The sequence below is a fragment of the Fistularia commersonii genome, chromosome 2 (genome assembly GCF_037954325.1).
Source record: "Fistularia commersonii isolate RoL2024-O1a breed Wild chromosome 2, RoL_Fcom_v1.0, whole genome shotgun sequence".
NCBI lineage: Eukaryota > Metazoa > Chordata > Actinopteri > Syngnathiformes > Fistulariidae > Fistularia > Fistularia commersonii.
The window spans coordinates 19,688,403-19,918,129 of NC_141285.1; the positions used below are offsets into that span (position 1 = coordinate 19,688,403).

At 41.0% G+C, this 229,727-nt stretch overlaps 4 protein-coding genes across 8 annotated transcripts; 2 read left to right on the plus strand and 2 right to left on the minus strand.

Moving 5' to 3' along the window:
- Positions 1-2,650: 2,650 nt before the first annotated feature.
- On the plus strand, positions 2,651-55,404 carry rgs7a (regulator of G protein signaling 7a). Of its 2 annotated transcripts, XM_086171899.1 has the most exons (18): positions 2,651-2,936; positions 3,884-4,003; positions 31,139-31,235; positions 34,355-34,405; positions 43,617-43,723; positions 45,128-45,179; positions 45,849-45,913; positions 46,706-46,782; positions 46,978-47,059; positions 47,959-48,033; positions 48,214-48,312; positions 48,731-48,792; positions 49,297-49,407; positions 50,028-50,153; positions 51,878-52,064; positions 52,322-52,411; positions 54,022-54,052; positions 54,537-55,404. In XM_086171899.1, the coding sequence occupies exons 2-17, from the start codon at positions 3,923-3,925 to the stop codon at positions 54,040-54,042; spliced, it is 1,383 nt and encodes a 460-aa protein (XP_086028025.1). In that variant the 5' UTR covers positions 2,651-2,936; positions 3,884-3,922; the 3' UTR covers positions 54,043-54,052; positions 54,537-55,404. The 2 variants fall into 2 exon arrangements, with proteins under 2 accessions (XP_086028025.1, XP_086028034.1); XM_086171908.1 differs by lacking the exon at positions 2,651-2,936 and having other exon boundaries at positions 3,843-4,003.
- Positions 55,405-56,384: 980 nt separating this feature from the next.
- On the plus strand, positions 56,385-63,032 carry grem2a (gremlin 2, DAN family BMP antagonist a). 2 transcript variants are annotated; one of them, XM_086171863.1, is made up of 2 exons: positions 56,385-56,801; positions 61,589-63,032. In XM_086171863.1, the coding sequence occupies exon 2, from the start codon at positions 61,590-61,592 to the stop codon at positions 62,163-62,165; it is 576 nt and encodes a 191-aa protein (XP_086027989.1). In that variant the 5' UTR covers positions 56,385-56,801; position 61,589; the 3' UTR covers positions 62,166-63,032. The 2 variants fall into 2 exon arrangements, with proteins under 2 accessions (XP_086027989.1, XP_086027998.1); XM_086171872.1 differs by having other exon boundaries at positions 56,431-56,736.
- Positions 63,033-63,114: 82 nt separating this feature from the next.
- fmn2a (formin 2a) lies at positions 63,115-100,636 on the minus strand. The gene is made up of 17 exons (XM_086171860.1): positions 98,201-100,636; positions 94,411-94,574; positions 91,375-91,524; positions 89,556-90,271; positions 88,908-89,049; positions 84,436-84,523; positions 79,996-80,057; positions 76,158-76,249; positions 75,944-76,073; positions 75,699-75,845; positions 74,954-75,013; positions 74,188-74,308; positions 72,028-72,120; positions 67,157-67,208; positions 66,097-66,246; positions 64,485-64,566; positions 63,115-64,243 (listed from the first exon to the last, which is right to left on the minus strand). Exons 1-17 carry the CDS (start codon positions 100,245-100,247, stop codon positions 64,217-64,219), a joined length of 4,323 nt encoding a protein of 1,440 aa, XP_086027986.1. The 5' UTR covers positions 100,248-100,636; the 3' UTR covers positions 63,115-64,216.
- Positions 100,637-104,733: 4,097 nt separating this feature from the next.
- Positions 104,734-198,804, minus strand: chrm3a (cholinergic receptor, muscarinic 3a). Of its 3 annotated transcripts, XM_086171931.1 has the most exons (4): positions 198,649-198,804; positions 168,721-168,830; positions 151,416-151,478; positions 104,734-107,940 (listed from the first exon to the last, which is right to left on the minus strand). In XM_086171931.1, the coding sequence occupies exon 4, from the start codon at positions 107,919-107,921 to the stop codon at positions 105,930-105,932; it is 1,992 nt and encodes a 663-aa protein (XP_086028057.1). In that variant the 5' UTR covers positions 107,922-107,940; positions 151,416-151,478; positions 168,721-168,830; positions 198,649-198,804; the 3' UTR covers positions 104,734-105,929. The 3 variants fall into 3 exon arrangements, with proteins under 3 accessions (XP_086028057.1, XP_086028048.1, XP_086028066.1); XM_086171922.1 differs by lacking the exon at positions 151,416-151,478 and having other exon boundaries at positions 168,757-168,830; positions 198,649-198,789; XM_086171940.1 differs by lacking the exon at positions 151,416-151,478 and having other exon boundaries at positions 198,649-198,778.
- Positions 198,805-229,727: the final 30,923 nt, after the last annotated feature.

Below are 229,727 nucleotides of genomic sequence, written 5' to 3' on the forward strand. Positions count from 1 at the left end.
TAAAAATGTATTGGCTTCTCCTGGTTCCTGTAGAACTCTAAAAAGTTTGCAAGGTGGGTTTATCTTGATCTTGGACTTTATTGGAGCAGAGGATGTTGTAATGTGACTGAGATAGAAAATGGTCCAATTGCTTAGTTCTGAAATATTATTTTTTATAACATCAAATCACTGTCTACTGCGATGTTTATCTAGCAGTGTTTTTGGTCAGCACTATCAACAGCCAAATTATTTTGTCCCAGCTCAGCCCGTTTTTCTCCCAACAATCAATAATAAAAAGAAAGCCAATAAGTTGCTTTATTTGAGCAAACCAGAAAGGAAATGTTAAAACAATGTGTCATTTGCTGCAAAGTGAGAGTTTAAAAAAAATCAACAGATGATTATAACAGCAGATGGAAAGGATGAAAAATAAAACAAAAAAAGGACTTTTAACGTGCCCATTTGACTCAGTATCCTCCAAGGCAGATGCATCCATTGTTATTTGGCTTAAAAACCTATTATCTCTGCAAGTTTTTACCAGCAAATGCCCAGTGATACATCCCCCCGATGCTGCCACTCAAAGGGAAACTGAGTAGATTGAATGTTCAGGTCCACCTGGTAGGAAGCTTAAGTCCAGGGAGAGAGAAGGGGAGTGCAAATGCATGCGCATATATGTGTGTGTGTGTGTGTGTGTGTGTGTGTGTGTGTGTGTGTGTGTGGTAGCGGTGAGGGGGTCAGGAGATAAAAACACAGGCTGATAGTGTATACAAAGAGAAGGAGCACATCTGCCATCCTTCATGCCTGGACTGCTGCTTACCTCAAACCCCAGATTGCAGTCAATTAAGCGAAGTTCAATTTATTTATTTCTGCAGCACTGCATGCATCGAAACATGGAAACCTGACTAATTTACATTTCCCAAGTTTTAATTGAAGTCCAATTCAAAATTAAACCGTTATGAATTTCACTAAAAACTTTCATCAGACAGGATTATCTTCTCAGACAAACTACCATATTTGGGAAAAAACAAATGTGAATAGATTTTGTTTCTTCAGGGTCTCATGTATCAGTTTTGTTATTACAGGCCTATGTAATAAAGATATTGTGATACACAGTTTTACTCTATGGCACTTCTTTTAGGGGCGGCATGGTGCAGGAGGTAGACCGATTGTCTTTGGAATCGAACATTCCTGGTTTGATTCCCGCCTGCTCGTAGTGTTGTTGAGCCTGATACTGAGCGCCGTGCTGGTGGATGGCAGCCTACTGCTTGTGGTTCATCCATGATGGATTAATTGCAGAGAAGGACATATTATTATTCATTTATATTATGTGATACTGAAACTATCTTGAGTAAATGATTAGCTATTACCTGTGACTATATTGCACATAGAAGATGTTGTATAGTTGAAGATCTGCTGTCCCTTTCTATTTTGGGGGGTCTAATAAAGTCAAATATCCTTTATCTGAACCAGGTCCTACATCAGATTGTCGTAGATAAATGCACTGCAAGTAACAGAAGCACGCAGAGTTAAATACAATGCATCCTATTTAACTACTTTAATGCAAATCTGGATTAGATGATTTATTAATCTCCTGGGGGCGGCACTGTGGCGCAGCGGTTAGCACTTGTGGCAAGAAGGTTCTTGGTTCGATACTCTCTGGGGTTTGCTTATTCTTCGTACAGTCCAAAAACATGCAGGAGTAACATAGGGGACCCTAAACTGTCCAGAGAATGACTGATTGCAGGTTTCTCTTTGACTTGTGAATATTTCCATATCTGCATGTCATGTGAATAAAGAGTAAATGGTTGTATTTTTACATGACAGGTGAATGAGAAACTGAATGACTGTAATTCTCAATATGACTTTTCCATGAGAGAATAAATGCTTGCAGGTTTCTAATTTGACATGTCAGTGATTATATGGCTACAAGTCATGTGAATGAGAGGGTGAATGGTTGGGTTTTTACATGATGTGAATGAGAGGCTGAACAGTTGCATTTCTTAGTGTGACTTTTCCATAAAAATGAATGGTTGCAGGTTTCTACATGATATATGAATGGCAGAGTAAATGGTTGTTCGACTCTATATGGCCTGTGAATGAGAGAGTGAATGCTTGCAGGTTTCTATATGACATGTGAGTGAGAGGTTGAATGTTTGTGTCTCTACATGAGGCCCTGTGATTGGCTGGCGACCTGTCCATGGTGAACCCCGCCTCTCACCTCGGCCGTGATTGGCTGCAAGCCCTCCATGACCCTGAGTGCAGGATAAGCCGTAAAGATGATGAATGAATGAATATCCTTCATGACAACTAAGTCCTCACCTATTTCTGACTGCTTGACTGGAAAGAAACTAGGTGCTGCTTTCACTAGTAAGCCGCTTGTTTCTGTATATTTTCATTTTAATGCATGGAGGGATTTTAACAATTTGAAAAATGAAGCCCAGTAGTGAGTTTGAGACTGGCAACTAAAGGACATTGTGTTTTTCTTGCATTTTCAGACACAATCTAATTTTGCCTTATCAGAAAAAAAAAAAAATCCGCAATTTTTATTCCGCTTCCAACTTCATACCAGGGTCAGGATTTGGGAACCTAAGAGGAAGGGAGACGAAAAAAAATAATAATTTCCGTCTCCAAAACACGGGTCGCAATTTCTTCTTCGCTCTCATGCGATTGGTCCGTGGATCGATGCGCGCTCCCGGCGCTCGGAGGTGGCGCGGCCGCGCACACCGAGCATCGTTCGGCGAGAGAGGCAGAGAGAGGGAGACAGCGAGACGGGGAGTTGTGCCACTCCAAGTGTCCACCGAATGTCTGCCTCCTCGCGTTGCCGATGAAGAATTCTCACGGTCTTGTGTCCGCCGCTTGACGCGCACAACGCGAAGGGATCGTCTTCCACCCCCGACCCCCCGCCCCCCACCCCCGCGAGGATCCACGAGTCCTGCCGTGGGCTGCGTGCTTTTTATCAGGTGAGCCCCCCCACCCCCCCACCCCACACACACACACCTCCACCTTTCCTCCGATTGTTTGCGGGTCTTGTGCATTTGCGCGCTATGCGTGATGGTAGGAGGTGGGGTTGCGGGAGAGAGGGGGGGGGGAATCATGGACGCGGACGCGGACGCGGGCGTCTTGCGGTAGCTGTCCAAGGTGCCGAAAAAGGGGAAAGCAGCATCGGCAGCAGCGGCGGATCGGAAATCCGAGCGGCCTCACGTTTAACGGCGCGTTACATGACTTTGCTGTTTGCATGCAATAAACGAGTGTGTGCATGTGTGTGTGTGTGTGGGTCTGCAACACTAACCCCCTCCTCTTCACACACACACTCACACGCACGCACGCACACACACCGAGGACGTCGTTAGATGAAGCATCCGTTGCATTCGCACTATGGCTGCTCCCACAAGAATGGATGTATCTGAGCTGCATTGTAGTGTGGCCACCTCCTCCAAGGGTGGGTGGGGTGTTCGGTTGGTGGGGTTCTGTGTGTTGTTTTACTGCATCCATCCCGTTGTTGGGGTTTAGAGGGGGGATCTGAATCTTTGACCTCAACGCCAATTGGCTTCTCAAGCCCCGTGCATGGAGAGAACTTGGTGGTGGTATGTAAACAAACACCAGAGGGTTGTTTTGCACATTTTTTTTTTTTTTTTGTGGGAGCAGACTGAGGTCGCTCTGCAGCTGAAAGTTTTCCCCTCATGCAAATTCATTCACTTCTTCTTTTTTTTTTTTTTTTCTCATGTGCCCATCACTTGCAGAATAAACCCGTGCCCACCCAACATGTAGTTCTCTACTGTGTCGCGATTTCAAATACATTGAATCGCACCCTGGTTATCGGGCAATGGGGCAGAAATTGTTGTAATTGGCAAGGTGCTTGTACATTGTTCTTTTTAATGGTCCAAAATATCCGTTCTGTCCACAACAGGAGCACCTGACATTTCCCTGTGGCAGATTTGCTTACTGGATGATGGCACAGACCAACAGTGGTGGGCAGGGGACCAACGGGGTAGCAGATGAGTCCCCAAACATGATAGTGTACAGAAAGGTAAGGTGGCTATTTTTAATCCGTGTATGCTTTTAGTCAGCGCGAGTGCACACGCATGGGTGTGTGTGTTTGTGTGTGTCCGTTACATCAATCTATTCTGACAACGCTCTGTATGATGGAAATGGCTAAAAGTAATGGTGAGACAGCACGCTTGTGTCATGGTTGATTTAGGTCTGCGGTGCCGCATCGGTTTGCTGAGACCATAAAGAGAACATGGAGGTTTTAATTCACAGTAGACATCGCGGAAATTTGGCTCCCGCGCTTTATTGGCCTTATTATAGATACATTAGAGAATCCCGGGGATTAGACATTAACCGAACTGAAAATTAAAAAAAAATAAAAAAACTTAGCAGTTATAGCGCTGGTCATTACAACGCTTGTTGTGTTTTTATTTTTTTTTTATGACTAAAGTTTTTACTGCATTAGGGAATTATAGCATGAGGCATGAAATTGCCCACTGCTGACAACAACTTAATTTATTCTTGCATCAAGTATTAAAATGATGCAGAAGCTGCACATTTGCACAGGTGATCTCTTGAAACCTACATTGTATGGAATACAAGGGTATTTTAGATAAAATAATTGATTATGAAATATCTCATCAATTTTGAAAACACGGTAGCACATTTAAAGTGACAGAGAAGAACATTTTTTTTCAGATGTTTTCCATTCCGTTATTCTATAATGAAGTGTTTCTTGGCGCTACGGGTTACGGCATCTTGAATGTACATTTATGGCAGAGGGCCCAAAACCGACATGACAGTGTTTATCATTTTAAAGTCTTGGTATGACTGGGGTATTGAGGGAATTTTTCCATTTCAGGTGCTTTGCCACTTCCATGAATGCCTCCATTCTACTTGCCACCAATTCTGCACGCCAGGAAGAGGATATGCCCGGCATGATATCATAGATTGATGGCCCTTTATAGTACTCACAGTGTGTTAAGTAATATGTCTGCCAGCGTGGTACAGGATTTACTAGACACGACGTTGCAGTGATTGCTACATAAAGCTGGTCACTGTTTTTGAAGTCAAAATTTTCACTTTATATACAAAACGGAGGTTGTTATGTTGGCTGTTCACAAGGCAGGGCAAATATTGAGAACCATGTATATGCATGGATATATTCAGTTTGGTCATTTAGTTAAGATGGCAGTCAAGGAATTCCTGCATGTCGCATTAAAATAGGACGCGATATGAAAATATGCATATACCTGAGTTTCATTTTGTGAATGGCTTATTGGCATTGGTTTTCCTTATTGATCAAATCACCCTTTTTTATGACTCTATAAATGATCAATAGTAATAAAACATGTAAATTACACAGCACTGTATTTCCTTGCAATTAAAAAGGCCGAACCCGATGCGATGCACGAGAAGTGGGGGGTTGTTCTCAGATGTTTGGCCCTCAAGCTCCCGTACATCATTCGGTTCCCCCTCTCCCCACACCGTGACCGCACATGGCTGCAGTTTGGCAGCATACACTGGCTGACCTAGATACACCAAAGAATAAATGAGAGAACACGGTGAAGGCAGTGAGGATGAAACGTTTGACTCGGTCTCCAATCGGCAGAGAAACCGTCCGCAGACGCGTAGATACTAAGGCGTTCAGACGGCATATGACTTGGCAGAGGTTCTGCAACCCACATCGAGTGGGTCACGCCAAGATTAGTCGAATTCTCCGGTGGAAAAGAGACCTTTAACCAACCCCCCCCCCCTCCGCTCAGCTTTTTTTCGACTGCAATAATATGAATAGGTGAATAAAAATCACCCTTAAAAAATGTTCGTCTCGGGCAGCTGTTCTCGTCAGCTCAGCAGCTGACAATGTGTTTGGAGAGTGTAGTGGTGGAAGGATTATGTAATATGAGCAAAGGGAGCTCTATAGTTGAGGACAGTGGATAGTAGTTAAATAGTCTTTCCACTGGGACTATATCCTTTCACTCTCTCAATCTGTCTTTCTCTCTGGCCCATCCACCCCTCCAATCTTGCCATTAACGTCTAATGAAAATGGATGGGCGAGCCGAGGTGTCGACCCGCTTGCCGTGGAGATGCGTATAGAGATGTCTGTTTGCCTCAAGGACTCCCACACATAACTACGGCGTCTGAGTGCATTAATATATGTATCAAAATTCATGCGGCGTATTCACATATAAAAAAACAAAACAAAAAAAAAATGCAAACCTGCGAGCGCAGAATTTAAACAGCCGTGTACACATTCTGACACGTACAAACACACACCTGGCCTAGTGATAATCTTATATTATAATGTGTGTGTGCATGAGCGTTTGCGTTATGTAGGCCAAATGTTGCTAAGAGAGTGTGCTGAATTTTTTATGCAAGCCTAAAACAGCTCTGGCGAAGTTCATAGCCACTCAGCATGAGCAGAGAGCATCTTCTGTGTGTGTGTGAGTGTGTTTGTGTTGTACATGCTGCTTGGTTCGGTGGTTCTACGTAGAGAGGCGTGAAATAGATATGCATTTACACATATCAAAAGGGGCATGTAAAATGTACCACGGTCGGTGAGGTAAAATATATATAATTGTCCTGAGAATGAAAATCTCATATCTGGCCATGAAAGACATCGGAATTAGAAGAGATATGTTCGAAAAATAATAAAAGATAATGTCATACACTAAGCGTGGAGGCAGTGTTGGAGTGAATGGGAGGGTAAAGATATTTTTTACATCGTAAATAATCTCTCTATTAAAAATAAAACATTTGATCGTGGCCGGCTGTGGTATAATATTTGAGGAAATCAAATATGTTGTTGTTTTTTTTATTTTGTGCTATTACGTTGTTCAGACAATATTTGACTGAAATGGTAATTTGAGAAAAAGGTCCCTTTTAGCCAATATCGTAGCCGATATTATCTGAACCCGCATAACCCTGAATCTTAATTTTGATAAAATATTGATTAATTTTGCGAGGCACGGTCCCCGCAGAACCTCATATCCTCTTTGAAATGCTTTTGCCCAGCAAATGATGGAGCCAGAGCCCTGCTGTTACTGCAATACTCAACTTCTTGATTAAAATGACAAATCACATGAAATCAGGGCTTTTGAAACAATGCAACAAAATGCGTTATTTAGCTGCCTTTTGTCTTGAAATCAAATTATTCAGCCATGTAAAAGGAAACCAGCTGGTTCCTTTGGTTTTGAACAAATACATTTTCTGATTTTTTTTTTAAAGCTTGAATTGATTTGTCAAATGATTTTGTTTGGATTTGAAAATACAGAAGGGGGCAGATTTTAAGACTGGAATATTTGCGGTACATTGAAAAACCTGGATTATTTTTTATCTCTGCTGGTGGTGCTCTATCTGACAGCTGAGGCACTGGCCCACACTCGCTGTATTTACATCTGAGCTGCCGATGGGCATCCAGTAATTGTTCTACCAGCAGCCAGTTTGGCTTCCGTCTCTGTGTAGAGCCATTAATCCTGAACTCTATGTTTATTGTTTTTCCCACCGAGGACAAGCAATATTGTATCACTGTTATTATGTTCTGTCAATGTGAGCGAGTACTATTTTACATTCTAGTGCTTACACGACTGTCAATATGGTTCATCTTTGAAGTAATTGGTCCCTAGTGAAACTCGGGAGTTTGCCGCAGTTGACAGTGATGAAAAGGGGGTGTGCAAATCTGTGGTTGTGGTCTGTTTACAACTTTACAGTACTATCAAGGTTAGATAATTAGGATGCATAATTTTACAAGACAATGACTGAGAATTCTGGCCAGAGTAAATTAGAAGTGAATCGCAACTGGAAAGAATGTAGTTTGAACATCGCCGAGGAATTATATCGACAAAAAAGACATCTCATTAAAAAAAGGCAACATATGGCATGCTGGGGATACACTCAGAATTCATCCGTGTCGTGTATTTCACATGGGATTTTCCATTATCAACAAGATATCATGATTTACATCCATTCGGACTGCAGAAGGGCAACTTGATATCCAAATATCTGTAATCTGTAAGTCATAAAAATGACCACCATGTACTCGTTCTTGGTGAGTAGTCATCATAATGCAGCATCTCTATTTATCTTAGAATCATTTATTCTCTATCCTAGTTGTCACCAGGTGATCCACATATGGAGACATACAACCATTCACTCTCTCATTCATATACCTGTGTAATTTAGGGTCTTCAATAAACCTACTGTATGTGGCTGGGCAGTGGTGGGTGGGACCTGTTGGAATTGAACCAGGGACCTTCCTGCTGCGCCACCGTGCTGCCCTTTATCTTATATTATACAAATATATCATGACTCATACTTGTTATAGCATTAACTTTTATTACAGCTTTACAGCACACCCTCCACTGTTTATACTGCAACTACGGAATAAAACTGATTTACATAATTCTGACTTTGCCATCATCCCAAAGAGTTTTTGCATATTAAAAAGTAACATGGTTTACTCTCTGAGAGTAAGAAAAATATCAGAGATTATTAAGATTTACCGTGAGCTAGAAATCATTCGGCGTTTTCAGCTCCTAGGAAACTCTGTCCTTCACGCTGGAAAAAAAGGGCGTTGGTGTTACGCCGAGAGATTTGAACCGTTTCACCCTTAGTGTGACTCAGTAATGAAGTAAGGAACAAACAGAATTAACAAACAGGGCGAAGGTATTAGTGCATGCTATTGATTCGCCAATTGATTTAGCGGTTGTATACAAGGGATCATTTTGCAGCGACAAGAATTTCCTCCTACTCTGCATCACTGCAGCACAGTAATACAGTATAGTCAAATAATGCAGAGCTGCAGCCATTATTTATAAAGTGAGGTTGCAGCGCAATGAACAAACACTTTAAGAATTTTCCAGGCGAGCCCAAATTTACATCTGTAAAAGTGGCCTATATAACCAATTTCGTTGGCATGTTCCGTTCATGAGTCATAAAGCTGCTGCGGTGGCGGTGGGGATGTTCGGCAATCAGAGGATCAGTAAAAAACAGAGAGAAGGAGGGTTGTGGGCTATGGTGGGATGATCTATAATTGCCAGATTAGAGAGAAATCTTTGTGTGTGAAGTGGGGCTCTTTGTGCGTCTGCTTGCCTGCCAGGCAATTTCTTTTTCCTGTGTGTGAAAACATGCCTGTTCTTTTTTGCACGGACTGCAGAGGAAAAGTGTGGGTGTTTGGCAGCTACTGTCAGATGGAACAGTGCCACATGGCTTTGTGCATTTCAAACTAATCCATTTTGCCTATATTTGCTGTTGTCAATACCTAAATGGCAATTAGAAGGGCTGGCATTAGTGACGCATGCTACCATAGTTACATTCGGGTATGTCAACATATTATCGGAGCCTACATAATCCATTGGAGTCATTTTTTTACATAATAATAATTTGAAAAAAAAGCGTCAAGTTTTGTTTGTCTGACCAGGTCAGCCTCCCAACTCCCGTATTAGATATTTGCATTTACCTGAAGATGCTAACTTATACCATCAGAACGCATTCAATTGTTTAGCTTGTTGTCGGGAATTTTGAGTCACAAAACCAGCGCCATTAAAGTAGCAGCAAAGTTGAATATTCATAATTTGAACCTTTGGGGTATTTATTTTCCAGCATGGGCGGAATTTGAATATAAGCACTTTTGCTTCACAGCTAGAAGGTCCCTGGTTCGATTTTAATCTGAAGGGGGCCTTTCTGTATCGGATTTGCTTGTTCGTGTCTGCGTAGCTTCCCTCCAGGTCCCCCAGTTTCCTACCGCAGTTCAAAAACATGTGGTTGGTTTATTGGAGACTCGATATTACCTAGATGTGCGACTGAGAGAATGAATGGTTGATGACTCTGCGATTGCTTGGCGACTGGTCCAGTGTGAACCCTGCCTCTCGCCCAACGAGAGACAGAGGATGGGATAAAGAATGGATTTTCAAGCATTAAATGGGTAACGGATACAAGGCTCTCTTATGAAGTTTGGTCAACAAGAAGGTTCATGTGACTTATTATTAGGCCTAGAAACATTAAGGAGCAGCTACCCGCTTCAGCTAATGGCACAGATGAAGCAAAAGTCCTTGCTAACTTGGGATGATGTCATCTTGTGTATTTCAAGGACGCTCTCGTGTTGACTTTTATTTATCTATTAATCGTCCCGATTTGCAACAGATATCCGGGAAGATGATCACAAGCTACAAAAGACCACTCTAAAATACCCAAACAGAGGAGGTCACTGGAGACGTTAAGGTGTACCCTTCACTGCGTGCTTTAGTGTGGCTAGCGGCAAACTGAAAATGGCAGCTTGAGAGGCCTGCTTGCCTTCTATCTGATGAAAAACAAACAAGGTTTGGATCCTTGGACAGCGTAGCCGGTTTGATCTTAAAATGAATGCATTGAAAACGGAGGCAGTTTTTTCCAGTGTTGTTGCCCCCTTTATACTACAGAGTTGCTGAAATTGGAGACAACATATTGGCGGGATTGGTGAGTGTTGCTGTCAGTACTTTAAATAACAAGGCAGGCAGGTTTATTCCAGTTGTCATTGGCTAAATCAAACTAAGTAAAAGGAATTACACACAAGGTCTTTCACTTCATATTCCCATTCAAGAGGGTACACTTCAAGGTGCATTTGGTTGAGTACACTATGTCTGTGCTACTTTGGCCTGAAGTGCCCATTTCCGATATTAGAGGCCACCCTGGAAAAAACAGGGGATGACATTCGTGCTCAAAGAAGAGAAATGTAGAAAATCAGGACTCTTGTCGGTGCAAAGGTAACAGAAACTCTCCTAGACGGAAGTCAAGAAGGTCTAATTTTACAGTCATGGAAGTATTCGAGATCAAACCCAAACAAGAAGAATGTCACAACAGAAACAAGTCCTCTTTTGGCTTCTATTGAAAATGTTTTCAAAAGCATCTCTTTGACTCCAAGTCGAGTTGCAGTGGTGTGTTGTGGTCTTATATTCAACAGATTTTCATGTGTCAGCATCCTAGTCTTTTCCGCTGGCATTAGCAGATACAGACCCTGCTTAACTAAACAATACGATACTTTTTTAAGAAAGGAGCATTTGTTGCATTTACTTGAGTGAAGTTAACTTTCACTTCAGTATTGGCACCATCAGCCAACAGTTGACATTTTCGGAGCAACATTTGTTGTTTTCCACGGAACATAATTTCCAGACATGCCTATCATATCTCGAAATATCCATCATATCCATCCATCTCCAAATATAACCCAATACAGCACAAATTACAAACATACGACCACAGAAATAGAAGGTAGAAGTGCCAGACAACCTGCCTGCAGCCCCTATCGTACTGAGATGAATGCGTGCGACATCTTTTACCTTAAAATTCCTGTTTGCGGAAAGAGCAGGACGTTTACAACAGCTTTACCTGTCTGTCAGTCTTAAAATGCCATTTAATAGGGGCGAAAAGGTAAACAACGTTAAAACTGTGTAAATACAAAAAAATGATTTACTACACTGACATTTTGAAAGGTGTTGCAGTAATGAATGCTTATTTACAAATGTAATGGCACACTGGCAACATGTAATTTGAGTTAATTAAATATGACCATTTTTTTTTAACCTGATTCATGCCTGGTTATTTCCACAGCATGTAGACATTGATACTTTTATGTCAGAATTCACCATGGAGCAGTTTGGGCTGAAGAAAAGATAGTCGTGCTCTAAGCTCCCCTTTCTGTGAATGTCTTCAACAGCTGGAGTCTGCAGTTGTGTCTGCTAGGATTATATAAGGATCTGAGGAAGCCTGAGCATAAAGATAGAGGCTGACTCAGGGTTTGCCTCTGTCTGGTCATTTAATTCCAACTCAACATTTAGTGTGAGATTACAGGAAAACCCTGGCGAGGCTTGTGAATGGAATCCTCTGCCTCTGTGTCTCTATTGTGATAATTTTATCAAGGACAAAGATGCTCAGTTTGAAATAAAGAGGAAAAATAAGGAGATACCAGTAAAATGAGATCCATTGTGTGAAATACTAATGACTAAAACTGAGTGCAAACTAATTTCCTGTAATTATGAAAAAAAAAAATTATAACAACTTTTTGAAAACTGCTCACATTTGTGATTGCATCCGTCAGAGCGTCCTGCCAATGAGATTCAGAAACAATTACAGGATCGTTCGCGCTCCAAATCAACCACTGTATATTTCGTAGCGGCCTCCAATCGCTGCCAAAGCCCAAATCCTATTTGCACGTAAAGATCCTTCAACAGTCAACAGAAATAGAAAATCTTGTTATCTACTCCTCAGAGCATTTCATGCAATACCTTTTCTTCTCTGTGCTGTGTTTTGGCAGCTGCAAGCACGAATCTAGTCATTCTACAAAACATCCCTTCGTTTCTCTCTGTGTCTCTTTCTCTCCCTGTCTAGACTTTTGAAAACATTTTCTCATAGTCTCCGGACTTCTTTTTTTTTTTTTTTTTTCCAGCCCGGTTTTCCGCTTGTTGTTTGTAATCTTGCACTGGTGTTGCCTTCTCCACTTTTATCTTTTTTTTTTTTTTTTTGTATTTTCCTCACGCCTCCCATCCTAATGCCCTCTTTTGTTCGGCTGCAGGCTTTGATGTTTCTCATCCACTCGCGATATCAAAATAACTTCCTCTCTTTTGCGCACACATGCACCTTGCGCTCTTTTTGACACCCCTGTTGCTCCCCGGTGAAGCATCCTCCTCTGTGTCTCTGTCCCCTCTCCTCACATCCTGCATTGCTCTTTGAAGTCATCAGAGCCCTAGTCAGAGCCCGTGACACTCCAGTCAGCTTTTATCCTCACGGAGAGAAAGAAAGGAATGTATTTAGAGCCTGCCGTGGCACAGTCATCTCTCCTCCTGCGTGAAATGATTCACTTGTGACTCAGTTTTATTGGGAGCTTTCGCTCTCTAAACAAATTAGCATTTGGATGTGGCATTTTCTATTCAAATTGACTGGAACTGTAACTAAGCGTGCTGGTCTGATTGCCTTCCCCCCTCTTCCCCCTCCTTCGCCCCGTGCCTCTCTCAACAATAAGAAGTCCTGATCCCCGAAGTAGGGGAGTTGCGTTTCGACGATTAGCCCACCATGACTGAGACCCGTCGTTCGAAGTCGGCAACACGGCGATAATTAAAGTCAAACAGCAATTCGTCCAAAGGCTACATTTTCATATGTCTGAATCATTTCGTTCAGGGAACAGACGGAGGCACATCTTTATCTTAAAACCCCTGCACTTTTGAACTTGCCCCTAAGGCGGACAGACAGGCAGACACACACACACACACTTGCATGCAGTCACATAAAAACAGGCAGTCAGCTTGCAGGTTAAAGTGTGCCAAGCGGCTTCTACCTGCAGCCCACAGAGGCTCACAGCTTCACGCCATTAGTTCGGCTTACCAAGCAGAGTCTTCCACGGTGAAGCCTGGTGTGACGGCCCCAGGAGCCGTCTTGATTTGACTTACCGCTGCTTCCTTGTAAGATCCACTCAGTTGCTAAGCAATGACAACCGAATAGCTTGATGATAATTAAAATTAATAAAATTGGTGTTTTAAGTAAGGACAATCAAGTCGCTTTATGCTAAATAAAATGGGTAGAATTGGGGTTTTAAGTCATTTGAAGTCTCCTAATAAACCAAAACTACAGTGATGATGAAGTTGCATTTTAGATATAGATTTTTAATCGACTTTTTGCAGATGGAGCAATGCTTTAACAAAAAAAAAAAAAAAGCTTTATTGTCAAATTATTATTCTACTTATCTAGTATTTCAGCTAGTGAGCAATCATGTAGTTTCTTATTAGCCAATTGAGACATAACATTCTCTTGGACAACGCCATCCATGATGGTTGTCCTTTCGCCTGCCCTCACTTTTTTCTGCTGCGGTGGCTGGTGGCTGTTCTGTTCTGTTGGCATCCCTATGACAACCACACAAGCAGTCTGTCGAATGCTATTATCTCAGACACTTCAACAGCACATTCCAAACAACACACACTGACACAATACAAATGTGCCTGTGTGTGATTCTGTATTTCCGAGCTGGTTGACGCACACGGCTGGCAAATGGAAAAAAAAAAAAAAAAAAATCATCTGTCAGCACCATGGACACAATGCGAAGAAAAAGTCAATTAAGATTCTCGCGTGGCGGCGACACATTTCCTTTTGTCAAGGGCAGAGTTCTAATCGATGAACATTGCTTCCATGTAATTGTGAACATTTTACCATGTACATGCACGACTATCTAAGGCAGCGTGGTTAATTACTTTCGGCGAGGAAATGAACGGAGGGCTCTATGCAACTGATAAAAATCTAAAATTACAAAAAGAGCAATTTGCCAGTTGAAGACAATGACTTAGTATTGGCATACATTTATTTTAGTAAGCAATATTGCAACTTTGCAATATTCATTTAAAAGTAGTATAGTAATGGAAGGGAATTATTTCCCTCCCTCAGCTGTGCTTTCGGTAAATATCAGGTTTTAAAGCAGATACACTGTGTTTGTTTGCCTTCTGTCGCTGAGCAGGCATAGTGCATTACTTTTCTTTTTTTAGAGCTGTTTTTCTTCTGAAATCAGCTTTCTGCCGCAGCCAAAAAACAACAGTACTGGAGCAGTAAGCCTCTGCTAAGACAGAGAAGTACTGCCGCGCCGATAGATTTAAACCATGTTACAGCAGTAAAGATGATTAGAGCTGCCCGCAGTGTTGGTTAGCACCTTTGAAATAACTAAAAAAGACATCTGATGCTGTTCTATGGAATATAATACAATTTTTCATCTAACAAAGAATTTTTGTTGTATTTGGAATTCTTATTCTTCTAACAATATTGTTGTTGCTGTTCTAGAAGACGCCTAATAATCCAGTACTCTGAAAATACCTTGTAAATAATGTGACTCATGTAATATTTCTGTGGTGCCTCTATGGAACAGTGACTAGACATTGTTAATGGTGTTTCTTATCTGCCAATAGAGCCCCAACACAAATCTCCTGGCCTTGCATATTGGCAGAATTATCTCCTCTTTTGTCCAACATATGATCATCAAATGAAAAAAAGAAAAACAAGGTCAGGTTTACAATACATTAAGATATGGTGGGAAGGGCTTACTCCCGTCCTCTGGATGGATGGACTGATTATACTGTTGATATTAGGCTACCTCTGTCTGTAACACAGAGGGCTGCCCTTTTATGAAAACAGAACAGTGGCTACAGATGCAAACAAGATATATACAGTGGAGAGAACAAGTATTTGATACAATGCTGATTTTTCTGTTTTTCCCCAATTGCAAAGCATGGTAGAGGTCTGTAATTTTTATCATCTGTGCTTTTCAACTGTTAGTGATGGAATCTAAAAAAAAATTTCAGAGAAACCCTTTGCATAGTTTTTAAGTAATTCATTTGCATTTTATTGCACGACAAAAGTATTTGATCACCTACCAATCAGTTAGAATTGTGGCTCTGACAGACCTATTAGATCTTCTTTAAGAGGTCCCCGTTCTCCACTCATTACCTATATTAACTGCACCAGTTTGAACTCCTTACCGGTATAAAAGACACCTGTCCACACACTCAAATAAACTCCAACCTCTCCACAATGGCCAAGACCAGAGAGCTGTGTAAGGACATCAGAGATAAAATTGTGGACCTGCACAAGGCTGGGATGGGCTACGGGACAATAGGAAAGCACCTTGATGAGAAGGCAACAACTGTTAGCACAATTATCGCACCGTGTGGGGCATCAATGATCATGAGGAAGGTGAGGGATCAGCCCAGAATTACACGAATGGACCTGGTCAATGATCTGAAGAGAGCTTGGACCACAATCTCAAAGAAAACCATTAGTAAAACACTACGGCGTCATGGATTAAAATCCTGCAGCGCACGCAAGGTCCCCCTGCTCAAGCCAGCACATGTCCAGGCCTGTCTGAAGTTTGCCAATGACCATCTGGATGATCCAGAGGAGGAATAGAGGAAGGTCATGTGGTCTGATGAGACAAAAATAGAGCTATTTGGTCTTAACTCCAGTTGGAGGGAGAAGAAGAATGAGTACAACCCCAAGAACATGGAGGTGGAAACATAATTCTTTGGGAATGCTTTTCTGCAAAGGGTACAGGACGACTGCACCGTATTGAGGGGAGGAAGAATGGGGCCATGTATTGCGAGATCATGGCCGACAACCTCCTTCCCTCAGTAAGAGCCTTGAAGACGGGTCGAGGGTGGGTCTTCCGGCACGACAACAACCCGAAACACACAGCCAGGGCAACTAAGGAGTGGCTCCTTACGAAACATCTCAAGGTCATGGAGTGGCCTAGTCGGTCTCCAGATGAGAACCCAATAGAAAATCTTTGGAGGGAGCCGAAAGTCCATATTGCCCGGTGACTGCCCCGAAAACTGAAGGATCTGGAGAAGATCTGTATGGAGGAGTGGGCCACAATCCCTGCGACAGTGCGCGCAAACCTGGTCAAGAACTACAGGAAATGTCTGATATCTGTAATTGCTGGCAAAGCTTTCGGTACCAAATATTAAGTGCTGTTTTTCTGATGCATCAAATACTTATGTCATGCAATAAAAAGCAAATTAATTACTTAAAAATCATACAAAGTTTCTTTCGGGATTTTTGTTTTAGATTCCGTCACTCACAGTTGAAGAGTACCTATGATAATGACCTGCTTGTTGTCTACCATCTCTATGTCCGTTTGGTTCGCCATCACCAGTTTGTCCATCTGGAACAGGAAGTCCAACAGGATCTTGACTGTCATTCTGGATCGTCCTCCACCTTAATCCTTCGCCCTCCAGGCCCGTACTCGGTACAGACATCCCTGGCCACCTGGTCGTGACGCTCAATGTGTGCCTTCCCTGCCAGCATCTTCATACCAGCTGTTATGTGCAGGATTATCTCAGAGGCATCTTTGCAAACAAAACAGGGAATCACAGTTTTACTGTCTATATTCATAAAATTATTACAGGCTGGGAAAAAAATAATCTTGCAGCTTTCAACAGACTTATCCTGGAATTGACAACAAAACGAAGAAAATATATGAAACAATTACCCCCAAAGTGATTTTTTTAAAAAAATCTGCAAGCAATACTGTTACATATTAATTATATCATAAATTATTAATTTAGAATCAAGCAACTGTCATGTGTGTTCAGCAGACATCCGATTTATATCTGGGTTTATCTGCCACGTGATTTTCTACATGTATGGAGGCATCATATCATTGTAAATAGATAGTAAAGTCTTATATTTTACCCAAGTATTCAAGCTAAATGGTAGCTGACAATCTAGTGATTATTTTTCTGAACCTTGCACTACATTTATTTACACATCACAAGCATTGACCTTTTTGAGCAGGTGTTGGCAGATGATAGTCTCTATCATCCATGAGTGTTTTGTGTTTCGAAAGGTTCAAAAAAGCTTATCAGCCATCATCTTCATTGCTCTGCAGTTCAAGTGTCTCTTGTGTCAAACAGCAGGCTGCTACCGGTTTATTGTCCAAGTTGACTGTTGTTTCCTATGATGTGTGTACGTGTTTGTGCGCGCGTATGTGTGTGTGTGTGTGTATGTGCGTGTCCTGTCAGACACCTAGACCTTGTCTTGTCTCTGTTCTACAGACAAGAGAAGGCAAAAGAATGTCAGCCTGCCAGTATCCAGCTGCTTCTCTCTTATTGGTATTCAGGGCACTCAGAGCCGTCCTGAGTGTCTGTTGCACGTGCCAAGGAGGAATGTGGTGAACGAGGGATGCAGAGAGAAGGAGTCGACGAGTGAAGCCCCCCTCTCTCATGTTATCTGTACCTATAAATAGACAGAACCCTCCTTTGCTGCCTATTCCCAGTATGTCTCTGTTTCTATACTCAGCCTGCCTCCCCTTGATTCCCCATCGCTCCTTACCATTTTCTCCTCGTCTCCCCCTTTTGGACTAAATAAAGGTGCTCTCTGGTGCCCAGTAAAACACTCTTTAGGCCTAATTCCAAACACTTTGACGACTGCTAACCGCCTCGTCTTGGGAGATTCGAATCCAGTTGGGATTTCGGTAAAACATCCCAATGTCACATAGCTTGGCGTCATTAAACAATGAAAAATATATCTATTTTTGAAAATTAAAAATGACCCCTTTTAGTGTAACTGGTTGTTATTAGTCATCAATATTAGTCACCAGTGAGTGTCAGCATCTGAGTTGGAATAATAAACTATTCCAGATTAATAGAAACACGGGCTAGTTTTTTTTTTTTTTTTTTTTTTTTTTTTGGAAAAAACGCTTCCTCTTTACATCTGAAAGCCATACAGCCTTTTTCTTCCTTTATCCATTAATTTATGATAGCATGCTTTTGGAGTGATGAAATCATGGGAGGTGGGCAGAATGGATATTGGCTTTCAGTGGATTATGTTCTTGCACATGGCCAACCTTGGTTTAGTCATCGCGCCCACTGCCCGCCCACCAAGACGATGAGGGAGAGGGAGAGAGAGCGCGAGAGATAGGTCTTGTCCATGTAACACTATCCTACCACCAGCCAGGAACGCCAGATCATAGTAAACCGAGAAATAAAAACGGTGTCAGGAAGCCTTGTCTCCGGAGTACGCCGCTTTGCTTTTAAAAGTATATATTACTGAAAAGGGGCATTGGTGTTTAAAGTCCTTTTGCAGCTTCCACATTAGCAAATTGCAAACACAAGCAGTTATGCAGAAATATATTGATAAAGATAATCAGTGTTGCTGCTGTTGCTTACGTGTCCTGTTAAAGCTTTTAAAATCAAGAATCTGCAATAAAATAGCATAAATTTAGGCATTGTAAGAGCTAAAAATGTCCTTTTTGCAGACATAGTTTGCATTTGTTCAGGAATTGTTCATGACTATTACAATTTGAATTGCAATGACCGCCAAAATAACTTTAAAAATGACCCTGAAGATCTCGAAGCATAGCACGAGACCACGTAGAAAATTGCAAAAAAAAGTTAACCAGAGAAAATTTCACAAAAGTAACATCTAACCATTGTTGGTTTTGTTTTGCACGCGTCTGGGTTTTTGACTTTTTCTTATTTTGCTAAAGAAAACAAATCAATATTTCACTATGAGGGATCCATCAGCATCCCTTATGGTTCGAACTCCTATAACATGGCATCTTTTAAATAAATGAATGTGTCTCTCATCTTTGCTAATTTAAAATACTGATAATACTGGGAAAAAATAACGGTTAATATTACAGGAAATGCTGGTAATTACTCAAATATTTGCTCTGACTGTTCAACCGGGTTTGGCTTCAGAAAACTACTGGCTGCTGGTTGAAAACAAAACAACTCATTTTTAACAAACTCAGAGAATACCTACACTTTTACAATACATCCATCATTCCACAAAATGAAACTCAAACATTGAGGAGAAAACAAACTGGCATGTTTGACTGACGGGAAAATTTTCCACATACGAAATAATTCGCGAAAAGATTTGATCTCGATATTCCCTGAACTCCAATCCTTCGCAAATTACACGCCGCACTTCGAAGAGTGCTGCGGATGCATAAAAGGAGGATGATGGTTCGGGCCCACCGGCTACGAAAAATTTGGGAGAAGCACTGCATTAAATGAAGCAATGTCAAACGAGGATAAATGCCAGTGTTTTTCCAGGAAGCGGGCATGGGCTGGCCGACTACCTCTCATCTATGATTCAATGCTTGTCTCTTTCTCTCCCATCGGGGATTGTCCCTCGGGGAGTGAAACATCGAGGAGTCAGGGGAAATATTGAACATCCTTCTGCAGCCATATGCCAGGGATGATCATTCTCAGGGGATGTGAGAAGGAAGGGGGGGGTGGGTTGTAGAAAAGGCTGTGGAAGTTGATGAAAATACAAAAAATACAAAAAAATAGGAGGGAGGGGACATGCTCGGTATCTGCTTCGCAATCACCTTCTGCTTCGCAGAGATTTCAAATGAACTAGTAATAATGCCGTCTGTTCTTAAGGCCTGATGACGATAGCTGCAACTGCTGTGCTACAGTTTTACCGACGTGTTTTAATCTGGAGACACCCAGTAGAGAATTGTTTTTCGAAGAATATACCACACAGGGCAGTTAGATTCCTACAGGAGGCATTTCTTCCTCTGGGTTCTCAAGTTTTCTCCCACAGTCCAAAAACATGCAGGTGGTTCATCGGAGACCCTAAATCGGACAGACGTTTGAACAGCAGAGAGAATGGTTGTATTTCTTTTTATGATGTATGGAAAGAGGGTCAATGGTATTTGTTGAATCTGTGTATGGAGCCAAAAATGAATGAATAAATTATAGCATACAGGGGATGTATATTATTTTCAAATATGCCTGTGTTGAGATTCTCCATCATCCAGGTAACTGAAATTTAACCATGGAAAATTGTGTTCACAGGGGAAAAGCAGACTATCGGTAGAAATTGAAAACACGATAATGTCCGATTGTAGATTTCAACAAAAACTACAATGAATAGGATATAATCTGCCCTGAATCAGGGTTTTGAAAGTTCTTCCTGTCCTTTCAGCTGCCCCCTTTGATAGTTGCCTAAGCGAATCATCTTTGTCTGCATAACCATCTCCTCCATCTAACTATCTTCATGTCCTTTTTCTCCCCGTCCAAAAATGTCTTCCCTGCTTTTCCTCTGGACCTCCTGCCTGCCAGTTCTGACCTCAGCTTCCTTCCACCCAGATCTTCACTGTCTCTCCTCTGTATATGTCTGAACCATCTTAGTCTGACATTATCTCCAAAACATCTAACGTTAGCTGTCCCTCTGCCTGATTGAACAGTTCGACTTACTGATATCAGCACGGAGAGCTTTTCACCTTTTCACATGTATAAAAAAAATTCACAGTGAGATTCTACACCTTGCAGTTGCCACCTCACAGATAGATTATTTGATGGCTTCTTTTTGCTTCTGTTTTTGATCTAAAAGGACAGATATCGAAATAGAAATAAAACTCAATTCTGCCCTGGATCTGCCGAGCCAATTCTGTGTTACCAAAACGGATTTTAGGAGATGTTGCTGCTAAATATGTCTTGCAGTGCTCTCTGGGCGGACAAAGGGGTCGATCCGAGACATTATTGTATTCTCTTATATTGGGTGGACATTTGTGAATATTTTTGTCACTGCTTTGGGACCAAATTCAGTCAATTTTCTAGGTACTTCTATGGGTCTCTGCATCCGTCATTTACCTATATCAGCCTTTTCATGTACAGATGTAGCTGTATCTTCACAGATACAGAGAATACCAACTCCAGGCAAATACAAGAGGAATTAATCATCAGCCAGATCTTGAGTATTTCCAGTCAGTTACAAGACACTGTATTCAGCATGCTTTTTTGGAATATCAAGATTTTTGTACTCAGGTTTGAAAAATCCCATGTGAGGTAAAATAACCGAATGTGTTCAAAGTATTTGACATATAGAAATAAGTCATTTCATTTTGAACAATGCATTCACAGGCACTTCTTTAAATGGTCACAATAACTTGATTGTGAACTTCTGAATATAAAATTTTACCAATAACAAATGTTCAAAAAATTTTCCTGATATTTTTTTGATAAAAATAATAAATCTGGTAACAATTCAATCATTCATTCATTCTCTATGTTGCTTTGCATTTGTCCAACAGTCCAAAATGAGACTCTACATGGCCCAAACGTGTGAATGAGAGGGTGGATGGTAGTATTTCTCTATATGTAGTCCTGTGATTGGGTGGTGAACTCCACCTCTCACCCAATGGCAGCTGGAATTGGCTCAATGTAATCTTGGATTTATTGAGAAAAATATTCTGTCATTGTTGTCTCTATTTGACGGACTTGGAGTAATCCAAGAAAAGTCCATTTCATCTCTGAAAGGATTTTGAAAGTAGAGAGAAATCTTTCCTGCATAGTCCATCAGTCCGTGTTTATTATGAGCACCACCAGCTGCTCGTGTGATCATGCATGTTTAACAGAGGCATTGGGTTTTCTTGTCAGTGGCCTCCAATGCAGAAATAATGAACGCAGCAATACGAGACCAACTGGTACATTATGGAGCACATTAATGATGTTCGGCGTGAGGAGAAAGGAAGTGGAGGGGAAAAGTAATTCTCATCTAAAAAATTAATTCATCACTGCAGGTTGCGAGAAAGATAAAAGCAATGCGCCACGAATTCCATGGCCGATTTTCCCATCCTCACTAATGCTGACATCTATGATGCGTAAAAGACGTAAAATGACGAATGAAGATCACCAACAGGATATTTCTGCAAACCATGGAAAAATCCTGCAGTGAAGTGTCACTCCAAGAACCAGCTGCTCTATTTGACTGATGGCTCTTCAGAGCTTGATTGTGTACACAAGAACAGAACTGTATTGATAAAGTCAATGGAAAGTGAAGCTTCTCAAGCACTAAACTGCAGATGTTGTGAAATGGTTAATCACTAGTTTGCAGAAAGTGCCTGACGGTGTTTAAAAATGAAGTTTGGATGGAGTAATTTCTTCCACTCCAGGCAGTGTTCTCACCTGGCTGTCTGTTCCTTATGTTCCGTGATTTAGGCAAGTTGTTTGTGTTGGCTGCTTTTCTTTTCGATACCACTTCACAATATCGAAAAAAAAACCAACAAAACAAACAAACTTCAGTGTGGAATTATTCCAACAACATCGAAAAAAATAAAACTAAAAATGAATGAGACTTGGACACTTTGAGATAAAGAAAAAGGCAGGATGGTAAACAGATCGTTATCATATCTGCAAAGGTTAAGAGGAGTTATTTTCTTCTTTGGCTATTTCACCTCTATTTTTCTCACTACACATTTCCAATAATGCAACTTGGAATGTTATCTTGATAAGTGGGCAACTGTTACGTTATACTAATGCTTAATGAAAGCATACAAATGAATGAAAAATGTATCATGAATTAATATTGCTTACCATTAACAAATCATCAGGTCACGATGTTCACATCTAACAGATCATCAATTAAGAATGTTAATTCGTTTTCTTCCTACACTAATGTATACGTGACCAAATTAGCAGAATTCCTCTTACATAAATATTTTTTCATTAGCTTCCCTGACATTTGTATTTGCTCAACTACATCCCATAATCCAGGAAGAAATCGGTACTCAACTGATACATAATTATTGATGAATATTGTGAATAGGCATGAGGACATCTCACTTGGTGAAAATGCCAGTTTTCATTTTCTTATTTCTTACGAAGGGTCGGCCTTTTGTCATCCTTTTTTCGCCCCGATGTGACGGCCACTACCACCTCCTTTCTTCCTTTCTCTGTTATGAATGAGCGACGACACGCTGCCAAAGATGTCCTTGTGATAGTGGTTGCACATTGCGTTGCTGTGGTAACACAGAAATGTATGGCAATCTGTGCAAATTTCAAGATTCATGGAACCACTCGTGGCTCAATAACTACCCCAACCTGTGCGCAGTATGATTTTAGGTTAATGCACGATGAAATATATTGTATACACATAGTGTTGTGTGTGTTTGCTGTGTCATCTGGTATCTCGACATCCAGTGCCATTCAGCTTTATGGTGAAGATTGAGATTTTATATGGTTGGTTTGGTTGAAATCAGCTGGAACTTGATACACAGTGTCGCTTGTTTCTCTGCAGGCGTATTTAAGAGGGACATTTAAACAGCACGGTGAAGGGATTTACATTTTACTTCTTTCTCTTCATACATTAATGTGCCACTTAAATAATGTAGATCAATAGGAGGGTTTAATTCTTCAGAGGCAACCCTATGATTCCTGGCGGAGTTGTGTTTTACTGTTCAGTACAATTGATTTTAAAAAAGGTTTGCGGTCAATATATTTTGTCATAAAAATGCAATATTCTCTGATCCCCCAATTGCCATTACCGCATGGAGGCTTTTGGTCAGCATATTGCATATTGGCTGTAAATGGTTGCGAATCAGGAAGTGATCTCTACATTGACTGAGGAAATGGTGCCTGGGTCATTTACTTGTTAGGGTATGTTCACACGCTCTCTTGAAGGGTAGAGGGATATTTCTCTTGTCACATTTTAACACGGGTCCATTATTTCACACACGCACATTTAGGGTTATTATATAATCATGGACGCTTGACAGTGGTGCCCAATATAAAGAGGTCTATTCCTAAATGAGTGTCATCATTTGGTAGGATCAAAATAGCCTTAACACTACGTACCTGGGAGTGTTATGCCATTATTAATTCAGTGTCTCCATTGTGCTGTACCTGTGAGGGCGGCATTGACAAGACCTCATTGAAATTGTGAAATTGTATTTCATGCACTTGTGATTTTAGCTTGTTTTACAGCTTTTGTCAAAGTAATGAGTGTGTTTTTCTTTTTTTTTTGGGGGGGGGGGGGGGGGGGCTAAGATGTGATACGTTATAGTTTCACGCTACCGTTGTTTGTGTCTCATTCTGACGCAAAGCACTGCAGTTTGGATGGAAATGAGATCACCCAGCTGCAGAGGCTGTTTTCTCTGCCAGAGCTGTCATGCCATGTACTGTAGCTACAGGTTTTATCCAGGCCGTCTCACTTCACCTCAGGCAGCCGCATTTAGATGCCGTGCTGCTCACCTCTTTTGATGTCGTGTTTAACCTAATTAACTCTAATAACGTAAGAATGTATGACAATCATTTCATCAGTTTGTGAGGTTGCTTGTGCGTCTGCATACGCAACTCTTGTAAGTCGAAATATGATTGCGATGCTTTCCAGCATGTAATGGTGTAAATAACCCTGCGTTTCGTGCCTTTGCGCTTCTGCTTGTGTTGTTAGAGAAAGAATTGTGAGGGGCGTCTGCTCCCCTCTTGTAGACAACACTTGTCCTCAGATAAGACTGTCAGGGTGAAACTATCTATCTGATGAAGTAACATTCACCGGTGCAGCCATGAAGTGGGATGGGATGGGGGGGGGGGGCTATTTTCACGGAACAGATCGAAATTTAAAAGTGCAGGAGTGCTTCCAATGAATTTTCGATTGACTGAATTGGCAGGTTATTTTTGATTAAGGGAAAACATGCAGAGACGTTTTTAATAGATTGAAATTGTAACTTTTGCTGATTCAAACATTTGGACAAGTTCCTGAATTTATGATGACAAATTCTATTTCTGCCAGCTCCTGTTGCTATTTTTCCACATCTCATATACAGTATGTATGTAACTGAACTAATTCAGCCTGAAATTTTATGAATTTCTGAACACTGTAGCTTTCGGGCTGAATCTCATTCTCTGAAGAAGGTTGGTAGTATCCATTTTACAGTAATTTGCCTTTTTTTATTGGGCAATTTATGGTGCTTTTCAACAAAGCTTGGAGTCTGATCTACTGTGATAAAATCAGACTGACAAATATGTTTTAAGGGTCGGGGTGCTTTCTTGCAAATACTTCACTGTCCACAGCTTGTCGAGTGTCTGACATGATTGTGGGATATCCAGCATATAGTGTAACTCTACATCATCATCACGCTTTCCAGGTTTTGTGGAGGTAGTCAACTTAGAGGAGCACTAACCATGGCTGCAACGAATAGCTCACAAATTACTCACAAATACAGAAAATACAGTGCTATGAGGAGTGACTTCCATTTTAAAAGACAAAAAAAAAAAACATTGGTGAAAAATGTCTGTGCCCATTATTTCATAATTCAGTGCTGAGAGCGACAGCGGGGTTGGGAGAAATTGTGTAACAGGATGAAAAGCTATCTGGCAAAGCAGTGACTTGCCTAAGTGTGCCTGACTCTGACATGGGAAAGTTGTCTTTGGACATTAACTATGGGAGGTTGATTCCAGTTAGATGTAGTTGTACTCCGGAAGCAAGCTGTGGGAGAGGCAATGCACAATTTTTTTCTCCCAAGAAGCCCAGGGGGAAATGCATTAGGCTATTCTGGATAATCACAAGTCCAAGTCTGAGAGGTGTAGATGGAAATCTCTAATGATAACTGGTGTGTAATTACCAAACAGCTTGCTGGAATAGCCATCCACTTTGGAGACTGTTAGTGGTATCCTGGACAAGACAACATTTTAGACCTGAAAGACAGCGAAACTATGCTCCATACTTATGCTTGGTGATAATAGAGAAACTTGTACCTTGTTGTTGAGTCTACCTCATAAGTGTGCTGGACAGACCTGACAAACTGAAGTGGATAGTGCAGGTAAACTGGGATCTGTATGGTATTTAATTTGCATGTCCAAAAGATTTTCACTGCATTGCAGAGTAGGCTAGGGACATAGAATATGAATGGGCTGAGGTCAGAGGACTGCTGGTGCCTGTCATAGTGGCAACCTGAGAACCAGTGGTCATGTAAAAGGACTCTTAAATGACCTCTAAGAGGTTTTGTCATATTGTCAAGTGACCAAGGGGATGCTGCAGGGCTTTTGCCTCGACTGTTTTGTACGGCAGCAGATCCCATTTTCAAAAAAGGGGACAGTGGAACCTACAGGGACAACACTTTTCAGTACATTGGGGAAAGCTTGTGACAGGTCCCTGAACAGTAGACAGCCATAAAATGTCTTGGGGATTTGTGGGAGTATGCTCATTTGATCTACATGTGTTTTATCAATCTGAAAAAGGCCATCCTCTGGTGGAGGGTGTACTGAGGTGTTTGGGCTCCTGCCGGTATAAAGAGCTATAATATCTCTATGTAAACCCTCTGGGATTATGCTGCAATCTCCTCACATTTGGAGAATGTCTTACATGAGGAGCTCATGCTTCATTTCTGTGTAGGATGTGGTCCTGTTGGCTTCATCATACGATCTGATCACCTATGAAGGCCCTTAGAAGGTTTATAGCCAAGTCATATGCAATTGGGACAATAATGAGGACTTCTTCCTGGTGTACGGCTAAAGGTCTTTGCTAGACAGTGAAATACGATCTTGAAGTGGGTAGAGTTGTAATATTTTGGGATCTTGGTCATGGTCATAAAAAGAATGAAGGTGTGACTTAAAATTGAGCACGGGGTACATATTTTTGACATACAAAACACTGATTGGATCATTAATCTCATCTGGCCTGGAAACACCTTTGTGTCAGAGAAATCACCGTATTGCCAGGGACTAGGAATTCATAAAATTCACTCGACTATGTTCCTTTTTTACAGTTTTTTACGCTATTTGAATGAATTACCACAGTGTACCTTTAATATCCTAGAATGCAATGACTGGTAAAAAGATTGAAACGGAGGAACAGGAATAAATGAATAAATAAATTTAAGAATTTGTTCATTTGTAATGCATTTTAAAACACTAGCATTAACAAATTATTGAATAAGAAAGCAAGTCTACAACTTTTTTATACCATCATGACGAAGGGAGAGTCAACGTCAAACTTATTTCTCGTGCAGGTGAAGGTCACTTCTAAATGAACTATCTAGGGACATCAAACACAATTTACCCCCTAAAAAAACTCCCGCCTACTCAAGAGAGAATTCCTCTAATAGCAGATTCCTTTATTGACCTGTTTTTTTCTTGAGTCGCATTCCATCAGCTGGACTTAAGGTGCACTTAACAACTTAAAAATAAATTCAAGTCGCCAAAACTGATTTGCACGGGTAGTCTCAAATGTTCCTGTCTTTTTATTTATTTCATTTTACCGCTGCTTCAAACATTTTGATTGCACTCCGTGTGTCCTCGGTAATAGTCTTTGAAGTGCGTGGAGCTGTGTGCTGAGGCTCAGTATGTGCTTATATCCGGAGCCTTTGCCAGTCATTTTGTATGTACTGAGTTCTGTGCCATCATTATTCAATGATTCACACTGTGCAGCCAAAACATTCACTCTTATCTGTTAAGAGGCTGCTGAGACACGGTCAGACAGCTCCGGGTGGGTGGATGGGTGGGGAATGGAACGGAGAGACAGACAGACAGATAGACAGAGAAAGAGAGGGAGACATCCTCTCTTTTCCTCCCTCTTGTGGGGGAACGACTTTCCTCTCTTCTTCACAACATGAAGCCAAGAGATCCTGACTTCAAGAGCTTTAGATCCTGAATATTCACGCTGGTGGCATTTTACCATGTGTAGGCGGAGAGGATTTGCAGAGATAGGACTGTGTGTGTGCGTGTGTGTGAAGTATTGATGAATGTTACTGTTGTCCTTGTTTGCTCCGAGTCTCCCGGTGCCAGCTAACTCTGAGAAACACAGTGAGAATGAGAGCAGGTTGGCATTGTAAGGCACACTAATTCAAAAGGGATGAGATAACAACACAATTAGGATTAATTTAGAGAAGTAAGTTTCAAAGCAACCCGAGGAAAGATGCTGTGCAACCCATGAAAAGTGGCTGATGAAAGCGTTTTTTATTTGCTCCAGCTTTGTAAGTCTCTGATTTCATACAGGCGAAGTATTTGAGTTGGATTGCAAAGTTTCTTACTGAAAGGAAACACATTTATTTCGCTTTCGATTCCACCTTTCTCTCGTGTTGTTGGTTGAGCACTGCCGCAGCAAAATGTTTGCCTCCGATACATGTCAACATGTTCTCACCGGATTGAAATAGCGTATATTCTGGTGCTCGGAGCTTTTTATTTTAAGCTCAAAACAGCATTGAAATCAGTACAACCCGTCATTTCCTAGAATGGCTCAGAATTATTGTCAACAATGTGGTGAATGAATTAATCATCGGTTACATGAAACCTGATATTTGTCCAACAAATCAGCTGCTCTGGTAAACGTAATGGTGTCCTTAGCGTGATTTTTATTGTGACCGAAAAATGTGTGAATTACACATTAAGGAGATGGCGATAGTCAAAAAGCAGTTGGAAAAGAAAAAAAAAACTTACAAAGTGCTTTCCATCAAAAAGCTCTAAAAACAACAAGAAATAGTAGGAGTAGGTCACAATGAAACAAAATGTTTTTCAATCATGTCTTTCCAGAACAACATGAAATCAATGTCTCTGTCATCAGTTTGGTTGCATTTGGTGTTTGCATTTAAAGTTTTCTTTTCTACGACTCTCCGTATCACTTACTCTCAGTGCTTCCCCCCTTCAGCTCTTTTATTAAAGTGTTTGCCTGCGATCCATCATTGTCAATTTGGCTCCCATCACCGTCAGGAGCAATCATTAGCTCAAGGGTATTTGACTGGCTACAACTTTTCATAATAATATCATGCTACACTGCAAGCTTCTGAACTACGATAGCCGAGCAAACCTCCCTATTGCATAAGAGGAGTTTCCTCTTTTACCAGTACAGATACAGACATTCATTTTCACTGACACTTTTGTTCGTACATCAGTTATCAGTTGAGCTCAAGCGAATCTACATGTTTTATCATTTAGACATTAGTCTCTAAGATCAGGCCTGATCCTGACTGGAGCCCCATCCATTACCTGGATCACGACGGTTACATATCAAGAGTAATACTTTCAATTGTTGGAATAAAGAAAATAAAGACATTTAAAATAACTTTTCAAAGAATAAAGAAAAATAAACGCTAGAACAAATGTCCGAGACTGTCTGAACAACTCCTTATTCTGATTTTACCAAGAAAATAGACTTGCCTTTGGAGTTATTTTGGGATTGTTAAATCTGAATCAGTCTTGATCGGTGCTCAGCGTGTTAAACGCTTCACCTAATCAATGATTAATACAGTTTCCATTATGGACTGTACTCAGAGTTGGCTCTGTTCTCAAATGTCAAAAATGGCTACCTTAGAAAGTGCCCCGTTTTCTCATGCCAGCATTATGTTGTGGTCTTCAGGGATCTGACTTGAGTTTCCTGCTGTTTCCAATTCACCTGTTATCTTTGAGGTTTAAATTAAAAACACTGCGCGGCAAACACATTCGGTATGCTGTTCTTCCAAATGCAAGTGTAAGTGAATGTTGGCTTGTGGACAAGCAAAAATATAATTTTAATTTACAAAAGGCCGACTTCATCACTGTTCTAACAAGCAAAATATCATGGCATCTGCCCCCCACCTCTCCACAAACAGTATCAAACATGTTTGTTCATTTATTTTGCCGTCTGAAAGAGAAAGAGAGAGATAGAGATAGTGGTGTTTCTAATCACAGGATTAGGCTGTCCTTTGTAATGCATTCATATTTCTTTAAGAATGTGGACACGAAACAAGCCCGCTCCTAATTTTGTCTGATGATCTCAACGTATCAGTGGTTCCTGAGTGTGTTCACATCTGTGCACAGAGCTGCCCAGCGGTGATCAAATCACTAAAGACATTCGGTTCGACCATTTCTTAATAGGTGTTGAGTTACTGGGAGGACTGTGTAAAGGCAATTACGTCATTGGCCCAGTTTAAATTCTTTTTCCATTTAATATTTAATTGTAGCTCCACAATAGAATGGTGATGCCTCACTAACTTTATAGATTTATCACAATTTTGTGATTTTTAAATGAATATCATGTCTTCAACTTTTATTACAATAAGAGTTGTACAAGTAAAAACACTCCATGCACTTCAAGCTAAAGCCCCTAAGGGCTCAGTGAGGTTTCCTTAAATCAAAGTGAACTGCTTGTGAGCAAAGTCGTATATTTTTCTTCCACCTAACTCAATTCTTTCACCAGAGACCTCGTACCCTTGACTTCATTTTTCTAGTAATGCTATAAGCAAGCGTCTGAGATACTTAGCCTCTCTGTCCCTCTCGCTCTCTCTCTCAATAACCATCCATCTATGTATGTTGTATCTTATGCAGCTGATGTAACAAGGTCTGGTGCTGCTTTGTGCTAAGCTCCCTGCTGTATGTTCTTGGAAACACGGAAACATGGGTACCTTGTGTTGCCTTCCCAGGACCCTTGAGACAATTCCCAGAACATTTCAGTTGCAGTGACGTGTGAAAATGTGTGCGCATACGCATTTGTCTGCGCCTACTCCCCCTTGTGTTTCATCCCATCATTTTTAATTCAAATCTGTGACTCGGTCAATCGAAACGCGAGCGAAAGATAACAGAATTTGTGTTTTGAAAGAATTTGAAGAGGAAAAATTTAATTAAATTCCTTTCTGTTTGTGGTTTCAGATACAAACATAATAAATACTAACTAGAAACCACATTGTTTGATTTCCGACACTGAGTAGCTGTTGCCATATTCACCTTCCTGGCAATTAATCTGATAAATAACAGAAATGAGAGATTTATCAGCATGATAGCTACACTTTGGCAGCGGTGATCAGCAGTCTTCATGCTCCTCTGTGGAAGCAGGAATCAGGTGTCATCTGCGTGGCTTTCTAGTGGCACAACTGTGACTTACGATCCCGACACATACTGACACTCAAAAGCTCCTAAGTCTATGAGACTTAACTTTTTTCTCTCTGTCCCCTCCCAACCCGATTTTCCAGATGGAGGAGGTAATAGCACGCATGCAAGATGAGAAAAATGGCATCCCGATCCGAACGGTGAAAAGTTTTCTAACCAAGATCCCAAGTGTTTTTTCAGGTAAGGCTCTTATCTCTGTTCTCTTTTGTTCCCTGCTCCTGTTCTCTGCTTTCTTGTCCTCTCCACTTGGCTTCCACCCACCAAGTACCCAGCTAGTACTCTGTTCTTGCCAAACAAAACACTAAAGTACTTAGAGATCTGCCTGCTTAGCATTTTTTTCTCTCCCCCAGAATGGCAGTGAGAGAATGTCAAGAGACCCATATTAGCTTTTTGGGCTTTGCAACTAAACATGTAAGAATCCATCATTGAGTGCAATAACAGTTATTGTAAAAGAGTTACTGTGCTTATCCCCTCTATAGCTACAGATGAAACAAGTATCAAATATCTGAACTGATGATATAATTATAAAATCCTGCTATTGTGGCTAGTTTGGTAGCAGTAGGCCCGTGTGTATGCTTACTACCACAATTCAAATAGTATTTCCAAACCCTTAATGTACCAACAGTGTTCTTCTTTGAGAGTGTGCTCCAGTAAATATAACATTTCCAATGTCAGAGCTGGTTAATAATTTCAAAAAATGTTTAACTTGTCAAAACCAGTGAGTCATCATGTGTGCGGACATGGATGTCTGAAACGTTAGACTCGAGAGCCAACATGAGCCCACACACACAGATCATTTTCAAATTAACGGCAGCTAGCGAGCCTTTATGATTTGGGTGCAGATCCGAGGAACACATTCTCAGCATTGAAGGTACGCATGCAAGCGTGCAAACGTGCGGAGAAAAGGCGTCAGGTGTAACTCTTGACAGAAAAGGAACGGCAGTAATGAGAGAAAATGCACACGAGACGCTGGTGAGACCGGCAATGTCTGGTTTGGAGATAGTGATGCTGAAGAATAAAGATGGAAGAAGTGCAGATGACGATGTTTAGATTTTCTTTTGGAGCGCGAGGGAACGACAGTACGTGTTTTGGAGATGAAGTCTGAGAGGCCAGAATGAAATGGTGTGGACACGTAGAGAGGAGGGATATTGAATATTTGAGTAGAGGGAGGCTGATGCTGGAAATGCCGGCAGGAGGCCTAGAGGAAAACCGAAGGGGAGATTTATGGATGAAGTGAAAAGAGGACATGAAGTTAGTTGGTGCTACAGGAGAGGATGCAGAGGGGAGGGTTGGACGGAGGCAGATGATTTGCCGTGGCGACCCCTGAGGGGGAAGAGCCAAAAGGAAAGGAAGGAGAGGAGTGATAAACACATTCTCGGCATACTATGTAGGGCAGCTGGGGCATGGTTACACATTTATTTAGACTTATTAAAGGCTCTGTGATTGACACTTATTAAAAGTTCTATGATTGACATTTAAAAAGATGGATAGCTAATTACAACGGGGACATAAACCAAAGTCACACTTTATTACTGAACCTTCAGTGCCCAGCGTTCTGTCTGGTTGCATGTCAGAACATGTGTGTGTGTGAAAAAAGATTTAAAAAAAAAAAAATTCTTTGTGACATTTTGGATGGGTAGCATCCAAAAAAAAAAATTACTTTTATAAATAGCTTGGCAGATCGAAGGCTATTCAAAAGGCCATTTCTCCTGTCATTGTGTGACTTTGTGAAAGTAAGTTTTGGATGCACTTGTTTTTTGTAATCCTGAAAGTAAACTGAGAAGTATTGGCTTTTAAATTTCTACCCACGATTCTTTTTTTGATGTTATTTTATTTGTGTTTGATCTATTTGTTAGCCCTGAGGCGCAGAAGACAGCAAAATTGATTTCAAATTAATTTAACTAATTTCAAGTTAATTTGATATATGTGACAATGACATGTTGTGCATGTGCACACGCATATGCACACACACTTACACAACCATCTTTGCTCTTGGTACTTTTTGCTGCCAAATGTTTTGCCATTTCAAGTTCACTAATGCCTGACGTTATCCTCTCATAACATTCATAATTGTCATCCACCTGCTCCTCCACTCACATACGTGCAGATGTACGTGCGCACTCACACAGACGTGCACAATGCATGGACACGATATTTATCATTTTAGGGGAACAGTCTTGTTAGAGGATTACCATATAGGTTTAATTTAAGCTCGCTCTTGGAAAGTGGGTCACCTCTGAGGAGTGTGAAAACAGGGCTATGTTAATGGTGTTAATCCATGGAAAATGTAATCTGGTTATAGGGGCACCGGAAAAAGGAGTGGGGTTAAGCGGAGTGAGGCAAAGAGACAGAACTCAGACAGACAGATATGATGGACATAGCGACAGCCACAGGGACCGACTGACTCACTGCATGAATTCCCTCATGTGCTGCATTCACACTTCCTTCCGTCCTTTGTGGCTCTCCTTTCATCAACACACCTTCAGCTGTCAGCATAAAACAGTAATAACAGCTTAGAAAATATATATTTAGCCAAAATGACAGAGTCACATGTTAAGGTGTGAAAATGCCTAGGGGGTGGCAAAGGGCGCTGCTGTGTTTGTCTGAATATGTGAAAGTGATTCACTTGCATTCTCGCAAAGGGAGGATGAATAGGAAAAATGGCATTCATGCCACAATGGCTTCCGTGTGTGCTCTATAAAACGACAAAGAGTGATAAACAAGTCACCCAAGACCTTTTCTCAAAATGGAAATAATGCCATAGTTGGCCCTCAGGTCGGCAGAGAACCTGGATGCTTCGCAAAATAAATGTAACCTCAGCTATACTTTACAATCAGTCCTGCCCCCCAAATTGACGTGAGTCAAAACACACTTTTGATTGCTCCCGGTTCCATCTGATATGGCTTTTTGGGCAACAAATGTTGTTTATCTGTGACTGTACTTGATATCCACGTCAATGTAATATTTGCACTCGACATGGAGTGAATCAAATTGTGTTGTTATATACAGTGATGCTTCATTATGCCATTATATTGCCGGTCATTTAAATTAATGGATTACAGCCAAGGAGAGCGGGTTTCAAGAGGGTGTCAGGGAAAAACAAAAATTGATAATGGATGGCCAATTACCCACCCACACTGTGCAAGGCGAGTGGAATTCATATGCGCTGCGATGATGAAGGAGGGTGGGCGGGGCTAAGAGTGGCTTTTTTTTTTGTCATTATTTGCATCCATATGCAGAGAGATGTTTCGACATTCCAAGTGCAGTGATTCGCATTAATGAGCTTCCTCTCATTGCAGGTTCTGAAATTGTACAGTGGATGATCAAGAATCTGGACATTGAAGATCAAGGTAACAGTCAACTGCTTAAAACAGATTCTTAAGATAAGAATGTTTGGGTGACTCATGAGGCCATTCCTTGGTAAATAGCATCGAACAGAGCAGATACAGAGACCATATTTAGATGCAAAAAAATAAAAAATAAATTAAATCTGATATTGATTAACCATGGTATTTGAGCTGCTTCTGGCTGGCTCCATACTTGAAATGATTTCCAGACACATGAAACTGCTGAATAGAACATTTAAAACCCATAAAGAAGTGAAACGTGCATTAAATATTAATTGGGCATGGATTTCGTTCAATATTTGGACATTTGTTAGACTTGATAGTTTGGGTCATTTACCCACAAATCTTAGAACAAACAACCAAGCAAGGAATACAAAAAAAAAGCATATCCACATCAGTCTTCTAAATCAAATGGTTGAATGCCCTGACATTGACATTGAGCTCAACATAATTTGCTTGGCGCTTACTTGGAATAAATACATATCAAACCAATTAGACATTTACATATAAAATATGGATTTGTTTGGTTTTCATTTGGGCTGAGATCATGTATTTATCTGAGGATAAACTGTTCAGGGTCTAAAAAAACAACTCTAGTGTTTTCCTCAATAACCACTATGTCAAGACCTTGCTTATGTTTACTTGGAGGCTTTCTGGTGGATTTCTGTCCAGGATGAGAGAGGAGTAAAGATATATATGAGTATTTTCTTCTGAAACTTTTATGTTAAGTTCATGAGCAATTAGTCTATCACCAGCCTGCATGTATTGTTATTGCATTTATGAGCCTCAGGTTGCCTCTGTATCCTTGGGCTCGAGCAACAACATTTTATTACTATTCTCCCTTTTGTCTGCCTATTCAAATTTTATTTGAGTGTATGTTTAAGTGTAGCACCAGACATGCTTAAGAGAGCAGCAAGAGCGTGCTCTGATCCCCCTCTCGCTCATAAAATGACTCCAAGGTGGCTAAGTTGATAAAAATAGAACACAGAAACTGGCCACTTTCTTCCATTAAACATCCTCGCTGGCTACCCTCTGATGAAAAAATTGAGGAGGAAGGTGTGTTCAGAGGCAGAGAGAAGAGGAAAGGCAAGAGTCTGGGACTGAGAGTAGGGACTTTGAATATCGGGACTATGACAGGAAAATATAGAAAGTTGGTCGACATGATGCAGAGAAGGATGGTGGATATACTTTATGTCCAGGAGACCAGGTGGAAAGGTAGTAAGGCTAGAAGCTTAGGAGCAGGTTTTAAGTTGTACTATCATTGTACTGACAAGAAGAGAAATGGAGTAGGAGTTATCTTGAAGGAGGAGTTTGTTAGGAAAATTCTGGAAGTGAAAAGAATGTCAGATAGACTTCTGAGTCTGAAGTTGGAAGTTCAAGGTGTGATGCTCAATGTTGTTAGGGGCTATTCCCCGCAGGTGGAATGTGTGTTAGAGGAGAAGGATAAGTTCTGGCATGAGTTGGATGCAGAATATCCCCAGATGAGCCATACAATGAAGTTATGGGAAGGAGTAATGGAAACTAGACTGAGAGCAGAAGTCAGCATTTGTGAACAGCAGTATGGTTACATGCCTAGAAGGAGTCCTACAGATGCAGTATTTGCTTTGAGAATACTAATATGGAAGTACAGAGAAGGCCAGAGGGATGTGCATTGTGTTTTTGCAGACCTAGAAAAAAGCATATGAGAGAGGTGCAAAGGGTGCCAAGAGAGGAACTCTGGTATTATATGAAGAAATCTGGAGTGGCAGAGAAGTATGTTAGGCTGGTGCAGGACATGTATGCTAGCTGTGAGACAGTGGTGCAGTGTGCTGTAGGGGTAACAGAGAAGATCAAGGGGGAAATGGGATCCATCAGGGATCAGCTTTGTGCTCTTCTTGTTTGCAGTGGTGATGGACAGGCTGAGAGATGAGATTAGAAAGGAATCTCCATGGACCATGATGTTTGCAGATGACATTGTGATCTGTAGTGAGAGCAGAGAACAGGTTAAGGAAAATCTAGGTAGAGGTATGCGCTGGAAAGGAGAGGAATGAATGTTAGTCACAGCAAGACAGAGTATATGTGTGTGAATGAGAGGAACCCGGGCGGAATGGTGAGGCTACAAGGAGTGGAGATCAAGAAGTTGGAGGATTTCGGGTACTTGGGGTCAACGGTCCAGAGCAGCGGAGTGTGGGGAAAACAGGTTCAAGCAGGTTAGAATTGGTGGAGTAAAGTGTCAGGGGTACTGTGGTAATAATGACAAAAAGGGAGGAGGCAGAGCTAGAGGTTGCAGAAATGAAGATGCTAAGGTTCTCTTTGGGAGTGATGAGGATTCATAAGATCAGGAATGAGTCTATCAGAGGAACAGCAAGTTAGATGTTTTGGAGAGGTCAGAGAAGCCAGACTGAGATGGTTCAGTCATGTACAGCAGGGGGGTAGTGAATATATTGGTAGATGGATGCTGGAATTGGAGCTGCCGGGCAGGAGGTCTAGTCTAGAGGAAGACCAAAGAAAAGATTTATGGACGTAGTGAGAGGATTTAAAGGTAGTTGGTGTGAGAGAGGAGGACACAGGGAATAGGGTTGGATGGAGAAGGTTGATTCGCTCTGGCGACCCCTGAAGGGAACAGTTGAAAGGAGAAAAAGAAAACCATATTTTACTCTAAATTGCATCATTTAGGATCGTGAACTTCAGTACGATTTTTTCCTTCTTTTTTCTTCCCCAAAGACAATCATCTTTGTGTCCTAGGAAGCTAGCTAAAGACTTGTGTTTGAAAGAAGATACCCTGCAGTATATCTAATCACGCTTCTGACTGAAGTGTCCTTTCGCCTAAGCCAACTGAACCTGTGCCTTAAACTGTCTTTCCCATTTTAGCAATAATAGTAATAATGATTCTATTTACAAGCCTTTAAAAGTACAACAGTGTGCCTCAAAGGCAACAAAAAAGTAAAATGATAGGAAAAGAAAAATGAATCATGGCTTAAAATAAAGATCAATCAAGAACAGATACCATCAAAAAGAAAGAGCCATATAACAAATGTAAGAGCTGAAAAGAGAGACGGCACAGCTGGGATAGGCTACTTTGTGCAGGATAAGCATTATAGATAATGAATGAATGAATGAGTGAATGAAACATGAGTTGAAAAGGGATTTGAAATAGGAGACTGAGTTTCTGTCTTGGAAACCTTGAAGACAGGTGGTATTTTTCCTGGATAATAGCTTTTAAATATTAAAAACGCCGAAATTATTTGTATCTCAATGTAGACAGGACATTGGTTAATATATTCCCATTAAGCTAACTTTAGAATGCAGTCATTTTATACAATTTATACCCTTTCTTTTCTATCTTTCTTATACTGTCACCTTTCTGCTACCTTTTGATAAAAAAATACCAACAACAGGAAATGTGTTCCGTTACAATTTCTTAAAACAAACAAACAACTCTCGCTCCATCCTCAATTAGGGCACTTCATGTCAATTTCTTTGCAAACACGGAATAAGCTACAAAGTGCCTTGTGATGAACAGAATGGTGCACTGAACCAAGTAGCTTCAACTCAGATCCTCACATGGAAAAGGCTCGGGAAAGCTGCACACTGAATTGTAAATTGTTGCTCTCATCAAACAAAGAGGGCGTGATTTTTATGCAAAGGAAGATGGGCTTATATCAAAGTGGAATGGGGATTTATGTTTTTTTGTCTTTTCCCCCTTTCTTAAATAAATGCTGCAGATGATTACTGATGCACTCCAGATGAACTCACATCATCCTATTTTAAAGTCCCTGCAGTCTGCAATCCTATTTTCATACACGGCATTATAAGTGAAGAAAATAACTGTCGGGCAAAGTTTTTCTTTAAAGTTGCAGACATCATTTGGGAGATAGTTTACGTCACATTCCCTCCACATCAGACTGCAACAAATCATTAGTATTCACCAAGTGTTATTGTGTTTTTCCTCGTATGGACATTTGGATTTAACAGCTTTCATTGTACCATGCTCATGCATCATTCATTACTCTAAATAGGTACGTATTTTAGACAAGCTCATACACAAGAAACACTGATATGGTAAATACGGATTCAAAGCCAAAGGTTGGCAAAAACTCAAGATTCTGATAAGGTATATCTCTGAAACATTCCTAACACAATACATTTTTATATTTTTTGTGAACTAAATGTAATATAAATGCACCTGCGATCAACAGTACTATTTCCACTGATATCAGTACGTGATATCAGTACTGATATCATATACTAAGATAAGTATTGGAGGTAAACAAAGACAAAAAAGTACATGAAATCAGTAAAATTATTTCACAAAAAAAATGTATTTTCACATATCTGTGGAGGTTCTCTGTCATCCAGGTCATGGTGAATGCTTCTTGAAATCTTCTTGTCTTGGCAACTGGACTTGAATTTCTTCACTCCTCGTGCATGAGGCTTTTTCAGTTTCACTTTTTTTGTCTTAATATTACTGTTTGCATGGTAACTCAGAGAGGCCCAGGGCTTATTTAGCATGACCCTAATACAATCTCACAAAACTGTGAAAGGAAAAAAACTCAGTTAATGCAAGAACGTATAGCCATGCAATAAAGATTGGCTAAATGCGAGGCCATCCAGGAAAATGCAACTTAACCGCCACATAATATCTGGATTTGTCACGTTGAGCCGAAGCGAAGTTTCACTATGCCACTAAATTACATGCCTGCTAATGAAAAATGCTGAATGCAAACATCCCAGGTTCATTGGATTAATGTATTACACAGGAGTTCACTCGCAGTTACCCATACTGTGCAGTATAGGTTAGCTTTGCAGAGGGATCTCCTTCTTCATGGGTCTGCAGCACAACCTGAAGACCTCTGACGTGCCAGAAATCAAAACCTCTGCATGACAATCAATAACCATTCTGTAATGTAATTAAAGCAAAGGTTTGGGCAAACGAAACATGATATATTTATGCCAGAGTAATAATATCTATAGGATTCTATATAAATATACACATTGTAACACACTATTTATATAATAGGTGTTTATATTTATGAAATTCTTAATAATAATTTCATCTTTATTAATCCCCGTGTGGAAAATCATTCTCTGCGATTAACCCGTTATGGATGAACCATGACCAGTAGGCTGCCGTAAACCAGCACCAGAGGAGCAGTTACAGGTTCGACACACTAGGAGGAGCCGGGGATCGAACCACGAATGTTCGGTTCTAAAAACAATTGCTCTACCTCCTGCTCCAAGCCACCCCAAATTACAAACGCTTGAATTTTCTTATACGAATTTTAATGGGATTTTAATTTAAATGGTGTTCACTTGATGATATCTGTGCTTTTGAGTGATTGATAGACTTATTGTTTATCTTAATTGTACACCACTTTGGTGATTAATGTATATGATGATGATGTATAATTTATAGATAAATGTATCATATTAACAATTCAAATTATCAACATCCCCGCCCAGTTTTAAGATTTTAGAACTTATCTTAAGAACTTAGAACTACGAATTTATGCATATGCATGTTCTTGGCTTAGTTCTGAAATACCTACATGAGGCTTGTGAAACATTTAACATAAATGAAAAGCACCTCTCGAACTGGGATGCGATAACATAATCTAACTTTGGACATATTAAGATGATTAAGCAGATTGGAGCTGAGCATCAACAGAGCAGAGGCAAGTTAGCCATGCACCTGTGTTTTGTAAAGGGTGTGAACTGCATATGAAAGAGCAGCCACGGGAATAACACGGAATGGGTAAAATGATCTCTGGGGGAGGACACGTGGCTCGTCAGAACAAAATGAATAGGGTGCATTCATTTTGTATAATATGCCGTTCTTTTTCCCTCCACCCTTCTTACAGCTCCCTTCTCATCAGACTCAAGAATAATTGTGCGGTCGTTCACGTTATCTTTCCCTGTCTTCTATGATCGCTTCTGTGCAAATGGCTACCTCCACACACAAATGAAAGGCTTAAGTTAGGAATTGGATTTTATCGGATGTCGTCAGTATTATTTCCGCCGATCCCGTGAAAAGTCACAAGGATGATTTAAACAGAGCCATTATCATCCCGTCTTCAATAGGTGCATACTGTAAATGGTAATCAATGATATACATTTTTCCACCAAATACAGGAGCTCCTCTCCTGTCTTAGATAGGGCTCAGTTGGAAGAATATGCCCACGCTTCCGCTGGCAGGCCTCCAATCTGCTGGTCTTTTGGCACAGAGCTGGTAATATGATGAAATCAAAGGGTGTTTTCCCTCTGGACTCCAAGGCTGGCCTCTCTTGACAACTTGACTAATTCCAGTCCAAGATTCAGTCCTCTATAAAGCTCACAGAAAAGCCTGCGATATGTAAACTGAAAGCCAGAGACTCCCATGATACCGGGAACTGATCCTCATAGACGTCCAAGAATATCTACAACACAGCCTTTGCTAATGTTATATTCACCTCATTGCTCAACTGTATTGCTTTTGTCTGATATAGCATCTTCAGATTTACTTTGTGAACATTTTATTGTCCTCTGTGAGGAACACAGAGACTGAATAATGTTGTTGTACAGAATAATAGGAAAAAAAAAAAACATGTTTACTCATGTCGGCTTAAAGATTTACTTTAACAATAGGCTTTTTAGTGTAGCAAGTGTTCTGTTCAATTTGATCGTGATGGTACAATCTCTGCTTTTCATTTAGAGAACGTTTGCCCCATACTCTTAATAAATCAATTCCCTGGGATCAAATGATTAGTGTCAGAGGCCAGGAAAACCACCCTTTTGATATCCACCCCGTAACAATTTTTTTTCTTTGAATAATAACCGGCAGAGTTCGTCATTTCATCCCAAACTAACTGGTGTTATAACACCCACAGGTTGTTCAGTTGTGAAGATCCTGTTACATAACAAAAGATTATAGCTTCATATAAGAGCCCAAAATATATATTGTCTCTTGTCCAATTCGGTTTCTTGCTTTTAAAACCATATAAAATGACAAATCAAAGAAAAGAGTAATTACTTATTTTACTGAAAACAAATTAGTCAATTTAGCTTCAAGTAAAACATCAACTACATAATTTCACTTTCAACATATCATAGGTGGCAGAAACACTGAATAAACAGAGTCAGGGTGGATGACCATCTGTTTTGACTTGTTTGCTTTGATGAATGAAAAACTGCAAATTATTACTTTTAACTGCATGAATAAAAATCAAACATCACTGTAGCTATTATTTTGGGAGCGGCGTGGAGCAGGAGGTTGAGCGATCGCCCTTGGAACCAAACATTCCTGGTTCGATTCCTGGCTCCCCTTAGTGTGTCGAAGTGTTGTTGAGCAAGACACTGAACCCCTAAACCCCTAAATGCAGAGAGGAATTTCCTGCAAGGGATTAATAAAGTACAATAAAATGTGAATAAATAAAAATAACAAGGGTGAAGAATCCTTATATTCCAGGCTCAATCTATATCATATCCCTTGACTCGTCTCCAGTGTTTGTCTCATGTAGATAGTATGTTCTTTGGCTCCAGAGAAGCAGGTAATCCATGTAGTCCATGCTAATTTTGTACTTTGTAGAGCAATGCCCCAGAACTAAAGCACTATCCAACTAGGTCCTGAAATAACCAACCGTACTTCCCAGGCCCACAAGGACCATATTATTTTGTCACCAAATATGGCCCATTTGGTGGCTATCCAATTAGCAATCAGGGTCCCGAGGCCAACACCAACGATCACAGCTATTGTTGCTAACACTAACACAAAGCTGCTGCTTTGCTTGCAATGTCCACAAATAGAGCTGATTTCTCCACAAAAATAAAAGGTCAGGAAGCACGCGAACACTAGTCTCATGAGAATAAATACCTAAGAACCCACGAATGCTGATATGCACAAATGCTGCATGCCTGACTACACACCAAATGGTTCCCAGAAACATGTACATCAACAACACTGTACATACTGCAAATCCATCAGTCTCAGAGCTAAAAATTATACTGCTACTTGCTTACTAGGAAGCGTGCCTACAAAGTTTTGTTGAAATACAGACACGCTCGGTACTCATTTCTTCACAAATTGACTAACTTGCAGATAAAAAAATTACAAATAAATAAATGTAAAACGAACTGCACGCATCCTTTGACAAATCCATCGATGCTTTTTATATGACAAACAGAAGAAAAACAGATTAGATTACGCAGAACCAGAAAAGGCCAAAAATGAAGACTGTAGCGTATGAGGGAAGGGAATGTATTTATAAGTAAACAGGGTTGTATGGATTATGAGTCATAAATTATTTATATATGAAGCCCAGCCACTCAAATGCACACACACACTGAGGTGTAAATATTTTATGCATTTATTAAGCTACTGTTATAGAATTCCTATCTCAGCCTTTTAAGACCGTGTCAAGCATTTCAACATATGCAACTCCTGACTCATTAGTATATTAGTCTTATTTCTCAACCAGCCTCCTCCGGGCTTTGTGCAAAGCATATAGTAAACGATCTTTAAATCCAATAGACGTGCAAAGTGATACGTTAATAAACAGTTTCCCACAAGTAATAACAGGAACCCGTCAACGTGTAAAAATGAGCAGGATTGATCCCTGACGGCACTGACTGGTTGAGAGACACTGGGGCAGAAGACAAAACACATGCTTTATGATAATTACATGTTTTCATTAACTGATGGTTTTAAATCAAGGCTAAGTCGGCCACGGGCCGTGCGGGAGGTTTCCTGCTCTGCAGCAGGTGACGATTTGACTGATGAGTTCTACCTCTATGGCTGAAGGTGTGCTAATCAGTGAGAATTCCTGCTGCGCTCTTTGCTTTTAAGACTGTTTGTTAAAGCAGCAGCCCTTAATTTGGGTCATGATGTTTGCTCTGTCCATGTCATCAGGGATGGATTCATACCTGACTGTCGAAAGGGGCACTGCATTATACTTGTGAACAACTTATTAGGACTTCTGAGCTATTCTTGTTGCACCTGATTACCAGTCAGACACCATAACATAGGATGGGACAATTTGTAGAGCGGTCACATATTGCATAAATGACCTGATACCATTATTTTCATTATGGTGATATTGAAAACGTCTTTAAGGATTGATAATTATTTGAGGTCTTCATATTTTCCTGTATTACCCTGCCCTATGCTTTTGCACATACAAGCAGTCTACAGCTGTGAGACAATTTCAGGAAAAGTAAATAGAAAGGACAATGATATACGTTTTATTGTGTTTCCTCTCAGTTGAGGCTCTTCACCTAGGAACGCTGATGGCTGCACACGGATACTTCTTCCCAATATCAGACCATGTCCTTACTCTTAAAGATGATGGCACTTTCTATAGGTTTCAGGTAAGGGCTATATTGTTATTATCACAATAATGCTGTGTCTGTTATTTGTATTAGAGAATGTTGTCATACCCCATTTTCAGTGAAGTGGCTTCAGGTATATTCCTTTCAAACAGGAATCTAACAAGGGTTATACTAGCATTGATTTTATGTTTGAAAGACTTAAGTGAACTTGCTGTTTTCCTGAGGCTCATTACTGGAGATATGACTGGATAGATATTTGGCAAAATGTGAATTGAACAACCCATATTGCCTCATGGGGCAGAACAATTAATGGGATTTGCTCACGAATGGACTTCACAAATGCAGCTCCCGCAGCATCGTGTTCATCACACCGCAGCCTAGTCACAAACTCTGTGTGATGCTGGGCGCAGTGTTTTCACAGACATCTGTTGTGAATGATGATTGGCTCAACACAGGCATCTGGCAGGTTGGGCTGCGGCTTGTTTGCAATGTAAAGTCCTTTAACGGAAGTGTACACAGGCCGCTGCAGATTCTCCTTGCATATTATCACTGGGTATACTTTATTTAGTCCATGTTCAAAACATGAGCAAGATGTCTCAATCTACTGCCGAAGCAAAAACAAATGAGATTTTCTTAAATTGAAACAATAGATGTCGATAAAACCTGCAGACTCTGGACCCAAGCTTACATGAATCAATCTATCAGCTGTTTATCGTATTCCATGCAGAGCTTTTCCTTACCCATAAAAAAAAAAAAAAAAAAAAAAAAAAAAAAAAGCTCACAGAGCATTGGTCTTTATATCTGGCTGAAACACAGGATTTGCTGAGTCCTGCAACCATGTTTTCGAGGTGTCTCTAGTTTGAAAATTGCAATATCTGCAAAAATGCCCAGCCGAGTCGGAGGCCCTAGATTTTTTTTTTTAAACCAACTAATGGGCCAACCAGCTAGAAATGGCAGCCAAAGACTTTATTAATGCCACTATACACTGGGATAGATGTGCAAATTACATCGAGCTCCAGAATCTTTACTCTTTTATCATTTTTTTTTTAATTGTCTGACATTGACAGTTCTTAGATCTTGCACTGAATGAGCCCCCCTAAGAGTCGAGACCAGATCTAGCCAAAGTGAATCAAACCCTAAAGATATTTGTGCTGGAAACAACATTCGCTTTCTCTCTCCCATGGAATCAATTCTCATCCAAAGCCAATGTTTATGATGTTGCCCGAAGAGGGGCAGGATCCATATCGGTGTTGTGTTCTCTTTGTTAAATGAAAGGTGATTATGTTCTTTAGACAATACGCTGAGCCCATTATACAATGCAATGTTTCACTGCAACAGATGCTGCTTGTTCCCTTTGCATGACAACCCCATTGTCACATGGTTATTTATTTCTTTATTTATTTTCTGGTTGTTTGTGTCTTAATAACCTGGTATTTCCTTCAGACTCCGTACTTTTGGCCATCAAACTGCTGGGAACCAGAAAACACAGACTATGGTGAGAATATATTTTTTTTATATTATGCTCTTGTCTTTAAATTGATCCGATTTGGCCCTCGTAGTCACTTATAGTGCAACCGTTATGGATTTTTATGTGCTTTTTTACCATTTTGAATTCCCCAGCTCAGCCTGTCCTACCCTGATACAGGCTGATCAAGGTGAAAGAAAGCAGAACTGTTATGCAAGCACCTGTTGTGCATCAACACTTGACTGAGTGTTACAGTGGTGAAACAGAGCTGAGCTTTTCATTGTTTGCTGCAACATCGAATTTTGGGAACAATTTGCAGAGTTCTAGGAGAGGAGTGCTCGCTGCGGGAATAATCCTGACGGTTGTGGGAATTAGAGGAGTCTCAGCCAAAGCAATTGATTCACATGAATAATGCCTGTTAATGAAAATGGGCTAATGGAATAATGAAGCTTTTGCATAATGGTCAGCTTGGTGTTTTTTTCCCCGAGGGGATCGGTATCGTACACGAACAACAATTTCTCGGACAATATGCGCAGTCAATGACCTTTGTGATTTACAGGCCAGTTTAAATGTGCAGTTGAGAGGATTAAATGGGTTAACACAGGGCCACTTGAGGCTGTTAAGACCAAGCTGAGATCCAGCGCTCCATCTATTACAAATCTCTATGCTCCCCCCTCTCTTTCTCTCTCTCTCACTCAGCTGTTTACCTCTGCAAAAGAACAATGCAAAATAAAGCGCGCCTGGAGCTTGCAGACTATGAAGCGGTAAGTGAAAGTAGTCTTTTGATGTTTGCACTCTCACATCTGCTCTACTCTTTTGTTAATGTTGTTGCAGCCATTCCCCCTCCCCATGAGCTACTGCACCACTTGTACAGTATATTCCTTCACTGAAACCACCGAATGTAATGGAGGGTTTTTTGGGACGCGGAGATGAGACAAAACATAGTTTAAATTATTTTGAAAAAAGATGATTTCGCTTAAAGTATTCCAAATGTTGGCCAATGCTTGAAAACAAAAAAACAAAAAAAAAACACAAAAAAAAAAAGACAAAAACGACTCAACCAGGCTTTGCATTCTTGTTGAACACAACATAATGAATATAACTCCATGTCTAACATCTTGGACCCCAGTCCATATACAGTGCCAGGATCTTGTTCTTATCTTAAAATGCAGTTTTCTACTGAAATGTTAATTTGTACAATTTTTCATAAATTAATGATTTTCAACCAGTTTAATCCTTAAACCTTGTGGTCCTAAAGATGGCTATAGGGTTCGGGCGCTTTACATGCACTTTCAAAGTACCTTTCAAGTAGTTGAGGTTTGGCAAGAGGTTTGCTGGAGGTTATATAGCATTTTAGAACAAGAAAAAATTGGCATTATAAAAAAATGAACCCCCAGTGTCCCCAACCTAAATTACAACCAATGCATAAGTATTGATATCTTTTACTTATTCATTTTTTGGGGGGTGAGGCTGGGGAGTTTATCAATAAAGTCATCCAGCTGTGCAATAATTCATCATGTTTTATCAAAAGCCTTTTTTTTTTTCTTTACTTGCAGGAGAGCTTAGCAAGGCTACAGAGAGCTTTTGCACGGAAATGGGAGTTCATTTTTATGCAAGCAGAAGCACAAGCAAAGTAGGTTTCCAGAAGAATCACACACGCATTGAACGAATGTGAGCATGTCCCCTTAGCCCCCCGTAATGTCCTGATGAAACCTGCTTCATCTTTCCCGAAATTTTCAAAGACGAAGTGTACATTAAACATGGGGCGGAGGATATGAACCGCTGGTGTGTTGCAATGAGCTACATTCGAGCGTTCTTTTCTCCTCAGAGTGGATAAGAAAAGAGACAAAATTGAGAGGAAAATTCTCGACAGTCAAGAGAGAGCATTCTGGGATGTGCACAGACCAGTGGTGAGTGAATTTTCTAATGATGTTATCCTGATTTTCCTGGCTGACGTTGATGATACTGACGCCATCGCAATTATTCTTGCAAAATTGAGCAATATAAAAAACATCTATTATAACTAAGTAATATCTGCACAAAAATGGTGGTGGCAGTCTGTTCAGTCAGCAGAGGAATAATATTTATAACATATTATAATTATAATAAAAAAATACAATTTGAAAGTATTGTACAGTTATGAACACATCAACGATAACCTAACTTCTGTGTGAGCTATATATGACAGATGAATTGTGTAGAGGCGAACACGCTAAAAATCCCCGTCGTACACATAAAATGCCACATCAATAACTGTCACAACACATCAGCCTCAAAGCTGCTCTTTACTTCTTTCATACTCACTTGCTGAGCATTAGTATTTCGTCTCTCATTGAGCTTAAAGGGTCTCCTCTGCAGTATTCCTCCAAAATCCACGGCTTCACGCTTAATTGGAAAATAAGTTCAATTTTATGTATCCTCGGAGCTACGTAATCAATATTAATTCAAATTTCACAGTGACGCTGTCAGCTCTGTTCTTCTTGAAGAGACCCCGATTAGACCACTTGTTCAATCAGCCCGACTTAGACGCTAAGACTTCCCACTGGTTTATTTGTTTTGCTAAAATTGGTACATTGCGTGTTTAATTAACCAGCAGCCAACGCGTTGTCCTGGAGACTTCTTGAAATCACTTCACACTCAGCCAAGCATATTGAATTTGAACAACTGAAATTCATATAATGGTGACGAAACAGCACTCTTGCTGTTCATGGTGTTGTTCCAGAGGGCAAAGCACAACCAGCACCTGAATTGATAAGAGTTGAAAAAGAAAATCCAATTAACACAGATCGTCTTCTCTTTTCTCTCAAAGCCTGGATGTGTGAATACGACGGAAGTTGACATAAAGAAGTCCTCCAGAATGAAAAATCCTCACAAAACAAGAAAGGTACACAGCATCTTTCCTCTGACACACCTTTTATTTAAGGTCAGGGCAGATAACGCTTTGCACAAATGTGAAGGGACAGGTCTGTCGTTCCTATCTGTGCCTTTCAGCCACTTTGCTGCCCTGTTGCCGCTACTATCGATAGTTGTATTATAATTTTAATTGCATGTTTTCCTGTCTCAGTCTGTGTATGGGCTGCAGAATGATATCCGCGCCCACAGCCCAACCCACACCCCTGCCCCGGAGGCCAAGCAACCTACAGAAGAAGAACTACAGGAACAGGTTAGACTGTTTATTCTACCTGATTGGTCTAATATTGTGTGATTGTCTAGGTTTTAGGCTGGATTTTTTTTTTCTTTGGCCAATTTTCCCTTTCATTTATCAGATGGTTTTAGGGTAATGTTTGCAACTGTAGAGAAGACCTGAAATGTAACTATATAATTTCAAGTAAATCATGTGTTAAAAGTCAATCGATATGTATCAATCAATATAGTCTTGTCTTCATTACTTGATGCCCTCTATTACCTTAGAGCACTCACTGAAAGCCATATATGGATGAGGCAGCACAGTTTGATGTTTAAACTATATGTATTAAAATAATAAGAAAACAATGACAATGCAACGAAAAGCTATATTTACAAGATAATCCACTGTTTATATACACAGACATATTTGCTAATTGTTCCCTGCTATGTTTCAGATCACCTTTTGGCAATTGCAATTAGACAGACATCGACTGAAAATGTCCAAAGTGGCAGAGAGGTGAGCAATGTTCTCTGCGTCTTTATTCAGTTTAGTTATCGATCTGTTTATTGAGCTTTTAAACAGCCTAACATGGTGTGGAATTAACAGCTCCAATGACCTTGAGGAGTGATTGGGCTGGGACAATGCCTTCAGTGGACGTCAGCATCAATTGTGCCAGCTATTAGAAGGCACACAATGTGTCGATTTGTCATTTCCTTCATCAACATTCAACCGAGCATTCTTTATCCTCATGTCCGAATACCGGGCCTATAATGAATCAAGCACTTGATGGATTCTGTACAGTATATCTGCACAAGGTTACACAATTACTACAGTTCTGCAATACCTTCTTCTTTTGCAATAACAATAGTCTGTTTTGAGGGACCCTCTCACTCAGTTAATCTTTTAAGAGTGTTATGTTTGAAGCTGGAGGTTATAGTGATGTGTGATGTTTCTTATCCTCCCGCCGGTCATATAAGATATTCATTCAAAAGTTCTCCGTTACCTTCTGTGTCCCCTTAGTTTGCTTGGATACACGGAGCAGTACATTGAATACGACCCCTTCCTCACGCCTCCAGATCCGTCCAACCCCTGGATCTCAGATGACACCACGCTCTGGGAACTCGAGGCAAGGTGGGTAACAAGGTCTCAGGAGAAAAAGTAAAAACTATGGTTTGGTCATGACCATTAAGGATCAAAAGGAAAGCTTTTTTACTCTTTGCAATGCTTTCTTTTGGCAGCGTAGCGCTGTCAATTTGCTTGGAAAACCTGTGTGGCAAGGAAAGTACTTCCATGACCATGTGGTCAAATAAAAAAGGCCAAGGAAGAGAGAGCAGCAACAAGAGCCCTATAGGATATAAAACAAAGCAGTGCATCAATGACAGCACAAGTGACATTAAGACGGACACAGTGTGTGAAGGAGGGTTGGCTATTGTGGTGGGTTGCAAGGCTGCATCCAACAAAAGCAGGCTGTGAACGTTGACAAAAACAGTTTGAATGAGAAGCTACAAATGGCATTTGGCTGATTAAAGGAATGGAATCCGCTGAGCCAATAACATGCACAGAAAGAAATTATGAAGTTGTCGGCTAATGGGGACTGGCGAACATCAGCTGATCTCAGCTGATTTAAAAGGGCTGCCAGCAGAGCTTGACCTACTTCACCAAACCCTTTATGCAATTGTAATGGATACTGTACTTCGGTGATATATGGATATGTTCATCTGGTACTTTCTATCTGTTTTGTCCTTACCCAGTAAGGAACCAGGCCAGCAGAGGGTAAAGAGGTGGGCTTTTGGCATTGATGAGGTTCTCAAAGACCCTGTGGGGAGGGAGCAGTTCCTTAAGTTCCTTGAGTCTGAATTCAGTTCAGAGAATCTCAGGTGAGCAGACACAAACTGATATTCACTCACACAAGCACACATTAAAATTTGAAGCAAGCATGCAAAACAAAACAAAAATAGTTTGACTATAATGAATCTCCTGCTGATCTGACCTATCTTAAAAAGAAAAAAACAAAAGGATTTTCTCACCCATAGCTATGAAGAATTTTTAAACCTGAAATAAAAAGCCACCATTCATACACTGTTTGGTAACACCTCAACTATTAGTTTACAGTTCAATATGTACAATATAGGTATGCATTTACAACAGCAACAAGGTGAACATCATATTTTAATTAGCATCTGGGACACTGTATTTAGAACAGACCAGCATTATTATTAATGTGATGGTGGATGAAGATTTTTTGTTTTTTTAACTATGAACAGCTGCATTCAGGAGTACAATAACATAGGTGGTAGGGATGATTTATTCAGGGTAACATGAAAACTAGCGTTTTAGAGGGGCATGAAAACAGTTAGATGCATGTATTAATGCTGCTGATAGAATATATTACTGAACAGGGTTATACAGGATTGCTCCTGTGCTCCCTCTCACGGTGCATGTCTGCACTGAGACACTGTGAGCGGCTTCATTAAATCGTAAGGCGGTTTATCATCTTTTCAAGTCTGATGTAATTAAATGTATGTTATATTGCAATGAACAAGAAGCATTATTGATAGTTGACCCTTTTACCCTTAACTTTCTTCAATTAAATTTGCAACATTATTCTGTAATTAACCCTGCTTAAGTGTCCCAAAGGCACAACACTGAGGTTTTCCCTGAAGCAATCACACTCTTCTAAGCATGCAGTGTTGGACAGATTACTGGTCCATAACTTAATTAAATGTGGAAATGTTGTTAACTGAAAACTCTCAATTCCAAGAAAATGTCCTGAAAATGTCGCTTTAGAAAAAAATGCACGGCATTAGTATTACCAACAAAACATACTTAAAGTGGAAAATGTCATTGAGTTGTGCTATGTATAATCGAGTGTTTTTATTACCTACAAACAAGTGTGATATATTTAATGTTGCTATGCTCCATGTTTGGCAAAATGTCTGACAATCTTTATTAATATAAGTATATCCCACTTAGCAGTGTGTTATATTAAAGTGTTTGATACAATGAAAAAAAGATGCTCTTAACACTGCACTATAAAATACTATACATTATTTCAAACGCACACGCACATAAGTACAAGCACCTCAAAATTACAACAACCGCAAATACTGTTACTATGTTCATTCACATGTTAATGCTCAAATGGATGATAACATTTTAATGTTTTGAACCTTTTGTTCTTGCAGGCCTCACGTAACATATTTTGTCTCTGTGAACAGCAGTGTAATGACAAGTTTTTTTTAGTTCATACTGTTTCTCCTTAAAATCAAATGAATGTGTGCCTCTCTTTGGAAATGCCAAGGCAATTGGCTGCATGAAATATGCCGAGTCAACTCAGACTTCAGCTAAAACTGAAAAACTGAAACTCCTTAAAAATATTTCATTCCTGAACCAAACTGCTTTCGAGCTAAAGTAGCTGTTGAATCTGGAGATGCCAATGAACAGTCATCTGAAACTGAACAACAGTAGAGTCTTATAGACTTTCATCACCAATATTTGTTATTCAAATATCTCCTTCTTCTAGGCCTTTGTCAACAGATCTATGGACCTTGCAACTGTGGTACTGATGCTATACAGTATTGATGTTCTCTTTGGTCTGCAGGTTCTGGCTAGCAGTCCAGGAACTAAAGAAGCGCCCCATCAGAGAAGTTCCCACTCGGGTACAGGAAATCTGGCAGGAGTTTCTGGCCCCCGGGGCGCCCAGTGCCATCAATGTCGATTCAAAGAGCTATGACAAAACAACCCAGAATGTCAAAGACCCCGGGCGTTATGCCTTTGAGGATGCACAGGTGAGTGAAACAGTGGCAAACAATACAGCTGGGGGCTTTGGGATTTTATTTTTTTGCTGCTTCTCATGTATGATCCCTGTGCTGCAACTCAAATTTGAACGAGAAACACCTGTCAGATACCAGACAAATCTCTATCATTTTCGTTCAACATATGAGAGTACTATTAGACTGCTCTGTGGAATATTGCATTTCAAGTGTCTTTATTTCACAACCCCCCCCCCCCTCCCCGTACTGTCACTACCCATTTCCTCCGACAGGAACACATCTACAAGTTGATGAAGAGCGATTCTTACAGCCGTTTCATCCGTTCCAGTGCCTATCAAGAGTTATTACAGGCCAAGAAGAAGGTAAAAAGCGCTAGCAATGCTAATTAGACAGAGATTTTAGCCTCTCAAGCGGCGCCCATTTTCGCTAACCTGTTAATGATACTTTTAAACGTTGACGTCGCTGATAACTAACGGATGGTGGTCGGGGACGCGGTTTGATAGAGCAAAATAACTTATTGAAACACAAGACTTACCCTTTAGGATTGAAGCTAAGTGTCACGTCATCCGGTTTGCCCGACTAGTTTGAGTGACCGAAACTTTGCTAAATATTATTTTTCTTCTTTATAATGTCTCAGGCCCTGCCACAAACCATTAGGTGCGCCCGCGTCCTCTAGCGGAAGTCCTTGGAATCGCACGTTCGTATTTAAAGTCGGACATTTAGGCGGGTGTAAACAGCGCATGCTCAGTCCATCCCTGAGTGACACAAACAAACACGCACACAGACACACACACACACACACAGACACACACACACATGCACACACTCGTGGAGGTCCTTGTATGCATCTGTCATAATATATGTTTCCTTACAGGTCTGGGACTCAAAACTATTCATTTCTTACAAAGTATGCACATAGAGTTGAGGCTACAGTGAGATTTAAAATATCATAATATTGACTTATTTTCAACATTTTTTTTAAATTTGCTTCATATTTGAACATGTGCATTGAAATGTGCAGGCATCAGTTATAACACTGAGGGCATCTCAGCATATGTAATATACATATACATAACGTATGTATACACACACACACACACACACACACACACACACACACACACACACATATACACACACGTATATATGTACACGTGAATGAAGCTTGATCACTTCTTTTTTTGTGGATTTCGCAATGACTGCAAGTGCTTGAAATTATACCAGAGATTAAAAAAAGGTTATTGTGGATTTCACAATGACTGAAAGTGCTTTGAATTATACCAGAGATTAAAAAAAAGTTATTCTTAATGCAAAAAACCTTTGCAAGGTAGTATGCGTGGTGCAAGGTAGTGTTTCATGACAGTGAGTTAGTTTGGTGACTGCAAAACTGCACCCCGTCTGACCTGAATCCAAAACTCCTGGACAGAGGAGTGGTGGTGAGAGGTACTGAAAGGTAGAAACCAGGCTAAACCAAAGAACACACTGGACAAAATGTCAGCCACATGTCAGTGGCACTCGAAGAAGCGAAAGGGGAGAGTAAACACAGTGAAAAGCATCTACTTCAGGTTTAGATGATGGAGCACTTGACTGGGACTCCTGTCAGGCCGGCGGGCACAGTTGTAAATTGCAGAGGATGAAGTAAAACAATTAATGATTCACACTCGCACAGTTGTATTTATAGACCTAAGAGGTACTCTGCCTCTAACTTAAACCATTACTGTAATAGAGATTATTGTGACTGCTATTGGATTGTTTTAAGGTAGAATAATGCTATGTTTCAGGGTGTATATACTGCAATTTATGTTCTCTATTTCTCAAAATGTGTCCTGATTAAAAATATAATCTTTTTGATTACTATTTGAGTTGGTCAGAATTGGTTATCTATATATCCATGTATTACTTATAAATGTCCCCATTGAGATATTATCATTGTAAAATTAATGCATTATCATGTGTTTTTTTTTCCATGCAGAAGAGTAAGAACTTGTTCTGAAGGCTTCCAGGTAATACACAAAATTAAACTGTCTTTATTTCTTTATCAAATATTCTTAAACATTCTTCAATATGGACTCATCTGTTCAGAAGTTATGCATAGGTTTACTGTAAAATAATATAACTTTAGAGGACTGGCCAATACATAAAATATGAATGACACTATTCATAAACCCTTATGAGTGTTGAATGTTGATATATGTATTCTTCCAATTTATTAATCAAAAGGGGTCAAATATGTGACATGAATAGATTTGCGGATTTGCATGGAATTGTTTTTTTAATCTTGAAATCAAGTGAAATGTGTATTAATAACAATTATTTATCAAACACTTAAAAGACAATTTTTGCCTTAAATTAATTAGTGTTTGGATGTAAAAATGGAATTGTTTGCATTGCAAGTGACATATGCTTCAAAAATAGTTATATAAATCCCAGCCAATGTACTCATTTTTATTTCACTGTTGTTTTTTCCACATTCTATTCCTTCTGCAGGTGAAACCACTAGCATCCAAGTGGCTGACCAGTCCTGTGCCATCATGCTAAAAACAATGCCATCTCTCTCTGGGACATGGAGGAGGGGAGGGGGGGTGATCTCATCGTCATCATCATTGTCCGTCCACCCGCTCTCGGCGCAGCCAGGTGATGAGCGGGACCGTCTGTTCGTCTGTTGTCCACAAGATGTTGCATGTCCATGGAGAGGATTTTCCTTTTTCTCTCTCCTCTTACAGTACCTGATATAATTCCAGTATTCTCAGAAAAAGGAGGCATTGCCGGACTTGTGAGGACACTGACAGACTGGTTGAGATGCTAAATGTCATTGCACAGAGTCGAATTCGGTGTTCCAGTTCCTTTCCATCTTAACTACTGGACAAGAGCTACTCTTTCTCTTCCAGCTGAAACAAATGATGTCAGAGAGATAAAAAAAAGAAAATGAACAATAACAGAAAAAAAAACAACAAATGAATAATAAAATGTCAGCTTAAACGGATGAATCTAATCAATGTCATTGCTTTACATGATCTGAGGTCACAAATACTTTGTCACGCAATGGGAAGTGTTGTGCAGAATGAATATACAATATATATATATATATACACACCTATATTATTATTATTATTATTATTATTATTATTATTTATTGTGCATTGACTTTGCTTTACATTATTTTATTGCACTACAATAACATATTTAGCACATATGGTTTTCATTGCACTTGTAAAGTCACATTCAAAATTGCAAAAACGCTGTCTCCTGTCTGATGTAGAACATAATTCTATGTTATTCTCTGCAGTTATTTTTATACCATATTCAAAGACACTTTTACTTACTTGTATTATTAAAGTTGGCCCTCTATCTGTTACAATGGTGTGGACTTGTGTGTTACAAAAAATTTCCACTGATGGTACCGTGTATTTCGGGGTTATGTGAAGGAAAAGGCTTGTTGTTCATGAGGAGAGCCAACCTCTTATTCAAAGACAGGCCTTTTACATTTGTGGATGGGATGTAGCATTATCACATTTATTTTATACACCAACCGCCGTCCATCAGAGGTGCTCATGGAGCGCACTCCTTCTTCTCGCCACAAGGGGGGGATAAGTTCTATGTTATTGACCAAATCGACCTTATTTCAGTCTGAGGGCTCCTCCTCAACCCAGATCAGTAAAATCCACTCCGATGCTCTGCAGACAAATTAAGTTTTGTCATGCGAAACTGTCATCATCCTCATGTCTGCTGGGGGGGGGGTTATTGTTCGGTTTGTATCCATCTGAGGTTTCTGCGTCGCAAGGGCTTTGTCGACTCTTGATGGCAGAACGGATAAGTCAGTGTTTTCGGTCTTTGTGCCCAGTGGTCAACTTGGCAAGAACCGCAGAACTGACCAACATTATTGTCTCAGTTGGATGGAGGAATGTGAATTTTGTTGCTTTTCAGTTTCCCCCAGGGGAGTCAGGATACATGCATACAATGTTTTGTGGCTTGCGGGTAAAGCCAATAAGATCAATTCATATTCCCGCAGGTCACTTCTTCACCATTTGCCATTATATTTATCCGAGAATGCAGAGTGTAACTCATTTTCTGAAAAATGTAAATTCAAATGGAAAAAAAGAGGCAGAGACTGTTCCATAACATAAGTCATAACAAAACAACTGTCAGAAGCTCAGTTTGATTGGCTTGACACGTGAAGGAGTTGACAAAAAAAGATTTCTGCGAAAACTTCAAGCACCAGCAGCAGCAGCGGCAGCAGCAGAGAGACAGGCGTAGAGAGACAGACTTAAATAAAAGTGAAGGTTGGTTGATTCGCGCAATGACCAGGGCCAATAGGAAAAAAACCCTCCCAGTCTCGAGGAGGGAAAGGGGTGGTGGGGATTCAAACTAAGGCAGGCTTTACAGTTAGTCAAACACTCCCAAAGAAAGACTACAGACAGTCTTCCGAGAACCCAGACCTCGATTCTCACTGCAACTTTGAAACATCTCAGTGAGCTTAACGGCCATCAAACTCAGGCAGGCAGCGATACAAAAAGAGAGCGTGACAGAGAAATACAGGACTATGGAAAACTGACGGTGCGCCGAGATTTGGACTCTTCACTTTGGAAAAAAAAAAGAAAAAGAGAAGAGCAAGGACAAGCCAGAGGATACTACAGATTATGTTGTCATGGAAACAGGAACTTGGAAGCGGACGCAAGGACCACTGAAGGTGGATGACCTGCCCTGACTGCATCCCTGACACACTACTGTCTTTGCTGTGAACTGTGCTGAGAGGTACATATTCCCAACTGTCATGTGCGATCGGGACGGTGGTGATTTAACATTCGTGGTCTTCTGAATGTAAAAAACATGCAAGGGACGTCTCCGAGAGTCAGTTACCGTAACAACTTGTGTGCGCTAATTCCAAATGAATGCACGTGGGGATCCATAAACCGCAGCTTATGATTGAAGTTTCAAAACACATACTTGGCTTATTTTGAATATCTTTCAAGAACCGGATATTGTGTGAAAGTACAATGTTTTTGGTGTGGCGTAGATGTTTGCGTGCTGATGCGAAATATCTCATGGGAACGCTTTGGATCAGTTGATTATTAAGCAACTTGCTCAGAAAGTCAAAACTTCAATAAATACAGCAATGTTGTTATGTTAATTTGCATTTCTCTCAGCAATGGGAGTTGTTTTCCCAACCGGGGCCAACAAAAGTAAAAAAAAAATATCCACCTTTAAGTTATGGTAAAGTGTTGTGGATAAAAGTACAATTTTTTGATAAGCGGGGGGTTCTGGGGGAAATTAACGTTGTTTAACGGGAGAGGCGGTGAGTGATGACTGCGTTGCTGTGTATGTCTCTGCAAGATGAAAAGACAGTTTTCCAGTGAAAAAGAAAAAAAAAGGATCAGTGTTGCGGTCGCACAGTCGTGAGGAGTAAACACGCTTTTCCATTCTATTCTTTTTCTTCCCCAGTCGATGTGTTCACTCGTGTGCTGCCCTATTTATGAGCGGTCATGTGTCTCACTGATGCTAAACTGGCGTGCGCACATGTGTATGTGAGTTCCCTGCAATCTGCGTGCAGCAAGTGGTGGGGAGTTTGCTTTCTGATCCCTCTTACGGCTCCGGTGACTGCACCACCTTGTACAGTCTGCTCCCGATTGTCAAAGAGGATTTAGCAGTGACACATTACACTTTTCTTTTTAGGAAACAGAAAACTATTCATTGTGTGACGCGAAAGCTTTTTTAAGACTGGTGTTTGATAGAAGCTTTGAAGGCACTCTTGAGTGCGGGAGGTTTGGCGTTAAACGTCTGCCGTCACGCACACACACACACGCACACACACACACAGAAAGAGAGAGACTTAAGGAAATGGCTTCTGTAGACACTCTTAATGTTGCATTTTGGCCACTTCAGCACCGGTCTGATAAAATCTTAAACGAGCATTTATCCCCCCTGTGATCAAAAAAGTGGCTTAAAAGGAAATTCTTGGGAAGCATCAGCCCGCTGATAGACAACTCACTGAACCGCCGTAGCCGCCACATGTTAATACTCTCACTTAATTCTGCTGCGGATTTCTCAAACATTCCCGGAGACCTGTTAAAAATTACATCTGACGCTCTTTCGGCGCTGCAAATATCTTCAATTAAGAGTAAAATTAGATTATATCGGTGAGAGTGGTAAAGCTGTTATTAAATTTTAGACAATTATAGCCCCAAAAAAATGACATAGCATTTTACAATAGATAGTGTCATCCTAATTTGAAATGAAAAACCCAGTGGTATCATAGCAGCTCTAATTGCCTCCATCCACCTCTAAAGCACTTTATTATGTTGTGGAGGAGTTGCCTTACATTCTTGCCAGTACTTAACTTGGAAAGCATTATATCTGGGCTGCTAGTCATTATCAAGATGGATTGTGGTGACAAATGGCTGCCCAAACTGCCTGAAGCAACCTCCTGGCAATGTTGGCATTAGACACATTTACACAGCAAAGCCCCCAGAAAGCCCGCCGCCCGACCATTAATGAGGCAACAGCCGAGCGCAGTTTGGGAAAATACAATCCACAAATGCAGATAATGACATGGTTCCTCCTGTAATTGGCTCCGAGTGAAAACATTTCATTTGCCCCTCTTTATATTCTTTGTATGTGTTTGCGTCTGTCTGTGTGTACGCACGCATGCATGCACGCACGCACGCACGTGTGTGGTCACGTATGGATGTGTGGGGGCACATGTGTGTGTGCGGCTATCTGTGTTGTTGAGGTTTGAGCTGCACGGTGAATTAAATGCAGTTCTACTGTAATTAACTGCACTTAAGAGTCTGTGTATGAGACTGTCTGACGCACCAATAATTGAGGCATCAAGATTTGTTTGTTTTAACCTGCCTTTGAAGACTCGCTGGGAGGACGTGTGAGTGGAAGTACATGTATGCCCAGGCGTCGCGGCGTTGTTGCGGCGCGTCATTCCTTTTTCGGTTTTCGAACGATTTAACAAAAGACGTACCAAAGTATTTTCAGCCAATTTCCCTACAACTTTAATAACATGATTCCGCGCAAAAAAAAAAAAAAAAAGACCTATTTCGTATACACGCAAACCCTTATTAAAATGCAAGTTTTTTTGGGGGGAAAAACAGAAACCCAACAAGTTCTCACTGATAATAATGGTTGTTTTTAGAAAGGATTATGTCTAGCTCAGCAGCCTCTCTGGTATTTCTAATTTCATTAGAGGTCTGACTTTGGGAACCAAGGTCTGCCACACTTCAGTGAAGTGTATCCCCCCCCAAAGTATTTGCGGTTCTGGTAAAACATAAAGCTGTGTTTGAGGACAATATTAGAGGTCCGGTTTGTTTCTGTATCAGCATTAACACAAAAAACCACAGTCTCCTTCTGTCTCCTGACTCTGGGATAGTAAGTGCCTGCTGGAGAAAACAACAGAGCGACAGAGAAGTGCTACAACACGGCGCTAGAGGAAATAAAGATTTGCCAAGATGCGAAACTGCGGGATGAGGTGATCTGTAAATGATCATTACCCTATCCAGAAACTTCTTTTCAGCCCAGCCCCCTTTCTATCTTCTCCCAACCACTAACAACCCACCCATCCACCTCAGCAGCCCCACCACCACACACACACACATACACAAAGCCCCTCGAATCCCTATCCCAAACCCACAATTTGTCTCGCCGTGGAGATTGATGAGGATGGCTTGGCAGGAGCAGAGCTATCGTACTCGGGTCGTGTCAAGAGTTGAGAGGGAGCCCTGGCTGCCGACTGTCATCCGCTGGTGCCCTGCACTATGTACACAGCTGGTCGGGTCGTTCCCTCCCGAGTCAACAGAGCTTTGAAGACTCACCAGAGTCACAGGGCGCCTGTGTGATCTGAATAGCTGGAGAATGGGGAAGGGAGAGAACATGATCCTGCTGGCAGAAGCCTGGGTTGTTCTTCAGAGCAGGGGTTCATGCATACATTTAAATATAGTCAGCGGGGAAAAAAGAAAAAAAAAAGACAAGGTGGGTTGAAGTCAAATGAGCCCGTGTCATACATGGAAGGTGGATGACTGAAGATGGAATGGGTTCAAGACTCCCTGGACGCTGGAGGTGGGAGGTGGGTTCTTCTAACCCGATGATGGATGTGTGCGGTGACAATTTCACATGTGCGCTCATGCTGGGTTTGCGAGACCCCCCCCCTCATCCCCGCCCTGCCCGATAATTCGTTGATAATTTTTTCCCGAGATGCCTTAAATGAAAATTTGATTTCAAAGAGCACGTGACCTCGCAACACATATGTGAAATATAGATAGATCAAAAAAAAAAAAAAATGTAGGGTTTTTGTTTGATCTCTTTGAATTTGGAATGAGACGCTGTCAAAAGTCAACGAGATATGAAAAAAAGATAGTAATAATAAAATAAAGATGGCCTATCTCGTAATCTGACAGATACTCTATTGGAAAAACCTGGTGCAAAGTCAAACAACATTTCTTTTTGATGGAACAGCTGCTGCCTAGCTTAAAGCAAGTGCTACTCGGACAGTGATATACGGAGATGAGCGCTCGCAGAGGCAAGAACCAACCCTCCATTTCTTTGGGATCAAGGGCAGAGAAAGGAGGTAAAGACCAAAGTGGATTACAGTGGTACAGTAATTTGTTCCGTGTCAAGGCGAGTCGTCCGTCCAGGAAGGAGACGTCAAACGTACAAATTTGCATGGAAAAGAGGAGTCTGCGAGAAGGGGCGGCCAATGGCCTTGAGGCAGTTTGGGTTTTCTGTAAGAATTTCTGACTTTATGTCATGCAACTCTTGTCAAGAGCAACATCTGCTGAAAAGATGCTTGAGTGATGGTCAAAAATGTGCTGGCGCAAACACTGACAATAGTCTGATGCTCCGGCTCTGAATGGCAGACGGACGGTTTGCCCTTGATCCGTCTCTATTTTTACGGATGTGGCATAATAATAGAGACAGCGAATTGGTTTTTAGGGACACCCCCGGTCATTCTAAGTTCACTTTTCTTTATAGTATATTGCCACATAGTAGAAGATCAGACTCTCAAAGGGCACTGTGGAGTTCTAAAACTCTTCTCCTAATGGCATGCAGATGGGCCTTTCTAATGCTGGTTTACATATCTGCGGCATAGTTCATGACTAAAGTAAGCAAAGCCCTAATTATTTTACCCGGCGACGGGACCAATAAAATCAACTTCCCTTTCTCGTTATGGGTGTTTAAGTGTGTCCTTTGATGGCGGGGCTTTGTTTATTTTTGGAAGAGTCGTGTAGCTGAGAGGAAAGCAAATAGAGGAAATGATACAGTGATGCTGGCAAATGCGGGGGGGGGGGTGGGGTGGGGGGGGGTTTGTGATGGATTCATTTCCTCGATGATGCCCGGAAGGCTGGAACATGAAGGTGCTTGAACACGAATGCATACAACTGGGGGCGTGATTGACACGATTTACTACATGTTATGAACCGCTTGACTGTCGCGTTTCATCACACGTTGCAAGAATCAACACTATCGGCGTAGGCGTAACCCGATTGTGTTCATGTGATTATGAGCATTTCATTCTTTAAATCGGCTCTCTTTTCTTGTAGAATGCTGTGGAGAATTACCATATCAGTGGTTCTGGCTGGAGTGCTCTGCATCACTGCAGAGACCAAGAAGCCCCGGCCCCAGGGATCTATCCCGTCCCCGTACAAGACCAAAGGGAACCTCTCCTCCGAACGTCATCGCCTGTTGCACCAGAAACCCGAGGTGTTATCGTCCAGCAGGGAGGCCTTGGTTGTAACAGAGCGCCGCTACCTCCGGAGAGACTGGTGCAAGACCCAACCGCTACGCCAGACAATCAGCGAGGAAGGCTGCCGCAGCCGCACGGTGGTCAACCGCTTTTGCTATGGCCAGTGCAACTCTTTCTACATCCCTCGTCACATGGGCCCCAGCGCAGGCCAAGGCCAAAGTCGGGGCCAGGCCTCTGGCTCGGGACGAAAAAGCCACAACAAGGTTCAGGAACCGTTTCAGTCATGCTCCTTTTGCAGGCCGCATCGCATCACGCAGCTCACTGTTCAGCTGGAATGTCCCGATCTGCAGCCCCCTTTCAGGCACCGTAAGGTGCAAAGGGTCAAACAGTGTCGCTGCATGTCGGTTGATGTGAGCGGTCACGGTAAACTGTGAGGAAGAACGTGAAAGGACTTCCGGGTCTCTTTGCGACTGCATTCAAAATAGCGATGAGGCAGCCGAACGACGAGTGGCTTTGAGTTAAACTTTCAGGCGTCGTGTCAGGCGAGACATTCTACCACATAAGCACGACACAAACGCAGGTTCCGCTATGATTTCCTCGGAGACCGGCAGACGTGCAAGATGATGTTGTTGTTGAAAAGGACTGGCTCAAGTTGTTGTGCAACAGACACTGACAATGAAGCCGCCAGCTCACAATGAACAAGTTTTTCCAACCAACACATTCCTTTGTGATGAAGGAGTCACAAAGCATCGGGAACTACTTCTGGCAGAGGCCGTGTTTTTTACCTGTGGAAAACGTCGCCTATAATTGACTGTATTAGAAAAGTACTTTGTTAGGGATTTTCTTCTCCTGAACCTCTTAAGTGTCCCACGAGGCCTGTATGACAGCAGATGTTCTGACATGTAATAGCAGGGTAAATACAGGTGCAATTGATAAAACTTTATTATGGCTCTGTACTATTTAGTATGTCAGTTATTCCGATGACGCAGTGTGCAGAATACAGGGCCCCGCTCCCCCGAATGAAACATTATACTGAGTACAATGTCATTTTCCTTATTTCCTTAAAAGGGCCTATTAGATGTCAAGGAAGAGATTATGTGAAGCAGCACATCAAGCACTAGTGGCATCCACCTGCTTGGTCATACAATAAGACTGGCTGTATAAGTTGCTGAATTATACAGCAGGAATTAGCCAGCAGCGAAAGCATGTGTAACTGAGGTGCGATGCAATATAAACAGTATATTTTATGTATGTGTGTAAGTATGTATGTGAAAAGTATATTAAATCTATTTCATATAAAACACCAGCGGCGTCGCGGTTCTGTACTACATAGTTTTGCGGTTGAGTATCGAACAGGGAAAAAAAAAAAAAGCAATCGCAAAATTTATAGGAAAATGTATGCATTTTATTTAATAAATATATATATTTAATGGTAAAACGTATTCAGTCAAAAAAAAAAATCAGTATTGCACATGAATGACTTATTGCATGGCCTCTTTCCACAGCAGCAACTTTGAACTGAAATTATACTTTTGTTCACCCGACAACAACAGATCAGAATATCTGGTGTGAAAATGGCCACTTGCTCCATTAGTACACATCGGTGTTAACACACTCAAACAAAGATGGCAAGACATAAAAAAAAAAAACAACCCTCAAATGGATTTTGCGTAAGAAGGTTAAGCAAGTTAATTGTATTGCTTAATAACACAGAAGCAGGTTTCCAAGGGATCACACCACTGGGTTATGTATTACCTTTTAAGAAGATGACGCATGGTTAACTACAGAGTAGATGGTCCATGTAAAACATAACTCTAATATCAATAACATCCATCAGGATCACAATAGATTATAGTGTCACATCCCAGCCTTCTGTAAGACTGTTTTCTTTGCATATAACATGTAATTACAAATGATATGTCTCAAAATTGTTCAACAGCACTCTTTTTGAATCCTCCTCAGTGAGATAAGGCACTTTTTCAACTGGCAGATTAATGACTTCATAGAGGTTTTCTTCTGAAGAAGGCAAAGTGGTCTCGCCATGCTTTCGAACTAGCCTTTGGATTGTATAGAAATTTAAAAAATAAAAAGACAGTACAAAAGATATTGCGGCGCTACAAATTTCTGAATGCAGTGAGCATTTTCCCGGCAAACAGCTCATTTTAATCGTCTCAGCCAAAGCTGTCTTTTGGCTGTGACATTTCTTTCTTTTTTTTTTTAATCTTTTTTTTTATTAATTCGTTCAATTATTGGGGTGTTATCAAAGGGTGGCAGAGAATGTTGTTTTTCCATTCCATTTTAAGTGATATCATATGCTCCTAATATCCACTTTGGAACAAGTCACAATAAGCAACACTTCTAAATCATTTGAAAATAAATACTGGAAGAAAAATAAAGATTGTAATAATGACTGATGTGTCATGTCAGATTGTACAAACAGCGCTCGTGGAATTGGCTCGGAGATGATCATTTTCCATTTTCCCCTTTAGATCTTCTGTCCCAGCTTTGCTTTCTGAGGAAAAAAAAACAAAACAAAAAACAGATCTGCATTATTAAAAAGGTGACTCGAAATGTGATGGGCGCCGGCGGTGTCGTTCCTCCGACAATCGGAGGCAGGTGTTTGTACGACTGTTAGGTGGAGGAGAAACAGAAAAGGGAGTGCTGAGTGAAATAAGCAAACAAAAGGCTCAAAGAACAAATGAACAAAACACAAGGGTCATAAAAAAAAAAAAAAAAAAGAAAGGTAGACGTACGATTCCGGTCGCATGTTTGGGTTTGACGTTGTAGGACGCCTTCTCCCTGGCCTGCTTGAAGCATTCCTCGGCCGTCTTGAGCCTGAGAAGGAAAGAAAATAAGATACTCGATATTTTCAAGTATTAATAATCTATGTGTACTCATTCACGTTGGTTCAACCCAACGTTAACAACTTAAGAGTACGGCTTAAACCATCCAGACTGTGGTACAAGGGGTGCTGGATGTAACCATCTTGGACGATAAAACGGTTAGTTTATTTCCATACGAATGCAGTATCGGTAGAAACAAAGTCAAGTTTCCAGGTGAATTGCCCAATCACGTTGGAGCTGGTGACGATTTAGTGCTCGTGAACTTTCTAAATAGCGTGATAAGAGTAACAGCATTAGTCTTAAATCTAAAAAGCACATAAATATTCAAATTTTTCTTTTAGGCTATCTGTGTTCACATTGTATCTTTGAAATTATGCAGCAGTCCAGTCAAGGTACTCTGACATTTTAGCATCATACAGAGAGGATCGTCACATTCACCTTTGAACCGGAGGCTACCGTGTTATTTTTCCGTTGTCCCATTTTTTTTTTCCTTTCCCCACGGAACATCAGTGTGACCTGTTATGACGGTCTTCAATGCACAACCCAGCTTACCATGGCAATCTCTCCCGGAATTGGAAAAAAAAAAAAAAAAAAACAGCCTCCGGCTCAAAGTTTCAACTCACGAACGTACTCTTGAGATGGTGCCGCCATCCCAAACGTTTAACCGTTTGACCTGAACTTTATAAACTCCTCACTGCGAGCGGAGGGAGGAAGTCTCGGCACGGATATCCACTGGCTACATCGGAAGCCCTTGAATTCTTCACTTGGCGTGCTACGAATAGCATGTACGTATACTTTGAAAAAACTTAATGGAGTTCAGTGCGACAAAGGGGGTATCAGTGGCTTCGCCGCCCAAGGTAATCGGCATGTTGATATCGTCGACATAAACAACAGCGAATATTCATCCGCTCATGCTAGGGCTGCACTTTTGCATGCCCGTGCAACAGGTGAGGGTCAAAAAAAAAAATCTCCAGTTCTCCAGTGGCGTTCTTAAAGACGATCGCCTGTGGCAAAAGGTCAAAGAGTTAATTCGGTCAAATTAGTTTTTATTCCTTCCTACTGAAAAAGCAAAAAAGCTTGTGACATTTTTCTTCTCTTAAAAAAAAAAAACTATCGCAGTTCAATCTCCAGTTGGCATAATGGACCAATTTGCTTTTTGTTGACACACGCAATGATATCTTTCCATTCATCAAATCACTGGGAGCCAACTGGATGCAGCATGTGTTCTTTTCATTACCGGGGTGAGGACAAAGATTTGGGTCATTTCACTTCTTTTTCCCTTCATGAATTTGAATTGATATGATAGGATCTTTGGAGAGCACGAGATGTCCTGTAAATTGTGAATGAATTACCGATGGATGTGAAATTATGGTATAAAAAAAAAAAAAAAAAAAAAGGTCATGGAGTACGCCTTCGGAAAAGACAAAACATAATAAACAGGCCGACTGAGATTTTCTTTGCAGGATGGAAAGAATTTAACTATTAGTTTCTTAAGAAGTCTATTTTCAAATCGAATTCTCACCGTTCCTGTAGCATCAACTTGTTTTGCTTCTTCCACTGCTCTTTGAAATCGGTGGAAAACTCGTGCCAAACGCCGAATAGTGTGTTGGGAGAGACCTCTTTCTCTCCCGCCTTGGGTTTGACTGAGAAGGACGCGCTCAGCTCCGAGAAGCTGCAAAGGAAGAAAAAGTGAAAATCTTACGGAACGACGTATTACAACACGAGGTTAAAGTGAACCCACGCCACTCGCTGTGAAATCTGCCAGCGGCGGCCGAAATATGCAAAATATGAAAGTTTATCTTGAAATAATATGCTATTATGGAGATATAAAAGTGGCGTGAGAGACACACAGCGATGATTGTGGAGAATAATAGGACACTAAACAAAATTACCGCCACTAAAGCGGCACGCTCGTTCGCTCGTTTTGTTTTCCGGGGCAGATTAACTTCGAGGGGGCTGAAATAAATCCCTTACACCTCTCTTGCACAGGACTAAACCTCGCCATTCTTCTCGAATACTAATAATTCCCTATGGGGGTTTGCGTGAACGCACGCTGAGCGATGCAAACCGAAGACGGATCTAGCCGGACGGGTGACACACGTTAAAGTGTTAAATGGTGTGACCGCTCGCCGTGGATCAGCACAACGGACAGGTCGGGGCTCTCTTTGTTTGGAGTGCGCTATAGGAACACATTCCTCACCAGCGGTAACAGAAGCCTGGAGCCAAGGCTGTCTACTCTCTCTCCGCTTAGATAAACAACGCAGACACCGCGCAGGGGGGGCCTCTCGTCTACCGAGGGCCTGGCATGACGGCCTGCACGTTCCATGTAACTGAAGGAATAAGGAGTCCCAAATATTGATAAAAAGGCAAGATTATATTTCTCGACTGTAGTGAAAATATATGTATCTCCTCCCGCGATGGAGAATTTAATCATCCCGCCTTGCCTCCACTTTGATATTCACAACTCGGAATCGGTTTGATACGACAGAGGACCTTACGTAACCCGGCGAGTGGAATAAAACTGGATCTATCTTGTAGGAGAAGAAGCAGAAGGAAATTTTAAAAACGAAGAAAGCTCTTACGACTTCTGAGTGTCTGCCAGCTGCTTCTCCTGTGTTTCGAGCTCAGTCTTGGCTGGAAAAAGAGGAGACATTTTTAAAAAACAGGCAAAAAGGCACGGAGCACAGAGTTTCCTGTCACCTTCGGGGAGAACCTGTGTACACAGGAGGATTCCACGTGTCATCATCACTTAAATCAACTCTCATCCTTGAGGTCATCGCTGTGCCACAGTTATTGAGTGTTGGGTTGTTCGCGGTTGCACAACTGACAAATGAGTACTGCAGATTGTAGTACAAGTGCTTCATTGTGCAGTTACTTCCAATGGAGACGGATGGCTGTGTCGTGTGTGCAAAAGAGGTGTGAGTAAAAAAAAAAAGGGAGACAGTGAGAAGTGTGCGTGTGTGTGGGGAGGTTGGGAGTTACACACCACAGCACGCATTAGTGGATATTTCCACCTGGACCACGACACTTATCTCATGGGGCCATCGGGGTCGCTGTGACCGCTCTGTACGGGAACGGCAGTGAAAAGCGACAGCCTCGGTCGGGAAAATGCAGCAGGTCGCTTATCTAATATCAGATCCGAGTGCTGATTTTGCAGCCCGTTTTCAAATACGACAGAGCAGGATTCCGGATCCAGTTCAGCTGTTCTCAACCCCCCCATTGGTCGACTTTTTCCACTTTGCCGCTGTATAATCGCCGCGAGGTTAGACATTATATACACTCCGACAGTTTCGCTGTCCCCTCAAGGTCAATACTGTGTACACTGTTGCTGCCTTAACCATCTAATGATCAGATATGGCTAACGGTATAGCCTCCTCATGGCTTTCAAAGACAGAAATGATAGTAGATGGAACAGATAATTTTTCCTGGCACAAATATATGTTTAGCTCTTATCCCTGGAATATCTGGTTGCTAAGTGTAATTGAAGCCAGAGCAACATCTAAAGATCTCCGAATAAACCCAGCAACAGCAGCGCTGTGCTTTACCATTCCGCAATTCTAAATCACAGCGCGGGCCCGCGATGCTGTCCTTTTTCCGTCGATAAATTACGACAAATCGGGAAAATACATGAACGGGGCCAAGTGCAGGCGTCTCGCTCTTTTGAGTAAAACCAGTTAAAGATTAAAACGATTATCTGCCTGGAGTAGCATCAGAGCTATTTCCACAAATATCAAATAAAGTGGATTAAACGCAAGCTGATCCTCCTCGCTTTAACAAACGCGCGAGACAAATACGATCAGGGTCGACAGGCCCACCGTTGCTGATTCTACAATCAAAAAAACAAAAAAACAAACTAATTTCATGTCGATTTTAACACTTTCTGTCCTCTGAGAAGGAGTTGTACTTTGTAGAAGGTGGCGGGAGGGGTGCACAACATCAGTTTTACTAATCTTGATGTCCATCAGAAACAGATTATCACATGGCCAGTGCTCTTGCTAGTCACAAAGACTCCATCAAAGGCCTGCATGCATGAGAATTTGTGGAGCGAGTGGGGAAAATCGAGCTAGACCAAACAGCAGAGCTCCAACAAGTCCGCTCCCACTGTTATTCTGTGGTTAGTTTCATGGTCAGAAAACAAACAAAAGCGGTTAAATCTGTGGAGCCAGAAACAGTTTAACCCCAGGCTTTTTGAAAATTACAGAAATAACAAAAATAAGACATTTGGCTGTTGTTCTTTTTTCACTGCCGCGGCGGTGGAACCCCAAGAATCCCGTCTGGAGCCATGTGAGTCAAACGTCCATGTTACGGCGCTTACATTCTGCTCTCCGAAGGGAGGAAAAAAAAAAAAAAAAAAAAAAGCCTCGTCATTTGCATCAAAGAGGGAGCTCCCATATTTCTCTTAAACAGAAGAGAAAGCACAATGGAGGAAAAAGGAAGGGGGAGTGATGGAAATAGGAGAGGGTTTTTATCTGGAGACTTCCTTTAAACCGGACAGTGAGCATTACCGCGGAAGAACATATGCTGTATATTATACATTCTCATTTGAATACAAAAGCAGTTGGAGAGAGGCCTGTGGCAAAGTCCTTCAGAGAGATTGGTCACAGTCAGCTGAATGTAGACAGGGTCAAAACCAATACTCTATAAAATATGACATGGGCTTGTTATGAGTAAAAAAAACAGTCCCTATCAGAATATGGAAATAAAAGCATGACCGTACAACATCTGGTGGATGCCACTATACTTTATGTTCACAAAAAAATGCAATAGTTGCCCTCTACACAGGTTTCTTTGGGAATGTTGGGAATACCAGTTATCGGTTGGTGCGCCCCGGGATCTAAATATCATAATAATATGATCTAAATGTATTTCAAATATCATTAGTTCTCAATGCACCCATTAAATCCTTAGGCCTGTTTCATCTGTTGCCCAATTTGCTGCAGGCTGCAAGTCACTTCAACTCTGTCATTCCAGCAAAACGTCAGCACAGCGTACATCAATCTTCAAATAATCCCTTTTAAACTGAGATGTTGTGTGAGACTTGTGTAAATCTTCAAATCAATCTGAAATTGTTTTTTTCGCAACATAATCACTTTGGGCACGTGATGACTAACTTCGCTAACTCCAATGTCAACTTTGGCTGACTCCAAACAAACTTCTCTTTGCTTCCATTTGTATGTTGAAATGCCTCAACTGTTATAATAGACTTAAGCAATGAGAATCTTGCGTTAACTCCGTGACGATTATCTCCTTGCGAAGAGTGGAAAAACACCCATCTTCTCGTTTGTTTTCTCTGAACTGTTAAAAAGGTATTGCGGGGTGGAAATATTCACGGTAAAGGAATCAATATTTGGGGCTGTCAGAATGCGCATTTTGGGAATTTTGATTGGCTGTTCCACAAAAGTCGTTTCCAAAAGTAAGGGTGTTGTGACCTGCGCTTTTTGCATCAGATTGTCAAAGAAATGCAAAGTGGGTTTCAAAAGGGACTCAAATGCAACTATGTATAGTTAAATCTACTATTAAGTATTAAAAGACTATGATAATTTCCTATATTTTCGATAAGATTGGCTTGGATGGGCCAAGCCTGAACCGATTACCTAATATGTTCATGACAAAAAAAAACAAAAAAAACATACAAACTAATGGAACCCCTGGCAAAAAGACAATCCCTGGAATGACTGCAGACTCAAGCCTATCAAAAGGACTCATCATTAACGAAACTGCGAGGATTTATTTGACGTAGAAGTGAAAGAGCAAGGTCAATGAGACAACTGGGGGCTTCCATCCTGCGTCATTCCGCTCAGAAAAAAAAAAAAATATTACTTGAACAGAACAGCTGTTTGGCTTTCCAAGAAATTAAGAGACAAAAGAAACATAGGAATAATTGTAAACAGGTTCAAATACAGGACAAATGTGTTATTCCTCACCTGATTTGACGCAGTCATACCTGAATACCTGATATATATTGTAAAGTCCTTCTCAGGAGCGCTACGCGAATAAAATCATATGAACCCATGCTAAATTTAAAGGCTGACAAAAGCGATATATATTCTATTTGATATAATAAGGATTTAAGTAAGTTTCGTAAAGAGATTATGATCCTACTTACCTAGGACACTCATAATCTGTCAAAGCAGATACTTGCAACAATGGCAGCGAGTAATTCAATACGCTCTGAAATAAACCAAACTCCCGATGGAAAAAACACTGGGTGAACCCTTGTGTGTGTGTGTGTGTGTGTGTGTGTGTGTGTGTATGGACCGCAAAACAGCATGAGGCAGATTTGGGAATGTGTTTGCAGAAATAGAAGTCTTACATCACTCTGACTGATGAGCTGCTTCGTATATTCTCTAAACCACTCAGGGATTTTCAAGTCTGACATTTCAGTGGCACGCGCGGAGAACATTTGAAATCGAGGGAGAAAATGATCAATACACAACACGAGTGTATTGATTTCAAATAGACATCAATGGTGTGCGAGTGCCAGATTTATTACAAAACACAATTATTTATAAGAAGGTACTGAGTTTAACGACTATGGGATACAGCGCCCTAAAAAAATAATAAGAATAAAAGACTTAATTAATTAACCGATAAATTAATACGGTTAGATATCAGTAAATCACATAGGATTGACGATCATTGAAGACAAGACTTATTTATATAGTGGGACACATTTGCGTATCATCGGCATAAAACTTGCAAACGATGACCTAAAAATCCACGATCCGGCAGTTAAAGCTCACAAACATATTTCTGTTGTTAGTTTAATCGAAGCACAACGGCGCAATTCGGAAACGTTCCGAAAGCAGCTTTCCTGCTCTGCCCCGCTAGAAATACGTGCCCAGGATAAGAAACAAACAAACAAACAAAAAAAAAAAACAGTTTAATTTTCAATTTAAAACACCTGTTGGAACATATCACACGGCAATATACTGTAAATGTGAAAACACAGAGGGGATTTTAAAGTCAAATGATGAGGTTGAACTATCCAGTGTAAGTGGACATAACTGATAACTTTGGCTTTAGGCTGTAAAACATCATACAGGAAATAACTAAAATACCCGAGATTAAAACAGACAAAACAACCATCAATTTGAATACATTTGCAAAAAAAGGGAAAAGGTTCAAATCAGCGAGGTCTGGGCAGACGAATCATTCTGGTTATGAAATGCTCCCCGTGGAATAGGGAGCTGCACGGAAGATGGAAAAAAACAAACACCACAACAGGGCAACAAGCATTTTTAACAAATGGGACTCAAAAATAAAAGTGGATTTGTTGGAGACTATTTCAGTCGGCGGTTTATCGCAGCCCCGAATACCATATCGACGTGCATTGTCTCTCGAGAGTTGGTTCATTCTTTTATCAGGATTCGTCAACAAGGAAAAAGAGGGGAATATCACCAGACTTACCCTTTAAGGACACTGGTTAAAGTCCTAAAAATAACAGGCTTACCTTGGCTAAGAAACTCATTCATCTTGTCCTTAAAGGGCTGCAGGTTTTCTTCGGTGGACAGCTTGCATACTTTCTCCGTCTCAGCTGAGCATGCTGAAAGAGCAGATGATCATAAGAGGGGAGGGGAGGGGGGTACTTTAGAACCATATTATGTTATCTCGCTTATGTGTTCTAATTAGAAATCAAGCCATGCACTTTACCCTGGTTTAGCTTGCTTTGATAAATCTCTGTTGAAAACGTGTCAGCAAAGACTTAATGACCCTTGGTGACCAATAAGGCAACCCCCGGAATCAGGAAGGCCAGTATTCCGATCCTCGGAGAGTCTTATTGTCACGCTCTGCTGAATCTTTATTAGATACACAAACTCCACCTGGTGGAAAGGCCATAGGATGCTTGAGGGAACGGGGAAGGTCGAGATCGGGCAAATGGTAATTCATAAAGCATATGGTGCCTCCTGAAAAGGTACAGAATGAGCTCTATCCTCCGTGCTACCTGCTGATGTCCTTCGAGCCAGCCAAGGCCATTTTGGCACCGCCTACCTATTGGAACCCCCCTCGGGAAACTGTCATCGAAGCGCACGTCTGCTAGAGCGCTCAGCTAGACTCTGCAGGTATAACATGTGATGATGTATTTATGGGTGTCCACCATGTGCCACTGCGGCTGGGGCTGAAGCAGGCACAAGTCCATTTCCCCCTGCAAGCGTCCCGATGTTTATGAATTGCAAATAATGAACAGCCCAAAGAGTCGTTATGGCTGAGGAAACAATATTTTGCAACATGGACAGGACGCCGTATTGGTTTAGCAGCAAAGATTCATAAAAATACATAAAAAAAAAGAAAAGAAAAAAAGCCCAGGAAAAGACGGTGTTCGGGGAATCGTCGATCGGGTTGCAAGCGGACGAGCCTTCGCACACGGGCCGAACATGTGCGCACGTATATATCCGTGCAAAAATACACAGTCGTTTTTTACCACCTGTAGACACGTCAGTCCTTGGAAAGTGTTTTAAGTGCTGAGTGACTCGAGACAGAGAAGTAGAAGTGAGCGTTTCCCAAAGCGCTCAAACTGCTCAGTTTGGCTTGTCAAAAGATAATACAAATGCCAGACTAATCCTTGTACATTTCTGTTTCATATAGTCAAAGCTCGGCACGTTGCTCAATACAAGGAAATTAGATCTTAAGTTTTGCATATCCATATCATTAACTGGTCCTCTGTATAGCAATGATTGGGTGGTATACAACTCTAACTTGTTAAAAATCTACTTTTTGACTCAGAGTTTAATAAAGTTTCGTTCTTTACGAGTGAAATCGGGCAACGTTTGACCAAAATCATGTCTTCAGTAACTGATAGGCGTGCAACTGTACACATTTAGACATGATGCTTTAGTATGATTCGGTACAGGAGAAACAAGAACACGCATAAAAACTGCTATTTATTATAAAACACTGATTTACAGAGCAGACTTTGGTCTTGAGCCAGTAACATGCTGTGTGCTGTATAGAGAATTTTTTTAATGTGCTTTTTTTAAACACAGAATTGTTTGTTCAGGTATTTAGTCAACGATATCCTCAAATGCCAAGCATAAAATCTATAAACCTAAGTGAGCTGTCCGTCATATTTGGCACTGTCTTGAGCAACGTGATGACAAACAGCTTGTTTTCCAAGCGTATTGTTTGTCTTCTCTGATGAACTTTTGGATGCTGAACACAGGTAGGGAAAGGTCCGTGACCCCCCCCCCTTCCCGTTCCTCATTTTGATCTCTATTTTAAAATGAAAGTAAAAAGGTACACCAGATCCAACAGGAGTCTACTTCTGACAAGGCACATCTGTTTCTGGTTCTTGTCTGTACAACAAACAGATGTTATCTCTAGGTTGACACACCTCTGTGATCTAAACATAACCATAGCTGGTCAGGTTGGGGGGAAATTATTTTCCATTGTGCTATATGCTTGGCTATATGCATGTGGATTATTACATGATTTATGGCTACATACATTTCCATGCAAAGGTTTTATAAACACTTTATGACACCTTCCATAATTTGTTGGATACAGTGTGGCCAAGTTTACTATCCGGCGTGGTTGTTGTAGATACACGATTTAAACGTTTGAGATTTTGCTTCAACGCGACGAGAATTTTCGGCGTGCGGATTGATGACTCTACCATTCAGGTCTTTCTTTAGCTTGCGAAGATCTCTTTGAAAGTCATCAAACTTCATCTGAGAGGCCTGGAAAAGGTCCTGGGGCTCAGGCAGAGGGTAGAGACATGTCTCCTTGCCAGCATCCTGGTACAGGACAACACGCACATTCATGCACGGAAATACATGTCTACCACAAACCAATGTGAAAAAGAGAAAAAAAAAATGGCATTTAGAGGGGCCCTCTTGTGTATATATAATACACACCAAGTTTTGAGAGACTCCCATGTACTTCACAATGCAAACATCTCTGAGATGTTAGGGCTGAATTCAAAACAGATAATTCCCATTAAGCTAGGTGTGGAAAGTGCACCACACATCTCTTCATCAGTGTTACCGCGAGGCCATTATGACCGCTGGAACCATGTCATACAGGTTGATTTTGGCAAGAAGCACTCTACTGAGTTCATCTCATCTGGAGAACTTAATTATTTACATTGGAGCGCTTTTAGATGCCGTGCCAATGAACAGACTACAGGTTTGAATGAAGCCAGACCAAAGCGGCGCAGGAGATGAAGAGTGAAAGACAGAAAGAAAATTATACGAAAGCCAGAGAAGGAGAGAGATTTCTGCCTGCCGTAAATAAGGAAAGGGAAAATAAATAATTTGATAAAGGATAAGCCATGGTATCCTCTGGCAAGAGGGGAGATGAAAAGAGAGCTCTGGAAGGATTTCTAAGCAAATCAGACTAAAACAGAAAAGCGATTCAAATAAACAGCAACCAAAACATACCTCATCAAAGTGCCTTAGATAGTAAGCAACAATGTAGGACAAAAGACTCTGGGAGTTATCCTGAAAGAAAGAGAAAGATCTAAATAAATAAACCAAAATCCCTTTATTTATTAATTTAATCATTTTGGAGCAGGACGTTTTCATTTGCGCGGGGCACACAATAATAGAAACAGCAGTCTTAGAAGTTGGGGATAAATCACGGCATTGGAAGAGCAATACAAGAAAAAAAACAGCCACGCACGACTGGCTGTCATAACTCAAAGTTGGAAGTTCTTTATGGATACCTTACTCGGTCCACCACCACAACAGCACAAACCACCATGTCCTTATATGGCAGTGCCAAGGGCAGACTGAGACCATTGTGATATTGAATTAGAACAGTAAACAGAATGGCCTTTCCACTAAATCCATTCAGCTATAGCCCCTTATGTTTGCCAGCAGAGAAGATCCCTTTCAACTTTTTCTCTGTCAAATTCACAGATCGAGGAAGACGAAAAAAAAAAACAAAAACAAAACCCAGCAGAACTATAAAAGTGATTCCAGAAACATTTTTAGGGTCAACGGTTTCCTATTCCAGATTTTTAAACGCACCGTGAATTAGAAGGGAGTGTGAATTGGTCTCTGATCTCTCGAATCGTTTTGTGACTTCTGCTATTGGCTCGGAAATAACAGTTTGTGAGTCTGCAGTGAAGAGTGAAAGTGACTCGTCAGAACACGCAGGACTGGAACACACGCAAACACTTACGCTGCTCTTTACGTCCTTCAGTTTTGGCAGGATGTCCAAAGTAAAGCCGTCGGCTTGACCTCGAGATCGATTGCCCCCGTTCATGAAGTTGCCAAAAGCTAGCACCAAGCCCAGGACCTGCAGTACACACTTACTGCTCACCAGAGTCTGACAGTCACACACACACAAACACACACATACAGAGTTCGTGATGTTGGAGCCAATGAATCAAAATGAGCTTTCACAAAACAATCCCATTGGCTCACCTTGCACACACTCTTGAGGATTTCTACTTTGCGGTGAACTGAGGAGATGCATTCATGGAAGGTTGACTGAAATAGGATGCAGAACACCCGCTCAGTGAAGTTGGGAATCTGAGTTAACTGGAATAAAAACCTGATGAAAAAAAACAAAACAAAACGGATGCCCTGAAATACTCCCGTTTCATGAGGCTTGCATAGCGAAGTGCCGGGCTCTTACTGCTCAGGCTTATCCAGTGGCTTGCCGTCGTCCTTGTCTTTGACCGATTTAATGTGCTTGTTGATGCTTTCCATCTCGTCACTCTGAGCCCTCTGTTGGAAAATACCTTAGGATAAGTACAACTATAAATTCAGCTTCCAAAGTCAGATTGAAACCCCCAAAGTTCCCAAACTTCTGGAACTTGACACATCTTTTTACACTCAAACCAAGCACGCATCATGAAATGGAACATGTCAAGCGATGGGAATTTGAAAGGAAGATCATTCCTTTAGGATCATGATAAATAGATTATGCTTCAATATCAAGTATGCCTGTCTATCATCAGATATTGACAGTGTCAACACCATTTGATTCATCACAGGTGCAGCTTGGGCTGGTTCACGGGGCTCCCGGAACCCCCAAGTGGTAAGAAGAAGAACTGCGTGATTTGCTATTCATCTTTGAGGGAGAATCAAAATAGAAAAAAAAAAAAAAAAAAAAAAAAAAAAATAAGAATAAATAATTATTTATAAAATATTTTAGAACAAAATTTTTACGAAATTCTCAACTTGATCGTCTGGAAATATGAAAATATCAGATGAGTAAAATCATACTTTGGAGTGTCATAGAGAAGAGAAGCAGGACGACATTCCAGACTATTAGCTGCCAAGGAGGCCAATGACCACAAAAAAATGCAGACAAGAAAGGAACTTTGATTTCACAAGAGGCAAAGACAACTGATGTGAATGCGTCCGATGCAGATGGGTGAAACATCAAAACTATCCCTTAGAGAAAGTAAACTCCCTTCGAGTCCCCGCAGAGTCTGCGGACCCCCGAAGCCTGAGCGGACTGGTCTCCCCTTCCGTTTCTCTCAAAATACTCCTCTCCGGGGTTTATCCCCGGCATGGATCCTTGAAAAACATCAAACACCCGCATCAAACGCACCGAGGGCCCGATTAGTATTCTACACACTGCTGCCTTCTGTCGACGAGGGCAAGCGCTCTTTCGCCTTCTCTTGAGATGTTTTCAAGTGTAAATATATTTAACACAAAGCAGATCCTTTTCAAAGGGCAGCAGCGGAGCCCAGCAGTGTTTGGTGTAATTGGGGACAAGTAGGCATTAGCGTGTGATCTTTGAATTGCTAGGGCATGTTGCAGCGGTTGTTAGCATGAGAAATACAGTCCCATGTGGAATATCAAATGCAAAGGAAAGTCGGATGGAATATTTGCGATGCCAGAATCCTAGCGGTAGCCAAGTGGTATTCATTATCCAGGTTTTGCTCGTATAGGGCCTCGAACGGAGCGAGCCGTGTATAATTCGCAATTTATGTCGCTCAATTTTCACCGAAACAACATTTTGATGAGATTCGATGGAAGATGAGGTGTAAAGAACAGGCTCCCAGCGACAAAGTGTGTATAATGTGATAAAAACGTGCTTCCGGACATCGTGGCGAGCCACGAGAAATGTCATAAGAGGTGATTATTTGTATGAAAGCGTACGGCTCCAACATTCCTCTATGACATTCAGCCACTATCAGCTGAAAGGAGTCAGAACTTCAGACGCAGTCTGGGCCCAGATTACGCCCGGTGGTATTAGAGGGGTGGGATCAGTGTCCCACTATCACTGTCACCCCTTTTAATGTCGGCGGCCTATTGTTCAAAGAACAGGAGTGGCCATAATCCGCGGTTCATAGACTGAGCGACTCTTTCCCTCCCCCTGTGTGCATGCAGCATGTACATATTTTTCAGCGTGCAGATGTTTGTTTGCAAGTGCGTGCACGAGAGAGCGAGAGTGGGGAAAAAGAAAAGGAGAGAGAGAGAGAGCAGTGTGTGATCTAGCTCCTAGTACAGTGAGTGAGGGTGTAACCATTAGAAGCCCCTCACATTCCTCAAGATAGGCTGACTGTACTGCCAACTGTGGTTTAGGGGTCTGGAGACCCACAGACAGGATGGAGTCTCGCAATACAAAAGAGAAACAATTTGGCTCCTTGACTCAATAACATAGCCTTAGGCAATAAGGGGGGAGAAGGAGAGAGAAAGCGCTTGAAGTCTCCGGGTGAGTGGAGAGGTTAGATGACTTTTGATCCTTAGTTATGACACATTTGTTCGTAACTACATCTTGTCTCGAAGCTCCGGCCTCATTCCCATGATCAACATTATTAATATGCCTCTTGCAGCCAAAGGTCCGGGCTTCTCCTGTGTAGTTGTGCCAAAAAGCGATTCGCAGGAATTGCACAGCATCTTTAAAACTGTATCACATTTGAAACGTGGACATTTTCATGCTTAATTGTTCACCAACGTGGTGTTTTGAACTGTTTCCGTAGGGCAGGAAAGACTATCGGTGAGGGCTGATGAATATGTACCGTACACATGGGCCCGTCAGAGCCAAAATGGTGACATATTGGAATGTAGTGATGACAGAGCTGTAATTCATTTTATGCAAATATTATACAGTACAATGCGGTCATTTCACTTGGCAGTGTGCAGCAAAGACTGCGCTTTTAAAACTCACTCGCTCTTCAAAAAAAAAAAAAAAAACAAAAAAAAAAAAGGGGAATTGTTTGATAAAGAATCTGGGGTTTCTCAACCATCATTTCCATTGCGAGAATCACTTCACAAAGCACGGTCCATCGGATCGAGTGTGAAAAAAACATGTTTACCATGAGAAATCTTGGTCGCCCTCCAGGCCTTCAGACAGGGCTACGTGGGACTGACTCCAAACAGTATAAAACCCATATAGCTTGTGGCTCCACTGTTTGTTTGGGTTTCTAATGCACATATCCTTTAGTTCACCCTAAGTAGTCCTCAGAGGAAGGGCATCTCTGACTGACGGTGGAAAGTATGCTGCTTATTATCGTTTCATTGGATTGACTTTTCCCACCTATAGTGTACTCAAAACGTTTGAGGCGTTTGGAAAGTTTTGTTTTGATGGGTAGCAATTGGTATATTGTGGTTTGCCCTCAGCGGAGTCCTCAATAAAACAACTCTACCGGCTGACGGACGATTTTTTTTTTTTTTTTTTTTGCTATTTTGTTAATATCATATCTTGTCGAGTCTTCTTGGGTTTCATTCTATAATAAAATGATTGCATGTTATTCATACATGGCGTGTAATGTGTAACCATACATCAGTCTATTTGTCACAATCCACCATTCCAAAAATTCTACTTTTAGTGCAAACCGCAGAAGGGGCGGGGGGGGGGAGTTTTCCCACAGCGAAGACTGCAGTCAAGAAGATCGGTACAAACTGTCAGTGGCATTACCTTGTGAAACTGTACTGGCTTTGTAACTCAATGCCGTCCATTGATGTGCTTTTGCTTTGGCAGCAAGTGCATAATTGTAATCTGATTTGGTAAATTGTCCATACAGCAGGTTTTTTTTTTTTTTGAACATTTCAAAAAAAAAATCATAATCCATTCTGAACTTAAATAATCATCCCTTTAAGCTAAAATCGCTTCCTAATTTTTTCAGGCTGTTGATAAAAATAGTAGGTAACTGTAGACCTGAAGACTGCGTATAAAAGCAGTCCAGAGCGCATTTTCCAGGACTCTCGTTTTTTTTTTTGTTTTTTTTTGTGAAATTCAGTGGTCTTGTGGTAACAGGGGTTCTGTAATGGCTACTGTAATGAAGAATTTCATTTTTTTCTTGGACCAAAATTCAGATATTTTCCTAAACCTTAACTTGCAGTATTGTTACCTAAACCAGACCAAGTGGTTTGGTTTCATTGTGAAAAATCAAAAGTTCATAAGATTGCAGCTCTGAGAGTGCTGGTCTGCTGCAGGATAGTATATGTTTGTTACTGCTTTAGCCTTGCTCACCGTGACAACATACCAGTTGGCCGTCGCTGGTTTCTATACTCACATTTTCATATAACGCTTGAAGGGTCTCCAGGTCGACGACGGCGTTGTCCATATTTAGCACGGCTGTGAACACAGGAGGGGATTTAGGGGGGAGTGTGATGTAGTTAATATCAAAATCATAGAATATAATTGATTTTCTCAGCTACCTTCAAAAGAATGCACTAAACAAGGCAGAAATCAAGAAAGCTCAAGCAGGCCCCCGCGGTTCATAACCTTGCGATTATAACTGTCCGTAGCTGAAATAATCACAACACCATTTTAAGTCCGAGTTTCCTGCTTTGCGTTCGCAGAAGGTTGCATGAAACAAGGCCAGCATTCTCCCACCGTGGCTCACATGAAGCGCTCTATGCCGTATGCTCAGAGTTGCATATTTATCGGCTCTCATCACGATAGCATGCAAGGGGCCACAAACTAAAACATAAATATGGAGGACTTAGAAATCTGTCAATGGTACAAAGATCTGTGTTTGAACTTCTGTGTTTGAATTCCTGATGTCGCCTTTTTGTCTCGGCGCAAGGACCTGGCGCCCGCAAGCATTAATCCTTTGAAAGTAAATGTTTAAAGACAAACAGAGCCCGGGGGTCTGCGGTGTTGAGGCTGAGGTGTTGCTGTGCACATAATCATCCCATGAAGCACTCAACACCTATATATGTATTTCATCATGCCATGGGTGTCCAGATTACTCATTTTGTTTTGATCTGCTGATTCGCTGTTGAAGTACGAGGGGAAAAGCAAGTGTCAATAGGCATAAGGGAACATGGTAGTTTTGCACATTGTTCACAGTCCATCTTTTACCAGAGACGGCTGGACTTCATCGCTTTCTACCACCAAATATTGGAGTAGAATAAATTAGCCACAAAAGAGAAAAAAGGAGAAACGGGGAGCATCTGGAAAAGGGCATCTAAACCTTCTACTTATTAAATCATTCCCTTATAATTTTTCGAGTATTAATATGCTTGTGATCTTACAGCCATATTTTGAAAATTCTTTCTTTTTTAATCCAAAATGAGTAATCCACTTTCCGCTGGTCTCCTGCCGCCGCTGTCACTCACTAACCCCTTCAGACAGCAACCCCAGAAATAACTTCCTTTTCTCTGACTCTCCATTTTCTGTTTCTCACTCTCTTCTCTGGTAACCATTTGGTTTTCATTACAATCCCAACCAGAGTCAGACTGGCTGCTTTGATTGCAGACAGTTTTTTTTTTTTTTTTTTTTAGAAGACATAGGAGAAAGCTGTATCATTGCTCTGACACAGACCACTGATATGACCAAAAATCCAAAGCGGTGTGTGTGTGTGTGTGTGTGGGGTCCGAGCCTACTAGCATATTCAAACACCGGCATGGCGCCGACAACCGCCGTCTAATACTGTGACTGGCATTTCAAAGCCCGGCAGGAAGTAGACACCAGTGTCCTGTGAAACATGCGGAGCGGCGAGCCAAGTCTGAAAACAACAGCCATGATTTGGTCGAAAAACGTGTCGACGTCTCGCTGAGCAATTGGGTCCTCATAAAATCAACACGATCTAAACAGATGATTCAGAAGTTGTTTTCTTTCAAGCCAAAAACACCTCTGTGATCACACCAATCCCTGAATGCATCATCAAAAAACCAGAGGAACGAAAACTGTGATTCACAATACAAACAAATCTTAAATGGTCTCGATTCTGACACATTGGAACGTGAAATCAAGAATGGAAAATAACAAAGGGATTCGTAGATTTTTGGGTGTTTCTCTTCAGATCTCGCCATGTTTATGTTCGGCTGCGAGCCAGAACCACATCCGCCGGTTCTGTCCATTGTATCGCAAGTAAACAGGTGACCAGTGGCCACAATCGTAATTGATAACGTTGCACCGGAAGAAGTATCTGGTAATGATGTTGGCTTATGTGTCCTACCAATAACCCAGCATCTACGTCATGTGAGTTCCCGTGGAAACATAAAAACCCTGCTTTTGAGCTACAATGGCTCTGAGAACTGAGATCCATAGTTTCTGGGTCCTTTACGGTAAGAATGTATGAAGAAACAGCAGAGTTCCAGATAAGATTCTAGGAATTGCAAAAAGTTTCTACAGTGCAAAAGAAGTTATCCAGTTACAGTTGCACCTGACAGTGGGTGGGATGAGATCAGAGTGAACATTTTGTCTTTTCTCCAAAACTCAAACTGCGAGGTGTTCCCAGTCCCTAGTCAGTACCTTCCAAAACTTATCAAAAGAAGGGGAAGCAGAAGTTGGAACATTGGCACCCAAAAAAAATTTCCATCTGTTTTCAGCAGACCAAAGATCTAATGAATCTGTGTCTTTATGTGTCAAGGCTGTAAGCAAGAAAGTGTTGCAATTTATAGTCGGAATAGTCGGAAAAGTTACTGACATTATACAAGTCCGCCTTTTTGTGCATGTAAATAACTGTGTCGTGGCAAGTTTGAATTTTATGCTTGCTAATAGCAACATGCACTTTCTACTCGCTGCGCCTTTTTATCATACAGTTTTTGAGGGGATGTATTCTCCACGGAAAATAAAGAGGTTTTTTTTTTCAGTATAACTAAGTATCCCGCTATATCTGGAGAAACAAACAGGGTGTCCGAGAGAACTTCACCTCACCCGCTTCCATATCTCTTCTCTGATCTTACGCTATGATATAGCGATATACCAATCAGTGCTAATGATGCACTATGGCCAGAACTGTCCTAACACAGGAGACGGATGACAGTGTTGATGAGGTGCCCCTCGTGTGGCCTCCCACGCTGACCGGTGACGAATGCCCCGACATTCGACACTGCAAAAAAAAAAAACGGCGTCTAAAAAGCGCCTTGAACACAACAACGATGAAGATACCCGTCGAATAAGTCGTATCGCGGATGTTCGCGAGAACCTTGATTTCTGCGGTAATGAGGTCATCGCCACGATCGGGTAAAGACCTAAAGGCGAGGCGATTCCGCGGTGAGATACTTCCAAATGGAACAGGGGGTGATGAGAAGGTGTGTTTAGACATGCGGCTGAGAGAGGACTGGAAAGTAATCAGAGAGTAACTAAAACAGGAAGACGGTCCATTCCTATCAACGTCTCCTCAATGACTTCACTTTAACAGCTCTGCTTCGACAGGATGGTGACAACTCATCGATGTAGACCGTGGGGAGAGATGCTCGTGAGAGAAAAAAAAACAAAGAATAACAAAAAGGGCGGCGGGAAAGGAAGGAGCTTTCCGACGCCTTACGATATTGTTATGGCTTGTCGTAAAACTAAGTTGAGGGAGGATTTCCAGCTATGGCAACAACCTGCGCCGTACCCGGGCTTGTTCCCTGGTCAGCGGACTCAAAGAGGGATTCGTTTTAATAACTGATAGCATCACTCGGATAAACATCCGCTTTTCAGGATGTTTTGGCTTTACCGAGAGGGATCACATCATCGCTGAGTGCATAACCATGCAATTAATTATAATTTTAGTTGTTTTCAATGAATGATTCATGGATATATATTGGCATCCGCGGATATTTGGGCAAATAACACGAGGTTGTGAAGGGTGACCGTCCGTTGTAAATCTGAAATCTATCAAAACTGTGTTAGTCTGATAAGGGGCTGAATGACCATGAAAAGTTCAGTGAGATTCCTCCAAAAAGAAATATAGATTATTTTGACTTAAATCACGATTGGGCGTAATTTGTGAGGAAATGATGACTTTTACAAATGTTCATTTCCTTTTGAGACACATGTAAATAATATTTTCTCTTTTTCTCATGTTTTTATGACCTATTAGATAGATTCATGGAGTAATGTATGTTGTCTGTTTTTGACATATACACACACATTACATATTTTTTTTTTCCAATGTATGGATAAATCTATCATACTGTAAATAAAAACACTGGCATTGGCTCTGGCACAGCAACAATCACAAATTCAACAATTCACATAAATTTCAACCTTTCTGAACTGGGGGTTTGCCAATATTTGAGCCAATATAGAATATAAAAAAAAGCGCGTGTGTGTGTGTGCGTATGTGTCTGTGTGTGTGAGTGTGTGTGTGTGTGTGTGTGTGTGTGTGTGTAACCACATTTTTCTTCCCTTTTCGTGCACCGGCCAGAGTTGCACAATTTGTCGGCTCGCAAGATGTTTTTGTTTGGTTGATTGTCGGTTTTAATCCGATCGTTGAAATGCCCTAATACGAAGCAGTTCATTTCGAAGACGAATGACAGGAGGGGTTTGTGTCAGCTTTTAAGTTTTTGTTGTTACCCGAAAACCCGGTGGATTTCGACAGCTTAACCCCCCCCCCCCCCTTCAACCACCCACCCCTTGTCACTTAAGAGCAATTTGAGGAATGATGGCACAGTGAAATAGGCGGGGATTGTTTGCTTTAAGTCTTGCGGTGAATTTTACTGTAACGTGAGTGACAATAACTCAGCTCCCCGCCAGTCAAGTTGGCCGCTGACGACCGCGAGTCAGCACTTACCGTTCTGAATGTCCTTCATGTCGAGATGGATGCTCGACATCAGGATCCCCACAGCCTGCGAACGCTTGTTGCTCAACAGCTTCACGACCTAGATTTGGACGAGACAAAGAAGCAAGAGGAGACAGTTGTGCTTGAGCAGGGATGTTTTAAATTCATGCAACCCATTCACACAAACACACTGAAGAATTGAACAACAGGCACGATCTATGAGATGGGAAGATTGTTCCCATTTGGGAGGAAAACTTAAAAATATTCATCCCCGCCACCCACCCACCCACCCACCCGACCCGAAAAAAGGAAATTCATAATGCTGTCTAGAACATGGTGATTATCTTTTCCAGTCTCCGGCGGGATCCGCAACAATCATTCAGGTCAAAACTAAAACGCTAAGGAGAGAATGATGACAGGGATCCCTGTCTTACCCCTGGTTAAATATACAGAACGCCCCCTCCGAATTTACTTTTGTTAGATAAAAATAATGATCTTGTCAAAACTCTCATATCTAAAAGATCAATTAAGGTCGAATAGCTGCAAAATTGATAAAAGTGAGCCGGATGGCCACTGTCAAACTGCCCAAAGGGGGTTGTGGAGGGGGGGTATTATAAGTTAATATAGTTTTTTTTGTAATATATCAATAAACGTAATTGACAGGGACCATTATGGGCTGGCAGAACAGAGGAGTGCACCGGGGAGAAAAAGGACAGAACAGGACACTCACATTCTACCCAGACAGAAGATCTCAACCTAAAACCAGATCACATAGACCACAGACCTTTCAAACACACAGGAAGTTAGGCAATCAGGCCCAAACTGTGTGTGTGTGTGTGTGTGTGTGTGTGTGTGTGTTTGTGTGTGTGTGTGTTTCCCCCCAGCTTTTACATACTTCTTTTCTTTTAGCGCTATGCTTGTTCGTATGCAGCCAAATTGATTTGTGATATTGGGCCATAAAATTACATATTATTTGCACGCCCATAAATTAGCGTGTGTTATCAGCTGACCCGAGTCTCCCAAAAAAGCGCACACTTAAGGACAGTTATGTAAGGCAGAGGATCTTAACTTTAAAAAAATTTTTTAGATTTATGAAAATCCCCTCGTAGTATATAAGTGTATTACAATTCTAATGCAACAGAGCCGGATCCGCAGACTGCATTATTAACTGACTTATTTCTTGCAACAACAATAGTTTTTGTTATTTTTTCTTTTTTTGTCCTCCAGAAGAAGAATTATGTTTTGCATTAAATTTCTAGTAAGTTTTTCCACACTCAAATAAACATCTTAGGTCATAATTATATAATGATGAAAAAAAAACAAAAAAACTTTTGCTTTATTGACTATTTGGAAACAATGGGTATAATTACTGACTATCACACATAGCACTTAGAGAAGATGAGACTAACACACGACAACTAGAATTGAAAAAAAAAAAATTCTAGCACCTTTGAATCATTCCGATAACCATTAACGGAATATTACGAAAGAGTTTCGATCAAAGTTGGGACAAAAACAAAACAGCTTTAGGTAACTGAAATGGAATTTTTTCACGATGTTCCAGCATTTTATAGACCCTAAACCAGTGAGAAGGTAATCGGTGAATTAATTGATGATGAAAATAATTGGTGGTTGCAGACACAGGGATTCATAAGCAGTCTTAAAACTCATTGGAGGAGGTCTATATACACGTGGAATGGAAAACTCTGAGCCTTGAGGAGACCTGAGCTGTATATTGGCATTCATTTGATCGGAAGTGAAAACACACTTGGCATCTCAAAAATCAAGCGCTAGTCAAAACACTGCTGGATTGACTCAGAGTGCCAGGAAACAAAGCCCAAAATTTTCAATCTCAAACAGATGTACATCGCATATCTCAACCCCGGCAGCACTTTTGCGTCGTCCCAACGCTTCTATGAGAGCGGATATCGGCAAACCCGCCCTTTCAGAGGTCAACAGCTTGACGTCATCATTGTTGACCGGTGTCAGCAGAAATCTTCCAAACCAGTGGCGCGATGACGTCCAAGCTGCTTGGAGAGGATGCTCGCTCCCCACCTCCCCCGCTGTCCTCAGGACAAAAAAAAAAAAAAAAAAAAAAATTGAGGGGAATAATAGAACGGTTGTGAGCGATCACGAATACCATCCCTGCCTGGAGGGCCCCCGTGCACCGCAGAGGTCAAAGGTTGAATTTGAGTTCAGACGCAAAATGTATACATTAGCGCCGTCTTCTCTTTTTTTTAACAACATTCATATCGCGCAGAGATGATCCTGGCCAGTTCGACCGCATCCAGCTCAGTTTGTCTGATGTCTCAAACTTTTTGTAGTAAATCCAAAGCATGAGTTGCTGTATTATGTAGCAACATGTGGTCGTCAGAACTCCATCACATGGCGGATATAATAGAGATCAGGAGCTCCGGCTGATGCTTGAGAGCTGTCTACTTGATCAGACAGGAGGCGTGATGCTGTTTCTTTGCAGCTTTTGATTTTCTGACTTATCAAAAAGCAACCTTTTGACAATGTACTGCGTGACTATTTCAGAGGTGTGTGTGTGTGTTTGATGAGAAATGCCCGTGTGATTTTTTTTTCCCCCCGTGAAGGTTAAGCTCGCACTGCTTATCTGGTTTTCCGACTGGCTCCGCAGGATAAAAAAGCCACAAGGTGACTTTATTTCCCCCTAAATGGTCAGGCGGTAAAATATTTATATATAGCAACAGCCGGGTTATGGGCTGCTTGTTTTCAGCAGAAAAAAAAACCCAACTGTGAACACTCACGCACACGCAAAACAAATTACAACAAATTAGTAAACTGCAGGAATTCAGGTAGTCATTTACACACCCAGAGAAACGGGTTGGCTCTCAGTCTACATGGAAGCTCAATATATAACCTATTTTGAGTCCTGAAGAAGCTTTTTTAAAATCATCTTTTCCAAAAGCAAAAACTGATGAAGTCTCATCGGCTTGATTCGCATATTAAAGAAAGAAAAAAGAAGAAATAATAAGAAAAGTCCAATGGAAGGTCGCCGTAAACTTCAATAATTTCTAAAATATGATATAACTGGATGGGAGGGGAAATGTCCCCCTTTTCCTGGGCATCGGATCACCTTGAAAGCCTTTCGGGGTTCAGTTTCAAATCAACGCTTGAAACAGGCTTTCCGCAGCCGGAATACCATTTCATCTTGGGGGGGTACAAAAAATTTTTTTTTTTAAAAATGACACAGTTTGACGGTACCCAATTAGATGGCAAGGGGGCTTGTCCCTGCAACATAATTTTTTTTGTCTCCAGATTTAGACCATATGTGTCAAACTCCAGCCCGGTGGGCCACATGAATGACTGGTCTTCGGCCTGCATGATATCTCATTTTCCATTAGAGCTGGCCTACCGCTATATTGCATGGAACACCACAAAACAGCAAATCCCACAATGCACTGCCATTTGGTTGGCAGATGATTGACATGGAGCCTTACGAAGCTACTTACCCATGTCGACTTTCAACCACCCATCTCCCATTCCAACAAATGGAAGGTGGACAATGAAAACAGGGGGTTTTCAAGGCAGGTGGGAGGCAGATATTTTCACAGATGTAAAGGGTAAAGCTGAAATGGAAGACTAATGTTTTTAGTGCAGTTTCATTTTTGTATTTTTTTTTTCATCTCTCCCTAAAACAAGACATTTTTTGATGTTTTTGTTTGAAGGAAATTCATTTTTGGCTGTAGAAAAATGTTTTTCACTCAAATTTACTGCGGGAGGATAGCCATGATAAATTAACGCGACTGATATTTTTTCAATTTCATTTATCTATTGGTTCATGTTGTTTTAAAGGCAATTACTTACAGGCTTTGCTTGTTCCGGGTTAAATATGAGCAAAACAGACCGACCCTTGACTTGTACCACTTGTATTTTGAGTTTGACACCCCTGATTTAGACAGATAATTAAGATATTCAGTTCATTAGCATAAAAAAACAAACAAACAACGTGCTCATGTTTAAGTCGAACATCAAACATTTCTTCACTTGTAGATTGATGGAGTGGCATAAAGGGCATTGGGGAGGCAAACAGCCTAAATCATACAGGAAGCACAATGGGAGGAACCGCAGCGTGATATACAGCGCCCAGGCTTCTCCCTCCTTCACTTTTTCCCCTCCTTCTCTCTCTCAACAGTCATCATCGTCGTGAGGTTTCCTTACCGCACGCGAGACTTTGGCTCGTTGCCACCGAGCGGTCACAGGGGAGTCGGGTGGGAGCCAGAGCTCACACCACATAATAACTGTCTGGCTGTAGCAGTTCCTTCTGTCAGTCAGAGCAATTTGAAGAATGACAGCGTGGAGAAAATCGACAGGAACAGGGGGAGTTGGAGGCTGAGCGAAGATTGAGGATTGAAGGCCCCCCCCCCCCCACTGAAGTGTCACGTCGCACGACAGCTACCTGCATTGATATGCGTTCAAAAAGTCCACAAAAAAAAACAAAAAAAAAAAACCAACCATACCTGCTTGGCTTTTGATTTGCTGATGGTGTCTGAAATGGGTTTCTTCTTTTCTTTGACGGCACTTTTGGAGAAAAGTTCCACGAATTCTTCGAAATCCACACTCGGCTCCTCGATTTGCTCCCACACCAGCGAGCTGCTGTTCCTGCAGGTAGGTGAAGACGGGAAAATGATTGGCAGGGAAAATATACAAGCGATATCCAGCCTCAGTTTTAGAATAAAATCCCTATGTCTACTTGGGTACTTGATTTCATGTTGTTTCACCACAAGGCATTTTTGGCATATCTCGGTCGCGCTTTGTTTTTCTGTTAGTTGTCATTCACATTAAACACCACGCAACTCCGTCAGCAAAGTCATTACACTTGGAATTTGGTAAATCAAGTCTATTTCTAGATGTTTATTCAACTTTAATTTTTTTTTCCGAGCCTTATTAAGGGAAAGAAAACCTGGTTCAAGTCAATTCACTGCTGACCGCAGTGCCTGGACTACATCACTTTCATTTTCCACTAGGTTAGCATCTCTATTGCCGTCACAATATGTGGCTGATCTTTATCTTAAGTGGACAAGTTTCCTCTCAATTCTCTACTGTTCAGAGAATACCTTCGTGCAAATGATGCATATCTATCTTTGCTTTGTGAAGTGTATCCTTACTTCTTAGCATGCAGCTGTATGCGTGTCCAATAGAGAGGCTTCATTGGCTTGGGGGGCTCAATCGCAGCCTTGGCTGGAGCAGCTTCCTGGAACATCATGGAGGGCATCGGCCCCGGTGGCGGTGGCGGCCCGAAGCCGAAGGGCGGAGGCGGGGGCGGAGGCGGGCCCATTCCGGGCGGCGGGGGTGGTGGGGGAGGACCGGTGCCCGGCGGTGGTGGCGGTGGCGGCGGCGGTCCGAAACCGGGTGGCGGTGGAGGAGGTGGTGGTGGAGCGCCAAAACCTGATGGGGGAGGCATCGGAGGAGGAGGCGGCGGCGGCGGCGGCGGACATGGTGCGAGCCCGGGTAAGGGCGGGGGAGGCGGAGGTGGGGGAGGTAGAGGCGGGGGGGCCGAAGTTGTGCCGCTCTGCTGCCTCTGCTGGCAGGTACAGGTGAAGCACTCCTTAGATTTGGAAAGGGCACCTGAAGGCACAGCAAACTTGACGCCCTCCTCCACCGGCAACGTCTGGACGGAAACCTCCCGGTAGGGCACGCCCTGTCGTTCTCTGGCCTGCGAGCCGTTGCGCGGGGCGGCGCCGTCCTTCGCCAAGGAAGCCCGCTGGCCCTGCAACACCGCGATCTTAATCCGCAAATCATCGATGGTCCTCTCCAGCTGAGGGACGAGACAGCCTTCGTCCTCAGAGGATGACTGACCCGACTTCAACTTGCCGGATTCTGTCTGTCAATGCAAACAAAACAACCCAAACGTAAGAAGCGAACGCGTGCATACACCTTAAACAAACATCACGAAATTAGCACGCCCTTTTGCACATACAGCTTTAAAATGTTTAAAAGCGGGGCAGAGTCAATGCTTCCTAAATGCAGAGGAGACAGCATAAAGTTCCGCCGTTAAGTCTTGAACATATTATCCCTCGATAACTTATGCCTTATGAACAGTAAAACACCCACAACTGAGGGAACTCAGAAACCAGGCTATAAGCTAAATACAGGTCAAGAAAGTCCATTATGTCTAGACTCCATCAGACCTCTGGCTCCAGACTGGTTAGAGTAGGGATGAGGGGATACCAAGAGATTTGACCCCAGAGACAGAGAGTCTCCTTGGGCCTCAAATGGGGAGGGTCTGTGTCTGTGAGTACACATTCCCAAGTTGTGGTCACATTGTTGAATTTTAAAAGAGAATGCTCCGGCAGTATGGCCCTCTTAATTTATTAGTTCTTGCAGGAAAGAGGACTTGCTGCCGTTGTAAGAGTCTCCAGGTACCAGTCTGCCCTCTGGTGGGCGAGGGGGTACTTACAGGAGTATTCTAGCATGCAATAACTCAATGCATGCATTGTTATGATATTCAGACCGATTGGTTTCTATGGCAATTAGCGTGCAGCAGTCTTTTCCCAAGAGGTTTTCTTGATCTGACATTTGAGCATTTGCAGTATCCGCGATGTGCTCATCTGCCACAATTAATAGATGTAAGAAAACGCCTCCGCTCGTGGATGCAGGCCTGCGCGTCCAATCGGATGCAAAGGCAGATCGTCTTGTGCATCCAACCTCTCAAATCCTTTCTAGAAAATGCAATTATAATTTTCTCACACACTTGGATACAGTGGAAATGAATATTTCAAGTTTGAGAAGGGTAAAGGCTAAGCAAGCACTGTTAATTAATCTGTTTGTTAATTTAAAAGGTTTAATCCTCTGTGAGCTGTAAGCTCGGAAAATTCTGTTCGCGGGCGATTTCACATCTGCGTCCTTTCCACGGGTATGGTTTTTAGTAAATCCGTCCCCAGAAAAGGTCGACACTGAAGTTTTTTCAGAGCAAATTTAACCAACCTGAGCGTGAAACACTCCTGCTGTCTCCGGAGCCTGGTGCAGGGGGGCTCTGGAGCTTTGTACTCGCCCTGTTGTTCGTCCTCCGTAGAATTCCCACAGGTGGGAGGACACCGGCAAACCTACAGACGCCCAAGTGTATAGCTGGTCCTCCTGCACACAGTTTGGGGGCGAAAAAGTGAAAATACAGGTTTCCCATATATAGCAAACTGATCATGTTCCATGTTACTTCCTCACCCGCAATTTTGTTGTTATTATTGAGAAAATCTCACTCTGTGTATAAAATGTTAATGGTGTAAAAAGGAGTTGGAGTAAAAAATGTGAAAGTCAGTTATTTATTGCAACTTGCTGAATTACAAATTTGCACGCTTATGGGATTTCTAGCTTCCATATTTTAAATATGCTATCATAGTCTCTCCTGCACCACCGCTGCAAAAAACACGGCATCTTCCCATGACATTGCTCGATATTTCAAAATGCAGAGCACCAACAGAATCTTAGCAAAAAACACAAAAACAAATATTATAATACAAGACAATAATTTCCTGGCCTCTCTTCTCTTTCCCCAGCGCATTCCTGTTGTTTCATCTGCAGGAGATGCATTAGCATGCAAACAGAAAGCATCACTGCAGGCTGTTTGATTTTCTGTTTATTATTTCGAGACTGCGCTTTCTCTCGACATATTTCCTCTGCGTACGTTTTGATATCATTGCATGGATGAATTTTGGTTGATGTTTTTGCAGCATGGACTTCGGTCACAGTCGACACGAACAGCATCCTTTCACTCCAAGACATGTGTAACACATACTGCTTAGGTTGTCGGTGCAATGAATACTAAAGTATTGGTGTCAATTACAACCAACACTCAGATTTAGTACGGCTACCGTTGGATAGTTAGGGGTTAAACATTTACTTTTATCAAATCACATGCATTGCGCCCGATTAAGTGTCATAAATAAGTGACTAGCATGAAAAAAGTCTTTGCAGGGAGTCATGGGTTTTCAGTCGTATAACAGTCCAATATATCAAATCAAAACAGTGAGAAAACGAATCGTGTCTTCTCTCTCAGCTCTTATGATTCCTAATCGGACACGAACTGCGTGTGGAAATATTTTCTGAGCTTTACTCTTGGCATAAACACACATCAGGCGCACATGCCAGATACACAAGACGAGATGATAAGTTTTGTATATTTGGAGACAAAATGAAGAGGGATGACAGTCATGATTAGAATAATAAAATATCCTTTGTCAGCCAGAAATACCTTTTAAATTCAGATACTATGTTAAAGAAAAAAAACAAAACAAGAAAACATGATCTTGTATAATTGGCTGAGGCAGGAAATGAGGTGAGGTAGTAGATAATTAATCATAACATGTAATTCATATATACACCAAATGATCAAGATCGGGTCAAGATATTAAATGAGTTTATATTAAAAAGTAAGCAGCGTAAAGCTAGCGGAGAGCGGCGAGGGTTACTGTTGGGCAAGCTGAATAATGTAGGACTAAAGGCCCCAGGTCTAAAGGAACCAGAGACTGTAGCCAGAAAAAAAACAGAGAGACCACAAGAACAAAAAAACAAAAGCAGGGGTCTCCGTCTGATCCTTACATGGTGATATTTTTTTTTCCGGGGGAAGAGCAGTCGGAGCCCAGGGCACGTGGAGTTGTTACATAACATGGTCAGCAGATGGTCTACGCAAGCGTTGAACGTCTATGTGTGTGTATGTGCATTTTTGAATGTGACTGAATAAGTGTCAGATGGACTTCTATTAATCCACCCATGCAAGGAAATGCCAGAGTATGAAAGGGTATCTCAAGCTGTAGCCCTTTTGTGTATATGTATTTTTAACTTACTCTTGCAATCGTGGCTTGCCAGTGTCCCCATACAAAACTCAAGCACCGCCATTGTATTCGAGATTTATTTTCATGTGAGCAGAACAGATTTTCCGGTAGGTAATCTTTCTCCTGTGTGTATGTGTGAGTGGGTGTGTTTTTATGCGGAGCTTGAAATCGACATTGAGATGAAAAAAAAAAAGGCGCAACGACAACACACGAGCTTGCACTGTTTATGAATTTAAATTAAAAGTAAAGATGACGGTTATTTATTCTGTATATTAATATTTGGAGGAATTTCCTTCTTGGTGCTGCTTGAATTAATCCTTGGTTTAAAAAAAAAAAATGACCCTTATCATAAAAAGACATTTCATTTTGACATTTATTGCTACAATGACTCACTGCCTTTCTGTTGCAATAAAGATATTTCACAAATATGGAGGGGAGGTAAATACACGGCAAAAAAAAATAAATAAAAGGAAGACTAAAATAACAAATCCTAGATCTGAATGAATGAAACAGCCTAATTAAATACTTTGTTCTTTACATAGTTGAATCTGCTGGCAACAAAATCACACAAAAATGATCAACGGAATTCACACTTATTAACCCGTGGAGGTCTGGATTTGGAGTCACACTAAATTCAAGTGGAAAAACTTACTACAGGCTGATCCAACTTTGATTTAATGTCCTTAAAACAAGTCTAGATTAATCTGTGTTGCTTCCTAAGTGGACAGTTTGATTTCACAGAGGTGTGATTGACTTGTAGTTACATTGTGTTATTTATTTTTTTGCACGGTATATTTACAAATTGTCTCCATGGATGCAAACATGACTCAAAAAAGGTGATGGTTTATCATTGCATCACATACATATAGGTGTTTATCGTTGGTTTAAGTATTAATGGTACCTTGACCAGCACAGCGTGGGAGGTGAACTCCACCACGGGAAGGGAATGCATTTACATTAGAGATGGATTGATGGATTATTACCCAATATCCAGATGTTCATCACCTCCATATAAGAATAAAAAAATATAAACATCCAATTTTGTGTTATAAATTGATGATATAAACCATTTCACCATGTTTTTAATTCACCTACCATCCATACCGGAAGCTGTGATACAAGTAAATTCACTTAAAAAAAAAAAAAAACATTGGAACCTCATATAAGTATTAGGATGTGCACCAAAAGGCCTTACATTGAATACAGGTTTGGTCCCTGAAGCGCTGTGGAGATCTCCGGAGCTGTCGCTGAAGGGGTGCAGCAGACCGTGGGTCAACATTCGTTGACACAGATCCTTTGCTTCATTCTCGGCTGACCCATCATCATGATTCATGCACAGCCTCTCCAGCAGCGTGTGACCTGTGAGCATTGCACAGCGACAACATGGAAACCATTTCTTTCTTTTTGAGTCTTGAAACCAATATAGTCATATTTGAACACGGTCAGTGGTCTTCAGTTGTGTTTTCCTATTCTAAAAATACCATGAGGTGAGTATGAATATCGAGAAAGGTGCAGCATGTAAAAAAGGAGTAGAAAAGTGTCAGGATTCTGATGCGATAATTAAACACTTTCGTATGTAAATGTAGTTCAATAGGAGAGGGTGTTGATTGTACATCTCTAGTCATTCTTGCCATAAAAAACGACTTTATTACCATTTCCCCCATTTCCGTGTGAGCAAACTTTATTTTTCAAAAAAGCGTCGGGCAAAAAAAAAAAAAAAAAAAATATATATATATATATATATATATATTTTGAGTTTGAGGCGGAATATAAACAATTTTTTTTTTTTTTCTCCTCTCTGTATTTTCATCTCTAACTCAGAATTTCTTAGAGATATACGGTTAAAGTTGACACTCTCTGTTGCAAGCTTCAGCTATAAAGGGCTATATTTGTCCGAAAAAAAAAAAAGAAGAGATTTTTGGTTGCTACATGGGCGGGGGGGGGGAATCCAAATTTTGATAACTGAAGTATTTATCCATCCATCCATCCTGCCCTGCTTATCCAGAGTTGCGTTATGGGACTAGCCGGTGCAGTAAGGCCCAGACCTTCCTCTCTCCCGCCACATGATCCAACTCCTCTGGGGGGACCCCGAGATGTTCCCAGGCCAGCCTGGAAACATAGTCTCTCCAGCGTGTCCTGGGTCTTCCCCGTGGTCTCCTCCCAGATGGACATGCCCGGAATATCTCCCCCGGGAGGCGTCCAGGAGGCATCCTGATCAGATGCCCAAACCACCTCATCTTCTGGATGTGAAGGAGCAGCAGCTCTACTCCAAGCTCCTCCCGGACGAACAAACTTCTCACCCTTTCTCTAAAGGGAGAGTCCGGCCACCCAGCGGAGGAAACTCATTTCATCCGCTTGTATCCGTGATCTCGTTCTTTTGGTCACCACCCACAGCTTGTGACCATAGGTGAGGGTGGGAACCAAACTACTGAAAAGATACCAACTGTAGGAGGTCTATCATGAATAGCATGTGTGTGTGTATCCTGAAAACGCAACAAGGCTCATTTATAGTTTTAACCTGACACGAGGTCAATTTTTCACACAACATAGGTCGGAGAGACTCATTATAAAAGGAATAAATGGTCATTGACTGTCATTGCAAACCGGTGACAACTCATATTGGATATTTGCTGTATTTCGTAAAAATTGTCAGTGTTGGGATAAGAGCTAAGACTTAAAGACATTAACTGCACCAGATTTTCTTCAAAAATGCAGGATTTTCACATTTACTGTTCAAATACTGAGACGAGATCTGCGGTGAGGCTGCAGACCGTTGAGCCTCAACATAGATGACGCAATGACGGCCGTAATTGCTGTCTCTCTGTATGTCGCTATTAAAATGTTCAAACACTTTTGCTTTATGAACGACATTTCCAATTTACAGTTGTTTTTTTTGTCAACAACTGTTATGTTTTATTAGTTTCTTGTTCTGAACAATCATAAAACAGCAACAAAGAGCCACTAAGTGAGGCCTCAGGTTCTCCTGCCTCATGGTGGGCGTGATAAAGACGGCTGCGATGAAGTCAGTGCCTCACCAGCCACGAACCTCATCGCATGTCACTGCTCAAAGAGGCTACCAAGACAGAACTTCGCAGTGACTGCATCCACTGCTCAGACTTTATGGCTTCTTAAGAGCGGCTTTCTGATCTATGGTCACACTGTTAAATTTGGCTTCACCATGCAGGTCGGCGGCAACACCGATCTCAGAACCAAAATTGGCCTGCAAAGGATGTATGTATATTAAAAAGGAAGATCTATAAAGGCCTTGAAAAGTGTACAAAACAGCGGTGAGACCAATGTATGGTTAGGAGACAATGGCGTCAAGGAAAAGACAGGAAGCAGAGCTGGAAGTAGCAGAGATGAAGGTGTTGAGGTTCTCTTTGGGAGTGATGATGAATAGGATCAGGAAGGAGTACATTATTGATGTTTTGGAGATATTTAGACTGACACAATTTGAACTTGCGTAGAGGAGGGAAGTTGTTGATCTGAAGAAGGAAACTGAGGTTGGAACTGCCAGGCAGGAGGTCCGGAGGACCAGAGAGGAAATTTATGGATGCAGTGAAAGAGGACTTGAATTTAGTTGGTGTGAGAGACTTAAATGGACGCAGGTGATTGGCTGTGGCCTCACGTAATACAGGACTGTCTCAGAAAATTAGAATATTGTGATAAAGTTCTTTATCTTCTGTAATGAAATTACAAAAACAAAAATGTCACACATTCTGGATTCATTACAAATCAACTGAAATATTGCAAGCCTTTTATTATTTTAATATTGCTGATTATGGCTTACATCTTATGAAAACTCAAAAATCCTATCTCAAAATATTAGAATATCATGAAAAAGTAATTTGTTATTTTAATTGCATTCCAAAAGATAAAGAACTTTATCACAATATTCTAATTTTCTGAGACAGTCCTGTAAATGGTTTTACTTGTATTTACGTGTGCTTTGTGAATTGCACAGCCTTCAGCAATAAAGAACCCGTTAGGCAACCTGTTATGTCTGCTATTCAAATCTACCTCTGTGCTTATCAACAGTGGATCCACCTGACAAAATCCGAACTGACCGGATGTCAGAGCCTATTTTGGTCATGTAGAAAACCTGTCATTTGTGTTTAGCGTCCCCGGGTCGGCAGACGCCGTCGGGGGTCGCTGTTTTGTTGGGGCTTTACGATCCTGGGCAGATACAGCGTCGAGGAGCTGAGTATTGCAAAGGCGTCACAACAGAAATGGCGACAAAGTATCATTGTTTCATGAGCTGACGCACTCTGCATCCACAGTATTGTTTTGGCTCTTATTTGCAACGGGAGTATTAATTCAAAATCCCCAAACACGCTGTGATAATTTAAATAACGTGGTCGTTTCTAAGTCGTTTGAATTTACATCAGTGAGCAATCACCATAATCGCTGCAAATTACTATTGCATAATAAACTAATCTCAAATGGAGATGGAGCAACAAACGGGAGCCCGCTTTGTTTCTTTGGGAAATCCCCGCAGCAAGCAAGCAAGCACAGTGGATGAATAATGGACAAACTAGAATATTCAAATGGCGGGATGGATTGGTTTCTCTCAATTTATTCCCCTGCTGGAAGAGAATGGCTCTGCAACTGAGTCGCAAAAGCATATGGGAAAAAAAAAGGGAGGTGGGGTAGAGTTCAGTCACTAAGAGCTGTAAATTGTTCTTATCTAATCCCTTCATTCTCCAGCTTCATTCATTATTTTCCACCGACTGACTGGCCTTTCCCCGTATCCCTGCTTAATCCTTTCGGTTTAAAATTCAGGTTAACAAATCACAGACCGCGAAAGTAATGTTTATTCTCCTTGACTAAAACAGGAAGCAGTCAGTACTCTGTGGATCAACAAATGCCCATATAGTGTCAGTGGATACAATGGATTGCAAGCCACGTTGAGCAGTTGTATACTATGGTTCTAAATTGCAGTGGGAGTTCACCTTTTATGAAGTGGACAGCTCATATGTACTCACCGGAAAATATATCCAGGTAGGACGTTCCGGTCCTTGAGATCCGACGCTCATACTGGGCTCTCTTTGACCCCAGAGTCCAGTAAATCCCTCCGGCATGACCCTTTTCTGGCGCCTCCTGCTCTGGCAACCTGGAACCGCACCCTTGCCTTTTCCTCACCTCGTCTAACTCTGCGGACCAATCTTCGGACACGCCGTAAGGTCCGGCTATCGAAGAGGACCTCTGTTTGCGCCTTTTGAAACCCTGGCCCCCACCGGAATTCGCCAAATTGGCAGCGACATCAGTTTTCCTGGGTACGTTGGGGCTGGTCAGCGGGGAACCTATCGGGGATGTGAGTTGCCTGGTGGTGGTCTTGACATAAGAGGGGTGTACCGGAGGGTAGAGTTTGACAGTAGATGTGGAACTGGTGGATGTTTGTCTAACAGCGGGGCCCTCCGCCGTTGCACAAATGGACATACTACTCTTCCGCCTCGTCAGCGACAGGAAGTCCCGCCTCCCGGTTTCCTCTTCGCCCTCCCCCTCCGTCCACAGCTCCATGCTGCTTACGCTCTTGTGGGCTCCCATTGAACAGGGGTCTAAGTGTACACTTGGCACAGGGAATTTCCCCTGTGCGGTCCAATGACCTAGACTCTGGGGGCTCTCTAGATCATCCTGGGGCTCATCGGCACTCTCATACGACGTGGTGGTAGCCAGAGTGTCGGGGAAGCTGTAAGTGCTGTTGGTGTTGGGGAGCAGGCTGCCACTGCTTCTGTCAGTATCCAGGGCCAAAGACGGGGGACCGCTATCGCTCAGAGATCCCGGACCTGACGAGGTTCTTGACATGGCCGCGGCGTGACTTTCGTTCTCCGATTTCCTAAACATCGCGCTCGCTTCTCGACCGGCATATGGAGAAAACACTTCCTCATCTAACTTCTCGGAGGCTCTCATCATTCGCTGGACCCTGTCGCCGTCCACACGTTGATTTCGCATGGCTTGCTGGATGTCAGAGAGCAGGTCGTCGTTTTCAGCCGCTGCCGAGTGATAGCTGAGGTCGGCGTCCGACCCGGAGCTCATCTTCTTTCCGGCTTCCCCCATTATGGATTGGCGACTGTCTGAGGTCAAGCAATTAAGATCGCCCTCCCCGTCGGACAGCAGGCCGGCCTCATCCGCCGAAAGGCTCGCCTCTCCTCCGGATTTGAGCCCTGCTTTGCCAAAGTGCGCCTGCCCCTCGTCTTCCAACATGTCATCCTTTGACAGCCCTTTAGCCTTGGAACTCTTCCTGATCTTCATGCCAGCAAACACAGAACCCTTCAAGTCCGATATAGATTTCTTCTTACCATTGTGCTCGCCCCCTCCTTTGCTTATCTTGTTGGACTTCTTGGATTTTTTATCCACTTCCCTCTCATCCCCATCACAGGAGGCATCCTTTCCTCCTCCTCCTCCTCCTTTCTTCTGCTTCGCCTCCTGGTTCCCCATGTTCTTAAACAGACGGACGCCCCTGGCTAACAGGCCTTGCTGCTGGGGTCGAGGCTGTACATGCTGGGCTTCCTCTTGGGTCGCTAATGGTGCTGTTGCTCTTTCAGAGCTGCCCAGCGCCTGCTGTTTACCCACCACAGTTACAGGCAGCTGTGAGGATGCTGCTGCCTTGCCCTGTACTGTTGACGCCGATGATGAAGGAGGGAGGAGACTGGCACTGACAGCCGCGGGCTCACTACCACTCACAGCCTCCCCCGCTCTCTGATCCTTCCTCTCTTTTTGCCCCTCCTTTTTATCCCCATCTGCTCTCGCGCTCTCAGCTGGATTGCATAACGGGCTGCTGTTAGAGCGAGCGAACCGCTGATACTCTGGAGTGCGCTGCTGCTGTTGTCCATTTTCAGATGCGAGGGGAGGACAGTTCTTGGCGTGACGCTGCTCCAATATGGTTTGTTGTTGTTGTTGAATGAGGATGGCATGCTGCTGGCGGCGAAGGATGTTGGAAACGCTACTTTTCCTACGGTCTTTGAAAGTGGTTGTGAAGAAACTCTCTTTTAAGAAGGGGACTTGGGTTTCCACTGTTTTAATAGTATGCATCTTGAGTCTTTGGGGGGGGCGGATGGCAGACTGGCCAGGCTGAAGTAAATAAAAAACATAAAATTAAAAAAAAAAAAAAAGCAATGTATGGACTTTTTCACACCAATAGACACATTTCATTGAAGTAACACATGGGTTTTAGTTCAAATCAATACTGGAACTATAATCTTTGTACTTAAGACCTTGGAGCACTTGATAGCCTTAACCTTGACAATTTATATTTTATTGTATTTCTTATTCTCCCTCCTTCCTACTATTATCTATTATTGTTATGTTTTTGCTCTGGCACAACAATTTCCTTCGGGATAAATAAAGTTGTTCTCATCTCATCTCATCTTTTGTTCTATGTGAAAAATAATGAAAAGTCTCTCCTTACGATTTATCCACCCAAAAATATTTAAAACAGTCAATTTTAGGAATTGCCTTATTTATTTTTTACTTTTTCCACTTTGTCATCTTTGTTTTAATTTTTTTCTTTTAAATCTGTATTTCGTATATATGTATGTGTCTGTATTTTATCCTTGAGTGTTGCGTAAGGTGCCTTAAATAAAATGTATCATTGTAATTTAGATTTTTCCACTTTTAACCACAGCTCACTAAATGTTTCACATCATTCAAGCTATTGCTAATATTAATGAAATCTTAAATAGCTCTTTCATGACTTGTTGATTTCCTATTTTTTACAAATAGAAATATGAATAACAACAATCAAAATGGCTTTCACTGGTTCTTCACTTTTGAGTAATCGTGCACATATTTCATTGTTTACAATTCCTTTAAATCTAGTAACTCAGACTTGTGGAGTCATGGTGGTCTACCAACATTCAACTCACTTCTGGACACTAATTGCTGTTAGTGGTATCGTTGATTTATGCTAATTTACACGATTTATCCATCTACTCCATGCCTTCATGATTCTTTTTCCAGAAAGACTGGTTAATTTGAAGAGACATGGATTTGAACGGATGGTCTGCACGCTGTAGCTCAACGGTGACATATTCCCTCAGTCTGTCTCGATCCAGATAGTACACGAGGAAAAACAAAAATGAACACCAGAGATGATGTTTTTTTTTTTTCTATAAAGGGTCCTTTCAAACACATACAGCACATTCAAACATACAGTCATCTGACTGAAATTGAGTTTGGTGTGTATAAGACAGTTTAGCCAGAAATGTCACTTTTGAATATCAAAAATACCAGTGGCTCCAGTGCAGACAGCCCTTTGTTTGGGGCAGTGTTAACTAAATCTAATCAGATCAGCATTTTACTTGTAATTATTGTCTAAATTTCACGACTACGTTCATATCTTGTTTTGTTTTGTTCCTTACAAAAATTTATCTTTTTGTCAACATTCCCTCACAGATCGAGACATAAGATTGTGTCGCTGGTTTGTGGGCGGTGTAAGGAAAAAAAAAACAAAAAACAAAACGTGAAAATGGGCATGCTCCTTATTAGATTATGGCAGGATGCTCATAGTTAATAATAGAAATCATATAATTTCATCAGTGCATGTTTGAGGACTGATGGGTTCTTATGGGTGTGGCACAGAGCGAGGGGAAGTTAAAGCTACTTAAACTTCTATCCCCTTATTTAAGAATAAAAACAACACCAAAGAAAAAGGCCTTTAAGCAAAAGCGACCCATATTCATCCACGGAAACAGGAAAACATTTACCCTCTTTTACATTCAGTATAGATGTGACTCTTGTCCACAGTGATCACTTCAGAAGTCATAGTTTTCAACCATATGTTAAAGCAGGATATATTACCTCATCACTTTAAAACTCAAGTCAAAATAAACTTATTGATAACAAAGATGAACATTTCTCTTCTTATCTTAATGAGTAACAGTGTACTTGCCTGCCTGGTGGAGTGTCTTCAGCAGCTCTGGACTGACTGAAGAAAACAACACAAACGGCTGCTTGTCTTCCTCTATGAGCCGCTCCTTCGCCATGGGTCACATGAAGTTGATATTTCCCTCATCACATGTCTGCTCTCCTTGGCCATTTCCCATTAGAGCTGTCTGAGAATCCCCGTACTAAACTCATCAAGGCGGTACAAAGATCGAGATCATTTGTTTATTCCGTCCCTGGTAATCGCAGACACCGTAATGGTAGTGCTGTAGTGTATGACTGTGTCAGATGGATCATTATTTATTTTTTTGACAGTTCACTTAACAATCACAATCCAAAAAGCCGACCGGAACTTCCTGTTCGGCTTTGTGCCCCCTTTGGCTCTTTTTTTAAGCCCATCCCTCAAATCAATCAATACGTTTCAGCTGTGCCCTGTAATAAAAAAAAAACAAAAAAACATGTGCTCGATCCAAAATGATATTTGAGGCGACACGTTCTTAAAGAGAGAAAGGCTTACATAAAAACAAATATCCAACCTGCCGCATCATGGTTTGTTTCTCCTTGTTAACACAAGAGTGGATTTAATATTGAAACTACCGTTGCATAAAAGCAGGAGTTTAATTATATTATCCAACAATGGAGGGAGGAACTTCGGTCCACATCTTAAGAAGGCCACAGGAGTTCGTACTAATCCTTAGCGCTTGAGCGGACATAGCAATTTTCGGAGGGGGACATCAAGTGCAGTTGTCACAGGGCCACTTTGTCAAAACAGTGCTTTGTCCAAAAAAAAAAAGCATCATTTGCCAAAATGGATTGTTGTACCGTGCAGATACAGGAAATTATGTGTATAGCTCATACTAAGTCCGAGAGGAGTTTACTATGTAGGGTTGGGCACATTATTCTGGGAAAATACCTTTTTACTGGAAGGTCTGTGCACGCCGTGATGTTACATTTGTGATCCTATCATATCCTAAAGATATGATTCTCATTACCCACTGCTAAATAGGTGTTAAAGGCCCCTCCCCAAAAAACAGAAGAAACAAATAAAAGATATTTGTCAACAGGGATTTTGTTTGTTTATTGACTTAAAATATAGGTATGATTGAAATGTTACATTACCAATACTTGAATACAAAATTCTCATAATTCTACAAAGAATGTATTGTGATACATAAATCTTCATGTTGAATGCAGACCCAATATCCACTGATGACGAACAACTTTTCTTTTTGTCTCCCCGCATACAGCAGATAAAAGTAGTACGCCGGCATCCAAAATAATGGTACTTCTTTGCCTTCAAGGCCTTTTGTAAAATATCCATACTGAGAAATGTGAGTGCTACAACAACTGACTACACGCAAGGAAGGACCAATTTCCGCTTTCTCCCGATGTAAAATATGGATCCAATAAATGAAACGTACAGGTGCTCCTATCTTGTGTGGGTGACGTCTCTTGAAATTATAGTCTGTGCAAAAACTGTTGCCGATAGACCCAGTAGACTTAATAACAAGCAATCATTTTGAATGTGATAGGCAACAAATGCCCTCTTGAAACTGTTGTAGAGTTCCCTTTCCCTACAGCTGCAAGTGGTCAAAGATGTTTTTGAGGAAAAAAAAAGGAGAAACATTCATTCGTTATCGACACTGCTTGGAGGGTTGGAGCTTTTCCCAGATGTTGTAGGGCAAGAGACAAGGATCACCAGTAACTGGTCAGCAGTCAATCACAGAGACATAAAAACATTCACGCGTCTGGGTCTTCAATAAACTTACTGCATGTTTTTGGATTGTGTGAGGAAACCGGAGAACCAGGATGACACCCACTGGGAGAACATGAAGATTCCACACAGGAAGGGCCCCCTTTAGGAAAAGAACTAGGGGAGCTCCTCCACAGCATACCACTGCACCGCTGTACCGCCTTTAAATAAAATCAATGACGTGAAATTCAGTTTAGCCACTGTCCCACGTGACAAAGAAGAGGATACGGGGTGAACGAACTGTACTGGCATCGGCCACTGGGGGGCATGAAGAGATTTGGGTCTTAGTTTTGGAAGCCTTACAATTTCATCAGGCGCTACAAGAAATCTATAACTGCAACAATGTGCTTGGATGCAAATAATCAACCATTCTATGGGACATCCAAATAAATCTTTTCTGTGGAGGTTCTCAGTCATCCAGGTTGTGATGAAGTCTTCTTCAGTATATTTGGAAACTCCCCACATGTCATTAGAACTGAAGAAGCCTCTCAGATGATGTCTTCAAGAGAAGAAATTTAAGTCCAGTTGCCAAGATTTTGACAAGAATCCAAATAAATCCTTTGCCCAAGTTGGCATTTAGTATTTATTTTCCAATCACCGCTATTGACATGTCTTATTTGATCTCATCTCAGTTACAGCTTCAAATGGATTTCCTGGCCGCCTGTGCTGTAACTTTCATGAAGATGAAAAGTTACAAGAAACAAATAATACCACCTTCGGAACAGTCATTTTTGTCATTATTTTCTTGTGCCAAATCGTTGTAAACTGCTGATTATCAAATTAAATGCGCTGTCAGTAATTGCAAAATCCGTTGCAAGATTGTGAATGGTGACGTTGTACGTCTGTCCTTGGTATTTTGATATCCAATGAAAGAGGCTGAAGTGACAGTGATACGAGCTTTAATTGCTTTAGCCACTAGAGACCGCCATTGCTCTACAAAATCAAAACAATGGACGTAACTTTGCAAAGCATTTCTAAGATGGATTATTTTTTATAAAAATTCAATAGGTGGTGTGACATGATAACACATCGTAAATGGACACCATTATGTGTGCAATCAGTCACTGTGTTTCAGGTCAGAAATACCCAAAATTACACAAACAGAATATTATCATTGTATATTCATTTAACAGAAAACTGCAAGTACATAAAAACACTACCAAATTACTGTATTGTTCCACCATATTGTTTCCATGAAAACCACGACAATCACATTGAACACAACAGCAGGTCACTGGCTGTAGTGCCACATAGAATATTCACAACTTAATTTGTCAGAAGAATCATTTTCAGACTGGCTCAAAATCTCTGGATTATTTTTTCTCTTTTTTTTTTAGAAAAAAAAACCAAACATGAATATCACAAAAAAAAAAACAAAAAAAAAAAAACAGATCAGATCTCCCTTCGACTCAAAGTAAGGACACGATTTAAGAATGATTTATATTCCATCAAACACAGGAAAGCTATATCCATGTAGAAAGCCAATGTACAGGAGTTCCGAAAAAAACATCAGCCAGACAAGATGGTGGCAAGTTATATCGGTGTAACGCTGAAGTCTGTGAACACAAAATACATTTTGTCTCGGCTCTCTGTGATATCGTACTGATTTTTGTGTTTTTAAATGCAAAAACCAATCTGTATATTACAGATCTAGCTACCCAAAGAGAGAAACTACGAAATATCAATCACCTGCCCTGTGTCAAAGGTCACCTTTTCCCCTTTTGTCAATTGCACTTAAATAATTCTGCTGCAATGCATTTATGAGCCCTTTTATATTTTTCCACTCAGTTTCCAATCGGTTCAACCTGTGTGAAATGTCAAGACGGTTCTGCGAGGACAGAGGGAAGGCTTTTCGTGTCCCGCTTTCACCTTACGCAGCCTTTCCACGCATGCACGCCGATACGCGCATGTTCCTTGAAAAACCATCATACAGGATCGCTGTATTGGACACACCAGTACGAGCACATTAGGATCCCAAAGCAAAGAAGCTCCACAAAAGTAATTGTATGGATGCTCGACCTTTATCTTTGTCCCATGTGAAAACTAGAATTCCCTGTTATCAGCCCCCCTTTTGTCCTTTAGGTAGACTCCCTCGGAATCCTCCGGTGGAAGATTACGGACTGCCTCTGCTGGAACTGCTGCTTCCCCCGTTTTTTCTTGTCCCAGCGGCATAGCAGTATCATCTTAAACGTTGTTCGGAAAGTCTTGTTGCACAAGGCGTAGCACATCGGATTGACTGTGCTGTTGACATAGCAGAGCCAGTACCCCACCGCCCAAAGGGTCTGTGGGATGCAACCTTTGCAGAAGGCATTGATCAGCACCATGATGTTGTAAGGTGTCCATGTGATGATGAATGCAAAGAGGATGGCACTGAGAGTTTGAGCTGCCTTCTTCTCTTTCACCAAGGACATGCGCTTCCTCTTGGTTATCTGCGTCCGAGCTCTGGCGGCGAAGCGTTTCGCCAAAGCCGCTTCTTTGATGGACATGGGGACGGAGGGGGATTTGGAGGCTGTGCTGGTGGCAGTGGGATTGTTGGCGGTGGTTTTTGCAGGACCGTCCGAAGAGAACGCGTTCGATGAAGCCTGGATGGTCGGCATGGACTGAACCTTTCGTGTACAGAAATGTTGGTGGTAGCTGTTGTCCGAATTGTTCGCTCCATCTGGTGTAACGGCGGTAGGGGTGTTAGTGGTGAGTGTTGAGAGGCTATCTCTGCTATATTCTGACACCCTGAGGGGGTCCTCTTCTGAAGCGGCATCCAGATCCTCACATGCCGTGAGCTGGGTGTTCACAGCGGCTTTTATACCTGGCAGGCTGAGAACAATGGAGAAAATAGTATGACTCTGAGGAATCATCTCTCTGCCACCGCAGTCCTCATCCTCAGATGACCCGGAGTGATCGAGTGAGGCGGCGGCATCGTTGTTGTTCCAGCTGTCACTGCTGCTCTGGTCTGCGTCACCCTCTCCCTGTCTGGTACTACCAGGTCTCCAAGAACGAACCCCAGGCCAACAGTGCAGGCGTCCGACTAACTCCCTACACGTACTCTTTCTTTGAGACAATCTGGTCAGTTCATAACTACTGCAACTTCTCGAACTTCCCGTTTGATGCAAAAAATGGGCTCTTTCAGCCCCGCCGTTTCCACTTCTCCCGCTGCCACCAGCACGAGCACCTGAACCTTGCAATCCTGCCAACTCTCTCGAACGGTTTTCCGTTTCCTTGTAAATACGCCAGTAGAGAACGCTCATTATTGTAACAGGTAGGTAAAATGCTGCCATGGCAGTACAGAAAGTTATGGTGGGCTCTGTGAGGAACTGAATGTAGCACTCTTGCGGGGGTACTGTCCTTTTACCTTCAAAGTACTGCCATAAAAGAATTGCCGGGGCCCACAGAACAAGAGACACGAGCCAGGCTAAGCCAATCATGATCCCCGCTCGCTTCGTTGTCCGTTTGGCACGGTAGGTCAGAGGTCTGGTGACTGAAAAGTAGCGGTCAAAGCTTATGACCAATAAGTTCATAACTGATGCATTGCTGGCCACATAATCAATAGCCAGCCAAAGGTCACAGGCCCATTTCCCCATTGCCCAGTATCCCATCACAAGGTAAGCTGTATATAGATTCATGGAGATGACCCCAATAATGAGGTCAGCCACAGCCAGGCTCAGCAAAAAGTAGTTATTGACCGTCTTCAACTGGCGATTGACCTTGAAGGAAACCACCACCAGAATGTTGCCAATGATGGTGATCAGCGAGAGCATACCAGTCAGCAGGACAATTAGGACAACCTGCCACATTGGGTGGCCCCCTAACTGATCTAAAGGCGTGGTTCCGTTGCCGTCTGAGGACTCAGAAGTGAGGTTTAGGAGATTGCTGTTGGAAGAGAAATTGTCACCCAGGGTATTCACGTGAAAAACCAGCCAGGGTACTCCTCCGTTTTGACCTTGATGAAGAGCATTGGATTGTGGGTAAGCTCCTGCTGCTGCTGCTGCGGCTGCTGCGGCTGCTGCTGCTGCTGCTGCTGCTGGTGAAGTGTTGGCAATCAGGAAGAGACCAGGGTCTGTGCTGTTGGAGGTCATTTTTATGTCCTGGCATATTCTAAAGGGTAAAAATAGGGGAGAAAGTGTAAGAGGGGAATCATAATTTGGCACAAACAAGAGGTAGAAGGGGAGAAATGTATACAGTAACTGAGGGAACTAAGGGATATCAAGAGCAACTAGCAGTTGCTCTTGATATCCAGTAGGTGAGGCTCTAAACCCACTTTATCCAGCTGAATATGTTTGGGCGTACGATGACTTGTCAGATCCTTAGAAGAGAATACTCAGTCTCTCCTGTGTTTTTCAAAATATGACTTTTATGGAAAATACAATGACGACCGGTGACTGAATGACAGGCAAATATCATATATGTTCATCCCTTTTCAAAAAGGCACTGCTGTTAAAAAAGGAGGACAAAAAAAGAAAGGGGAAAGACAAGGGGATAAATAAATTAGGCACTCGGATGCAAATAGCTAATTGTTAGTACCATCCAAAAAATGGCTGACTTGAGGCAGGGATAGCTGTTCAGCCACTAGACCTAATGACGAAAATGAAAGAAAAACAGCTCTTAAGGAGCATATATCAAATTGTTGCTGGAGAGAAAAGAGTGGTTGTTTTTTTTCATTGGAGATCACTTCTGGAAGGAGCCAACTTCGAGCAAAGAGATCCTGCCTGTTTTAATAACGCAGAACAGCGATAATTGGATAATGACATTAAAATTACCCTTTTCAGAGCAGCGTATCCTTCTCCAGTTTATGATCTACTGTGTGCTGATGTCCTCAAGTTTGATTTTTGAAATAAATACAGTTTGATATTTTTGAAGAATTGCAGCTCTTTAGAGTTCACTTGGAAGCGATGGAAAATCATAAAATCCGGTGTTCTTCTGTTGATATTTACGACAACGGTACATTTGTAGCCGGACAATAACCCGAAGTAGCCCTTGTCAGACAATTAAAAAAAATTCTTATACTCGTTTTATTTGCTTGCGTTCCTTTGTTAACCCTCCGAAACTTCTTCACACACGGGCTTTGCACAGATATCGTCGAAGCACGAGTACACAAGCTGAATTGTTTTATACCAGGTCATAATCGCACATAGTTGAATTGATTTCATGGGAAAAGGTATTTGAAGCTGAATGCTGCACTTGTGCTTTGACAGAATATCAGACCTCCCGCTGAGCTGTTAAAGAACCCAAATAGCCAACAGCAACTCACAACCAATTTTGACACCGAGCACCAACTGCTTCTACTATTACCTGGCGGCTCCCTGTGATCCCTGCATTGCAGACACATCACATTAGTTGTGCACATATCTTACATTCATCTCTAGAAAGGTTATGGTATTGCATGTACACTATATGCTCTCATTATCATCCCATCAGCACAAAAAAAAAAAATAAATAAATAAATATAGTACAGCTGTGGATGCAAACCAAAAAAAAAAAAAGAAAAGAAACAGTCCAAAAGGGCAGTTAGAACTAAAATAAAATAAATAAACCTGTGAACTTGCAAAGCCTTTTTGAGCAAATGCACCATGAAGTAAACAACTCATTTTAATATCTTCCAACGCTGAATCTGTAAAACATTGTACACAGAAATGTGTTTCTAATGAGTGTAAAATATATCTTAATTGGCTTACAACTCAGAATTGTGTCTGTCTGAAGATAAGGGCTTCAACAGTATGGAAATCAGTCAATCTGCTACCTTCATGTGCTGTAAACACAGAGGGCAGAAAAAATGAAATTAGGGAAACAATTGATAAATAAAAGAGGAAACAGGCTGACAAAAGCACATTACTTAATGTCCTGTCTGCAGAGAATCAGAGGCTTGGAGAACAGTGGAGGGAGACTGAGAAATATCAGACTCACGATGCCTTCTGTCCATGTGAGAGGCAGTTTTATTTGCGGGAGAACAATGGAGGATCATAGAGACTTCCAGCATTGAAACATCCAACTATTAATGGTTAAATCAATTCGTTTCATATATTTCTGACACCTTTCTAAGTCTCTGAGCAATCCTGTTGGAAAGATGAGTATTCCTCCACTGATTCCTTTGCAGCTGAAAAGAGCAGTTCGGGAAGTCAAATAAAACTATAATAATTATTTGATGATAACTATCTGGTTTTCTATACGGTCTGAGTATAATGACAGAATTTCTCCCGGATGTCAGCCGGTGCAGGGCAAGCCAGAAAAAACAAAAACATTCAGTTGCATTATGTACAGTTTATGCCACATGCATCCACCCGATCATGATTATCTACGGCCCCCGATGACCATAAGTTTATAAGTTAATGCATCTCTAGAAAGGATTCACACAAAACTGAACATTGCAATGATTAGAATGGGATGATTTATTCAAGGGCCTTTCTTTTATAATGAATCAGCCGCATTTAAGTGAACATAATGAAGCGACTGCATGTATACTCTGTCACTGCTGTGTGTTTCGGGTGCTTTGCTGTGTTTACCCACGCTACTATTTCATGCACAACATTAACTTATTTATGAAAAGAGATTGAACGATTAAGCTTCACCGGTGCTTCCACATGACAATTGTTTAACATTCACAAATGCAACCTCCCAGGAACAAAAACTGGCTGCAAAACAGAGAGGGGGATTCAAAATTGAGCAAATAGGAAAAAAAAAAAAAAAACATGATTATCGCAATAACTATTGTAATTACTGCAATTACTCGTTACCGCTGATGATATTCGGAGTTTCCGGGACTTTTTATTTGTGCCAGCGAGTTCCTAAATAGCAGCATTCAAAAGGAAAACCTTTATAAATTATCCAATGGTTACACAGTGGCTTATTAAGTATTGAATAATGCAATATATATCTGTATATGTATCTATAAAGGCCTATGAACAGAACAATACAGCAGACATTACAAAGAAATCAATCTGTTTTAAGTTTTACCTCTTTGCTTTAGACATGGCTGGTGTCCCTGGTGCCTACAAATCCCGACGAAGTAAATTTGCCCGACAGATTATTACAGTGACCTTTAACAATGTATCCCCTCATTCATTTGGTTGAACTTTAAATGACTAATTGTCTTTCACTTGTATGTGAGTCAGCTTTAAGACAAATAAACATGTTTTAGAACAAGAAATATATTAGATACATACAGGAAATTGATTGATACACCTCTGTACAGTAGAGGGGTCTTCCACAATTATACAGCAACGAGCGACAAGATCATCAGTATGTTGGGGATTTGCAGCACTGTAATTATTTTATTGCCATTATCTTGTATTCATAATAACATTATATTAACTGCCTGGGCCTACCACAGGGGGAAAGGGATTTATTCCTCAAAAATATTCAGATTAAATGGGATCAGATGAAGATGTTTTGCAATATGGGTGGGCTGGTTGGATGACACTTTTAAAACAGCGGAGCCATTGTGTCTCCATCTCGCCAAGCCTACATTATGTTCTCGAATCTCAAGTTTATCTCCCAGGCACGTACATGTAATAGTTTCAGGTACACCAACAAATCGATACTCATTTACTGTGATGCAACACGCTGTGGTCGCTGACAATTGTCCCAGTATGGTTTGACAGTGTGATCCGAGACACCCGTGTCCATGGATACACTCGGATTAGCGACGATTTTCAGCAATTAATCGTTTAGAATATTTATAGGGGTAATCAATGTCCGGACAAAAAAAAAAAAAAAAAAAAATACAAGCTGAAATTTCCTTTAATTAAAATGTGCATTAATCAAAAGATCTCAAGAATAGTATTAGTTTTTCTTCACACATCCATATTTTAAAAATGTATGCATGGAGTTTGTCTGTAATCCAAATATGAGAACTAATCAAGGTTTTCATTTCATGCTGACTTATCGGTAACCCATTAATATCTATATCTTTTATTCAAGCAAAACAAACACAGGGATGAGCAGATTGAACAAGACAAAGGCTGCCGTCGAGGAATTTGACTGAACCCGACCTCGCACCATAACCAACACCCCTCGATCCCTGTGGGTTTGGAAAAAAATAATCCAATTTTGGGGAATATTCCAAGTGACTCAATACCGACCGGATGAAGATGTGTTTGGCAAAACCCGGCAGATGCGAGAAATCTCTGTGATTAGCATCACTGGCTGGTCAGAGCCGCTTTGCCATACAGACTGCAGATTACAAGCTTGTGGTCACAGCACAGATCAACAGTGAAGGGAAAAAAAAAAAAGGAGGCCCTGAAGTGAGCACCGATAACAAAGGGAACTGCCTTTGTGAGCCATTCGGATTCAAGGATTTATTGCATTTATTGTCACATGTATGAGAAGGAAACTGCAACTAAATTCTTTCTTTGCTGGATGTGTTACTGGTTAAGCTGAATGAAGAAGGTGTTTGCTGTTGCACTGTGACGTCCGAATAGCATATGCAAGAAACTTGGATTTCGGGGGAACGAAGTAACTCAGAGAGATATGAGCGGAGATTTGATTTCACATTTGAAGATACTTTGAAACATATGCAAAAAGCTCCAACAGCTGTGGAATTTGAGAAAAGATTTACTCAAGGGTGATAGAAAATCCTTCCTCTGGTTATTATATGGTAGAATCTGTCCCGTGGATTAAAGAGAGTACAAACGATCGAGCAGATCCATTAACGCTTATGTGTGTTTTGCGCTGACTGTTATAAGAAGGTCGTTTGTCACGAGCCGACTACGGCGGTCCACTTAATCTCATCTACCTGTGGGTGTTTGTCCCCGAGCTGTTCGAACGCTTTCATGCATTCATTCATTATCTGGGATGCGGGGCTGCCGGAGCCTGTCCTGGCAGTCCATCGGTTGCCAGTCCATCATGAGGCAATTCAACGACAATTCACTCCAGTGAACCTACTTCAATGTTTTGGGACTGTGGGAGGAATTTAGAGGCCCTGTAGACACAGGGAGAACAAGCATCCCAGAAATAACTTGAATATATCCTTATATTAAATCAACTGGACAATGTATAAGAATTTCAGAAGGAGGTGTGTTCGGAAGCAGAGAGAGATAGAAACGCAGATGGACAGATGGTGGGAGACTTTGCAAAAAGGGCTGAAATAGGTGTAGTGAACACTTTTTTCCAGAAAAGACAGGAACATAGGGTAACTTATAAGAGCGGAGGTAGGAGCACCCAGGTAGCCTACATCTTGTATAGACGAGGTAACCTGAAAGAGATCAGTGACTGCAAAATAATTGTAGGTGAGAGTGTAGCCAGACAGTATAGGATGGTGGTTTGTAGGATGACTCTGGTGAATATGAAGATCAAGAGGACAAAGGCAGAGCAGAAGACGAAGTGGTGGCAGCTGAAAAGGGAGGAGTGTTGTCAGGGAGACAGATAGGAGAGTACTTGGTGTATCATCTGGAAGGAAAGTTGATAATGAGACTTGGTGGTGGAATTAGGAAGTGCAGGAGTATATACAGAGGAAGCGGTTAGCAAACAAGAAGTGGGATATTGAGAGGACTGAAGAGATCAGACACGAGTACAAGGAGATACAATGTTAGGTAAAGATAGAGGTAGCAAAGGCAAAACAAAGGGTGTATGATGACTTTTATGCTCGTTTGGACAATAAGGAAAGGAAAGGACGTACAGCAGGTCCAGGCAATTAAGGATAGAGAGGGAAATGTATTGACAGATGCTAGAAGAGTGATGGGAAGATGCAAAGAGTACATGGAAGAGCTGATGAATGTGGAACATGACAGAGAGGCAAGGGTAGAAGAGGTGACTATTGTAGAGCACAAAGTAGCAGAGATTAGTAAAAGTGAAGTGAGGAGGGCACTGAAGAGGATGCAGAGTGGAAAGGCAGATGGTCCTGATGATGTACCTGGGGAGGTGTGGAAGTGTCTAGGAGAGGCAGCGGTAAGAGTTTCTGACTAGATAATTCAACAGGATCTTAGGGAGTGAGAGGATGCCTGAAGAATGGAGACTGAGTGTGATGGTGTCCAATTTTTAAGAATAAGCGGGATGTGCAGAACTGCGGCAACTATAGAGGGATAAAGTTGATGAGCTACAGAATGAAGTTATGGGAAAGAGTAGTGGAAACTAGACCGAGAGAAGAAGTCAGCATTTGTGAACACCGGTATAGCTTCATGTCTAGAAAGAGTACTACAGATGTAGTATTTGCTTTGAGAATGCTAATGGAGAAGTACAGAAAAGGCCAAAGGGAGCTGCATTGTGTTTTTGTAGACCTAGAAAAAACATATGACAGGGTGCCAAGAGAGGAATTCTTGTATTGTATGAGGGAATCTGGAGTGGCAGAGATGTATATTAGACTGGTGCAGGACATGTATGCTAGCTGTGAGACAGTGGTACACTGTGATGTAGGGGTAACAGAGAGGTTCAAGGTGGAGGTGGGACTCCATCAGGGATCAGCTCTGAGCCCCTTCTTGTCTGCAGTGCTGATGGACAGGCTGACAGATGAGGTTAGACAGGAATCTCCATGGACCATGATGTTTGCAGATGACATTATGATCTGTAGGGAGAGCAGGGAACAGGTTGAGGAAAATCTAGAGGTGGAGGTATGCGCTGGAAAGGAGAAGAATGAAGGTTAGTCACAGCAAGACAAAGTTTGTGTGTGAACGGTGAGGCTACAGGGAGTGGAGATCAAGAAGCTGGAGGATTTCAGGTACTTGGAGTCAACTGTCCGGAGAAGGAGAGAGTGTGGACAAGAGGTGAAGAAATGGGTTCAGTGTCAGGGGCATTATGCGATAGAAGGCTATCAGCCAGAATGAAAGGAAAGGTGCACAAGACAGTGGTGAGACCAGCAATGCTGTATTGCCTAGAAACAGTTACAATGACAAAAAGACAGGAGGCAGAGCGAGAGGTCACAGAGATGAGGATGCTAAGGTTCTGTTTGGGAGTGCCCAGGATGGATAGAATCAAGAATGAGTCTATCAGAGGAACGGAACATGTTAGATGTTTTGGAGAGAACGTCAGAGAAGCCAGACTGTCATGGTTGGGTCATGTACAGAGGAGGGATAGTGAATATCTTGGGAGACAGATGCTGGAATTGGAGCTTCCAGGCAGGAGGTCTCAAGGAAGACCAAATAGAAGATTTATGGACGTAGTGAGAGAGTATATGAAGGTAGTTGGTATGAGAGAGGAGGATACAGAGAATTGGGTTAGATGGAGACGGTTGATTCATTGTGGCGAATCCGAAAGGAGAAGAAGAAGAAGAAGAAGAAGGAAAATGCAAACAAATTTAATCCCTTGTCTGTATCTGTTGCATGTTTTTGTATACTTGCTCTAACTTGTATGATTGCTATCTTGGCCAGGTCACCCTTGTGAGAGAGATCCTCAATCTCAATGGGCTTTTTTACCTGGCTAAATAATGGTATCATAACAGTACTCATGCTACCTTCAGGCAAACAGACCTCCGAGTAGCAATAGAACAGAATAGAACCAGGGATCTTCTTGCAGTAAGGTGGAAGACCGAACCACTTGCCATCGTGGCGCATTAAGGCAACACACTGTTAACAATATCTTATGATGGTTTGAGCCTATTAGGATTTTAATTTCATAGTATCAAGTATATAAGGATAAATGTTTTTTTATTGCACAAGAGTATTGGGAGTGTTGGCGCTCCCAGGACTGCAGACACTACTAAAAATCATGTGGTTGGATGGTATTAGCTCAGTTATTACAAAGCGGCAAAATGAAGCTCTCCAATGAAATAATGTGGAAAATAAAGCTCAAAGTCGTATTTCAGAAGAATAAAAAAATTACTTTGAAAAGGAGATGCCTTCCTCTTTGGGGAAGGGGGAACTCTCTAGTTTCCATGGGTGAAGATCTGGAGTTGAGCTCATAGATTACACAATAGCTGTCTGGGAGGAGACTCGAGAGCAAGAGCGAGCTTAACAGTATATGACGAATGAAGATCCCGCCGGTGACAACAATGTGCAAAAAAAAGAGACGGCGAGGCGTTTAATCATTTCGCAGTTTGGCGTCTCAGCTCAGATTTGGCCGATGCCATTGGATGTTGGTGGCATCCGGCGAGGGGCCAGGGGAGACCGCTGACCATCCACTTCAAACGTCGCTGGCAGAAAAAGATGTTGCGCTGCAGATAAAACCGTCCAGGATTAATGGTTCTGATAGAAGCTTTTCAGCTTCTCATGAGCCTTCTTAGAGAACAACATTGGGCGCACCTGAAAAACTGTCCAGAGGCACAAGTGTGGGGTCCACACTTAAGATCAACGCGCAAAACACGCTGCTTTTTTCCCTCAAAAAATAATAGATTCTACTTGTCCCATGACTCATGCCTCCCAAAAAAAAAAAAAAAAAAAATGAAAAGAAGTTTGATTTATGTATAGTTTTACAGACCAACATGGGAGAAAAAAAAATACTGTTCTGCAGAGGTAATTAAGGGGGAAAAAATAATTCAAATTAGTCCTCTGGCAATAAAGTAAACCAACATCCATAATTCATTTTGCATTTACTTTTTTTTTTCTTCTCCTGCTGTATACGCAAACCACTAGCACACACACACATACACACTCACAGAATGAGAGTTCTCTTTTAGCATAGTACTTTTTTTACATTAATAGAGTCCAATCAATATTTTTTTTTCAAACCAGGAAACAGAATTAACCATGGGTACGATCGGCCTGTTCAAAGGAAGTCATTAGTCTTAACTAACATCGCTGTGCTTTTAGCAGACAGCACCTTCACGACAGAGGGTGCATGTTGTCATGTGCACTAATAGACCCCTTGCTGGGTTCAGAACCATTTCCCTCTTACCATATTTAATCTTACAAGTATAATCCGTCCTGACAAATAACGATGCTTTATGATGTGTTGACAACTAGAATAAATGTCCGGATACATTAAGGAACAAAAACACACAATTCGGGTTAATGACATTCTGACTTGTGCTCAAATCACTACTTCCTACGAGCGAGGTTGAAGTAGAGGTTTTTATTTTCTATGTGCGGAATTTTTTAAAAAATAGCTCAGTCCGGGATCTTTTCCCTGGAGGGCGGAGATTGTCGACCGCAGAGCCATTATTTTGTCGCGGTTACTCCGTTAAGGTTGATAGACGGCCACAGCTTCCGAGGAAACGAGCCGGACTCCTAGCTTGTGAGGTAAAAACCGCACAGAAACGGGGGAAAGTAACAACCGTCTCCTGTGGCTCTTTGGAGTCAAGCTCAAATCTAAGCTCCCGATGACAACTGATAAAGGCCATTTAATGGGGCTGATAACATCGGCCCCTGCCTTAAGAGAGTCAGCCACTTCACAATTACACTGCACATACTGCCAAGAGCTTGGGAGTTAGATAAGGCCAGGTTCCGTGTATCTGTTATTTAGGAACATCTGAAAGGCTGAGTCTCCTACACTTGCAAGTGACACGAAATGCACCTCTCAGCCTTCTGACATTTATCCCGCCCAGTCCGGGGGAGAGATGGTTGTTTGCTTGAAAAAGCAAACTGAGGAGATTCAGCGGATGGAGAAATTGGAAAAATGTAATCCAGGATAGTGATGCAAATGCTAAAAGACTAAAATATTATCATTTGTTTGTTGGTGTTGTTTTATTTTTTTATTGGGTTCAGCGTCTTTGGTGTACGATATGGTGTAATATCTAAATGTTTTGAAACAGTACAAAAATGTAAATAGCAAATTTGTCAAAAAGAGTCACATAATGGGGTAGGCATATATAGGCCCATATTTCTACTTGATCCATTTTGAGCGCAGAAACGTGAATTTTGTTACTGATTTATCATGATTTATTTATCAAATAAATAAAAAAAATAAAAATGAGATTTCATTGGGGGTCAGCTCTGAGCCCTTTCTTGTTTGTAGTAGTATGTAATGCTATACAGTAGTCCTCATGGGACCGTATTTTAATTTTATTATTAATATTTATTTAAAAGCTTTATGGCCCTCCCCACACTCTTACTGAACTTTCCCATACCCTTAGAAAAACATCTTATATTCCCAAACAAAGATAACACAATGAGTAGGGATCACAAGTCGATGTGAAATGGACAAGGAAAGATGCAGAATGCATGCTACGCACAGGAGATGCAGAGAATGATTCTAAGAGAATCAGCGCCAAGGATAAAGAACACCATGGTCTGGTTGGTTGCCACGCTAAAAAATGCTTATTCTACCATAGAATAATTGAAACAAAAAATATAAATAAAGAAATAAAATAAAAATAGTTATACCGCTAAAACCTGCTATGAAAGCAAAAAAGTGAGCCTGTGAAAGGTGAATGAGGCGAGGGACGACTGTGTATTTGATATGTAATATAATTATAAACAATTATATTTACACATATAAATGTATATATAATATATAATATAATTGTATATTATATAATATATATCGCAGTTGGTCTGACTCGTGTACACAAGTTAATCTTATCTTTCATTAACACGAGTGGAAATGAAATTGACAGAGAAAAACTTTTTTTTTTTAATACATCCGTCCATCCATCCACCCATCCTCCATTTTCAAATCTGTACTCATTTGTTTCTACCTAGGCGGCATAAAGGGATTGACAGAAACCGAGTTCACGGACCTTTTCGGTGACAGAAGGAACCTCCAACTCCGACACCAGGCGATGCGAACATTTCAAGGAAGCCAAATTCAAAACAGAGGTGTTCCTAACTCATGCATATTTCAGCTGCGACACTACGCACAAATAATTTATCACACTGATTTTTCGCAGAGTCTCCTTCTCCAGCCGGAGACGAAGAGGAGTCCCTAATTTCAACCTTTATCTCATTATTTATCTGCAATTAGCATCAAAATGGTAATCACAGTCGACGCCTCCTACCTGAATCACAGATGCCCACATGATGTTTGTGACAGTCAACGTTTTCTGTCAACCTGAATTCAATTTCGACTTAAATTATTTTTCCTAGATATCTGCTACATTCACGCATCTCATACTTCTCTTATCAATGATCCTTGGTATTCACATCATTATTTGATTCAAACAGTAAATCATAAAGTATTACCTTTGATTGAAAGAAAAAACAAATTAAATAAGAATTGAATAATATCTGGATACCCTCTGACCAATATCTCCGAGAAGGATTACACAAGCCCGGGGAAGAAACATGCATTCCCCAAGACCTCTTTTGGTTTGTTGATTTATTCATCACAAATAAACATTGCAGAAATGGTTCATGCTGTAGTATATCTCTGTAATCTATCTGGTGTTACATGGAATTTCCATGCACCACCTGAGGGTGATTCGGCCAAACCAAAGACTGAAAGTAGGCTAAAAAAAAATTAGAAAATAAGGGAACTAACCACAACCATTGAACATTTTAAGCAAACATTCACATCCATTTACATGTATCATCCCTAATAAAGAAGACAACTCTTTCTGCAGAGGTGTGCCAATGAGAGATGGATATATGTTATAAATATTAGTACCTGTGTAGTAATGTTTGTAAAAATAAAAACAGACAAAAAGAACCAATGTGAATCCCTTTACTGTGACAGAAGAAGCAGAACTCCTGTCAGTACAACTGAAGAAGCTCCTTTAGTTCCTTAATACCAGGAACTAGCGCAGCATAATTATTCTAGGCTAACCTTGTTTATGCTCCTTTATGACAACTGGCTGCAAGGAGATCTGCTATTATCGTTTTGTTTTGTTTTTTTCCCCCACCGCAATCCAGATTACCGCGGTTGAGAGCTGGCACCGTGGCTCGAAGGCAGACGGCGGAGCTTGACAGGGGGCACGGTTACTCATATTGTGATATCTTGAGGAATAGAAATAATAATAATCAGTGTAGCAGGGCTACGCAGGACGGCAAGGTTGGCGGTGCACGAAACCCTGCCAAAACTAATCAGCCAGAATGATCTCTACCGTGTCAAGACGGGGTGGAAAACAACAACACAAAACATAATCGGTGATCAAGACTAGACTCATTTCTGCAAGGACTTCATTTTCCATTTGATTCCCGTGTAAGGTGTCTCTTTTAGCCCTCTGGTATGCTGTAATCATATACAAAACAAAAATTGCAAGCGTGAAAAATATAGTGTGGGAAACACTGGACTTGCTAACATCCATCCATCAAGGCCTTCCAGTTGCTTTGGAATTCTGACTCATACCAAGGAAGAGGTAAAAACGTGTTTCAACGCCTGTTCCAGTGTGATGTTATTTATTTGGGAGGTATTTGTTTGCAGCAAGTATGAGTTTAAGTGTTTTTTTTTTCTATGAGGCAATAAGAAAAAGGATTATAGGGTGATCCTTCAACAGAGATCTTGCCCCATAATCATAATAAAATGTAGTCACTTGGACGCTGGAACTCGCAAGTGCAAATATTTCCTCTTACTTTTTGCCAATGGACACGTTTTAACGGTCCATATTTACCTCCACAGTTAAAAAAAAAAAAAAAAAATTGTAATCATTTTATCACATTTGCCTTCCCCAATGTGTAACCTTGGGTTACACACTGAAGACTTTCTTAAATATTTGCTATATTTGCTTGTCAAACTATAGGGCAGGGGTATCAAACTTATTTTCACTGAAGGCCACATGAGCATAATGGTTGCCCTCAAAGGGCCATATGAAAAAGTAACAGTATTAATGTAACTAAATGTAACCAAATGTAATGTAAAATAAATGGAACTAGTCCTTAATGTTAATGTTAAATAACTCTGAATCTATTAATCATTCAAATCAAAAGAGTTACATACGCATTCCCATCTTTCTTAAAACAGCCTTCCATCTGCATCAACTTTTCTATTCCTGAACATTTAGAGATCATTCGTATTTCTCAATTCCACTTGTTGTAAATTGCATTAATGTGGATACACTGCGAACTAATGGCGGGATGCTGTCATGTGATGGGTAACATGATCGGCATGAATTGTGGGAAATGTAGTTTATGGTCAATCCATGCAGTTGACTTATTTATTTTAAGACAAAGAGACATAAAATGATGTGGTAGGCCACATTTGGCATTTGAGTTTGACACATGTTCTATAGAGCTATTATTTCCAACTTGCATTGAAGAAAAGAAGGGTAGCAGAAATGAAGATGCAGAGGTTCTTTTTGGGGAGTGACAAGGGTGGACAGCATGAGAGGTATGAGTCCATCAGAGATAAATGTCTCAGTCATCCAGGTCACGGTGAATATAGAATATGAAATTATCTAATATGATATAAAAAACATATAAGAATATATATTCTGAAACTCCCCACAGATCATTCGAACTGAAAAGCCTCCTGGATGAGGAATGAAATGTCGTCAGCTGAAGAAATTCAAGCCAAGAGGACAAGACAAGATATTCGACAAGAATTCTGGAGATAAAGTCAGGTCGAGATGGTTTGGAGATCTGGGTAGGAGGATGCTGGGGCTGGAACTGCCAGATAAGAGGACTAGGGGAAGACCGGAGAGAAAATTTGTGAATGGAGAGAAAGAAGTTATTTGGTGTGAGGGAAGAGGATACAGTGGAAAGGTTTGGGATGGAGGACGGTGATTTGCTGTGGGCGACCCCTAAAGGGAACAGCCGGAAGGAAAGATTTACTCCAAGTTGCAATTGGTTTTCAAGCCTGTTCCTGGTGAACGGGATGAACCAAATTCTCATTATTAGTCTTTGGGAGGAAACAGCATTTTTTTAAATTCACGCAGAATAAAAAAATAGAAGAAATAAATAAAAATGCTAATTAGGTCAAATGGCAAGTGAAGGTCTCAGAGTTGAAATTAGGATCGATAATGGCCGCTTGAAGTGTTTACTTGCTGCCTCAACGTCTTCAAAAAAGGGATTTCTCTTTCTGCCTCTTCTCCAGTAATACTGTAGATGTGTTAAAAAAAATGTTTATATCAGACCAAAATTATTCCTAAAGTAGGCCAGAGAGTGTTGTGGCAGTTAGAGTGCCAAGGTGTGAGGAGAAAAACCTACAGGCGGGAGGAGAAGTAGTATGTTGATGTTCTTTTTTTCTTTTTCCTGACCAGTCCCTCATGGGACTTCACACAAATCCTCACCTCTGCGGTGGGTCCCCCCCTTTTTTTTTTTGACAGCCTCGGCAACAAGCTGGAACTCTTTAGACATGGCGCTCTCAGACACTTAGACATGCCTGCATAGTATATGTGTGTGTGTGTGAAAGCAAGAGAGGGGAAGCAAAAATAAAGAAGCAACATGGAGACAGTGGAAGACAGGCTCAGGAATATGTCAAACCAAAAGGTTGTTTCCACTTGAGAGTGGCTGCACAGAGAACGTTGGAGTTAACCCCTTCTTTTATCTCAGTATATCTCGCCCTGGACAATGTCCGGTTGTGTTTTATAGTGGGTCGTGAAAAAAAGGATAAGATAATTAAGCACTTCTTTTTGCCACCTAGACATCTCAACCCTAAAGATTCCCATAGGTCCTGGCTACATAAAAAAAAAAACAAAAAAAAAAACAAAACCTTGAGAAACAATGTTGTTTCATGTGGGGCTAATTCCGGTCATGACCGCTCCCCTCTCTTTCCCTACAGCGGCGTGCAGATGTTCTACACGCATGTTTGACTATCGCAATCAATCCTTAAAAGGAAGCGCAAATATCTGCCTATTGAACATGCACTCGATAGAGGCGAAGAGGAGGAGAAAGAACACACACTCACTCCTATATAAACATGCTTGAGCGGGCGGAGAGGGGGGTCTTTAAATGTTGAAGACGGAGCTGCGGGGTCGTGCAGGGGGGTACAGGAACGTGTGGGAAGGAGGTGACAGGATATTGAGGGAAGTGCGGTATGTGCAAGGAGACACAAGTCCTCACACCACCTGCTTGACCAGTGTAATTTATACGCGGTTCGAGTGTGTTGTGTTTATGCAGGATGGGAGGAACAAACCGCACTTCTCATCACAGGACAAAGGGCTGTCAGATGATGAAGACCATATCTACTGCACTGAGTGTGTGTGTGTGTGTGTGTGTGTGTATCTCCATGAAAATGTGGACAGAAACAGCCCGAGGTGCGCAGGACATCCACACACAATCACACAGAGAAGGGCGCACCCTTGGGCTCAGCTTCACCTTGAAGTTGGGGGATCACAGATTAAAAAAAAATGTCACGCAAAGCATAACAGAGGATACATTTACATGGGAATGTATAATGAGGATACTAGTGTGTGCATTTTAATATCTTGATTTGGGTATCCTAATCTTGGAAAAAAGCAAATATTTTGTTACTCATTCATTCATTCTTTCATTCATCCAGCATCTACAATGCTTATCCTGCAGTCACGTTTGCACGGATTAACCTCAATCTCTGGGCCTCAGATAGAGATACACTAAAACCTCGGCTTACGGACGGCCCTAATTGCAAATAATGACCAGTGTTTTCAGTCAAATTTTGAATCGAACCGCGAAGAAGCCTCGGTGTACCAACACACAAACAAACAAACTCATAGAATTTCCACGCTGGGGTTGTAGTGTAGCAGCATTGTTTTGTTTAGATAATCCACATAACACATATGTGTTTTTCAAGAAGTGGGAAACTAAAGGGACTAAAGAGAACAGACAGGAGAACATGGAGATACAGCGTAAGGTAAAGGTAGAGGTAGCACCAGTATGGCTTCATGCCTAAAGAGTACTACAAATGCAGTATATATTTTGAGAATGCTGATACAGAAATACAGAGAAGGTCCGAGGGTGCTGCATAATGTTTTGCTGACCTAGAACAAGCATACGACAGAGAGAACTCTGGTATTGTACGAGGAAGTCTGGAGTGGTAGAGAACTATTTTGACTAGTGCAGGACATGTATGCTAGCTGTGAGACAGTGGTACACTATGCTGTGGGGGTAACAGCAAAGTTCAAGGTGGAGGTGGGACTCCATCAGGGATCAGCTCTGAGCACCTTCCCTGTTTGCAGTGGTGATGGACAGGCTGACGGATGAGGTTTGACAGGAATCCCCATGGACCATGATGTTTGCAGATGACATTGTGATCTGTAGTGAAAGCAGAAAGCAGGTAGAGGAAAATCTAGAGAGGTGGAGGTATTCTCTGGAAAGGAGAGGAATGAAAGTTAGTTGCTGAAATACAGAGTATGCATGTGTGAATAAGAGGAACGCGGGTGGAATGGTGAGGCTACAGGGAGTGGAGATCAAGAAGCTGGAGGAGTTCAGGTACTTGGGGTCAACAGTCCAGAGCAACGGAGAGTGTGGAAAAGAGGCGAAGAGACGGGTCCAAGTAGGTTGGAATGGATGGAAAAAAAGTGCCAGGTGTACTATGTGATAGAAGACTATCGTCCAGAATAAAAGGAAAGGTGTAAAAGACAGTGGTGAGACCAATGATGCTGTATGGCCTAGAAGCTGTTACAATGACCAAAAGACAGCAGGCAGAACAAGAGGTTGCAGAGATGAAGATGTTGAGGTTCTCTCTGGGAGTGACCCTAATGGATAGGATCAGGAATGAGTCTATCAGAGGTACAGCACATGTTAGATGTTTTGGAGAGAAGGTCAGAGAAACCAGACTGAGATGGTTCGGTCATGTACATAGGAGGGATAGTGAATATATTGGTAGACCGATGCTGGAATTGGAACTTCCAGGCAGGAGGTCTCGAGGAAGACCAAAGAGAAGATTTATGGGCGTAGTGAGAGAGGATATGAAGTTAATTGGTGTGAGAGAGGAGGATACAGAGAATAAGGCTAGATGGAGAAGGTTGATTCACTGTGGCGAAAAGCCAAAAGGAAAAGCCAACCTGTGGTACATTAATGCTGCCCATCGCGCCGTGTTTCGCTTTCTTTAACAAACATAGAGGAATGCAAACAGAGACATCAACAGCTGCCACAGCTCAAACACGCGAGTGGGCAGTGAGTCAACAAGGTGGTTATAAGAAAAGGGCTTGAAAGTGGGCCAAGCGCCGTATCACCACAAAGACAGGTGGCATTGGCGACACTGGTTATGATTCCGTCTAAACACTCGTGCAGGCGGATGCAGAGAGGCTTATATACACAGTGAAAATGCTAACTGTATTTCAAATATGGACAAACATCTCTGACAGTCCTTCTGTCTACAAGCACACACACATACACACACACACACAGAACTGGCAGAGGGAGTATCCTATTTCCATCCAATAATATCAACCCAGGTGACGTGACTCTACCTGGCATCGAGGCCTAAAATAGCTTTCAAATTCGATTCCCTAAATTCTCCAGGGGAAAGCACAGCGGTCTCATCTGCCCTATTCTGTGGTAACTAGATGAACCTGATGCCAGTGTCTGGATCTGGAAAGTGAGGAAAAAAAAAAAAATCACTTTCTCAAGTGAAAACACACTCGCTTGCATCAATGTTCGTTTACACACACGCACACAAACACACACGCACACGCACACAAATATATTTGGTACATACCAATGATAGCCAGGACATGTGAGGGCATACTGATTACTTGTCTCGATATCAAAACCACTACACCAGGGTATTATTGACCCTATTTTAATTTGAGGGAACTGAAATCTCACCCCTGGTCTAAGTGGCGTGTCACATGACACTTCGGCGATGTAAAAAAAAAAAAAAAATTTATGTAGAGCAGGAGCGTGTTTACCTCGATTGATTGCGTCTCACTTGCTTTATCAATATTTAATTCCAAAACCCATTACATGAAATATTGGCTCTGCTGAATTTTTACCTCTTTTAATATTATGAATAGGTCTTCTCACATTTCACAACTGTTATACTTTATTCATCGAGTCGGACTGTTCAAAACTAAAAAAAAAATGATTGGACAGTGATAAAATATCTCACAGAGAAGCTGGATTATTACATAAGGCGATGATAGATGAAGACCGTGTCTTATGACAAACAGCAAGGTGTTAAATGCAAATTAAATCAAATTTCAATCAAAAGATGTCCTCGGCACCGTCGGGGGACGGAAGTGCTGACACGAGTTGACGACATTCCAACCCGAGCAATAAAAGTTTGCAGTAATCTCGGGGCTTTAACGGTCCAATTTGCGATAAGAGGAACAACGAAGGGCCTGGAGGACAACATCACACACACACACACACACACACACACATATACAAACACACACACCTGCCACAAAAGCATAGGAAAAACGCCACAGACACACTCAGGTTTTACAGAGTAGATAAAAGCAGATTGAGTCTCGTCCACTGGGGCAGAAATTTGCTTTGTGCTTCATCTGAACTCACAATAAGCCTTAAGGAGAAATGGAGCATGATGAATTACAGCAAAGGAAGCACAAGCCTGAGAAAGCTATATATTTTAGGCAAGTACTTTTAAATTTGCCATTAGGGTATATTAAGGTTAAATATTATCTGTGCCCCCCTTGGAAGTTTGAATAAAATAATTTCATAATTCCATTAACCAGATTCATTATTACAGGTGCCCTCCTGCTCAGGATGTAATTACCGCAGTTAAGTTGGGGGATTGAGAGTTTTGGCGGCTGAGCCGGCCTTCCTCACCGACTCCCCCTCAACTCTATTGGCAAAGATTTTACCGATTACCGGGTTGATGAGTTCCAACAGTGATGAGCTTTTTCCCGAAAAGTCCATTGATTTCTTTTGAATTGAAGAGATCAGAGCGGCATGGCAAAAAAAAAACCAAAAAAAAAAACTGGTAGAGCAATCAGAAAAAATGCCTTTTATTTTTCTCTGACCGCCTGCGTATGCCTGTTCTCGCATCAGGAAAACTACAAGAGACAGATAACTCATAGGACTTTATGTATTTTCTTCATGGAATGCTGATTGTCTGAACCACATTTGGAGTCAGCACAAATGGATTACTTGAATCCTGGCAGGGAGGATTCTTGCATGAGTTGGCAAATGCATTTGCCACAAAACATTAAGATGGAGACGTTCCAGCGCCGATTTTCGATGCTTCTCTCTCTTTTTTTTTTTTTTCCCCCCACTTCCTCTGCACAAGATCAACAGACTTTTCTGTTTTTTTTTTTGGGTCGTACGGCGAGGGGATCACAACAGGGACCGGAGGCGACAGATGGGTTTAAACACAAATTACATCTTTTTGGGATTCTGTTTTACAAAATCATCTAAAATGGAAAAACATTGTCAATGTTGTGCGCCATTTATTCTCTATAAAACGCGGAAGCCACTGGGTGCCACTCCCACTATATTCAGTGGATGTATTTATAAATATATGTGTGTAACTATATTATGCATCTTAGCAGGTATCAAGGGCCATCTGTTATGGAAAAGGCTCATAACAAATTTTATAGCCAGCCTGCAGTTATGGTTTATATCGGTTGCTTGATGGTTAATGATGCTTGAATGCTAATGTCGGTGATTGATCCAGCGCAATGGCGCCTTTTGAAGTGGAGCCACGGCGGTATTGACATGTCAGAACACACAACACAACAGGTGGGGGTTGGAACAGCCCCGAGGCGGAAATACATTGGAATGGATCAGCGATGGAAAGAAAAATGCAGAGCGTAAAACACATATCTGAGCAGGAAATAAAATGTGTAATCAATTTGACAATAGATGCTTGTCTCTGGCCATCCACGGGACCAACAGCGAACCGTTTTTAAGATATGGACGCGACAACACAAACCGCTTAGCGAACGCACAAATGGACTAATATCTTGCATAATAAAACTGACAGCATTTATGGGAGGGAGGGCTTCTGCATCTCGTGAATGATGATCCGCAACGTGTAATAGTTCCTATCCGGCACCCTGACAGCAACATTATGAGGATAGAGAGTGATGAGATCCTCATGAGCCTCAGCCCACAGCGTGGAGTCACGCTGAGTGGAAAGAAAGACAGTCTTTGACTCGTATTGTACTTTCGCTGTCGCTAATATAAGTGGGAGTGCTCTTAGAAGATACAACACAGACCTGAACAGGCTCCCGAATATTATGTGGGTGGTTCTGCTGTGAAAAAGAAAAAAAAATACAATGATTTAGCTGCAAAGGTTCTTAAAAAACCCTTTTTCGTGATATGATGAACAAGGTCTTGCATTACGATACGAAACAGTCACAGCCTCCATGAACATAACAAATCTCTCGTATCCGTTTCACGAAATTCCTGCTATTTTTCAAAAAAAGTTGCAAGAACCGTAGAACTGTCATTCGTCTTAAACACAAGCCAGCGTGATCGCTGTTTCAATTACACTGTTTATTGATACATGGCATGCAGGAAATGTGTGCTAAAAGCGGCAAAACATGAGTCACTGTGTTGATTCCCTGAAAAAAAAAAAAGGGTTTATATTTCCGTTAAATTGGGGTTTTGCCCAAGTAAAAGAATCACGCTCTGGCCATTCTTTGTCCCCTGTAAAACCGAGAATTACGTTTTCCACTTTGAACCGCATCCCTCTTTATGAACCGGGCTGTACTTCTTCGCCTCAAGGCTCTCGTGCAACCCTACCCCCCCACCCCCACCCCCCCGCTCCTTTTCAGCCGTCAACATCGACTGAGGAGGCTTCAAGGTCCTTAAACTTATTTAAACAGCGCTGAGGGTAAGTATATCAGTCAGTGCTGAGGTTAGTAGCTGGAGTGAAAAAAAAAAAAAAAAAAAATCTAAACCACTCCAGCGCCTCTGTTATACTTGAAGATCATGATCATACATCCCTACAATTAACGCATAGAATTTATATTATTTTCTGAAACAGTTAACAAAAGCATGATTGGTATATAATTGTTTGCTGCACGGGAATCCCCTCCCCAACTAGTGTATGTTTTCAGCAGTTTAAGTGACTTCTAAGTGTTTGGAGGGAGATTGATAGGACGACAGGGGGACATCGACAGAAGCAGTTAGACAAAAGAAAGCTAAAGCTTAGACGGATATAGCGGGAAGAAAAATCCCCCAGTGGCCTGGATTTGACTGATATCGTTCCATTCTATTTTCTCCCAGGATGACCTTAACCTATTCTTCATAGGAATTATACTCTTGCCAAGTTGTCATCCAGGCACATGAAACCCGCAAATGCACGGCGCACATGTGGCGTTTGGATTTCATTTCCACGCATGCATTTTTCCACACGACTCCCTCAATCTTCGGATAAAATGACGGGCATGTTTCCACCGTTGAAGAACTCTTGAAATAATAGGAGGCCTGGGACCAGGATGAATTTGCAAAGGCGGCGGTTATTTTATATGGCAAAGCAGGAAATGAACTGGCTGTGCCTGGTTCTACATTTCTTTTCTATCTGGCAGATGGGGCTATTCCTATTTTGATGATTTGCAAACACTTGCCTTTTACAAGGAAAGTAATCTGCCTTGTGAAAGCTTTAATAGAGTCATAAGTTCATCATGAGATAATCAGATCTTTTATGGTGAATATATACAGTAAATATTTATAATATAGACATATATACATATATATATATATATATATAAAAATACACACACACAAACACACACACACACACACACACACACAGACACACATATATATGTTATGGTTCAGAATTATTTTTAATCAAGTTTAAACCTCATCATGTTTACACTTCATGTATTTCAGTGCGCAGACACGTGGGTTCAGAGGTCCCCTCTGTTTGGTGCAGAAATTGATCAGAGTTGTTTTTAAACTGAAGAATTGAGAAACACACACAATTAAATTGCTTCTTTGATTCATTCATTCAGTTTTTTGCACTCTTAACCTCAAGGGTGGTGGATTCCATCCCCAGCTGTTGACAGAGATGGGGATCATCCTGAGCCGGTCGACCACATATAGAGACATGCAGCCGTTTGTTCGCTCATTTTAGTTTCCAATGAACCTACTGTATGTTTTCGGACAGTGGGAGGAAACCGCAGAACAGTCTGGATCAAATCAGGGACCTACTTGTTGTGAGGCGGAAGCCGTAACCACTGCACCGCCGTGCCATCCCAGCTTTTTTTTATGCCTGGAACATTGAACAGAGTTCAGTCGTGCCTTCTCCGACTAGTTCAGCGCCGGGAAAACACTAACTTAGTCTTGTGGAAATAGATAGAAAAATATGGTTCTATTTGTAAACAATTCATGTTCCCATTACTTACAGTGCTCAGTTTCTTGACGGTTCCGTTTTTACTATTCTACTCTCAATGCCGATTGTGGAAAAAGAGGCAGGATGAGGTAAAAAGCGTGAAATATTCCACAAAGACACTTACATGATCTCCAATAGCAAAAAACTTTTTCTTTATCATACTCCCCAAGGCACCACTGTCCCATTATGTACCCACACAACTTGATGCCTCTTGGTTAATAAAAATGTATTAACGGTGTTGCGCTGTCATTCATCTCATGTCAAAATCAAAAGGTCAGACTTACCTCAATGCTTTTGAATAATGTCTCAGAAAGACACAGCGCGGCATAAATATGAACTACTTAGTATTTAAAAGCATCCATACCACTGAGAGTAGCGCCCTCCACCAAGGTCAATTGCTAAGTCTTTCTATTGTATTTGAATTCTCAAGATAAAACCACCATGTATGTCTCATCATATTACCTAACATAAAGCCTATTTGTAGACGTTGTATAATCTTTTATTTACGGATGAAAGCAAACCTGACATCTTGAATGAATCGCGGTTTTGTTGAAATTGCTCAACATAATGGATGACTGTTGGATCAGCTGACAATCATCTGTGGGCTACACATGACTTACAGTACATAGCCTGCCCGGAACGGATGCGATGCTCCATTAACTTATTTCATCTATTCTCCTTCCAAGATACAAACCGGCGAAAGGGGTACGGTTTACAACTCACGCGCCAAATTTCTATATGAACTGTTGCATTTCTTTAATGCGAACCCATCGCACCGCCTCCAAATAAGGCACCTTCTGTCGAAACAGTCAATAAGGCAGCAGCGTAATCAGGTCAGTGGTGGCAAGAAAAGTTTATAATGAAATACAATTCGCTCCTCGCAAGCTGCCATGGAAATGAAACAACAATTCAAACAAACACGATAGCCCAATTACAACCATGTGGGTTGTTTTAATTTTGTTCTCGGGCGAATGAGTCTCTACACGAGGATCAATAAAAGATTCAGATGTTGGCAAATGCAGCGGCCCGCATTCTCTATCACACAAATTCGGTGCTTCTCTGGCGTTCGTCCATGCTTCACGGACTGAGGGGCAACCCGCTCAATAAACACACAAATATAGGGATATTTAAGTTTGATAGCTATGTGGATTTGTGATTGTGGTCAACATATCATCATGTGAAAATGTTCAACTTTTGCCTTCATTGGAAAAAAAAAAAGCAATCTCATTACATCTTATTGCCGCTCCCTGTACTAAATACACACACTGTCATTGTATTTAATAGGATTAAATTGATGAAAGAAACTTTTTTGTTTGATTCAGCTGAAAATTTGATTTCAAGAGGCCTACAGGCTAGACTTTTGACATCCCAAACAGTTTGTAAGTCAGCCCTTGTACAGTACTCAAAAGATATATACCGTGCATAGCAGAGAGATTTGAAACCTCTAGACATTTAGAATTTACTTTAGAGTCCATATTGGTTATTCCATGCCCTGCAGTTTAGTTTGTGAAATAAATAACATTTGCATATTATTGCGTTATACAGTAGGTTGAGAGCAGAAGTCAGCGAACATTTAAAAAAAAAAAAAAAAAAGTTACATCCTCGTTTCATCATTGCATGTTAGAATTCCTAATTCCTGTCGTGCTTCTCGTTTTTTACATAGTTTATCATCTAGTAATGTAATGATATTCAAAACCAAAACTTTTTCCACATATAGCAGTATTCTATATCTGTCAAGGATGCTGATGAGTAGAAATTTTCGAGGACTTCGGACCGTGCCGTGCTTCCACAAGAGGGTAATCGAGGATACCCTAATGTGATCCCCAAATGATAGAAACAGTTTGATATGTCAACACTGGCTAATGGCTACCTCTGAAAGCAGTCAGTTTTCCTGAAAGAGAACTCGAAAAAAAACACGCACCGACTGCATATTGTTCTGCCATCTACTAGGAGGAAGATACGGCCGATGAAAGAAAAGGACTGAAGTACACAGAGACGGTTGCCAAGAGCCAGTGGAGTGAGCCAAGGTTTACCGCACAAGGGATGAATGCGCCGGCTCTGTCGGCCGAGCAGCAGTCGGAGCGCTTCATGGTGTTTGCATGACGGGGTTAAACCTACGATAAGGCATGAAAGAACTGGGTGGGGAAGCACGCAACACAACCTACTGGTTAGCTCTGGGGAAAAATACAATATTTGACAATCAAAAACCTCTGCGAAGACTCCCTAATACACCCTGGCCCCTGGCAGTGCGGAAGACATGGTGTAGTGGATGGCGGCTTCCTGCTGAAGACCCTGCAGCTTAGCTAATGGTATCTGCAAAGCTCTGCCAGAATGAAACACCGCTGAGAACATAAACCCCCTTTTTTTTTAGAATAGTTTCTACCTCACAAACGTATTGTTGTCACAGATTTGTGCCCACGTGGGCCGCCTTGCAGATAATGACCGTGCAGATGAATGTCCAGCAGTCCTTTTATTGGGATTATTTTGAGGTTTCTCTACTCTTGTTAAAAGCATACAAATAAGACCCCGTCCATCATACGACTAAAGCTTTATTAAAAAGTACCGCAAAGGTTTTCCGTCAACGGAGAAGAAGAATTTTCTTCGTCGGTAATTAGTAATCGCTGCGTATTTCTGCATGTGCGTATTACCTTGAAAAATTAATAATTCAACTAGAATTAAATTCGAATCAGTTTATGGTGGGTCAACACAGATTGAAATTTAGGAGGTGTTTTGCTTTTTCCCCGCAATATCTGACTCAATTTGCATCTTATTTATTTATTTTTGTCAATTACTTTATTTTTAACACTCAGTCATTGTCTACTTAATCTCACCTTAGGGGTTTAGCAACCTGTCATTTCTCGGATCAAACCTCAAACCTTGGATAACGAAGTGATTACACTGCGTAAGCATAGGTTTCATCACAGTTGCAACTCTGTCTTATCGACAGACTGATTAGTCATCATGTGTGAGGCTTTGGCTTCAAGTTTTGATTCATCAGTTCCCTGTGAAAGCTGACTTCGGCACTTAATTTGAGCTAGAGAGCATAAATTTTGGAAAGAAAAAAAAACGTCATGTTTTTATAAATATTAACATGCTACTGCTTGTTGACGGTCGGGTAAATGCAGTGATGTCGGAATAAACATCCCTTTGCCCCAGTTTTAACCACACCGTTATCGATGCCTGCATGAAAACAACAGATTAATATATTACAATGTCAGATAAAATCAAAAATCCATCAAAACATGTTGAGATGACACCCAGTATAAAACAATACATTGCCCTGGATAAAGAATGTGCATTTGATTGTGATTAAAAATGGATCGAGAGGACAATCAAAACACAAAGTTGTGATCCGATACCCTGTGGGTGAACCGTTCCTGTTGCTTCTGCCACAGTCAAGCTTAATCTACAAGAAAATGCTTCATCCCCAAGGGACGAAGGCTTGTCCATCAATCAGGGATTATTCCAGCCCCCGTGCAGATGTTTTCTTGAATGTCTTCTGGGGATGTTGGACCCCATGGGATGTTATGACATTAGAAATGAACCATCCCCACCGCTGTAGATTCAAGGTCTCCTGCCATCTGTGCGTCTCTGCCTCTAAGGCTCGTCAAAAAGACAAAAGTCATAAAATTCATGAGCGAACCTTTAATTTACCTTTTGTGTTTACTGAGCGTGACTTAACTCGATGCCAGTTAGCTTCAATTAAAATGAGCCGCTAATGTGCTGCTAATGTGCCGCTTATGTGTTTGGCAAAGACGATCCAGTGTACCTGCCAATGGAAATTGATGTGCTGCTTAGCTGTTTTCTGCCTAAGAGGAAGCAAATTAGGAAAGATTTCCATGTCGGTAGATGCGCCGAATATTCCTTGCTCATTTTTCATTTTATTTTTCGCCCTGACAGCTACAGCTTTTCAACACTCTTGGCAGTAGGTTGTGTGTGTGTGAACAGGTAAGGACCTGCCAAAAGAACAGAAACTAAGAAAGAAAGTCAATGCTCTGCGCTACATAAACAGCGAAATGCCTCGAAATGGTATTGAACATGAGGCATTTCAATAACTTCAAATTATCATCGTGATTAAAAAAAAACATGCCACAGATTCAAACACATCGAAATGTATTGTTTTTTAATATTTATAATGATTTTATTGTGAGCGCCATTATTGTTCATTTATTACTTTCAAATAAATCCACGTCTCTCCTATTAGAATGCAAATATGAGCAGAAATGCCTGCCAAATTTAATGAGAACTTCAACCTTTTTCCGGGGGTCAGCTTGGATTGATGGCAAATCCTAAGCGTGGAGAGACTTGTTTGAAAAACCGGGGGGGGATAAAAATTGCCTTCGCCATAAGTCTGAGGATATCATAACAAAGTAGCCATCATGGCTCTTTCACAGGCAGTGTCTCCTCTGGTTTTAATGATCAGTACTGACAGCTTGCAATATGGGACCTCTGACTCTAAGGAGGGGTGCCACAGTGGGTGTGAAATATAAAATGTACCCTGCTATTTTGTTAACATTCAGGCATTCAGGAGTCCGACAAAATGAATATTGTGAGAATAAAACCTAAAGACAATTTGTTCTGCATGTTACTGAGATTAGGATTATTCCATCAATTCTATTGTTGCTCACCTTGTTTTGCACAAGCTCCGCCAACAAAAGCACAACCTTAAAAACTCTGAAAAGCCTCCAAAAACAATCAGCCCTCCTGCAGCTATTTTGTCAAACATAAATGACAGAGAAACTGACGTCCATCAGGACACAAAACAGCATAGGTATTGTCCAGCGCAGGTATTGTTCATGACTCTGTGACTGTCAGACAGCAATTAAAAATGGCAAAAACTATTGATGAGGTTTTTCCCCTACAATTGTTCAATAAAATAATATAAAATACAGATACAGACCCATGTATGTATAATGGCCAAATAATTAAAAGGAGAACCACACAAATACTGTGCACAGTGATGATAACCTTGAACAAAAAACTCAATAAAATCAATACATTTTAATTTCTGATAATTTAAAATGCCTTCTTTTGCAGGAATATGAAAGAAATATATTATTTCTAATTTGTGAATACAACAAGTTTCCAGGAAATTTGAGTCTGAAATCTGAGTAATTACTCAAAACTTGTCTGGAAATTTGTTCAATCAATGTCTATTTTACTGAAATCCAAAATTGCAGAATTATATTGTAGTTTGCTGGCAAAATCAGAATGCTCGCAAACACATTTCAACCACATTCAGTCGTATTTCACCAAAATGTAATTTTTGCTTAAAGCTCTTGAATAACCCTGGGTACTTATTTGGCATCACAATGATCGATTGTTGGGTTGGGACACATTTCACCTCGGTTAAACAAAATATATCTGGTACTTTGTCGCTTGTATTTCAGCCGCCCCTCCACATGCTTTCCTGACCGAAAGCATGAGTCTCCATGCTCTCATTGGACAGATCTCTCCAGTGATGCATTTGCCTCGACGGGAAGTTTTTTGATGGAGGAGATACAATGTTGTACGGGTGATGGGCCATTGATCAGATGCCACTGACTTGGATTTATTTGATCAGGTGTGCATTTCGGCCGCAGGCGGCGTCAGCCCATTTCACACAGCAGCACGATAATTTATATTGTTAAAGCATTCCCTCGCCTCCTCCATCATCACGGGCCCTTGGATGATTGTTTTTTGTCATAAATTCAGCCTCAGTCATAAAAACACACATTTTAAATGTAACTTGAGTGCATTAAATATAAGTCAACTGTACTAGATCGTGGTGTTTTCTAAGGAAGTACAAATCTCAAAAGTACTGGAAGACTAATGTATAATTTACCTGATAATATCGCTCAATATCACAATGATATGACGTCACTGTCAGGAAGTCAAATACAAATAGAAAACAGAGAAGACTGATGTGCTATTTTTAAGTTTCATTCTTGACAAATCCCACTGATTCCAAAGGCTCCCATGTTCACTGAACATTCTGGCAGACCAAGGTGCCACCTCCTATTTCTATTTTGGAAATAAATATAGGGATGTATTGCACTCTAAATAATATACATAAAATACAGTGAATATCAGTTTTGGTTTAGTAAAGGTAAGTAGAAAAAAAAAAAAAAACAGCATCAGCCAAAATAAAAGGAAAGGTGAACAATATGGTTTTGAGACAAGCCATGTTGTTTGGTGTAGAGACAGTAAGGAAAAGAAAGGAAGCAGATCTGGAGGCAGCAGAGATGGAGATGTTGAGGTTTAGAAGACAGGAGGATGGATAGGATCAGGAATGAGTCCATCAGAGGAACGGCTCATATTGTGGAGATAAAGTCAGATTGAGATGGTTTGGACATGTAGGAAGAAAAATGAAGATCTGGGTGGAACGATGCTGAGGTTGGAGCTGTGACTCACACGGGCAACATAATGTTATTTGGATAAATGAAAACCAAGAAACTATATTTCAAGGTTAAACACACTCCCTGCAAAACCAAGCCATAAAGGTTTCTGTGCAGCGATAAAATCATCTGGAGGGAAATTAATTAACTTTTCTGTGATCCAACCGGAATATGAAATGAGGAAATCAGTCCGGGGCCGATGCTCAGTGCGCCACAACACCAGTGGATTTTTCCATGTTCGGTCACACCCGTCACCCGGGTTATCTGTCCAATCAATGCATGGCGCCAGGTTTTCGTCTTGTATGGGATTGAACCACTCTCTCGACCTTACGTCTCCTCATTACCCACAAATGATGAAGGAGAGGTAGGCGGTGCCTCGTGGTGGATTCTGGTGCTAAGATTATATACCTTAATCAAATTCTGATTTACCAGCATTTTGCTGTGCAGAGAAACACTGAAGGATGTTGACACTATGACACTTGCGTTGTTCATCACAACAAATTCTAATTTTTTTTTTGCAAATGTAAGCTGCAGTTAAAGATGATGATCTTTCTTAACAATCCACGATGAGAAGAATTTGCGTCAGCGGCTGTGCGTATTTCTGTAGAAACGCCGGAAACTGCCCAAGGGTTTCTGTGCAAGTGCTTAGAGGACATGGCTGGCATGTGTGCAAACATTTATTATTTACATTCTGAGCCAGGGGTGTCAAACTCAAATACACAGTGCGCCAAAATTCAAAACTGGGACAAAGTCGCGTACCAACATTGATATTTATTGAAAAAAATCTTCCTCCAGATATAACAATGACCCTTTTCATATGGACCCAAACAAGTTTTGCTTAAAAAACTAAACATGGAGCAAGCATAGCTTAATACTATACAATATATAACTTAATATTGCATGCACATATGCAAAATCCTGTTTTCTGCCTAAGTAGCAGGGTGCCAGTAGTAGCATAAGGTTGCTATGACTACTGTACACAGTACAGAGGGCGTTTATGGGCCCTGTTGTGATTTTCGTGCCAAAACACCAGCAGAAAATTCTGGGATTTGTAGAATTAGCGATACATGCACTGCAGACTATACATGCAGGCCAGCTCTAATAGTCATTTGTTATGGCTTTGCAGGCCAAATATAATTATAGTGTGGGCCAAATTTGGCCCACGGGCCAGAGTTTGACACCTGTTCTCTAAGCGGTCAATGGATACTATGGCGACGATGTAAAATGTAAGCTTATTTGAATACATTTGAAACCAGAGGACTGGGATTTCTGCTGAGACTATTTCCTAAGTCGGTAAAATATGGCCCGCAGTAGAACATCGTCGTATGAATTTAATTCAGTCTTTGACTCGTTTAGCGAACCAAATCAATTTTTCCAATGATATCAGTGTAAATTGATGTGTTCATCAGCCCCAAAAACACAGAAAGGAATTAGAGATAACCTTTATTATTACTGCGTTCTGTTGTTCTTTCTCTTCTCACCAGCACTTGTACTCAGCATTTCCCTGACTAAATCAGCATGCAAAAATAAAGCCTTATGGCTCGAGTCCCTCATTAATGCTGTATCCAGGTAGCTGTCTTTCAATAATCCGAACAAACAATCACTTTTCTACTTCTTCTAAGACTTGAGACCTTTTCTCTGTTGCATTACTTTGCACTGCTTTGCACAACTTGGCATTTTGCACATCCAACCATGATCGCCCTGATTCCACTTTATTTTCACTTTATTTAACAACGGTGACATGCTGTCTGTTTAGGACCGTTAGCCAAAGCAAATCCTTGTAGTTTTGATTCTGATTCATTTACGTAGTCGCCCCTTAAAGAATATCCGCGATCTTAAGCGCATCTTCAGAATTGTACAGATGGTTGACTTAGCCATGTTGCAGTGCTTGGCAAGATCTGTAATTATTATTTCTTTCTTAAGATCGACTGGAATTCTTAACCTCTTCTTAACATGGCTAGGACAAGCACTCTTATCTTTTTGGGAAGCGTGAAAAACACACAATACCAGGAAAACGCGACAATGTCAACAATGCAGAGTACAACGCAAGACTGCTGCTAGGCTATAACACAATAATGCAGAAATCCCATGAGTTTGTTTGTTTATGCATTTGTGCACCAAGGTAAAATTTGAAAAAAACTGTTTGTAGGTCAATTTTTTTCGCGATGATGGTCGTTAGGAAGCTGGGGTTCTGCTGGGGTTCTGCTGTCTCATATATACATTATACATAAATATGTATATATATATGTATATATATATATATACATATATGTATCCATGACTTGACTTAATTGATATATATTTATTGATATATTTATTGATATATTAATTGATATATATTCATATTGTGTATATATATATATATATATATATATATATACACAATATATATATACACACAATATAAATATATATCAATTAAGTCAAGTCATGTCTTAATAAACATGTTTCATTAATTCTTTTAAGAAGTGGTTCTGTTATGTTTAAATTAAATCCAATTTAATTTTTATCTTGAACAAACCCATCCACATTTAAGTCAGTCAATCTCAATATTTCTATTATACTGACTATATGTGAATAAAGCAGCTGTATTCCGTGCAAAAACACTTTAATAAGCCACGCGCTTTTGTCGATTATTTTTAACACGACACCGAAATGTCTTGATTTTAGTATAGCTATGAATGAAAGCGAAGGGTTACCAGATATCCTTCATGTCAACTATTTATACAGAGGGTGAAAGTTGAGTTAAATACAGCTGCCCTTAAGGGATAACAGAAGAGGATAAGCAGCTGTAGTCTTTGTAAATGCGTTATTAATTAATAGCATTTTCTAATCTTCATCCCTGGCCATGTTTTGCAGCTGTTCAATTCAAGAGCTGCACTCGCCTCACAACTTTTCCATGTGCTTTAGACCGTGGATATTTTCTTTACGAGAGAAAAACACACATCAAAAAACGACCAGTGGGTGTTTTTTTTTTTTTTTTTTTTTTTTAAGAAACAGCCCAATCACAACACGTATCGCATCCATACGACGCAACCGTTTAAGTTTTGATCCAAGCATTGCCAGCTCGGGTTGCAACAGAATATGATGAGAAAAACATGCCCACCTGGATCTTTGATTTGATCTCATTTACCTCATTAATTCAGATTTTTTAAATTTTTTTATCTTAACATTAGTCAAGAGAGCTTTTACGCTGATTAGAACTGACAAGGTTGATGTCAAACAGGATTATAACCAAGTCTACGGTTCTGCTTATTAAAACGTATTAAAGCATACATTCCTGCTTTCTGCGCGTAACTAAACTGAAAAATTTTAGTAGGTCATCAAATCTTTGATAACAGAGTTCATTTTGCCTCCAACGTTCTGTAAACATTTCTGAAATTACCGGTCAACCAGTGCACCCAGGATGCCCCGTTCTGGATCTGAGAAGTCCAAACAGATCATAAACAATTTATGCATTGGTTTTGACGTCACGACCGGGTGGAGAATTTAATTAAACATCCTCACCAAAGATGAGAGGAAGGACGATCAGCGGATCTTTTACGGACTCGCGGTGGAGGACACTCACGACCAACGCATAACACCTTTGAGCGTTAAATAAAAAAGTCATCTCAGGGCCATTTACGAGCGATTCGTCCTGTTAGTGAACACCGCATAATTTCATCCCTTAAGAAATTAAAGGGAAAATCACTCCAATCCCGGAGGCGCCGTCCGAGTCCTCATTATATTTCTGTTTTTTTTATTTTTTTTATATGGTTTGAATGGATGGGGAAAATTCTCAGGTCTCATGAGCAAGAATGAAAGTAAAGATGTGAAAAATATTGGTAAGAAAGACAGGAAGTAGAGCAGCTGAGATGGAGATGTTGATGGTGAAGATCTGGATGGAAGGATTCTGAGGTTGGAGCTGCCAGGAAATAGGTCTCGAGCAGGCGTGGGCAAAATTTTTGGCTCAGGGGCCACATTGACTTAAAATTTGACAGACGGGCCGGGTCAGCAAAAGATAAGATACATATTAAAAAAAGAAAAAAAACACATTTGTTAACAGTGCATATCAGACTCGTCTGAAATTTGCTTTGAAAATAAAACCAGTTTGGTTTTGAAGGCACTGACGTTATCTTGCATTTCACGCACAGACCGGTTTTTCCCTCGTAGCTTCACATCCAGCTCATTCACGTGTGTCAGTATGTCCACAGTAAAGGTTAAATCACAAAGCCAATCTGTGTCATTCAGTTCAGGAAAATTCTCAAGTAGCTCCAAAAATTGAAATTATCTCCTGTTTGAGCTCCAAAATTTATTGACCCAATTATTCACATCAAGTATGAATTCCGTACCAATCTTTGGCGGGCCGAATTAAAAAGACCAAGAGGCTGTAGTTTGCCCACCCCTGGTCTAGAGGAAGACCAGCGAGGAAATTTAAGGATGGAGTTGCAGTGGACATAAAGTTAGCTGTTGTGAGAGAAGGGTATGATTTCCATGGCGACCCCTGAAAGGAGGTTTTTGAGATTTTTCAGTGTAAACTGGAGTTTAACAGCCTGAATCGCTTTTATAATTTCATTTGTGGCGGCGTTGATTTTAAATGTAGAATTAATTGTGCTATAAAAATACATGCCATTAACAGTCTGGTGGCGAAGAGGCAATAAATAAACAAACGAGGAAGACTGTGGTCTTTCCCTCTAATGGACTCTTGCATAAGATCATAAAAAGCATAATGTGCAAATGTGTTCCAGGTATTGTGTTTGTTTCTTTCTGACAACAAACAATAGAGCAACTTTCATTCTGACACTTTTAATGCTTTTATTTATGTTATCTTTCACGACTTAATAACGCATGCTAGGAAGTGTGAAAATATCTTTCTGGTGTCCAGTGTTCAGTTTTTTTTTCTCCAATATAAGTCTCCAAGTAGATATTCATTAGATGTAAAGATGAAGGAAGTAAAAACGACCGGACTCTCTGGCTTACAAAAAAATAAATGAATTAATTAACGCTTCCTTCATGATGCAATTTGGATGCAATTCTTTTTTATGTTTAGTGATTTAAAGCTAGAAGAAGAGTTTCTGAAGTAGTTTGAGAGAAAAAAAAAACAGATTGTAATGCTTTGCATACATTAATTATCTAGATTCTCTCTTTATTGTCATAAAGCACATAAAACCATTCATTAGAATAATTTCATTTTCATTCATAGTGCTATCCTGCACTTGGGGTGCACCTTAGACTGGTCGCCAGTCAATCACAGGGCCACATATACAGACAAACAACAATTACTCACTCACTCATTCGGGGCATTTTTCTCAATTTTTTCCAAAAACACCCTGCATGTTTTTGGAGGACACCCACACAGACACTGAGAGAACATGCAAACTCCACACAGAAAGGTTCTCTTGTCAGAATTGAACCACGGTCCTTGGTGCTTTGACGCCGAAGTGCTAAACCACCGCGCCACCCAGAATTTTAGTTTGGATCATTATAATATCTGTGTCTGGAAACATTTGGAGAGGGGGGGGGGTTCACGTAGACCGATCACCTGTTGATCACATGTGGACACATATAAGTATTCCCTTGCTCATTTGCACGTCATCCAGAAGCATACAGTGCAACCAGTACCTGTAGGAAACCAGGAGAAACCCGGAGAAAACCGTCTCCGACACAGGGAGAAAATAGGGACTCCACGTGTAAAGGCGTCGTGTCGGAATCGAACCGAGGACTTTCTCGTTTCAAGGCTGAACCGCTAACCACCGCCTTTTGCGTATTTGAAAACCAAAACAAAAAAAAAAGGCAAATTTGCTATAACTACATTGATTGATTTTCCTTTACTTTTCCACATTTCTGGGACGTAGTTCTTTGGAAGACAACACATCAGCACAATCATTTCAACCGCAATAATAAATCACCTCCGCCCACGAGAAAGACAAACCCCAAGTTTGGTGATGGATAGCCTGGCTGTTAAAATGTGAACACACACAGAAAGGAGACAATGCGGCGCTTCATTCTATGCCACAAGGTATTTTACCCCAACATGACACAAGCCATTATCGTGGAAAGTAATCTCTAGGGAAAATGGTGATTTAAACCTGTGTTGCTTGGGGGAAATGACAATGATGGTATCACCGGAAAATACAAATACAATATTTGAAACAGGGCCTTTGATAAACTCATGAAAATAAAACATGGGAATGGGAAAACAAGAGAGGAGCCCGAACGGCGGCCCGAAGACGACGCGGCAAAAGAGACGAGCCGAGGCGACGGGACACGAGGTGTGAAAAAGAAAAGGCAGGTCGAGGGAGGAGGGGAAACACAAGGACAGGAAACCTACTTATGAGATAAAATGGAGTGCGGTGATTATATGGTTATAGCTTCCCGTCTGAGCTGGTGAGAGCCCGCCGCGCAGGGTGGGTAGGGGTGTCAAGGTGGAAAAAGGCAGGGAGTGTTTCTTCTCCGCTGCGTTAAATTGTGTGTGACTGCTTTGCTTGTCCATCAACCCCTCTCTACGGTCTAATTACGGGGCCGGTTCCACCTGGATACACCGATCCATCCTCCTCGGCGCCGGCCGATGGCGGCCTATGACGATGATGAGGTTTAGTGGCGGGGAGGCAGAGCCGGGAAAGACTAAGGGATTATTTACTTTGTTTTTTTTTTACAATTTACTTCATCCAATATAGCACGAAAACAGTATCAGGACCTTTTGAAATATTCTAGAACAGGGGTGCGCAATACGTCAATCACAAAGTCGATCGCAAAGGTAATATCGGTAGATCGCGTGAAATTAAGAAAAAATAGACGTCAGCCTATCATCCATCCCGTCACTTGATTGATAAACAGGGCAGCCAGTCGGATGACATCTGATTTTTTCTGACACTGAAGTCATTGCAGATACACAAACAACGGCGCAAAGTGCAGCTGGTCAGCAAGTTACAACCGATTTTTAGCCCTCGGTTTTTTCTCTTAAACTTAAAAAAGGGGAGTGGGGGAGCTGGAACAAGTAAGAAGACAAAAACTTATCACTTTTGTGGAATTGGTGGAGGACTCTTTTTTTCACAATGACATTTTTGAAGTGAGTTTGCTTCATCCAGTCTAAAATCGCAATACGAAAGAAGAGTAATATGGAGCAGCATCCCGCCAAAAAGCGAGTTGAGAAGGAGGCAGGTGAAGGAACTAGAATTTCAGTTGTCTGGACAGAAGTCACTTTTCACACAACATACTTGAAAAGCAAAAGCCGCGAATGAAGCGTCGTTCCGAGAGAGTGACGTCATTATTAATAAGGCCGGGCGTAAGAAGTTATTGTCCGGAATATGATTCAATTCAGTGCAAGTCATGAGTGAACTAGAGTGAACTTGGGTAAAGACAAAAAATTAACATATTTATTTTGTGTTGTCCAATATGCACAGTGTGGTTATGCATATGGCTCATGCGGTTATGAAATGTACATCAACATACATTGTACATAAAAAGAACATTTAGCATTTTTGTTGTGGGTAAATCATTTTAACTTGGTTATTTTATAAGTAGCTTGCATGCTGAAAAAAATATGAGCATCGCTGTTCTAGAATGTCCAACTTCACACTTTGTGACATGAAATATTTTCGCAGTATTCAAAAAAAAAGGATTATATTGGCACTTTCTTTAATTGGGAGTCTTAAAAGAATTGCACTTATCATAATAAAAACGTTCACGAAAGGGAGATCCCTTTGTTCTACAATCCGAATAAAGATGTGACGGAACTTGAATAAGAGAACTGTGACAGGCTCATGCGTTCTTTCTGTTTCATTAATCCCAAACGCGTCGCAGAGCTGTCATTCATAGAAGTTCCGCTTGACCAAAAGAAAGAAAGAGCGCATTGGGGAAATTAATATCGGAATACGAGGAAATGTAAGAGGGGGGCGCGTTTGAAGGAACAAACAAACACGACCAGCGCTGCGTAGTGATGTCAGTGCTCGGCTCGGTAATATTTTTAAAGAAACCGCAACAGAGTTGATCAGGAAACCAGACAGAAAATGCTGGCACACATTTATACATACAAATAGGCTGGAAAATAATTATGATGGTTTATTATTTTCCTACCTAATTGCGCAACAGGGGGATGATACTCTGAATTAGCCTCTAATTTGTGGCCTCATTAGCAAGAAGAAGATATTCGCCTCCGTCTCCCATTGAAGCTCATCGACTGCTCGGTTGAATGAAAAGCGGTTTGCGTAAACATGCGCGGCACGGCTTTTGCTCGATATCAAAATACAAAAGATTTGGTAATCAATCTTATAGATAAGTTATTTCTAAACGTCCCGATTGTGACTGAGTGTGTCTATTAGGAGCGGCGACAGCTGATGGCTCACTCAGAATTTAACGCGGTGGAACCAAACAGGTATTGGATGATATGTTTAATGTCAGTAAGTGTTCTATATGAATTGTTTTTAGAGTTTTTGAACTGTTTTTGAAAAGTGTAATTTATTTATGTCATTTAGTTTGTTGCTGAGGGTGACAAATGAGTCCCTAACATTCATTCATTCTTCATCAACTATACCAGCTGTCAATGAGCAACAGGCAGGTTCACCCAAGACCAATTGTTGATCGCAGAAAAACATATACAGGACTGACTCAAAAAAATTAGAATATTGTGATAAAGTTCTTTATCTTCTGTAATGAAATTACAAAAACAAAAAAATGTCATAAATTGTGGATTCATTACAAATCAACTGAAATATTGCAAGCCTTTTATTATTCTAATATTGCTGATTGTGGCTTACATCTTAAGAAAACTCAAAAATCCTATCTCAAAATATTAGAATATCATGAAAAAGTAATTTTTGTTTTTTTCATTGCATTACAGAAGATAAAGAACTTTATCACAATATTCTAATCTTCCGAGACAGTCCTGTAGAGACAAACAACCATTCACCCTCTCATCACAAACGCCCCTAATCACGAACAAATCAGCCCTGAAACAGAGTTTTTGATCAATTTTTGAATCCACCTGGAATCAAAAATCTGTGCACAAACTCACGGGCTTTCAGCATTGTGGTGCTCCGTGTGGTACTCCGCATTGTGTTGTCCTGTTATATTGCTTTTCTGTGCTTTTTTTCAGTAATTTAGCCCTCATTACGGCTCCCAAAAAGTTAAGAGTGCGAGAGCAGGTGGTGCTAAGAAGAAGTTAGGAATTACAGTCGAACTGAAGAAGGAAATAATAGCTAAACGTGAGTGCTGAACAAAGAAGCGCTAAAGACACCTGATGCGGCTAAAAGGGCAACTACATTAACAAAGCAAAGGCTCAAGTCTTGGAAGTTGAAAACTTATTCTTAGTTTGGATGAATGAAAGACAGCTCGCTGGAGATCGCGTTAGCCAGGGTCTCATATGAGTGAAGGTTTTACATTTGCAAGCTGATTTAGTGAAGGAAATGCCGGATACAAGTGCTGGTAAGAAGAGAAAGTACAGCAGAAACACAGTAATAATGAAGGTTATCCTTAATTCCCTTCAGTTTTTTTGCAACAAATAAACCCGTAAAAAAGTTTCAAAACAGTGCAGGATGTATTTGGGAGGGCTGGAGAACAGATAAATGGGTTTTACATGGATTTCAATAGCAAAAATGAATTTGGTTTGAGAACAGAGTGAAAGAACAAATTAAAGTCCTCTGTATAACCCTTTACTCTCATTCAGAGATCATATAAAGGCACTCAACCATCAATTCTCTCTTTTACTTGTTGTAATGTGACAAGCAATGATTCACCCTCTAATTCACACGTCAAATAAAGATATAAAATTAATTCACTCTCATTAACATGTTATATAGCGACGTCCAACCATTCACTTTTATTCACACATGATATAGAGAAATGCAACCATTCACTCACTCATGAACATATCATACATACATATACACCCACTCAGTCGAATATTATAAAACAAGTTTAATCCCTTAAGGGGCACAAAGAGGTTACAACCCAAAATTAAGAATATTCACACCATGAGGTCACTTTCAAATTTTGACTGACACCCAGAGCAAACAGCAAATGCTTTTATTGTGAAATTGAAAATACTATCAGCTCTTACGAAAGCATCAGAGAATCCTGGTGATTGGATGAACAGTGCGCTGAAACAAAACTTTATAGCTTGGATAAGAGCTCTTCTGACATCGGCACACTGGCCTAGCTTGACCAACTCTTTTCAGCAGCCGGTTGCATTGCAATTTTTTTTTAATTTTTGTGCTCTATCATTACAAAATAAAAAAAAAAATAAGGTGAGAGTGTATTTTAGGTGTTGAGGAAAGGCTGAGAGAACATTTCACAAACTAACGTCCAATGTGTAGGAGGTGAGACCACAGCATCAAGTAAGCACTTTATAACCTGCGCTCTTTGCCAAAATGAAATACCGCCACGTGAGACATTTATGGGTCCCAATCTTAAATTATCCGCTGAGCCGTTTGGAAGTCAGATTTCCGGCCTGCGCGGATCAGAAAATATTTTACAACCTTCTCCTCCACTTTGCCACTCGGGAGTTGAACCTGGGGGATGCTGCAAAGAACATGTGACCTGTATTTAGTTTGCGGACGAACAAATGACGTGCTATTCTTGGACGCTGGTCGGGTGTTGGTTACACCGGCGTCCTGGTGACCGTTCACATCCCTAGTGTCTCTGTCTTTGCTGAGTACAGACACATTTCCTGATAGCGGCTCCTCATCAATCAGTGTCTCTATGCTTAGTGACTCATTATGCCACATATTAGTCGCACAAACAAAACAGGATGGCCACTGAAAAACCGTATCTTATAAATAAATGATGATATCAATGCAAAAGAACAATGTGAGGAAAAACAAATACTAAAGTGAGCCTTGGAGCACCATAAGATGCGCCTTGATAGAGGCTTATGTTTTTTTGCTGTGTGAAATACAAAATCATGCAACTTTACATTCATTATGTAGATCAACACAATGTGTACGTTGTGAAAATTAAATACTGCTCCCAAAATGCAGCTCAGCCATCAAATTTGAATAATGCAGTAACAGGCAAGGTATACAGAATCCCTCTCTGTAGTGGTCATGACTGTTTACAGCTCTTGTGGTATTAGAAAGGATACTGTTGTTCCAATGCAGCTTAATTATACCAATAAAATTAAAAAATATGAATTTATAAAAAATTGATGCAATTATGTATATTATGTATTTTTAATTATTATATATTTAAAAAAATGGTGGGAACCTGCATGTAAGTGAGTGTTATAAAGCAGTGGCTGATAGATTTCAAGATGCAACCATTTATTCTATCACTTGGTTAGCTCATTACCGGTCTATAAAAATACAATTCCAACTAAATAATTTAAAGTTACAGACGGTAGTGTTCTACCATGATATCTAAATGCATATGGGTTTTGCCAGAATAGTTTGTCCCCGCACTTGTGAAGTGTCAACATCGGATGTACAGCATGCAATACAATGCCAAAATGGTAAGATGAACAAGAAATAACTGTCGCATGACAAAGTGGTAGCTTTGTGGTCTTTCACATCTTATTTAAATTCTAGAAGCACGGTGTAAATATGATAATCTGTTTCTTCAGCCATGTGTCTCAAGTCACCACATCACAGATAGCGTGTCATATCAAGGACATGACCGCTAAGTCTCACGTAGGGAGGGAGGGAGGGAATAAATACATTCATTGTCACCAGCAAATCAAGCTACCAGACATGAAATAGTGCAAGTAGACTGTAGTGCAAATAACATGGATTTCTAGGCCTTCAATTGCTCAAGTCTGGTTAACTTCAGTGGTTGTGTGGAGGCTCATTTGCATTTTCAGTGCTATTTTTCGTCTTATCCAGGATGTGACTTTGAGATATGTGCAGGAAGACCGAAAACTCTAAGTCGGACAACCTTAGAATTTATCCACTACACAACGTCATCAAGTGGTGCGACTTTGTGAAGTTCCAACAAAATTGATTTCCTTTAACTCACAAGTCTTTTACATTAAGTTTCTATTACCTTATTTTTATTATAATTATCTGCATTTTTTTTACTAATTCACATTTTGCATACATTATTATTTGCACAATTGTTTCCACATAAAAAAAAAAAAATCTCATCATATCTTGCATAGTATTGTAAAAAAAAAATTCCACAGGTAGGCCGCCATTGTTGTTTATGTTAGTTTGGGTAATGACGTCACAAAGTCGGCCCTCGGCTCCGTTCCATTCATTCATTTATAGTCATACATACACTGCGTGCACAATTATTAGGCAAGCTGTATTTTTGAGAATTCATTTTGTTAATGTACATCTACAGTGTTCTTGGTCAGTCCAAAATGTTAACAAACCCTCAAACCTGAACATTCAAGTAGCAAAAGTGAAGTTTTTTCTTTCTCAAGAGAATATCTATATGTACATCATTATTAGGCAACTATTAGTGTGCAGAATTATTATGCAACCAGATGAAAAACTTTTGTTTTCCATCTCAGGTGTTGATTTTCACCTGTTAAAGTGAGAAAAATAAACAAACTCAAATTTACAAATAAACATTTCTGAAATGTCAAAAAAAAAAACAACCTTGGTTACCAATATTGCCACCCTTCTTTTCGATAACAAACACAAGGCTTCATTCACTGAGGCAGTCAGTTTTTTGATCTAGTCAGAATCAACTTTTTGGGCAGCAGCAACCAGGGCCTCCCAGACACTATTCAGAGAGGTGTATTGTTTACCTTCACTGTAATTTTCCTGCTTACAAAGGTCCCAAAAGTTCTCAATAGAGTTTAAGTCAGGTGAAGAAGGGGGTCATCTTATTAGTTTTTCATATTTAAGGCCTTTACTGGCCAGCCACGCAGTGGAGTGCCTTGATGCGTGTGATAGAGCATTGTCTTGCATAAAAATCAAAGTCTTCTTGCAAGATGCTGACTTTTTCCTGTGCCACTGCTTGAAGAAAATGTCTTCTAAAAATTGCCAGTAGGTCTGAGAGTTGATTTTGAGTCCATTTTCAACCCGAGAAGGTCCAACTAGCTCATCTTTAATAATACCTTCCCGTACAAGTACCCCATCTCCAGCTTGCTGGCATCCGAGTCGAAGTGGAGCTCCGTGACTGTTGCTGATCCAACCACGGGCCCGTCCATCTGGTCCGTCAAGAGTCACTTTCATCCCATCAGTCCACGAAACCTTTAAAAATTCTGTCTTCAGATATTTCTTGGCCCATTCTTGATGTTTCAACTTATGTGTCTTGTTAAGAAGTGGTCGAGTTTCAGCTTTTCTTACATTGTCCGTGTCTCTGAGAACTGAACACCTCGTACTTCTTGACACTCCAGGTAGGTTGCAGTTGTGGAATATGGCAGTACTGAAGGATTATGGGTTCCTGGTAGCTTCATGTTTGATTCTTCTTTGATTCTAATTTGCGTCTTTTCTTCTCAACACGTTTCTTTCTACCCTGCTGACTATTTGCAAAAAAAAACGTTTGATGGTTCTGTGATCACGCCAAAATATCTTTGATCTTTCAAGAGTGTTGCATCCCTTTGAAAGACTTTTGTACAATTTTTGACTTTTCAGCGTCATTTAAATGTCTTTTTGGTCCATTTTTCTTGAGGAGAAGAAGCTGCCTAATAATTATCCACACATTGATATAAGGTGCTGATCTCCACAGGCCACACTGTCCTTCATTATAGAAATACATATCACCTGATATGCATTAAATCTAATAAGTATTCAAGTTTATACAGCTTGGAAAGGTCAGAATCATCACTTGCCTAATAATTGTGCACACAGCGTAATGCCAATATACAATGTCATGGCGACACGCAGAGGTGGCTATCAAAATTCCCATCAAGTCAAAGCTCTTTGTCTCTTAATTTTGTCTGATCAGAAGCAGGTGCAATGGCGAAATTGTAAAGATACAATTCCGTGCAACAGGCTTTATTGAAATGAGAGATTTTCCATCTCCAAGGTCCACTTGCGTGCAGAGACAAATTGCCGCAAGAGCAATGGGGTGAATGCACGGACAAGCTAATACAGCCGGGAATCTGGATGAGGCAAGAAATCGAGAGAAAAATCCATTAACCAGTTGGCAGTGCTTGTTTCATTGATAGTAAGTGGGATGGATTGCATTGTGTGTATGAGTGTGTGTTGTTCTTATGTTCCTTGAGAAAGAACATTGTTTTTCATGGATAAAGGAATAATGTGAGAAGTCAGAAAATCAAGTTTGAGGAATAGAAGTCAGACATGACCATTTTAGTCACATGATAAAATAATGAACAAGATTCAAATTAATTGAATTGACTGAATTAATTCAATTTAAAATAATCAGCGGTTAAATGGTTTCTTGTTCTCAGAAAAGCCATCACAATTACAAATCAAATTTTCATCTTTCCAAGATGCAGCAGTCATTTAAGGCTTAAGGTCTCTAGGACGTGTATCTCAACAAATCAGTGTATTATCTTTTTACCTGTAGTTTCAAATCATTTTACAGGATACTTTGTAACAAAGAAAAAAAAAAAAAAAAACTTAAAAGCTTAAAAAAGTACTAATTACAGAAAACACAAACAACTAAAAATATAAAATGAAAAAAAAAAAATGTTTCAATGCAGTAACATATCTCTCCTCCATCACAGCACCCCCCCACCTTCTATTGCTTTTGCTTTATCCTTACACTGCGGTACAATTCGTCCCTCAGTATTGGACGTGGACCAATACTGGAGTCTCACCATGCAATGCTGATGGAGGATTTTCTGTGCCATGCAAATATGCTGTACGTTTGTCTGTAAGGTTATTTCTGGTGTGCTGTGCTGAGGTACGGTTAGAGGAGAAAGAGTCAGGGGAAACAGGAGGAAATAAATCATAGATGTAAGATAGTATGATGTGGGAATAGATGGTTATCTTTATTTTAATTTATTTTTACTAAATATGGTGCAGGTCATTGCATAAACAATAAAGAATTATGTCAAATGAATTATGTCAAGTGCTTCTCCCCATGCTGGGGGAAGGGAAAACAAGTAATTCTGAGCTGAACTCAATGGCTAGATAAATAATTTATTTATCATTATTATTATTGTATTTTTAAATGTGGTTATTAATACCCAGCCCTAAGTCTAACTCAGTCGAGTGAAATGTCATGGCGCAGACATGTTTGACTGTGCACAGCGAGCCACTTGACCATGAGATTAGGCTATGCAAATAAACCAGTCAGTGATCGCCTATTAATCAAATGCTGAAAGGACTCCAGATTTGGAGTGTGTTTATTTATTAATTTTTTTTCCAGTGAAGTCCTACCCCACAGAGAAAATATACATGACGTGTAATAAAGCCGAACAAAAAAAAAAAAAAATAATGTGTGACTCACATGAGGATCCCCAGGGAAGAACAACCCACTGGAGAGCTTTTCCTTTTTCCACCAGGGAATGACCTAAACCAATGGAGTGCCATTAATTAATAAAGTACAAGAGGGAACTCTTGGCTGCAATATTTCATAGAGGAAATGGCAATGACAATTATTGCACTTCAAAAAATAAAATTGAATTAAAATCACAATAGTAGTTCAGTTTAGTTGATGGAGCAAAGGCAATCAAACTTGAATATACCCCAAGACATGAACTTGACATGGGACACTAGAAGTGCAGATTCATTAAAATTCCATCTAAGGGGAAACCAAAGCGGGACTTCCAATCTTCCCGCACTCCCATTTGCCCATTTTCAGAAAAAAAAGGTTTTAAAATAATACCAATAGAAAAGAAAAAAAAAAGCATGATTCAAGTTGCAAAATTATTCTTAACATGCCTAGTAATTAACTGATAAACACTGATAAATGCTGATTCATGCTTTTTAGCATTTCATTTTGTATAGTTTGTTTATATTCACTCCAGGTACATTACTACTGCTTTTCATTTTTCACTCAGCAACAGTGCGGTTAATATTTATTTTATGTTCATTCCCTCTGATTGCTGTGTTTGTAGTTTCTTGTAAACCCATAAATGCCTCGGTAGCAAGTGGTACATTCCGATGACGGTTGACCAGAGCAGGCTGAGAAAAGCAGCAACGGTTCACATTCCTAGTGTTGTGAATGAAAAGGATCGGCATTATCATCGTGAATTAAATGCAAATTCAACACAGGGCATGGTTTTCTTTGCAGGGTTATTCCGTGAAATCTGGAGAGAGACAATTAATGAACCAAAATCCTGAAAAATCTCCGAAGAAGAACGTTTTCGGAAAGTCTCACATCACAAATCAACATATTTACGCAGCCCGGTGTGTCTTATGGCAATGATTCGGTTTGTTGCTGACAGAAATGACATATTACATCTCAAATAACAAAAACAGGGAGGGTAAAATGCAGTGTGGAACCCCGTAACTGTGGTAACACGTTTATTTGTCCTGAACGCTTCACCACATCACCGGGATTCCAATATCAAATCATACATTCCGATCTTGACGTGCCGCAAATGAAAAAAAGTCGGAACATTTTCTGCCCCCTGGCTAGAGGGCTATGATGTGAAATAAAAATTCTCACTGTATCAGAGGGGACGGGGAAGATGCTAAGCACGCGCAGCCAGACATAGCGGATACCTCATGGAGTGAGGAGGATTAACAACCTATAGCTGCTGAGGCATAACACTTCCCTTGCATACAGTTTGCAAAGAGGTAATGAGTTGAATTACTTTGCTAAATGGAGAGGTCTGGTGCTCTGGAGTATAACGCCAAGAGATGTGACCTCAGGAGGCCCCACACTTACTCGGCTTTCCCCCCTCGCCGATGGGCGAAAATCAGCCGGGGTTTTATCAGAAGGGTTAAACAAGGACTGGCAGACTGGGGTGGTGACTGGAGGGTGTGCTCCAACCACTCCTCAGCCTCCCTTGTAAGGTCTATTCAGGAGAAGAGGGTCCGCTGGGTTGTTGAACTTCGGATCCAGGAGGAGAAGTGGGGTTTTTGTCCTGGTCGTGGAACAGTGGACCAGCTCTATACCCTCCACAGGGTCCTCGAGAGGGCATGGGAGTTTGCCCAACCAGTCTACATGTGTTTTGTGGACCTGGCGAAGGCATTCGACCGTGTCCCGGGCAACCGTGTGGGGCGTGCTCCGGAAGTATGGGGTACCGTACCCCGTCATACGGGCTGTTCGGTCCCTGTATGATCAGTGTCGGAGCTTGGTCCACATTGCTCGTTGTAAGTCAGACCCCTGTCAAGTGAGAGTTGGACTCTGCCTCGACTGCCTTCGATTCTGTTCATAACTTTTATGGACAGAATTTCTAGGCGCAGCCAGGGCGTCAAGGGAATCCGGTTTGGTGGCCGCAGGATCAAGTCTCTGCTTTTTGCAGATGATGTGGATCTGTTGGCTTCATCAGGCCATGATCTCCGGCTCTCACTGGAACGATTCACAGCCGAGTGTGAGGTGGCCGGGATGAGGATCAGTACCTCTGATTCCGAGACCGTCATGCTAGACCGGAAACGGGTGGAATGCCCACTCCGGGTCAGGAAAGGGGTCCTGCCCCAAGCGGAGGAGTTTAAGTATCTCTGGGTCTTATTCACGAGTGAGAGTAGGATGGCGCCGGAGATCAACAGGCGGATTGATGCGGCGTCTGTAGCAATGTGGACTCTGTACCGGTCTGTTGTGTTGCAGAGGGAGCTCTCAATTTACCGATCGATCGACGTTCCCACCCTCACCTATGGTCACAAGCTCTGGGTAGCGACCGAAAGAACGAGATCGCGGACGCAAGCAGTCGAAAGGAGATACCTCCGCAGGGTGGCTGGATTCTCCCTTAGAGATAGAATAAGAAGTTGGGTCATCCAGGGAGAGCTTGGAGTAGAGCCGCTGCTCCTCCACATAAAGAGGAGCCAGATAAGGTGGCTCGGGCATTTGGTAAGGATGCCTCCTGGATGCCTACCAGGGGAGATATTCCGGGCAAGTCCATCTAGGAGGAGACAACGGGGAAGACCCAGGATATGCTGGAGAGACTATGTCTCCAGGCTGGCCTGGGAAAGTCTTAAGGTCCCCCCAGAGGAGCTGAACCATGTGGCGGGGGAGTGGGAGGTCTGGGCCTCACTGATCCGGCTGCTGCCCCCACGATCCAACTCCCTATAAGAGGGTGAAGATGGATGGATGGATAATAATAATAATAATAACCTTTATTTATACTTGTAAGACCACTGAGGTCTCCCTCATTTTCAGGGTCAACAAGTTTACAAGCAAAGCAGAGCACAGCACAACAATAAAATGAGATCAAAATAAAAAAACAGGAGATAAACTAAAAACAGGTGAATGGATGGATGGATGGATGGATGGATGGATGGATGGATGGATGGACGGATGGACGGATGGATGGGTTAAACAAGCGTCCCTTGCAGGCTGAGGGGATTACAGATAAATGCCTGATGAGTAGCTTCTAGTCCAGAGTGTCACCGGAGTGACCAACTTGCAAACTATTAACATCGTAAAAAGAAGTTATGTCAGCAGCCGAACTTTATTGCCGCCGATTCATGTTCCAGGATGTCTTTTTTTTATTATTTCTTAAACAGACAGGGTTACATTTTACACTCGGGTGATTGTGAATTAATTAAGAGGTACAAGGATCCTGGGGCCCTTGGAGGACCTATATTGAAATTATAATGGGATGGAATTGATGAAACGTAAAAAGAATCTTAAGACATAAAAAGAGGTGAGCACTTGGGAAGTGCTTTGTGATAACTTGGTGTTATGATTCTCGAGCAGCTGTGACTGACAGATTACCTAAATGACAAGTCATCTGCAAAATTACAATGCACTTTGTTTTGTTTTAAACCAAAAGTAGCTCTTAGCTTAAGATAAGATGAGAGAATAACTTAATTTCCTCTGACAGCCTGAATTAATCACCAATTGTAGAATAGATAGGGCTCTTTAAAACATCTATTAGCACTCTGCATGCATATCTCAGTCCTTTGTGAATCATTAACTTATATTTATAAGCAACACCCTTCCCATTTACCTACTACTAAAACATTGCTTTCTAATTCATAAAATACCCATATTAGACGATGTGAATGGCTTCATGTATAAAACATGAATTTAAAAAATTTATTGGTTTCACAATTCTTAACTGACTCATTTAGTCTTAATAATTTATGTCTTCCTCACAACAATAATTGTTAAGTATTCGCTTGAATTTCTTGACATGTAACATGTCTACAAAAGCCTTGTAAGCACTACTTTGTTTTTATCAGCCATAAGTGATGGTTATACTTAACTATCACTTTAGGATCTTAAATGAGGCATTTCCAAAAACAGTCATTAGGGACGCGGATGGGAGACGGGAGGCGTCTGCTCTTCTCCAAGGGATATTCCCCGACAATTTATGAAAGTCTTTGTACAGGCAAAACCGAGTAGGATGGATTTCTTCCTCCGCTTGGTTTTACAAAAAAAAAAAAAAAGAGCCCAGGTTAGAATAAAATAAATAAATAGAAGTCAATGCCTCAATCCTGCTGACAGCCAGACGAGGGATAAAAAAAAAAGGAAAAGAAGCAAAAAAGAAAATTGCTGTAGCAGTTATCTCCGTATTTTCATGGTTACATTAACATAATTACAAAGAAAACTCGGAACATTAGCTCTATTGATGGGGTGATTGATAAGCTGACAGAGATAAAAGCTCCGGCTGGGGAATTGATCATCTGGAGCATATTTTATTCGCTTTAAGATCATGTGGAAGGGAAAAGTAATGCCATCATTGGCTTTCTGTTAAACGGCGTTCTGCGTGGGACTGATTTAAACGTCCACATTACTGTTTTAAATGCGGACGAACAAGATGGATGGAATCTTAAACGTGCAAGTTAATGGCTGTTAGCAATAAAGGCAGATGATTAATCAACATAAATGCAGATAACAAGACACAGTGGGCAGTAGATTAATACGGCAAACACCAAAATCAATCACCTCGAGCTTTGAGTACATTGCAGATTTCTGGGTACGTCGTTTATGCGCGAGTGTGTGTGTGTGTGTGTGTGTGTGTGTACGGGTTTGTGTCCCCTCATGAAAACTAAACAATGACTAATGGTAAATTACTTAAAACCGCTGTAAAGGTCATGCATGAGTAAGACCCTGCGGGTTATTATGTTAATGGGAGCGCATTTCCTCTATCCGCCGCTCGAAGCGAAGCCTGTGCAGGTGGATTGATATTCCCGCTCAAGACGAAGGGAAGCGTCTGTTCAGCTGCATTCGAAGGGTTGTGCACATCTGTGTTAATTCACCCGTCTGGGAGGGCCGGTGTTTTTTCACCGGGGTTTGATCCAACTGCCTCAAGACGCCGACGCCATTTGCTCCTCTGCCTATCAAAGGCCAAAAACAGAATGCCAGTCCCTTAGAGCCCAGATTTGTAGGCATATCAACCATACAGCAGTATTTTCCAAGCTGCGTAATGTCCTCTTATCATTTAACAGCAGAGTGACAGGGAAGTTTCCCCTCGCTTAAGAAAACCATCAAGTCAGTTTTATTTGGTGATAACTGTGTGACTACTATGAAATAGTACTCACTGTCAGGAATAAATACCTCACAGCCCCCTTTCTTATCTGTCCCTGGCTGTGATTGAATGTTTTGGCTTCATTGTAAAAAACAGAATTTTATGTCTGTCATCCTCAGAACTGTTGTTTTTAGACACCTAAATGATTGTTATAAATAAAATTAAAAAAAACAAGAAAATGAAAAGCAAGACCTATTCCATGAATCAGCACAGCAGTTATGATAGGTAATATAAAAGTAATTTACCGAGGGAAAAAAAGAGATCAATATGCGACATATAAAAACAAAAGTGCTTATTTTAGCAGAAAACCGACTTAAATGAGCTTTCTGTCGACATTCAAATTCTGCGTTTAATATTTTTCATATCAAAGACCTATCAAGAAAGTGAAAACAGTTAAATAAAGTTGGAATTTTAGGGATTACATCTTTATAGGTACACTTACAAAGAAGACACAGATATTACACATCTACCTTCATAGAGGTCAAACCAGCCTCTGCAGAGATAATGGCCTTTTTAAAGGGAGACACACTATTAAATTAGGTGTCCATAGGTTACAAACCCAAAAAGCAGCAGGTTAATGGAACCGCACCAACAAGCGGGGTGCGGGCCTACTCCTGTGCAAATCGCTGATCCGAGAACAAAAGGTGAAATGAGAAAACAAGAGGGGGATGATTTACTGACATCATCTTTGGCATTTACACTCATCGAGCTGCCGAGCGGTCTCGGAAAAGCCCGCTTGATTGCGGCACATAAGGTGCACAGTACGGGCCCGCCGTACTGTTTGCTGGCATTTTCCAATTAACACGGCCAGACAGACCTGTGGATGGACTTGGGATCCCGCCGTGAGGAAAAAAAACAAAACAAAAACTTTTAATCAACTTCCTTTATGTAAAAAAGAATATCTATATATTCATCTGGGAAGCACCAGAGGAAAAACTGCTGTGAGCTCTTCACACCAGTGGTAAATTTGGCAGTTAGAAATTAGTGAGATTTTTTTCTGTGAAAAGGCTTTTTGTGAGCCTCCTAATTCAAGGGTTGAAGAAGCTCTTTATTCCCCTTTATTTTTTTCTGAAGTATCTGGCTCTTGACAAAACAACGTACCTTATAAATGAGCCTGCGCAATGTAACAAGGTCATTCTGAGGGATCCAATGACTGAAGCTCAACCAAATGGTTTTCAACCAAAATATTGTTATGGAGGAGAAGGATCGCGGTACAGCAGATGAACTCTTACTATTAATGTGCTTCTCATTTACAGTTTTCACAAACGGAAACAGATAATTACTTTTCAGAACGATTTATTCTTTTCCTCTGTGTATCTCCTGGCAGGGCAGGTCAGAATTCAGTAACCTCCAAAATAAGACAGTTTTTCTTTTCCTTTTTTTACCTCCCCACCCCCCCACCCGAAAACACAAGAAAAACAGCAACATATTCCTCTCAGCGGTGCAATAAAATGACTTAATGTACGTCATGGAGAAATGCATCCGTCACAATTGCATTGCTGATTCTGGCACAGATTAGCATAGCCTGTAAAGAATTATTGATATCACTAAAACAGGCTATACTAATTAAAGCCAGAATCATCAATTCAGATCTTCAGACACCGAGGCCCCTTAAAAATGGTTACGACAGTTTGGTTCCAAGCGAAGCTAAAGTTGGAAATGAATCAAGCGTTAGTGTCAGGAGATCAATGCTGTAGATGTCTGTCAAGATACAGGATGGTTTTCCTGTATTGAGATATAAGAAATAAAACAAAATACAATTCTCAGGGTCAGCATGACGGTAAATGTCCATCAGACACCATACACACACACAATGTTGAACGTTCTTAATGACTTCCCACATTGGTTGTTCCAACACGAGGGTCTCGGGGGTTTAAAGACTCAAAGAGAGCGAGTTCGCTGGACAGACGTCCCTTCATTTGCCAGGCGGTCTTTATCACACAGAAGCCACATATTTGAGTTATACAGCACACAATGAATCACGCCGGGATTGCCTTCGCATTGACACCCCGGCCGTAATGGATGGCCCGATGAAAGGGAAATGAAGGGAGCATTGGAAAATATCGCAGGCCGTGTGCGTTCCTGAGCACATGTGAGAGCGAGACTGGTTATGAACAACCAAGGGGGAGAATTACAAATGCACGGAGAACCGGCTTTTGGAGATAAGAAAAACTATACATTCTGTCACAGACCAGACTCAGCGTGGAGGCAGAAAACATACCGCTATACATCACATCGTGCAATGCAAGGATGGGGAGGGATCCGTCAAAAGCTCCGAAGGAGAAGACAATTTACTGACTTCAGAGTCTCAGACGTATATGTCAAAGAGACAACCAACCCTACGTTTACTTATATTTGCCCTTTGAAGCCTTCGAGAATAAAACACTTGAGAGTATGCTTGAATAGTCCGATGAAATGTTGGCATCCGGGAGGCTCTGCCAAGCGGACCTTTACCTCCTCTTTCACCTCCTATCCGCAGCTCAGCAAGGCCGCAATAATTAGTCATTAAAACAATTCGAACCAAAGATGCACTGCTCTCCAGATACCGTTTGCGTATTTATCACCGCAGCATTCTCACGCACGCTGAGATTTCTATCGCTAACTTTGAAAAGAGAATTCCTGAGGGGTTGTGTAAACCAAATAACTAACCTGTTGTAACAGATGGTCAAATGACAAAAGGATGAAAGTGAGTTTGTTATGTCTGAAAGGTTAAGAAGGGGGGGGTTCTTTATGACTTTAAGAGAAGCTGGAATAGCACCCATTCGCTTGTCCTTTTAAATGCTATTGCCATGGGAACAAACATAATTATCAAATACATTAAATATCAGCAGCCGGCGAGACTCCATGTTTATCTGTACAAGCAAGAAGTTTTAGAATTTCCTGTCCATATCGTCATCAGCCCAAAAGTCAGTGATATTTTTTTGGTCAAAAATCAATGTTGTTATATCCGTCGCGGGTTTATCGATCTAGCGATGATACACTGGTAATTCCGCTCCTTGATCCGAAATGAAAACAGCAAACAATGAAGAAATGTCACCCACATTGTTATATCAAACTCAAACACAGAGATATAAAGGCGAACTCTCCTCCTTGGAAAGTTCCTATGTATTCGCCAAGCTGCAGATCATTCGTGTGAGCAAATATGTGACAGATTGGACCACCAATTAATAATAAAAAAATACAAATTAAATCACAGGCTTCAAACTTGTCATAGAATAATTGTAAAAATTGAATAACACAAATCAAGACAGGTTTCTCGAATGGCTGTGCCTGATTTCCTCGTTTGAAAAATCTGCATTAATGTCAACAATTAAAACTGTCCATTATAAAAAGTCCCTGCGGATATGATCTGCAACCTATTTTCATGCTTTCCAGGATATTTAGCCTTTTCTCATATTTTTAATGCTATTTTCACAATCAGAGAAAAAAAATATGACAGGTATAATCAATGCAATCGATGAAATTAGTATTTTATGTCATGCGGGGGGATCAATGAAGACCGACATTGGATTATATACAATATTAAACAATGTGGGGAATCACTGGAATATCACTGAAGCCTTTTGAGAATATTATCAAGGCATATTATAACAAAGCTACAGGAATTATGAAAGTGAAACACAGGATGCTGCAAGTCTTACATCAATACACTGCATCCACTGCAGTGACAGTGTAGGTCATTTCACAACGATCACATCTGATGGTACATGTTTAACTAATTATAATTTAAAATAATTCAGTGTTGCTACATGAACAAAATTGCAAAATTGCATTGACAACAGCGTGTACCAGTCTTTTTATCTTACCTGTGAAGTCTTTTACATAAATACACAAAACTACCTGCAACTATTCTACATGCTTGCAATTCCATTTCAACAATTCATTCATTCATTATCGGGTGGGTCGTCAGTCCATCACAGGCTCACACACACAGTAGAAACATACAACCATTTGCTCACTCATTCACACATCTGGGCAATTTAGGGTCTCCTGTTGACCTCTTGGATGTTTTTGGACCGTGGGAGGAAACCACACGACCCTGACGAAACCCACGCAGACACGTGTCTCCTCACAAAAAACCCTACACCCTGTCGGAATCTGACTTTCTTGCTGTGAAGTGAAAGCGCAAACCACTGTGCAACCCTCTCTAAGAATTGTATATACATTTATACTGTTAAATGATCTAAATATGAATCAAATTTACTCAGGGGATGAGGGAAATTACAAGGAAACGTGGGATGCGCTATAATGCGGTACTACTTTTTCTCTCCATTGGTTGAGCGGTGGCAATGAAATGACAATGGCTGCCACTTTCCAAAGGAGCAGAGGAGCTGTTTTACTGTGACAGGGTCCTTGGTGGCTGTTAAAATCAAATAAAGTGGCCTGACCGCTAAATGCTCTGGCCTCCAAATGGACTGTTTAAACACTTTTTGCGTGTTTATTTCAATGCTCTGACCTGAACTAGTGTTGTTGTCCTCTTTACTCTACATAAAAAAAAAAAAAAAAAAATGAATTCACTCTTGTAAGCACCCTTTACTGCCGGCTGTAAAGTAAATATTTGGAGCAAAATATTGACTGTGCTGCTAGTAAGTGTATTATTTCTATTCTCCTCGACGTTTGTCTATTTCTCATTCTGCTTTGGGTTGGTATGTGGCGTTGCCTTTCGGATAAAATTTCCATACAGTGTGAAAGTAACCTTTCTCAGACAGGTAAGAGCCAGCTACAGAGCGCTACATGGAAATCACCCATAAAAAACATCAAGTGACAGATGGGATGTATCCGACTCAAAAATGCGTAGAGTTCAGACTACATCGCTGTTGCTATTTGTGAATTCAACACGATGACTGCGGAATGATGTGAATAGAGAGTTACCGCATAAAAATACATTTGTGCCAAAATTAACATTGGGAAGACGCATCTGGACACTGTCTCCAGCAAGTATTGAGACTGTGCGTTCTTGCACCTGGAGTTAAGGAGGATAATAAAGCAATGGAATTTTTGTGGATGAAGGAATTGCAAAATGTGGAAGAGAAGTCAAAGATTTTCCAAGCTTGGATGCAATTTTACCCCTGGTTTTCCAGCACGAGGAATAAAAGAGGAATTGAAATGTGTGTAAATCTAAAAGGCCAGGGTTCCCGGTAAAAGCCAAATTTTCCCAGACATGAGTAAAAACAAGAATCTATTTCCCAGCTCATGGTACAAAGTTATTTTTTCAGATTTTTGTCCCCCATTCTTTTGTGTCTATTTATCCCTCAGGTGGGAAAATATTAAATTCACATGAGATGATTATTTAAGGTAATTTATTGATAATATGTCGGTAACTTCCATGCTGATTTACAGGTCAGTTGTTTTATGTCAAATGTGTGATGCCAAAATAAACAAACATACAGGACATGGAAATTCAACAACTACTAACAATTTATTTAAATCATAAAGATTTATATTATTATTAGATAAATTAATATAATCATTTGATCAAAGAAATACAAATATACAAAAGATACCATGTTGAATACAAAGATGCACTATGATCAAGATCTTCCAAGGTTATTTTTGTGCTCCGTTGATGTTGCTATGATTGTAAAACATAAATCACTTTTAACTCGGAAAGTTCGGTTGAAACCAGATCGGTCTTTCATCCGAATCAAAGCATTTGGTTCTCATAAACAACAGAATATTAAAAAGGAATTAGAGATAAATGGTCCTTTAATTCATAGTAAATATGCTTTGCATTAACCCGTTCAGATCATACTTAGCAGAGTTGCTGCCACTATTCAACATGATAACTCCCTTCAGTCCCTGCTTAGGTTTTAGCCAGGTTTATCCATTCAGTCTGTCACAGACGGTTAAATAAAAACAAATATCGTTCCATTAAACAGTTAAAACCTCGAAAAAAAACATCAATGTGTCTGTGGTGAGGTTGATAATATCCTTCCGAGTGCAGCAGTATCCCGTAATGCAACTGATGAGCATTTGATTTTGAGAGGTGCAACGTGCTGGATGACAACATTATATCCATGACATAAGGCAGAAGAAATCCGAAGGGTTCGGTAGGGGAACAACATTTGTTCAATTTAGTTCACAACTGGGTGGATAAGGAAACGCTGATGAAACTGGAGTGTTTCTTTAGCTAAAGGACTAAATTCACGATGTTGAATAATGGCACGAAAAAGTGTTTCGCAGAGCATTATGATATTAAAGTGGAGAAGACTTCTTACATGCCGGACATAAAACTTCCCATTTTCATAATTTTATCCTCGACATTTTTATGAGCTTTTGTTATGACGAGTGCATGAGTTATAAACTCGCCACCAAAAGCCATCGGTCGTAAGGAGCTTGGTTTTGAACATTATCACTTAATCGTGTTTCTGTGTCCAAGTGGAGTTTGTTTCCAATGTAATCAAGTTCACGAGAGTTCCGCCTATGATCGTCTCGGAGACAAGTCGAGCAATCAGATCCTCTGATACCCATTTTATTCATAACAGAAACCATTTGCTATACTTGGATACAAATGCATACTTGGACATATATGTATGCTCGTCGGCCAGCCTGAAAGAGAAAATAATCCAAGGCTGTTTAATACAAAGAGTTATAATTTTCTGCTGCGCTGACAGATTGTGTTATGTCAGGAAGGCTGCTTTAGCTGACGAGAAGTTTTTACTCAACTAACCACTGACTAAAAAAGGCAAACTTTGTCCATAAAAGGTAATCTCTATATATAGTTTATTCTGTATAAGTGGCATAATGGCCGAATATTAATTCTCCTTTTATAATAGATCATTATATTTTCTTATCTGATGAAAAGCAGTCTAAAGAGTCCTTCTAATACAAATATTCCCATTTATGATGTAACTAGTCTCATTACTGTATTTATCCATTAAATTGTAATAGTGGAAAAGCACTGATTATGATCCAGCTTATGAAGACATCAATAAATGCTTTATATTGACTAATTAAGTGGAAATATTCATTATCAATGAGTATGATTAAGCAATTAGTATTTTCTATTTGCACACAGTTTTGATTCATGCAAAATAGGTTGGGCGGGTGCCTACTTCTTTGTGACATATATCTGATATAATAATTAAATAGATGGGTCTTTTCTCATTGACCATTATATGATACGGAGTTCTTATATCGAGAACATCTTGCAGCATTCAAAGTTTTAAAGTCCATAGTTGAAAAGTTTATTACTTGTTTCGGCCAGACCAAGGCTTTTCTTTTAGGAAATCGATTTCTAACCGCCTTCATCAAGTGAACTTCATTTCTGTAGAGCTCACAATATCAACAAGGTGACAATGACATTAAAAAAAAAAAGTCCCAGGAGATATAATAACTGCCCAAGCACAATAAGGCTGAAAGACCAAAAGGCACCGAGGATGAACATTGAACACGGAGCAAACATCAGCAGGGAATCTAAGTTCCAGAAAGAATAGATTGGTGTGAAGCAAACATATTGACAGGAGGAGGCAGCAATTTGTGACTAAGCTGCTTTTAGACAAAGCAATTACTGGATGACTTAGTAAAGTGAAGGGAAAGGGCTTGGCTACAGGGATGTGCAATATGGCAGACAACCAAATTAGACTCATTATGTGCAGCATTTTACGTGCCATGGTGCCCCTGTAAAACCTCCATGGACGGATGAGTCAAGGGGAGAACAGCTTGGAGGATAGCCAGTTCCCGGTGTTTATTTTTGGATAGTTTTTTGCTGAAGCACCTGATGTTTTAGCATGGCAGATGAGCAACTGTGGGCTAACTGTGTAAATTGAAAAAAAAAAATCCATTGTATTAGAAATTATCTATTACAGACAAAAACAAAGTGCGGAGCAACATATTTCAATTTGAATAAATCCGATGGAAAGCAAAGACAGGTTAGGGATGTCCAAGGTGATGCCCAATTATATCGGTATTTGTTACCGTTGGACATTGGTAGCTGAAGAATAAACGACAACAGGCCAAACTATGGGGCTTTTTGCCCCATCTAAGGTCAACCAAAGCAAACAAGTCCTTGGCAAAGTACCGAACAAAGTGAGGTTCACAAGAACCTGTTGGGCTCGATGTGTGTGTGTGTGTGTGTGTGTGTGGGGGGGGGGGGGGGGGGTCTCGATGGTGAGTGCTCAGTAGCCAGGCTCAGTAGCCAAGAAAAATATCACAATAGTAAATAACAGTAGAAAAATTGTATAAACAGTAAAAAAAAATAAGAGAAAAAGGGAGAATAAGAAATACAAATAATCTATAAAGTGTCTTAAGTGACAAGTGAAAGATAAGGCGTGCACAAGAGTATGAAAAAATATTGTACATGTAGCTGTTATGAAATATTGCACAGTTATGAACATATTTACAGATAAATTATAACAGTCTAAATTATTACAATTTACAGTGAGTGGGTGAGTTTTTTTTTTTATTTTTATTTTTTTAAGGTTTTAAGATTTTAAGATTCCCTGCAGCTGAAGGGAGAGGAATTAAAAAGTCTGATAGCCTCAGGTAGGAAAGACCTCCTGTGGCGTTCAGTGGAGCTCCTCGGTGGTGACAGTCTACGTCTGAAAGAGCTCTGACAGGACGTCAGTGTGGCGTGCAGGGGGTGATGGACATTGTCCATGATGCTGAGGAGCTTCCTCAGCATCCTCCTCTCTGACACCTGCACAACAGACTCCAGCTCCAGAAGAGATGCCAAGGAGATCTGGTGCACTGGGACATTGGTGGTCTGATCCTGGGCTGCAGAAATTGGCTCTAAGAACGTGGAGTGCCACCTCTCAGGTGGGGAAGGAACCTGATCAGATGTGTGAGACTAAGAGATTCAGGCTGGATATAGTTGGGCTGGCTTCATCGTACAAACGGTCTCTTGGAGAAGGGTTGAACCCTCTTCGACTATGGAATTCACCGCGGTTGACGAGAGCATAGCATCCCTCCACCTCCCCGACATGACCCCCAATAGATTGATGAATTTATAATAGAAGAGTAAGACACATAAGCAGAACTGATAATCCGATAAGTATCAGCATCGATTCAAAACACTTAAGATAATCTTATATTTAGCCTTGACCATGGAGCAAAGATTAAATCATTATTACTGATATAAAATGTATATATATATATATATATATATATATATTTATGAATGTGCGTGTGTTTAAGTAAAAAGAATATAACTAAACAACTTTGCTGTGTGGGAAAGTGGGCTTACACTTACAAATAAAACTGCACAGCATAAATGAATATCAAATTTTACCATGCAGACATTGTGAGTTCTACACATTGTGTACATGTCTGTCTGCGTGTGTGTGTGCGTGTGTGTATGTGATGGGCTTCATTGATTAGACAGCTCTGAACGTAGTCAAAATTTATTGCATAATTGCACGTTTGAGCCCCGAGACCTAGAATGGGATACGACATAGGCTTTTATATTGTTTGAAGTATTAATAATGCACATCCGCTACTTCATAATGACGTCCCAATGGAGCGGGTTTCCTCACAATTAACCATCTTATGTTCTCACAGCTTTGGAAGACACAAGTCAGGTTTCCATCCAATTACTGCTATCATTCTATATGGAATTTTTAGAAAATGGAAATGCGATAACTCATATTAATGTGTCTTTCCAACGCTTTCCATATTGATATCACTTTGGAGAAGCTCTCCCCACGTCCTCCATAGATTGATGGGGTCCGTGTTTTAATTTGGCTCGTTCGGTTACATCGAATTAGCTGACGTTCACGGTCAGAGTTTCTACAGCAATGTTTTTCTATGGTTTGTTTTATATGGAATTTATATGGAAAGCCAATAAAACGGGAAGACACAGTCAAATTTCATATTGCGTGCATGAAAATGATAGCAGTAATAATAAAATTTGACTATGGGTTTTTTTTAAAAAAAACAAGTCTCTTGGGTAATATCATCGATTATAAATCTGTGCTAAACATTGGGGATAATGCATAGAATTAAGAAGTCGATCTGGAGTGTGAGCGATACTGTAAGCCGAGCACATCACTTTAGGCAGGCAATCATAATCCAAGATATGAGGTGACAGAAACGGTTATCTGTGTCGTTCTGCACACAAATAAAAAAAAATCTCATCCATATCTTGCGTGAAACCCTCCCCATGTCAGCAGCCTCCTCAACCGCAGACTCAAATTAAATGTATGCTGACTGAATTCTATCCGACACTCCACTGCTTTCACCCACTCCTGTTGTGCCCACTCTCACAGGCACACTGGGTGATAAATTGTAAACTCAACGAACTCTTAACCGCAGAAAAACAGTATTTACGGTTCACGCATGGACCGTTTCTTCTGTAACAAATGACTCTGTGTACAATTTAAGACTATCATTTTTTTTTTTTTCTGATGTTTGCTTGATTTTAATGGGTTTTTTGTTGGTTTCAATTACAGAGATTGTATTGATTATCGCCTGGGGATCTATGCTTTTCAATGAATGTACGTCTGCTATCAATCACTTAATTTTCCTCATGGAGGCCCCTCCATCAAACCTGCCTTCATTTGCCTTGCAGTCACAATAACCAGTCAAATATCTTACATTTAATCACACAAGCAATATAATAATTTTGATACCCCAGTGATGGTAATATCCATGTCCATACAGAAACCGGCACAATAGCTCCAAGGTTAGCGCCTCACAGCAAGAATGTCCCTGGTTCGATTCCGACAGGGGGAACTATCTGCGCGGAGCTTGCACGTTCTACTCTGCGTAGGACTCAACCGGTTTCCTCCCACGGTCCCAAAACATGCAGAAGGTCAATTGGAGACCATAAATTACCAAGGCGTGTGAATGAATAATTCTTTGTCACTGTACGGGTGAACACTGACAGCAGGATAAGCAGTTTAGATAATGAATGTTCAGGAAACATTTTCTGATCTGAGAATCTAAGATGAGAAATGATAATCTCTCACAGGTGCAGAAAAAAAAATAGAAAGGTATGGATTTACAGTGTTAAAGGTTTTAGGACGAGCTGTCAGTGCAAGTCACGATGAAATGCCATACCTACTCGGAAATAGAAAAATGAAAAAACTCATAAGAAGAAGAAACAGAGATAGAAAAGGAGTATAATGTTGGAAGTCGGTGTCCTTCAATATGAGTGTATCAAAGATGTTCATAAGAGCACTGGCACCAGAATTGCATTGGGGATGGTTAGACTCACATCATCGTCAGAAAAAGAATTCAGTTCAAAACTTATTTCTTGTCATTTTATACATCCAATAAGGAGCTTAATTTCACATTTGATTAATTGACAATTAATTGTTTAATTAATTGTCTTTCAAAGGCTGAGTTATGAAGCAACAATTACCTCAGGAAAAAAAAAAATCAGAAAAATCATATCAGCTGAATAAATGTTAGCACTGCTCTTAAGACACTCACAATTCTGACCAACATTGCTTGAGCAAGACCACTGCAGTTTTTGGCACATTTCTGTCCGGAAAATAGGATATTATGAATAAATAAAAATGTCATTGTGGTATGGATCATACCAAGTGTATAACACTTAAGCGTCCATCCCTTCTGACAGGAACAGAGATTAATAATTATCCATAAAGTCCACTTCTGAACACTCAGCAGGAAGTAGCTCCTCTGAGATCCATGAACTTTGAACTCTAATATTAGGCAGACTTACTTCCTTACTTACTGTAGATATTTGTGTCAACTGACTTATCGGCCCAAAACGGAAGTTTCGCAATTCTCATCCATCCGTGGAAAGATAATTATTATATCTCAATATATATTGACAAAGGAAATTTCCCCTCTGGGGAAAAAAGAATTTGTGACAAAGGAATTTCTGTGACAAAGGAACTTTTCCACAATGGGGATCAATAAAGTTTATCTTATCTGATCAATAAAAGGCTACACATCTCTCCTTGGTGAGGATGTCAAAGTGTCGCTGTGGTCATGGACGCATGCAAAGGAGTTAATTAAAGTTGATCAATACCAATCACCATATCTTTTTAGCCTACACACCAACTCACAGCCTCACATGCATCTGTGTGTTATCGGTATAGTAAAAAGTATTATCATTAATTAAGAAATAGCATTGAATTCTCTTTCAGAGGAAGTGATTTAAAATGTCCACTGTTGGACAGGAGGACGACAGCTCAACAGCTGCCAAACAGAGGAGGGAGTGTAATTTCTGGATAGGAGGGATTCTCAAGAGTCTACACTCACCAAACGTTTTTGGGAGGGGAGGTGTCTGGAGGTCACCTTTCAGCGGTTTTGGTGTCCATGCTGTCTGTGTGGGGGGGCGCGATGACCCTCCTCCTGATGGATCACGATGTCTACAAGACAGACACAAGGAGCAATGGGGGCAAAGGGTGAGAATTACTAAAAAGACAATTTTTCCAAATTAGGAATTGAACACTTTTTTTTTTTTTGTTTTTAGAAATTTAAACACAAGCCAAGCTGGAAACAATCATAACACCGCGTCAGTGCAATGTGAGCCACAATGTCTGCTCTCTCCCCCCAGAAAACATACATTTTTCGCTCTCCAAACAGATCCAAAACGTTCATTATTTTTTGACTGATTTATCTACCTTTTCATGTATGCCAAGGATATTCACCTTATTGCTCACGATGACTGACTGTCTCCAAATCTATTTTTCATGCTTTATTTATGGACCCTGTTTTAATCAAGTATCTCCTCAAGTGGTGTGGCTACCATTCCCCACTGGATAATATCTGTCAAACGAAAGAATGGCATGTCTTCATGTCTAGTGAAGTGTTCATGCCTTATATAGTCTTTGTCCAGAAGAGTTGCCTGCTTCACATTGCTGGATCTAGCCAGGGGCTAAGGAAGCAGATCTTAAGACAGCTCATTAAAACTCCAGTCTTCAAGTATTAAGAGACAAATAAGAATGTATTCTAAAAAAAAAAAAAGGGGGGGGGGGGGCTTGCCATTAAAAATAATCAAAAGTAATGGAGCGGTTCCCAGACAAAAAAAAAAAAAAGAAAATCTTTATTAAAAAACGGAAATCACAGTTCACTTGGCCTGATGAAAAAGGCCAAATAATGACAGAGTGAAGGGAGTTGAAGGCCGAGGGTCAAAAGTGATAGTCAGCTAGTTCCCAAACACCTACAGACGAAAGCGAACGCGCCGCTGTCCTTTTCGTGCTACAAATTACACATCAAAAAAGGTTATACGAGGAAACGCGTCTCGACTAATTGAAAGTTGCATGACATTTCTGGCTTTGCGCTGATACGCCTTTCCAAGTAGCCCTGACATTTTCACAGAAACAGTACTTTTATTTTTTGGTCTAACACACATCATTTTATCTTAAGCGTTCAAACAAGATGAAGCATCTCAACCTAATACCGATGACCCCTCTTGGCCTATCGGCTCCATATTTAGCGAAGTCTGCAGGGGTATTCTCCAGTGGGCTTAGGGAGGACTGAGAGAGACAATTACCATTTTCACGTCCCCTCCTTTAAATCTGTAACAAGACTTGATGTGAGTCCTAATTTGCATGAAATACCCTTTGAATCTGTGCACCGTTCCCACAATAATTTGAAATGGTAATTATACAGATAGAAAATGGAGTGGCGTACAATAGCTCTTTACTAATCGGTTACAGAAGCCTGTCATATGACGGAGCTTCTCCTTTTAAGGAACAGATAAAAGGTCAAGTAATTATGCAAGCTTCCCCTTTCAGTAAATGGGCGAAAGAAGAAAAAAAAAATAGCTCTAAAACACTCATTTTCAAAATTAATATATGAGAAAAGCTTGTGTTTGTTGTGCAAAAATTATGTTTAAATTGAAAACTTTGTGCTCCTGAGTTGGAATTAAAACCAGGCCGCTGTCATCACCATTATCTCCTCAAATCCATTTTACCAGTTGCAGCCTTGATGGGTTTGTACTGCACATTTCTAAGACCATCCTTATCTCATAGTTCTGCATATCTAAATAAATATTATAAGGTGATATGAAGTTCATTTATCCATAAATGCAAACAGACTATCAAATATGTTACGCTGTTGATTCTCAGCAAGCAAACATGACTTCAGAATTGCATGTTTACTTAAAAAAATTGCAGTGTTTTTAACACATTGGTGCATCAAGAGAGACACAATGGAAATTTCAGACTTGTATTTATTTATTTAGTATTTAATTGACATGCTTAAATACACAGATTTTTCGCATTGCCGTGTTTCGCGTGACGGTAATACTTGCCACTGCGGGAAAACAACAAGTTGATTGACGACTGTGAAATGCAACCGCCACGGATTGCGTAGAAACCGCAAGTACACAAACAAAACATGGGCCGCTTGAATTGTACATAAACCACTGTAAATCTCAAGTTACCTTCACTCCTGAACGGAGGCCTTCGTCAGACCTTGCTACAGTCCAACACAAATCTATGAGCAAAGCTCTTTTTTATTTTGTCAGCCAAAAATACGCTGATATTGCCTTTCACCAAGTTCTCTCCCGTCCTGTTATGAGCACTACGAACAAATAAGAGACTGAGAAAGTGGGTTTGAGAGGTGCATTTCGGGTTCCGTGTCATGCACGTCAAATGGCCGGGTTGAAGGAAGAGGTTGACGGCATGATAAAAACGTCAATCTTAATTCGCCGATGCAGCAAGTCTGCATCTGGTGCTTACTCTTCCACAACTTCGAATGCCAAAGTGACTTGGTATATAATCACCTGCTCGCGAGGGCTTATAAATGACTTATTTTGATGAAGTGATAGCGTGGAGGAGTGCATATTGTCTCCAGCTGTAATACTGCATGCAGGAATGTGTAGGAGGAGCGAGGCAGTTTTATGCACAGAGACCGAAAAAAAACAAACACACAGGCCAAAATGAAGGGGGGGGGTTCATATGGTTAAGTCACAGTTCAGTTTTAGTGAAGGTCGTCATCTTACTTGTGACATACATGAGGTCGGTCTCGGCCTCTCAGTTGGATGCTCTCCATCCGCCGCCGCCGATAAGACAGCCCGCTCCGTATGTGCACAACGGTCGATATTGTGTTCGATAAAAAAATGAAGCCACGTTGCGATTCCCTCGGACCACAATAAAGATGACAATAGATCGAGCCCACACTCAGGACATTTGTTTCATAAAAACGAGTTTCTCTGCCATTTTTAAAATAGAGTATTCTGTCAAAACTGATGTATGTACACAACAAGGACATCGAGGAGATGGACGTACAAAGATGCTCAGCTATATTTCCCGCAAAGGTATACGAATGTAGGCACTTTATTGATCAGCAGTAATCTCACATGATTCTACATGAAAACATGTAGTAGAACATGAAAATCACAGAGTTTTGTCTTCGAAGGTTGTTGCTTTATGAGATTCAAAGCACAATTCCCTGATAAGCAAGACCGTTCCTTTGCAAAATCCCCCTCTGGCTATACGTTTTTCGTTCATTTATTACCGACAAATTAGAAAACAACTGCTTTGTGATCACAAAGGGAATGCAGTTCAATTTGTGCAAGGCTTTTTGATTTGATCTACGAAACAAACAAACACACAAAAGTCCATGAAATGAATACAAAAAGAATAGAGCAGCTCGAACAGAGAGCGACACGAGGAACACTGAATATTCTATAGCTGAGAAACCGCTCGGGAGTGAAGTCCTGTCTTAAATTAGTGGTGTGAGATTACGCATTGAAAATTACACAATGATGAAAAAAAAAAAAACAAACATGACGAATAATAGTTGCAGGAGGACGATTTGTCCCGGCAAAATGCAGACGGCAGTCACCAATCTGAACCTAATCTTTAGTTTACGAGACAAATTAACTTCATGTTTATATAAAGACTTTACTTGAATGATTCTTTATGGCATCCGTGTTAGGGCGGCGGAGGAGGATGTTTTCCCTAAAAAAACTACAACCGCACGGGCTGAATTCAAAACTTCAAACCGACAACCAATCTCCTGCCACGCTTCTGCGAACCCGGGAGGTTCATGGACTAATAACTGTAACTACGGCTGATTATCTCAACATGCGATGCTTCCTGTAAAATGAGCCTTTGCCCGTGGAGGTGGACCAATTGGCAGGAAATGAGGACAGATTGATTGGAAAACAGATGGAAGAGCAGCAGCCACTATAAAAGCCCATGAGGCTGTAAAGGAAGGAAGAAGATGAAGGGCTTAGATCAAAAATGAAAGGGAGAGCAGGAAATAAAGGCAGATAAAATCAACTCTGACTGATTAGGATGCAATAAAGCTATTTTCCTAAAGCGGAGATACATAATAGATACTTACAGAGCAAGAGGCAAGACTACAGTGTCATCCAAATACACCATTAACAGATTAAAAAAAAAAACTGTCATTCTATTGCATCCAATTCAGGGAAGGTAAAGCATTTAAAGCTCAATGTGAGTAGCAGTCGTATCATCCGCGGATTCTTATATAATTCTTCCAAGAACACGAGAGGAAACTTGAAAGGCCTGGAAAGTCGGCCGAAAGTACAGCTCTTCTCCTCTTTTATAATTGTTAATAGTCATCTGTAATGCGTTCCAGATAGAGAAAATATTCCCACTGTCACAGTAAATGTTAAGAGATATTCAAGATGAGGACGATCTTTGGGCATTGACACGTGGAAAACAGTGTGGTTTTGGTCAAATTGTGTGCTGATTATATCGAAAAATTATCAAATGTGACCCGGTGTTAAACAAACTGTACCTCTGTTATGCAGGCTAAATAAAAAAGAATAATAAAAAAAAAATAAGGAAAGCTTAGCTCTTAGCTTCGTTGCTGTCAATGTGATTAAACCATAAATGACATAAAGGAAATCAGGCCATTTTAACTGTCAGCTCAGTATCATGCTCAGAATACCCTACCCTATACAATATGTACTTATTTAGCGGGTCGGACATATGGAGACAGTGAATGGTGACTTATCTAAAATACAGGTCTGAAAAAAAAAAAAAAAAAACCTTGAACAAGGCTTTTAAAGTACTCCATTAACGATAATGTGTTGAGCTTACAATCAAACCCACAAGAAATGCTATGGAAATATAAAAGGCAACTTAAAAGCTGCTGTTTTCATTGTCTTCAACTACAACAGAGAAAAACAAGCTTCAAGAAAAATACATTATGAGCAGACAGGGCAAGTGACAGAATGTTGGCTTCAAACCATGTGTTGTCTTTTATATATATATATATATATATATATATATATATATATTTAGGGTTGAAAATCTGAAAAAAAAAAAAAAAAATCTAAACCATAAATGCATGTCAAGCGGATGAAACACAGAAGAAATTTGCTGACTTTTTGAAATTTGGCGGGAATTGCGTTCAACATTGTAGTGGATGGGGGAGACAAGGAGACTCCCCATACATAAGACCACCTGTCAGAATCAAACCAGGGACCGGTATACAGTATCATAAACTTTCTAGCATCTCCACTTTACACAGGCGCTGTGACAGGGGGCAGCTGCAAGGGTCAGAACGGGACAGAACCTGGAGATTTGTGGTGTCACAAGTCAAAGAAGTACCTCATCCGTGGATTCAGTCCAAAAAAGTATTGAGAGGCGGGATGAATTTACTAGTCAGAGGAATACACCGTTGCAACGGTGCAGTTTATTTAGCTGAAGACTTTTTCCTGCGCCCTTCCCCTTGTCTCAGTTTGGTCAATATGTTCGGCTCTATGAGAAAATATAGGGAGATTAATTTAGAAGATGTCACGAACAGCTGGTCGGCTTTGTGTTTATACACTCCTAATTACTTCACTTCACCTTCACTCTCTGACCTTGCCCTGCACTCTGGCACTGCTAACAGGCATGACCGAGGCACTGCATCTCATAAGAAGTATTACCGAGTCCCAGGAATGAGCAGCTGTTACACCTGCCCCCACAATTCCCCCTTAAGACTAATAATTCATTTTCCGGTTCCCCGCTTTCTTTCTTTCAGCGCGTTTAGCACAACGAAGCTCTGATGCATCCTGTAGCATCGCGTGCTAATAGGCAAACAAGAGTGAAGTACAACAGCGCCCAATGAGTTGTGTTATGAAAAAGATAGATATCGAATTGGAACACAGCGTTGGGTGAGGTTACGGCTGATCCGTCCAACATCGTTTGAATCATTCCACGTGTAAGAGATTTTCTGGTTGATTCCTCTTGCAAGTTTGATAGAGAGTCATATTGAGTTGTTGTTTATTCATCTTGATCCTCGGTGGAATCCTTTTTACTCCGTCCGGGTATGGAGACAGGGCCGCGGGAATTAAATGTATATTATCTTTTTAAGGATAACAAGACCTGACGGATGATACTGAATTACTGAGGGAGGATGGAGCTTGTGGACGACGGTTACAGAAGAAAAAACAGATAGCAATTGAAAAGAAAACCCCGAAAGAAAAAACGAAAGAACAAGGCATTTAAGCTTGGCTTCATGTAATAGGTATCATTTTTGAATTCGGTGGTCCAGGTGATGCCAAGTCAAACTGGAAATTGAAAATTACCGTAATTTTCGGACTTTAAGCTTCTTCACACGCTTTGAACACTGCGGCTTAAACAGTGATGCGACTAATTTGTGGATTTTTTGGGGGGGCTAACGAGCTTCACGCCGCTAAAACGTATAGCCTCGTCACATCGGACCAATGAAATTACCGTGAAATTCTGAGGCTGTTCAATTCCGACACTGAAGAAGACGAAGATAGTGATCAGCTGGAGTTGGGCAAAGCGGGGATAGAAAATTATGGACTTTTCCTTGTATTATTTATTCTAATCTTTTTAATCAGTGGTGTTACAGGCCTTGTGTGAGAAAAACAAACATTTCCAGTACAAATTTGTGGATGTTACCGTTGTGTAATTAATTAAAAGTTAAAAAGTTTCTGTGTAAATATCTCAAGTTACAACATGAACACCTGCAGCTAATAGACAACTGCTGCCTATATATGTACACATATTTATTTGTTTATTTTTAGCCTGTGCAGCATATATTCAGGTGTTCTCAATAGTCCGGAAAATACGGTAAGTATTTATTGCTTACAAGAAATGGTCCGTAATATCCTGGAATACATGCCTGGCTAGCAGCATTTCAATGACAAACAACTCAAATAAAACCCTTTTGTCACCTGAGAATGACACACGGCTTCATAATGTCATAATGGATTCATATGGCTCTGCTGAATTTAATTGTGCACATCTACATGTATGGATGTACACACACACACACACACAAATCTTAAAATACGACAGCAGAAATTTGCATACTAGGGGACTGTTCAAAAGGCATAAATCTTTCCTTTGGGAGGATTTTCTTTATTTAATTGGATTCATTATGTTTTATTGAATGGGGTAGTGAATGGAGGCTACAGTGTTTCAACAGTAACATGTAGTAGTGCCTCCAGTGGTGGGAACGGAAGGGTTCTACAAACTTTCCAATCCTGTAAAATGTGACGGAGGATATTAATGTGGAAGGGTGGGGAGGAATTACCTCACTCACACGAAAATAAAGTTGACTTGAACGGGGTAAGACTCTCAGGGAGTTGAGGAAAAACACCGGCTACAGGTAGTGCTATCAAGACAAAAAAAAAAAAAAATTAAATGGGAGGACACTGTTGGTAGAGGGTGGATGGCTAAAGAGAGCAATAAGCAAAACAAATATAGATGTCAAATATGACAAGCAAAAGGAGAATAATCCAAGATAAAATAGAAAGTAACTGAGAAGCCTTTGACTAAACCCTTTAGATAAATATTCAAGAGCCCGACGTTGACCACAATAAAAATTAAGAGTTCAGAGGAGAAATGTGACGGTGAAAACTGACGAAAAAAAAACAAAACAATTTAAATTTGTACGTATCTTATATCATCAATTCCATTTCAGTGAGCTTTTCTAATATCAAACCTCACAAAGCAATGGGATCGAAATAAAGCTGGGACGTCACGCCTCTATGCATGGACACGGAATGGTAATCGCTCAACTTTCGCTCATGTGAAAGGGAACAATTGAAAAGGATGAGGGGTGAAAGGTCTACAAGTGAAGAAATTCATGTCCACTTGCCATGACATATTTGATTTCGACAAGAATTCATCACGACATGGATGACTGAGAGCTTCCACAAACACAAGAAAAGTAATTTTTTTTTTCACATGTCGGCGTATTGTTAGAGAATACCAAAGTACAGGTTTAATTCACAAAAGAAATGTGTACTTGGTGTTTTTTTTTTTTGTTTGTTTTTTTTGGGGGGGGGTAAGTTCTCCAGAGAACTAGGTAAAAAAGCGCTTTTAATAAACCTCAATTATCCTGCGAAACAAAACGTTATAATGCATAGAAACTGAAAAATAGAATCCGACCCTATGTATCTAATGAATCAGGGAGTTCTTTCAGTTGGACGCTTTCGTCAGTCTGAATAAGACGGCAGAGCTGGTATGCGCTTACAGAGAAAAAGGGAATTATGCCGAGCCATCTGAGACACTGCGAAAAGAAAGAAGCGTAGTCATTATCTCAGGAATGCTCCCCTTCCCTATAAAACCAAGTCTAACTTCAAATCCACTCTCTAATTCTACATATTTCCGCACTGCAGGATACGCGTTGATATTTCTGAAATCGGTTACGCCATCTTCTCCGCATCCGCAGACACCGACTCCCTATTGATCCTCGTGAGGTGCGTTGTGGGAAAACGACGCCGGATGGAGACTGAGGCCATATAAGGGGTCGAAATGAAATCGCCATAAAATGCTTTTAATAAACAGGTTGTGCGCAAAGTGCGAAGAACGCGAGTCATCCGAGGCATAGACGAGACTCGAATACGATGAGAGTAGTTGTCGGCGAGGGGCTCTGATTAAAAATCCAGGAGCGCTCTCCACATAATTAACCCTTCGGTGCTTCACTGAACTACAGCCATTGAATCTCATCATGGTGTTTTGAGTGACGGAGTGGAAACGGGGGTGTGGGTGCAAAGGCACCCCTTTGATGTCGTAACGCAACGTTTCTTTTTTCTCTCCCGAAGCGTTCGTGATCGGGCCGGCTACTGTCCAAAAATTCAATTAGGAGCGCTCTAAATGTGAGCTGACAGCATAAGAGGAGGCGTGAGGCACAAAGGTGTGAGGAAAAAAAAAGCAACTAATAGGACAAATGAGACTAAAAAAAAAAAAAAAAAAAACAAGCAAACAAACAACCAAGATTTGGTTTCTCTCCCGGGCGTCGGCAGAGGTATGAAAAACCAACAGAAAGAGAGAAATCAAACTGCACATCCAAACTGTTCTTGTTAAAGTTATTAGTTTATATTAACAGAAGCGAAGACAACGTGCCGGACAAATGAAGTGTATCCCCGTTGCGCGAAGTGAAATTTCTCAGCCCATTTAACCGGCCGTCATCCGGAGCCTCATCACGGCAAAGTAGCATAAAAGAATTCAGACTCCCAAAAGCTCAAAGCGCTTAGCATGTTCACTCAGCCACAACTGTGAGGGTTGTTCCTCGCCCCTTGGAGAGGATATCGTGCCTTTTAAAAAAAGTAGCCGGGGAGAATAAATGGGGGAAACGGATGTGTGCATGGGTTGAGAGAGGTGGTGGAAAATGCATGTATTGCCACTTTTTGCAGACGACCTGCAGAACCACTGTCACAGGATGCTGTATAACATATAGGGGATTTAGAAAAAAGGGCAGCGGGAGAGGGAAGAAAGAGAGTTTATATATGACTTCCATCTAACCCTTGCTATAACAGGGAAGGTGGACTCCAAAACATATTTTTTGGACCCCTTTTAAAAAAAAAAAAAAAATGACAATAAATAAGCCTCTGTTATAAAAAAAAAAAAAAAAAATCCGGAAGGAGTTGAAAGAATTATTGAGAAACATCGGAATTTAAATCCCTTTTTGACCCAACGCCAGCGCCAACAAAAGGAAAACGGGCCTTTTAAAGCAGTTTCTCGCGCCGGCTTCATGTGGCAAGACTTCCATGTTGCAGGTGAATTTGTGGAAAACATCATTTCCATGCAACATGACAGTAAAACAAAAAAAAAAAATCATTATAATTGTTGTATATCCTAGCAATCATTGCATTGTATTAATGTATCAACTGGATTAAATATATGACACTGGGGTCTCCGTAACTAAATGTTTGTGTACCGTTTTCTGTCACTTCCCTAATGATAAAATCAATTTGAACGTGTTGTTAATATCAGCTAACTTGGTCAATGTTTGGATTACCGCTGACTGCTAACATTACGATGTAAACACATTTTGCCCACCCGGCATTTGTTTATGTCCCGGCTGTTTGACAAATTAAGAAACTATTGAAGTGTTACCCTGCATGAACCCTGCAATCATGACATCCTTCTCAAAGATATAGGAGGCTGTCTTTGGTTTCGTTAATTTTTTTCCATTTTAAGCATTATTGTGGTTGCACATCACTGTAAATAACATACAAGCGTCAATAGCACCATTTTCGATTGGCAGTCACATTAATTTGGTTTAATAGAGTCAAGGAGTGGTTTGCTGGCAGGTTTTGACGAATGCACCCGCAAAAACAAATGAAGATTGTCCAACTTTTCCAGCAACAAGAGCTGTGCGAAAATACCAGAAAGTGTGGGACCCTTAAAAGCCATGAAATACTTCCTACTAATTGACACCGTAGCCCAAAAAAACAAAAATGAAAAAATCTCAACAAAGGGATATCACTAACAACATTAAAACTAATTCCCAGTATCCCCTGCATAAGATCGGACAAACAATCCAACTGACACCGAGCATTTTCTCACACACTTGTTAAAACTCACAGGGTGATTTTTAATATATCGTGACCATAGTTTGACTTGTCGAGCGCCAGGGAGTGTTTGTGTGCTGAAGGAACGGCTTCAAAGAGAATCGTACGTTTACCGGTGTCACGAAAACCACCGTCTGTGAATCATGGGAACGACATTGTTGGGTCATTTGTTTGACTTTTCAGAAGTTATTTATTTTTGTTTGACCTTTAAATGCTAAACAAACACCAAGTCCCAAACAGCCAGGGACAGAACCCCAGATCTCAGCCGAGGGAACTCTCAGATCTGAGCGGCGGCCTATGCAGCATTCACCATCGGACGATAAATAATCGCTAATGGCTTTCATAATCCCGACCCATCCTGTATTATAGGCGTAATAACCGAAAGCCATTTATTTCAAGGAAAGATATTTAGCTGTATGTTAACCCGCATAACTGATATAAACAGGTATCTTCCACTTGTCCACCAAAAGCAGCGGTAAAACTCCGATGTGACAGCTGAAGGGTTATTGCCCATCACACCAGCTGAGTCTTTATGCCTGGGGTTGGGGAGGGGTTGGACAGCTGAGCCTCTACCACAGGAGGTGACAAAGACGGAGAAAAGCGGCGGCACTCAGCCAGTCTTACTGGGAAAGTTTGTCCTTGGGATCAGAGCGGGGATAAAAAAGAAACCAGAAAAGCCAATGAAGATGAAAAATATTCTGAGCATCCCTGCAGATTGTCTAAAATAACCAAGGAACATGTTATTGGACTCCATGGCCATCTGATGATTTATTAAATAGAGCAGGCAATTAAACATAAAGCATAGAACTGTAACAAAGTCTAACTGTAGGGTTTAGAAACAATACCTTGAAAACACAGAATCTTTTTTCTGTGGCATTGATGAGGTGGTTCACGCTAATGTGTCTACAAGATTTTGAGGAGTTCTCTTGGATCTGGATTGGGCCAAAATGAGATTTAGAAAGGAACCTACCAATCCAGTATCGTTGAAGTGGAGCTAAACTTTTAATAGTGCCTTTGCTTGTCGCTGCCATCTGATTTTATTAAGTACACCTTTTATTGTATTTGTTGATATCAAAAAGAAAGTCAGACTCCCCCTCTAGCTTCCCAATTTAAAAAATTCCAAAAAGCAACGTTTGTTTGGATTGTCTGTGGAGGTTCTCAGTCATCCAGGTCATGGTGAATTCTTGTCAAAATCTTCTTGTCATGGCAACTGGACTTGAATTTCCTCACTTGAAGACTTTTCAACCTTCATCCAAGAGCAGTTATACTCAGAAACTCCCCACAGGTCATTAAAACTGAAGAAGCCTCTTGGATGAGGGGTGAAACGTCTTCAAGTAAAGAAACTTGATTTTGACAAGAAGTCTGGATTCTGTAGATAGAAAAAAAAAAAAAAAAAAAGAATTTGTGCTGGAATGAAACAATTGCTTAACAAAAAAACAGAAAACAAAACAAAAGGCATTTTTTAATGTTTTTTTTTATTGTTTTCATTTATTTTTTTTGTTTCCATAGTCCCTCTTTTATTGTCTTTTTAAATCTGTATTTTGTTTTGATATGTCTGTCTGGTGTCCTTAAGTGGCAAGTAAGGCGCCTTTCATAAAATTATTATTATTATAATTTTTACCCAGCTTTATATACTACCATGCTACTGAATTGGCATTCATATTTGATTAGCTAACATATAACATGAGTATATATATATATATACACACACACACACACACACACACACACACACACACATATATATATAAAATATTGATTTGTGATACAGTCAGCAGATGAATTCCCGGATCATGACAAACTGTGTTTCATGCCAGAAAAGAAATACCCCTCAAGGCATTCCTGAGATAGCATGTTCATGACAGAAGGATGGACAGACAATCCAAAACACAAGGCCTGAGGGCACAGCTGTTACAGCTATGAAGGCATAAAACCACATTAGTGCACGCCGCAATGCTCCACCATCCACCGCAGCGCAAATATAATAATAATAATCCATTGTCATGAGTCTGAAAATACCTGCAGCAAAAATGAACAGGAGGGCAGGAATAATGAGAGAAACTAAAATTAAAATTAAAAAAAAATGAAAGAAAACCAACACAATCACCTCAACATGGGCTGGTGAGCATAGCGCCTTTTTAGAAAAGCCCCTTCCACCGAAGTTGGAAGAATGGAAGGATTCAAATATAGAAAGGCTCACGCTACCACAGTTCTTTATTCCCTCTCTGCTCTGCTGGATCAGGAGTTAATTCTGCTCAGAGTGACTGCGGGCTGCGAGTGACAGCAGTGAATTAATGATTCATTATGCCCAGTGTAAGCAAATAGTAATGGGGAGGGGTGGATTTCAAACATCTAATGCCAACCAATGTTTTCTTTTTTTTTTTAACAGCAATTACAAAAATAGAAAAAAAAAAAATAATCACATTTTCCTGATGAAAATTTTTTAAGCAGCACAGGTTAGCAAAACCATTGAATGAAATAAAATATGTAAAAAAATTAAAAATGTTTCTGCACTGTAGAGATCCGAGGAAATGTTTGAACCCCCTCAAAAAAAATGTCATATTCATCCATTATAAATGCAGTGTATTGCTTGCTAAGCCTAAGGCTTTCTACTAAATGAATTTTCCATTTTCTTTTCATTTCTGGACAGTCACTTGAATCCTCGCGACACAGCCTCACTGCATATGTGATATAAGATGAAGAGCTATGGTAGAAAAAGAAAAAAAAATTGACTGCTGTCAATGTTTCAGGCTGCTTAATGTGTATTATTATGACAAAATTCTAGAAATCTGCATCAATACCAACATCAGAATTGCAAGAAAAACGGCAAAGACCACACAACAGCAAATTACGAATGATATATTTGTGGCAGTATTCCGTTTTACCTCTCAGAATTCATCACGATCGCATGAAACTTCCGTATCTTCTGCGTCAATAGACCACCTCGAGGTGCAGCTTACAGCCGAGAATCACGGATTTCTACGTCTTTCCCTCTGTCGTTTCTATTTTTGGGTTCGCACCCAAACATTATATCATCCCATCCTCCTATCTTTCTCTATCCAGCCGATAGAACGTAAATTATTGAATTAAGTCGAGGTCGGGGTAATTCGGATGGCCTGTGTATCTCCCGTAGGCCGAAGTCCTTTCCCATTCTCTTTGCATTTGTTTGTTTAACGCTTGAAAAGAAACAGATACTTCAGTAGATTTTGGAGCTCCTGAACCCTCCCGACAACCAGCAACGAATTACAGATCGCCGTCTCAGACTCGCGGATAGAGAGAAACAGAGAGAGGCTCGCTCTCCTTCGGGCAGGATGTGCAAAGGAGGTTGTGCGCGGGAAGGTTTTATGGATGTACAGAAAACCATCTGCATACATCGCTCTGATGATGAATGAGGTGGGAGCAAAGATCGAACAACCTCGCTGTTTACACAGGCCTGGCGTTGGGTCGGGCCCCGCTCCCGTCACTTCTGCTGACTGATGCGTCCGCTGAACGGGAACACACCTGTACAATCACAACCAGGCTCTGATAATAGCGGCGAGGGATGCCGACCCCCCCCCCCCCCCCCCTTCTTTTCCGAAGGGGGTTGAAGCTAATCAATGAGAAATGTGTGTTCGGTTTCTAGTTCATCAGAGAGACAGAAAAAGACCAATGTTTAGCTTCCGTGGGTTGGAATAATATTAATGATATCCCGGCGGGTTTAAATAAATACATTTTGACAAAATTACAGGGAGGTCATCTTCTGTGAGATGCCCGGACCTTTAAACTAACAAAAGTACATCATGGATAAAACAACTCGGGGCCACATGAGCAAAAAAATAAAAAAATGAAACACATTTCAGCAGTTTTACATCGGAATTGATGCGGGTCTTTATGAAAAAGCGGAACACAAAAACAAAGCCACACAAAATACAGTGATCACTTTTCCTGGAGGCTTTGAGATGTCGGGCTAAAACGTCGAGAGGGAGAAGATAACTAAATAATATAACACAACTGAAGTTGTTTATGCTCTGGCTAAAGCGATGGGTTAAATTTTGCTCTTTAAAAAGAGAGAGAAATGACTGCAGCTCGAAAGGGAAAACGTGTACCTCAGATGCACCCATCTGCACCGTGACATTTTCATTTCATTTTTTCATGCCTCTTTGAACTGTTTCAAAAGGAGATTTTTTTTATTTAACGGAACTTTCAAGTCTTACGCATCAACTCAAAGTATGTTTCGCCGAATTTGCACGTCCGAGTGGAGGAGGCAGAGCAGCCACTTTGCCGTTTGCACACAAGCAAGGGGGGGGGGGGGGGATGAAACCAGTTTTGCGGTCGGACACAACTTAAAGTGACAAACAATATACGCCGGGGAACAAGTTTGACAGGCTCTTATAGTCAGCAATGAACTGACTGCGCTGCTTATGTCAGCGTTTTCTTTCCCGAGGTGCATCGTATTATACTTTAAATAAACAGTTGCATCCGAAGCATCTGCCAGAGTATTTGCTCCTTGAATAACCTGCAGAAATGACAGCGCTCCCGGTATTCCAGCAGATTCTATCCCTCAGTACCTCCTTGATGTATTTCACTGGAAGAAAAATGTGCTTTGGATGAGTCACCTGGTCCTGCCGAAGAGATTCAAAAGCCCGGTCGATTCACAGTCAAGGAATTCCGACAGTCTGGAGTCTCTCGCGGTCATCAGTTGTCTTGCATTCTTAGGGTTAGTGTTCGGTGACAGAGTGCCGCGCGCATCAGCCAAACAGTCTGGATTCCAATTCTAACTTGAGACGCTAAAAATTTAACGCTTTGTTTCACCATGAGACATTAAACTCCGTGCTTAAAAACCAGCCCCCCCCCCCCTTCTTGGATGAAGGAAGCCAAACTTCTTGGGGAATGATTGACATCACTGACTTCTAGCATAAATGTTCCAGAAAGCAAAGCGGCGTTATGAAAACGGGCCTCCGAATCCTCAGATCTGTCTTCAGAGAGCTCTTCTTTGTTGGCACACCACATTGCCATATTCACTGATAATATTTAATGAACAGCTAATAAATACGGAGGCGAGCGAGAGGTTACGGGGGCTATCCGGTTCCTCCGGTGGTTCTCGACGGTTGAGAACCAAGCCGCTGGTGTTGGGATATTAGACGAAGCTATTCTCGTGAACACAAAATCCAACTGATTAAAAAACAAAAAAAAAGAATAATAAATAACAAAGGTTTGATGAGATTCATTCACAGGGCTTCGGTAAAACCAATTTCAACAATAGAGTTGTGTGATAAACATGGACAGAGAATATAGGAACAAGAGCCTCAGAGTATTAAGGGTATATTCATTAATATATTCATTCTTTATTTACACTGATCATTATGCAGTTAAGGGTCATGGGGCTGCTGGAGCCGAACCCAGCTGTCACCGGGCGAGAGGCAGGGAACAATCGCACGTCAACGACTGGGACGTGCAACTAATCACACATCTGTGATGAACCTGCTGCATGCTTCGGGAAGAAACGGGATAACTCGGAGGGAAAGCATGCAAACTCCGCACAGAAAGGACCCCACTGTTGGAATTGCACCAAGGACCTCCTCGCTGTGAGGCAGAGATGCTAACCAATGCTAACCACTGCGAGCCACCGCTAACTACTGCTTGCCACTGCTAACAGTTGCTCCCCCGTGCATTATTTACAAAACAATTGTTTCAGGAAATAAACTACGGCTCTATGCATTCTCATACAGGGGCTCCTCACCTTATGTCGGAATTCTGTTCCTACAACGTAACGCGATTTTCGACATAAGTCGGAGCTTCCAGACAGCACTGTACATGAGTATCTATGTCACTCGCCTACCCTGACACGGTGGCAAAATCACAGAACCTGCAGAAGATGCTGGAGTTACAAGGCCTGGATATGCAAATGTAAACAAAGTCGTCCTCCTCGTATGGCGCCACGTATTTGTCCGCTATACTCAGCAACTATCTCACGCACGAAATTAGTTTTTACGTTGAATGCCGGAATGATGGGACAAAACTTTCTTAATAAATCGATGAAAGATGGCGGCGTTACCGCGAAAACGCTGTAGGGTCGAGGAGGTTGTAAACCGAGGAATGGCAGTTCATGCATGAGGAGACATTCCCAAAGGGAAACAAAGCTGCAGCATTAACAACAGGAAACAGGCTTTGGAGATGGGTGATAGCGGGGCAAGGCCCAGAGGAGCCACGATGCAACAAGGCAAAACGTTGCAACCTAAAAAATTGCCGGAGGCAAGCTGGGAACATCTGGGGACTCGTACAACTATTTACCGATTTGCCTGGAGGACAGTTTACGAACGAGACTTTCTTATCTCAATAGTACTTATAGCACTTCACAAAATTGCCTATCATCCAGAACGGCACACGGGCCGAAGCAGAGCGGGGGGAATGTGAGGCGCGGGATAATGTTTTAGGGTTGGAAGGTTCTGCTCGACATTTGGTTAACATTAATTATAGGTTATCCATAGTGTGTCAATTATATTTCTCTGAAACACATTCAAATATAATATTGTTAGCTCGAGGTGACAATTCGGGTCCCATGAAACTTCAATCTGTTCATAAATTACAGGTTTATCTAACAGGATTTAAATAAAAAGTCTTTCAATGTTGTCAAAGATTTTCCAAATCGCATCTGAAATTTCTTTTTTTTTTTTTTTAAACCCAACATAAATAAAACAGGACCTGGAAACTGGAGGGTGTAAAGTTTGCAAAAACTATTTATCCTAAAAGGAACAGTTGATATCAACAAAATAAATACCCATTAAAGTCAGCTAAACATACATCAATATTTTAATCCAGTGCATCCAAATAATCAAAAGTTAAAATGCATAAAAAGGATTTAGGAGACTCAGGGGAGGTCTCTTGATGAACCTCTCCAAACCGAGACCGCAGACATTACCTTGTTCCGAGCGGTGGGTTGGGTAGGGGGGGGCCGAAGCAGGCGCGATCACGGGGAATGATTTTGTGCCAGAATTGGCTGGCAAAAGTAAATTGTCCTTCCTTTTCTATTTGAACAAAAACATTAGCCGTGCAACTTCATTATCCGCGGTGCAAGTAAGTTTATTTGAAGCAGCAAAATAACCATCAAGCGCAAGCAAAGCTAAAATGGCACCTATCTTTGTGCCTCTGCCAGCTCCGCTACAGCCCGTGAATACAGCCTGCGGTGTCCTTTGTCTCGCCTGCTTGCCACTTTCATTTGAGGAGATTTAAACTGAACTCTGCACCCAGGAAAAAGGACTTTATAAATCCAGACGGCTTTGCCCATCGCATTTCCCGTGTTTAGTCCGTGCCTTCATGTGACTAAAAATGTTGACGAATAAAACCTCACCTCTGTCTTGATGCCTGCGTATGCCATAAATTTGTGCAGCTATGATTACATTTCATCGAAACCGCGGAAGGTACCAGGCCAATAAACAGTTTCCCTTTTCCTAATCGCCATCGCTCTGCCAAAAAGTTTTGTATGGAGACACGCAAGGCAATTCCATCCATCCGCTTTTGCCTCTGGCCTGCTCTTCATCCCAAAGACCGCTTAAAGTTAATGTTTCCTGCACATCTATCTATCTATCCCACCGACAAATGTTACAGTTTGTTCTGTACTGAAGCCGACCCTGATGACAATTTGATCAGAAGCTGCAAGGAAAAAAAAAGTCATTTCACGAGGCCGTTCAATAAGATTCGATTCGCCGTTCTGTGATGACAGCTCAATTGTCATCATTTTGCATCGTGGAAGTAATCGCTTTGGATGTTAAAGCAGAACGTTTATGCTGCTCCATCCAGACATCGTGTCAGGGAGCTCTGACTGTTTATAAATAAACTTAATACTTATTCACTCTCATTGATTGCGGCACATAGCGATGCTAAAGATCTGATAGGTCTGGTCTGAATTAGCTCTTTCCTGTAGCCTGAGGGCCGGGGAAATCCTGCGATGTAGTGCAAAACAAAGAGAAAAGACTTGCAGTATTTTGGTATTTAAAAACAAATGAGATTACTTTACATTGTGTTGTTAGGTCTTTTTTTTTAATGGGTGATACATCATCTGACAATGATGGATGACCCATATTTTTTTACAATTAAATTTTACATTTTACATTTCTGAACTGAACACAGAGCGCTAATTCCACAATGAAAAGTGAAACATGTATATTCTTCCACTTAAAAAAAAATCAAAATAAAAAATGGTGGCCTATTGAACTCATCTGATAAATACACGTCACAAAATCTATATAAAAGTGGAATTAATTTTTCTTCAAATGTCTTGTAATTTTACAAAGTGGTGAATACATGACTTTATGGTGTTTATACATAAGGACATATGAGTACAGTCGTGGCAAAGTGATCATGATTACTTTATTAAATTCCTGAAAATGACGGTCTATTTTAACTGGATGAACAGCTGGACACAAGATCGCTCCCACTGAGCCACATGGTCAGTTCACAGTTTTCTTTTTTTTCGTCTCTGATACTCTAATTTTCCACATTATACTGTCTGTTGAATACTAGACCCAAAAACTGGTTTGCCGCAAATTGCGCTCGTCCGGCCTTGTCAGCGAGCACAGAGAAAAAAAAAAAACTATACTCCCAACAGTGATTGCAAAAACAGATATAAAGAATCAAACTTTACAACGAGAGTCAAATAGTCTACAGAGTGAGACTGAAACGGACTGTTTAAAGAGGAAAGCAAGGCATTATTGGTCAGGGAGTACTCGAAAAACCAATATAGATTTGTGAAGTCTGGATCCTAAACTGTTGACATAAATCCCTGTCTGTGAACAGGAATTTATCGGTGACCGATCTTCCTCCCGGTAACAACTCCAAAACTGAAATAGTGTCTGCACTGGCATGTCATTACCAGCAAAACAAAGTCAATTGACAATTGCGGTCAGTTGTTTTTCCTCGACTCCCTGATGCAAAACAGTCCAAATCCCCGTGGGGAACACGCGCATCTGTCAAATTTGTCCTCCCTTTCAAACTCTTCAATTTAGTAGCCTCCTATGCAGTCCCAATAAAGTACTTAACCAAAAACTCCTTCCTCTGCGTTTTACTCCGACAAGAGGACAAATTGGAGCAAAAATATTTCCATTGAGTCTTGTTGTTTGAGACCGAAGCAAATGTCAGCAGAGGATTTGATTTACCAACTTGCGGGCTACGGTGCTGTGGGCTGGGATTCATTCTCGCCTACATAGCTTTCGCCGGAGGGCTCTCCCCACAGCATTCCCTTGTACAAGTTGTACCTCTCCCAGGCTCATCCTTGAAACGTCAATCAAGCTGAGGAAGGAGTTGGTGGTACCTTCAGGCTGCCCAAAAGAAGGGGGGGGAGCAATTGTCACCCTTACGCCTACTTCGGGGTAAAAACAAAGCCTCAAAATCCAAATATCACTTTAACTTTACCCTGCCACTCTAACATTGATGTTTGACGGGAACTTGAAAGGTGCTGTAAGACCAAGACCGATGAATTTGTTGAATGGGGATCATGGTGACCAGTTTTGTGAGAAGATTAACTACTTCCCGACAGTGACGTCAAAGAGGCATTCGATATTCATCCCCAAGAACAGGCCTTCCTTCCAAACTGCAGAGTAAGGAAGGACTAATGGGTTTGAGTGACGGTACAGCACACAGTGATGCATTTATACATATATATGTACACAAACGCACATACACCATAACATGGATACATACACTAACACGATCACATGCACGCTTCCCTGTCTTTGATGCGACATTTCTAATTCAATCTGTCCTGAAAGTCGGGGTCTGGTAAATTTGTGATTCAGCAGACACAAGATAACAACAAACATTAAACAGCTTCTTTTTCTTTTTCTCTGTCAATTTTGAAACTTATTTTCCTGACTATGGCTATGATTTTTTGTTATTGTTTAGAGGAGCATAACCTTCACATCATTATTCTCCCGAATCTTGCAAATACTGGTGAGTTTTTCCAGCTCACAGAAAGAATATGACTGATTCAAATGCAAGAGGGAGGCCTTTCCATGTGAAGTTTGCATGTTCTTTGCACATCTCCGTCTATTTCCTCCCACAGTCCAAAAACATGCAGAAGGTTCATTTGGGACATTGCTCCAATGTGTGAATGTTTTTTAATAACAATTTATCCTTTATTAACCCCTGTGGGGAAATTCATTCTCTGTAATCAACCCATCATGGATGAACCATGAGCAATAGGTTGCTGTACACCAGGGGAACAGTTAGGGTTTCAGCATCTTGCTCAACAACACTTCGACAGACTAGGAGCTGGGAATCGACAGCTGACAGCTCAGGTAGGCCCTCATTGCAGTGTAAATAATGAATGACTATAAATACTTACATGCTAAAAACAAGTTATTTCTGGAAATCATGATCTAATGACTTATTATAAACACCCATATACCTGAATACCACACCAATCCATTCTTCTGCACGGAAAACATGGCTTCGGATCCACATTGAAATGACGCAGTCAAATACGAAAAACCTCGGAAGGACTCGAAATGGTTTTCAGACCCAAAGCTAAAGACTGGTTGAGAAGTTGAACCACTATTGCAGTGAATGCAACCATTACGTAAGGCAACTTCGCCAAAATCATTGTAGTGAGCACTAAAACAGATCGGCAAAAGCGAGCCAAATCCAGCCTTTATATCGCACTCCTAAAATTGCCACGTGCATAATCCTAAATAGCAGTTTGAGCTCTGATCCTCCAAGAAAAAAAAAACACATTCGCCAAAACTTCGGCCAGTTTTGTATTTTGTTCTGCTAAACCCATCATTCTAAATTAATTCCACACTGTCCATTAAAATCGTGCACTTTTTGATTCAAGCACAGGATTGATTATATCGCAGATGTTCCAACAGAAGCAATGGCAAAAAAAAAAAAAAAAAATGAAGTCGTTTTCAAAGAAAATGTTAAAAACACGGCCAGTTAAGGCAAATACCTTGCTGAAACTAAACACTGTTAAATGATGATCCATAAATGCCTTGGACTTTTTTTTTTGGTGAGGCCAGCTCCATGTGATGAGTGTGTAAACACTTGCTGTACTATTCATACGACTCCCATTCGTTCCAGCCTTTTGTTCAGAAGCTATTGCTCTTCACCGTGACACGCTCTTTTGTTTTGTTCCAGAAAACAACAAAAACGTGTGAAATGGAAGAATCAGCAGAAGGCGGCAGAGACGCTTCAGTTATCATGAAAAGTTCTCCACCTCGCCCCGGCTCCTAACTTCATTTTGGAAATCGAATGGGGACGTTTGTCTTGCCCGGGATGCTGTAGACGCATGAAAATTATGATGAAGATAAACCGCGGGGCGAAAACAAACGAATGCAGTGCAAATACGAAGCAGCGCACATCCTTCAGCGGGGAACAAAACAAATGTTACATTGCGACATCTAGACTTGATTTACTTATTAATGATCGTCATCATTTTCGCTGTTGGGGAGCTAATCAGCCGCTGACTTTGCACCAGAATGATGAGACTTTAAAATCTCCTCTGTTTCATTTAAATCAGGGACTCCTGCTGTTGCTGACTTGTTTAATCCCAGAAACATATGAGCTTCGATGTGTATCAGATGTTTATTGCACCCAAGAGTGTTTTGTTGGAATAAAAAAAAGCGACAGGTGTTCTTTTATGTCTGGATTAACATCTTTCTTGAGACATCAGTGATCCTTTTTAATCATCGAATGTTTTTGTTTGGGTTTCTTTTTCTTTTATTCGACTGCCGAGGGGATCAGTGTCCACCGATCTTGTATATAGTAGCATCACTTTGACTCCAAAATGCTATTATTCCATGCATATTTTATGTCTCAGAATGTGGTATTTTTAGACTTCATCCAGACATCCTCCTAGCAGTCATTGTCAGACAGTGTTCAGATGTTAAATGCAAATTGCCTCTATATGTCTGTGAGACAATAAATGTGATTGCTAGAAGCGGTGCGTTTCATCAAGAGCATACATATATGAATCTTTCCTCAGACACTGGGACAAAGGATAATGAATTCAGTATTTGCCTGGACATGTAATGATTTGACACCCAGTGCATTTTTATCTCCAGAGGAAAAATACTGAGAATCTCACTGCAGTATTAACAATGTTAAAATCAAAACCTTGAAAAGTGGAAATGCCAATTGTCGTCGGTGTCTTCCTATAACTTTTATTTCGCTCCTAAAATTGCTCCTGCTCCAGGGCAAGTTGTTTTCTTTCTTTTTTTTTCTCCCCTCCATCCATTGTTGAAGTTCACCCAAATTTACTGGCAAATGAGTTACCGCTTTCTACATAGCTTTGAAGTGGATTTTTCAACTGTCACTTTTACGAAACTAAAGCCAAATGTGTCAACAGAGGGTAATTGCATCCTTATTCATTTGCAGAGAGCAATCCCCTGAGTAAGGTTATCCACACTGTTTGATGAGGGGACTAAATATCCATCTCACATTACCACAAATTGCACTTGGGAGGCATATTCTGGATAGAAATGTATTAGTTTTGCTTAAACTGTTGCACTGCTGCGACTGGAAATTTGACATATTAGTTTTGCACAGTGGAGTTTCACTAACAGATCAATCTTTAATATGACCAATACCACATCGGACTACATTAACTCGAAATAATAAACAAGCTATCAACATTAATCCTTACACAGAAGCATTTGGGAGTGAATATAGCGGCTGTTGCAGTCAAAGTCAAGCGTCCATTAACATTCATATTTCTCTGTGTGTATGCGTGTGTGTTAAATCACATGATACTCAAACACTCCTTGGGCTCTGCAGACACCGGAGCAGGGGCAGATATAGACTTGAAGGCGAGGTTGGCTAATATGTTAAAATATTCCAGCCGGCTACTGTCAACCTACAACCAGAAGGTTTTAATATATTCAGGCAAGCTCAGCAGTTGTGATGCGTTCAAGAACCAGGAGGCAATGTCAATGAAACATTTGTCTCTCATAAATGTTCTTTTAGCGATGCAAGTGAACGACACGGCCCTGTATCTCGGCCTGGATCTGGGGAAGCACGTGACTAACCACCTCAAAGTGTAGCAACAACAATGATCAATGCGTAGGGCATATATATACATGAAAACATGAATTCAATCATTTATTATCTAATGGTAAAAGGCAGGGTTTTACCCTGGACCCATTGCCAGCCAATCACAGGGCCACATATAGGGACGTACAACCATTCACTCATCTTTGCAATTAAGGGTCTCCTATGAACTTCCTGTTTTTTGGACTGTGGGCAGAAACTGGAGAATCCAATCCAATCCACACGGAGAACATGCAGATTTGGAATAGAACCATGAACCTCCTTATTGTGCGGAAGCGCTAACCATGGTGCCAAAGAAAATGGTAAAGAATGTATTCTCCATGTCACAAAAAACACTTGATTCATTTTTGACCTGGTGGTAGATGGTAAAGATGGAAAAATATCTGCAAAATTTACCTTTTTTTATTTATTTTTTTTACATATTTCCCACATTTTCCCTTTCGCATCGAGAGTCTCGAATATTGCTATAACATTTACCATGACATAAAATTCAGTGTCAATATTGAAAAACTGGCAGACTGAGTTTCAGACTCTGTAAACTTTAAGGAACAGTTTAAAGTTTTGTTGCCACAAAATACTGACCCTGGTTACCTCATTGGCTCTCAAAAACCAGTTTGGTTATCGTCCCTGAGATTAAACATTTGTCAACGTTCCTTATATATTCTTTTTTTAAACCACCTATCCATCTACTGTACCGTTGTCTCACGCCATATCTCAAGTTGTCACTGCGATCCAGATCTCTTACCTTGAATCACACCCTCAGGGCCGAATGAGGGGACAAAGTTTGTTATTGATTTATTCATTAAGAACAGACAGAGCAGACACACAAGAACAGTCATATATTAAAGATGAATCTGAATTCCCTTGAGTGGAGTTTAGTTTGTCAGGGGAGAAGAAGCGAAAAGAGTGAGACAGCTCGGGAAGGGAAAAGCAATGACACATGACAGAGGGAGTCAGGCAGAGCGGGAGAAGGAACGGCGGGCAAAAAATGTAGACGGAGGGGGAAAACAAAAAGAGGAAGAGCCGCCCGGAAGACAACAGAGCTTTAAGAGGAATAAAAAGCAAAGAAATTCAAAGATTACTAGTGCATGGAGTGTGGCGGGGTTTGCAGAACATTTGCAAAATGCATGGAAATGCAAGTACGTGAGGCAGCACCGGAGGCCGTGCCTCGGCCCTTTATACACTGAATACAAATGCTTTGGATTTTCCTGCAGCCTTTTCCTTGGCAGGCCTGTGCACTTCACCACAATATGACATATTATATGTCAGTTAGAATTATTCAAATTCAAAGTCCAAGATGAGATTTGCCTATGATACTGACAACAACATATATTATGTTCTTCGTTTATGCCTTGGAAGCTACTCGCTGTCAAAATCAGTTTATTGTTGTTATTATTACAGTATCAAACAGGGGCCTTTTTAGTATCAGTCAATCTAAAATCATATACTGATATCTTGCAAATATGATCTCGGAATGTCGACATTTTTTTTTGTCCAAAAATACAGATTAAATGAGTAAGATTCATTGGACAAACATTATGTCAAAGTCATGTGGCGAATTGGTGTTACAGAAGTTTGACAACCCGTCAATTCCCATTGCAAAAATTGGATTTATTGTTTCACAAACACACGCTTGCGGTGAATTCGTCACCTTAACGTGGTGCTTATGAGCCCATTTCCTATCCGCCACATCACCTGACCTTTGAACTACTGCACACTCGTATTATCCTGCCGTGCATGTGTGTCTGGATCGCTGTGTGCAGAGCATGCACAATATCCCAAGATAAACATTGGCCGGTGTTGTTAACGTCTCTGAATTGAGCATCTTATTACCACCAATAAGTGATACCAGTAAGGCATATGACAATAATTAAAGGCCAGAGAGTGATGAGAGAGAGTTTCACCAATGTTTATCTTGCAATAAAACACAATATAACCCAGAGTCAGTTATATACTCATCTTGTGAACTTACTCTGAATCAATTAACCCGTGCAGGATGTACATCTGCATGTTTCCGATGGATTCGAACGCTTCCCCGGGGTTTCGGAGCGCCCGTGCTTACCCAGAGAGTGACCTCTGATTCTGCGGCCAGGACTCGGACTCCGTCTCCGCCACTGAATTACTCAACAAAGACAGCCTTCCTGTCACCGCTCTCCCACTTTCCCTGATCTACCTCCCCCAGTGGACCAAGCCGTTCCCCTACGGTCCACTATATTTTACTGAACCGTTGGAGATTCTAGGGGGGGCAAAGCTTCTGCTGCGCGCGCAAATGCAGTGTATTGCAATGCTGCAGACACCAGACGGCAAAGAGTCCTTGTCGACAGAGTAAAGGCAAAGTCAGAGACCGGTGTCCCTTTGGACGTATCACCTTACTGCCAAACAATTTGCCACTGCTGCGGCTGCTGCTGCGAAAAAAAACAAAAAAAAAAAAAAAAACCCAACTAAAAGATTTCTACATTTTGTTGTGAAATCTTTCATGAGCATGGAGATCACTGCAAAGTAACTACAGGAGGGATTTTTTAACAAAATGACAAATCCGATCATTTCAAGTTTTCGTTTTTTTGTAATCGAACTGCAATGGAAAAGTGTCCGCCCCATGTGCCGTCTAAAGATAGACGCAGCTCCGCTCTGTTGTGGTCTGCATGGCTGTGAAAGTGGATTAAACGGGCTTTAACATCAAGACGAGCTCTAATGAAACCCAATGGAGGAGTTAGCCTGTCTGTTTGGCCAGCTGACTCCTGTAAAATACCCATCACTGTCTCCTATCGCCTGCTCTAAAAGTAGTCTGGCGGTGCCAGCCAGTGCGTACAACAGCCTCGGGGTCATTGTCCATGATGCTTTGTTTAGATCATGCAGTGGCTGAAACTGTTTACTCCTTAATCTCATATTTGTATTTGGTCGGCGTCTTTCAAGTGTCACGATAACAGATCACTGCCTCCTCCGTGAAAAACGAACGTGAAAGACTGACGATCTTCTCAGGAATATAAATCAATAGTTTAACATTTTGGGGGAAATCCACTCACTCACCGGGAGTTAGATATGAATGCTGACACCGGCCAGTGAGGGCATGCAGTAAATAGAACCCTCAGCTCAGCGTTGCCAACTTCTCTCGTTTGGGAGGCCAACAGGACACGCTATGCTGTGCTAAATGTCACCGCTTGAAGACAGTGTTAAATCCGTCACGTTACGTTTGAAGTCAGCCCGGTGTCAGATGTTTAATATTACATTTGCACGTGTTACATCGGGGAGAAAAAAAGAAAACTGATCAATTATCATATCGGCAAACGCTCTCTGGCCATTTGTTTTGCACAGAATTCAGTGCATAAAACTTTTTTATAGTAATATTATGGTAATCACATAAATAATCATGGCACATTAAAATACAAATGCTTTCTGGAAAGTAAGCCTTGAGACGTTCATAGAAGAGATTTTGCCAACAGCAACACGATAAGTATGAAATAGTGATCACATCTGAGGCGGTGTTCACTTCCTTCCGCACTCTTTGCATACTACAATGCCAAAATCATTATGTGTAAAGACAATAGCAGGGCTGTGATTTCAGCTGTATTTGCATGAGGACCTTGCATTTTAGTATGTTATCTATCACAAAGAAGTGAGAAATGACAAAATCTGTCGTTTTGTTTTTTTTTTTTTTCCTCCTTTTCTTTCGACACAGCACGCAGCCTCCGCCGGGCAAACAAAAACCGTCACAGGTGCACGAATTCACACCTGCGCGTCGGCCGCCCAACAGACTCAGGAGTGCTGCGGCACCTCTCGGTCGCCTGTGGCGTTTCTCTCGCGGGAAAAGCCCCACTGGTTCTTTTGGGTATTTTTGTTTAGAAAACAGGAATTAGCCGAGGTCTATGAAGACACTAGATTCGTTGCTATTCAAGCTATTTCGTCGCTGTCACCTCGACTCAACAGCGAAACGTAGGAACACACGCAGGGATCAATACTAAAGACTGCCCCGTTGCCCGGGGAAAGATAACTACCACGCTGAGCTAAATTGTCAACAAAAGGATTTCGGCTGACTCAATTAGTCAGCCGACGGAATTGCCGTGTCAAGGCTGACAGTGATTCAACCGTAAGTTATTTTGGTGGAAGAGGATCCGATTTCCACAGATGAACCACTCAAGACTGATCGGACGTCGCTTTGAGTAAACATTGATATGTGGCTATGTCACGGTGCTAAGTACAGTTTGATGAGGCCAGTGAAGCGAAATAAAAATGACACACATCCTGTATTTAAATGTAATGCTTAAAAATATGTGTATCCAGTTTTTGTTGCTGCATATTTTTTGGAAGTTTAACTTCTAGTGCATCGCTTGACAATGGGTTTAATTAAGCCCTCCGTGGCCGCTCACCGGATCCATTATTTTGACCAACTTTCAGTAGCTTTTTTCAAAAAGCGACAACCAAAGAAATTACATTTAAGATGCAAGAGAGTCTGGTTGACGTTCGAAGAATAAATGCATTTGAAAAACGGGCTCGGAAGAGCAAAACTCAACATCCATTAAAATATCAGAATGAATTAGATTCAACTCGGACCTCAGGTCGGTTTTATCCAAGTCAAATGTTTGAATTTGGACATCCCGGCTTTGATTTCGCAACTCACAAACTATCTGTGAGATTTCGCCCGACAAACTATCACTATCTAAATAAAGCTGGTGGCCGGCCAGGAGCTCGCTGAAAATACAGATATATAAATAAGAAGTGATCTTTGACTTATTAAATATTGATCTGGAAAGTGCATTTCTCATGCACTGATACCGAAATGTTTGAGAAAGGTCAACAATGGCAAAAAGTTGCACACTGATTCGTAGCTTTAGCTCTACCCAACAAAATCTTACTGGTTGGTACTTTCACAATTGTTAAATGCCTAACAAGATGGCAGATGCACTTTCCATTTCATGCATGAAAGACAGAAAAATGAACCTGTAGGCCTAAAATGTTATAAAATATTGTGTGTGTGTGTTGGCGGGGGGGGTTCTTTCCAAAGAAAAGCCAAGATTTGAAGAAGGGAGGCGCCTTCCCTGTGCAAGTCAGGTTGCTGTATTATTACCAATAAAGCGAATCTATTGAGAGCCAGTCCATTTTCTGTTATCCTGGGACCGATAAACACGAAGCGTCAACATTTTGCACAAAAGGCAAATCCCACGCAGGAAAACGTGACACTGGTGTAAAAGCAAAAAAAAAAAAAAAAAGCTTCCGAGAGCTGTCTCCACCTGTGTCGCCAGGGATGGTCAACAACGCTATCGCCTCCACCCACAGCCTCATTTGGGAAAAAGTCATAATGATGATCAATACGCTACCGGCGTCGCGCACAACAAAACCATCCATCAAGAGAGAAAAAGACAGAAAAAAAAGAATTACTCAACTGGTATTGACCAGAGCTCAAACAATGCATCAACCTGTGAAAGCTCTTATTCACCTTTGTCTCCCAGCGTCTCATCTGAATGTCCTCCACCGTGTGTCTCTGCGCAGCAGGCAATGGAAAGTCATCATCATCTAAACACATTCCTGTTCCACCTTGAGTAGACTGCACATTTTGCCACGACTTGACTTCATTGTCGCCCCTAACAATGCCCTTGTTGACATATTGATACAAAAACATGCCGGTCGTTGTTGACACATACAACACGTTAAAATGTTAAACTATTGAGGAGTTTGTGATCGGTATGTGGTTGCTGTATTGTCACCCCTCCCCTCCTACCCCCCCCAACACACACACACACACACACACTTCCTCGTTGATGAATAAGTGCAGCCATACGCTAAAAGGAAAATATTTGCACCATGGCACAGATGCCATTCGCTCTGCTCTTACTCATTATCCAACACAGTGTCAAAGTACCCCCAGGTCACCGAGAGGGAACATTCCTTCACATTTCCATCTACGGGCATCATAAATAAACACCCCAATTCATGAAAGCCTTCCACTTGCCATGTAAGGCCACAATAAATTCCCCCTGTAGTATAATTGACACTTCTAATATTATAAAAGAGACAAGTAGCATATGAGTATTCTAGTGTAGAGTATTTTTTTTTTTTTTGTGTGTTGCTTGATTAGCTGTGATTTTAGAGATCACAATTCCCCCCTTCAAAAAAAAAAAAATAATAAATAATCAACCAATTTCCGGATTTGGAAGTGACTTGATAGCTGGTGCAGGAGACAGTGAGGCGCAGAGGGCTGTGCAGGGATGCTGCGCCGGTGCCTGATGAGCAACGCCGGGAGGGGAAGGATAAAATAAAATAAAATAAAATAAAGTTTATCATGCAAAACTAAATTTAAAAGGCGGGGGCGAGGGGAAGAACGGGATGCCCCGGGTTGCTGTCGGGGGGGGGGAGGAGGATGAAACCCCGAATTGGAAGGTCGAGGAGCCGGAGGAGGCGACGGTCACCAAACTTTGGCGTCTCCTTACCTTCATCAGACGCGCACGGTGGCGGCATGGGGACCGTCGGAGGGGAAGAGGGACGAAAGACGACGGCGGGATTCAACCAGCAATCCAATCCAAACTTGTCCCGGGGTGCAGAGGGATTAGAAAAGCGGAGGCTCGGACGCCTTTCCGCCGACTCCCGGCCGCAGATCGGGACGGAGGAGGAGGACGAGGAGAGCCGAGGGAGCGCACCGAGACTCTGCCTCCAGATTGGTCAGAGTGGCGGTGACGCACCGGCAGGTGGCACACCCGGCGAATAAATAGTCCAGATTCATTGACAACCCCCCCGCCCCCCCTCCCTAACACACACACACACACACACACACACGTTGGTTCGACATCCTTCCGAGATTTGGACATATTGATCGTTTCGAACCGCGACGGCCGTGACATAAAGAGTCGGTTGGATTCATCCACCGGGGCTGCGCGACATTTGCCCTTGTGCGTCTTCTTGGAAATCATAATGATCTAACATTTTAATGATTTTAAATAGTGAGTTTCCTTCTTTTTTTTCTCAAAAAAGGGCACGAGGATGTTTGTTTTGGAAAAAAAAAAAAAATCGAAAGATTCCCGCTTCTGTGCCTGGAGCCTGCAAGCAGAATGGGGGGGCCCACTAAACCCAAACTTAAATGAAGTCTGAAGTGGAAGCGGTGGCAGAGAGCAACTAAACTGAAAGTTCATATCTTTAAAAAAAAGAAAAGAAATGTAATAATTTATGGGGGAACTAACAAACGTGGTGAAAAGTCATCGCAAAAGTAAAACGAGGTAAGAGGAAGCTAAGTATGTTTTGACACTTTTTCCTCTGGTTCTAATTGGGGCTAAAGCAAATGTTTTAATAATTTTGATAAACAAATAAGGAGCGAGCGGTAATCCTCGGAGGAATGTGTAAGCCAATTACAGTTGGCTGCAGGGACTCCAGGAATGGGGCTTCCAGTCCGGACCCTCCGACCACGTTTCCTCCCTGCTCCCCATGCGCCGGGCAATATTCCTGCAGAAATAACTGACTGGTCAGAGACCTGAATAGGACATTATGCTTGCTTTGACATTTACATTCCTCTTGCAGTGTGTGTGTGTGCAATCTCTCATCAACAGCTGCCTGCATCCTGTGTGAAAGAACGGCCTGGTTCCATCTGTACGCCGCCGTACATGTGTGTTACAGGATTACATAACATGGTTTCTGCTGCGAGGTGATGAGAAAGACTGCTTTGGCAGTTACTGACTGGTTACTTCATGTTCTGGAGTTCACGCTGGGTGTGCCGTGTACCCTGTTATGGCGTCGCAGTTGCTGAGACAATATTACGCATGTTTTTATAAATCAAGGTAGCATGACGGCAAATATTGACAGAAAACCAACTGGGCTAATCTCAATGTTTCTCGAACTAATAAGGGAAAACTTTGCAAATGAGGGCTACGCTTCACATATGGGACAGCAAGGCTAAAATAATTTATTCACGCTACTTTAACAACAAAGATGGGATCAAAACAAAAGGGCCAGACTTATGAATAAGATATATGTTTAGCTTGGTGTCACAATTTTATTTTTTCAAATCATGAATAATAAATGGGTAAAGAGAAGCCAGACAGCAGTTCTGGACCAGCACACCTGCAATGTAGAGATCAAAAAAAAAAAAATCACACTCTAAGCTGAGCCTCCACATTCAACCTTCCTGCAATTTCACACTGTCTGATTCCTCAAGAACTGCATGAACACACTGATAACCAAGCCACTGTCACCCACTGGTCTACAAACACTTCTTACCTCATAATGACCTGCACTGCCCCAACACTCAAGAGTATCAACAGAATACCTGGCTACAAAGAAATAATGTGGAAACTTTGAAAATAAGTTTGTAGCCGCTTAAACCCCCACCAAACAAATCTTGCAAGTCTCGGCAGGAAAAAAAAAGCAAGGTTTGTGGTTCTGGTTGAAATTAGACCTTGATTCCAGGCAAAAAGGAAGGAAAAGACGTTTTGACCACAAAATATCTCTCTCCAGCTCTCAAAGTAGTAGATAGACTGCCGAGAGGTCAAAGGTGAGCCCCGCCTCTCGGCCAATGACAGCCAGGATAGGCTCTGCCTTCCCCCCAGTAACTCTGAGTGCAGGATAAAGATTTATTAAACATATGCGGCAGTAGAAAATGCTTACTTCAATATTTTTTATCAAACCACAATTTGTAACCTTTTTTGCATCAGTTTTCCAAATTTATGAAAATGCTTTTAAAAACCACAGGTGGAGACATGCGGGGGGAGGTTACGTCTTCAAAACAAAAAAAAAGGCCTCTGATTTTACAGCTGGCATTAGTTCCACTGCTGACAGCGCTAAAGAAACACTGATTAAAAAAAAAAAAAAAAAACAGCACAAAAAAAAAAAAAGATCATCACGTTTTCATCCATCATTATATTTACACGCACAGGAGCCGCAGTAAAGAAATGAACCTATCGACCCATGTCTCTTTTGCCTCTCCCTCACAGATGTGTTGAAAAAAAAAAAAAACACCTGTCTTAGATTTTTCTTGAGGGTTTTTTTTTTTTTTTTTTAAATGCATATGATCTCCTGGAAAAAATACATCATGAGACAGCGTCACCCTAAGGGTGATTTCTTTGCGACTTCCGTCAACGACGTTTAGAGTGAGATGCACTTGATCTGAACGCCCAGGAAGTCTTGACTTATCAAGCGGTTTAAGCCGTACATTGCTTTTTCCTCTTTTCATCAAATCGACTTCTGTTTTCCTTACCTTAAGCATACACATTCAATCTTGTAATTTCCCTTTTATAGGCATAGCATCGTCTCTGTCTTCATGCGAATGAAATGCCTCTTTAGATAAAGTGTCTGAAAAGAAAAAATATCCAGTGAGCGTTTTAGCCTCGGCTGTTTTTTTTTTCCTCAGACTGAATTTTCATGTCTCCCGTCATTCGGGGTCTTTCGCGAGTTTGAGGAATATACACATTAAAAGTAAACCCTGGCCGTCTCCCTGTAGAACTCATTTGAAGTTCAGCCCGTCGACCGGCTTTGCGAACGCCTCACTGTGAAACATCCTCGCACAATTTCCGGCGGCAGTGCTTCTAAAAATCCGTACGGGAAACAACGACAAACAGAGGTCCTCGAGTTCAAGCTGTAACGTTTCATTTCTCCGGGAAACCATAGGGAGAGCAATCAATCAGTTTTTCTTCCGGTGGACGGCAGCCCTCGGCGACAAGCAGGTGCCATGTTGTGTCCCACGGTAATCGCAATCAAATAGACCGACGTGAAGAAGAAAGAGATGCCGCCGCGTCCGAGTTGACCGCTGGATGGAATCAATCAACTCTCCGTTGAAAGTCGCTCAAGTTTGGTTCCTGTAAACCTAAATACAGAAACATGTCGTACGCATGTGTGAGATTTGAATTTGAACATGTGTATCCATCGATGGCATGAGTACATTTTATAACATTTTAAGAAACTTATGAATAAATATTACTCATGCCGGGTTACATCGTGCAATGCCCCAAAATAACGGTCATATTTTCATGCATCTGCTCTGTTTGGAGGAGTTAAAAGTGGGAAAATGAGCATAAAATCAATGTAGAAAGGTCCCTGTTTTGATCCTGTTTTGATTCTCCCAGTGGATGTGTGTGGTGTGCGATAAGGTTCATGGAAAGTGAAGCACTGACTTCCCTTGGAATGATATTCACAATTATAAGATCTGGAAAGAGTTTCTTATTCCAAATAGTCTCATCTCATTTTTTTTTATCAAACCAAAAACAATTTGTGTTCTTTTCTTAAGTTCCGTGGGAAGTCCACGCGCATATTCTTCTCCATGAAAAGCTCTGTTACTTTGTTATGAAAGTCCTCCTTGTTTTCTTTTATTCATCTTATTTATTTTATCCTACATTGCTTTTAGAGCAGTCACTCGCACCTGCCAGCTCACATACACCTCATGACTTTTCTCTAAGGTTTATTTTCTGATCAGCGAGAATAATTGCATCACAAAGTTACTCTAAACACATTACACAGCTTGGTGTATATAATATCATAATAAATGTTTCTACAAACTTTCTATTGGCAACATACTGAGAAACCAAAATGATCCCGTCCCACACAGCCCAGTTTGTGAGGGACTGCAAAGGTGAGTTCAGCTGTGGCACCTGGGTTTATTTGTGATCAGGAAATGTGCAAATTAAGCAATTTGTACTTGAGAACATTAACAAAAATGGAATCATACAGAAAATACTATCATGAATCAAATCAGTGGAAATTGTTAATATTTATCTTACAGTACCAATTGCAGTGGGCACATTGGAAAAAACTAAATTGACAAGACAAAGAATGACCAGGTGAAAAGTCGTATTTCTCCATGTGATGTTTAAATGACAGTGTGAATGATGGTATGTCTTTATAAGACATGTGAATGACAGAGTGAATGGTTCATTATCATCATCATATGGTTGAATGTGTGATGAGAGGGTGAATGACTATATTTTTTAATATGTTATTTGCATGTCTCTGTATGACATGCGAATGAGAGGGTAAGTAGTTGTACGTCATTTTAAGATGCACGAACAAGGCAACAAATGGTTTATCATCAATGGTTGTATGTTTCTCTATGACATGTAAATGAGATAGTGAATAGTTGTATTTTTTCATGATAAATGTGATTGACAAAGTGAATGGTTCATCATTACCATCATTGGTTGCATATCTAGATGTGTGAATGAGAGGGTGAATGGTTGCACATCTTTATGAGGTGCAAATGAGAGAGTGTATAGTTGTATGTCTATGATACTTGATAGGGTTCATTATCATCATCATCATGTGTTATATGACTCTCTGTGTTGCTCTGTGATCGACTGGCGAGTGGTTCAGGGTGAACCCCGTCTCTCGCCCAATGACAGCTTGGATAGGCCCCAGCCCCCTTCAACCCCAAGAGCGGTGTCTTCTTCTTTTTCTTTCGGCTTTTCGCTTCAGGGATCTCCACAGCGAATCAGCCTTCTCCATCTAACCCTATTCTCTGTATCCTCCTCTCTCACACCTACTACCTTCATAAAATCTCTCACCACGTCCATAAACCTTCTCTCTGGTCTTCCTCTGAACCTCCTGCTTGGCAGCTCCAATTCCAGCATTCGTCTACCAATATATTCACTATCCCTCCTCTGTACATGACTGCACCATCTCAATCTGGCTTCTCTGACCTTCTCTCCAAAACATCTAACATGTGATGTCCCTCTAATAGACTCATTCCTGATCCCATCCATCCAAAGAGAACCTCAACATCTTCATCTCTGCGACCACCAGCTCTGCTTCCTGGCTCCTCGTCATTGTCACGGTTTCTAATCCATACAGCATCGCTAGTCTCACCACTATCTTGTATACCTTTCCTTTCAATCTGGCTGATATTCTTCCATCCCATAGTACCCTTGATACTTTTCTCCACCCATTCCAACCTGCTTGAACCCGTTTCTTTACCTCTTTTCCACACTCTCCACTGCTCTGGACTGTTGACCCCAAGTACCTGAAATCCTCCAACTTCTTGATCCTCACTCCCTGTAGCCTCACCGTTCCACCCGAGTTCCCCACATATATTCTGTCTTGCTGTGACTAACCTTCATTCCTCCCCTTTCCAGCGCATACCTCCACCTCAAAAGATTTTCCTCAACCTGTTTTCTGCTCTCAATACAGATCACAATGTCATCTGCAAACAATATAAGCAGTATAATTATGAATGAATGAATGTAGAGATATCTGTTATTTGAGTTGGATCTTTTTATTGTTATCTTTTGCAATGGACCTCATGTAAATCTGGTCTTTACAGGCAGTTTCAAATTCATGTCTTTTTATCTGTAGGTGTAAAGGAGGGAGCTCTTTCAGTGTAGTTATCCGAGGGCACCAGACTGTGTCAATCTGGCCGGTGCAATTAACAGGAAACCGGTGTTAGAGATTAAGGAAGTGATACCGTGCCATTACTGCTATCTTTTATTTTAATTGGATTTGTTCTTGAGTGTGTATACAAGTTTGTATACTGCACAATAGGGATATATCTACTGTCCCACGGTAATATTCCTCAAAGTGACATTGGGTTGTCGCAGGACAGGCTGCATCCCCATGCACAAAATATACTCTCACACATATCACCAAAAGAAGTACATCTTGGTCTTCATATCTCATGATATTGTATCTGTCCCTCCATACTGTTGATTGGGTAATTTGTAATTTTTTGAAATGGACATGCATTTTTACTTTTTTATGTGTTTTCTGCTGCAAATTATCTTACGGTCATATGTATAAAAAATGTTTTTATTTTTAACCTTTTAAATATCACATATGTAATGACCACAGTATATACTTTAGTATAATGGGAATATTTGTGAAGGGAGAAGAAAAAAGTTTAACAATAGAAGCAGAAACTGTTATATATTTTTATATAACAATTTATATATGGTTTGTATAATTTTTACCATATTTTGAGATGGGTTTGCAGTAACTGTTATGAAATACTGTTTCAATATTGCAATCATCAGTTTGGCTTTTTAAACCGACATCCTGAAAAAAATACTGTTAAAGTATGACATTACACAAATTAACTTAAAGTTAAACTTGTCTTAAATATGTTTAACTGATGGAGTGATCTCCAACATGGAAACATCTCTGCTTAGCTGTTGAATTCCCACTTAAATTATTAAACGTGGACAGATCTCTCTATCAGCCGTCGGATATTAGAAAAATCCCTTGAATCAAACGGTCGGACTGGAGGTTCATCATGATGCACATCATGTGACGCCCTTGACAACGACGCCCTTTTTTTTTCTCCTCAAAATCTGATAAGATTGCTTTTGAAACACTATCATTACACTGACACTGCAAGTTGACCGGCAGAGTCAGTCACCCAGGACTAAATTCTTTTTCCCGCCTCCCGTATTCCCTGCCTCTTGGTTGCCACGTCAGTCACCAGTCAGCGGCAATCCAGTCAGAACAAAAGTCAGATTATCGAGTGTTTAATTACAGAGCAGGGCATTAGCTAATTAATAAACATTATCAGTGGTATGGAACATTCCCTTTAGATAAAGAAAACCAAATCTAATTATCTCCTGACCTCTCTCTCTCTCTCTCTCTCTCTTCAATAAGCCCCTCAACAATCCAACAGTGAATATGGGTGTTCAATGTCAAACATTTATGCACTGAAAAATTTCACCGCTGAATTTCAGAGGAGGGGAAGGTTACTTCCTTTCATTGTGCTCAACACCAGGGGAAAGACCAGAGCTTCGCCATGGTTGAGATAACTTACCCGGCAATACTCTGAAACCCAGCTGGACTAATTCCTCTTTGTTGCTCAGTAACAGGGTTTTTCTCCCAGACGATGCGATGCCAAGTGCACGAATCGTGTATCAGTATGCCATGAACTGAACACTTACACACCATATGCTGCTTTGTTTCTCCTTCCCACTTGCGCGCCGTCGGTGATTTACCAGCTGTCCACCTGGTTGCTCAAACACCGATCGTGCCGTATTCATAAATGAAAGGGCTTTGCCGGGCACAGTTCGAAATCCAAGCACTCGCGGGGCGTGAGTGTGGGCATGTGATAAGGAACTAGAGAGTGACAGTGAGAAAAGAAGCCACAGGAAAACAATAAGCGGAAGGATGGGTAGTGACTGAGCAGAAATTTCGAGTTTTGAACCCATGTGTGCACCGAGTCATAACTCATTTTCGGTCTCCCGTGCAGATGTTCAGCTGCATAACTTATTCTGCATCGGACATCCAGATGTTCCCATGTTGAAGAGATCTAAGGGATGGGGGAAGCAATCGGGATAAGCAAAAGTAAATAAAGCCTTGTTATGCAATGCCAAATGACCACGAGTCTGTTCACACATCTCGGACAAACAGCACCAGTTTTCCCGCATGTCTACCTTTTAAGCACGCAAACGCACCCTCTATCTCTTTGCTCTTATTCAGTCAGGTTGAGTGATGATGGATATCATCCTCCTTCCTCGCAACCCCTCTGAAGAAAGATCACATCTGGTCTTGGTTGTAAGACTCATATTAGCTCTTCATGCAGGACTAATCGGAGCCATCCCAGCTGAGCTCACGGGATAATGCTAGATCATGCCGTTTCGTCGGACTGGGAGACGGGGAGCTCCACTAACAGTTCATCACGTCTCATTACCCCCGGAGAAGACATACACAATTCTGTGATGTTCAAGTAGATGTAAACCAAAAGCCGCTGGAAAGGTCAAATGTTATACGTTTGACAGAAGTTCACAGCCGTAGATTTCACTGCCGCATACTTCAGTAGCAGCATGACAGAAGAACCATGTTTCACCGAAGTCGTAGCTCATGTTTGAAATCAGTTTACGGCAAGCTGCGGCCAATCATGTGGCTCTACGAGGGTTTAATGAGGACCAGCTGTTCTCTCACCATCCTACATCCCGGCTGACGCTGAATCAAAGATGTCGACGCCGGTTGACGTCAGCCATTGGTTTTTGGCTGTAACCATCTTGATTTTTTCCTTTGTGCCCAGATGTGACCATATGTGGTTGAGATAGTAAACCACAAGGTAGCCATGCCTTCCTCTATCAATAATACATGAGATGCTATTATACATCAAACCGAAAGACAGATAATGCTAACAGCAGCACGCATCCTATGGGCGACTGGGGATATCCGTAAAATTCACAGTAATTTATCTAAAACTCAGGTCTTTCTCAGTATGATTGCAGGAGAAGCTGTAGGACCGTGAACCAGGTCTTTGGACATGCCTTGTGGTTGGACCAGTTTGTTGATTTCATCCCAAAATTAGAATAAAATCCACAATTCTTAAATGTTGTATACCAGCAGTTTGCAGGAAGTTTGAAATTTTGGCTTTGGCTCTGCACACCAGCACACTTTTTCATTAGCGCACCATTTTATTCAAGGTATTTCCTCATCTGCCGCATGAAGAAAACTGCCAGAAAATCTCTTTGTGTTTCCAGGACTTTCTTTGAAATGCTCTCTGTCCCAAAGGCCCATGAAGAAATATGAAAGAGGGGAATTGGTTGTTTCAGCAGCCTAAGCACAGAATATTGCAGAGTGATTGGAACTATTCTTGCCACTTTCTTAGAAGTGGACCCCAAAAGACATGAATGTTTTAAATACATCCAGTTTAAAAACAAAAAAGCTCAAACACTGTTTTTACATCTAATGTTCCCTCTCTACGATTGTATCCCGACTTATTTTTCAGTCTTTTCGCACAGATTTTATTTAAGTGGTGGTTTGACATTGTTCACTGTACAGCTATGGAACATGTGTTGAAAATTCAAGAATGGATCTCATTAGCGAAATAGCTATTTCTTTTTTCTGGTGAGGCTTTATGATCACACACTGTGACAATCTGACAACGTGTCCAGGGGGCCACTACTGTCAACTGTTAATAAAGATGAGCTCAATAAAACATGCTTTTGAGCTGTGACATAATTAATATGAAAAATAATTCTTCAAAAAAAAAGGACAAAAACATTTGTACAAAATCAGAAATATCACTCTGTCTTTTCCTGTTTTGATTTTTGTTGCTGCGCTCTCAAGGTATGAATAATTAATTCATATCATTTGGATGTAGTTTGGCGACATCTTGGTTAACACTTCTGCCTCACAGATGGGACGTCCCTGGTAATACACAAATGGAAACTCAAGCTGTCTTTTTAGTTAAAACTCATCCAGATCCTTGAGATTAAGTGAACAAAACAGATATTTGTGCACTATTTCCTCGCAAACAGCCTCCTCAAACAGTTTGTCTGCTCTCATTCCATGACAGGAAACACGCCTTCTCGGCATATTCAGTATCTATTAATGTCGCCGGCCGCAAAAAAATGAACCGTGAAAAGCAGGGTGACAGACAACGCATTCAGTGTTTGTGTTTAAATGTAGAGCTTTTTTGACACTGTCACAGAAGCTGGACTGTTTTCACAGCGACACCCCTGTAGTGTCTGATCTGACTCAAAGTTGGATCTTCCGATCTACTGCCAAGGATTGGAGGGCAGACTTTACACGGAGTGCAGGTGCGAGCAGTTTCTTGGAGCAGGAGTGGCACAAAGAGGAGAGCATCACAATGAGAGACAGATGGACGTTAATATTCATGCTTCCAGACACTTGTGCAGGAATCTGCAGTGGCCATTGTAATGATGGAAGTTAAATTAATTAATTCACGCATTCATTATCCCTACCACTTATTGTGTACTCAGTAGCGGTCTTGTAAGAGTTTGAGGCTATCCCGGCTGAAACCGGGCGAGAGACGGGGTTCACCCCGGACTGATCCCCAAACTATCAAAGAGCCGCAAAATTTCGACATGCAGCCATTCACTGCTTCATTCATACGTCGCATAAGGACGTTCAACAATTAATTTTCTGATTCTGATGTCATATAGAGACATGCACTGAAAAAAAAGGTTTAAAAAGTCTTCACACCAAAAGGGCTCCAATGCAAAGATAAGTTATTTCATCATTTTTTTAGCTTAACGATTCGAGCCATTCATAGAATTAATAAACATCAAGTTGTGAGGCAGAGCGCAACCAGATGAAGGAAACGGCCTCTAAATACCTCTTCCAGTGGTTGATGAATGGTATGAAAGGAATTCTGGTTGATGATAACACCGTGTTCGAAGTTTGTAGTATATTTAAATCTTTTTTGCTGTTTGATTATGTATTTACCAGAATATGGGAACGTAATAATACCTAATCAAGATGTTTGACCTACATATTCAAGAAAAACATCTTAATGTTAACACGTTAATATGATAATCATACACATATCTTTATATCTATATCTTTTTGATGTATGAGCACTTGTCTACCACTGATCCTGATGTGGGAACAAAAATACCAATTCAAAATGCTCTGTTTACCAGTACTATTGATGTTTCTTATTGACCTTTTATTTTTGTCGAAATTGTTCCTGCGTTTAATTAATGATATTCTACAGGTGAGGGGGATCACATGTTTGACCCCTTAAAAATGGCAACACAGAAAATTCTTTGTTAAGCATCAGAAGAAGAGCCTGTGTGGCTTGAAATGTTAATGCTGAAGTGAATTATCTTTGTTTTGGAGCGCTCTTGGTGTGCAGACTTTTTTTTAAAACCTTTTTTCAGTCCATGTTTTTTTTCTGGTCCACCACCCATCCCTAACTGGGCAGCCCACGTGCATGTTTTTTTTTTTTCTCAAGCTCACATATAGAGAAATACAACCATTCACCCTTTCATTCACTCTTGTCCACAATTCACATAGACCTGAAGGATGAGGGCCATTCCTTTGACGACAGCGATGTCAGACTTCCGGCCAGAGAAGACAGATGGTTCGAGAGAGAGGACTCAAAGAAGTCATCTTTGTCTAAACTGAAAAAAACGTATATGAACAAAGGAGGGGGCCTTAGGCATAACCTTTCACCAACATACAATGCCATAATGGGATCAATACCAAGACAGTTAAGGCACATCTACACCCACAAAACAACGATGCCTGAAAGTTGTCTGTGGAGGTTCTCAGTCATCCAGGTTTTTGTGAATTCTGGTCAAAATCTTCTGGTGCGGCAACTAGACTTGAGCAATTTAAGTCCGGTTGCCAGGACAGAAGATTTTATCAAGAACCTGGAAAGATCCACCTCCAGAACCAGCCCTTGGGAATTCCCACATGATCCAACAGGTTTCACTCCTTTTCTTTCACATTCTGAGAAGTTTGGCTTCACCTTTTCACCTTTTTATACAGTTAAATCCCCAAACTTGCTCCTTTGTTACCACCTAATGACACCCCATTAGCATAACAACCGCCTTCCCCCTAGTTTCTGCCGATCAACTCTCCATTTACTTAACAAGCCATCATAACTTGGACCCACCCAAAACCCTGGCGGTTATATTCGGAAACTCCCCACAGATCATTAGAACTGAAGACATACAAGTCCAGTTGCCACAACAAAAAAATCTGACACGAAATTGTTTAGAGATATATAACAACATTCAAGTTATGTGCAGACATACAACCATTCACTGTCCCATTACATACATGTTAAAGTCTCCAATGAAGACGATGCATGTTTTTGGATTGTGGGAGGAAACTGGGGAAAAGCCATGTAGACACAGGGAGCAAATGGAGACTCCACACAGAAAGGCTCGCCATTGGAATTGAACAAGAGATCTCACAACTGTGAGATGGAAGCGCAAACCACTGCGCCACCAAAAGTTAACACTTCGGAGTAAAAGTTTTATTTTGAGCGCTAAACACGGGGTTATCTTTCTTTTGCTGAGTTTGAAGTTTCCTGCCAAACAAAAAAAAAATGAAATATCCCTTCTAAATCTCGATCTACCGATTCTGAATTCTAACTGTCGGGCTCAGAGCTGTGACGGTTGCGCAGCCGTTAAGGCCCTGCATCTTTGACAGCTCCCATCACTGCTTTCGGCCCACCTGTCAGTACTTAGGCTGCCGCCACAATCATCAGGAACTAAATATAACCCAGCCACCAGCTGCCATCTAGACGAATGAAAACAAATGGTCAGACAATCCAATTTAAAGACCTCGCAATTTTTGGTTCATGTTAGTTTCTCTCTGTCTGTTGAGCAACTACTTTCCCCTGAGATTTTGTCTGATGGTCTAGTATTAGAAAGCCCTCAAGACCTGCCTGTCTGCGGTAACGGTATTTAATTCCCCTTTATTTTTAACAGCCATTGTGAGGAGCACTTTATGAAACTCAAGCTCCATCCACAGATATATATATAGCCCCCGCTTTCACAAGCAAGTGTGCTGAAAACAACAAGGAGCACGACAATAGACTTTTCACACAATTTTTGTGCTGTAAATGCAGCCGGTTTCGCTTTCACTGGATATTTTAACACCTTCAAAGACATATCTCGCATATCCATAGTGGAGAAGAGCTGTGCAAGGCGCGAACCAGACCGCTGAGAGCGGATTTTGGGGTATGGCGTCTTGCCTAAGGGCACTACGGCGTTCAGACAGGAGGAGCCAGAAACCAATTCCCCAAATGCGGTTACCGCGGACATGACCGCTCAATCATCGAGCAAGGTTGTAATCGTTGTAAATCAGTCGTAGAGCTGCTCTGATAATTCCCAACTCGACTAGACCCTGATGTCAACACTCATAAGCTGTCATGCAGGACTGGCTCACAGCCCGAGCATGTCATTTACTAACACATGGAATATATCACATACGACCGGAATTAAATCAAAATACAACAAAATGATATATATTAATCTTTTGCATAATGCCAGATACAGCGAGATTAGATTTGCGTGGGTGCTAAATGTTCGCTCGCTCAGTACACAAATAACAAATGACAAATAAGTCGAGGTAGCCAGTGCGGTAAAAAATCCCCAAAAAAGTACTAGTACATGAAAAGATATTGCTTTATTTTAGCTCTCATGGGAAAGTTGGAAAACATTTAATCCTAAAGACTAATATGTTTTTGAACTCTTCAACTATAACACATATATTTAGACTTTTCTTAGTGATGGCCTTTTGATGACATGAGCAGGTTTCTTTCTTTTCTGTTTACCAAACCTCCTCGGCGTGCCGCTTTGCAAAGCCCCAACCTACTTGTGTACAATGCATCTAAAGATCTGATAAGGTAAAAACTCTACTGCAAACTCCGGGATGTCGATTACTTCAATTTTCTTTCAAAAATCTGTGAGTCAAACAGAAATGAAATTATTTTACAGATAGTGCTATTACATTCTCAACTAGAACATGCCTTCTTGAGTGACACTCATATGCGCTTGTTGGGTAGTTTTGTTTGTGTATTTGCGGTTATTTGTTATTTACACTATATGGACTTGACATTTTCTCTGTAGCTTTGAACCAAAATGGAACCCAACTAAATTATCACCGAAAAAGAAAAGAAAAACTGCTGTCCCCTTCACCAGTAAACAACATTAAGGGAACTTCTAAACACATTAAACAATAAATAAGGGGCTTCAAATTGAACAATTTTAATTAGGTTGCAGTCGTCCACGTATTTATTTACAATAAATAAGTCCAATCCCCCCAGACAGCCAGGTTGAAAGTTTTCGCTTCCTATTTGCAAAGACAAAGCAGTGTGATGTGCTCGCTGCTCCCTCCAAATTGGGCCAATTACTGGGGCGCAGAACAGTTAAAAGCTCATCCCCTTCTGTGCCAATCATCATAATGCAATTTCAGCGGATAAATTACATCCAATTTACCGGAACAATTAAAGTTACTAAAATCAGACATGAGGGCTGAGCCGCACATTTCTGCTGCCAGACTGCCAGTCAAATCAAAGAATCTAATACCTGGTTTATCCAAGTGGTCCACCGGCAGACGGCTTACAGAAAGGAGAGAAGCAAGAATAGCAGCAAAGAGCAGGAGACGGCGGGGGGGGATCACGTTTGAAATGGGATTCAGATCAGTTGCGCTCGGTCACAGGTCGAGGTAAATGAACAATTCAAGTAGAAATATAACAGCCAGGCCTTATTCAAACCATACAAAAGGCTTTCAGAAAGAGAAATATCGAAGTGTGTATATGTGTGTTTGTGTGTGTGTGTGGGGGGGGGGGGGGGGGGGGGGGCGGGGGGGAGACTGCAAGACTAACGGTGAATCAACCAATCCTCTCAGAATGGCGACGCTAACAATGAAGTGGAAAGCATTCAGGACAGATAATCGGCGCAATCAGCAGTTGTCTGAATGTTGGTGTGAATGGCCATAGTTGGAGAAAAGAACAAGACAGTTAACCAGACTAAATGGACCCTTCAGCCCACGCTCTTCTGCTTGGAAACAACTGGGCTGGTCCCCCCCCAAGATGTTCTAACAACTTTTACAGCTACAATGCAGACGATCTCGTCATGTCACTAATTTATCCTTTGTGTTTTCAATTGAACCTCCATAGAAAGTTGGATGTTCAGACCGGTAAAGGCAGGAGAAGCGAAAAAAAATACAGGCGTGGGCTTCTGGCACTGGCAACGATCGCTCGCTTGATTGACGTTGCTACCCGGGCGATCGACAGGAAGATCTTGCGGCCTCCTCTAAGAAAGGATTTTCATCCCTGTTGATCAGAGGGATCACGCTAAAGCTACTTTACACATTCACTGAATATAAATATGTTTTGCTGTTATTGCTCTTGACCCATGCTTCCGTTAGTCGATGCTCTGCTCCAAGTCTATTTTGGGGAATTTAGAGACCAATACAATGGTCTCATTGGATGCAATGGATACAATGCTTGCCCCGATATCAGTTAACAACATTTTTTTTTTTTTTAAATAAATGAAAAGCAAGTCTTGCAACGCTCAAGAATGACTCACTTATGTCTGTGGAGGTTCTCAGTCATCCAGGTCATGGTCAATTGTTGCTAAAATCTACTTGTCGTGGCAAATGGACTTGAATTTCTTCACTTTCTCAGATGCCTCTTGTTTCATCCCTTCAGTTGAGGGGTGACATATTACATTACATTACATTCCAGTCATTTGGCAGACGCTTTTATCCAAAGCGACTTACAAAAAGTGCAATTCAGTCACTGAAGATCCGAAGTACCAGTAGTCAGAAGTCAGAAGGGACCTCTCAACCAAATAGCCATCTCAGAACCATATAGATACATATATTCTTTCATCGTTTTTTTTTTTCCAAGGTTGGGGGCTAAGTGTGATTAGTAGGGTAGTGCTCGGTGAAGAGGACATGTCTTCAAATGAAGAAATTCAAATCCAGAGAAGATTTCAACGAGAATGACTTCTCATCTTTTTCTTCACGTTGACAGAGTCGACTCTGTAAAAAGCTAAAGGATTAAATAACTGGTGTATCACTTAGTTTATTGTCAAAATCATTAAAGTTATAGGATGTTGAACGTCCCGCTTGCAAGCCAAATATTAAATGGCGTAAAGAGCTGTAATGGCTTACCAGGCCCACGAGATAAATCATTTTATGTGTTCCAGACCTGTTCTACATGCAAAGCGTGACCTGACAAATGTTGCATGATTTGGCGCCATATGAATAAAATCTGAGTTGACTGCGGAATTGACTAACTGGCACTATTGTGGATTCTAGAGAAGTCACGCCCTTGTAAAACCTACTTAAATGTGACTGATGAGCAAAATTCCCCTCAGTGCACTATAGTAACTTTGATTTGTGTATTTATATCAAAAACATGTCCAGACAAGAAGACATTTCAAAATTAGACGTCTTATTTTCCCTTTGCATTTTTCCAAGACATAAATGGAATGGGTGGTGACTGCAGACCAGATCTGGCAGCACATTGGAGTCACATCTCCTAGTGAACTGGTGTTTCTACAAAAATGTAAAATTTCCCATCGCCGCTTTTTTGATGCTGAGCCCCCCACCCTCGTCCCACAGTCGGGTTATTATTCATTCTCGCCTCCATTGCAAAATCCACCTGAGGCTGCAGCAGGATTTTAGACATTATACCTGCAGCAAAGTTGAGGCCGGAAACCCAAACACAATATATTTTGCATTACTGCGATCAATATTGCAAGTTCAAACTCAACAAATCTCGGCTTAGCAGGAATATGAGGTTTTGACCAGTTTTTCCTAACTTTTGGAAAATCTACCACCGAGAAATAATTCTCTTTACTCGATCACATCTTGAAATTTTCTCATTTTTTTTTTATTCCCTGTCGCTAAACCCCAACCTGTTCTTGCGACTTGGATATAAATCTGCACAATCTCCCAAATGTATCTCGGCGATCAAATTCCAATCCCACCTTTGTTAATTTAATCTCTCGGAAGCCCCCCCCCCCCCACCCGAACATAGGCAAAGCACAGAAGTACTGCTTTATTTTCTGGTACTTGTTCAGACAAATCAGCACGCAATTTATCCTCCCGTTTCATCTGACAGTAAGTCAGGGGAAGCAGGTTAGAATTCAGCGGGAGGCCTCTCTCTCTGCGTGTCTGCTCTTCAATCACATCTCCACAAAAACACAGAGAGACTGATGTGAGAAGGGAAATTCGCTGTTGGCTAAAGCCGCCCGCTTTCTTCCATTTCTCTGTCTGACTTTGATAAAGGTACAAGTCAAATTGTCTTGAACGTCTTAAAAGAAAACAAACTGTAACTGTCAAATGCTGAAGGGGCTCCAGAGAAGATCTAGGACCCGGCCGACTGAGGTAAATGGTCTCCGCTTACCAGTGGTCGGCCGTCAGGGCCTGCAAGGCCTTCCCTGCTGTGTTAAAAAAAAAATCAGAATCACAGACTGATTTTAATTACAGTTGAATCTTAATTATATTTTGAATCTAAAAATCTGATTAAATAATTCCATATGGTCCGTCCGCTTCCTTTCATAGCCTTTTCCGGGACTGTGCTGCTTCAATACATGTATTTTTATCGAACAAAGAGCACTTAACCAATCAAATTTCAGCTGTTATTTGTTGTCAGGCAGGGTCAAAGTCAAAGAAAATCTGCCTGGAGGCCAGCAGAATCAGATTCACAGGCGCTTTGGCGAAAAATAAATGTCGAATAAACTGTTGCTTCAACCAATCAGATTCTGAGTTGTGACACCGAGGCCTTCTAGAAGGCGACGGTAACGTCAGTGTGTCGCACGCCTTTTGACTGGATCGTCAGAGAGCGTGCCAGCCAGAGCAAGCAGGCTGCATCTGTAGCGAGCTGCATGAACACAATTATAGTTTGTGCAAAACTTCCCAGGAGGAAACAAGAGTGGATCTAGAACTTAGTGAGCAAGTGCTCAGGGAAACGCAGCTCCACAACGAAAAGGTAAAGAAAAATTGGGAAATCTTAAAAAGACTGACAGTTTTATAGCCACATAGCAGTTATTAAGGGGATGAATGGAGCACTACTGAAGGCCTGGGTGTGAAATGCACAGCCTGCCACAGCCGCTTACCCTTCCCGATGTGGCACCCTAGGCGGGATATGGCGCCCCCCCATCCATCAGCAAAATTCATTGGCTTTCAAAAGATATCATTACTTTTACGATCGTCTTTAATTTATAAGATCACCCAATTCACATGCTTCACAAATTACAAATAAATACAAAAACGGAAACACAATCCAAACACCCTGACGGCAAAATAAAAATCCTGTAAATAAGTGAATAAATAATAATAATAGTAATAAATTATAAATACAGCAAGCCCCCCCCACAGAGTGCAAGCAGGAACTGATCAGCTGGAGGGAGGTGGTGGAGGGGGGCATATTTGGTATTATAATTTGTATTAATATAAATAGGGCAATGATTTATATTCAAATAAATGTGACCTTTTCCTTTTTAAAAGTTAATAACATTGGTTTCACAATTTTGTTTGTCTCATCAAAATCACACAACAATATAATTCAGAACCATTAGTGGAGAGATAAACATAAGATGTTCCCTCTGGCTACATACCAAGGACACTCTGTCTTACCCAAGGACACTTTGACATGTAGACAAGAGGTGGGAATTTAACCGGCAAGAGTCGCATCAGAATATACGAGCATGCTGAGAAAAAAATGCATGCAGGACTTAGTGTTTCTGCAGAAAAAGTCACAACACATTGAGAAAACGCACTTGCAAGTACATCAATAACCTTAATAGTTACAAACTCAAGGATATGCATGATTGGTACAACTGCCAAAATCTGGCTGCGTATATTTTTCCTGAGTGTGTTGCATTGCAGTTTTTTTGGTTTTAGGAAGCCATCCTGTTTTCCCAAGGCCGCGGAAAAGTCCTCACATTGGTAACCGCGTTTTCTCAATTTGCACGTGTTCACACAGCGACAGTCCGTTCAGCCGTCCGGGCCACCTTAAGCGCCCTCTCATGAGTTCATGAGGCAAATTAAATCCCTCTTTTGGATTGATTTCCCTTTGATGCAGAACGAAGAAATTACCATGTTTTACGGGACTAAACCCTGTCCAAAAGCCACTTCTTGCAGAAAGGAAGCAAAATGACCGGAATACAAATTTGGCAGTTGGTCCCGCACCAGGTCTCTCCTAATCTACGACGCCAAAGGGATTACAAGTAAACGATGTCCCAGCCTTTTAACCTGACATTTTCACTCACTGCGATGCTAAGTCTATCAGCCTGACATACTCTCTCCCTCTACTAACTGTGGGCGATGTCTCACTCCCAGTCCGTCAGCGGGAAGTGGATGGAGCAGGCAGACAGGCAGATAGACAGAGCTTGCTCGCTTGCTGTTACTGTCATCTGAGTCAGAAGGCAACAACTAGTTCCCTTTTACGGACACAGAACTGTACGTCTTGAAAAAAAAAAAAAAAAGATCCCCAGACACACACACACAAATGCACGTTTTTGAAAAAAAGGTTAATATAAAGCTTTCTGTGGAGCTGCAGAAACAGACACTTTCATGCCAGCAGACCATTAGTTATTTATCAGACAGGGACGGCCACTTAGAGGTGGTTTTCCTGGCGTTTCAAAAGCTAAAGTAAAGCAATTTCCTTAATCTTTATGAAGTGAACAGACGCAGGGTATGTTTGGCTTATTACATATTCTGTTGGATTCATTTGGGTTATGGAATTTCAAGGACGTAAGCGTTGCTATGGAAGGCTACCGATGAGGAGAGAATTAAATCAACCCCTCATCTGTGTGGCAAGAAAAAAAGAGAAACCCCAGACATTGCACCATTTTGGGTTTTTTTTTAGAACGTTAAGGAGAAGCAATAGATAAGATGAGATCGATAAGTTGCATTGCAAAGCAAGAGTTCTGCTCTGGGTTTTTCCTTTTGTGGTAAATGCGACTGTTTGAATCAAAAAAAAAAAATCGAAAAAGGTCTGCAACGATATAAATCTGAAACTTCAAGAAACTATGAGGTTGGAGAAAAAAAACAATGAATGAATGAATGGACACATTCTGATCAAGATGCAGAATGATGATTGCCACTATGTTGGATTTTTACCAATTGGTCTTTTACTACTCGCTATTAATTTTGGAGTAATATAACAAAAGGCGTGCAAGTTAGCACTCCTTGCCACACTGCAATAAGATGCCTGGAGGTAAATACAGAAGGTTCACGGGAGACAATAAATTGCCCAGATGGGTAAATACCCGAATGAATGGTTGTACATCTCTTTATGATGCGTGAATGAGAGGGTGAATGGTTCCATGTCTCTATATACCTGAATGAGAAGGTGTATGCTTGTATCTTTAAATCGCATGTGCATGAAACAGTGAATGGTTGTATGTCTCTATATTGATTGACTGGCAACTGGTCCAGGGGGAACTCCCACCTCTTGCCCAATGACATCTCAGGTATGCTCAAATAGCGATGAAAAAATTGATATATATTAATGTGATATCAGTCGATGGCATAATGGTTGCGCCTCACTTCAGACAATTCCGACAATTCCTGTCAGTCCAAAACCATGGAGCTGGTTCGTTGAAGACCCTTAATTGTTCAGATGAGTGAGTGACTGTTTGTATGCGTCAGTAGCCCTTTGATTGACTGGTGACGGGTGTGGGATAAGCAGTACAGATAATGAACGAACAAATGATATACAAGAACTTTCCTCTGTGTCCCGAAAAAGCTTGTATTTAAGGCGTGTCAGTTAGTCAACTCCTCAAAACTGTTTATTATTCAGCTTGTCTCATGATCGTGTGAAAAAACGCTTTCTGATTTGCCTGCAGGTGTGTGCTGGAAATGCCCGATTGCACATGTGGTTCAGCTCAAGTTTAATCACCGTTCGGAACCAGCCGATATCGCATCCTGAGTCTCTCCACACCTCTGCCTCATGAACAACACAACCTTCAGAGCGTTGCTTTTTGTTGGCCTTAAGCTGTACTGCGTCCAATTCCATTTCAGAGGGGAACACGAGGTGCTGGAGCTCAGCTTTGGCAAACCTCCGCTGATCAGCAGCCACCTCTAAATCTCAAGAGAAAACCTTTTGCCAGAAAACTGATTCATGCTTTTCTTGTTTCTGTGTTCCTGGCAAATTGCCGAACCGGGATTACTTTGTCAAAACTCCCCCGAAAAATCAATAATCTTGTGATCCACACAGAGTTAATTTACCGCCATTAATAAAAGCACTACAACAACACAGAAGATACACCTAAATGAGGGACTTTCACTTTATGAATTATATTTACAATTGAGTTATCAGATTCCAATTCATGAATATTTACGAGCAGAGCGTCCCAGCTCGTAACACCATTGAAATTAAGATGCACATTTTGGAGCACTTTTGTCCTTTTCCCACAAGAGCCGTGCCTCGATATTTACTTTCGAGTCTAAATTCAATTTCTCCCTCCCTATTTTTTCCTCGCACTTACAGTAACCTTGTAATTCAGGCCGCAATTGACCACCAAAAGCCTGTCTTATTGCATCGTTACATTGATTTTTTCTTTGTAATGCGCAGATCTCAGATGTTCCACTGCCAGGAATTTATAAACAGCGCCCAATCCTACAGTAAACCGAACAATGCACCGGTCATCTGCCAATCATGGCCACACATCGGACTTCTGAATGTGCGTCTTAACCACTGTGATATCTCACCCTACGTTATTCATCACCATCATAAGAATTGGCACTGAATGCAGCTCCGGAGCAATCTGCTTAATGACAATCGTATTCGAAATTAGCATCTCACCCTTCGTGGATCATTTCTTTATTAACATTAGTGATTTTTTCATTTTCTTTTTTCTTTTAACTTTTAAAATAACTCTTTTCAGGGGAATTAAATATCGAGGTTTTCTCTTACAGCCATAACCAAAACGGATGATCGCTCTCTGTGGATTGCTGACAAAGAAAAAATCCGGCATTGATCGGCCCAACTTATTAACTTAGTCATGCATTAGCCTTGAGTAATGGTATAATGAGCTGAATAAAAAGGAACAAATTTACAATGAGAAAAAAAAACAGAAAAAATAAAAAATAAATAACCATTATTGTGATCAAAGTGTCAAGTAAAAAGCTGTCTGAAAGCTTGATGGTCGGAAATTACAGACAAGATAAGAAAGATTGAGACACTACAGCAACAGTATCTATAACCATACTTAAAGCATGAGTCTGCATTTATATGCAGAAGCTCATACACACACACACTCACACACACAACTTAATCAGGAGACAGATTTGATTGCAGAGCTATCAAGAGGGACGTTTACAAAGACGGGAGAGGTTCACATTGACCGTAATGATGACTTGAGCTCGCTGCGTTGAACCGACGTGATGAGGCTTTTGTTCGGCAAATCTTTAAGCGACCGCCGTTGACGAAGGGAACGCCGTCTCGGTTCGAGGTTCAGAGCAGAGCCTCCCAGTCAGTCTGTGGTCACTTGATCCTTTTTCACAAAACGACAGGTGGGACGGGAGTTCATAGTTTAATGGTTGACCCGCAATACAGAGGAGACTAAAACTAAAAATAAGATAAGATAAGATAAGATAAGATAAGATAAGATAAGATAAGATAAGATAAGATAAGATAAGATAAGATAAGATAAGATAAGATAATAATCTATTGATCCCTATAGGGGAAATTTGTTTGTCACAGCAGCGCAACAGTAGCGATATCAATAAATATGAATATAAATATAAATAGAAGAGACAATTAAAATGACGAAGACAATAACAAGGTTAGGAACAGATGACAGAATGACAAGCGCAAGGATAATTAGATTAGTTATACGTTGATCATGGGGTTAAGTACCAGAACCAGCCACAATAAACCAAAATTCGCAAAGCAGCAACTATATTTTTGTATTACTTACAAATATTTTAAAGCATTATGACCCTTCTCACACTCTTATTACCCTGTCCCACACTGGTATCGACCTTTTCACTTACTCTTACAAACACTTTCTATACTCATAAATGATCACAAGGCAAGGGTCTGAATGAATGCTTTGCAGCGGAGAGGCAGAGGATGATGCTTCCATTGCTGAGCAAATCAAAGAAAATGCTTATTTTACAGTAAAAATAATTGAAATTACAAATATATAAATGTACATTTATACCACATATCCACTGTGTTATCAGCATATCCGCTGTATTAATTGCATATCTGCGGTATTATCAGCATATTAGTGCCATTATCCATGATATAAAAATGTATCACTGGTTGAAAAATCCAAATTTTTAATGTATTGCGGGTTGAATTGTGGTTTAAAATTCCAAATTTAAAATACACAATACAATTTTATATCGCAGATTTTTTTCCAATCTTATTTGAAAGCGAAAGTTTAAACGCAATATGGCAAGGAACTACTGTAATGCAAATAAAAAGAAGGAAAATCAGAGGAGAAGCAGTTTGTAAAAAAAAACTGTTTATTTACTGAATTAGAGGAATGACACGCTGGCTAGTAAATCGAAAATATTTCAAGTCTTCCAGTCTGGAATTTGACCTCTGAGGAAATGATTGGCGATTAGCGTCAGTCGGCGGTTGAGTTGTGATAATATCATGATATCCCCCAGTCATGCATTTCCAGTGGCGAGGGAAGCTGCTTCCTTGACCTTGAGAAGAGGGTAAACACATTTTACCCCTCCATTTCTTTCTGCGGCTGCATAAAGGAGAAGGTTAGCGTCCTGATTTCTAATAATTGAGTCCAGCAGGTATGTGGGACGACGCCCGCTTGGTGAAAACAAACAAAAGTGTGAAACCGTGCCTTGAGATTTGACTGCCAACATTAGTGGCTCAAATGAAAAAGTCTGCGAAAGTTTCTGTGGAAATCTGTGAGAACCTAAAACAGACAAACGAGCAAAAAATGTATTTCTCAGAGACGTTCGGCAGTGTTTTTGGACTGCTTAGGAAGAATAATATCCATGTGTGTGTGAGTGTGTGCAGACTTGATTTTAATGGTAAGCTTAAATTAATATCAGCTACTGTCGGGCAATTATGTGTGTCATTTTAGGGGACAAGAAATAAATCCATTCTCTAACAATCGGGCATTCACACAGCACGTTTGCCCTCAATCAACTGCGCTGCAGTTAAAGCCTGCCAAAGCCATCTGCCGCCGCGCACAGTGGCGTTCCCAGGTATAAGGCGGAGTTGATGCAGGCTTATCATTAATTCACAGGCCATGACAAACCCCCCCCCCGGTTTAAAAAAAAAGTTCAATTTCTGCAACCTATTTGTGCAACGTTGCAAATCTAATGCGCCATGTACTGAACATTTTTATTTCACTTACCGCAACACACATACGGAAGTAAACTTCAATAGTCTGAACCAGACAGGGAAAGGAATGGATGTGACAATGCAGGAGTTTGACAATCGTGGTAAATCAAATTTTAAACAAAATCAATGAGATTCTGGATCTTGACAGACTAATTGGATGCATGATTTTTTTTTTAAACCATCATACAATTTCGTGTCAACCCATGGGGTAGAAACTGTGCGAGAAGAGCAAAAATATATTTTTTTGAATATTGATTTATTCCTTCATTCATTCATTGTCTATACCAGGGATCAGCAACCTTTACCACACAAAGCCTTATAAATACAACCCTTGTTTTCTCACAGTAAAGACAACACCAGGAGTCGCACAACCCTTTTGAAATTTCAAATTAATCAACACGGCATATAACCTTATTTTTTGTGACAAAACATTTTGAACTCTGAAAAAAAGTCGTTGGGTTGAAGGTTAGTTTTAAGCAAAATACTCAATGTCTATTTATGAAAAAAAAAGCCAAACTTGAATTATCCGCAGGCAGCAAACCTAAACTGCCATCCTCTCTCTGTGTGCTGTCATCCTTTTACTGGCGCGTGCAGTCGTTTATTAAGAGTGACAAAAATATTTTAACACGTATTAACTCGATGGCCAACGCCGTTGATCTGTATTTATTATTTGTGTGTATTCATGTGAATATTTTGACCATGACTAACAGGCCTGATTAAATCCATTCTTAAAAATATGTATACATACATAGTATTTATATGTATCTCACTTAGCTGCAGGCCAGTCTCACAGTTTAGCTGTGCATAATTCCTGTCTGGAATTATTGCAGTTCACCTTTCGCTGTCTCACTGTTACAAAACAAAATTGCAAAAATCTGTGGTATAGCTAAGAATCTGTAATATAAAATTGTATTACAGATTTAAAGTCTAGATTTTCAATCCACGATACATCAAAATACTGTTTTTTTAATCTGCGATACATCAAAAGTTTGAATTCTTAATGTGTGATACATTAAAGATTCTGATTTTTAATCCATGATCCATTAAAAATTCGGATTCTTAACCAGCGATACATTTTTATATTGCGGATAATACCTCTAATATGCTGATAATACCACAGATATCCCTGTCTGGAATTACATATGATAACTGCTATTTTTTTCGTTTTGTTTCACAAGGCACCCAATTCCACTTGGCTAAAAGAAAAAATGGGTCATTTCCCAAACTGTGCAGCTTACCTCTGAGTGAGCCAATTTGCCAGTTTCAATTATTTAAGGCAGCACCTGTCTCCCTTTCAAATTTCAGTGCTTCTGATCACTCTGCAAAAACAGCCCCTGCAGAGACAATCTCCATAGATTCCAAAATAACAGCCGTTGAAATGAAATAAGATGTTCGAGTGATGCAGGGCGCAATGTGGAGTGATGCAAAAAGATTACATCAGCTGGAATATCTACTCACTCACCGACCATCCTTCCTTCTCCTCACTAACCCTCGGCCAGTAATTGGCTTTTTCTTGGTAAGGAGTTGTCCAATCTAAATGGTAATTTTGGAAGTGCCTCCTCACATCACTGGTGTTGATGCTTGTTTACACCAAGACATTTGCTCTATTCAAGAATTAAATCTGTAATGAGAAAGCGACCATTTGACTGACCACCACGAGGCGATCCATGTGACAAATGGAATCAGGGCCGAAGGGCACACGTTGGCGATGTACACACTGCAAGCGAAAAGCTTGACCGGCACAAGTGGGTTTCCGTGGCCTCATAATCCTGACAGTATTTCCGCCGGGGGTTAAATGGCCTGTAGCAGCAGGCTCCCCCAGAGGTGACGAGGTCCAAGGTCAGGCTTTCGATGATAGTGTTCAGAGATACTCTGATCGTGGGGACCGCTGGAAAAATTGGCCTTTGAAAGATTTTCTTAGTAAAGTTTTTAGAAATGGACTCCTGCAGAGGATAGTTGTTCTCATCTTTTACCCCCGAAGCTGCAGCTTTGCACCTCATTCTCCTCCATGCTCAATCTGTAGTCATGCTGGGAAAAAAAAGTTTCATTGCATTTCCCCGCTGCTCAGCCTGTTGGAGCTACACTCTCCTGACAAACTGAGAAACAAAATAAAAAAAGAGCACCTCTTAATGTTTGGTTGTTTGGTGGTCACTGCTTCAGACCAATCATTTCATTTTTATTATCTTCCATAGGCACAGGTATGAATTAATTTATCCAACAGTCAATAATGTATTATTTTTAGAACATTATTTATTGATTTATTTTTGTATTTACTTATTTACATATCATTACTTTTTTATTTAGTTTTTTTTTTTTTTTCATTGCAAAATAGATTACAGTACTTCTAAAACTCTAAAACCCCAAAATAAAGTCGCCACTTCTGGGACAAGCAAGAAACATTTAATCCTACAGAGTCAATAAACCCACTACTGAAAATAATTTTCAGCTACCATCCCTTGTCGCCTCTTTGGAGTTCTACCTCTGTAAATTCAGGCAACAAAATAAGAACATGGCCAGTGGAGGCCATGTGACATGATCATATGTTCCATAGCGCCGACAGATGGTCCTGATTTACTGACAGGTCAGTGGAAAAGAAATAAGGGACTGAAGAGGGGGAAAAAAGAAACACTTTGGAGAGACCATAGATAATAATTATGCAGGATTTTTAATGCCATTAAACTTTGAAGAGCTGACTTACCTATGTGTAAATTTCATCAGACACTATTTTATTAAGTCATCAATTTTACCAGGCATTGCCCACATAAAGAAATGTCTGAGCAGGAAATATGTAAGCAAAAACAATTCGATTTCAACCCCCTCCGGACACAATCATCCTCTGTGGTCACACAGAGCAAAAAGTGCAGAGCCATTACCTCATTGACAATCACGGCTACTGCTGAGCTACCAGATTTTCTGCCAGTATTTTGAGCCCGTATTGGCAAGAAACAACGTGGGCCGTGTGACATAAACAGAAGGATGTGTCTGCCTGGGGTCACCCTCTTCGGGGCCGCCGAGGTCAACTGTCTGCAGGAAGCGGTTTTCCATGGACCGTGTTTATCAATGATCGTCCCTCTGCCGTGTAAATCTTTAGCATTAGTGACAAACCGAATGTCTACAGTAATGGCACATTTGAAATTCTGACTTTGGAGGGGAGCTCTAATATCTCTCCACTCAGAAGGGAAATGTGAATGGCCAGCGGGAACATTAACAAAAGAAAAAAAACAGTATTTAAATAGAGAGAGCTTTTGACATAAAGTGCTGCTGAGAGCATTCAAAACAAGCTGAAAGTCATCTCTGTCAACAAAGAGAACTTGAAACGAATCCTAAATCTGGACCTAAGTGAAAGCATTTTGAGACTAAAAGCGCGCTTGTGTCCATTTGTACCTCAAGTATCCACCGAATTAATTTGGGCTAATAATGCAGGTAACAGTTCGTATGAATAGGAAAAAAGCCGGAGTGCTTTTTTTTTTTTTGCTGAAATGTCATTTTGCATCCCTTCTGCTATCATCTGACGCCAGTCCGGTTTGCTCTTTTTTTTTATCTTTTGATATTCACAGTGAGAAAATCCAGTCTTCTCCCAACTCCATTTCATGTCTCGAACTGTTAATCGGACCATAAACCATAACTAAATACCGGAGCTTTTCACAGTGAACGGGCAACTAAATTGAGCCTTTGCGTGATCTAATTTGAAAAACAGACAAAGTTTGAGGCAGACGAGAGCATTCAAACTGAAATCTGAGACAGTAAGAAAAAGGCCTCACTCCTTATATTTAATTCAAGATTCTTTGCCCCAGGTAGGAGTGACTTCCTGGCTGCACTCACTCTGTTTTTGGTCTCCTGTCATCTTTTATTGATTTACAACTCAGATTACATGCCGTGATATATTCGGGCGCAGAAGCAATATCTCATAACAACAATGTGTATCCGGGGCAATATTCAAAATGATCTAGCCACGTTTCCCTTTTTTCGATTATAATTTTCCAATGTCCTCTACGTTTCCCCGTCTGCATGCACTGTATAATTCCTAAATTCCCTATTGTCGGCCCTGCATGCATTATCAGAATGCATTTGAATAATGTAAACCTGAAGGCTACGGATGTCAGATCCATAGTTCATTGATTTCCCATTGAAATAATGCCACATACATTAGTCACTACATACATTTGCATTTATGTCACAAGGTCGTATTATTTGCGACATTTTTTTTTTTCCGGGATTGACTGTACGGAATATCGTCGAATCTCAGCAAGGTAAAGTCACGGCTCTCCTTGACAGAGCTCGATTGAAAAACACGAAAGAAAGTGTCCTTTACAAAAGACTGAGCATCTGTACTTTTACTTGCAAACATCCTTCAAACTATTTTATTTTTATATCTATGACGAAAAGGGTGCTAAAACTGTAGATTCTTTCAAAAAAATAACATTTAGAATTTTTAAACCTACTTTCAAAGCAATCTGCGTGTGCGTCTGTGTCAAGTAAGAACGCTGACATGTCCATCCGTACTTAAGGTACTTCATATCCATCCAACCTATCTGAAAGCTGTATCAATAAGTTTGAAACACATGAAAAACTCTTGGGGAACCATATAATCTGGCGTTCGACAATTCCCGTAGAGCCCGGAAAACAGACTTCGATAGTACAGATCTGTGGCGTTTTCAGTCAATTTCATTTTGGTGGCCGGGCTGTTGAAAAAAAAAAAAAAAAGCTTTTTCTCAATATGCTTTATTTCAGGCTCATTTTTTTTATCTTGGCTAATCTTAGCTGGAAACTTGTAAGCTGGAAATTTCTGTCAAATTATTTGAACATAAATTCCATCCGGTCACTATTTCATCAGAGTAGTCACTTCCTACGACCTTTAGTCTTTTCACTGCAAGGCTTTGCAGCTGTCTGATCCATAGCATAACAGTAAGACTTTGGTACTGGGGCACAAAGGTAAATTTACCCGGCAAACAGCATCCAAAAATCAATTGACATTGAGTATTTTGCTTAAAAGTAACCTTCAACCCAATGTCTTTTTTTCAGAGTTCAAAATGTTTTGTTGCATGCAGATATGTAATTTTGTTTTCTCAGCAGTTGTTCATTGATTTTAAAGAAATGTTAAAACATATTTTGTTTATGTATAGCATGAAGGCAAAAAAAAAAAAAAAAAAACATTATATGACATGTTAATTCATTTTGAATTTCAAAAGGGTTGTGTGGCTCCTGGTGTTTTCTTTACTGTGGAGAAACATGTCCAAATGTTTCTTTGAGTGGTGAAGGTTGCCAACCCCTGGTATAAGCGCTTTTGGGTGCAATTTCCACTCCAAGGGAAATGAAGGGACTGATGCTAGTGGACACAGCTTTCCAAGGGACAAGAAGAAAACAAAGTATTGGGAAATTGCTTGCGGGTCCACACAACTTTCTAAGAATCCACAGCAGTGTTCTTGCCACTTCTCTCCGGATTAATTTGATACATTTAGCCAAGCAAAGCTGCTAAAAGAGCTCATGGGTGCCGCTAGTCTCAAACAGACACTAAACCCAAACGCCGTGTCAACAGTTTTCTTTCCCAAGCAGTCAAAAAGTCCTCAGGAAATGAGTGAAGCCGGCTCAAAGAAACGCCACAAGCAGGAGCTACTGGATGTTCCTTTGCGATGATATCAACAACCCGGAACTGCAGAAGTAGCATCTGATGGCGAAAGACTGGCACTGATCACAGAGGAAGTTGACAAGTCACCTGGCGGTCAGCGTAGTAATCGTAAGTTTACAGTGAACAGCCGATGACAAAAAGTGGACCTCCTTATAACAAATGCACTCTCTCTCTGTTAGCATAGCTATTGAGTTGCGCCGAGCACACCGGTAACTTTTGCAGGCTCTTGCCTCGTCGCGTCTTTGTACGTTTTCATGATGAAGCTCATCTTGACCTCTGTCTTTAGCGTTATTCTCCTCGCTTAGGTCTTTCCCAGGTTCAAAGGGGAAGGGCTCGACGGATGACATGGTTTTAAGATAAGATAAACGTTATGGGTCCCCATAGGGGAAATTCCTTTGTCACAGCAGCATAACAGTTATGTCAAAAAATGAAATAGCAAAATGAATATGAATGTAAATATACAGAGACAGAAGATAGCACAACATCCACGAATAAATAGACAGTGGCAACGATATCGGGGATAATGATGGACAACAGAAAGAAACAGTTTCACTGGGTGAAAAAAAAAACAACCAGAACTAAGCGACAATATAAATAGTGACAATAGCAATGACAAGAATAAAATAAATAAACAAAGGTAGGCAGGATGCGTGCAGGCTGGGACTAACAAGGATGAGAAAGACAGCAGAGTTACAGCATTACATGTGAATGGGTGAGGTATTGAGATTGTGGAAGCCTGACAGTTGCGCCTCAGGCCAGATTGAGTTGTGTGCCATCCTGACTGCTGTTGTACAGTCTGATGGCCGTGGGCACAACAGAGCGTCTGAAGCGTTCAGTTCTACAACGGCGTGGGATGAACCGTTGGCTGAAGGAGCAGCCCATCAGCCACAGCTCGTCGTGCAGGGGGTGGGAAGGATTGTCCAGGATGGCTCCCAGTCTTCACCCTCCCAACTGCCACTGATTGAAGATGGTCCGGATTCAGTCCCACCACCAATCGGGCTTTCATCACTACTTTGTTGAGCCTATTGACTTCACCAGTCCCGGCACTGCCCCACCAGCACACTGCACCGAAGAAGAGCACGCTGGCTACCATAGACTGGTAGAAGGTATTGAGGAGCCGCCTACAGACGCCAAACGATCTCAGTCTCCTAAGGAAGAACATCCTGCTCTGACCTCTCCTGTAGAGTGCATCAGTGTTATGTGATCGGTCCAATTTAGTGTTAATGTGGACCCCAAGGTACTTGTAGGGGGTCCTCTATCTCCACCTCATCACCCTGAATGGTGATTGGTACCTGTCTCCTCCGAATCTTCTGGAAGTGCACAACCACCTCCTTGGTCTTGGAGATGTTGAGTAGGAGGTGGTTCTGGTTGCTCCACTCAACAAAACTTGCGATCAAACCTCTGTACTCCTCCTTGTTGTCATCGCT

Coding starts and splice junctions, on each gene's coding strand:
- rgs7a (XM_086171899.1), top strand. CDS start 3,923: ATGATGGCACAGACCAACAGTGGTGGGCAGGGGACCAACGGGGTAGCA. Junction 48,313..48,730: donor AAGAAGAACTACAGGAACAG/GTTAGACTGTTT, acceptor GCTATGTTTCAG/ATCACCTTTTGGCAATTGCA. Junction 50,154..51,877: donor TTCAGTTCAGAGAATCTCAG/GTGAGCAGACAC, acceptor TTTGGTCTGCAG/GTTCTGGCTAGCAGTCCAGG.
- grem2a (XM_086171863.1), top strand. CDS start 61,590: ATGCTGTGGAGAATTACCATATCAGTGGTTCTGGCTGGAGTGCTCTGC.
- fmn2a (XM_086171860.1), bottom strand. CDS start 100,247: ATGCATACTATTAAAACAGTGGAAACCCAAGTCCCCTTCTTAAAAGAG. Junction 72,121..74,187: donor GCTAAAGAAAGACCTGAATG/GTAGAGTCATCA, acceptor CTGCTCTTTCAG/CATGCTCAGCTGAGACGGAG. Junction 64,244..64,484: donor CCAAACATGCGACCGGAATC/GTACGTCTACCT, acceptor TTTTTTCCTCAG/AAAGCAAAGCTGGGACAGAA.
- chrm3a (XM_086171922.1), bottom strand. CDS start 168,779: ATGGACACCAAAACCGCTGAAAG. Junction 107,941..168,756: donor GACACCAAAACCGCTGAAAG/GTGACCTCCAGA, acceptor TTTACCCTTTAG/AATATGCCAGGACATAAAAA.